This window comes from Hemiscyllium ocellatum, chromosome 9 (genome assembly GCF_020745735.1).
Source record: "Hemiscyllium ocellatum isolate sHemOce1 chromosome 9, sHemOce1.pat.X.cur, whole genome shotgun sequence".
In the NCBI taxonomy this organism is placed as follows: Eukaryota; Metazoa; Chordata; class Chondrichthyes; order Orectolobiformes; family Hemiscylliidae; genus Hemiscyllium; species Hemiscyllium ocellatum.
Window position 1 is genome coordinate 80,825,523 of NC_083409.1, and position 260,487 is coordinate 81,086,009.

A 260,487-nucleotide genomic window follows, 5' to 3' on the forward strand; every position below is an offset into this window, starting at 1 on the left:
GACTGCATCGAGAGCAACGGGTACAGTAAATGAGGTGGGAGGATGTGCAGGAAATTCTCAGCCAGATTTGAAATGATCCTTTAGGGCCTTGGATGGAGGTGAGGAAGGCGGTGTGGGCACAGGTTTTGTGTGGCAGCAGGGGAAGGTGCCGGGATTGGAGGGTGCATTTGTGGGGAATGTGGCCCTAACAAGGGAGACGTAGTCTCTGCAGAATGCAGATAGGGGTAGGAGGAAAATATACTTTTGATGGTGGGATCTGACTGTAGGTAGCGATAGTCTGAGACAATTGATTATAACTCCTTAAACTTTTTGGAAAGATTTAACAATTTGTTGAGATGAAGCTTATTATTACACCATTCAGTTTGAAAATTACACAAGAGGCAGGACAAGACAACATAACTGTCGACACGTTGTTATGACTTTGATGAGGGAAAACAGAGATGTTCAGTGGCAGGAAAAAGTGGACTGAAATGGATTGTAGTAGTAAACATTTGCATGCTTCAAGTCACTGTAATATATATATATTGTAGTGTATAAATAACATAAGACTAAAGGTTGCGATGATTCAATGGCTTTGAGAGATATATTTTGTCATGGATTCTTTTAATGATGAAAGTTTGTGACAGAGGTGACAGGCAATCAACTCCAAAGCCAATAGCTTAAACAGCTTCTGGGGCCTTGAGGTTTATTTTTAAAGGTTAGAACAATAGAAACAACCTGAATGGGTGGGGTCAAGCTCCCACAGTACCAAGTGCTAGTGGCATCGTAAGAGGCTGTACAATGTATTCTCAAATGCCAGTGACCCAAATGCAGATCCTTTTGGTCATCTGAGGCAGCTTGGGAGGCACTATGGAGGGATCCCAATAAGTATTTGAGGATCTTGTTTGGGTGGGTACCATAATGTTGCCAGGCATCTAGAATAGTAGATTTTGTAACCTGGATTGGGAATAAACCACATCTAGCAGTTGGGACCAGAACCTCGATCCCCTCTTTGGAAGCAATAATGACAGCCTGCATCTTGTGGAACAGATCCCTACTACATAATTTAACAGAAGTGTCCTTTGATAGTAAAAAGGTATGTATGTCCTTAAAGTCTCCAGCCTAGTGGCTCTGAGAATGGCATTGTTTGTGAAGTCCCAGACAGCCCCACCACAGACACATGCCTGAGTATACTTTGAATCCCATTTGCATAGTCCTTGGTTAAGATTGAAAATGTGGCATCAGTATCAACCAAAAAGGGAGCTTTCTTTCTTCCAACAGTTATTTATAAAATGGGTTCTTTAATTTCCTGTGCAGACTCACAGGGCAATAGTTGCGCAGGGCTGGGCTGAGACAGTCACAAGGAGTATGGGTGCACCTGGCCCTGGCTACATTGTTCTTCCTCCACATTTGTCTTAATATTTTCCCATGGATTCTGAACAGTAAAATTTGCTTGAGGTCTGGTGTGAACCTGGGTTTGTGTGATGTTCTAATCCTAAGGCCGTCATGTTTGCATTGGGATGGCTGTTGTGATGGGCAATTTTTCGCCCAAAAACCAAAAGGCCACAATTATAGCGACCACTGGTTTGATTTATTCCCTGTATCCTCTGCCTCCCTTTTATTTTTTGCATTTGCCAGAGCACAAGGATGGTGGCCACCTTTCCATTTAGTCACTAATTGATTCAAACTTCCTACTTAACTGGTACCATCGTCAACCTGCCTTTTCTTACCTGTTGGACTCACTTCACATTTTTTGAATGTCATTGTACTGCCTCTCTTTTCCAAGCACTAAACGCTGAGCAATTTACCTTCTTCTTACTCTTTCTACCTGGGTCACTTTTCAGGAGACGCTCTTATAAACAAGTTGTTCTCTGTCTGGTCTGTTCAGGATTTGAGATTTTTGTAATCTGCCTCTCGTAATCGTCAAGCTAAAAGAGGAAATGAGTTAAGAAGTTAAGCCCAAACCTGAAGTGAACCAGTAAATGCAATACTCTCGCCAAGAGAAACTGAAGGGAGGCTCCTTGTAACCCAATGGTTCAATGTAACCCATTAACATTTGTTTTGATTTTGTAATGTGTTTTGATGGTAACTAACCTTCCTTTGTGTCCTTTGCTATATTTCAGTCTCAGATGCCAGTATCACACCTTCATGTGACAAGGTGGCCTTTGTTGTTGCAAGATATTGCAATATGTAGTTACAACTGCTGACAGCTTGCTTGATATTAGTTGCTGAAGTAAGCTTTAATTTAATTTTAAGTTTACCAAATATAACTTCCTACAAGTCGAGCGATCTATAATGGTCCTTTTTCTATATTGCCACACAGACGCAATTCCAGTTCTTTCACAGTCACTGGATTGATGCTACCCCAAGGATTCGACTGAACTTCAATATTTTCTCGGTGGCTTCAAGCAATCACTGCTTGTGGTCTTCCTTCACCTTATGTTCACTGGCAATGAACTTATTAATCATCCTAGGGCTTCTTCCAAATTCAAACCACTCCAGACAGTTCCCAGGCTTTCTCCTGAACTTTAACTTCAATTCTTATTTTGACATACTAGCTGTCAGGGCATCTATGAGCCCAAAATCCTATGAGTGTGTGCTACTGCAGTACATTTTCATCCTGGATCCCTTCTCCTTGCCTCCAAAGATCTGACAGAATCGCATAGGATTCTCTTTCAACCACTTGCTTTTTTGTTCCATCATCACCTCACAGCAACACTCTTCTCTACAGCCCCTTAAAACCAAAATCAGAACACAGGATTGAACAACCACAGCACATCCCTTTCTGCACATGCTTCAAGACTCCATGCAGGTAGTCGGCATTGTCGTCATCAGCCCACACGTTAAAAAAAAGGTAGTTTTGGGAGAGACCACGCAATTTATCAATGATGGAGTCAATTGTCCATTCAGGATAAAACAATCCATTTGATTGGCAATTGATCTGTTGCCACCTTAAACTTTCACTCCCCTACCCAGTGACAGAAACAGTGCATGTCACATAGAAAATAGACTGCTAAAACGTGCCAACCCTGTTTTAACGGTATCTTCAAAACTTGTGACCTCTAGCACCGACAAGGACCGAGGCAGCAGATACATAGGCTAGCACCATCCTCTGCAAAATCCCCCCCAAGCCTCATATGTTCCCAACTTAGAACAATTACATCAATGTCGCTGGGTCAAATTGTTGGAACTCCCTCTGTCTTGGCACGGTGTGTACAGTGGGAATATAGCAGTTCAAGAAATTAGCTCATCCTCACTTCTCAAGGGTATTTAGTGCCGGGCAATAAATATTGATGCCTAAACAATGTGAAAGAATTAAACCATGCCTGGCATGAGAAGAATACATGTTAACAAAACCTGAACTGACTTTGGAATCAACAGTTCCCACATCAGTTGCAGGATTACTGGAATGGTCAAGCTTAACTCACTACCTACAAAACCACATTATTATGGATGCTGGAAACCTGAAAGGGAAAATGAAAAGCAAGAAATATCCAACAGTTCCAAAAGGATCTGAGGAGAACTTGCTTCCAACATTTTCTGATGTCACATCCTTTTTGTCAGCGTTTTCCTTTATGGTTTCTTTGAGGAAGTTTGTAGGAAGGATGAAGCAAGAACTGAAATGTTGGTATTTATAATAGCAGATCTCCAACCACTCGTGTTTCCCAATCTTCTTTCAAGATCTTGTGGCTGAAATGTGGTTCTGTTCTAATTTTTAGAATATTTATTGACTGAATAGGAAGGGTTTAGAGGGATATGGGCCAAATGCGGACAAATGGATTGCACTGTGGCTCAGTGGTTAGCATTGTTGCCTCACACTACCAGGAACCTGTGTTCAATTCCAGCCTTGGCTAACTGCCTGTGTGGACTTTGTGCATTCTCCCTGTGTCTGCGTGGGTTCTCTGGTTTCCTTCCACAGTCCAAAGATTTGCGGGTTAGGTGGATGGTCCATTTTAAATTGCTCATAGTTTCCATGGATATGTCAGCAAGGTGGATTAGATATGGGGAAGTGGGGCGGGTGTGCTTTTCTGAGGGTCAGGATGGGCTGAATGGCCATAAGGAGTCAAGGAGTTCCAGGAGTCAAGCATTCTATCTTACCATCCGCCATGTGCAAACTAGATGCTGATAGTTCTTGATGTGGAAGTCTGTGTGGATGCCTGGTGACTCCAGCTCACCACTGACTATGAAGACCTTACATGCTGGTCACCATGGAACAGCATCTCAAGGCATGTTTCATCTGCACTGGCCACACGCACCCTCTGTCCATGGACACTGGCGTTCCACATGAACCCTCATGACACATCTCTCTCACAGTAGGCTCCCCTTCAACGGTAAGTATCATTGCAAAGCTGCAGCAAGAACATTTTGTGCTCAGGGATACGCAGCCAGTCTGAGATGCAGACTGGTCCAGTCTGCATTCTTCATGCTCACTCACTTTCAGCCAACTTAAATGCTCACAAATTGCAACTCTTCCTGTCATGCTTTGCACATTACCCCTCACCAAAGGATCGTGGCTTCATAGTACTGCAGTTTTGTATTGCCATTCAGTGCAGACGTAAAGGAAGAAGCTTGGCATGGTTTTCAATGAGTTAAAGGCCTAACTTAGGGGACACTGGCACAAACTTGGGCAGCATGGTGGTCAGTGGTCAGCACTGCTGCTTCACAACACCAGGGACCCGGATTTGATTCCACCCTCAGGCAACTGTCTCGTGTCTGCGTGGGTTTCCTCCGGGTGCTCTGGCTTTCTCCCACACTCCAAACGTGAGTAGATTAGGTGGATTGGCCATGCTACATTGCCCATAGTGTCCAGGGATGTGTGGGCTAGGTGGATTAGCCATGGGAAATGCAGGGTTACAAGAATAGTGTAAGGGGCTGGGTCTGGGTGGGCTGCTCTTCAGAGGGTCAGTGTGGACTTGTTGGGCCAAATGGCCTGTTTCCACACTGTAGGGATTCTAGGATTCTATGATTAATTTAGATAGCTGGTTGGCATGAATGAGTTGGATCAAAGAGTCTGTTTCTGTGCTGTACATCTCTATGACTCTACGCTCAATTATCTAATGTTCTGAATGACATCTCAAGATAGCTGAAGATGAATGACCAATTTAGTGTGTTTTGTTTTACTTTCACGATTGTGATTAAATCGTTGCTTTGGGTAAGCTTTGAAGATGATTTCTGAAAGGATTAGACGCGTTTCGACACTGGTCGATTCTATCGGTAGGTGTGATGATCTTGCGTTTCCAAATCAGGTAGATGAAACATGATTCACGAATTGGTGCCACATCTCCACAATATTTCGGCGCCTAGTGTAACATGATGCAACACCTGATAGAATGTCAACTGTAGGGCTTCTTCATCCAGTATATGTATTTTTCCTTTGGGTAATGCTTGCAAAATAATGCACCAAACTCCCCCTGCAATATCTCAGTTACTACGTGGTTGGCATTTATTTTGAAAGCACTACAGAGTGAGAATAAAAACAATTTCAACCTGCGCTTTCATTTTATTGTTAACAAATTTCTACTCCCTTTCCCGGTTTTGACCATTCGCCGATCACGTAGACGCGAGCAGAGCCTTCAGCTGGCTGTGGTGGGGGCGGGCACTGACAGAGTGAGTGCAGCCTCTGTACAAATGAGATTGCAGGCGAGAAGGAGGAGTCTTGATTGGAGTGGGTCATTCAGTACAAGAAAGGCTGACGCAACTCACAGGATCAAATCTGTCTGGAAGGTCTCCACCAGAAGACAAAGCGAAGAATTGTCTGTATGTGTGTGTGTTCTGTGTAAAGCGCTCACTGATGATCAGATCTGCCAACATACAGAAAGGTAAGGGCCATGCTATCGTTTTACAGTGTTGCATCTTCTGTCTCGAACACCCGTTTCTCTCATTCATTTGGTGTGCTTTGCTATAGTGGAGGGATTTTTTTCTCTCTCTCTCTTTGTACACTTACTGCAGCGAGCAACGTCTTCACTAAGAGCTGGCTGGGTTAGGTTTTCGGTGAACGTGGTCAGTATAAGAGGACGTGTCACACAGGCTTGAAATGTGTGTGTGTGTGTGTGTGTTTTATGTTGGCTGTAAAGAAACTTAGTGCTTTGGGAATGGGCTCCTTTCATTGCAAACTGATATTGACGAGAACACGTGGCAAATCGTGCTGCCAGCAAACGGGAACATTATTCTTGTAAAGAACTACACGGAGCACAGTAAAGAGTCCCAGTCATGTGTACTGGTAACAGCAGCCCGAGTGTAAATGTATGACAAGTGTATTCCATAAGCCGGGTGCACGTTAAAGTCTGCTGTTGCTGTTAGCGACACCGTGCTGTAAATACAGAATGCTAACCTCTCTGGATGTGGACATGCACTGCATCAGTAACTGTGCGCCTCGTTCTGTTACGAAGCGATCACGTTGAAATAATTGCCGCATTTACACGCTTGGTAATCTTGCTTTGCTAGTGTGCAATGCTTCAGTCTCATGTGTTTTTAGGAAGTTAGAATTATTAATTAAGACGACAATGCGTGCTTTAAAAAAAAACCTTGAGTATTCGGAAGTTTCTGTAAGAATTAATCCCCCCCCCCCCCCCCCACTACCCCCAGCGTGAAACTGAACGTCTGTAATGGTACAGCGCGGCATCTGCAAAGACAACATACAGGTTCAGCCGAGGACGGAAATTTACAGCAAGCTTTTCAGTATCTTTAAAGAGAAAGGACAGAGTGACATTTTGGATGTTAAGAGACTTCAGAAGGGTCATGAAATCAATTAGCCCTTTTTTTTCTTTCTCTTTGAAGATGTCAGCAGATATGCTGTGTATTTTTAACGTTTTCTCCATTTCCAGGATGGACTCCTGGCACAGGTTCGTGCAAATATTTGGCTAAGCAAGCAAGAATGGCCTGCAGTAGATTCAAACTAAAACATAAGCCATTGGAACATAGATGACGCTGATAGGACAGTGTTTCTGTAAAGCCCTGACAGTCATAGAGGGTAGAACTGGAGAAACCTAAAAAACAAATTAGATCAAGTGAGAGGTTCCTTTCCATGCAGGATTTTGGTGAGTTAGCAGCCTCCGTGGTCAGTTCACGACTGATTCCATGCAAACAAATCAAATTCAGTTTTGCGGGTTTTCCTTCTGAGATTATGAATTTTGACGCTGTTGATTTCTTAATCCAGCACCACAGGCATTAAATTACTGTGCCCATAATGCTTCAACTGCTCCCGCGTGCTCCATAAGAATGACTACTTCATTAATTTGACATTTTGTTTTGTGAATCATTTTTAATCAGGGGCTGAAGGATCCGAAGAGTGGCAGATTAAGTTTAATTTAGATAAACGTGAGGTGCATGCATTTTGTTAAGGCAAATCAGGACAGGATATGTAGACTTAATGGTAAGGTCCTGGGGAATGTTGCTGACAAAGAGACCTTGGAATGCAGATTCATAGTTCCTTCAAAGTGGAGTCACAGGTAGACAGGATAGTGAAGAAGGATTGGTATGCTTGCCTTTATTGGTGAGTGCATTGAGTACAGGAGTTGGGAGGTCATGTTGCAGCTGTACAGGACATTGGTTAGGCCACTTTTGGAATACTGCATTAAATTCTGGTCTCCCAGCTATAGGAAAGATCTTGTGAAACTTGAAAGGTTTCAGAAAAGATTTACAAGGATGTTGCCAGAGTTGGTGGATTTCAGCTATAGGGAGAGGTTTAATAAGCTGGACCTATTTTCCCTGGAGTGTCAGAGGCTGAGGGGTGACCTTATAGGGGTTTGTAAAATCATGAGGGGCATGGATACAGTGAACAGCGAAGGTCTTTTCCAGAGGGTAGGGGTGTCTAAAATTAGAGGACATAGGTTTAATGTGAGAGAGGAAAGACTTAAAAGGGACCTAAGGGGCAACTTTTCACATTGTATGGAAAAAGCTGCCAGAGTAAGTGGTGGAGGCTGGTACAATTACAACACTTAAAAGACATCTGGATGGGCATATGAATAGGAAGGGTTAGAGGAATATGTGCCAAATGCTGGCAAATGGGTCTAGATTAATTTAGGATATTTGGTCAGCATGCAGAGTTGGACCGAAGGGTCTGTTTCTATGCTGTACAACTTTATGACACTATGACTCTAAATGATCAATGATGGTCATTGGTTCCTCTGTACATTCTTTTGTCAATAGCTGGTGGGATCATCATAGTGGACTATCCTGGAATTGGAGACTAGTTTTCATGAAACATAGGCTTCAGGAATACAGTTTGGGTATTCACTTGGCCACAACTGTTGGGACTGGTGACATATTCCTGAAACTGATCTCCAATGTGAAAGCAAATAATTTGGTTAGTGTGAGAAAGACGTTTTGCAACAAGCTGCTGCTTCTGCAACTATGTTGCAGCAAAGAATTGCAACAAACACAAAGCACTGTGATTGTTAGATCCAGAATTAATGGGAGTTACTTTGATTGTTGTTTCAGATTTCTTATTGCATAATACTCCCTTGGTCTCAATTTAACAGCAGTGTTAGCCTTTTTACATATTTTTGTGCACCTTCTTTCGTTTAGATATTCATCTATGCTGTTGTTCCTGTATTGCTGGATAGTTCCTTTTCATTGGTTTGTCACTTGATTCATATCTGTCATGAGGCATCCTTTGTCATTCTTGCACCACTACAAAACACAAACATTTTACATTCAACTATTTTGTTTCCTGGATGTCCACTGATTAACATCAATTCATCATCTTAACGTGTTGAGACTATATCATTTCATATCCAGGTCGTATTTATATTGTGAAAATTCCAGTATTTTCTTTGTATGAAACAAAAGAAGGATTTTTGACATATTTATTCATCTTCAATTATTGTTCAATACCAATTTCCATCTAGTATAAATTTTACAGGAGTTCTCAGATCAATGGCTATTCCAAGGAAAAAAGAACTTACATTTATTTATTTCATGACTTGGGTTGTTCCAAAGCACTTCACCATCTTAAAGAATACTACGGTTTAGTCACAGCTACAAATGCTACAACCAATCCAACAAATAGCAAGAAGTTAAATGAAACAAAAAAACTTGATTTCTTTGGATGGTTTTGATTGAAGGATGAATGTTGGCCCGAACAAGAACTGCAATTCCTGCTCTTGTTCAAATAAAGGTAGACAAGCAGGAGGCTGGAAGAACACAGCAAGCCAAACAGCATCAGGAGATTGAGAAGTCAATGTTTCAGGTGTCACCCTTCTTCAAGACTGGACATGGATGCAAGCAGAGCTACAGATAAAGGGGGGAAGCGGTGGTGAGGTAGGGATAGGTGAACATAGAGAGAGGGTACAACCTGGTTGGTCAATGGGAGGAGTGAATCTGGTTGGAAGGGTTGATCAGAGGAATGGAAGGGAGGGAGAGGAGCTGAGAAGGGAAATGGGGGATGAGAAGGAAGGTTATTTGAAATTGGAGAACTCAATGCTGAGTCCTCCGGCTTGTAGGCTGCCTAGGCGGAAGATGACGTGTTGTTCCTCCAATTTCCAGTCTGATTCGCTGTGGCAATGGAGGAAGCCAAGGATGGTCATGTTGGAAAGGGAGATTAAAATCGGCAGTGATTGGGAGGTCAGGTTGACACGTGTGGGCCCGGCTGAGGTGCTCGGTGAAATCTTCCCTTAGTTTATACTTGGTCTCACTGATGTAGAGAAGACACACCAGGAGCATCAGACACAGTAAACTAGGTTGGAGGAGAGACAGGTGAACCTCTGTCTCACCTGGAAGGGCTGTACTGGGCCCTGGATGGAGGTGAGTGGGGTGGTATGCCAGCAGGTTTTGCATCTTTTACATTTTGGTAGGTTTGACATTGTATTGGACCTTGTATGTCAACCTGAGAGGCCGAAGTGTTTCTTCATGTTTAATTTATCATCCAAAAGTCAGCTTTTTCTTAAGTATTGTATTTATGTATTAGCCTAATCATGCACCGAAATTTAGGTTTGAGATATAGCCTTCTGATTCCAAAGTACAAGGTTTACCACTGAGCCAAGCTGAGACACAAAAACCTGCACTGTCTATCTATTGACTTCACTTGCGCACCTTAGGCAATATGTGCAATAATATTAAACCAATGCACATTTTCTTTTTTTTTTCTCTCTTCTTTGGTATCTAAGTAGTGATTCTTCATATTTGGGCCTGGAGGTTGTAACCAGGGCAAATGAGAGGAGAGAAAGGACAGGCATCACTGAGGTAAAAGACTGTATTACCTTTCACCACATTAAAAGAAACATTCAGATCATAGTCACTTCTTTAGTCCTGTCTCAGGATAATAATAAAGGAAAAATTTGATCAATTTTCTTTGCTCTCCTTAGCCCTGTCAATCTGTGTTCTGATTAGTTCAAGGCCTGGAATTCTGAGGGTGGTAATGGATCTCTTCCCTAAGCTACTAAGTCGGAGATTAATTGATTTGCTATCAGCATGGATCTACAGTACCTTACCATTGGATGAGGAATGCTGGAATGTATCTAGTGTGTACAGGTAGAATAGAAGCTATCTTTGAAGTTGTTTGGTTTGGGAAGCTCTTGTGCAGTGAAAGCAGGAGAGGACCAATTTGAGATTCCAACGGGATTTCTCCCCCTTCAGACCCTGTTTGGGGGCAGGCCCAGAATGTGTAAGTGTGCATATTATAATTGTGGGGAGGCAATGGCCCTGTGATATTATTGCTGGACTGTCAATCCAGAGACCTGGGCAACATTCTGGTGAGCTGGGTTCACATCCCATGGCAGATGGTAGAATTTGAATTCAAAAAATATCTGCAATTTAAGATAACTATGAATCCAGTGTAAATTGTTGGGAAAGCCCATCTGGTTCACTAATATCCTTTAAGAAGTGACTCTGCCATCCTTACCTGGATTTGATTTATTATTATAACATGTACCTAAGTAAAGTGAAAAGTTTTGTTTTGCATGTAGTACAGGCTGATCATAATATACAAGTTCAGATAGACCATAGGGTGTTTAGACAGAGCAAGGCATACAAGGTTACGGCTGCATGGGAGGTGCACAAAAGCAAGGTTAGCATTGGACCTGGTCAACACTACCAGGCCCGCTATCCCACCCTGATAATATTTTTGTACACCCTCTATCATCGGGGAGAAGTACAGAAGCCTGAACACACACAGCAGCCACTTTCGTAACAGTTTCTCCCCTACTATTGTTAGAATACTGAATGGACTCACAAACTCTTAACATTCGCCTGTAGCTGTGTTTTTGTTTTTGCTGCTGTTTACCTATTATTTACTTATCTATGCTACTTAATTCTGTGATCTGCCTGAATTGCTCACAAGACAAAGCTTTTCACTGTGCCTCAGTACATGTGACAATCAATTCAATTCAATTCAGATTTGAAATTAGAGAGGTCCATTCAGCAGTCTAATAACAGCAGGGAAGGAGTTGTTCTTCAACATATTGGTGCATAAGTTCTGTATCTTCTGTCTGACGGAAGAGGTTGGAAAAGACTATTACTAGGATGGGAGGGATCTTTGATGATATTGGCAGCCTTTCCAGGGCAGCAAGAAGTGTTAGTGGAGTCTATGGATAGGAAGTTGGCTTCCGTGATTGTCTGGGCTATGCACACAACTTTCTGTAGTTTCTTACGGTCCTGGGCACAGCAGTTGCTGTACAAAGCCATTATGCACTCAGATAGAAAGTATTCTATCATTCATCCGTAAAGGTTGTTGGGGGTCCTTCTGGATTTGATGAATTTCCTAAGCGTACTGAGGGAGAAGAGGCGTGGCAGTGCTTTCTTGACCATTGCATCTACATGAGAGGTCCAGAACACATTGTTTAAATTCACTCCTAGGAACTTGATGCTCCCCACTCTCTCCACCTTAGCCTACATGTGTCTGGCCTACGTGTGACTCCAGACCCACAGCAATGTGGTTGACTCTTAACTGCCCTCGGGGCAATTAAGAATGAGCAATAAATGCTGGCCTAACCAGTGACACCGTCATCATATGAATGGAGTTTTTAAGAAATTCATTTTAAATTAGAGATATACTTCATTCAGTTTATTTCCCATAGTTATGGCTTCAGTAATGTTGTTATTGAGTATATACAATGACACCCAAAATTGCTTGGCAAAAAAATTAATATGAAATTGAGTTACACTTGGAGGAACAGGAAAGGCTGAATGGCTTCCTCTGCTGTGCCAATTCTGTGATTTTGGGTGATTCCAATTTACCTCACGTTGTTGACAAGGCTGTAGCAAAATTAACCACCACCAGCTGGTGTCCAGTCAGCTGGGTGCATTCATTAAGGCGGAATTGTGCAGGCCTCTCTTCAGGATACTTCACATTCTCTAACTCTGGGATTGGTGATAGGGTAAAGAACATTGTTAATGCATTTCACTGAACTTCAGTGCTGCCTCAGTGCCTATTCAGGAACTCTTGGGTCCACATCTTCTGCAACGGGGACTGCTGCAAGCTGATTTTGACAGTGAGAATTCAGCAATTAATACAAACATCAAAGTATTTTAAATTCTGTTTTGCTTAGTGCAGGGCTGGGCAACAGAATCCAAAATCTCATTGATGTTGATTTTACCAGATTTTCTTGGGCTTGTCCAAACAATAGTGGCAAGGGGTTTGTGGGTAGGAATTTCAAAATTGTTATTTATAATTAATGTTCCTCAGTCCTGATGACAATAAAAAAAAGGAAATGTACAACTAGCCATTTCAAAACCTGTGAGGAGACTTAGTACTACAGATCTTTAAAGCTACTGAAAAGAGAGGCAAGTGCTTAATGTCCTTTAGAGAAGGAAACTCCTATCCTCACATAGTCTGGCCTACATTTGACACCAGACCCACACTAATAATGACGCAAAGGTAGGTGGAGGGGCAGGTAGCTTTCTGGAAACGGGAGGCTGCAGAAGGACTTGGACAGGCCAGAAGAGTGGATGAAGAAATGGTAGATGGAATACAATGTGGGAAAGTGTGAGGTTATGCACTTTGAAGGAAGATAGACTATTTCTAAATGGACACAGACTTTGCAAATCTGAAACACAAAGCAACTTAGGAATCCTAATTCAGGGTTTTCAGGGTTAAAATATAGATTCATTAGGAAGTAAATATAATATTAGTATTCATTTCAAGAGGGCTACAATACAAGAGCAGAGATGTACTGCTAAGGCTATACAAGGCTCTGATAAGACCACTTTTAGAATGTTGTGAGCAGTTTTGGGCACCCTGTCTAAGGAAGGGTGGACTGGCCTTAGAGTGGGTCCAGGAAGGGTTTACAAAAATGATCCTGGGGATGAAGGGCTTGTCTCAAGAGGAACAGCTGAGGAGTTTGAGCTGGTTCTCGATGGAGTTCAGGAGGTTGAGAAGGGACCTGATTGAAGCTTACCAATCCTGACAGGTCTGGATAGAGTGAATGTGGAGAAGATGTTTCCACTAGGAGGAGAAACCAGCACCCGAGGGTACAGCCTTAGAGAGAAGGGGTGACCCATTAAAACTGAGATGAGGAGGAATTGTTTCAAGTGAATCAGTGGAACTCATTGCCACAGAGGGCTGTGAAAACCAAATCATTGAGTGTATTTAAGACAGAGATAGATAGGTTTTTGATTGGTAACAGGATCAAGGGTTGAGAAAGCCCATGTCAGCCATGATCGAGTGGCAGAACAGACTCAATGGGCCCAATGGCCTAATTGTACTCCTATATCTCATGGTCCTTACACCAGTATAGTTGACACTTAAGTGGCCTCTGGGCAATTAAGGATGGACAATAAATACTGGTTTGGTAAGCAATGCCCACATCCCAAGAATAAATTAAAATAAAACTTATTGTCCAGTATTGATCAGAACAAATGCAAGAATGCCAAATTTCAAACGATTACCATAATTTATACTACCATAGAAAGCTGTGCTGTCAACTATGATTGGCCAAGGCATCACCATGGCAGTAGCAATCACGAACTGTAGATTCCCAAGATCACAGGTAATTGAAAAGAAGTGTCAGGCCTTAACATACACCTTTTGTCTACAGAGAAGACATTTCTGTACATAAGATGTGGCTACAGCAGTTTGTCAACCATAGGCTTACCAGATCGTAGGCCTGCTCTCTCACTGGAGAGAGATTACTAGTAATAATTTAATTTGGAGGTCATCACATCTCAAGTGAGGGAAAGACTGAGAAGAAAAATTCCTTCTGGTAATTTTAGCTTGTGTAGAAATTGAACGCATATTGTTGGCATCTGTTCTGTATTACAAGCCAGACATCCAGCCAACTGAGCTAAACTGACACCCTAGCAAGTCTTGCATAGTCTGGGAATCACATCCACCAGTAAATATTTTGTTTTGAGTTTCATAAGCACAAGCTGGCTGACTACATTCTGCTAGGAGAAAGTGAGGACTGCAGATGCTGGAGATCAGAGCTGAAAATGTGTTGCTGGAAAGGCGCAGCAGGTCAGGCAGCATCCAAGGAGCAGGAGAATCGACGTTTCGGGCGTGAGCCCTTCTTCAGGAATGAGGAGAGTGCCTCATTCCTCAAAAAAAACTACACTCTCGGATTAACGAATTCAACACATGGCGAGACATCGAATAATTCTTCTGCCGCCTTCGCTCCGCGCCTACTTCTTCAACTAAGATTCTCGCCCACCCTCTGATCACCCCTTCTCCCACCTCCAACACACCCCATCCACCTGGACACCCCATGCTGGCCTCTTACCCACCCTCGATCTGCTCATAGCCAACTGCCGCCGCGACATTAACCGCCTGAACCTGTCCACCCCTCTCACCCACTCCAACCTCTCACCCTTGGAATGTGCAGCCCTCCAATCCCTCCGTTCCAACTCCAACCTTACTATCAAACCTGCAGGCAAGGGAGGCGCGGTAGTAGTTTGACGCACTGACCTTTACACCGCTGAGGCTAAACGCCAGCTCGCGGACACCTCCTCCTACTGACCCCTTGACCATGACCCCACCTCCCACCACCAAACCATCATCTCAGACTATCCATAACCTCATCACCTCAGGGGATCTCCCATCCACTGCCTCCAACCTCATGGTCCCACAACCCCGCACCGCCCGTTTCTACCTCCTGCACAAAATCCACAAACCTGATTGCCCTGGCCTACCCATTAACTCTCCTCATTCCTGAAGAAGGGCTCATGCCCGAAACATCGATTCTCCTTGCTCCTTGGATGCTGCCTGACCTGCTGCGCCTTTCCAGCAACACATTTTCAGACTACATTCTGCTGTCTATCTATTAAGGTGAAGAACCAAATGAACACACAGATGATTTAATAAGCTAACCTCTTAAGCAATTGAAAGATAGTCTTAGCAATGGTGACCAAAAAGTTATCACTGGCTATTCTTAAATCCCATCCACCATTCTTATCTGGGCTGCCTTACAACTGACTTCAAACCCACCGCAATGGGTTGACTCTTCAGTGACTTCTGAATTGGCCCAACAAGTCAGTCAGTTCAGTGGCAATTAATGATGGGTACCAAGTGCTCCATTAGAAGTGAATCACACACACTTTGAAAGAATAAGCTTTAAAGCTGTCTATCTAAGTTTTGAAGATATGTAAAAACTTAGCCTTTATAGAATAGGACAGAATAGGAATAGTCTTTATTATCACTGTGGTCCTCTGTAGTATAGAACTCTGCAAATTCACTATCCTTTGAGAGAAAACAAAACCTTCCTCATCTCTTTTTTTTTACCTGGATCCCCTGTCTGGTGGGTGATACTGAACTGGAACTGGAAACTTCCGTGTCATCAGTGAATGCCCCATTCTGATCTTTTAAGGAAAAAACCCCGAAAAACAAAGAACTATGGATGCTGGAAATCTGAAACAAAATCAGAAATTGCGGGAAAACTCACATTTATTTAATTTCTATAAGTTGTCATAAGCCAACTAATGCTGGGTCAAGTGCTGTAACTTTATTTACTATTATGGACTGCAGCTCATCCTCTGAGGAGCTGTCTTACATATCTTCCAAGGCAATGGCCGCCTATCATGGTTATCACCTGATTTTGTCACTGGTACCTGTCGGGCAACTTCCACCTCCTAATTGGGTTGGTGAGCTAGCCCCCTGTCTAATTAGGACAGTTACATTAAATAATATTCTTGCATTCCCAATACAGTTGAAGTTTCATGACAGGACTCAGAATTTGTCCTGGTGTCAGGTTCCTGTCACTGCTTTGAGAAACCTTCCCGATGTCTGTTGTGAAGCTGGTTTTTCCAGCAACTAGCTGTGATCCACAACATCGAGATGTCTTGCAATGATATGACAATGTTAACTGAAAAAACAGTCTGCAGTTCCTTCACAAAGTCACAAATTCCACAAAAGTTTCTGTGAACTTTTCCCAGAATGCACCACTGGAATTTTAGATTTGGACAGTAGTAAAACCAATGCCCAATAGAGATACTTTTGAGGAAACAGGATCAAGCTGCATTGGCAGGGATAGAATGAAGAAAGGCTTTCTTTCTCATTAGCCTACTCTCTTTGAGAGTTTTTAAAAATTCTTTCACAGGATGTGGATGTTGTTGGTTCAGTCAGAATTTACTGTGCATCCTTAATTGTCTTTGAGAAGGTGGTTGTGAACTGCCGTTTGGGCCACTGCTGTCCATATGGTGTAGGTACCACTGTCCTATTTGGAACGGAGCTCCACAATTTTGACTCAATGAAGGAACAGCAATATAGCCACAATACAGTGTGTGGCTTGGAGAGGACACGCTTTGGGAAGTCAGGAGTTGTTAGTTGCTGCAGAATTCCAGCCTATGCCCTGCTGTTGTAGCCACAGTGTTTGCATGGCTGGTCCTGTCAGTTTCTCATCAATGATAACATCAAGCATGTTGGTAGCAGGGACTTCAGCAAAATAATACCATTGAACATCAAGAGGAGATGATTAGAGTTTGTGTTTTTGAAGGCAATCTCTGCCTGGCACTTATGTAGCTTGCCACTTATCAGTCTTATCCTGAATATTGTCCAGATCTTGTTGCAGATGGGCATGGACTGTTTCTGTATCACCTGCAAAGATCTCAAATTCTGACAAGGGAAAGCCATTAATGTAATAGCTGAAGATGGTTGGCCAAGGATTGACCTTCAAACAACCACAGTTACCTTCCTTTATGTTAATGCTTGTGCACTCTGACTATAAATCCTCAAACACCAGAATTAGAATAATAATTAGAATCACTACAGTGTGGAAACAGGCCCTTCGGCCCAACAAGTCCACACCGACCCACCAAAGACTAAACCACCCAAACACATTCCCTTACATTTCCCCTGAATAATGCACCTAACCTACACATCCCTGAACAGTATGGGACAATTTAACATGGCCAATTCACCTAACGTGCAGAAGCAGTAGTCGACGTGTGCTCCTCATGTGTATGACTTCTCAGTGGGAGAAAACAAGTGGAAAATTTACCATTTCATGCCAAAGCATTCAATCTCAAGATTAATTATCTTGAGTGCAAAATTCACCCAATAATGTCTATTATTTTAAAACAAACTTTCATCTGGATAACTAGCTCACACTTCTATTGTGAGCCCTGGTAACCCTTACTGTGTTTTCTATTTGCCAGGTATTACCAGTTGAGATCGAAAGCAAGGGAAGGAATTGAGAAACCATATTGAGGTAAGGTGCATCACTATTTGCAAGATTTCTAAAGACAAAAACAAATCTCCTGCCTTTTCCAGGCAAAATATGATTACTGAACAAGTATGGTTTTATCTGCTTCCAAATCACTGCTTCTCCAGGTCTTACTGTTGTCAGTATAATTTGCCTGATCGTTTATTAACTGTCAGGATGACTAGGAGTTTAAGGATCAATAAAACTGGTACTATTTAATTCACATTCTGGAAAACTAGCGACTGAGTTGGTTCTGATTATAGATGTCAGTCCATCGAACTCTTTTATCCCAGCAGTAGTCAATGACTCAAAAAAGCTGACACTGGGATTTGGGAGCTGAAGGTAAATGCCTAAACTGAACCATGGATATCCATCTTTGTAAATCTAAACTAAAATGGACCCAATATGGTATTTCGGTAGATCTAGATCATGATCTAGAATGGTGAAGCAGAGTTGAGGAGGTGAATGTCCTGCTCATACCCTATGTTACTATGTTTCAATGTAAAAGCAGCCAAGACCTTCCATTCTTGGTACTGCACGTGCTTTTAAAAATGTCTTCTTCAGAGAACCATGTTGTTGATCAGTTGATATATACATGAAATCTTTCCCCCTTTGTTGCTTGTCATTGAGATCATTTCCTCCATATGAAGTTTGATTTTTATTGATTAAATAGCCAAACCCAAAAAAAACCCAGTTTACACAGTGTATAGTCTGTAAAAAAAAGTGGTCAATATCCTGGACGCTTATATGATGTCATTGAAATTTGACTTTTATTTTCTCCCTTTCAGTATGACCCAATAGCTAAATAATTGCACCCTCAAACCCTCAATTTTTACTCTTCATATGATTGGATTTGATGCAGAGCTTAAAGAGCAGCACATGTAATTTGACTGAAAACAAATGTATGATGTGAATGCATCAATCCACTAAGGCCAAGACAGAGTAGAAATTAATCATTTCAAGATTAAATATATTTTGTCATATTCATCAAATTTTAATAATCGTTATGTGAATGCTTTGTAAATGATCTATAACTATAATAACAATTCATTTGTTGAATCAGAATGCCCTTTAACCTATCCTTGATCTATCAATATTGTTGACAGTATGTATAGAAGGAACACAGTTAATGTTTCAAATCAAGCAACCCTTCATGAGAACATTTCTGACGAAGGATCATAAGATTTGCACATTAACTTTATTTCTCTCTAAAATGCTGTCAGATCTGCTGTGTTTCTCCAGAACTTTCTATTTTTGCCTCTTCTTCATTGAGTACTCATAGATTTTCCCTTATCCACCCAAAGAAATAAATGAAATCAATGTCTTGCCTTCTCTGCTCCAGCTACAGTGTCATAAATACTAAAATTTTACTTAAGAATTCACTTAAACCTTGAAAAATACCTTCAAAAATAGGATTTTCTCATATGTCAATTATAAGAGTAAACCATTGCTACTGATTAGGGTTATTATCATCAGTGTTGCCTCCTTGAATATAGTTATAAAGTAAGCTAAACATAGGCGCAGAGGGCTGCTCTCCCATTAGCATGTAATAACCAGTGGACCAGTTTAACTCGAGGATCACCATGCCTTAGGTAAGGGGAACATTCAAGATTGAAGGACTTTAATGGCAAACTCAGTTGGGTATACAAATTAAAATATACTGTTGGTGTACCTCTACTCTGCTAACCAGTCCCCTGCATCCAAATAAATGGTACTGGTAAGTCAAACATTAATTCATGGTGTAAGAAATTGAAACTGACTATAATTCTGGATATAACATGTGATGGCTGAATAGGGGAATCAACCTACATGCTGGGTACATGTAGTTGGGGTGGCCAAAGAAATTGGGCTGCTCTGCATGCAGGGTCGACTAATATGCTGTGATTTATGAAAGCTGTTATATGTTATCCGAATAAAATCTCACATAATTTTAAACAATATTGTCAAACCTCTCAAAATCTCTAATCTATCCTCTAACTATAAGCTCTCATTCCAATGTTTTGAAGCACTGGTTATATCGTAGTCATAGTGTCATTTTTATAGACTAGAGACCTAACCAGAGACTGTTGCCTAATCATTGCCTTGCATAACCATATATATTTACCCTTGTACTCTGTGCCTCTATTTATAAAGTCAAAAATGTTCCTGGATATATTATTTGTTTATTACCTTCCCTCATATTTATGGGGAATGGAACATTTGAATCTCTGCGTCTTAGTTTGTCACGCTCCTAGCATTAATTAGTTGAGTTCATAAGTCCACTTTTATTTTTCAAACTATAATGGTATTTAACATCAACTTGGTAAAGGAGTAAGGGGGCAAACTAGAGGTGTGGACCAGCTTACTGGAAGGAAAACTTACTTTTTTTGGCATAGTCAGATAAGCTACTGAGTGCAGAATTACCATAAATGCAAGGAAGAAACATAGGCCAGTATATGACATGGAAAAAAAAATGAAGGCGTTGGCAAGTATTACAGGTATAAATCAACATGGCTATCAGAGAGGCCATAGAGTCATAGAGGTGGACAGCACGGGAACAGATCCTATGGTCAAACTCGTCCATGCCGACCAGGTATCCCAATGCACCTGCCAGCACCCAGCCCACATCCCTCCAAACCCTTCCTATTCATATATCCATCCTCTTAAATGTTGCAATTGTACCAGCCTCCACCACTTCCTCTGGCAGCTCATTCCATACACGTACCACCCTCTGTGTGAAAAAGCTGCCCCTTAAGTCTCTTATATTTTTCCCCTCTCACCTTAAACCTATGCCCTTTAGTTTTGGACTCACTCACCACAGGGAAAAGACCTTGTCTATTTACTTTATCTATCCCCCTCATGATTTTATAAACCTCTATAAGATCACCCCTCAGCCTCCGACACTCCAGTGAAAGCAGCCCCAGCCTGTTCAGCCTCTCCCTATAGCTCAAATCCTGCAATCCTGGCACATGCTTGTACATTTTTCTGAACCCTTTTGAGTTTCACAACATCCTTTCGATAGGAAGGAGATCAGAATTGCATGCAATATTCCAACAATGGGCTAACCAATGTCCTGTACAGCAGCAACATGATCTCCCTACTCCTGTACTCAATACTCTGTCCAATAAAGAAAAGCATACCAAATGCCTTCTTCACTCTATCTAAATGCAACTCTACTTTCAAGGAGCTATGAACCTGCACTCCAAGGTCTCTTTGTTCAGCAACACTCCCTCAAACCTTACCATTAAGTGTATAAGTCCTGCTAAGATTTGCTTTCCCAAAATGCAGCACCTCTCATTTATCTGAATTAAACTCCATCTGCCACTTCTCAGCCCATTGACTCATCAGGTCAAGGTCCCATTGTAGTCCGAGGTAACCTTGTTCGCTGTTCACTACACCTCCGATTTTGGTGTCATTTGCAAACTTACTAACTGTAGTTCTTAAGGTCACATCCAAATCATTTATATAAATGATGAAAAGTAGTGAACCCAGCACTGATCCTTGTGGCACTCCACTGGTCACAGGCCTCCAATCTGAAAAGCAACCCACCACCACCTCTCTCTGTCTTCTACCTTCAAGCCAGTTCTGTAGCCAAATGGCTATTTTGTTGGTCAAGCCCAGGCTAGGTGTAAATAAGACCAGAAATCTAAGTTAATAACAATTCAATAATCCAGTGTTTACATGGACAAGTAGGAAGCACATCACCTCCAAAAAACAGTTTGATGAAGTCACCTGGATGCTCCTGTATTCCACAACTTTAAATCAGTTAAAACATGCACATGTAAAACCTGCATGTTTACACTTTCCCATAGTCAGCAGGAAATTCAGAAACAAATTTGTAAGGAGATCTCGGTTATCTGTGGTTTTGGCAGGGGATTGAAAATTTTCAAACATAGACTGGGACTGCCATAGTGTTCAGGGATTAGATGGAAAAGAATTTGTTAAGTACATACAAGAACATTTTTTGATTCAATATGTGGATGTGCCTACGAAAGAAGGGTCGAAACTTGACCTACATTTGGGAAAAAAAGCAGGGCAGGTGATTGAGGTGTCAGTGGGGGAGCACATTGGGGCCAGCAACAATAATTCTATTAGTTTTAAAATAGTGATGGAAAAGGATAGACCAGATCTAAAAGTTGAAGTTCTAACTTGGAGATTGGCCAATTTTGGTGGTATTAGGCAAGAACTGTGGCTCAGTGGTTAGCACTGCTGCCTTACAGCACCAGGGACCCAGGTTCGATTCCAAGCTCGGCGACTGTCTGTGTGGAGTTCGCACATTCTCCCCCTGTCTGCGTGGGTTTTCTCTGGGTGCTCTGGTTTCCTCCCACAATCCAAAGATGAGCAGGCCAGGTGACTTGGCCATGCTAAATTGCACATAGTGTTAGGTGATTTAGAGGGAAATGAGCCTGGGTGGGTTACTCTTTGGAGCGTCGGTGTGGACTTGTTGGTCCAAAGGGTCTGTTTCCACTCTGTAGGGAATCTAATCAAAAAAAACTTTCAAAAGCTGACTGGGGGCAGATGTTTGCAGGTAAAGGAACGGCTAGAAAATGGGACGCCTTCAGAAATGAGATAACAAGAGTCCAGAGACAGTATATTCCTGTTTGGGTGAAAGGAAAGGCTGGTAGGTATACGGAATGCTGGATGACTAGAGAAGTTGAGGGTTTTAAGATAAGGAAGGAAACATATGTCAGGTATATACAGGATAGATTGAGTGAATCCTTAGAGTATAAAGGCAGTAGGAGTGTACTTAAGAGGGAAATCAGGAGGTCAAAAAGGGACATGAAATAGCTTTGGCAAATAGAATTAAGGAGAATCCATTAAGGACAAAAGGGTAACTAGGGAGAGAATACAGTACCTCAAAGATCAGCAAGGTGGCATTTGTGTGTAGAAGCAGGGGATGGGGGAAGATACTAAATGAGTATTTTACATCAGTGTTTACTGTGGAAAAGGACATGGAAGATATAGAATGTAGGAAAATAGATGGTGACATCTTGAAAAATGTCCGTATCACAGAGGAGGAAGTGCTGGATGTCTTCGAGTCATAGAGGTGTACAGCACGGAAACAGACCCTTCGGTCCAAATCGTCCATGTTGACCAGCTATCCGAAATTAATGTAGTCCCACCTGCCAGCACCTGGCCCATATCCCTCCCAACCCTTCCTATTCATATACCCATCCTGATGCCTTTTAAATGTTGCAATTGTACTAGCCTCCACCACTTCCTCTGGTAGCCCATTCTACATACACACCACCCTCTGCATGAAAAAATTGCCCATTACGTCTCTTTTATATCCTTCCACTCTCACCCTAAACCTATGCCCTCTAGTACTGGACTCCCCCACTCCGGGGAAGAGACTTTGTCTATTCATCCTATCGATGCCCCTCATAATTTTATAAACCTCTGTAAGGTCACTCCTCAGCCTCCAGTGTTCCAGGGAAAACAGCCCAGCCTATTTAATCTCTCCCTCTAGGTCAAATCCTCCAACCCTGGCAACATTCTTGTAAATCCTTTCTGAACCCTTTCAAGTTGAGATAAGAAAGATTTAAAAGGGACCTGAGGGACAATGTTTTCACACAGAGAGTGGTTCACATGTGGAAGAAGTGACAGAGGAGGTGATAAATGCTGATACAGTTACAACATTTAAAAGACATTTGGATAAAAAAATGAATAGGAAAGGTTTAGAGGGTTATGGACCAAATGTATGGGACTAGTTTAGTTTGGGAAAGCTACATGACATGGACGAGTTCGACTGAAGGATCTGTTTCCATGCTTTATAACTCTATGGCTAAGTTCTTAAAGGAAAGGTGACACTGTGTAAAGATAAAAACCTAGAGTCAAGAAATTATCAGTCTAAAAATGATTACTGCTTGGATTAGTATGTGAATTTTAATATTTGTGTGTAAGTGTTATTTTTGATATTTGTTTATCTGCTGTTTTGTGCAAACATTTATCTCTAGGGTTAATGCAGTTGCTAAAATAATGGGCAGAAATGTCATATGTACGTGTTAAGCATTCACCTAATAATATCACCAGCAGTTGTTTCGAAGCTAATGTCTAGAAGTGAGAAATACAAAAATAAAGCCGTGTTTAAAGTTTTCAGAATGTTCAAACACTAGTAAAAATGGAAGTGAACAGAAAGAAAGGTAGATGGACTGAAAATTCAACAAAACCTTACATAATGTACAGTAGCAAATAAAAAAAACAAGAAAAAGAAATTGAAATTCAACATATGTAATCAGAAGTTGAGGAAGAGGATTGTATGGCCTGTTACTGTGTTGTAACAGTGCAGTAAATGTATGGTTTTGCACTTCTAAGAAATGAGCACTGTTGTTTACAAACACCATTAGACCAATTAGAATAAAATGTACATGGTATGTACAAGGGTGGTATGGTGCAGCAGTGGTTAGCACTATAGCCTCACGAAACCTGGTGACTGTTTCTGCTTGGTGCTCCAGTTTCCTCCCACAGTCCAAAGATGCCCTGGTTAGGTGGATTGGCCATGGAAAATTGCCATATAGTGACCACGAATGCGCAAGACTCTTTTTCCCTGTAAGTTGCATAAAGAGGAGCAGTTAATTACTGATGCTCAGCCAGATATTTTAGAGTACTTTAGTTTAAAGTACAAAATGCTGGTTCCTTCTGTCCTTTTTTAATAAGATTGTCTATGTCATGGGATTAAATCAGAAAGAAAAAATTGAAGAAGCACATCATAAAAAGGATTATGCAAGTAGGAACCTATATAGGACTGCCCCACAATGCTATTTAACATGAAACAAAAAATCTAAAGAACTGTGGATGCTGGAGATCAGAAACAAAAGCAGACATTGCTGGAAAAATTCAGCAGTTCTGGCAGCATCTGGGGAGAGAAAGCAGAATTAACATTTCTGAACAAAGTTTTGAAGAAGGGTCACTGGACCTGAACCGTTAATTTTGCTGTCTCTCTGTAGATACTGCCAGACTTGCTATGCTTTTTCCGGAAATTTCTGTTTTTGTTACTATTTAGAGTGCACTGATTATGGAACCTTCCTAAAGGTATGTGATTCAGTACCGAGAGGTGTTTTTGTTAATTCAGCAAGAAAACTCAAAGGACTCATCCCTAAAAAGGTTTGCGTGGGAAAGGGTGGAGACTTTTAAAGTTACTGAACGCTTGAAGTAGTTTTCATTGTTTTTATATAATCAACTAACACTTTTTAGGGGAATGGGATAGATTTTCCAAAGTAACAGTCAGAAATGGATGGATGTTATATAAGACTCTACGAATCTACGCACAGTTTAGCTTTGTTCCTGAACTCATGATGTGTTTGTCCATTCTACACAGTCCAATGTCATAATGATATCCAAGGTATTTTGACTATATGTGAAGGATTCTGTCAAAGCATTGTATTCATTAACTTCTGAATTGGAGAAGTGTTTCCTTTTTTATTGTCAAATTTCTTGGACAATGCACCGTGGTGGCATGGTAGCTCAGTGGTCAGCCTCACAGCACTAGGTCTGTGTGGAGTTTGCACGTTCTCCCCATGTCTGCATGGGTTTCCTCCCACAATCCAAAGATGTGCAAGTTAAGGGTGAATAAGCCATGTAAGATTGCCCATAATGTTCAGGGATGTGTATGTTAGGTACATTGGTCAGGGGTAAATATGGGTTAGGGGATTGGGTTTGAGTGGGTTACTCTTCGGAGGGTCAGTGTGAACCTATTGGGCCGAAGGGCCTGTTTCACAATGTAGGGAATCTATGAAATCCATGACTAATGCCAAATCATTGAGGACCTTCTAGAATATAATGAGGCTTGTCAATATAAAAACTATGAGGTGTGTTTACAAGTAATGTAATGAAGGAATATCTTGGTACACAAGGGCATTCTGCTAATTTTAAATGCAACAAGCCTGAAACTTTGAGGGAGCAAAACTGAGGCTGTTTTCTGAACAAATTTACAAACTCATAAATCAGACTTCAGACCCTTAAAGTGAAAGCAAAGTTAAATATTCATTCCTGCTAACTTTCACATTGTCAACAACAGACCTTACTGTTAGGTCTCTACCTGAATATCACGGTGAGCTTGCAATTTGCTAAGTTTACTGTGAACATTCATATTACTAAATGATGAGTCATTCATGCATCATAAATGAAAAAGGTGGTCGGAGTACAAGTTACTTATGAAATGTAGCTATGTAGAAAGGAGTCAAATTGGGTACTTCAGCTTTTGATTATTGCCATTGAAAGAGGAGACAGAAGTGTAGAGTAAAGTGAGGAGGAGATTGGGAGATTGTACATTGTGGTAAGAGAGAAAAATTATTTCAAACTGATATGTGTAGATTAAAAAATGCATTGACATTTTACAGTGGAAATACAACCCACATATTACATGTTGAAAAAAAATTGCAATACAATCATCTTTAATCTGGAGGCTGACTGCTACTGATGCCTTTGAACTGGACTGGAATAAAACACACTGTGTCACATGTCTTTTCAGAGTGTCCAAGGTTTCTGGATCAAGCAGACAGAGAATTTCATTACAACCACAGCAAGAGAGAGACAGAGGGCAGCAGTGACTGAACAGACTTGAACAGACAGAAATCCATGAACAGCATATTGTAAAAGCTCGGAACAATCATATAGACCATGGTTGACAAAAGCTCAGAAGCCATGCTGGTAAGACCTGAAAAATAACGTGAACGTTATTTAATGTAAAATGATGGTGGTAAAGTATGGAATTTGTTATCTACCTGTAGCTTGAACTTTGAATGTATAGCTGTCTTGCATTTTTAAGCTGCAGGCTTAGATCCACTATTGGTGTCTTCTTGGGTTCAGTGGTGTCAGTGCATCTATAATTGGGATGAGTATCATATTTTTATAGGAAGTTAAATCACACAGCTTTATATCAACTTACAAAGTAGCATAACTCAGACCTGTAACACAAACATCACTTTATGATCTTGGGCTAGTCTGTTAGGATTTTTCCACAGTTCTTCAGTCTTGAAATGTATACAACCTGTATAACAGCTGATTTATTTCATTGCAAGATGAATGTAGAAAATAACATGTTTGTTGAGACTTCTTTAATTCAAATATTGTAATCTACATTTGTGCAGCAGTATGAAATATATCATGCCACCTCTCTTTGTAGAATTAATCATAATGTTCCTTCAGTGTTTTAAACTCTCTGAGCCTGACTAAGCTTACAAAGTTCTCTGGTTAAAAACCTGATCATTGCCAGAGGATCTTCCATTATTTTGTTCATGAAACCCAAAGGTGGGGTATTTTTTTTCCTACCCAGTCTCCTTGTGTAGGGGTTGGGTGAATAAGTTGTGATCTAATCTTTTACTGTGCCCCCGTTTTGAAACCAGATGCAAGCAAAACTCATCAGTAAGAACATTTCAGCCCTTTGTGGTGACAGCATTTGCAGGGCACTCAGGAATGTTTTGAATGCCCCAGATAGAAAATAGTGGATGGTTTTAAGGCACATTCTCTGAATGACTACAGTAATTTATTTTTAAAATTGGGCAAATCCTTTAATATTATCATTTAGTTAAGGCGCATTACTATTTATTTTGTGGGAAAAGTCATTATATTGCTTAAGTTTGCCATTAGAAGGTGAGTTATCAAACTTAGCTGAACTCATCAGTTATGCAGATTTTCACTAGTGCCTGGTTCTGAGAAATAGCGTGATTGCATATAAAATAGAGCAAAGAACTCTGGATGCTGGAGGTCTGAAACAAACAAAAATAGAAAATTGCAGGAGAAATTCAGCAAGTCTGGCAGCCTCTGTAGAGAGAAAGGTAAAAAAATGAGGTCTGCAGATGCTGGAGATCACAGCTGAAAATGTGTTGCTGGTTAAAGCACAGCAGGTTAGGCAGCATCCAAGGAACAGGAAATTCGACGTTTCGGGCATAAGCCCTTCATCAGGAATCATCCATTCCTGATGAAGGGCTTATGCCCGAAACGTCGAATTTCCTGTTCCTTGGATGCTGCCTAACCTGCTGTGCTTTAACCAGCAACACATTTTCATCTGTAGAGAGAAAACCTAGTTAATGTTTTGAAACCAGTGGGACATAAAAGTGGGACTAGGTCAACTTTATAAGAAAGATTTCTAAACATACATGGACTACATTTTATCAATAGAGAAGTTTGACGTTGCACAAAAGGGTTATGAGTTTTTCTGGAGCAGAGCAATTTCATCAGTGCTTATAATTTAGAATGCCTTTAAAAGATAGTTGCATATTATTCAACAATGTCAAGACTAGAGTGGTGCTGGAAAAGCACAGCAGGTCAGGCAGCATCCGAGGAGCAGGAAAATCGATGTTTCGGATTCCTGATGAAAGGCTTTTTGCCCGAAACGTCGATTTTCCTGCTCCTTGGATGCCATCTGACCTGCTGTGCTTTTTCAGCACCACACTAACCTTGACTCTGATCTCCAGCATCTGCATTTCGCCATATTCGATAGAGTATCAGGTTTTCACAGGTTGTTTACAGTGAGGCTAATGATGTCAAATGTGACCATTCATATCAAACCAAATGATTTGTTGGATTTCTATCAGCAAGGAATTCAACAGGCTGCCCTGTAAAGCAACAAAAATCTACTGCCAACAAGTTATGGATTTCTGTGTTTAGCTGCATATCAAAGTTACTGTCTTGATGGCAAACACTGACAATTTTGGTGTCAGAACTATTGCAAAACCTAGGCATATTCTGCCAGTATTTCAGAACAAGCCAGCATTGATTTACCAGTGCCTTATCTCTAATTGCTACGAAAGCTGGTTTGTCTTTCAAATGAACAAAGTAAAACAAATCTAAATTCATACATGGCATACACCCGAAAAGCGAAGTTAGCCCTGAATAAGGGCTTATGATCTGCCATCCAACAACTGTGCATTTTCTGAATTGAGTTTGATATGACTGTTGTTACAGACAGAGGTTGTGCGTTCTCTTTACTTGCCATCATCAGTATTTTTTATACCTCATGGCTTCTTCACAATGTAACTTTGCACAAGTTCAAAGTTATTTTTTCAAATAGAGGGTAGTGTTTTGGATGATTCCAGCATTCTGTATTGTTTAACACATTTAAGATTCATACAGACGAGCTTGGATGGGGATTACCATCCTAATTCAGGCTGATAAGGTACATTCAGTTCCATCGGCCACATATTGAGTTTTGATGGTCTTTTCTTAACCAAAGGGATGTGTGAACTCCATAGATGGTTGTAACAGTCGACTTGTAATTTGATAATGTTTTGAGAAATAGGACTGTCTATAATTCAAATGTCAAAGATCACAAAATTTGCAGCACATAAACCTTTGTGTCATCATATCATTTCATCTGGACCTAACCCCCCCCATCTGAGGTCTTTGATCAGTCTACAGTCAAACCTTAAAGTTGCCGACACTTCGCTTGAATACTTCCATCTCTTTTCTTAGAAAAAACCTGGCTTCTTCTCCTTTTAGTGCTTTGCATATGCCTTCCCAACTGGTAATGAGGTGCTCTGACCTGGTAACAGAGACCCTGCCCTGCATAGTGAGCAAAGCCCAAAGAACGTAACTGGGCCCTGGTTACTCATAGTAGAAAGCAAAACTCCTTGGCCAAATTTAGGAATGGTCAGATCTGAATTTGACGTATCTCCTAATACTTTGGAATGTATCCGTAAAATAGCTATTGCACTTTATTTATAATAAAAGAATAGCTTGTTAATTTGATGTAAACCAACCTCCTAGAGTTGGGAATGATCTTTTTTAATATTTTTAAATTCCTCTAACCTTGTGGCTGATAATGAGCGAATTCATTTCCCTTATAAGAAAATTATCTCATAGCATGCAACAGATTTTAGAAAGATTTTAATGGATGCTGCCTCATTGTGATTTGGGATGTTGGTAATAAATTGAGAACGCTTTATACCCCTCGTAGATTATTGGTACATTTATATTGAACATTAATGGGGAATGATTACGCAGATAAAAATCTTTAAAAATGGTGCATTCTAGTTCACTTGAAGCACCTTTACCCTTCACAATGGATCAATAAAATAAACTTCAAACAGGAAAAAACAAATTGACATTGATGTTTTCAAAAAGACTCCACTCAGCTAACTTCAAACACATGTTCTTCCCACACCCACCTGTGCCTTTCCCTCTCACCCACCATCCCCAGCCCCATCATCAAAATCATAGACAGTCATTCCAACCAGCACGAAGAGACAGACACTGCTAAGTTCAACCTGCCAGTCACTGTAGTACATAATTGGGTCTTCCTCCTTGATTTCAATGTGTTCATTTCCTCTACCTTGTTTAAAAATCCTCTGCTTCCCATGTTTACCTTGATATTCTATTTTTCCTTGCCTACATTTAATGAGGGTGTTGTGTCCCCCTCCCTCCACCTCCTCCAACACTTACAACTGCAATCTTCCATCCACTTGCAAAATGGCCAGCTCACTCTTCACTTTTTCTCCTCAACTTGCTGGACTCAATAGAGCAATCTTTAGTAAAATTCAATCTGGTCTCGATTCTTTGTATAGCAAAAATAATTTTAAAAATTCTTTAAAAATGCTAATGGCTTGCGATATTTGGCATAACTTTTACAAGTTTGCATTGGCTGAGCTGAATAGTTCTAACCTTGAAAAGAGAAATTTCACACCTTGCAACTGTTTCCACTGTTAGTCCTTGCAGATTGGATGCACCCTTTTTTAGTTCGAACGGGTCTTGACCTCTGGCCTTCCCAGGGCACCCCATGTCCTGGAATTGGATGATTGAGTTTCCAATGAAACCTACCATGTCAAGCAATAACCTCACCACTCAAGATATTCAAAAAGCTCGTCTCGAAAGCTGAGTCCTAATTGGTGGAGTGAAAGGCAGCTACTCTGATATATCAAGATTAATTTCAACTTCGGTCCAGGCAGGCACTGGCAAGCCATTTTACCTGATTGTTATCCTATTAATCTCAGTAGGATTCAAAAGGTTAAGGTTCTTAAACAGTCTGTTCCGATCTTGAAGGAGCAATGTTGGAAATTATTTCCATTGTGAGGATATTTACTGGAAATCACTTTGAACGATGCTTGTTGTCTCAAGCTGTGTGTGAACATCATTTGTGTAGCTGGTTCATCTGTATCTAGCACATTTCAAACTGAATTCAGTTTCAACTTCCTAAAATCTACACTGTGAATTTAGATAGCTGCCACAAGTAGCAATCAAGATTCCTGAATTATGTCAATAGAATCGGAAGCCTTTTTAATTATTGCTTGATTTGGAACAGTAAACAGAGGGAATTGCTTTCCTAAAGAATCCCCATTCCATTTTGTTCAAACATTTACTATATTTACAATATTCTGTTGGAAAAAAAAGCCCCTAATTGCCTGACCATATTTAAATTAATATAGCTAATTACTCCACCTTGTCCCCCTTATATCTCTCTCAGGCCTAACTATATCAGTAAGGACTGCCTTTGTAACAGTTTTGTAGGCATGTCTAAACCAAATGGCCTGCAATGGTTCAAGAAGGCAACTCTGGGCCAACTAAAGATAGGCAGTAAATGTGAGTCCAACCTGCAAAGCTTGTATCCCATAAGTAAATGAAACAAAAACGAATTTCAGAATTAGATACCACAGTAATTGAATTGAGTTGAATAATTTATTGTCACTTGCATTTTACAATGTATAACACAGTTAAATACATTCCGTCTGTTGCTAATTCTTGGTGTTTCTTTGCCTGGATAATGGACTTTTTATTAATTGAGATTTGAATTGAGCTCATTTGCAGCTAGTTGAACCGATCTATGTTCAAAATACAACTTGGACTTCCCATAATATATTATTCAATGGAATAATTTTACTTGGGTATTTGAAAGAGGATGAGGATGAAGATATGGAAGAGGTTAGGTTGAAAATGTTGAAGAGGCTAGGTTGCTAGACGTCAAGCATCAGGCATTACTGAAGTACCTCTTCCTTCAACTTAGAATCTCAACTACTAGACTCTATAGATCAAAGGAGTCTTACTTTGACATCCCCCATAGTACAAAAAAGGTGCACAAGAAGATGGGAAATAGAACAGGAGAACAAGCAACAAACTGATGGAGTAGTGACATATGCTCATAAGTCATATAATCATATGACATATGATTATAGCTCACACTTTTCAGTAAGTAAGATTTGACTTGATAATTGGCTCAGGATTTTCAGCCCTGGATGTTCTTCTGTGCTAATGTCGGTACACCCTTTCTTCTTTGGAACATTGTGCAGCACCTCATGGCAATGCTGACTGCCTTTGCCTCTTCCCTCCAGGCAACTTCATTGTTCTATGGGATCAGTTTCTTTCAATGCAGATTAGGCACACCCTTCTGGAGGTCACTCTGCTAAGAATAACGATAAAGATACTTTGCAGAATTTAACTGCCCATCCTACATACTCAAGTAGTTGAAAATGTGTTGCTGGAAAGGCACAGCAGGTCAGGTAGCATCCAAGGAGCAGGAGAATCGACATTTCGGGCATGAGCCCTTCTTCAGGAATGAGGAAAGTGTGTCCAGCAGGCTAAGATAAAAGATAGGGAGGAGGGACTTGGGGGAGGGGCGTTGGAAATGCGATAGATGGAAGGAGGTCATGGCGAGGGTGATAGGCTGGAGTGGGGTGGGGGCGGAGAAGTCAGGAAGAAGATTGCAGGTTAGGAAGGTGGTGCTGAGTTCGAGGGTTGGGGCTGAGACAAAGTGGGGGGAGGGGAAATGAGGAAACTGGAGAAGTCTGAGTTCATCCCTTGTGGTTGGAGGGTTCCTAGGCGGAAGATGAGGTGCTCTTCCTCCAGCCGTCGTGTTGCTATGGTCTGGCGATGGAGGAGTCCAAGGACCTGCATGTCCTTGGTGGAGTGGGAGGGGGTGTTGGAAGTGTTGAGCCACGGGGTGGTTGGGTTGGTTGGTCCGGGTGTCCCAGAGATGTTCTCTGAAATGTTCTGCAAGTAGGCGGCCTGGTCTCCCCAATATAGATGAGGCCACATCGGGTGCAGCTGATGCAGTAAATGATGTGTGTGGAGGTGCAGGTGAATTTGTGACGGATATGGAAGGATCCCTTGGGGCTTTGGAGGGAAGTAAGGGGGGAGGTGTGGGCACAAGTTTTGCACTTCTTGCGGTTGCAGGGGAAGGTGCCGGGAGTGGAGGTTGGGTTGGTGGGGGCTGTGGACCTGACGAGGGAGTCATGGAGGGAGTGGTCTTTTCGGAACGCTGATAGGGGAGGGGAGGGAAATATATCCGTGGTGGTGGGGTCCGTTTGGAGGTGGCGGAAATGACGACGGATAACACGATGTACATGGAGGTTGGTGGGGTGGTAGGTGAGGACCGGTGGGGTTCTGTCCTGGTGGCAATTGGAGGGGCGGGGCTCAAGGGCGGAGGAGCGGGAAGTGGAGGAGATGCGGTGGAGAGCATCGTCGATCACGTCTGGGGGAAATGCACCTCAGACGTGATCGACGATGCTCTCCACCGCATCTCCTCCACTTCCCGCTCCTCCGCCCTTGAGCCCCGCCCCTCCAATCGCCACCAGGACAGAACCCCACTTGTCCTCACCTACCACCCCACTAACCTCCACATACATCGGATCATCGGTCGTCATTTCCACCACCTCCAAACGGACCCCACCCACCAGGGATATATTTCCCTCCCCTCCCCTATCAGCGCTCCAAAAAGACCACTCCCTCCGTGACTCCCTCATCAGGTCCACACCCCCCACCAACCCAACCTCCACTCCCGGCACCTTCCCTAGCAACTCATTTTCAGCTTTGATCTCCAGCATCTGCAGTCCTCATTTTCTCCATACTCAAGTAGTTGTCAAGGTTGTTGCATCTTCTGTCATTGTATTGGGAAGATTCATTAACTGATTGCAGTCTTTAATTTGTTTCTCTCCTGGTACCAGTACATTGGGAAGGAGCAATCTTCAAGCTTGTGAACCTCTTTACATGTGGCAGTTAAGGATATTAGGAGTGAATTAGCTTCAGTCGCACATTGCCTGTTAGAACTGGCCTATCCCAAACCTACCAATGGAAGGAGATTCAGATCAAAGTGTCACTCATCTAAGCAAAAGTTTACATTCATACCAAATGTAAATTGTTACGTCCTGAGACTTGGATAGTTAATCTTTGTTGGATTGAATCTCAATTTGGCATCTTCAGAAGCATATTGCATTATTATATTCATTTTTGGCACTTGATGTGGTTTTTCAGCCCAGTAAAGGATCTCTTGCTAATTCAAACCCAATTAGCAGATGATCAATATTACTTCAACCCCTCTTTATTGATTTGATGCTGAAATTTCTATAGACCCAAGTTCGGAATTTTGGTTCAAAACTTTGTACATAGAAGTTAATATGTGATATAGGCCATTCAACCCATTGTGGCAGTGATTTATTTAGAGTTATAGAGTCATAGAGACTGCAGCACAGAAACAGACCCTTTGGTCCAACTCATCTGCACGAAACAGACATCCCAATCTGGCCTAGTTCCATTTGTCAGCATTTGGGTCTTATCCCTCAAAACCCTTCCTATTCAAGTACCCATCCAGATGCTTTTTAAATACTGTAATTGTACCAGCCTCCACCACTTACTTTGGGATATCATTGCATACACGCACCGCCCTATGTGGGAAAAGGTTACCCTTCAGGTCCTTTTTTAAATCTTGCCCCTTTTAAACCTATGCCCTCTTGGCTTTTCACCTTATCCATGCCCCACATGATTTTACAAGCTTCTATAAAATAACCCTCAGCCTCAAAAACTCCAGGGAAAAAAAACAACCTCTTCAGTCTCTCCATATGATTCAAACCCTTCAACCCCAGCACCAGCCTTGTAAATCTTTTCTGCAGCCTCTCAAGCTTACCAACATCATTCCTTTGGAAAGGTGACCAGAATTATATGTAGCCTTTTTAAAAGTGGCCTCACTAATGTCCAGTACAGCCACAACGATACTCAACATTCATTGTTCTGATGAATGAAGCCTAGCATACCAAACATCATCTTCATCGCTTTGTGTACCTGCGACTTCACTTTCAAGGAATATTGCACTATGAGTTATTTGTTCAGAATGTTGACATTGTTGGCTCAGCCCATCATTTATAGCCCATCTATAATTGTCCAGAGGGGCAGTTAAGAGTCAAATACATCGTTGTCAACTATTGCAGGTTAGGAATGCAGATTTTGTCCTCTAAAGAAAATTTATGAACCAGATGGATTTTTATGAAAATTAGTTGTGGTCATGTGGTTGCCATTAGGCTAGCTTACTTTTTACCATCCTCCTTTGTTTTATTGAATTCAAGTTTCATCACCTGCAGTGGTGGGATTTGAACCCATGTCCCTTGAAAATTTCGGATTACTAAGCCAATGATATTACCAATACAGCACTTCCTCATGCTCACCTCTATGTGAGAAAATAGTCACATTTGCCCACTCTGCTCTCTGCTTTATTCATCTATCCCATTCAATCTTGAATCTTGACATTATTTCTAGATGGATAAGTTCTTAAGTCAAATCCTTACATGCTAAGAGGCTTTTATTCCAGTGTGGTAAATGTCTAGTTATGTAAGGTAAATTGTATTTTGTTTTAGGTCTTGCTTATTAAAGATTTACAGTTTTCTGCACCTGGCTTGGTGCTTGAGGAGACAGCATCCTCAGGCTAGATGGGCTTTATTTAGCAAGATTTCTACCTCTTGTTCATCAACAACTGTCAAGTCTTGAAAACTAATAATGATCAAATTACACTCTTAAAGTAGAGCATTTCACTCTTGGACATCTTTAATAAGTTATTTGTTGCAAATAATGTCAAAATAAGGAAGTAAAATGTTGCCAGTTCATTGTGTTCTTATCATCCTAAATCATATTTTGGTGGAGTCTACGTATGACTGATTCTATATTTAACACCCAATTTATAATAACATATTTAAAGTGATGTTGAGGCCAAGCAAAATTTTGAACCACAGGTGCAATTTTATATTGTTACTCCTGTTGTTAGGGATATTTGTCTGTCAGACACCTTTATCAGGAAATAGATTCCTTTGTGTATCATAGAACAAAGAACAATATCGCACAGGAACAGTCTCTTCAGCAGATCGTGTTTTTGCCAACCATGATGCCATTCTAAACTAAACCCATCTGCCTGTACATCGTCTTTAGCCCTCTATTCCCTGTCTATTCATGTGTCTGTCTAAATGCCTCTTAAACTTTGCTAACATAAATGCTTCAACCACCTTGCCTGGCAGGCATCTGCCACCCTCTGTGTAAAAAGCTTCTATCGCACATCTCCTTTAAACCTTCCCCCTCTCAGATTAAGCTTATGACCCTTAGTATTTGAGATTACCACCCTGGGAAATGACTCCAATGATTCACTCAGTCTATGCCTGTTGTAATGTTATATACCTCTTGTGGAAATCAATACACCTTAATTCACTCAGTGTACCATTCCACGTAGTTATAATGAATTTCAACTGAGCATAAAGACAGGGACAAATGTCTTACATCCCTGGTTATCATGTGCTTTATAAAGATTAGAGAAATTCCACTCCTTATGCAGCACGTAGTGCTGGTCTTTCATCACTATGAAATACTTTTAGCAGTGAAATGTGGCTCAACACTCAGGATGATGTATAGGATTATTAGTTATCTAGAGGCCATTGACCCTGACCCTGTGAAATAAGTGTGTATTATGTTCATAAAACTGCTTTTGGGAGAATGTTGGCAAAATGATCAGTCCAAAAATTTATATTTGGACTGAAGCTTGTAGGCTGCAAAATGACAGTGCTTGATTTACTGAATGGAAACGGGCTTCTAAAAGGAGTTTGGAACTACATATATTAATACATAGGGTCCTATTCTTTGCAGAGAGAAAGAACCTGAAAGGGCAGGGCACCTGTTTCAACTCAACAAAATAGGTGACAGGTATAATAACATAAAAACCTCAGATACCAGAGATCTGAAACAAAAACAGAAATTGCTGGAAAAACTCAGCAGCATCTGTGGGAAGGGAGCAGAGTTAATGTTTCAAGTCCAGTGACTCTTCATCAGGCATATGTGAGCTCATTCCTCAGGATAATGCCTTAACCAGTCAGATGCAACCTGCCTGGTTTAAAATTAGATAAAACTTGGAAGTTAACCGTCAACCATCATAAACTGGTGGATTGTCCATGGCGACACCTCAACCAATCAAAATTCACTTGCTAACTAGTTCAAGACTCGTCTTTCATACAGGATAAATATTGCTTTCTCTTCATATTGGTATTCTTGTGGAATTGTTCTGATGAATGCAAGCTTTAACAAAATGTGTCTGTTTTTGATCAATACTTAAATAAGGTTTTTCATGATGTACTGGAATGCTTGATCAGAGGGAGGAAAAGCGAAAACCGATGAGCCAATCATGGAAAGTTTATAACAAAGTCCCATGAAACTGTCTTGTTTGTTCCACCAAAAATGGATGCAGAATAACCGAGATGTAAAATTAAGAAACTAAATGTTGGACAAGTGAAATAAAACCATTGCAGAAAAAATAGTCATCAGTATTTGAATGAGAAATAAATTTGGGACATGTGCTCGCAAATATATTCAAATGGAAATAATAAGGAAGGTCAAAAATGAGAAAAATAAATGGAGAATTAGTTTTATGTAAGAGTAAATTAGTTAGACCCTGTAAGATACATAAAACTGTATGAAACAGCCATTAGTAGCTGGATTGATATAAAAACACGTGACCCAAATTTTCCTTGGAGGTTGCATGAATTGACCAAAATGCAAACAAAAGGGAATTGTGTTTTGTTCATACTCCTGCATTTCCTGTGTTGGAAATTGCTGTTAAAGTAATCAAAATGAGCTTAGGAGCACATCCTGTGTATAGTACATCCTATAACTCCATTGTGCTGGGAGTGAGGGGGTGGGTATTGATTTCACTGACAAATTAAACAGACTTATTTGATGTTGAGCTTTCTAATTGCTATTGGAACAACACCAATCCAGGCAACCACTGTGCCTTCCCATTTGAGATTGAGGGATCATATTGTGAAACGTTTAATGCAAAGCACCCAGCCTCATCTTTAGACACGGTGTTCACTGACTGACTTAATTGAATGTCTGGTTAATTGTGCCCCCAAGAATGTCAGTGGTGGCACACTCCGTAACGAGGTTGTAAGAGAAACATTTGGGTTTTCTACTGTTCAAGGTGATTGTTACCAACCAATTAGGAGCCACAAATGCTATCTCCTACTTCTCAACTGAAGTGTTGATGTCTTTTAAGTTCTATTGCAACCTGCTTTCTGTTTCATTGGGATGTCTGGAAGTGAACGTTGTAGAATCATCAATGAACAGAACAAGTCCTGGCCTTATGACAGAAGGAAAGTTCTTAATGAAGCAAATGTGCTGTCCTGGGAAACTTTGATTGCAATACCCCAGGATGATTCATAGAATGCTTACAGTGTGTAAACAAGCCATTTGGCCCAATAAGTCCACACCGACCCTCCAAACAGCATTCCACCCAGACACAAATCGCTATTGGTCTACGTTTCCCCCAACTGATACATCTAGCCTACACATCCCAGAACACTATGGGCGATTTAGCATGTCCAATTCACCTAACATGCACATCTTTGGATTGTAGGAGGAAAACGAAGCACCCGGAGGGAACCCACACAGATATGGGGAGAGTGTCTGTGTGGAGTTTGCACAGTCACCTGAGGCTGGACTCAAACCCAGGTCCCTGGTGCTGTGAGGCAGCAGTGCTAACCACTGAGCCACCCTGCCACCATTAAAATTTAAATTTGACACTTAATCTAATATTGTGCTCATTGTCAGTTCATAGAAAGCCAACTATGAATTTGACCAAGTCACAAGCAAAGTTGGTAATGTACTCTGACCAAAACATTAAGCTATTAGGAAAATACACTGCTGTGTACAAACATACATTCAAATTGAAAGCTTTGAATTTTAAAAGGGCCACAGCTTTTAGCATTTGGTGTAGCCTTTGCAGTCATGGCTATAGCTAGGTGGAAGTTCTGGGAGCTTGTCCAGATATTTATCATACATCAAACAGCCTGAAGAGCTCATTTTCAGTTGGCCTTTGATCATTGGCCTTAATTGCTTTCCTAACTAAGGCATTCATGGCTTGTGGTTAGTGTTTTGTGTCTGATCCAACCTTCCTGTAAATGAATTGATCATGAGACAGTGTTAGCAAATTGATACGATACCCACAAGTGCAAAATTGCATTCCTCTCTGCCTCACTTCCCACGGCCACCAGCTTCCAAAAATCTTTTCCTTACTTTAGAAAACAACATGAGACAACCAAGCTAAAGTATCAGCTTCATACCGGCAGCAACAGTCAAGCCAAGCAGTGAATGAGAATATTCCAATGAGATGCATTCATTGTCGATGTTTTGATAGTCTGCTTTGCATATTGTGTAGTTGAGGATAAACATCCGTGAGCCACCCTTTACCCTCACTCATGTTACATTTGAACATAGTGGCTGATATACCAGAAAATATATTTTATCCCCTACATACTACTTTTAGCACTGATGGTATGCAATAATCAGCCTCATACACCTTTAACCATCATTTTGTGAGCAGTCACCAGAAGTGTTTGCATTTGCTCTCCATTGACTGTGATTTTGGTAAGAGCTTTTAGTGTTTGGTATTGAGGAGAGATACACTTGTGATTTATCTTGCATTTAACATGCATCTCTACATGGATCAGAATTGTAAGAATATCTTAAGCCAAGTAGACATAGCAGAACCTGAATAAAAAGGAAGTGAATGTCATGAAGGAACAGTCTAAAAGTAAGAGTCAATTCGTTTAATGGAATTAATTGAAACAGAAGATAGTGATGAATGAATTATAAATCAAACTGTTTGTTTAAATTAGAATTGTGACTTTACCAAATTTGTTTACAGTCAATCCACAAAAGCCAACTGTAAACATGCAAGATTGGTTATGTAACTATTGGCTGAAACATCAAGCAAATCGCAAAACACCAGCCTCTGTGTATTTTAAAATTAAGTCTTTATGAAAGCATGATTTTTGGACCACAAAATAGGGAGGCCTCAGTCCTGACTGTTAATGCTCAGAATAACATGAAGAAAAGACAAATGTTCCACTGCATTAACTATTGGATTCAAGGAGAAGAGTTTGAATGAGCGATGTCTGGGGTCGTCCACAATGCTGTTAGCCTTTTGGATGCAGCGTGTGGTGTAAGTGTCTGTAATGGAGGGAAGAGAGACCCTGATGATCCTTTCAGCTGTCCTCACTATCTGTTGTAGGGTCCTTAGTTCTGAGACGGTGCAATTCCCGAACTATGCAGTGATGCAGCAGCTCAGGGTACTCTCAATGAACCCTCTGTAGAATGTGGTGAAGTTGGGCGTTGGGAGGTGAGCTTTCCTCAACCAACACAGCAAGTAGAGATGCTGCTGGGCTTTTTTGATTATGAAGCTGGTGTGGAGGGACCAGTAAGACATTTAGCGCCTTGTGCCTGCTCTGTCATAAGGTCATAGTTGATTGTGACTTGATACTTTTTGTCTGTCTGCAATACACATTGACTCCCTTGCCAGTTAAATATCTATTTCACTTAGACTTAAAAATATTCAATAATAATCACTCTGTTACTCTCAGGGGAAGAGAAATCCAGAGACTAATTTTTGTTGGTGGAAAGCTAAGATGAATGTCTTGAAGTCATTGTGAAAAATATATCTTATGAACCTCCATTAAGATCCCAAGATATATCATTTAAATTTCAAAACTAAAATTTGACAGTGTCTTTGTTGGATAAAGCTTCTTGATGTAGTGGTAAGAAAGTTAGAAAGATCACAGTCATAAAAGGTTTTACAGATACAAGGTGACATTTAGGAGTAAAGCTTCCATGTGCCTCTGCAGACTGTTGTTAAAATAGGTCAGAAAGTAACTGCAAAATCCTTGAATATTTCTAGCTAGAATTTAAGCAGTCTTTGTATATCTGGTCCAAACTGGGTTTGTATATTTCTAATTATTTCAGTTCTAAATTAATGTTTCTCGTATTTATGACTTATATTTATCAAAGACATGCTGTAAAACTGTGAGCTGTAATGAAATGTCACACTGGAAATATGACCACTTCCTCTTGCATCAAGAATTGTTCAATGCAATGTCTGTTTTTTTTGGGCTGATTTTAATAGGGCTGAAGATTTTCCATGCCCTTGCCACAGGAGGCGAAGTATGTCAGGAGAGAACTGCAGTTGGTAGATCTTTTGATTTCAAGCAGTATTTTAAAAGTACTTAAATCCAGACAAGCACATCCGGTGTCCCCATCAGATCCTTTTATATAAAGCCAGAATCTAAGACTTTATTTGCTGGCGATATTCCAACATTTAACAAGGTTCCAAAATTCCCCTACAGGAAAGGAACCTGGAGAATTGCATGATTTCTGGGAGCAAATTTACAGAAAATTGATTATAACATTTATATGCAGGAAGTTGGTTAGCTCAGTCAGTTGCATAGCTGGTTTGTAATGCAGAGTGATAACCACAAGCATAGGCTTCATATCCTCACTGAGGCTACTATGATGGATTCACCATCTTCACCTCTCCCCTCACTTGGGCCTGTCATGGCCCGCACACTAAACTACCACCATTCATCTCTCAAATGAGAGCTCAGTGTATGGTCATGTAGGGCTATAACAATTTTCTTTGAATTTGAACAATAGAGTCTGGGAATCTTTTATCTGCTCCATTCATCTGAATGTACTAAGGGATTCCTGTCAAATTCTCTTTTGTATCCTGCAGTTGTGAGTCTTTCTGAGTCACTCAGGCTGTGTTCTTGAGTGATATAAACTTGTTGATAGCATGGAATATGCAACACACCCTGCATTGCTTTGATTGCAGTTGACATTCATTTTCTCTCATGTGGAAAGGAACTATTCTTACACAATAAGGGTGTGAGTATTTTTCAAACTATTCAGAATTTTTTGACACACCTCTTCCCTATACTGCTCGAAGTGTTAAGAATTAATGAGCTGGTCATCAGGAGAGACTCAAAGGTTGGAATAAAAAACTTTGTCCCAGGAAACAAGTGGACGATAACATTGAAGTGGATTGGAAAACAGTTTACCTTCAAATTCAATGCCTATGAATCGCAACAACTTTGTCTATTTCAATTTCTTAGTTATGAAATATTATTAATGACAACTAATATTCACATTGCAATTAACGGTGCATACCTGAAAAATTCTAGGATTTTAATGACATTATCTGGCCTTATGGTCTTGATGGTCTACTGAGTTAGTGGTTCAGTGCTTTCAGCAGTCAAGCTGTCAGGTGGATTGCTCCAAGCATTGTAACAGTTATTATCCAAATGTTTTATTCAGTCACTCTCTGAACTAACAATGTGCAGCATTTTTGAGATTATTTTAGCCAACAATGAGTGCCTGGTTTTAAAGGGGAAGCATTTTAAAAGTTATTAAAGGGCCTTATAAAGTATTCATAAAATCCAAATGTTTGTAAATTCAATCTTGATGCTGCTGTTGATGCTCCTATTGAGACCTGCACTTCCAATAAGAAACTCAAATGCATAACTTGCACCAAATCAGAAAATAGTCACAGCCTTTGAAATAGAGCACAGCTCCATAATTTGTGGAACTGGGGTTTTGAATATAATTGAGATAGTTAGGATGCATATATTACTAAAAGATCCAGACAGTTGGGATAGAGATCTTTCCAATAGATACCTAATTAGAATTAAAATGGATTTGAGTTGTCCCTGTGAACCACAAGATCTCAGTGAACAATAGCAGATATGAAATGACCAGCTTAATTTGAAATTTCTAATATTCAATAACTCAGTAAGCAACTTGACTCCGTCACATATACTTATATATTTTCATTTCTTTGTTTTGTGTGTGTGTATGGGTGTGTGCTCTGTAATCCTAAAACAACATTTTATTACATAAAAATAGTGAACGCTGCCAGGTCTTATGTAAGTCTGCAAAGTGCTGTCAAGGACTTGCGTTCTTGTAACAATTCATACAGCTGTAATACAATCAGTATTGGATTCACAGAGAAGAGAGACAAAAGTTTCTTGCTGAATGAATACTAGCTACTGATCAGAAGAGACGTTTCTGTGTTCAAAACTCTAACAAATTATGGGATTTGAAACAAGCAAGCAGAAAACATAGAATTACCTGTTATTGCAACATTAGCTTTGATAGATTTGGTTATATCACTACTATTTCAACCTTGAGTGCAATGCACTGTACATTAGTAAATCATTAGTAAATGTCAAGAATCACAATTCACTATTTTGTGAAGGACAAAGGGCTAAAATTGCGCCACAGTTTATTGACCTATGGTCTGAGCTTCATTCTCATTCTTATGTAGTCTCTCATTTGGATCATGACTTTGCTTGCAAACCCTGGTCACCATTACAGCAGAAGGTTGGGACATATGTCTGTGATTATCACATCAGCCTGTTTGGGTTATAATGAAGTTTAAACCATTGACTGATAAATGTCAAAATTGTGTGGCCAATTCCCCAATGCATTTGTGAAATGTAAATGTTTGAAGATAAGAATGAATTTGACATGACATGTTTAGAAAACTGTGCTGTTTACCTAACCAATCCACATTACCAAACTAATTTTACCACTGAAACATGCAATACTGTCAGGGACAGAGACGAAGATTCTACGCATCAACTCTGTCATAAGAAATTTGAACAGAGCTGCCTGATCAGTGTAAATTTTATATAGGAATCAAATATACTTCTGAATGTAAAGGTTAGTGTATAGATATGAGGGAAAGTCAGGAAGATTTTGGTTTAAACTTTTAAAAAAGTAAGCTTTTAGTCAAATGGCAGAGGGATTGGTTAGTTTAATTTGCTAAGACAGCTGGTTTTCAGTGCAGAGTAACACCAACAGGTGGGTTCAATTCCCAGACTGGCTGAAGTTACCATGAAGGGCTCTCCTCAAGATCTCCTCTCAGCTGAGATGTGGTGACTCCCAGGTTAAACCACTACTGCTTGCCTCTCGCTCATGAGACAGTGGTCCTCTGGAACAATGGTGACTTTACCTTTCACTTACTAAAACTTTCTATGTTCACATATCAGTCTTTGGGGACCTGGATCAGTTTGAGTGGCTCAGTGTAAATTTTTTGATTTCCAAAGCTGCTGCAAGATACCTTTGGCCATTTTATTACATTTTAAACATGCTATAAATTCAAATTATTGCTGCTGATGATTTATTCCTATGATGAAGACTTACAGAATTGAATGGTAAACCATTCATGTTCTTGAACACAAATGAACTGAAAATTAGACTAGATCTTTTGAAGATTTGGGTAATACCATTATGATTCACTTGTACTTATTCCCCGTTAAACCATTTGAAATTTGTGCAACATCCGCTGCATAACTTAAACTACCAGAGAGCTGATCCTATGTAGCAAAAATAGCTTGGCCTTTACCATTCCATCTACTCAATTTACAAGTGGCTATATTAGTGGTGACAGTTATTGAAAGATGCTACTGTATTAGAAGACGAAGAAGTTTCATATTCAGTGAACTATAACAAGGTTGAGTGGTTCCATAACCCGAAATTGATTTGCAGTCTGTCATCTCAAATTTAATCTTTAATTGAGAACAAAATGTCTCTATGTACCTCATCACGTGCAGTGCCGTTGACATAGATATTTAAACACTGAAGTGTTATTCTCGATCCTTACTCAAACTATACAGAGTTTGCGTAATATTGATGCAATTCATCCCATTTTTACTTGCGTCACTTCTGCATGCCTAGACTGGCTGTAAAATGTACAGCAATGTGCTCTTATACAACCATGGTGTTCAGTTTTGCAAAGGCTTCCCAAAACTTACAACATTCAGCAATGAAAATTTTTAAGACAATTTCTGTTGATTTCCCAGAAGTTTTGAATTTCCTACAGTCTCAGAGAAAATTGTGTTCTTTTTAATTCCTTTTGGTAAAATCGTCTTTGGGAACCAGCCATAAAACCTATTGGATATAATTATATACAATTTACAATACAGGTCATTCGGTCCAAGTGATTTATACTGATGTGTATTTTCCACACAAGTTTCGTCCACTCTTCTTCCTTTAACCCTACCAGCATTTTATCTACTTTTTTCTTTCATGCTCTTGCCATCCCTTAAACACAACAATGCCTTAATGAATTCATGTGAAAGCATGCATTTTCTGAGTAAAGAGGTTTCACCTGAATTCTTTCCTGGATTTAGTGATGATCATCTTATGACATCTAGTTTTGGTCTCTCCACAAGCTAAACATATTTTCTTTAACTTTTTCTGTCTGTTATAATTGCTCAGTTCTGGAGTTAGCCTTGAAAATAGATTTTGCACCTTAATCTATTATTTTTGTAATGCAGAGATCAAAGTTGTTTTAATGTCACCTAATCACACATTTCTGGTGAATGCCATTTGATGCTAAGTCAAGGGTAATTCTTTGTCACTTGGTGACAGGTGTAATGAGCAAATCGCATGATTTTGTCAAGTAAATTGAATTTTAACGCACGGCCTTTATTTGAACAAATATCATCCTTATTTTTAAATATGGCCGTGGTTCATGCCTCCACACCAGCCTGTGGTATATGTGGCCTTCCAATTCTGGCTGCTTGTTCCTACTTGAATTTAAACCTTCCATCACTGACATCTGTGCTTCAGCTACCGAAAATCCAAGATTTACAACTCGCGCCTTAAACTTCTCTTGTCTACCTCTCTTTCCTCCTTTATGACTTCCTGAAAATCCAGTTCTCTGGAAAGCTCTGAATTATTGACCTAAGTATTTCCTTGTGTGACGTGGTGTCAGATTTTGTTTGATGGTGCAATTATATAGCCCCTTATGATATTTTCCTACATTGAAAGAACTATATGAGTGCAAGTTGTTGTTGTTATTGTTGTTGAATGTGACAGCCATCTAATTATCTGATTTATTTCAGACTGTAACACATAAGAGCTGACGTCTGTGATCAGCTGATCGTACCACTCTGTCCATCATGTCTGCTGGGAACATACCAGATGTCTGCCTTCTCCCCTCTGGGGCAGTACGACATGTCCATTTATTCACTTTATATATTTAGTTTAAATTTCATAGTCTCAGTTGGTTTACCAACTAGCAATAATGACTGGCAGATGCACAGTATGAGATTCAGATGACAGCAGCTGAGGCATTTGTGTACGATTGTGAAGACTTCAATTATTCGGTTTTGCAAAGCATTCATCCTGAAGGAATTAAAGTTTGCAAGTGCATGTGCATGTATGCATGATGTGAAATTCAAAGCGAACTATCTTGTATATTCAAAGAAATTGTAATTTACAGCATTCCTCCTTACCCTTGAAGACCAGGATTGAAACAGGCCTTGAAATGGAATTTGAATAGATTTTGTTACTGTAATACCTGGGTTTGTTACAGCATTACAGATTAGCAATAAGCTATCTAGTCTAAGGGGATTGATATTCCCTTGAATGGTTGGCAAAATGGTTAAGCCGACTCATGTTCCGAACTTGATGCCCCCCATTTTCTAGCATGAGATCTTTCACGTTTTGATATAGTTTCTCTTCAAAAGAGGAGTGTGATCTGATGTAGGGAGTTCTCTTGTTTTTTCTCACATTGCATCAAAAGAAATGGAGTAGGGACTGATTACATCTAAAAGACTGGCATAAAGTACCTAAGGTTACACCCAAAATAGTAGTTCATCTGTCTCATCCGTCCTGTTATTCTGCCAGATAACCAGATATCTCCAGTATTGTTTTAAATTTGGTTAATTGAGTCAAGGTTGTTCCCTCCTAAGTGGAAACACAACATTAAGTTTCTGCCTAGATCCATTATTCTCCTCATAACTGAAACAATGCGTGTTTATACATTTTTATAACCAGGATTTATGCATTAAGTTGAGCTGCTTGCAATTTCCCCTTAGCCACAGAAATATAATGTCAACGTTATGTGCAGTTGCCGAACAAAAGTTTCACTGAAACAAGATGGATTGACTTTCCTTCAGATTTTATCATTTTTGACTCTTCACGGTTGTGTTCTTCTGGGAGGATTCATAGATTTGTAGAAGATCTTAGAACCTGTTTGGCACAAAACTTGTCCAAGCCAGTGTTTATGCTCCCACTAGCTTCTTTTCACACTGATATTTCTTCCAGCATTGCTCTTGATGTTTGCTGATAGCCTTGCTGATACCACATCTGGATTATTGTCCACCGTTCTGTCTCGTTATTTGGAAAAAAAAGTTATAGTTTCCAAGGAGGTGTGCAGAAAATTCAACTGATTCCTGGGATGAAGGACATACATTATGAAGAAAAGTTTAACCTGTTAAGCTTTCCTGATGAAGGGCTGTAGCCTGAAACATTAATTTTCCTGTTCCTCGGATGCTGCCTGACCTGCTGTGCTTTTCCAGCAACATACTCTCAATTCTGATCTCCAACATCTGCAGACCTCATTGCTACCTTGCCTACCTAGAGAAATTGTGAAGTAAACACAAATGCTCAGCAAAGTCTGATACCATCTGTGGAGACAGCAACTGCATTATAAACATCATCAACTTTCATTAGAACAGAGTAATATTAGTTATTTAGCACAGAGTAAGCATGTGAAAGAAGGAAAGGTGGGAAGAAGAGCAAAAAGGTAAACTGGAGGTCTTTGATAAACTGAAATTTAGAAGAGATTAAATAACAGAAGTTTTCATCATGTAATTCCCAAGGAAGTAATAATGGGCGAGTAAACATTAAAAGCCAAAAGGTAAAGTTACCATAGTCATACCACACTACAGCATTGCTCTCTAATTAGAGAGAGACATAACTGGTGGTGATTTAAACTGAGAGGTACTACACCTCAAGCAAGGAGCAAAGTTAAGAGGAAGAGTCCTTCATGGCAACCACAGCTGTTACAGGAATTGAACTCATGCTGTTGGCATTACTCTGCAAAATGTCAAATGGCTAAACCAACCATTTAGCCAACTGAGCTAACTCATGAGGTGCAGAGATAAGGTGAATGGCCAAAGCCTTTTCCCTGGGCTGGAGGAGTCCAATACTAGAGGGCGTAGGTTCAAGGTGAGATGGGAAAGATTTAAAAGAGGCAGTCTTTTAACGCAGAGGTTGGTGCTTGTATGGAATGATCCTCCTAAGAAAGTAGTGAAGACTGGTCCAATTACAACATTTAAAAGGCATCTGGGTGGGTATATGAATAGAAAGGGTTTAGAGGGATATGGGCCACATGAGGCAAATAGGACTAGATTAGTTTAAGATATCTTGTCGGCATGGACAAGTTGGACTGAAGGGTCTGTTTCCATGCTGACATCTCTATGACTGTCTCAATTGGACGTGGAAGGAATGTTTCCTGTTGTGGGTGAGTCCAGAAGTAGTCAATACCATTCTAAAATTAGGTAGTTGCCCTTTTAGATCAGAGGTGAAAGGAAATGTTCTCTCACTTGTGTGACTTCAAACTCTCTGCCTTAGAAGGTTGTGAAGGAGGGGTGATTGAATATTTTATGGAGGAGGTAGACAAATTCATGCTCGACGAGGAAATCAGAGATTATTGTAACAGGAGCTAGGATAGTTGAACATGTGGAATTCAGAACATAAACAGATCAGTTATATCTTATTGAATGGTGGAGCTAGCTTGAAGAGCCAAATAGTTTACTTCTGTTCTGAATTCATATGTTCAAGAAAGATGTATGAAGTTGAAGTATGAGTGAGATTATAGTTGTTTCCAAAGCCAAACTGAAGGAAACAAAAAACAAAAGATAAACCAAACCAATAATAAAACAACAGGCAGCAGAGGCTATGATCTTAAATCATCAAACTCAAAACTGAATCTAAAAGGCCTGAAGTGACTTGCCCAAGGTCTGTTTGGGTTTCTGTCACTTGCAGCTCTATTAAACACACCTTGTCTTCCTTTTTAAGCATTTTGGACAGCTTCCTGTACCACACCTTAGTTAACTTCTTAGTCATGTTCAACAACTCATCTCTTTGTATACCACTTTTCCTTAGAAGCATAGGAGATGCAACATGTGATCTTTTTACCTCCAGTTTGAATCGTATAAGAAACTAAACATTCTTTCCAAGTGAAACAGTGATATACATGCAGTTAATTCACTATAGTAGACTTGTGATGTACTCTCTTGAGAACGGAGAGATTAAATGCTGATTTGATGATCTCTTTGAGGTACATTTTTGTTCCGTTTGAAAGCATGACGCCAAGCTTCTAGTTACCTGTCATTTTAATTATGCACTTTGCTTTCATTCTAACCTTCCGGAACTTGGTATGCTGCAATGTTCCCCATTTTGTTTTGTACATCTTTGCTGGTTTGATTTTGTTTCTTCATTTCCATTTGTTTTGTTTAGACACATCTCTTCTGTAAATGTCTTTACTTGACCCACTATCACTTCTTTTGGCTTTGAAACAATAAAACTACCTGTTCATTGTTCCTGCCCTTCATGCAAACGCGCACCCTCCCTTTCATTCATCTTCTCACCCTCCTTCTGTTAAGCTGTTCAATTACATTTTTAACTTTTCCTAGTTCTGATGAATGTTCACAGATGTAAAAGGCTAACTTTTTTTTTCTCTCTGCTGATGCTGCAAGTTCCACTGAGCATTTGTAGAATTTTATTTAAGATTTCCATCATCCATAAAATTTTTAAAATGGGAAGTTGTGATTCATAGCTGTGAGATCTGACACTTCAGATCAAGTGGAGCTCTTTATTTTTGCCTCCACCAAAACAGTAAATTGATCAGTGAACTAGAGTTCTTTAATGAACTAGAGTTTGAAACCCACCACTAATATACTTGGATCTGACCATGTCTCTAGGAGGTTGACAATATACTGGTCTTTATTGTGTCAATATAGATACTTTGCTCTTTATTAAGCATTGCAGCAACATGGAATTCAATGAAGGGTAAAAAACAGACATGGGATCCCAAATGTATTAACTTACATCAGAACAGGACGTCCTCAATGGATGCCTGGATGACATTAACCTATCAGAACGTCAGTGATCCCAGAGGAGCTCAGTAATCAGTGATCCTCATTCACTTTAAGCAATCCCTTGCAGGTTTACACTTTCCAATAGTGCCCTTTCCAATAGTTGCCTGTTGCGCAGCAACTCTTGACTGTGTAATGTGGAACCAGCTGCCATCAGTCTAACAGATAGCCTCATTGAGCTGGATGAAATTTCAGCAACAAGCAGTCATATCATTACAGTTCGCACTTGAGGGCTTCCATAGTCAACATTAGTTGAACAAAAATATGGCACACCTTAACCTTTGAATGAGGAAGAATAAAGGGCTGGTGTAATTGCAACAGCAAAAATAATGGTTTCTCCAAAAAGGTAGCCCCTTTACATTTTTAAATTGATGGCCTTTGAGGAAGAGATTGCTACGTTTTGTATTAAGGGTACTCTCTCACAGAACAGAACACCTTTAAAGATTTGGAGGAGTAAAATATATAATTTAATAATTACATAATAGTTAAACACTTTCCTGTCTAAGTCATAGAGATGTACAGCACAGAAACAGACCCTTTGGTACATGCTGACCAGATATCCCAACCCAATCTAATCCCACCTGCCAGCACCCGCCCCATATCCCTCCAAATCCTTCCTAATCATATACCCATCCAGATGCCTTTTGGATGTTGCAATTGTACCAGCCTCCACCACTTCCTCTGGCAGCTCATTCCATTCACGTACCACCCTCTGTATGAAAACATTGCCCCTTAGGTCTCTTTTACACCTTTCTCCTTTCCCCTCTCACCCAAAACTTATACGCTCTAGTTCTGGACCCCACCCCCCAGGGGGAAAAGACTTTGTCTAAAATTAGATAAAATTCTGTAGATAATGTTATGGATGAAATATTCTGTAGTGTTTGGAACAGTGAGCAAATGATTGTATATGTTTGCACAGAACATCTGATGGAGATGTGTGGTCAGGTGGGCTGCCTCCAGCAGCATCAAGAGCCCAGCTTGGACCCATATGTTCCATGAAATCTGGATGTCCTCATGTTTTCCGTTTGATTTGTGCTTCATTTGCTTCCATTGCACTTCTTTCCACACAGGATTTCGAAGTGACAAGAATTTTCTTTATCAAACAGCTGGGTTGCCATGAGCAAAATGCTTAATAACCCACAAAACAAACAGACTGTGTTCTCTTTAAAGCTGAATAAAACCCAAAAGCATTGGCCTACAAATTCTGTGCATTATGTAAGCATTTAAAGTGAAAATTGAGGTTCAATAAACGTTGTCATGCTAATGATCGCCAGTTTTTGCTTTATGGGTTCAATTGGCTCTGCATAATGTTCTGAGGAGGATTTAAAGAAAATGATGCATATACCAAATTGAAAGCCCTGGTGATAGCTGCTGAATAGGTATCAAGAAGCTATTCGATTGCTTCATTTGAGATACAGTTCTGAGTTTTGTAATATTTAATTACTGATTCATAATAAAGACCCATATCAGTAAAGTGATTGCCAAGATAATTGGAATAATGTTCGTAAAGCTTTGGCTGCACCTTTCACTTTGTTGTCAAGTTCCTACACGTTAGGGCCACCAAGCTTACTGTCAGTACAACTGCCTCATGGCTTATCCGAAAAAATGGTTTTGTAGGTTCAGCATTTATTCTGCGCTTCCAGATTCCAACATATTTGAGATTTATGTGTTTCTGGTATTAAAAACCTTCATACATCAGTCAGAAGCATTGGACAGAGGCCATACTACTATTACTGCCCATTATCTTTACATGAGAAAGATGTTCATTTTCTATGCGTAAGGCAATAGAAGAAGTAGAAAAATATTAAATTGGAGGATTCTTTAAGTTGTTGACCAGCAATATAATATTATTTGCTAATCTTTCTCTCCTCTATTTATTTATGCTATCCATTGTAGTATAACGCACGATGTAAACTGCAATTAGAGAGATGTCTTGTTTTTATCTGAAAAATAACCATGGGAAGGAGACCCCAAGGGTCAAAGTTTGCTTTGGCTCCCATCACCAAACATTACTTGATTCTTTCTCTACAACACTGGTGAATAGCAGCACAAATGAATCTGCCAAGCAGATTCAGTAAGTGATATGGAGGAGGGAGCACAATTTAAAAGGTACAGGAGAATTAGCTCACTGTTCAGTTGAGTCTCACATGTGACCTCAAGCATTTAATATAAAGCAATTTGAATTTTTCCCATGTACCATTTCCAAGTGTGGCAATGACTGTGGAGGAGTCATGTTTTAGCACCAATCATAGAATCCCTACAGAATAGAATGAGCCCCTTTGGCTCAACAAGTCCACACCGACCCTCCAAATAGTTAACCCACTCAGACCCACTCCCTTACCCTATTACTCTACATTTACCCCTAACAAATGCACCTAACCTACATATACCTGAACACGTTGGAAATTTAGCATGGCTAATTCACCTAACCTGCACAATCTTGGATATTGGGAGGAAACCTGTGCATCTGGAGGAAACCCATGCAGATGCTGGGAGAATGTGCAGGTAACCCAAGGCAGGCATCAAACACTGGTCCCTTGCACTATGAGGCTGTAATGCTAACCACTGGGCCACCTCACTGCCCCATGTATGAGGTTTGACTACTTCACTGAACTACACAGCGGCATGTTGAAAGTGGATGCTTCAGGATTACTTGGAGTGGACTCTCTGTGGTTGGGTTAGGGTTAGGCAAACAGTGGCAAGACCATGGTGCCTTACTCTGGTGCCTCTTCATATTGTCCTTCACAATTAGCAAGTGAAGTGGTCTGCTCAGAAGGATCCTATCTCCAGAAGCTGCTAATTAAATGCGAAAAATCAATGCTGCAAAAATTGAGTGTAAACTACTAAAATATTGGACCACATTCAAAATCTGTACCATATTCAGTTTGATGACTGAGTGGCAGATTTGGGTATGGAATAGGTTATGAACCTATCACTCAACTATATGTCTCATGACCTTCAATTGACATTAGTGCCACTGGCAACCTGATTACATTTAGCCCCATTGTTAGCTCTGGTCCAGAGGAAAACCTGAGTTTTTCAGTACACAAGTAAAAGTTTAGGAACTTCTCAGGCTGAATCTTAATTTTTTTGGCTAAGTGTGAGCTGTGTGGAGCTTTTCAGAGGATTGTCATGTAAGGCTGATTGAGTGCTCTTGCTATATCTGATCAAGCTGTCCTTACTAACTCACAACCCTGCTCTTAACAGCTTCCTTCCTGTCTAATTCCAGCCCCATCCTCCCTTGCATCGCTGCCAAAATATCGCAGAATTAACTGGCATCCCTTGTGCTTGCACTGCCTTTAAATCCTGTTGTACACCCAGACAACATTACAATAGAACATTACAATAATAGACACCATGCTTTAGAACATGTTCAGAACATCTTTTCCAGAACCGTTCTGAAGAAGGGTCACTGCACCCAGAACATTAAGTCTGCTTTCTCTCCACAGATACCACCAGATCTGCTGAGTTCTTCCAGCAATTTCTGATTTCCAGCATCTGCAGTTCTTTGGTTTTTTGATTACAACAATATTGCAACTGCAGCTCAAGATAACATGTTGAAGTGTAGAAGCATCCTGTAACTGGATTGGAGATGTGCCATAAACATTCTTAGCGGCTGGCACATATTGGATGCCAGTGAGGAGTGGCTTATGAGAAGTACATGGCCAGTGCCCATGGACCATGCCCTGAGATGTTTGTGCCTGGTGTCTACAGCAGAGGTCTTTTGGAGCAAGCAGTGAGCTGAAGTTGTCGGGTACCTGCTCTCACTTCCTTGTAGAGAATTCTTGGTGTCCAGTTTGCTGGGTGCATTTGTTAAGATAGGAAGCTGGATATCAATGAGGTGAGTTGGGTAATTAAAATACATTTAACAAGCAATAATCCCCTAATTGGCAACTCATCACTACATAGTAAGAAACTCACTTTGCTGCTTATTAAAAGCATGAAAGTTGGATTGAGATACTCCCAATGTCATGTTAGGCCTCGTTGGATTTCTTCTTTCCCTGATAGATAGATACCAGGTTTCAGAAAGAAGTTAATATAATTAGTAATTCAAATTTCTCAAAAAGAAGCATCCTGAAGTTTGCATAACATTTACAGATAATGGAACTGATTTGCTAAAATCATTTGGTTATCAGAATTTGCTTATGTTTGCTTTCAGCTTTCTTAGCTCCACGTCCACAACCAATGTTAGGATGTTATAAAATTTGCTAAAACAAAACATATTATTAATGCTTGCCCAATCATTCAGACAACAAATTACTTTTGAAGTGCATTCACTGGTAAATGTTTTCATGAATCAAAATTTTCAGCAGTATCCATTACATACACAAAAGGCAAAACACTCCAGATGGTAAGAATTTGAAATAAAATGGAAATATGCAACAAGTCAGTATCGGTGGAGAATGCTACAATTTGAGTAGAATTCAGAAACTATTTTTCAAAAAATTAAATCCAGAACTAAGCTATTTGTGATCAGAACTAAGTGATAATGTTACATGGTTTGGAAGAGAAGAATTTTTTTGCCATATCAGAGACAGACAAGGCAAATATTAAATATTATCTGAGATGACCTCCGATACACCAGCGTTCGGAATATACGTAAGCTGAACATATATTAACAGACAAATTGTTGTTGATTGTCAATTATGAATTACACATTAAATGGCAAATGTATTTAAGACAAATCCTACAAATTTACTCAGCAGTTCACACAGCCAGTAGGTCATCAAACTTGGTCACAAAGTCCCCTCAGACTCTTGTCATCCTAAAGAAGGATTTTAGCTTTTCTCCTTCTACAATGTAGCCTGATCACAAACCAACCTGAATATTCCACAGGCACAGTCTCCAATACAAATGACATATGCCTGTAGAACCTCTGAAACGTGGTCTGGATGTCGTTGATCAACTAGTAAGAAACAGCTGCAGCAACTTATTCTCAGTTTCTGGAGCTGAACTCTCTTGGTCACTTGGCTTGTATTGAACCACTAGACTCACAGACCACTTTTAGTGAGCTTGGATGATTTAATTGGCCTCAGCCAATTTCGGCCTGAAGTTTTGGGTTATTTAGATTTCAGTTTTTGTTATCTTAAGAGACTGGAGGGGTTAGATATTTTTTCTTTATTCGTTCATGTGATGAGGGTGATGCTGGCTAGGCAGCATTTATTGCCCATCTCTAATTACCCAGATAGCAGTTAAGAGTCAACCACATTGTTATGGGTCTGGAGTCACATAAAGGCCAGTACAAGTAAGGATGGCAGTTAAAGGACATTAGTGAACCAGATGGGTTTTCCGACAAATGACAATGGATTCATGGTCATCATTAGATTCTTAATTCCAGTTTCTTTTCTCTGTTTTGCCTTTCACTTTCTATTTTCAGTTAGGGGCTACCTCAAAGAACACAAACTTGGCCACCATGAATTCCATGATGAGAAAATCTATATTAACACTTCAAGCTGATGATCTGGCATCAGAAAATTTAATTTCCCAGCCCAGTATTCCAGAGCTTGAGGACAAATTCAAGCCTGATAGTCCAAGAACACTGAGGAAGTGCTGCACTGTTGGAGGAGTCTTTTGATCTAGATCTTCAAAAGAGAAGACATTTTGGACTCAAAACTTTAACTCTGTTTCTTTCTCCATTGATGCTACCAGACGTGCTGAGTTTCTCCAGCTCCTTCTGTACTTTGCTTTCATTTTGATGGAAGTTCATTGATCTGACATGTCAGTTCTGCTTCTGTCTTCACTGATCTCGCTAAGTATTTCTCTTTTCATTACCTATCATTTATAAATAGGCTGGGCCAACAATTCAGGTTTGTGTATCAACCAGTTGGTAGCACTGTCACCTCTGAGACAAAAGATTATAAGTTCAGGTCAAACTTAAAGACGTCAATGTCAAAGTCAAGATTGGCACTCTAGTTCATTCCTGGGGCAGATTGACATTGGGGGAGCTATCCTCTTTTTGATATGATGTTAAGTTGAGGTTTGTCTTTTCTCTTGAATGGGTATAAAAGATCCCATTGCACTATTTTGAAGAAAAACATGGAAGATATTCCCAATGTCCTGACCAAGTGTTCCTTATCACTCAGTTGATGGATGATCTCTGTGGGTTGAGATTTGACCTGCTAAGTCCCATGAAGACTCACAACAGAAACCTGTTCACAGATTAGTGAGGATGAGGTAAAGTATGTTTTTGCCTTTTGTTAGTTATCTCACTACCTGCAGTAGACCAATTCTAGCAGGCAGGTAGGACTGCCAAGTCCTTTAGGATTTGACCAGTTTGGTCAGTAGGGTGTTGATGAGCCACTTTTGTTGGTGGAAATTGAAGACTGTACGCAGAGTACATTCAGCACCCTGATTCCTCCCTCAAGTGGTTCAACCTGGAGTACTGATTCATCAACCGAGGCAGAGGATGGTTCTGTTTTTATCATCACATTTCTGTGCTGCAGTGAGACCTCAGTTATGCATTGGAGACACATAAGAGCATTAGAGAAATTCCAATAGCATTACCTCACTGGCATTCCCTGGTGTCAGTGGGAGAACTTAAAAACAAATATAAGTTAATTCCTAGAAGCAAATTTTACAAGCACTCAGGCAAAACTCGGCAAAATCATGATTATGATGAAGTGTGTTTTGAAGGCTGAAAAGTGTCTCCTAGTCAATATTCCAGGGAGAAGTCAAAGAAAAAGTTACAAAAGACATGCTGTAGCTTTCCTTTGAAGAGTGGCAACATTGACAGTAATCACTATGAGTTTGCCATCAGTCATTTACAACTGATAATTGCTACCAATCATTTGCAATTGACAAGTTATCCATCAGGGTTTGAGTTCAGATATCTGTGTTACATGCAGAACCATGTCCTTTGTAGCCAGAAGGAATATGTCCACACATATCACCATTTTCAATGAGGAAAGGAGAGAGGTAATATCAATTATATTTCATCAGTAAACTAAGGACAACAGTTAAAGTTCTTGCTGCATCTCCTTGCTAATCGTGACCCAATCATAATTCTGTTATGCTGGATGAGTTGATAATTCATTTCTAAATTTAGCTTTCTTTCAGGCCTGATGAGTGCAAGATGAAAATATTCAACTTTATGTCTTTTCTTAGCAATGATTCAATAATTTATGTATTTGTAACCCATGTTCTCTTCACATCTCCGTCTGATTTAGTTTCTTATTTTTAAGTAATATTCAAGTATTAAGCATATCATTAAAGGAATTGTATATCACCTTATTTTTTTCCTCAATAAACTTTAATGCCTGATTTTGTTGAAATTCATTTGCCAATGATATGCCCATTTTGCAAGTTTATTAATGTCTTCTTTAATTTGCTGCAGTCCCCAATTGGTATCATCCTAATTTAGAATTACATTTTTGATTATGGAGTCTAAAGTTGTTAGTATATATTGTGAACAGCAATGGTCAAGGACTAATCATGCGGAATCCCACTTCCCAAGCTATGCCATTTTAGTTGGATACCCTCTGTGCCTACCTTCTGCTTTCTATCTACAACTAGTGGGTGGCACGGTGGCACAGTGGTTAGCACTGCTGCCTCACAGCACCTGAGACCCGGGTTCAATTCCCGACTCAGGCGACTGTGTGGAGTTTGCACGTTCTACCCATGTCTACGTGGGTTTCCTCCGGGTGCTCCGGTTTCCTCCCACAGTCCAAAGATGTGCGGGTCAGATGAATTGGCCAAGCTAAATTGCCCGTAGTGTTAGGTAAGGGGTAAATGTAGGGGTATGGGTGGGTTGCGCTTCGACGGGTTGGTGTGGACTTGTTGGGCCGAAGGGCCTGTTTCCACACTGTATGTATAACCCCTCATTTTACAAACTTTGATATTATACAATAACTGATTATGCGTTACCATATCAAAGATTTTTGAAAATTCCAAACAATTAACAAAGTAAGCACTTATTCCAATATGGCATGAAGGTACTATTTCAAGTGATCTTTTGGTCTTAAGTGCAGAGCTATTCCCTATCTTTCTAATTGCCAATGTCAAGATGACTATTATTTTCCTTCTATTCAGTTAGATTCTTGAAATCTAACCTACTCCCTCCAAGTTCCTGTGCCAGTAAACTTACCAGTAAACATGTAACTTATTTTAAGATTTGCGTGCTATACTTGGAGCAAAATGTTTTTCATGTTTTTAATACTTTCAGATTTAAGAGATACAACCGAGTCTATCAACAGTCATCGTTTATTATTGTGTGTGACTAAATGCTTTGTGAGAAGGGCACATGAACCTGTTCCATATAAGACTGTAATCATCATAGCGAGAGTCTTGCACAATCTTATGTTTTCTAGTTTTGTTAAAGTGCATTAGCATTTAAGTTGTGCCTGTGATTTACAAGCCATTCAGTCAAAAAAACTTCAGATATTCATGCTGATTGGAAATGAACGATTGTACCATAATTTTTTATTAATTTAAATGCTTAGGCAGAGTTTTAAAGTAATTGACAGAATTTTAACATCTGTTAATTGGGTGTTTTGGACACAATTTGGGGATGGTGTTAAATGAGCAGAATTTCTAAGTCGAGAAGAATGTTTCGATCTGTTTACTTCCTGGTCTTACTGAGGTAGGGCGGAGGACAAGTAACTAAACTCTACCAGGAGGTTGGTTGGCATTTTAAGTGCTTGGATTTAAATTGATCCATTTAACTGGGAAATATGGGTGCCCCAGCAAATCACAGCAAGTCTCGTATACGTCATTGGGCCAGGAGGTAGAAGATCTGTTCCTCTCAGTCACTGAAACTCTCCCTAGATTGTATCTCCCTTTCAAAGCCTGTACAATGGCTGCCTCCAGCCCTGCTTGTGGAGGATTAGTTCTGGGTCTCCTGATATTCCTGGCTAGCTTGGAAATCAAGTCCAGTCAACCTGACTGATTTTCAGGTAAGGCACCCATCTGGGCCAAAAATTAGGGTCTTGGAGTTATACCTCCACAGAATGTAAGGTAACCACAACTTCTCAGTTTTTCATATGCAGCCCTTGCACTCCTACCTACACTCTCAGTATTTTGGTATCACCTTTTCATTGAAAGGCTCCCAAATTTAAACACGTAGAGATGCAAAAATGTGGATTTTTGGAACAAATCCAATTTATCTACATTATACCAGGCAGAAACAACTCCAAGGAGAGTAGTTTTGCCAGGATGTGTATGTCAGCCATTGGTCTTCTGTAAGAAACAAACCTGCGGACTATCCTCCTCTTTCTAGACACGTGTCTATCTCTGACCGATGTTCAGACAAAAAAATTGCAAATCTGGGAGAAGTGAAATAAAATTAGGAGAGAAAAAGAGAATCAATGTTCCAAAGAAGAGATTTCATCTGACAAAACTGCTTAATATAAGAGCATAAAAGAAGAGCGAATACGTCATTCAGCCCCTTTGAGCCTACTCCCTTATGATAAGATTACCTACAGTGTGGAAACAGGCTGTTTGGCCAAACAAGTCCACACTGACCCTCCAAAGAGCAATCCACCCAGACCTATTTCCTACATTTACCCATGACTAATGCACCGAACACTATGGGCAAATTAGCATGGCCAGTTCACCTGACCTGCACACCTTTGGATTGTGAGAGGAAACCAGAGCACCTGGAGTAAACCCACGCAGACACTGGGAGAATGTGCAAACTCCACACAGACAGTTACCGAGGCAGAAATCAAACCCAGGTCTCTGGCGCTGTGAGGCAGCAGTGCTAACCATGGAGTGACTGTGCCACCCTGGCCAATCATGGCCGATCTGAATTTGACCTCAACTTCAGTTGCCTGTTTTCCATAACCCCTGACTCCCCCAGAAGATATTTTACTAAACCTTAAATTTAATAACCCAGCTTTCACAGAGAAATTCCTATTCACCTCCATTTAAAATTAGAGATCCCTTATTTTGAAACTGTGCCTCTCGCACTGGAGTCCACTACAAAGGGAAATATCTTACAACATTGCCCTCAAAATCTTACATCTTTCAATGAGATTACCTCTCATTCTTCTAAACCCCCGTGTATATATGCCCAGTCTTCACAAGAACCAGCCTTTCTTCCAACCAGATCATTGTAGTAATCAAGCTGGTGAAGACCACCAAGTTCCCCTCCAGGCCACTGACTCCAGAATATATTGCCGTTCCTTCAGTATCATTGGGTCAAAATCTGGGAATTCCTCTACAACAGCATTGTGAGTCAACGCACAGCACATGGGCCGTAGTAGCTCAAGAAGACAGCTCGCTATCACCTTCTCAAGAGCAACTAGGGATGGAAAATAAATGTTGGCCAACTCATGTTCACCATTCCATGAGTGAACAAAAAACAATTCCCTGAACTGTTTCCAATGTGAGTATCTCCCTCCTTAATTCAGGTGCCATACACAATTGTAGATAGACGGAACTCAATTTTCTGCTGCACTCACCTGGCAAAAAATGCCAATATTCCTTTTGCCTTCCTAATGTTTAATGTCCTTGAATACTACCAGTGTTTCAAATACAAGTATTCCTACACCCCTCTCTGCCACAGAATTTTGTGGTCTCTCTCTTACTCCATTCAAGCGATATTTTGCTTTTCTGTTCTTCCTACCAAAGTGAATAACCTTACATTTTCTCACATTTGCCAAAATTCTGCTTCCTAACTTATCCTACGCACATTCCTTTGCAGACTTTTTGTAACCTCTTCACAATTAGTTAGCGACGTATCTTTCTCTCATCAGCAAATTTGGCTGAGATATGGCTGAAAATGACCCACTTTCCAAACTGTATTTCCTGTAAAGTCCGATCTCTATCTATGCAAATATATGGCCTCAAACACCACAAGATCTTAGTTGTGCAATAAACCTTTATTGATGTCTTACTGGACGTCTTCAGAAATGTAAATAAATATGGAATCTATCAGGAGCCTGATCACTGTGGGCAATGATGAGATTTGTGGCAAAATTGTATAAGAATTCTGACAAGGCTTATCTCAATATCAAGAGTAACTTGCTGATTCCATGCATTTGCCATGTGGCGAGACCAGTTTCTCGCCAGTCAGTGGCAAATTGCCAGTTAAGGAGGATTAACATTATTACATGCTTATCACTTGCTTTACCAATGACACAACCCACCTTATTATTCTTCAGCTTCATGCTCTAATGCCTGCTGCCAGCAAACTAACTACTGCACATTCTCCACATGGAAGACAGAAAGGGTGCGGTGACTTCAGTTTGCTGCTGGCTGTGAGGAGCCGCCCTGTTAATCACCACAAAACAGCATCTCCGGCTACAATCCATGGGCACTAGCTGCATGTGCCCCTCATTCATAGACACTGATATTGACATCCCACCTTCGCTAACCCCTCAAGATGCTCATGGCACCTCCTCAATTGCAGGACCCGACTAAAGCACAGAGCTGCATTGCAGGGTGCATTGGCAACTAGCATTGAAATGCTACTGAAGAATACAAGTTAGAGACAAAGAAACTGCAGATGCTGGAATCCCAAGTAGATGGGCAGGAGGCTGGAAGAACACAGCAAGCCAGGCAGCATCAAGAGGTGCAGAAGATCACACCTGAACCATTGACTTCCACACCTCCTGATGCTGCCTGGCTTGTTGTGTTCTCCCAGCCTCCTGCCTGTCTACTGTTGTTGAACACAGGGCCAGACACCCAGTTCACATTGCATAAAGGAGACTCCATAAGACATTCAAGGGCACTGGGGAATGCAGGCTGGGGACAAGGAGAGATGACAGTTTTGCAGAAGGAAATTGTACTGTAAGGTGTTACATATGTTGAAGCATGGACAGAAACAGGGTAACACAGAAGAGGTCTTTATCCAAGGTCAAGAGCACCCTGAGTTTGGGTGGAGGCTCAGTTAATGACCACATCTGGCATGGTCAGCTCATATCACAGGGGTCTCTGGTGGTTGAGGGGGAATGAGGTGGGCATGGGCAGGCTCATGAGTGAGATTGGGTAGGGATCTAGATAGGCGTGAAGTCTTTGGGGTTCACAGGATGGGCGATGGAAAAGGGATCTGGATGTTTGAGCGCTCACCAACAAATGTGAGGTTATAGAGTCATATTATCATACAGTAGAGAAATAGGCCCTTAGGCCCACTATATCTGCTGACCAAAAACACCAAGCTGCACTAATCTCATTTAACTGCATTTGGTCCATAACATAATATGCTCAAGTGCTTATCCAGATGCTTCTTAAATGTTGAGAGATTACCTGTCTCCACCACTTTGTCAGGCATCATGCTCCATATTTCTACCACCGTTTGGTGAGGGAAGGTGACGTAGGCAGTGGCGAGAGTGGCAGAACATGAGCCTTGGTAGGTGATAGCTTCAGTAGCAGAGACAGTGAATATAAAATAACAGAGAGAAGAGTGTGGCATTTACAGTGGTGGGTAGTGAAGGTCATTTATCTCCTTGTGCCACTGCTAGCTATCCCTCCAGACCTTCTAAACCCCACTAATCTGGATGGCTGCCTCAAACCAAGCTGCCAGGGTCCGGTGTTGCGTGCTTCTCTGTGGTCCTGTGAGGATAGGCCTCCATCCCGTGGACCACCCTCTCCACCACCTCCCTGTTCCTGACCAAGAATCATATTGCAAACCTCTCCTTCACCATCTCCAGAATGAAGACTTTTTAAAATATGGTGTGGGACTCAAGGATGCTAATCTTTTCAGAGATATCAGTTCAGTGGCAAGTTGCTTCAAGAAGAGTGTCGAGAGAGTTGTGCTGGAAAAGCACAGCAGGTCAGGCAGCATCTGAGGAGCAGAAGAGTTGATGTTTCGGGCATAAGCACTTTCTTGCGCCTCGAATGCTGCCTGACCTGCTGTGCTTTTCCAGCATCACACTCTCGACTCTGATCTCCAGGATCTCCAGTCATCACTTTCTCCTGCTTCAAGAATAGCTTGTGTTAAGATGGCAGTAGAATTGGATGTGAAGGATGCTATGGGGTGAGGTAGATTATTGATGAAGTGATTTTGGAAAGACGTGGCAAGTAATCTCACTAGATCTCATGGCAAAAAAAGCTTCCAAAAAAATTCAATGCAACTGGCGATTAGATTAGATTCCCTACAGTGTGGAAACAGGGCATTTGGCCTGACAAATCCACACCAACCCTCCGAAGAGTAACCCCCCAGATCCATCCTCACTACTCCTCACTAAAACACCTAACACTTTGGGCAATTTAACATGGCCAATTCACCTGACCTGCTCATCTTTAGATTGTTCAAAAAGTGGCCCAAAAAGTGTGAGCATCAGCTGTATATCTTACTTCTATCCCTTTATCCAAACTGTTCACTTACATCCTCAAAGAGAACCAGTTCATATATCAAACATGACTTCACTTCTGTAAATCCAGGTCAACTCTGCTTGATTATATCATGACATGCTCTGTTATTACTTCTTTAATCATTGATTCCAGCATTTTCCAATGATAGTTATTAGGATAAATTAGCTTAAAGTTTCCTGCTTTCTGTCTCCATCCCTCCTTTAATACAACTGGCTTCCAATACACAGTGACCATTTCAGAATCTACGTAAAATTGGAAGATTGCAAACAATGTATCTCCCACCTCAGTTTCTATTTTAATATCCAACAATGCAGGACACAAGTTCCAGGGACCTTTCTTTACGTATAATGATTGTTTTAATTTCTTCCTCCCTGTTGCCCTCTGATTTTCTACTACTATCGGGATACTTTTAGTTTCTGTGTAGTGTCAGAGAAAATATAAGATAGTTGTTCACTATCTCTTTCATTTTATTGCCATTATTAATTTCCCAGCCTCATAATTTAAAAACCAATGTTGGCTACTGATTTAATTTTTTAATGTCTTGCTCACCTCCCCATAATGTATTTTCTTTATCTATCATTCTTTTATTCATCTAAAAATTTCATAATCTTCTGCCTACCACTAATTTTTAATCCTGTGCCTTTCTTTCAATTTGAACCCATTCCTGATAACCAACTTCCTTAGTGAGCCATGGATGGCTTAACCCTCTTGTAGAGTATTTTTTGTATTTGAAATGTAACTTTGTTAAAAGTGTATTTTTTAGCACTTTCTGTTAACGATACAATCATTTATATTAGGTGGACAAAGAACAGGAGGGGGACTGCACAGACTTTAACATAAATACTTGCTATTAACAAGTTGGATAAATAATATGAAGTATTTTATGTTATGAAGCTTCAAGTAATTTTATTTTGCCTTCAACGTCACAATTTCTTACTTAAGTAAATTTTATGAGCGAATACCCTTGAATGATGGTCTTGACAGGAAGCCCAATCATCGCTTTTTCATTGAATGGATAACTGAAAAATTACCTGTCCTCTGTTCAACAGAAAGATACCATACTAAAGTGAAACCTAGGGACCATAGCTATACTGATATCCAGAATGTACCCACTTCATTGAGTTTTCATCAGTTTTTGTAGGACTACGAGGGCTAAGTGGGCTAGTTCTTTTCCCATAGCAACCATACCCACAAGCAAATAACCTAAAATTAACTGTACTGATGTAGAAGACATGATTGTCCTTCACTGTTGCCTGCCTCATAATTCACCAGATCATTTTGGAGAGCACAGCCAATCACAGTCAACCACATTCACTTGCTTAAGGGGTAAGTGGGGTGTATTCCTACTTTGTTTGTGCAATATGTTGTTCTCTCCAATCCAATCACATGGAAAGGTTGACCTCTCAGTTGAGTAATTCTTCGAATACTCTACAATCATTATATTTTGACCTCTCATAGCAGTGAAAGGCAATGGTTCCTCAAAAGCTCAGTTATATAATCATGTTAGCAATTTTGAAGCTTGCACACCACTACTATTGACAATATTATCTCATATTTTACTCTGTATGAGTGCCTGGAGACGGCAAGCTTTAAAGAGCGGCCTGTTTATAAAAGCTATGTGACAAAATGTTTACAGCACTGTATCAGCATTTTATAGCCTCCAGTTTCTGATAAGCAACAAATGTCTGTATTGTAATATACATTATATTAACAAAGAAAGCAACATCCTCAAAGCACAGTTTCCCAACTTTAATGTCTGTCTTTGGAGATAATGGTGAGGCAGCTGCAGATATTCTACATACCCCCATCCCTTGAAAATGAAGCTTGACTTCAGATTGTTCTGCAGGTTTGTCAGGAGATTCAACATATTTGATAGTTGAGTAAGATAAACAAATGATATGTTTTGTTAGTTGGAGGTGATTTTCATTTTCTCCACAGTAAAGCTTCTTGTTTAATTTGCAAATGAAGCTTCATGCTGCAAATAGAGAAAGCCTCTTTAAGGCCAGCCTGTGAATGGAAAGTGGAGTGTTTTTGTATGTAATATTCTAGGTGGCTGTGCAGCATTCTGCTTTTAATGGTCTTTGACTGGTTGAGCTCAGAGAAATAGATGCAAAGTCAAGTCCAGTCACTGTTATAGCTTTTCAACAATTTGTTTTTGCGTTTTTAAAGGAAAGGCAAGAGGTGGGAATGTTTGTACTTTAATGAACTGTGCAAATAGACCAGTGTTTAGGTGTCAGGTAACACACTTTTACTCAAAGAATTGCTTGAAGCTTTTCAGTAGTAAACCTGAAGTCACACGAAACCAGGTTATATTCCAACAGATTTATTTAAAATCATAAGCTTTCAGAGCACTGCTCCTTACTCAGGTGAAGTGATTTCGCCTGTTGGAGCAGTGCTGCACTAGCTTGTGATTTTTAAATAAACTTGTTGGAATATAATCTGATGGTATGTGACTTCTGACTCAGCCCACCTCAATCCAACATCAGCATCTCCACGTCATGGTGCTTCAGGACTGACTTCTTATTTTAGCCAATTCTAGTGAATGTGAATTCAATATTTCAGAGTCTCTACTGGTAATTAAAAGCAAGGCACTTTACATGTGCCAGTGGGTTTTGCAGTTTATAAATTACAGATAACAACTTGCTTTCCTATAACAGTCTGCATATGTGGAAAGGCATCTGAGACTCTTTAATGTATAGGGGGGTGAGCATATGGCTGTTTAACAGAAGGGCCATAAAGTGAAGAAGACACAATGGTAGAGGGTTTTTGAGGATGTGCTTTGTGATGTAAAGGGAAATAATGAGCTAGAAGGACTGAGTTGCCTATGAAATGTGGTTAATGTACTTCCACCCAGAATAAAAAGTTGGTCAGGAAGCCCACCCACTGAAAAGACAGCTGCCCTCAGCTATTTTGCAGTTAGCGGGTGTTAATTGGATCAAGACAGGACTTTGGCCCCCATTTGGGGAAGAAGCCCTGCTTTATAAAGCTGCTGGCCAATCTGATTGTCTGATAGCTCTGTTATCCCACCAGAGGCAGGTTTAAGTGGGACTATAACCAGAAGCTGAAGGTCATGGAAGGTGGAAGCTATGTTTTATTCAGTCGTGGGACATGGCTGTCACTTTTGAAGTCAACATTTATTACCCATCCCTAATTGCCTAGAGGGCTGCTTGGTGTCATTCACACTGCCATGGGTTGGAATCACACATAGGCCAGACCCAGTAATAATAGCAGATTTCCATCCCTAGAGAACAATAGTGAACACAACAATTGACAGTGGTTACTTATTCTCTATTAAGCTAGCTTTTTATAATTCATAATTAAAATGAAATTTTACATCTGTCATGGTGCAATTTGAATGTATGTCACCACAATATTAGCTGGGGTTCTGGATTAATTGCCCAGTGACACTAGGCCATCAATTCAGTTCCGGGACTGAAGATAAATCCAGATCCTGCTCCTTGGATGCTGCCTGAACTGCTGTGCTTTTCCAGCAACCCGCTAATCCAGAATCTGGTTTCCAGCATCTGCAGTCATTGTTTTTACCTTGAAGATAAATCCAGGATATCAGTGGGACCTGGCCAGCAGACTCTAATGAGGTGGGTACTTGAGTGATTGGGGCAAGAGTTAAAGGGGGATTGACTTTGCAGGATGCCTCTAATGGACAGACAGGACACCCAAAACAGATCCCCATGTTACTTTTCTGACAGCAGCTTTCCAGTAAGAACTGCTGGGCACCCATTTTGGTGACATGTGACTTCTGACTTGGTCCACCCTAATCTGTACAGCTGAGATACTGGCAAAGTGTAATGCAGCAGAACAGATTGAAATACCAGATTATTCACTCATATTTGCTTGAGTTGATTTATTTTTTAACTTTGCCAAATCAGAAGCAGCTAAATTAGATTTTGAGCTGTTCCTGATTTAAGGGATGGTCAATTCATATCAAATACAGAAAGCTGAATGTTACATTTATCTGAATTAAAAGTAACTATCAGCGTAGAAAATTCATAAAAAACATAGAATGGCTTCAGAATAGAAGAAAGCACTTAGCTCTTCATGTATATATCAACTCGCTGCAAAAGTGACTCATCAAGTCCTGTTCTCCACCATTTCCCCATGACCCACTAAACCTCACCATAAAGCCAAGTGTTGTAGAAGTTTTGAAAAGAATAAATAATAAATCAATTGAACAGCCATGTAAGTCCAAAGATGTGCGGGTCAGGTGAATTGGCCATGCTAAATTGCCCGTAGTGTTAGGTAAGGGGTAAATGTAAGGTATGGGTGGGTTGCGCTTCGGCGGGTCGGTGTGGACTTGTTGGGCCGAAGGGCCTGTTTCCACATTGTAAGTAATCTAATCTAAAAAGTCCTGACATCTCCATAGGAACTTGCCACTGCTCAACGCCAATTTCATGTGCCAGTTGCAGCAGATTGCACCTGGGGCACAAAATGTGCGGTGTACTTTATAGACCCAGCTCTTTATGCAGGAAAAGAATCAAGCACAATAGGGTTAATGAATGAGTTGCCCAATAATGCACAACCCCTTTACAGAGATCACAATCTTGTATTGGAAGGAAACTGGGCATTGGTGTGAATGTCAGTGCTATAGAATTTATCTATATTATTTATTGCCAATTTAGGTTTCTGGATTTTGGGTTAGTAACCGATGGGTTTTCTGTGTGCTTGAAATCAAAATTTAACTTGTATGTATTTCTGTCGTCATGTTGATTTCTTATAAAACATTTTTTGAGGCCTGACTTTACAGTGAATGGGCTTGTGTGCACCACTAATGGACTTTTGTTTACTTTAGATTGTTTAAGACAGCCTAAGAATAAAGGGTATGAGGAAGAATTTCTTCACTCAAGAGAATTGTGAACCTGTGGAATTCTCTCCCACAGAAGGCTGTTGGGGCCAGTTCATTAGATATGTTCAAGAGGGAGCTGGACATGGCCCTTGCAACTAAAGGAATCAAGGGATATGGACAGATGATGGAATGGGATACTGAGATTGTATGATTAGCTATGGTCATATTGAATGGTGATGCAGGCTCAAAGGGCCGAATGGCCTACTCCTGCACTTAATTTCTATGTTTCTATATTTTGCAATCCAAAAGGTAAATAATGAAGCTGCAGGGCTTTCTAGAGACTTCTGGAATCTTTTTTAAGCTTAAGGAAAACACCTCATAATGTAGAAAGGGAGACATTTGGTTTCAGTTTTTACTTTGATTGGGGCAGTTCTGTGAAGTGCTTAGAATAGGAGGTTATATATCCCCATGGTCTTGAGAAGGGAAGAAAATATTGTGAACCAAGCAACTTTTCAGTGAAAAGTTAATATTAGCCTGAGACCAGAAGTGTTGGGACAAACCATGAAAAGATTACTTTAAGCTACGTACTTTGAATCTCAGGTGTATGATAGATCCAGGAGAAAGTTATCTGCAGTTCCAGTCTAAAAGTTGAATTGTTGAAAAGATATAAATGATTTAAACAAATCAAAGTGTTATATGCAAGAACTCTGATGTGAGTAATGTTTTTGGTTACTTTAACAGGATGCATTTTTGGATATTATACAAAAGCTGTTTTGTTTATTTTCAGTTGATAGAGGAGTGTTTTGGGATTAAAGCACACATTTTAATGTATGTTTTAAAATCTTTGCAATTATATTAAAAGTGGATGGTTTGATTTCTATTTTAACTTAATTTTGGTTAACCTTCAATTTTATCTTTGAGGCAAAATCTGCAGCATTTTGTGTTTTTGTTTTAATCAGAGACTACTTTGCTAAAGCCAAAACAGAACAAAAATGAGTTATCAAGCCATGGTTTCAGTCTGAGATCTGACCTATCTAGTACAGTAGTCCCTCCCGCACCCAGGGGGGATACATTCCAGGACTTACCGTGGAAACCCGAAACCGTGAATAGGACTGAACTCATTCAGTTAAATGGGAAACATACCTTCCTGGCAGTTTCCTGGTCCCTGGTTTCAGAATGTTCCCCATAATATGTTCACCATGGAAAACGATTCCGCAGATGCAGGGGTCGCCATGTACTAATATCAACTGGGACCATAACAATCTACTCGCCTGTTGGCCAACTTCACAGTGTAATTGCTGGGATTTTCTGTACACAAAAAGGAGAACATGTGAACAGAACCAGCCTGAATTAATAGAGATGAAATGCTGCTTAGGATACTTACAGCAAACACTTTAAGAGTACTGGCTGAAGAGTGAATCTTATTTCAAAAAGAAAATCCTACCAAGTTATGAAACTTGAACTTTTGAAGGAATGTTTTATGCTTCACTGATACGCCAGATGCTTAATGGCATGTAACAGACCGCTTGAGTCCGGACACCAAAATATAGTGGGCATTTTTGTTGCTATACTTCAAAACACCAAAGAGCTCCTTCAGTTATATGACAGCTTCCTTTTAAATTGAGAAGTTGGAATATTTTTGCACTTTGCAGTATTGTCTGTCTGGAGAGAAGCTGCCAAAGCCTCTGCCAGTGTTGCTGTTGATCTGAGTGCCAGAGCTTGTATCAGAGTAGACTAATTCTGATAATTCTCCACCACCACGCGTTGGTGAAGATCCAGCCTGCATATTTCTACTCCATCCAATCCTGTGACTCAGAGCAGAAACATGCTGCCTTAATCCTTTTTTTTAAAAAAACTTTCAGAGGTGAGCACAAAATGTGAGTTATTCACGGTATTTCACAAGTCTCTTGATAGAATGTCACCCAATTTGCATTAAAACTTCCAGTTTTCTGTCGGTTACTGTGATTTCCTTGTGACCTCATGATTTTACAGTGAAGTGCAATTCCACTGACTCTTCCAAATTATATTCTTCCATAAACTTTTACAACGTTTTTCAATGTTGATTTAAATGTAGTGATCAGACATTTGTAAGACTGTTATTTCTGAGGGCAGTCTGATTGTTACCAGTATTATGGTTAGCTATCAGAGCAGTTCAGTGAGTTGCTATTATACAGGGAATGAAGAAACCTGCCACCTCTGCTTTCCTCTCTGTGACTGTCCCCTTCACGATCCTGAATATCTGGGGGAGGGGCAGTTGATGGTGGAAGGCCAAGTGGTGACATCTTCCAGAATATGTCCAGTTAGAGTTGGACATTCAATAGATGTTCTAAAGGTGCCATCAGTAATGAAGTCTCAGCAGAAATAGAATAGTGACAATTCCCTGACAGTACAAAGTGATGAGCTGGTTTCTTCAAGGAAGGAGGAGAAAGTTCCACACAGATTTTCTCCCTTCCAGCCCCGCTAAACAGGAACATTGAACAATTTGGAAGAAGTTGTCAAAACATCAAGACAGTTGGTGAAAAACTGTCACGGCAACACCAGGACATCTGGTCAACCTCCCTTCAGACCCTCACCCCCCTCCCCCACTTCTTCAGTCCTCCTTTCACCCACAGTATCGTTTCCCTGCCTGTGTGTGAGTGATCTCTTATTTCTTGGAACTTATCTCAAAGCAGCTGTTGACATGACATCATGAGCAAAGATATTCAGTTCCAAGGATACTATCTTAATAATCATATCAGAAGACATCAATGTAGTTAGATAGCACAAGATCAAATGTCACATGACCAGTTACCATGTGATCCACTGTCACATGTTTACATGTCACATGATCAAGGCTTGCAAGAATACCCCCCAAGAACCCCGTAATAATATCTTTATTTTGTAAGAGTTTTGTTGGGCATGTCTAAACTCTCAAAGGAGCCAAAATCAGAACATCTGATAGATTGCATGAGTGCTATTTAAATATTGCTGCAAAATGACAGTGGATCTATAATTAAGAGTATTGATATGTGAAAAGACCTCCAAGGATCAGGATCAGATTCCACCTTTCATTTATGTGAAAATTGACAGCATAACTGGAACTGGTCTTCTGTGCTTGGATCAAGTTTAGAATCAACCCTGCTTTTTTCATTCTGTAGAGGAAGCTGGATTCTGAGTGAGTGATTAAAGTCGATTAGAGGCTGTGCTTCTTGAGCAAACAATGGTTTCATGTTTGCTATCTGTTGGACTCAACAACCATTAGAAACAGGGCAGTTAATTTCAAAACCTGACATTAACTGTTTCTAATCAGCAAAAAAGGTTGCATTATTTCCTTCCACAGGTCAAGGTAAAGTTGCCTACCAATAGCCAATTGGTTCCTGCTGCATGGCTCCTTGCAGGAAACTTTTTCTGACCTCCTCTTATGCCATGTCATATTGGTAAACTAGAGGATTTGGCCAACATCAAATTTGGCCCCTTCCCAAACTCAGAGTTCTGAAGTGGCACCCACACAAAGTAGACTAAACAAAACCAGAGGTTTTTGTGACAGTGATGATTTTGACATATGTGATTGGCCTTGAGCAGTAGATTCTCTCTATCACATGCTGCTTTGTACATAATCCTCTTGAACTGACTAACAAAATACCTGCAATATAGTGTGGGGAGGATCTACATCGACCCCAATCAAAGCAATCGCTGCTGACACAAAGTACATGTTGTTTTTACTGTTACATGGAATATGCCCATTGTCTGCAAGGTTGACTGTTATTGCCCATCCTTAATTGCCTGTGATCTGATTGGCTCTGGATTACCAGCCAAGTGATAAAGCCACTTGCACTGGTGTTTCAACTTTGGGACCTGGAATCAAATTTACTCCGGGTGAAAGTGAGGACTGCAAATGCTGGAGATCAGAGTCAAGATTAGAGTGGTGCTGGAAAAGCACAGCAGGTTAGGCAGCATCTGAGGAGTAGGAAAATCGATGTTTCAGGCAAAAGCCCTTCATCAAGAATTAAATTTACTACAACCTAAGAAAGCTTCCTCTCTACATGGACTATTAATTTTTGTAGGGAGTGTTTTTTTCTGATGGCATGGACCTAAAGTGCTAAATTGATAACAACACAGAGAGGTCTGGTGTGCAAAATAGAAACAAATAGTAAAAGTTGTTCTCCTGAGATTTCTGAGCTACATTTGTCGATCAAAACTTCACATTTCATTTATTGTCTGATGTTTCATTCAATGACACCTTTCCCCTGTATGAGAAGATTGTACATTCAAGTTTCAACAGCTTGTTCAATGTTACTCTGGCGGAATGACAGACCCATTTGAATAACTGAGGTCCCGTCTTCCCTTTCTGATGGATAAAAAAGATGAAAGCAGGGAAGATCTTCCTGCATCTTGGATAACCTTTATCCCTCAACCAACGTTTAAGTACCTGAAAATTTGATCATTTTTCTATTTCTATTTGTGGTATTTAACTGTGAGCAAATTGGCTGCAAGATGCTGTGTTTGCAAGATGTTGTGTAAAGAAGCCTTTGTGACTTCTTGCAGTGCATCTTGTAGTGCCAGTCAAGTGGGATGCTTTGTCCTGAACGGTGTCAAGTTTGATTGTTGTTGAAGCTACATTTATTCAAAAAGTGAGGAGTATTTCATCACACACCTGACTTTTGCCTTTTAGATTGTGGACAGGCTTTGGAGAGTCAGGAGGTGAGTTACTTGGAGCAGAATTCTTAATCTCTAACCTGCTCTTAGAGCCATTGAGTCATACAGCATAGAAACAGCTCCTTTAGCCAACCATGTCTATGTTGATGAACAAACACGAAACCGTATTAATCCCATTTACTTGCATTTGGTCCATACTGTACAATGCCCTGGCATTTTAATTGCCCCTCCAGATGCTTCTTAAATACTGGAAGGACACCTGTCTCCACCACTTTCTCAGGCAGTACATTCCATATTTTTGGTAAAAACAATGACTGCAGATGCTGGAAACCAGATTCTGGGTTAGTGGTGCTGGAAGAGCACAGCAGTTCAGGCAGCATCCAAGGAGCAGTAAAATCGATGTTTCAGGCAAAAGCCCTTCATCAGGAATAAAGGCAGAGAACCTAAAGCGTGGAGAGATAAGCTAGAGGAGGGTGGGAGTGGGGAGAAAGTAGCGTAGAGTACAATAGGTGAGTGGGGGGAGGGGGTGAAGGTGATAGGTCAGGGACGAGGGTGGAGTGGATAGGTGGAAAAGAAGATACGCAGGTAGGACAAGTCATGGGGACAGTGCTGAGCTGGAAGTTAGGAACTAGGGTGAGGTGGGGGAAGGGGAAATGAGGGAAACTGTTGAAGTCCACATTGATGCCCTGGGGTTGAAGTGTTCCGAGGCGGAAGATGAGGCGTTCTTCCTCCAGGCGTCTGGTGGTGAGGGAGCGATGGTGAAGGAGGCCCAGGACCTCCATGTCCTCAGCAGAGTGGGAGGGGGAGTTGAAATGTTGGGCCAGGGTGGTGTGGTTGATTGGTGCAGGTGTCCCGGAGATGTTCCCTAAAGCGGTCTGCTAGGAGGCGTCCAGTCTCCCCAGTGTAGAGGAGACTGCATCGGGAGCAACAGATACAATAAATGATATTAGTGGATGTGCAGGTATAACTTTGATGGATGTGGAAGGCTCCTTTAGGACTTTGGATGGAGGTGAGGGAGGAGGTGTGGGCGCAGGTTTTGCAGTTTCTGCGGTGGCAGGGGAAGGTGCCAGGACGGAAGGGTGGGTTATAGGGGGGCGTGGACCTGACCAGGTAGTCACGGAGGGAACGGTCTTTGTGGAAGGCGGAAAGGGTTGGGGAGAGAAATATATCCTTGGAGGTGGTGGAAATGTCGTCGGATGATTTGGTTTATGCGAAGGTTGGTAGGGTGGAAGGTGAGCACCAGGGGCGTTCTGTCCATGTTACGGTTGGAGGGGTGGGGTCTGAGGGCGGAGGTGCGGGATGTGGACAAGATGCGTTGGAGGGCATCTTTAACCACGTGGGAAGGAAAATTGCAGTCTCTAAAGAAGGAGGCCATCTGGTGTGTTCTGTGGTGGAACTGGTCCTCCTGGGAGCAGATAGGGCGGAGGTGGAGGAATTGGGAATACGGAATGGCATTTTTGCAAGAGGTAGGGTGGGAAGATGTGTAATCCAGGTAGCTGTGGGAGTCGGTGGGTTTGTAAAAAATGTCAGTGTCAAGTCGGTCATCATTAATGGAGATGGAGAGGTCCTGGAAGGGGAGGGAGGTGTCAGAGATGGTCCAGGTAAATTTAAGGTCAGGGTGAAATGTGTTGGTGAAGTTGATGAATTGCTCAACCTCCTTGCGGGAGCACAATGTGGTGCCAATGCAGTCATCAATGTCGCGGAGGAAGAGGTGGGGAGTGGTGCCGGTGTAATTACGGAAGATCAACTGTTCTACGTAGCCAACAAAGAGACAGGCATAGCTGGGGCCCATACGTGTGCCCATGGCTACCCCTTTGATCAGGAGGAAATGGGAGGATTTGAAGGAGAAATTGTTAAGGGTGAGGACCAGTTCGGCCAAACGAATGAGAGTGTCGTTGGAAGGGTACTGTTGGGGACGTCGGGAGAGGAAAAAAACGGAAGGCTTGGAGGCCCTGGTCATGGTGGATGGAAGTGTAGAGAGATTGGATATCCATAGTGAAGATGAGGTGTTGGGGACCAGGGAAACGGAAGTCTTGGAGGAGGTGGAGGGCGTGAGTGGTGTCTCGAACGTATGTGTGGAGTTCCTGGACTAAGAGGGATAGGACAGTGTCGAGGTAGGTAGAGATGAGTTCAGTGGGGCAGGAGCATGCTGAGACAATGGGTTTGCCAGGGTGGTCAGGCTTGTGGATCTTGGGAAGGAGGTAGATCCGGGCAGTGCGGGGTTCCCGGACTATGAAGTGGGAAGTTGTGGGTGGGAGATCTCCTCATTCCATATTTTTGCCATCCTCTGGGACAAATGTTTTCTCAGATCTCCTCTAACCCACTTGCTCCTCTGGTCTTTTACACAACTGCCTTGGGAAAAAGATTCGCACTATCTACTCCGCCTATACCTCCCATAATTTTGTATACCTCAATCAGATTCCCCCTCAACCTCTTCTGCTCCAAGGAAAACAAACCCAGCCTATACAGACTTCTTTATTCTGGTGAATCTCCTCTGCACCCTCTCCAGTGCAATCACATCATTCTGATAGTGTGGGAACCAGAACTGCACAGTACTCCATCTGTGGCCTAACCAATGATTTATCAAGTTGAAAATGGACGTCTGTGTTCCTTTATTCCATGCCTCAGCTTACGAAAGCAAGCGTCCCTTATACCTTCTTCACCATCCTGTCTACCAATGTTCACACCTTCAGGGATTAATGGACTTAACAAATCAAAGTCTGCTAACCAACCAATCAATCAGCATCCTATCTCTCATGCAGTATAAAGCATTTTTCCTTTTGAAAATTTTGTATTTCTTGCATGTCCTGATGAATGTGAAATGAAAAGCTTTGATAGCATGTCTGTTTTACCAGCAGCAGCCAATTCTTTGTTTCTTTGAAATGCCTGCACAATTTTCACTGCACCCTAACCTCCATCCTGAATCCATGTAATTTTCACTAACACTTGAACTTTATCTCCAAAATTATGCTGATTTATCATTATAGTCTAGATTACTCAGTGTGACAAGCTTCATTCTGCAGTTGTCCTTTGCAAGTCCTTGGGTGTACAGAACCAAGGTCTTTCATAAAGTATTTGACCATTATAGCTAACCACTCTTTTTTTTGTTTTGGTTCCCATCAAGATATTCATCCAACTCAGTTAATTAATATGGCTTCATATGGGCAGCTCGGTGGTTCAGTGGTTAGCATTGCTGCCTCACAGCCCCAGGGACTGGGTTTAATTCCCCCCTCAGTCAACTGACTGTGTGGAGTTTGCACATTCTCCCCGTGTCTGCGGTGGGTTTCTTCCGGGTGCTTTGGTTTCCTCCCACAGTCCAAAGATGTGCAGATTAGGTGAATTGGCCATGCTGAATTGCCCGTAGTACTAGGTGCATTAGTTAGGGGTAAATGTAGGGCACTGGGTGGGTTCCTCTTCGGCAGGTGGGCTGCTCTTCGGCGGGTTGGTGTAGGCTTGTTGGGCTGAAGGGCCTGTTTCCACACTGTTGGTAATCTAAAAAATATGTCTAATCTCATCTAAGTACATATAAACATAAATTTTAACTGGAAACTTGTGTAATGAGCCTTACTTGCTCTGTGTGATTATTTTTTCTAAAAAAATGTATAGAACTTTGAGATGTGTGCTGTTGCTGGTTATTCAACTTATAATTCAGTTAAACAGGGACGAGCATATCTCAATTACCATCATAAAAATGTCTTAGGCATATGTTTGCTATCCTGGTTTATTCATGACTGAGACATATATCTCTACTCCAATAGATATACTTTTTGAGGAGACTTTTTCCATAATAATATAAAAATTCATGAAATATTAGCAGGAGTTAGCTACTGAGTCTCTTGAACCTAACCTGCCATTCTAGGCCTTGCCTGCTCTGATTGTCACCTTGACTTTACTTTCCTGCCTATATCCATAATCCTCAACTTTCAGACTCAATCAAAATATGTTTAAGTCAGATATTCTTTGACTCAGCTTCTACTGTTGTTAGAGCAAAAATTCCAAACATTATCAATCCTCTGAAGTGAAGAAATTCCTCCTCATCTGGCTGTTCATTGAAGCAAAATTGGTTACAACAATGAGAAGACCATTGGTCCAACCATCTCACTAGTCTACAGCATTTCCTTGAGACATTTGTAGTAACCAAGAATCCCATTTTTTGAAAAGATTCCTTCTTATTCCTTTTCTTTAAATCCATTAGGGTTTCTGATTTCACTAGGTTTGTCAGCAAATGATGTATGTGTGCCTTATGCATTGCCTTAAATTTTGTTTTTCACTACTTTTTTTCAAGCCACCCATTGTCAATTGACCAGTACCTACCATTGTGACTAGGATGAGGTATGAAGGCAGTGTGTGATGTTGGAAGGCAGCTGACTCGATTTGAATATTACTAATGTCAGAATGGCTTGAATATTTTGCATATTTGCTTAATGATTATCAAGGATAATTATGTACATACCCAAGAATATTTTTCCGGCTTAATACGTGTGAGAAAACAATTGCAAAATGCTTGTGCAAGAAACGTAGGAATGTTGTTGTTAATGTACAAAAAGGTGTCCTTTTCATTCAGGTAGTCCTACAGTCTTCCACAGATTTCTATATTCTACATTACTTATTTTGATTAATTTTGTCATTCTCTTTTTCTGCTATTCTACACCCACCCACCCCTCATCTAGGAATCTAGAATTCCAAATTCTTCAGTGAATCTTCTGTTTTTTATTCCCTCACTGTTCTAGTATCATTGTACTGCCATTGAGCCAAAGATGACTTTAATGTTGGGAAGTCATGTTGCGGCTATACAGGACATTGGCTAGGCCATGGTTGGGATATTGCATGCAATTCTGGTCTCCTTCCTATCGGAAAGATGTTATGAAACTTGAAAGGGTTCAGAAAAGATTTTCAAGGATGTTGCCAGGGTTGGATGATTTGAGCTACAGGGAGAGGCTGAACAGGCTGGGGCTGTTTTCCCTGGTGCATTGGAGGCTGAGGGGTGACCTTATAGAGGTTTACAAAATTATGAGGGGCATGGATAGGATAAACAGACAAAGTCTTTTCCCTGGGGTCAGGGAGTCCAGGACTAGAGGGCATAGGTTTAGGGTGAGAGGGGAAAGATATAAAAGAGACCTAAGGGGCAACTTTTTCACACAGAGGGTGGTACATGTATGGAATGAGGTGCCAGAGGAAGTGGTGGAGGCTTGTACAATTGCAATATTTAAGAGGCATTTGGATGGGTATATGAATAGGAAAGGTTTGGAGGGATATGGGCCGGATGCTAGCAGGTGGGACTAGATTGTGTTGGGATAAGTTGGGTTGGGATATCCGATCGGCATGGACGGGTCGGACCAAAGGGTCTGTTTCCATGCTGTACATCTCTATGACTCTATGACCTAATTATCTAGTGTAATTTATAGTGTGCCTTGTTAGTGCCCTTATCTAAAAGTTTCCAATCAAAAGCAACAGCTAAGTCATTCAGAGTTAATTGCATCCACAATTGGAAATTAAACAAATAAATAGTGTAATGTTTTCACTTCTAAGTAAACAAAGTTAATGTCCCTTGACAAGAATCTCATTGCTGGGTACAAATTGTCTTTAGACGCAAAATTCAGCTCTTTTCTGTGACAATCATAGTCAGTCAACACTGAGGTAAATATGTGGAAAAGGTGACTGAAAGAGCTGGTAGAAGAATGGAATTTCTCATGGAGGCAGTGTCACTTTTGAAACTTCAGGATTCTGCAAAATCTGGAGGTTCTGCTTGGCAATACATTGCACAACATAAATAATCACACTGGTGTCACTCTCAAATATGGAAACAGTAGAATTAGAGAGTAATTGTGGCATGGCCAGACCACCTGTCTACCGACAGAGACTTGCTGTGCCATAGATGACCACAATCTTAGTTTAACTACCATGCAAAGCTGGAATTTATACCTGTATTTTGTGATAATATTCTAGCCCTATTTGGTAAGCAGCAAAATAAGATCCATCTCTTGCTCTTGGATTCAATACACTTGAAAGTCTTATTATGGAGGAGTAACTTTCATGAGGATATCCTACCTATGCCAACATGCATGCATTATGTTCGAAAGTTTAGACTAGTGTATAAAGTAGCTGATTTACAGTCATAAATGTTACGGACTGCTTAACTGTTTAGTGTTTATGTTACAAAAGCAAGTGATTTATAGTTAGACTTGAGGACACCATCAATTTGAAAAGTCTTCAGAAATAAAGCAAGCAACATATCACTTCCATCTATGGAACTCCTTGCCAGTCATAATCTGTAATTTTGATTTTTAAATTTTAAAAAATTAACAGCATATTAGTCTTTCCTTCTCAAACAAAAATGAGAACATATTTTAGCCCTGTGGAGAATATGGAAACTTGCTTACAGGTATTCAAGTGCAAAGTCTCTAAGTATTTATGAACGTACTGTCTTTCAGTTGTAACATAAAATATACAAAAAAAGGATTCAAAACTACAGGTCAGAGAAACTGCTAACTTTGATCATCATTCAGATTTTTCTCTTGCACTTTTTTCTGCCCATTTATCAAAGTGGCTGTCACATTCTTTGAGTATCTGGGTGAGTCAATACAAATTGCAACTGCCAGCAGCTCCAGCACTGAATTCTGTTTCCAGTTAAGTAGATAAAATGAGCAGAGAGAAATAAGCAATCGGAAAGTAGGAGACTGAAGAACTTGCTAGTTAGGACAAAAGCAGATCAAAGGTAACAGAGAAACAAAATGAAGAAGAACTGCAAAGGGAAAGCAATTAACAAGCAAAATATCCAAGATACAACTGATTTTTATAACATTTGCTTCTATCTGAAAACAAGGCATTTTGTTTGTATGAAATCAAAATACCTTAATGGTTTGTTTCCATATATTTCTTGATGTTTCTTTCTCATTGTGTATAGAGGAGAAATCAGGATTACCAAGAGAACGTGGAGATTTTTTATGGTGTCTTCCAGAAAAATGTGCATGATCAGGGCAAACTATTCTTAGATGTTGTCATTTTAGGGAATGGAATCTGCAGTCTAAAATCTGATACTAGGGCGGTTTGCCATCTTTCATACATTGATACATTAGGAGGCTTCAGGACTCTGTGACAAACGTAGTCAAATGCAGGGCATTGAAACCTGGAAGGGAGGAGATTAGCAACTACAGCAGAAAGTAGCACATAGCACAGCTACAGCTAAGTTAAAATTGCATTATTTTCTGTAATTTGGAAATTGGAAAGGTAGATAAACATTTTGCGTGAGCTGTTTCTCCATTGATGGCACTAATTAATTCTGTATTGCAGAAAGAACTTTTGTTAGTATTGTGTCTTCCACAGCTACTTCAAACATTTCACAGCCAATGAATCATTTTTGAAGTGTAGTAAGTAATATAACAAATTATAACATTATTTGTTGTTATTGGAAGCTCATTCTTAGTAATTTTCTTATATTTTCATATCTTGAGGCCAACTCAAGAACTTGTCAAAAGTCCCAAACCCTATAGATGACTATATAATTCACATATATTTCATGCCACCTAAGGTCCATTCAAAGCAAAATGAGACAGTAAGAGAACAAGTGGTTTTAGTTTCAGAGTTCTTTCAGCAAATAAATAATTGTCACAGTTACAGATCTGCATTTTGGAATATCAGTGATTTCTTTTCTACTTTTTTGGAGGAGAAGGGAATAAAAGGGGATAGGATGCAAGACTGATTTTAACATTCAAATGTGCTTTACCCATGTAGCCATGTCTATAGAAGGAGATGAGCCTGCCTAGGACTAGCTGTCTAAACAAATCTACCAGCACTACAGGTTGCCCTACATTTTTCATGCTTGACACATTGCATTGTTGAAATAAGAGGGCTGACTTCATAAGATCATAATAAATAGGAATAGGAGAAAGCAATTCAGTGCTTCGAGCCTGCTCCACCATTCAAGAGGATCATTGCTGATCCAACATTACTTGTGTCCACTTTCCCTGTAACCCTTGGTTCCCCCACTGATCAAGAACCTGCTTTTTACCTTAAATACACACGATGACTCTGCCCTCCCAGCTATCTGAAGAAAGGAGGACCAAAAACTCACAACCTTCTGAGAGAAGAAGTTCCTCCTCACCGGTCTTAAATTGGTGCCACTTTATTCTGAGAATATGCCCTCTGGTCCTAGACTGTCCCATGAGGGGGATCATCTCTCAGCATTTTCCTGTCAGTGCAATGGTACCCATGTCAGCGCTGCCACATGGACATACCCGTTCAATGCTTACCAGCTGGGGGGATTGGGGGTGACATGGGTGGACAGACAAACAGAAGGACAAGACAATGTCTGTTAGCGAGCGGCGATGGAATTTATTTTCCTATTTAAGGGGACTCATGCGACAGGTACCCCAGACCACCCAAACCTGGATAATTGCATCCTTTACTGTACCATGCCCCAATGAGGGACACATTCGGAGAAGAAGAGTGACCCATTCCATCAGTCAGAAGTTCTGTGCTGACTGGCAGGTCCAGACCACTTTGGGGTCATTGCTGGGACATGGATTTTTGGGACCTCTATCTTTGGTTGGGGTGGGGGGGGGGGGGGGGGGGTGAGCAGGAGTCGTCAGTGCAAAAAAACAAAATGATCTTGTATGTGACCTGACTATCCTGGGCAACAGTACCTCGAAAGCTCTGGAAGCAACTAGCACAGAGCTAGCTGAACTCAGACTCTACACACAGCAGATACATTACACAGTGGATTATCAATTAGAACAGCAAGGGGGAGTTTGTACAATTATTAGTGACAATTATATTACCCAGGCTATATTACCCAGGCTCTTGTAATATTACAGAAGCCATCAAGAAAATCCAAGACCAGCTAGACAGTTTTCGACAGGGAACCACAATTACAGACAGCTGGCTAAATTGGTTGCTAGGTAAATCTTGGGGACCCTATTTGGCACATAGGTAATTTTCCTCATTGCACTCATGCTGGTATTCTGTGTGGGCCTCCGGTGTTTAAAGCTCTGCTGTAAGGCACTACTGACAAGAATTGTACCAACAGCAAGTGTCACCACAGAAGAGCCTCCAATGAAATTGGCACTCCATGATACCCCTTGGGAGGAGGAGATCTTAGAGATGACTTACCTCTACATTTAAATTGGATGGTTGGCGGGACATCTCCGAAATCGCTTCCTTGACCACAAAGACAGGAGTGAGGAGGGAGTTGGCATGGGCAGGGTGACACTAGGCCCTCAGACACACAAGATGGCTGCTAAGCCAACAGTTGGCCAATGTGACACACAAGAACGCCGTTGGAACACAATATGGAGAGAAACAGAACAGATTCAGGCACTCCTTTTGTGATCCAGCGGACATCCTATGAATCAAGGTGGTCAACTGATGGCTCAGTGGCCATCTTGCGTGTCCATGTGCCTAGTGTCACCCTGCCCCATGCCATCTCCCTTTTCACCCTTAAGAATCACTCTTTGTTTTAGTGAGATTACTTCTCATTCTTCTAAACTCCAGTGAATTGAGTCCTACCCTATTTAGGCTTTGCTCCTAAAACAATCCCTCCACGCCAGGGATCATCCTTGTGATTATCCTTCTCTGAGCTGCCTCCAGTGAAGTGGTTTCTAAAATAAGGGGACCAAAACTGCTCACAGTACTCCAGATATGCTCACCTTGTGCAGTTCCAATAAGACTTCCCTACTCTTATACTCCACCCACTTTGAAATAAAGGTCAATAGGTTTTCCTGATTACCTGCTGCTCCTGTGTGCTTGTGTTTTGTGTACAAGCACCCCAAGCTTCTTAACATTGCAGCTTTCTGTAGTTTTTCTCCATTTAAAAAAATGCTGTTCTTTTGTTCTCCCTTCTGAAATGAACAGCTTCACATTTTCCCACATTATACTCCATTTGCCAACATTTACTTAACTAAAGAATATTGTGAACTGTAAATATCCTCTCACAATCTGCCTTTCCACCTATTTTGTGTTGTCTGCAAATTTGGCTACATTATATTCACTTCCTTCTTCCAAGTTATTAATATATACTGTAAAGAATTGCAATCCCAGCACTAATCTAACTGGTCATGGGTCACAAACCTTAAAAAGGACCCCTTTTCCCCCAGCCCAGTAGCTAATTCTCCATTCATGCCAATATACCACATCTGGCACCTTAGTTTCTTACCTTATGGCTTAACTTTTTGTGAGATACCTTGTCAAATGCTTTCTGAAAGTTTAAATGCAATACATCTACTGTTTCCCCTCTGGGGCATTACTTTGGTATTACAACAAAGTTTCATTAACCAGCACCTACGGAATCAGGAGTGTGACGGTTAATCAAATATTCTAGACAATCAAGACGTCCACACACCAAGTAATAGAAACATAATGCAGGGGGTATACACATCACTGTTATACTTTATTTACAGTATAAATCACTTAAAAACAATGCAACTTTGCCCTAAATGAAGTTTACTAGCAGAGAGCCTTCTCACTCACACCCTCAACTGACTACTCAAATATTCCAGTAGATCGTGGTATTTGAGAAGACATTGACTCAAAATTGAATCAACTGTTGATATTCATGTGGCCATTCAATTGAACAAGTGTATCTACATTGTGGTAAATTAAGTTACAAACTGTAACAGTTGGACAGATTAATATACAGAAGAATCTCGTTATCTGAAGGACTCGGGCGGGGAGTATTTTGTTCGGTTAATCTAATTCTGGATAATCAAATGCCAGATAACATAGTTTAGCCAACCATTGGGACTTTGAGATCTTGCCAGATAATCCAATATTTAGATGATCAAATGCCGGATAATCGAGGTTCCTCTGTAGTAAACTACACAGTATTTGAGGTTTGTAATTTTTGATGATTTATTGAGAGTGCCACTTCATAAGGTGCCGGTGAAAACAAAGTTTGCTGTACTTTCTTAAGAACTGATTTCAAAACACTTTCCAGGACTAGATAATAGGATAATCGGCCTATAGTTACCTGCTTTTTGGGTTCCTTCCTTTCTGCATAGGGCTGTTAGCCATTTTCCAATCCTCTGGTAGTTTTCCAGAATTCAACAATTCTTGGAAAAGTACAATCAATGCACCCACTATCTCAGTAGCGACCTCTTTTAGGATTCTAGAATGCAAGCTATTAGAGCGAAGGACCTCTTTGCCTTTAGCACTCTTATTTTGTCCAAAACTACTTGTTTAGTGACAGTGATTCCTCCCCTGTATTCTTTAGTATACATGGAATGTTCTAAGAATATTCTACCATGAAGATTGATGCAAAATGATCTATTTAATTCCTCTGCCATTTCATACAGTCATAGTCATACAATATGGAAACAGACCCTTCAGTCCAACTAGTGATAGAGTCATAGAGTCATACTGCACAGAAACAGACTCTTTGGTCCAACTAGTCCATGCTGACCATTTTCCCAAACTGAACTAGTCCCACCTATCTCTGTTTGGCCCATATCTCTCCAAACCATTCCTATTCATGTACTCTTCAAAATGTCTTCTAAATGTTGTGGTTCTGTTCGCCGAGCTGGAAGTTTTTGCTGCAAACGTTTCGTTCCCTGGCTAGGGAACATCTTCAGTGCTATTGGAGCCTCCTGTGAAGCGCTGCTTTGATGTTTCTTCCGGTATTTATAGTGGTTTGTTCTTGCCGCTTCCGGGTGTCAGTTTCACCTGTAGTAGTTTGTATGTGGGGTCCAGGTCGATGTGTCTGTTAATGGAGTTAGAGGCATGGCATTCATCCACAAACTCCATTAACAGACACATGGACCTGGACCCCATATACAAACCACTACAGCTGAAACTGACACCCGGAAGCGGCAAGAACATCCATCAACAGACACATCGACCTGGACCCCACATACAAACTACTACAGCTGAAACTGACACCCGGAAGCGGCAAGAACAAATCACTATAAATACCGGAAGAAACATCAAAGCAGCGCTTCACAGGAGGCTCCAATAGCACTGATGATGTTCCCTAGCCAGGGAACGAAACGTTTGCAGCAAAAACTTCCAGCTTGGCGAACAGAACCACAACAACGGACACCCGAGCTACAAATCTTCAACCAGACTTTGTCTTCTAAGTGTTGGAACTGTACCTGCACACACCACTTCCTCTGGCAGTTCATTCCATACACTAAAAGATTTGCCCCTCATGTCCTTTTTAAATCTTTCACCTCTCGTTTTTAAAATATGCCCCCTAGTTTTGAACGCCCCACCCGAGGGAAAAAAACCCTTGCTAATCACCTTACCAGCGCACCTCATGATTTTATTAACCCCTATAAGGTCACCCCTCAACCTCCAATGCTCCAGCGAAACAAAAAGTCCCAACCAACCTTTAAAATTCAAACCTTCCACCTCCAGCAACAACATTTTGGTAAATTTTTTTGAACCCTCTCATGCTTAATGATATCCTTCCTGTAGAAGTCAACCAGAACTATATACAGCACTGCGGTAGAGGCCTCACCAACATCCTGTACAACGTCAACTGACATTCCAATTCCTATACTCAAAGGTATGAACAATGGATGCAAGCATGCTAAACACCTTTTTTAACCACTCTGTCTACTTGTATCACAATTTCAAAGATTTATATACCTGAATCCCTATGTGTCTCTGTTCTATAACACTATCCAGGGCCCTACCATTAATTGGAAAAGTCCTGCCCTTGTTTGTTTTACTAAAATACAATGCCTTTCATTTATCCAAGTTAAACTCTATCTGCCACTCCTTAACCCATTGATCTAATCGATAAAGATTACATTGTAATCTGGGATAACCTTTTTCACTGTCCATTATACCACCAGTTTTGGTGTCATCCGCAAACTTACTAACCATGTCTCCTAAATTCTCATCCAAATTGTTTATAAGAATGGCAAATAGTAGAGGACCCTGTGATGTTCCATTGTGGAACATCACAGGTCACAGGCCTCCAATCGAAAAAACAAGTTTCCACCACCATCCTCTATCTCTTATTGTAAAGGCTATTTTGTATCAATTAGCAAGCTAATCCTGAATCCCATGTGATTTAACTTTACTGATTAGTCTACCATGCAAAACTTTGTCAAAGACATTACTGAAGTCCAAGTAAACCATGCCTACCACTCTGCCCTCAACAACCTTTGCTGACTATCTCTAACCAGTCCTTGTCTCTCCAAATGCACGTAAATCCTATCTTTAAAATCACCTCCAGCAATCTACTTACTACTGATGTCAGACTCACAGATCTTTAGTTTCCATGTTTCACCTTAGAGCCTTTTCTTAAATAAAGGCAGAATATCAGCCAGCCTCCAGACTTCTAGCACCTCACTCATGGTTATAGATGATATAAATATCTCTGCTGGTGGTCCCACCATTTCTTCCTTAAGTTCCTCTCATGTCCTGGGATACGCTTGATCAGATCTCAGAGATTTATTCACCTTCATATTGTTTAAGATATCCAAGAGAACTTTCTCTTCTGCAATGTGAACTGTTTCAAAACATCAGTGTTTATTCCCCTGAGTTCTCAGCTTCCATTTCTTTCTCCACAATAAAAACTGATGTAAAATATTCATTTAGTTTCTTTCCTATCTTCAGAGGTTCAAAACATAGATAACTTCATTGATCTTTAAGGGGCCATATTCTCTACTTGTTCCCTAAAACCATCTGTCTAGATTCATTTTCCAAACAGACTATATTCACGTTGACCTCTCTTATTATCAGTTTTTTTTTATTCCTTGTTAGTTTGCCCTCACTGTTTATTTATTCTGCCTTTATCGTTTTAGTTATCCTTTGCTTGATATTGAACTTATATTAGACTTTTGGGTCAGTCACTGACTTTGGCCTCATTATTTGCTTTTTCTTTCAACTTATTACTTTCTTTAACTTCCTTGGTCAGCCATGGTTGGTTTATTCCTCTCTTAGAATCTTTACTCCAAACTCTTTGCTGAGAGTCATGAATTACCTCTTAAATGTCCACCATTACTTGCTTCCTGTCATTACTGCTAATCTATCAGCCCTGTTCATTTTAGTTAACTCTATCTTTATTTCATTGTAATTCCCTTTATTTAAGCTAAACACAGTTGTTTCTGAACCAAGTTCTCATTCTCAAACTGAGCATTCAATTTATCATGTTATGATCACTACTTCCTTGGGGATCTTTTACTTTGAGGTTATTTATTAAATCTGCCTATTATCAGATCCAAGATAGCTTGTTGTCTAGAGAACACCAGACATCAGGGATGAATTGGTGGATGTAATGGGCTTGTATTTTGTTATGACGAATAATACTGATAACACAAGAACTTACTTAATGTAATATAAAACCCTGGAAATTCAAGAATAGTATGCTCCATATCACATTCTAAATCTGTGCATCAATTTTTTTGCCCATTTTTCTATTTCTTACCAACCATTACATTTATCATTGATTCTTTCCCTCACTCTTGAAGATTGAAATTTATGTTCCTATAATTATATATAAAAATCAAAATTTGTATTTGTTTTATAACCTATCAGTTTAAACTTCCTGTTCCTTGGCAGTTTATGCACTTAACATGAGTGTTATCACTGATAATATTAAAGGGAATACTCTTCCCTCTGTGCAGTTAAAAAATGTAAATAGTTATTACATCTTCTGGTATAGTTTTATTAAGAATATCGTTCAAAAAAACCTATTTAAATGGACAGTCACTGATTTACGGCGATAATCTGTAAAAGAACTTTAATTTTGCATACACAGCACAACATAGCCTTCTGTGTTTGAAGCATTAATTAAATCCTTTCTTGTGACTGAGAAGGAAATTAGATCCAGCTCCTGCAGATGAATAGATCAATACTAATCAGAATTCGCTGAATAGGAAAAAAAATTGTATTCGGTAGTCTGAATTCTATATGAGTGGTAAAGATCTATGTTAACAATTATGAAGACATTAAGCTCTAATAGACATTAGAAGTAAAAAAGCAAAAGTATAATTTGAAAGGAAGTATGGAAAAATTTAAAATATGCAAATATGAAGATGTTGGTATGGAAGGAACACCGTAATTAAAAATAAATGACTTCTTTGATGATTGTAGCTTATTAGAATAAATGGCAATAAATAACCAGCACTGCATGGCATTGGACATGAAATGAAACACAACAAAAGGGCATCAGGCAGATATATATGGAATGATTTCAGTAAGTTCCTCCACCTGGCACTGAACTTTATGTGCAAAGAACGCAGGTTGGGAATCTGAACATGAAGGTTAACAGACCTGACATGATTTTGCACTTACTTTTGATCGTGAATGTAATATCCTGCAGAGCCACCTGACTTCAGTGCCAAAATTTCAAATTGCCCAATAGCTCAATTTGAAAAGGGTAAAGTTGCAAAATCAGTTATTAGTACGAATGGACTGGTTGGCACTTGTATTGAATGTTTCGGAGCGAGGAAGTAAAGCAACAGTATACAATGTGTTGGGGGGTGATTTTGGCTTCACTGTTACCAATTGTAATGAAGGTATTCACAAACAATGATAGAATCTTATAAAACAGAGGGAGACCATGTGATCTGTTGTGCTTTTGCCAAAATTTTTGAAGAATTCTCCAATTAGTTCCCCCCCCCGACTAATTCCTTCCATTCCAATTATGGAAGAGGACCAATTGGCACTAGATGACTGGCATACAATCTGTGGATAAAATCAACAGATTTGGAGGCAAGAGGAAGCTAAGTATGGTCATACTTGTTTTGCAAAATTGCATATTAACGTCTATATTAGAAAGCAAGGGAACAGCAGACCATGTGGCATTGACAAAGGCACTAGAATGACAACACATAGACAGCCACATCAACCCTGCAGAGTCTTCCTCACTAATATCTAGGAGCTTGTGCAAAACAATGGGAGATGACCAGTCAAGCAACAGCCTGATATCGTCATAGTCATGGGATCTTCCCTTACAATGTCCAAGACACCACAGTCATCATCCATGAATATGTTTTTTCTCACCAACAGGACTGATGTGCCTGAGGTGGCAGTACAGCAGTATGCTGAAGGAAAGGTGTTACTCTGATAATTCTTGTTATTCACTCTGTATCCCATGAAATCATATGATATCAGGTCAATCATTGGGAAAGAAACCTCCTCCTGATTAACACCTATTTTCCATCTAACTGTTGAACTGGTGACTGTTCAGTGTTTGTCACCATTTGGAAGAACCATTGTGAATGGCAAGAGAACAGAATACGTTCTAGATGGGTGACTTCAATATCCAATGCTCATAATGTTTTGGGTAAGCACTATGAGCTGGCCAGGTCCTAAAGGACGTGATGACCAAACTGGAGCAGTGGCAAGTGGTGAGAGAATTAACAACAGGGAAAATCTTTCTTGGCCTTATCCTCTCTGATTGACTTATTGCAGATGCATCTGCGAATGTCAGTATTGGTAGGACTGAATATTGAACAGTCCCCTTGTGGGAAAAAAATCCCATCTTGCCATTGAAGATACTCTCCATTGTGTTGTGTGGCTCTATCACCATGCCAAATGGGATAGACTTTCAATAGGTCTATCACCTTAGAACTGGACTTTATCGGAGCATTGTAGACCATCAGTGGAAGCAAAATTGTATTCAACCATAATCTGTAACCACATATCCTGACATATGCCTCATTGTACCATTGCAATCAAGCCAAGATCATCACTGGTTCAATGAAGAGTGCAGGAGGGCATGTGAGGAGCAAAAACTCACACACATAAAAATGAGTTGCCAACCTGGTAAAGCTACAACACAGTGACTATTCACTTTACAAAGCCTAAGGAGCATGCAATAGATGGCTAAGCAATCCCACAACCAAAAATTCAGATCTAAGATCTGCAATAGTGCCACATCTAACCAGGAATGGTTGTGGAGAATTAAACAAAAATACAGCAGGTGGAGGCTTCACAAAAATAAAGATGGGGAACCCAGAACATAAGTGCAAAAGGCAAGGCTCGAGCTTTTGCATCCATCTTTAGTGCAAAGTGCTGAGTGGATGACCAATCTTGGCTTCCTCCTGAAGGTTCCCTGTCTTCAATTAATTCAGTTCAACCTCTGTGATGTCAAGCACATGCTGAAACTGGTGGATACTGTAAATGTTGTTGGCGCAGACATTTCAGCAATAATATTGAAGAATTGTGCATCTACTACATCCTGAGCCTAGCTGTTCCATTACAGTTGCAACACTGACCTTGACTGGACAATGAGGAAAATTGTCTACATATGTCCTGTGCACAAAAAGCAAGACAAGTTCAACAGCCAGTTACTGCACCATCAGTCTACTCTGGACCCTAAGTAGCATGATGGAAGGGTAGTAACATTGCTATCAAACAGCACTTACATGCAAGGGAATAATCTGCTTAACAACACTCAGTTTAAATTTTGTTAGAGCCACTTGGTTCCTGGTTTCATTACTGCCTTGGTCCAAACATGGATAAAAGAGCTGAATTACAGAAGAGCAATGAAGGTGACTGCCCTTGACATCAGGCAGTATTTGACCAAGTGTGACATCAAAGAGCCTTAGAAAAAATTGGAGTCAATAAGAATAAAGGACAAAACACTCTGCTGTTTGGAGTCATAATGAGCAGAAATGAAAATGTCTATGGTTATTGGAAGCAAATCATCTCTGTCCTAGGACATCATGGCAAGAATTCCTCAAGTTCACACATTTTCAGCTGCTTCATCAATGACCTTCCTTTCCCATCATAAGGCCTGAAGCTGGGCTTTTCGCTGAATTTTTGCACAATGTTCAGCACCATTCATGCACCAGGAGGTCTGTGTTCATATGCAGCAAGACCCCAAAAATTTCCAGGATTAGGCTTATAAATGGCAAATAACATTTGCACTATATAAGTACTAGGCAATGACCATCTCCAACAATTGAAATTCTAAGTGTCGCTCCTTGAAAATTCATGGGATTACTGCTATTTAACCCTCCACTATCAATATCCTGGGGCTTACCATTAACCAGAAACTGAATTGGGTTAGTCATATAAATACAGTGGCTACAGGAGTAGGTCATAGGCCATGAATTCTGGAACAAGTGATTCACCTCTTGACTGCCCAATGCTTGTCAACCATCTCGAAGGTACAAATCAGGAGTCTGATGGAATACTCAGATCAATGCAGCTGTAACAATACTGCAGAAGCTCAACTCCACCCATAACAAAGTAGCCTGCTTGAGTGACATCCCATCCGTGACATTCAACATTTACTCCCTTCATTACCAATACACTATGAGAGCGGTGTGTCTCATCTACAGGATGTATTGCAGTAACTTGCTCAAGGTGCTTTGACAGCCCATTCCAAATTTGTGACCACTGCCACTTAGAAAAAATGGGCAACAGATATGTGGGAAACACCCATCACCTGCAGCTCTCCTCCATGCCATTCACGATCCTGATTTGGAATTATATCACCATTCCTTCCATGTCATTGGGTTAAAACTCTGGAACTGCTTCACCAATACCATTGTGAGTGTGCCTCAACTCCATCTTCTCTAGAGCAGTTAAAAATGAGCAATAAATGCTGACCCAGCCAATAATGGCTTTTATTCGTCAGTGCATTGAGTATATGAGTTGGGAGGTCATGTTGCAGCTGTACAGGACATTGGTTAGGCTACTTTTGAAATGCTGCATTCAATTCTGGTCTTCCTGTTTTAAGAAAGATGTGAAACTTGAAAAGGTGCAGAAAAGATTTACAAGAATGTTGCCAGTTTGGAGGGTTTGAGCTATAGGGAGAGGTTGAATAGGCTGGGGCTGTTTTCCCTGGAGCGTTGAAGGCTGAGGGGTGACCTTATAAAGGTTTATAAAGTCATGAGGGGCATGGATAGGTGAATCGTCAAGGTCTTTTCTCCAGTGTAAGGGAGTCCAAAACTAGAGGGGATAGGTTTAAGGAGAGAGGGGAAAGATTTAAAAGGGACCTAAATGGGCATATTTTCACACAGGGGGCAGTGCATGTATGGGGTGAGCTCTCAGAGGAAGTAATGAAGGCTGGTACAATTAACAACATTTAAAAGGCATGAATAGGAAGGCCTTAAAGGGATTTGAGCCAAGTGCTGGCAAATGGGACTAGACTTATTTAGGATCTCTGGCCGATATGGATGAGTTGGACTGAAGGGTCTGTTACTGTGCTGTACATCTCTATGATTCTATGACTGAGAACATCTCCCCTCCTCAATCATTCTCCATCTACCTAGAGAAGGCGGAGAGCAACGGATAATTTAATGTCCTAACTCAGGCATTCATTTTCAACCTTCCCTTCACTGTGCTTTTGTGCTACCAAATATTTATTCTGGGACCGCTGGAGCCAGCAGTCACAGAATTGTGGGAGGAGCCCAAATTAAGTTATCCTCTTTAATTTACTCTATCCTCTGAAATTGCACAAAGCAACCTGTCTGAGAGCGGGAACTCACTGCACAGACATTGCAAGTGCAAAATCCAGATTCCCATACTGAATGAAACAGCATATGGGAAACCAATATGTGGCCACACTGGGCAGTTGCTATCTTAATGATTGAAGCTTGGAATGGGAACTTGGCAGTAGATTGTTATTCCTTATTACAGCTATTTGGATGGACATGGGAGGAATATACTGTCACTAAGTGATATTGTGCACTCCTGTTAACAGCAGATTGCATTGACCATATTAGTTATTTAGTTTTAATAAGTATGCTGTAATAGAAAGGTTAAATTAATTTTTTAAAAATAGATTTTGTCATGAAAATAATAGCACAGCTTTGGATTAGTTTTGAAAATGGGCTAGGTTTAACTGATTGAATTTTGACATTAATCTCACGACAGAATAAGATCAAAGTGTTCATTCTATTGATGAGCAATTTTATTGTGGGTCTGGTGGCACAGCCTGCCTACTCCAGAAGCTTACAAACCTGACAGGGAACCTGCACAACCTACATAGCTGTTTTATGCAAATGTAAGGATTAAGGATTCAACTCTGCTACAGCAGCAGGAATGCAGAGATCTGACCCATGCTTTGGTTGACAAATGGAAATTCTATGTACTGCAATGCAGGAGCAAAACACTACAATTTCTCTTGCAAATTAGAAGTGTGATAGAATATTCTGCACTTGTCCCATTGAGTCCAACATCATCCAGGCAAAGCAGCTGGCTTAATCAGCATTCCATCTATCATCTTAAATATTCCCTCCCTTTATCGCTGCTGCACCATGGAGTGTCTAATTTATGACCAGATGTTCCACTGGACTCGCCACATAAACAGAGTGGCTACAAGACCAGGTCAAAGGCTAGGAATACTGCAGCAAGTAGCTCACCTCCTGGCTCCTGAAAGCCTGTCCACCATCTACAAGGAATAGGTCAGGAATGTGATGAAGTATTCCCCACTTGCTTGCATGGGTGTAGCTCCAACAACACTAAATAAGCTTGTCACCATCCAGGATAAAGCAATCCACTTGATTGTCACCATATCCACAAATATCAACTCTCTCCACTACCACTGTTCAGTGACGGCAGTGTGTACTATCTAGAAGATGCACTGCAGAAATTCACCAAAGAAACTTAGACAGCACCTTCCAAATCCAAACCTTCTAGAAGTATAAGGACAGCAGATACATGGGAATACTGCCACCTGCAAGACCCCCAAGAAACTCACCGTCCTGACTTGGAAATACATTGCTATTCCTTCAATGTCACTGGGTCAAAATCCTGGAACTCCCTCCCTAATGGCATTAATGGTCTACCTTCAACAAATACTCATGGTGATTCAAGAAAGCAACTCGCCACCACCTTCTCAAAGCCAAATAGGGATGGTTAATAAATGCTGGCCCAGCCAGCAATGCTCATGTCCTACTAATGAATAAAAAAAACGCCATATGATGACTTGGAACTATATCATTGTTCCTTCACTGTTGCTGCACCAAAAACCTGAAACTAATATCTCTAGCAGCGTACCCACACATCACGTGGACAACAGTGCTTCAAGATGGCAGCTCAGCATCCCTTTCTCAAAGGTAATTAGGGAAGGACATTAGAGAAAAGATAGGTTGGAGATTCTTGCGCATTGTTTCAGCTGCAGTCATCGAAGGATGTAGACTGTATATGTCATGCCCCTAGTTTGTGCCTTGTAGAAGTTGGACAGTCTTTGGGTGTCAAAAGAGGTGAATTAGTCAACACAGAATTCCAAGTCTCCCATATGCTTTTGTTGTTACAGTATTTATGGTTAGGTTTCTGGTCAATGGTGACCCCAAAGGATGTTGATGGTGTACGATGTAGCAGTAGTAATGCCATTGATTGCCGGGGGGGGGGGGGGGTGGGGGTATTAAGTGGACTGAGCAGGCAGTACAATGTTGCTGTGCTGCCTCCCCTATATGAGTTTGCATGATTGCCATCCCCATGCTGTCTATTTTAGTGCCCAGTTTCCCTGAAGAATAGAAAAATAAGGTTAGAAATCATTGTTTTTTTTCTCTTCATAAATATTGGATTTCATCTTGCATGTTAAGGCTGGTAAGTACCACATTCCAGTCAGAATCAAATGTAGGCCACATTCCCAGCAAGGCCGTCCTCAGTTATTCGAAAAGTTTGAGCTACTTTCAGCACCTAGCTCCTGGCAATAAGATATCGTTTCTTGTCAGGAGCAGATGGAATATTCTCATTGCTGAGCTGACGTTGCTAAGTATTGTCCTTTACTGACTGATCAGGAACTGACAGCACATAAAGCTTTTAATAGCTATTTGCTATCAATAGTATGGATTTGTTTAGCCTGGAAGCAACTTTGATTGAACTAATGGCACAGTGACTAAATGCACCTCTTAGCGTGTAACTCCCCTGCTTCAAGAGTTTCCAGCTTTGTGCAAGACTGGCTTAATTTAGCTTGACACACAATGACTTGATGGGAAATCCAAGGGCATTTGGATATCATATGTGGATGAGATCAGGAAACTGGAACAGTGATATTCTCAAGGTCTGATACCTGGTTAAATGGCATAAGCGTGAAGAATAGGCACATGTCTGAAACAGGAGTAGTGCCCATAGAGCTGTATCCCAGTTTATCGACAGAATGCAGTGTTGGCGTGGTTATGTTACTGGACTGATAGTCCAGAATCCTGCATCTGTTATTCAGAGATTATAAATTTAAACTTCCACCACGGCAATTTGACAATGGGGATTCAATTTAAAAAGAAATCTGGAAATACAATAAAGATACCAATGGAATTGAAGCCCTCGACTCAGTCTACATCTAACTCCAATCCCATATCAATACATGAATCTTAATAAAAACAGAAAGTGTCCTAGAAACTCTTCAGGGTCGGGCAGGATTTGTGAAGAGAAACAGAGTTAGTATTTCAAGTCCAATGCAACTCTTCATTGGAACCAAAGGGACTAGGGAAAAGATAACTTGCATGCTGTTGACAAAGAGGGACGAGGAACAAGTGAAACATGTTGTGAGAGTGCCCAGAAGAAAGGCAGAAGGAGTGTTAATGATACTGGAGGAGAGTTATAGAAATGTGGGTCAGTGGTAGGTGTGAGTAGCACTGCTGAGAGAAGCGGGGGTAAGGAGGTTGCAATCGAAATGAAGGAAAGTGCTTACAATCTCAAATTGTTGAGTCCACTGAGACCTGAAGGCTGTAAAATGCTATCATACAAAATGGGGTATTTGGCATTCCTGGAACAGGCTTGCAACAAGTCTGGGACCCCAATATTAGCACAAGAGCAAGATAATGTATTGAAATGACAAGCAATTGGAAGATTGGGCTCATTGTTGCAAACAGAGTGGAGACATTCCACCAAGGTGTCTGCCCAATTTGCATTTGATCTCACCAGTGTAGAGGAGACTGCATTGTGAATAACAAATACAGTACAGCATATCAAATGAAGTATAGAGTAAACCACCACTTCACCCTTGGGAGAGTGAGGGGAGAGGACCCATGGGAAGATGACATGGTCAGGGACGGGGCAGCTTGGGTGAAGTTTTAGGAGTGATAGTGGTGTGGATGAGGGTGTCACAGAGGGAATGGCACTTACAGAATTCTGACAAGGAGAGGAGAGAATGATACATTGGGTTGAGATCTGCTAGAGGTGGCAGAAATGGTGAAGGATGATCTTTTGAATGCAGATGCAGCTGGAGTAGAACATGAGGAAAAGGGGAACCCTATTAATGTTCTGGGTAGGAGGGGAGGGGTGCGGGCAGAGTGTGCGAAACAGGTTAGGTATGGCATTGTCAGCAACAATAGGGGTGGGGCGTGGATGTGGTCCTTGGTTGAGAAAAAGAGAAGATATGTTGGAAGCACCCCTATGGAAAGTGGCATCATCAGAACAGATGGAATTGAGAAAATGGGAAAATGGAATGGAGTCCTTTCTGGAAGCAGGGTATGAGGAAGTGGAGTCAAGGTAATAATAAGAGTTGGTAGATTTCTAATAGATACTGGTGGACTGGTTTCCCCCACCTCCAACCCCAGATACAGAAACAGGGAAGTCAAGAATGGAGAGGGAAGAATCCGAGATGGACCAGATGAAAGTGAGCAAAGGATAGAAATTGGAAACAGATTTGACAATTTTTCCAATTCAAGATGGGAGCAGGAAACACCTTTGAGATGTTGACTCTTAACTGCTATCTGAAAATATCCAGTAACATTTTGTATCAATTATTGTCAAGAAATATAGCACTTTCTCGAAAAGCATCTTTCTGGTTTTTGTAATACATGTGAGCTTTGTCAGTAGTACTAACGCTGTCTGTAAGAACTTAATAACTTAGGAAAAGGATGGGGGTAAAGTCAGAAAATAAAACAAAATTCACTGGAGTTATTAATTGAACTGTAACTGTGGTATTGAGTCTTTGACAGGAACAAAATTTAGTTTTTTGTTACAGACGAGGAACTTGCAAGAGAAACAGTGATATGCAGCAGGAAAGCAGAGATAGAAATGAAAAGGATTAAAAACAGAAGGAAAAGTACAGCGGTGTCACATTCTCATTAACTACTTTCAGCTCTGGTGAAAGTGGAACTGAAAATATCTTGACCCTTGGCTCGCTGGTGAGTGGAATTTTCCACTCCAAACTTAAACCTCCCACAATCTTTTTAGAAGGAGATAAATGTTGGGATTCAGCCAACCAAGAAGCACTAAGAAAAAACATCTTCAAAATTTAAATTCATGTTTGCTTAAGGTAAATCAAGACATGCAGTCAACAGGATAAGGAAGTTGAGAAAAAGAAATAAGATTGAATTTGGAGTTAAATTCTTGCTTTAGTCTATCCTTTATTGTCACTTTTGGTGTAATGAGGTCTTTGATACTTGAAAGCATTTTGAAATCCTGTACAGAGAGAGAGATGTCTAGTTAGATTAGATTAGATTCCTTACAATGTGGAAACAGGCCCTTCAGCCCAACAAGTCCACACCAACCCTCCAAAGAGCAACCCATCTCCCACAGACCAATGCACAAATGTATGGGCAATTTAAAATGGCCAATTCACCTGACCTGAACATCTTTGGACTGTGGGAGGAAACCCACGCAGACATGGGGAGAAAGTGCAAACTCCACACAAACAGTCACCCAAGGCTAGAATCGAACCTGGATCCCTGGCGCTGTGAGGCAGCAGTACTAACCACTGAGGCACTGTGCCACCCAAGAGACTCACATGTATGTACAAACTCATATAACAATGTCCTTATATTGAAATGGAATTAAATACAGCCACTAAATTGAACGGAAAGTAATTATGTAACCTAAGGTGTATTTATTTCTCAATAAACACAAGGTTCCTGAGTTGTTACATAATGTATAGTAGGACCAATGAAGTAAAAGGTGTAAGGAACTGAAAACAGTGTTCATTTACAGCAACGAGATGTCATCAAAAGTGTAGGCAACAAGTGAAATAGAAAGGTTAACTAATCTGGTAATATCCTTTGTGAAACTACGAACAGTTTTTAAATTAATAATTTCGTATTTAGTTCTGCACATTAATTTAGTTTAAATTTCTTACTCACTAATGGGCATAATTTTGTAGTGCTCACTGGAATGGGCAGATGGGCAGGCAGAAATGCATGGGAAGCTGCAAGTTTTCATGAACAGCAGAAATACTGTGCAACACTTACTGAACAACAGGAAGGGGCTGATGTGGGAAACCTGCCTTCCAGTCAGAGGAAGGCAATTAGACTCATTAATAAGACATTCGAAACTAGTTATCAGAAGGATTCTTGGTAATCCAAGATGGAGGATAGGAAAAATTTCTGTCTATAACAGCTTTCTTTTTTTGAGGTATTTTAGGTGTTGGAGGTGATTTCCTCGAATTCCCAGAGCAGCAATTACTGTTTTATTGCTGTTGCATTGCTTTGGAACTTTGGAGAGAATAAAAGTCAAAACAATAGCACTTGTAAAAGGGAGAGGAACAGACAAAGGAATTTCTTGGTGAAGTTAGTGCAAGAGAGAGAGAGAGAGAAAGAAACCCACACTGCGAACTGACAGAGCAGTGAACCTGCAAAGTTACTGCCTTTGCTGTTTGAATTCATGTATGGCTGGGCATTGGGAAGATTAACAAACAGTGAAATTTACAACTGATCTTGGAGGAACCTGTTTAGGAGAGGTCACAGCACAGAAACAGATAAGTGAATATTTTAAGCGTGGTTTTACAGTAAGTCTGCAGTAGTGAGTAGAGTGGGTTCTTTCTTGATTATATGTTTTATTGAAATATGTCACTTGATTAAACTTAAAATATAAGCCATAAGTATTAATTTAACCTGGAGCAGATTTTTTTGTAAAGTAATAAGACAGTGCTATTTTCTGGGTCTGCAGATTGGAAGAAGCAAAACTGGCCTTAAGTAGAGTGAAATGCTCTTCTTGTCGAAAGTGGGAGTTTAGGGGAGTTTACGGGTACTGAGGATTATATCTGTAATAAATGCCATTGGATGCGAATCTTATCAGTTCGAATGGATCGGTTGGAGAGACAGTTAGAGGCAGTGGGGAATTTAAAAGGGCAAGGGCATATGAGGGATGGCAGTTATAGGAAGGGGGAAAAGTCGCAGAAATAGTCACATACATGGGTTAAATTCAGGAAAGGTTGGAGAGGTAGGTAGTTAGTACAGGAGTCTTCTGTGACTCTCTCCATTTTAATCAAGTATGCTGTTTTGGAAAATGTAGGGGGTCATGGATTCTCAGGGGAATGTAACACGAACAGCCAAGTTTCTGGTACTGAGACGTGCTGTAATGTAATGCGAGGTACGTCAGGTTCCAAAAGATCAATTGTGTTAGGGGACTCTCCGGTCCAAAGTTCAGACAGACTTTTCTGTGGCCAGCAGTGAAAAATCAGAATGGTGTGTTGCTTCCCCAATGTCAGGATCAAGGATGTCTCAGAGATGGTGAAGAATGTTCTCAAAGGGGAGAGGGTCCAGCAGGAGGTCATTGTACACATTGGAACCAACAACGTAAGAAGGGAAAAGGTTGAGATTCTGAAGGGAGATGGCAGAGAATTAGGCAGGAATTTAAAAAAGAAGTCCTCGAGAGTAGTAATATCTGGATTACTCCCAGTGCTACCAGCTAGTGAGGGCAGAACTAAGAGGATAGAGCAATGAATGCATGGCTGAGGAGCTGGTGTATGGGAGAAGGATTCACATTTTTGGATCATTGGAATCTTTTTTGGGGTAAAAACAAGAAGGACGGATTGCATCTAAATTGGAAGGGGACTGACTGACTGTGTGGAGTTTGCATGTTCTCCCCGTGTCTGCGTGGGTTTCCACCGGGTGCTCCGGTTTCCTCCCACAGTCCAAAGATGTGCGGGTCAGGTGAATTGGCTATGCGAAATTGCCCGTAGTGTTAGGTAAGAGGTAAATATAGGGGTATGGGTGGGTTGCGCTTTGGTGGGTCAGTGTGGACTTGTTGGGCCGAAGGGCCTGTTTCCACACTGTAAGTAATCTAATCTAATATTGTGGCAGGGATGATTTGCTAGAGCTGCTTAGAAGGATTTAAACTAGTAAGGTGGAGGGGGTGTGGGACCCAGGAAGATAGTGAGGAAAGAGATCAATCTGAGATTGGTACAGTTGAGAACAAAGGCGAGTCAAACAGTCAGGGCAGGCAGGGATAAAACAGAGAACAAGGTAGGACTGATAAATTAAACTGCATTTATTTCAATGCATGAGGCCTGACAGGGAAGGCAGATGAACTCAGGGCATGGTTAGGAACATGGGACTGGGATATCATAGCAATTACAGAAACATGGCTCGGGGATGGATAGGACTGGCAGCTTAATGTTCCAGGATACAAATGCTACAAGAAGAACAGAAACGGAGGCAAGCGTGGAGGGAGAGTGGCATTTTTGATAAGGGATAGCATTACAGCTGTACTGAGGGAGGATATTCCTGGAAAAACATAGGGGAAGTTATTTGGGTGGAACTGATAAATAAGAAAGGGATGATCACCATATTGGGATTGTATTATAGACCCCCTAATAGTCAGAGGGAAATTTAAAAACAAATTTGTAAGGAGATCTCAGCCATTTGTAAGAATAATAGGGTGGTTATGGTTGGGGATTTTAACTTTCCAAACATCAACTGGGACTGCCATAATGTTGACGGTTTAGATGGAGAGGAATTTGTTAAGTGCGTACATGACAATTTTCTGATTCAGTATGTGGGTGTACCCACTAGAGAAGGTGGAAAACTTGACCTACTGTTGGGAAATGAGGCAGGGCAGGTGACTGAGGTGTCATGGGGAAGCACTTTGGGGCCTGTAACCATAATTCTATTCGTTTTAAAATAGCGATGGAAAAGGATAGATCTAAAAGTTGAAGTTCTAAATTGGAGAAAGGCCAATTTTGACAGTATTAGGAAACAATTTTCAAAAGCTGACTGGGGGCAGATGTTCACAGGTAAAGGGATGGCTGGAAAATGGGAATCCTTCAGAAATGAGATAATGAGAATCCAGAGAAAGTATATTCCTGTTAGGGTGAAAGGAAAGGCTGGTAGGTATAAGGAATGCTGGATAACTAAAGAAATTAAGGTTTTGGTTAAGGAAAAGAAAGAAGCATATGTCAGATATAGACAGATAGATTGAGTGAATCCTTAGAGTATAAAGGCAGTAAGAGTACACTTAAGAGAGAAATCAGGAGGGCAAAATGTGGACATGAGATATCTTTGGCAAATTGAGTTATGGAGAATCCAAAGGGTTTTCACAAATAAATTAAGGACAAAAGGGTAACTAGGGAGAGAATACAGCCCCTCAAAGGTCAGCAAGGCGGCCTTTGTGTGGAGGTGCAGGAGATAGGAGAGATACTAAACGAGTATTTGGCATCAGTATTTACTGTCGAAAAGGACATGGAACTTATAGTATGTAGGGAAATAGCTTGAAAAATGTCCATATTACAGAGGAGGAAGTGCTGGATGTCTTGAAACACACAAAAGTGGATAAATCCCCAGGACCTGATCAGGTGTACCCAAGATCTGTGGGAAGCTAGGGCAGTGATTGCTGGGCCTCTTACTGAGATATTTGGATCATCAATAGTCACAGGTGAGGTGCCAGAAGACAGGAGGTTGGCAAACGTGCCACTGTTTAAGAAGGGTGGTAAGGACAAGTCAGGGAACTATAGACCAGTGAGTCTGACGTCGATGGTGGGCAAATTGTTGGAGGGAATCCTGCGGGACAGGATGTACATGTAATTGGAAAGGCAAGGACTGATTAGGGTAGTTAACATGGTTTTGTGCATGAGAAATCATGTCTCACAAACTTGATTTAGTTTTTTGAAGAAGTAACAATGAGGATTGATGAGGGCAGAGTGGAAGACGTGATCTATATGGACTTCAGAAGGCGTTTGTCATGGTTTCCCATGGGAGACAGGTAAGCAAGGTTATATCTCATGGAATACAGGGAGAACTTGCCATTTGGATAAAGAACTGGCTCAAAGATGGAGGGTTGTTTTTCAGACTAGAGGCCTGTGACCAGTGGAGCGTCACAAAGATTGGTGCTGGGTCCTCTACTTTACATAAATGATTTGGATGCGAGCATAAGCGGTACAGTTAATAAGTTTGCAGATGACACCAAAATTGGAGGTGTAGTGGATAGCGAAGATGGTTACCTTAGATTACAACGGGATCTTGATCTGATGGGCCAATGGGGTGAGAAGTGGCAGATTGAGTTTAAATTTAGATAAATGTGAGGTGCTGCATTTTGGGAAAGCAAATCTTAGCAGGACTTATACACCTAATAAGACCATAAGACATAGGAGTGGAAGTAAGGCCATTCGGCCCATCGAGTCCACTCCGCCATTCAATCATGGCTGATGGGCATTTCAACTCCACTTACCCGCATTCTCCCCGTAGTCCTTAATTCCTTGTGTATTATCTTGTAAGTTTCTATTAGATCTCCCCTTAATCTTCTAAACTCCAATGAATACAATCCCCGGATCCTCAGCTGTTCCTCGTATGTTAGACCAACCATTCCAGGGATCATCTGTGTGAATCTCCGCTGGACACGCTCCAGTGCCAGTGTGTCCTTCCTGAGGTGTGGGGACCAAAACTGGACACAGTACTCCAAATGGGGCCTAACCAGAGCTTTATAAAGTCTCAGTAGCACTACGGTGCTTTTATATTCCAACCTCTTGAGATAAATGACAACACTGCATTAGCTTTCTTAATCACGGACTCAACCTGCATGTTTACCTTTAGAGAATCCTCGACTAGCACTCCCAGATCCCTTTGTACTTTGGCTTTACAAATTTTCTCACCGTTTAGAAAGTAGTCCATGCTTGTATTCTTTTTTTCCAAAGTGCAAGACCTCACATTTGCTCGCATTGAATTCCATCAGCCATTTCCTGGACCACTCTCCCAAACTGTTTAGATCCTTCTGCAGCCCCCCTTACTTCCTCAGTACGACCTGCCTGTCCACCTAACTTCGTGTCATCAGCAAACTTTGCTAGAATGCCCCCAGTCCCTTCATCTAGATCATTAATATATAACGTGAACAGCTGCGGCCCCAACACTGAACCCTACGGGACACCGCTTGTCACCGGTGCCATTCTGAAAAAGAACCTTTTATCCCAACTCTCTGCCTCCTGTCAGACAGCCAATCCTCAATCTATGCCAGTAGCTCACCTTGAACACCATGGACCCTCACCTTGCTCAGCAGCCTCCCGTGTGGCACCTTATAAAGGCCTTGTGGAAGTCTAGATAGACCACATCGACTGGGTTTCACTGGTCTAACCTACTTGTCACCTCTTCAAAGAATTCCAACAGGTTTGTCAGGCACGACCTCGTCTTACTAAATCCATGTTGACTTGTTCTAATCAGACTCTGCTCTTCCAAGAATTTAGAAACCTCATCCTTAATGATGGATTCTAGAATTTTACCAACAACCAAGGTTAGGCTAATTGGCCTATAATTTTCCATCTTTTGTTTTGATCCTTTCTTGAACAAGGGGGTTACAACAGCAATCTTCCAATCATCCAGGACTTTCCCTGACTCCAGTGACTTTTGAAAGATCTCAACCAATGCCTCTGCTATTTCCTCAGCCACTTCCCTCAGTTCTCTAGGATGTATCCCCTCGGGACCAGGAGATTTATCAATTTTAAGACCTTTTAGCTTTTCTAGCACTTTTTCTTTTGTAATGGCAACCATACTCAACTCAGCCCCCTGACTCCCTTTAATTGTTGGGATATTACTCATATCTTCCACTGTGAAGACTGACGCAAAGTACTTGTTAAGTTCTCCAGCTATTTCCTTATCTCCCATCACTAGGCTTCCAGCATCAGTTTGAAGTGGCTCAATGTCTACTTTTGCCTGTCATTTGTTTCTTATGTATTGAAAGAAACTTTTACTATCATTTCTAATATTACTGGCTAGCCTACCTTCATATTTGATCCTCTCCTTCCTCATTTCTCTTTGTTATCCTCTGTTTGTTTTTGTAGCCTTCCCAATCTTCTGATTTCCCACTGCTCTTGGCCACTTTATAGGATCTCTCTTTTTCTTTAATACATTTCCTGACTTCCTTTGTCAGCCATGGCTGTCTAATCCCTCTTCGGATAATCTTTCTTTTCTTGGGGATGAACCTCTGTACAGTGTCCTCAATTATACCCACAAACTCCTGCCATTTTTGCTGTACTGTCTTCCCCATTAGGCTCTGTTTCCAGTCTATTTTCATCAGTTCCTCTCTCATGCCCTGATAATTACCTTTATTTAACTGTAACACCATTACATCCAATTTTGCCTTCTCTCTTTCAAACTGCAGACTGAACTCTACCATATTATTATCGCTGCTTCCTAAGTGTTCCCTTACTTTATGATCTTTTATAAAGTCTGGTTCATTACATAGCAGTAGGTCCAGAATAGCCTGCTCCCTTGTGGGCTCCATGACAAGCTGTTCCAAAAAGCCATCCTGTAAGCATTCCATGAATTCCCTTTCTTTGGATCCACGGGCAACATCATTTACCCAGTCCACCTGCATATTGAAGTCTCTCATGATCACCGTGACCTTTCCTTTCTGATATGCCTTCTCTATTTCCCGGTACATGTTGCGCCCCTGGTCCTGACCACTGTTAGGAGGTCTGTATATAACTCGCATTATGGTTTTTTTGCTTTTGTGATTCTTCAATTCCACCCAGATTCCACATCATCCGCGCTATGTCATTCAGTACCATAGATTTAATTTTGTTCTTAACTGACAAGGCAACCCCACCCCCTCTGCCCACCTCCCTGTCTTTTTGCTAAGTTGAAAATCCTTGGATGTTTAACTGCCAGTCCTGATCCCCCGTTACCATGTGATGCCTACCACATCATAATCATTCATGGTGATCTGTGCCATTAGTTCATCTGCTTTGTTACGAATGCTACAAGCATTCAGGTAAAGTGCTTTAATGCTAACTTTCTTATCACTAGAGATATTGGAAGTCATAAGATGTCCTAAGTTATCCTTCCTTTTTGCTGCATTCCCAGTCTGCCTCGAGTTTAAATCCGCCTGCACATACGCTATCCTGTTGCTTATCTTTCCATTTAACTCCATACTCCCTGTCACTTTCACTTTCCCTTCCCCCCAACTCAGAAGTTTAAAGTCCTACTGACCACCCTATTTATCCTCTTCGTTAGAACATTGGTACCTGATCGGTTCAGGTGGAGACTGCCTCAATGGTACAGATTCCCCCCCGTTCCAAAACTGTTGCCAATGCCCCATGAAGTGGAATCCCTCTTTCCCACACCAATCCCTTTGCCACGTGGTTACTTCTCTAATTTTCTTATCCTATGCCAATTGGCACGTGGCTCGGGCAGTAATCCGGAGATTATGACCCTTGAGGACCTGCACTAGGAAGGAAATTGAAGTACTTCATAATCCCCAGGTCCTCCACCCTAGCTTTGCCTATGTTGTTAGTCCCAACATGGACCACAACAACTGGATCCTCACCCTCCCGCTCCAATATCTTTTCAAGCCGGTTGGAGATGTCCCGCATCCTGGCACCGGGCAAGCAACACACCATGCGAGACTCCTGATCCAGCTCACAAAGGATACTATCTGTCCCTCTAATTATAGAATCCCCTATAACAACTACTTGTCTTTTTGCTCCCCCCTCTTGAATGGCCTTCTGCACCATGGTGCCGTGGTCAGCTGGCTCATCCTGTCCAGAGCCCTTTTCCTCATCCGAACAGGGAGCAAGGATCTCATACCTGTTGGACAAGGTCAAGGGCTGAGGCTCCTGCACTCCTGAACTCAGGTTCCCCCTACCTGCCTCACTTACAGTCACATTCTGATGTCCCTGATCACTAACTGAATGTGAATTACTTAATCTCCCAGGTGTGAGTGCCTCCTGAAACAAAGCGTCCAGGTAACTCTCCCCCTCCCGGATGTGCCGTAGTGTTTGAAGCTCAGATTCCAGATCATCAACTCTGATCCGGACTTCTTCCAGCAACCAACACTTGCTGCAGATGTGGTCACTGCCATTCACAATGGGATCAGCCAGCTTCTACATCATACAGCTACAGCACGTCACCTGCCCAGTCATCTCTGCTTAGTTAATTACTTTGTTACTTTGTACAGGTTTGAGTTAAAATACTTTCTGATACCTTTCTGCTATAGTCTTTTCCAAAAAAAAATTAATAGATATACAAAAAAAGTAATTTTTTAACCAGTCACTGGTAAAGAAATAGAAAATCCTTATCTTAAAATACCAGAGTACTTAAGGACGTTAGAGGAGGAGGGCGAGTGGGAGACACTACAGTTGTAGAGTCTCTGGTTTAGCCGCCTTCCTGATTTATATACTCACTGCTTTCCTTCCCGACTGCCCCTCTGGTCATCGCCACTTCCCCCTACTTCTCCCTCTCTTTCTATGGAGAAAAGTAAACACCGCTGCCCGCTACCGGTAAGTAATTTTAAAACAAACTGTCTTAATGTTAAGGTCGTAGGGAGTGTTGCTGAACAAAGAGACCTTGGAGTGCAGGTTCATAACTTCTTGAAAGTAGAGTCACAGGTAGATCGGATAGTGAAGAAGGCATTTGGTATGCTTTCCTTTATTGGTCAGAGTATTGAGTACAGGAGTTGGGAGGTCATGCTGCGTATGCACAGGACATTGGTTAGGCCACTGTTGGAATATCGCATGCAATTCTGGTCTCCTTCCTATCAGAAGGATGTTGTGAAACTTGGAAGGGTTCAGAAAAGATTTACAAGGCTGTTGCCAGGGTTAGAGGATTTGATCTATAGGGAGAGGCTGAACAGGCTTGGGCTGTTTTCCATGAAGTTTTGGAGGCGGAGGGGTTACCTTATAGAGATTTATAAAATTATGAGGGGCATGGAGAGAATATATGGACAAAGTCTTTTCCCTGGGATGGGCGAGTCCAGAACTAGAGGGCATAGGTTTAGGATAAGAGGGGAAATATATAAAAGAGACCTAAGGGGCAACTTTTTCACACAGAGGGCGGTATGTGTATGGAATGATCTAGAACATAGAACATAGAACAATACAGCACAGAACAGGCCCTTCGGCCCACGATGTTGTGCCAAACATTTCTCCTAGCTTAAGCACCTATCCATGAACCTATCCAATTGCCGCTTAAAGGTCACCAATGATTCTGACTCTGCCACTCCCACAGGCAGCGCATTCCATGTCCCCACCACTCTCTGGGTAAAGAACCTACCCCTGACATCCCCCCTATACCTTTCACCCTTCACCTTAAATTTATGTCCCCTTGTAACACTCTGTTGTACCCGAGGAAAAAGTCTCTGACTGTCTACTCTATCTATTCCCCTGATCATCTTATAAACCTGTATCAAGTCACCCCTCATCCTTCGCCGTTCCAATGAACCTATCCTTGTACAACCTATTCTCCATTCCAGGCAACATCCTGGTAAATCTCCTCTGCACCCTCTCCAAAGCTTCCACATCTTTCCTAAAGTGAGGCGACCAGAACTGCACACAGTACTCCAAATGTGGCCTTACCCAGGTCCTGTACAGCTGCAACATCACCTCACGACTCTTGAATTCAATCTCTCTGCTAATGAACGCTAATACACCATAGGCCTTCTTACAAGCTCTATCCACCTGAGTGGCAACTTTCAAAGAGCTATGAACATAGACCCCAAGATCCCTCTGCTCCTCCACCTTACTAAGAACCCTACCGTTAACCCTGTATTCCGCATTCTTATTTGTCATTCCAAAATGGACAACCTCACGCTTGACAGAGTTGAACTCCATCTGTCACTCCTCAACCCAGCTCTGCATCATATCTAAGTCCCTTTGCAGCTGACAACAGCCCCCCTCACTATCCACAACTCCACCAATCTTCGTATCGTCTGCAAATTTACTGACCCACCCTTCGACTCCCTCTTCCAAGTCATTAATAAAAATTACAAACAGCAGAGGACCCAGAACTGATCCCTGCAGAACTCCATTTGTAACTGGGCTCCAGGCTGAATATTTACATCTACCACCACTCTCTGACTTCGACCGGTTAGCCAGCTGTCTATCCAACTGGCCAAATTTCCCACTATCCCACGCCTCCTGACTTTCCGCATAAGTCTACCATGGGGAACCTTATCAAATGCCTTACTAAAATACATGTACACTACATCCACTGCTCTACCCTCATCCACGTGCTTGGTCACCTTCTCAAAGAATTCAATAATACTTGCAAGGCAAGACCTACCCCTCAAATCCGTGCTGGCTTTCCCTAATCAAGCAGTGTCTTTCCAGATACTCATAAATCCTATCCCTCAGTACTCTTTCCATTACTTTGCCTACCACCGAAGTAAGGCTAACTGGCCGGTAATTCCCGGAGTTATCCCTATTCCCTTTTTTGAACAGGGGCACAACATTCGTCACTCTCCATTCCCCTGGTACCACCCCCGTTGACAGTGAAGACGAAAAGATCATTGCCAATGGCATCTGCAATTTCCTCTCTTGCTTCCCACTTAATCCTAGGATATATCCCATCAGGCCCGGGGGACTTGTCTATCCTCAAGTTTTTCAAAATGCCCAACACATCTTCCTTCCTAACAAGTATCTCCTTTAGCTTACCAGTCCATTTCATACTCTCCTCTTCAACAATAAGGTCCCTTTCATTTGTAAATACCGAAGAAAAGTACTCATTCAAGACCTCTCCTATCTCTTGCGACTCAATACACAGTCTCCCACTACTGTCCTTGATCGGACATACCCTCGTTCTTGTCATTCTCATGTTTCTCACATACGCATAAAAGGTTTTGGGGTTATCCTTGATCCTACTCGCCAAAGATTTTTCATGCCCTCTCTCAGCTCTCCTAATCCCTTTCTTCAGCTCCCTCCTGGCTATCCTGTATCCCTCCAACGCTCTGTCTGAACCTTGTTTCCTCAACCTTATGTAAGTCTCCTTCTTCCTCTTTACAAGACATTCAACCTTCCTCGTCAACCAAGGCTCCCTCACACGACCATCTCTTTCCAGCCTGACAGGTACAGACATATCAAGGACACATCGTATCTGTTCCTTGAAAAAGTTCCAAATTTCAATGACATCCTTCCTGACAGCCTATGCTCCCAACTTATGCTTCTCAGATCCTATCTTGCAGCATTGTATTTACCCTTCCCCCAATTGTAAAACCTACCCTGTTGCACGCACCTATCTCTCTCCATAACCAAGGTGAAAGTCACAGAATTTTGGTCACCATCACCAAAATGCTCACCCACTAACAAGCCCATCACTTGTCCCGGTTCATTACCAAGTACCAAATCCAATATGGCCTCCCCTCTGGTCGGACAATCTACATACTGAGTTAGAAAAGCTTCCTGGACACACTGCACAAACACCGCCCAGTCCAAACTACTTGATCTAAAGAGCTTCCAATCAATATTTGGGAAGTTGAAATCGCCCATGACTACTACACTCTGGCTTCTGCACCTTTCCAAAATCTGTTTCCCAATCTGTTTCTCCACATCTCTGCTGCTATTGGGGGGCCTATAGTAAACTCCCAACAAGGTGATTGCTCCTTTCCTATTTCTGACTTCAGCCCATACTACTTCCAAAGGCAGATCCCCCTCGAACTGCCTTTCTGCAGCCATTATACCATTTCTAATTAGCAATGCCACACCCCCTCTTTTTTTACCACCCTCCCTAATCTTACTGAAACATCTGTAACCAGGAACCTCCAACAACCATTCCTGTCCCTCATCTATCCACGTTTCCGTGATGGCCACAACATCATAGTCCCAAGTACCAATCCACGCCTTAAGTTCTGCCTGAGAAAGTTGTGGAGCCTAGAACAATTGCAACATTTAAAGGCATCTGGATGGGTATATGAATAGGAAAGGTTTGGATGGATATGGGCCGGGTGCTGGCAGGTGGGACCAGATTGGTTTGGGATATCTCGTTGGCATGGACAAGTCGGACCGAATGTCTGTTTCTGTGCTATACATCTCTTTAACTCTATGACATTAGAGTTTGAAGGTGTAGCAGGGTTTGCACAAGATTCAGATAGGTCTGACTCCAGAAAACTGCCCAGCAAACCCTGACATCAATTGAAATGGAAGCACTGAGCATTACTGCACTAAGCTTGAATATGACCCCTGCTGTACCATTGATCCTCCTTCCTGTGACCCCAATCCTGCCCCAGGTAACTCAGTCCAAGCATCTACTGCTCCTGGTGATATCGATATGATGGAGAGCCACGAGCTTCTGATTGGCTAACAGCTTTTGGGGAAGAAAAGGGGTATTTCTGCCCGACTGGGGATTTAATCTGATGTGATGCCCAACGTTGTCCATGTAAGTGCCTTCTAACCTTGCAATTGTGTCAGATCTCCCAGAGAAAAGCAATATCAAATTTCCAAGCAGTGGGCAAGACTCTCATTGGCAACAGTTCGATCTGCCCCCATGTCTGATATCTGTAAGACCACTCTTCAAGTGCTGGGGAATGCAGAACTACAGAGCATGGAGGGAAGACTGAGACTCTGTTTTCCCTTCTTCCCCGCTGTTTCATACCTTGCAAAGGTCTAGCTGATCAAGCATGCAGAGGAAAAACCTGGTGACACAGCCAAGCAGGTGCCACTCCATCGTCATGGCATTACAGTCACATGTTCTGAATTTGTTTTTCCATAGATATGTTTGCATTCAAAAGACCACGGCCTTGAAATAGCTGCTTTCTGCATGATGTCAATGTATAATCACAGGAAATAACATTTTGTTGACAGCAAAATGGGGTGCAAGCTTTTTTTCCACTCCAGGGTCAAATGCCCCCAGTTGCCTTGAACTTTTCGCCATTGCTTAATGCAGCTGCCTGGTTCTGAGTGAGTTGATTTCCTCACATCATTGTGAAGGCCAACCATGCTGCAATTCTGAGTTTCCAACTTTTGCACACACACTACAGCTCAAGCTAAACAAGTCACAACAAGAGTTATAACCTGTGGATTATCTGCAAAAACATGAGGAAGTGAAGAGTTTTAACCTTAAACTCTGTGAATCTCATTGCTAGCAATTTGTGTCACTAAGGCAGATTCTTTGAAGCAATTTTTTTTAAGGCATTCTGTCTACCCAGCCATATACTGCTTTTCTATGTCATCTGACAGTGTGAAATGACTGGGTACTTTTCATGCACATTAAGTACTTTTTAGCGCAAGAGTGGTATTTTTGTGGTTATACCATTTATCACTCTGAATGGAGGGAATGAGTCACAGGATGGTGCAAGCAAGGCAGGCAGCAGTCAAGGTGGTTTCACTTCGATCATACAGGAAAACCAGGTCATGGGAGGACTAGTTGGAGAAGATATTTGAAAGAGGAGGTGCAGTTTGGGATCTCTGTCCATTCCTGTATGTGTACCTGCAACCAATCCGAAGGAGAGTATGTGTTAATCTGGTCTATAAACAATAATTCTGTACCAAATTGCAGATTGATAGCAATACTTGATTGTAAACACAGTCAGTTTCATTTCTATGCAATTGCTTTTTTATGACCTGAGAAGCTTGCAATTGTTGTCTGAGAATTATGAATCAATCACATTATCTCTTATCAGACCCTGTTGACAAGAGAAATGAAACCCATTCTGATGAACTGTGCATAGAGCACATCTCATTGAGATGGATTTTTCAATGCATCTGAGCTTTCATGCCTGTGCCTCCTCTCTGGCGTGTTAGACAGGGGGAGCCTGCATCCCCGTCTACCAGCTGATCTGCAGGGCTCTTATGCCTGTCAGACCACAAATTGTTTTCAGGGCATTTCTCACCAAAAGGTCCTGTCCCTGATAGCTATGTAACCATTCTGGGAATGGTGGCTATTACTTGGTCTGCATGAGCCATCTAGTGCCTGACCACGAGGAGCCATGGATTCAGAATGAAGGGTAAGTTGTGGGGGTTGGCAGGGCAAAATCCAAGGGCAGGCAAAATTTGGCTGCTGCCCAGACAAATTAAAACTCCTAAAACTTGTGAATGACTCAAACTGGTTTGACTCATCGTGTATAACTCACAATAGAGCTCCAGTGTATCCAGTATGATCATGTCTAATATTATTGATTTTTTTTGAGCTGGTTTTGCTCTTTGTTGGCAGGCCTTGGGTTGGCAGGCCTTGACTCAGAGGAGTGGGAAAGGACAGGCCTAGCATGCGGAGAGGGTCACGTAGCTTGAGGAATTGAGTGAATGTTGTGGAGGCAGTGGTGAGGAGATGAAGGGAAGACCTGGAGAGATCTCATTAGGCCAGGAACCTTTCGAGGGGCCACCCCCTTTGCCTATGACCAGCATGCATTGCAAAGGCTGCCAAGTATGGACAATTGGCATGGGTCTTTTCCATCACTGGCTAAATACCAGCCAGCTGAGAGCCTCATTTGACTGATGGGTAGAAAGACTGATAAGCCATAACTGTGAATTCACCAGACCCCTAAATGTTTGGATGTGTGGTTAGGAGTTATTTCCTCATAATAAATATAAAGATATAAATAATTAAAAATTGAATTCAATTCCGTCCTTTATAACTTCCATTTGGACTATAACAATGACACCTTGATTAAGCTGCTACCTTGAAATCATTTGCGGTGTTTATTATTTTTCATAAGTCAAAGGAACCTTCTGACATGACAGATGTGTCATAGAAATCATTCCCAGATATCTTGCATTCTGAGTGTAATTCATCGCACATGAGATATTTGGTATTAATAATAATTCCTTCATGCTATCTTCCAATTACATAATGAACATATTGACAGCTGTATTCACTGATCATTCCCATAGAATGCTTTTTCTTTAATATTGCTCATAACTACCATTAAAACCTTTTTTTTTGTTATACATTGTTGGGCACTAGCCTGGTTCTGACCATTAGATCATTAGTGCTTCCTGCATCAGCAATCTCAATAAATCACAAGGTTTGTGAAGGTTTGTAGCTCAGGTTGAGGTTTAGGGTGTAGGTTTGCTCGCTGAACTGTAGGTTTGATATCCAGACGTTTCGTAACCTGGATAGGTAACATCATCAGTAGCGACCTCCAAGTGAAGCGAAGCTGTTGTCTCCTGCTTTCTATTTATATCTTTCTCCTGGATGGGGTTCTTGGGGTTTGTGGTGATGTCCTTTCCTGTTCATTTTCTGAGGGATTGATAGATGGCATCTAGATCTATGTGCTTGTTTATGGCGTTGTGGTTGGAGTGCCAGGCCTCTAGGAATTCTCTGGCATGTCTTTACTTAGCCTGTCCCAGGATAGATGTGTTGTCCCAGTCGAAATGGTGGTTTTTTTCATCCGTGTGTAGGGCTATGTGGGAGAGGGGATCGTGTCTTTTGGTGGCTAGCTGGTGTTCGTGTATCCTGGTGGCTAACTTTCTTCCTGTTTGTCCTACGTAGTGTTTGTGGCAGTCCTTGCATAGAATTTTATAGATGACGTTGGTTTTGTCCATGGGTTGTACTGGGTCTTTTAAGTTTAATAGTTTTTGTTTGAGAGTGTTGGTGGGTTTGTGTGCTACTAGGATTCTGGGAGAGCTCAGTAGTCTGGCTGTCATTCCTGAAACTTCTGGGGTAAATAGACAAAGTCTTTTCCCTGAGGTGGGGGAGTCCAGAACTAGGGGGCATAGGTTTAGCGTGAGAGGGGAAAGATATAAAAGAGACCTAAGGGGCAACTTTTTCATGCAGAGGGTGATGCATGTGTGGAATGAACTGCTTGAGGAAGCGATGAGGTTCGTACAATTGCAACATTTAACAGGCATCTGGCTGGGTATGTGAATAGGAAGGGCTTGGAGGGATATGGGCCAGGTGCTGGCAGGTGGGACTACATTGGGTTGGGATATCTGATCAGCATGGACGAGTTGGACCGAAGGGTCTGTTTCTGTGCTGTACATCTCTATGACTATGACTAGATGAACCTGCCAGCTGGCAACTACATCAGTTGCTTGGGGAATGAGACTGTATGCCTGCATTTAAGTAGAGGCAAGGCATCCTTAATAATCTTTTGAAAATTGCATTAAAAAAGATAATCTAGCATTTAATATATGAGAAGTATTTTTACAGAGAAGTCATGTGAGCTAATCTTTCAAATTTAGCAGTTTAATTTGCATGGAGTTCAAACTGATGGGATTTTCTTTTGAGCAAATACAGAACCTCATGTGAATGACTTTGTGCCCAGCCAGCTATTTTTAATGTGTGTGGGTCTACAGCATGTTACTGCCTATAATTTAGAAATAATTAACACAAATTATCCATCTTGCTCAGAGAGGCCACAAGGATAAGCTGTTGTGGGGCAAAGGGAAGTCATACTGTGCAACAGGAAGGGCACTTTAGAGTTTAGTCTGTGTTATAATTGCCCTTTGTCTACTTGATGCTGTGTGACAGAAGTGAAAAAAAGGACACAATTTGCTCAGTTCGAATGTCTCCCGTTTTAGTGAATCCAAAAAGTGAAGGATTGTTTAATTAACAGTCCAGATGATTTTCTCCAGCGCTGAAATTTCACTTTTCTGGCTAATCCCTGATCTGAAGTACAGATGCATTACTGAATGTGTGAACACAGACTTGCCACGTTAACATCATTGGAAGCCAAAATGCTAATTTTACAAATTAAGAGCAGCAGTTCAAATATAAAATGGTAACTTTGTCCCTCATGCTGAGAACTTTGTTGCATTCATAATATGTTTTGTTTACACTCAGAATCCAGTAACATTTAGTCCAAAGTAGTAATTTAGTTAAGAAAAATCACACATGTGCTCTTCTAATAGTAATCAAACAGATTCTGTGCTGACTGTGGTCACAGATTGAACTTCTGTTCTAGTACATTATTTACCATTAAACAACCTTCCAGAACTAAACATTAAATTAATCTCCTATTTGCTGTTGAGTTATCCTTGTAAATATAACTATTTGTGGAGCCATTCTTTCCTGTTACTGCATTGAATGGTTTGAGATCCCCAGCATCACAAATGCTAAATTGACCTTTACTCTTCACTGATATTGGGTTGGATTTTGTGCAGCTTAACATGATGGGAAACATGGAGGCTGAGGCCACAAATTATGGGAATGTCCTGTCAGACCATACAGAACCTCATCACCTCAGGAGATCTCCCACCCAAAGCTTCCAACCTCATAGTCCGGGAACCCCGCACCTCCTTCCCAAGATCCACAAGCCTGGCCATCCTGGCCGACCCATTGTCTCAGCATGCTCCTGCCCCACTGAACTCATCTCTACCTACCTTGACACTGTCCTATCCCCCCTAGTCCAGGAACTCCCCACATACGTTCGAGACACCACCCACGTCCTCCACCTCCTCCAAGATTTCCACTTCCCCGGCCCCCAACGCCTCATCTTCACCATGGATATCCAATCCCTCTACACCTCCATCCGCCATGACCAGGGCCTCCAAGCCCTCCGTTTTTTCCTCTCCCGACGTCCCAACAGTACCCTTGCACCGACACTCTCATTCATTTGGCCGAACTGGTCCTCACCCTGAACAATTTCTCCTTCGAATCCTCCCACTTCCTCCAGACCAAAGGGGTAGCCATGGGCACACGTATGGGCCCCAGCTATGCCGGTCTCTTTGTTGGCTGCGTAGAACAGTTGATCTTCCATAATTACACCGGCACCACTCCCCACCTCTTCCTCCACTACATTGATGACTGCATTGGCACCACCTCGTGCTCCCGCGAGGAGGTTGAGCAATTCATCAACTTCACCAACACGTTCCACCCTGACCTTAAATTTACCTGGACCATCCCTGACACCTCCCTCCCCTTCCTGGATCTCTCCATCTCCATTAATGATGACCGACTTGACACTGACATTTTTTACAAACCCACCGACTCCCATAGATACCTGGATTACACCTCTTCCCACCCTACCTCTTGCAAAAATGCCATCCCGTATTCCCAATTCCTCCGCCTCCGCCGTATCTGCTCCCAGGAGGACCAGTTCCACCACAGAACATACCAGGTGGCCTCCTTCTTTAGAGACTGCAATTTCCCTTCCCACGTGGTTAAAGATGCCCTCCAACACATCTCGCCCACATCCGCACCTCCCGTCCTCAGACCCGACCCCTCCAACTGTAACAAGGACAGAACGCCCCTGGTGCTCACCTTCCACCCTACTAACCTATCTACTCCACCCTCCTCTCTGACCTATCACCATCACCCCCCACCTTCACCTACCTACTGCATTCTGAGCTACCTTCACCCCAGCCCCACCCCCCCTTCCATTTATCTCTCAGCCCCCTTGCCCCACACCCCCCCATTCTTGATGAAGAGTCATGCTCGAAACATTGACTCTCCTGCTCCTGGGATGCTGCCTGACCGGCTGTGCTTTTCCAGCACTACACTTTTCAACTCTGATATCCAGCACCCGCATTCCTCACTTTCTCCTAATAGACACAAGAGTCAAAACATTTGTTCTGAGACTAAGTAATATAGAAATAGCCCATTTCACCCAACCATCTGTTAGTAGCATGGAAACAACTGCTCAAATTATGTGCTAAACCTCGTTTCTGTGTCTGTATGAAGATATTTTCCTGACCTCTGTTCTAACATCTTTTACGTATTATCTTGCAACTATCAGCCTGCTTCTATTAAGTTCCTTCCATTTCTTCCTAATATTAAACGCTCCCAAAAAATGCCAGTCACCACATGCTAACAAGAAAACACCCCATTCTTTATCTATTTTGTCATAATTGATTTTCCTACACCAATCAGCATCTTAGGGTTCTGTAGAAGAGTCATATTTCGTTCAAAATGTTAATTGCTTCGCTCTACACAACAGATGCCAGAATTGCTGAGTAAGTACAACAATTTTAGTTTTTATTTCAGATTCTCAGCATCCTCAATATTTTTGCTTTTGTTTTATCACCCGAGTAAGCTGTATTATATCCTTTCTAAAGCCCCAACATTTGTAGAGCTCTGTGTTAGAAATACTACTCTAATTGAGGCCTTATCAAGACTCTTCATTTAGCTTTTGGCTTTTATGTTCAATACCTCTTGAGATTCAACCTGTTATTATTATTATTATTATTATTCTTAAAAGAATCAATTTAAGTAACAATGACTGGAAAAACATTTCTCGATGATTGTTCGAGTTCAGTGGGGTTTTGGGTGGAGCGGAAACATCTTGCAGTCAAGGTCAGCAGTGCTAGAAACAGAAAGTAAAAGAAATGAGAAAAAAAATTAAAATGCTGCTTCTCTGACAGATAGTGGAAAATTACTTCAGGCACTAATCCAGATAGTAATCACAAAATAATCTGCGCATTCTGCAGCATTACTGTATCTGGACAGATAAATCATACAGCAACTAAGCTTCCAAGATACACCAACTTTGAAATTTTAGCTTGTTTTAAAATACTTACATATTTATGTAAGGCATAAAATTACATTTCCTACACCAAAGCCTGTCCAATCCACAACAACGTAGCTTAAGCACTGCTAAAGATTCACCACAAGATTAACGCTCCCCATTCTTCTCTTTTGAGACACAATCATAGAAAATGTGCAAGATAGAATGAAATTCTAAGAATTTATTCTTTCTGGATTGTGGATGTTGGTGACAAGGCCAGCATTTATTGCCCACTCCTAATTGCTCAAATCGACGATGGTTTGCCTTCTTGAACTGCTGCAGCCCAGGTTGTTCAGATCATCATATCTGTATGGCTGCAAACAAGCAATGTTATAACTTGTGCCCTGTGGCCCTCAAGGTTGCCATATTTCAAATACAAGTATCTCTCAATTGCAATGGGGTTTTCTGCCTCTACCACATAATCATAGTATTCTCATTGAGGTCTTATTAAGGTTAATCTTTTGGCTTTTATGTCTATACTTCTTGAGATTCAATCTATTATTAGAGTCTTGTGTTTAAAAAAAAACACGGTTAATTTAAATGACAATGGCTGAGAAAACATTTTTGTTCACTCCAAGTATTTCGTAATTTTATATAAGCCAAATAAATTTTCCCTCCGTTTCCAAACAAAACAAATCCCCAAGACCTTTCCTAACAGCAATGATTCTTCATTCTTGGCAACAGCCTTATAAATTTCCTGTGTACCCACAGAGTGACCATTACAGTACTCGGTACTCTGGCTGTGGTCTCAATATTGTTGCCTACAGTTTCAGCATAACCTCTGAGATGTAAAGTTTATGTTTCCATTTGTAAACTATCCCATAGGTCTTCTTAAACACTTCAATTTCTGATATCTTCATGATACTGTCATGCATACTAGATGGAGCATAGACTCCAGAGTCCTTCAGTTTCTCAAGGTTTTCAGAATCTTACCATTTGTTGTGTATCCCAATGCTATGTTTGCCCTCAACAACGAATGTATTTCCACAAATTTCTCTAGATTGCATTCCATTTGCCATTTTACAGCCTACCTGACCAGTCCATTGAAAGCACCTCTCTCACTATTGTTGGGCCACCCATACTTCACATTCCTCCTCCTCATTTGCAATTATTGCATTAGTCCCTCTTTGGGAAAACCAACAGGCCCTTCAGCCCACAATGTTGTGCTGACCATTGATCCTAATGTAAGGTAAACCTCATGTATGAACCCTCAAATTTCTGTGACCATACGCATGTCCAGCAGTCTCTTAAATATCCCCAATGACCTCGCTTCCACAACTGCTGCCGGCAACGCATTTCATGCTCTCACAACTCTCTTCGTAAAGAACCCGCCTCTGACATCCCCTCTATACTTTCCGCCAAACAGTTTAAAACTATGACCCCTCATGTTAACAATTTCTGCCCTGGGAAAAAGTCTCTAGCTATCAACTCTATCTATGCCTCTCAGTATTTTGTACACCTCAATTAGGTCCCTTCTCTCCTTTTTTCCAATGAAAATGTCCGAGCTCAGTCAACCTCTCTTCTTAAGATAAGCCCTCCATTCCAGGCAGCATCCTGGTAAACATCCTCTGAACCCTCTCCAAAGCATCCACATCTTTCCTTTCATTGGGCGACCAGAACTGGATACAGTACTCCAAGTGCAGTCTTACCAAAGTTTTATAGAGCTGCAACAAGATCTCACGGCTCTTAAACCCAATCCCCATGTTAATGAAAGCCAAAACACCATATGCTTTCTTAACAACCCTGTCCACTTGGGTGGCCATTTTAAGGGATCTATGTACCTGCACACCAAGATCCTGCTATTCCTTCATACTGTCAAGAATCCTGTCTTTAATCCTGTACTCAACTTTCAAGTTCAACCTTCCAATATGCATCACTTCGCATTTATCCAGGTTGAACTCCATCTGCCACCTCTCAGCCCATCTCTGCATCCTGTCAATGTCACGCTGCAGCATACAGTAGTCCTCTATACTGTCAATGACACCTCCAACCTTTTGTGTCATCTGCAAACTTGCTAACCCATCCTTCAATCTCCTCATCCAAGTCATTAATAAAAATTACAAAGAGCAGAGGCCCAAGAACAGAGCCCTGTGGAACACCACTCACCACTGACTTCCAGGCAGAATACTTTCCCTCCACTACCACTCGGTGTCTTCTGTCGACCAGCCAATTCTGTATCCAGACAGCTAAATTTCCCTGTATCCCATTCCTCCTGACCTTCTGAACAAGCCTACCATGGGGAACCTTATCAAATGCCTTGCTGAAGTCCATATACACCACATCCACCACTCGACCCTCATCAACTTGTCTAGTATCATCCTGAAAGAACTCAATAAGATTTGTGAAGCATGACCTGCCCCTCACAAAGCCATGCTGACAGCATTTAATCAAGCCATGCTCTTCCAGATGGTCATAAATCCTATCACTCAGAATCCTTTCTAACACCTTGCAGATGACAGACGTGAGACTGACTGGTCTGTAATTGCTGGGGATTTCCTTATTTCCTTTCTTGAAGAGAGGAATTACATTTGCCTCCCTCCAGTCCTCAGGTATGACTCCGGTGGACAGCGATGATGCAGAGATCTTCGCAAGCGGTGAAGCAATTGCATTTCTCGCTTCCCAAAGCAGCCGAGGACGAATCTGGTCTGGCCCTGGTGACTTGTCAATCTTAATGTTTGTCAAAAAGCAAAAAGACTCATTTAGGGCTTCCCCTACCTCCTCAGACTCTATACACAAGTTCCCTATGCTATCCCTGATCGGCCCTACTCTTTCTTTGATCATTCTCTTATTCCTCACATACGTGTGAAATGCCTTTGGATTCTCCCTAATCTTTCCTGCCAAGCCTTCTTCGTGCCCCTTCCTGGCTATCCTCAGACCATTTTTGAGCTCCTTCCTCACCTGCCTGTAATCCTCTAGAGCTGAGCAAAACCCTTGCTTCCTTCACCTTACGTAAGCTGCCCTCTTTCTTTTGATGAGAAGCTCCTCCGCGCTCGTCATCCAAGGTTCCTTTATCTTACCCCTTCTTGCCTGTCTCAGAGGAACACATTTATGCATCACTCGCAACAACTGTTCCTTAAACAGTCTCACATGTCTATAGTGCCCTTTCCATGAAGCAATTGCTCCCAGTCCATGCTTCATCACTCACGTCTGATTGCATCATTGTTTCCTTTTTCCCAATTAAATATCCTCCCATTTGTGCCTGCTTCTCTCCTTTTCCGTAGCTATGCAGAATGTGAGGCAGTTGTGGTCCCTATCACCAAAATGCTCTCCACCGCAAGATCTGACACCTGCCCCGGCTCATTGCCGAGCACCAAATCCAAAATGGCCTCTCCCCTCGGCCTGTCAACATGCTGAGTTAGGAAACCCTCCTGAACACACCTTACAAAAACAGCTCCGTCCAAACCATCTGCTCGAAGGAGGTTCCAATCAATATTGGGAAAGTTAAAGTCACCCATTACAACAACCCTGCTACATTCACACTTTTCCAAAATCTGCCGACCTATGCTTTCTTCAAACTCCCTGCTGCTATTGGGGGGCCTGTAGTAAACCCCTACTGTTCCTAATTTCCACCCATACTGACTCAGTAGGCAGACCCTCCTCGACAATGGTAACTTCTGTAGCTGTGATACCCTCTCTGATTAGCAGTGCTATACCCCCTCCTCTTCCCCCTCCCCTCCCTATTCTTTTTAAATGTTCTAAACCCTGGAACATCCAGCAACCATTCCTGTCCCTGAGAAACCCATGTCTCTGTTATGGCCACAACATCATAGCATCATCTCTCACCCTTACATGCAAGGTGACTTTTTAGTTTGTTATTCGCCTTACTCTTCCCTTATTTATCTGCATGCCCTACATCAATTTTGAAATATCTTTGCATTTCTAATAATCTGACCTGCTACAGAATCACACAGCTTTGCAATAGTGCAGGAAGAGGCTATTTCTTCCATTCTGCCTGCACTGGCTCATCAAACAAGCTCATCAACATCAATCATTTCCTCGTGACAAACCCCTGCATTTTGTCTCATAGCCTTGCACACTAATTCTATCCAAATAATCATCCACTGCCCTCTATAATGCCTCAGTTTAACGTTCCTCTATCATTCCATACCCCAACTACTCACTGTGTGAAAAAGCATTTTTTCTCACATCCCATTCAAAAGAAGCAAGGGTGAACAGCTTCTCCCTATCTACTCTGTTGTCTCTCCCACACCTTCTTACATCTTCCCATTAAAGTGGAAGCCAGATATGCACACAGTACTCCAGGTGGGGTACAACAAACGCCTTATACAGGTTCAACATCACTTCCTTTCCCTCGATCTCGCTGCCGCTGTTAATAAATCTATGCTTTATTAATTGCTCACTCCACCTGTCCTACCACCTTCAATGATCTGTGCACATATACATCCAGGTCGCTGTGCCCCTGCATGCCCTTTTGAACTGTACCCCCTAGTATATATTGTCTTTCTGTGTTCCTCCTGTTGAAATGTATCACTTCACACTTTTCTGCACTGAACCTCATCTGCCACCTATTTGGCCACTCCATCAACTTGTTTTTTTGGAGTTTTATTATGCCTTCCTAACAGTTTGCAATTCTTCAAAGTTTTGTGTCATCTGCAAACTTTGAAATTGTCTATTGCATACCAGAATCCAAATCATTAATATATATCAGGAAAAGCAAGGATTCCAATACTGAGACCTGGGAAACTCCAAACCAAACCTTCCAACAGCCTGAAAAATATCCAATGACTACTGATTTCTGTTTCCTAACACTCAGCCAATTTTGTATCCATGTTGCTACTGTCTCTTTTATCCCATGACCTAGAATATTCCTAACAAGTCTTACCAAACTCCTTCTGGAAATCCATGTATAAAATGTCAATAGGGTTACCTTCATTGAGCCTTTCTGTTATCTTTTCAAAAACTTCAGCAGGTCAGTTAAACACAATTTTCCCTTTAGCAATTTGTGCTGACTCTTCCAATGCAATCCATCTTTTGCCATGTGACTCCTAATTGTATCCTGAATAATTGTTTCTGAATATTTCCCCACCACTGAAGTTAAACTAACCAATGTGTAATTGCCAGGATTATCTTTACAACCTTCCTTGAAGTAGGCTGTAATGTTTGCAATTCTGCAGTCTTCTAGCATTCCCCCTCCCCCCATCTCTTACTTCCTTCAAAATCCTTGGATCCATCTCATCTGGTCCCAGTGAGTTTTCAGCTTGAAGTATCAAGTTTATCCAAGACTCTTAATAATTTTGAACCTTTCTAGTGACAGAGTTTGCACCTCTGTCACCATAGCCTGGGCAACATCGCACTCTTTTGTATTTATTAACACCTCAACCATGTCTACAGATATTATGTAAATCCTCTTTTTGGTCTCTACTCAGCCCTACTCCTCCCTAATCACACGTTATATGCACATCAAAGGTTTTGGCATTCCCATTTATAGAAACTGCCATTCCTTTTTCAAAAAATCATCTTTGTCTCTCTGAATTGCTTTGTCAACTTGCAACTCAAGCTTTGGTATTCCTCTTGGCTCTCTATTGCATTTTCTGCCTGACACCTGTCATGAGCACACTTTTTCTTTCTAATGTTAATTTCTACCTCCTTTGTCATGAAAGGAACTCTTGTTTTGTTTGTCTTACTTTCCCAGTTGAAAAAATAGAATTCGAATTAAAATTAGAATTGGCTTTATTGTCACATATGCTCACATGAATGCAGTGAAAAGTTTACAAATCGCCACTTTTGGTGCCCTTTTAGGTACCAAAGTACAGAATCTTAAGTACAAATTCTTAGGGAAAAAAATGGAAAAGTACAGAAATGACAGGTCCAAGAATAAAATAGAAAAATAGAGATATAATATTCAGAATAACAGTCAATTTACCTCAACAGTATCCCAACTGTCTGTTTTTTGAGGGAGCCCATTGTTCAGTTACTGCTTTCCTGTCACCCTCTTGTTCCAGTCAATCCTGCCCAGCCCTGTTCTTGCCCCATTGAAGTCAGGTCTCTGCCAATTGGTTTTTCTTAGTCTGGATTGTTGCATGTCATCTCACCACCATCTTGAACCTTATGAAACAATGATTACTGTCTCCTGAATGTTAGCCCACTGACACTTGATTCACTTGGTGCACCTCATTTCCAAGGACCAGGTCCAACAATGCATCCTTTCTTGTTGGACTAGACACTTATTATTGTAGTAAACTCTCCTGAAAACTATCTAGGACCACTTGTCCTCACTGTTCCTCACATTATCAATATCCTAGTCTATATTTGGGTCATTGAAATCACCATGATAGCTTCTCTATATTGTTGTCAGTTCTTTGCATATTCCCTGCATATTTGCTCCTCTGTATCTTTCCAATAGTTGGTGGTCTATTGACTATACCAAGCAATGTAATTGTCCCCTCTACTCTAGTCAAACTGACTCTGTCCTTGAACCCTCTGAGACATTCCCTTTCTTCAGCAATATAATGCCCTTCTTAATGAATACTGTTACTCCTTTCCCTTTCCTTCTTTTATTATCTTCCCTGAACAACTTAGACCAAGAAATATTTGATATCTTTCCAGCCCTTGCATCTATTTTCACTTGTCATATTTATTTTACTCTGCATTCAACATATATTTCCAATTATATTTTATGCAGTATTGAATTCTTGGCATCTTGCATAAGCTTTCCTGTTTTTACATGATGGGGGATGGAGCATACTTGAAAATTCTGTCCTTTGGTTTTCTAAATCTTTCCTATCCCCTCTTGCAACACCTCTTCTCAGTGCTCTGATGCTAAGTGCACCATAAGAACCTACTCCATCCTCAACTGGTTTGAATTGCTACACCTTCATCATCTAGAAGGATACTGATAATACAGTTTATTACAGTACTGGTCTATTCATGTGTTATATTGGTGCAGCAATGGTCTGTTCCGTGGGTTATATTGGACCAGCTATTCCAATTTCCATTGGAATCATTTCAAATGACAGTAATCCTCTTTAAAATTACCTACCTATCTGTCAGCAATTTTTCCAGCCAAGATTCCGAGTCTGGCGTTACAGCCAAATACATGGCCCCTTCATAAAATACTTGATGCCATGTTTTGGGAGTGAAAGGTCCGAAAGGCACTTTGACATCAACTGAAAAGAGTAAAATATTTAAGGTAAGTGAGGGGGTAGTGTGGCATTTTGGTAAGATGGATAGGGTAGGATGCCGTGACTCTGTCCATTGGAATATCTTTGCCTGTGTTGTAGGAGTTGTCAATTAAAAGGTTATATCATTTCACAAGTGGTCACTTCAAAAGGTTGTGTTGTTGCAGCAGTAGTTTATTTACGGACTTTATTGGTGCAGTAATGGTCTCTTGAGGGTATTGTGTAGTTCCAAAGTGGATTTTTAGGGATTGAATTGCTTCATTAATGATTCATTCAGCTCTTGCATTGCTGCAGTAACGATTAGTAAGGAGCATGCATTGCTGCATTAATGGTTGTGCATGGGTTATCTTGCTGCAGTTGTGGTTTGTTTAGGGATTATTTTGTGGAAATGGCTGTCGGTTTGTGGGTTGCATTCTACAGGAGTGATTGGTTCAGGGATTACATTGCTGTAGTCGCAGTCATAGAGTCATACAGATGGACAGTACAGAAACCGATCCTTCGGTCCAACTTGTCCATGCTGACCAGGTATCCTAATCCATTCTAGTCACAATAGCCAGCACTTGGCCCACATCCCTCTAAACCCTTTCTATTCATATACCCATCCAGATGCCTTTTAAATGTTGTAAATGTACCAGCTTCCACACTTGGTCTGGTAGCTCATTCCATACACGCACCACCTTCTGTGTGAAAACGTTGCCCTTGGGTCCCTTTTAAAACTTTCTCCTCTCACCTTAAACCTATGCCCTCTTGTTCTGGGCTCCCCATCCTCAGGGAAAAGACCTTGTCTCTTTGTCCTATCCATTCCCTTATATAAGGTTACTCCTCAACCTCCGATGCTCCAAGGAAAACAGCCCCAACTTATTCAGCCTTTCTGTATAGCTCAAATTCTTCAACCCTGGCATCATCCTGGTAAATCTTTTCTGAACCTTTTCAAGTTTCACAACATCCTTCTGATAGGAAGGAGACCAGAATTGCATGCAATGTTCCAAAAGTGGCCTAACAAATGTCCTGTAGAGCCACAACATGACCTCCCAACTCTTTATATTCAATGCTCTGACCAATAAAGGCAAGTATACTAAACATTTTCTTCACTATCCTATCTATCTGTGACTCCACTTTCAAGGAAACCCCATTCAGGAGGCTGCATTGCTGCATTGTGGTTTGTGCATGGATTACATTGTTGCAATAGTAGCCTGTTCAGGCATTATATTATTATGATTTGCCGTGTTTCCTCACCTATTTAATGTCGACCACTAATTACTGTAACCTGTGTTTTCACTATGTCAGCACTACGTTGATTTCTTTTAAACAGCTGGGTTTCAGTTTACAATCTTGTTCAGTTTGTGTGGTAATTGGCCATGCAAATGTTTCCTGTTTGTTTCTGTTATCAGTTCCATTTTATGCTGTTACTTTCATTTTGCTTTAACTGTTGTGTCTTGCTGCTGATAAACATGCAGCTATAACATTGACTGTTCCACTCCAACTTCCTCACCATTCCCCAATTGCCTTGGAAAGACAAACACAGAACCATTATATGGTTAGGGGATTGAAAACAATCCCTTGTCTATCTAGTTAAAAAGACATACCGGAGGTTTTATGAAATATTATTAAATCTAAACTGATTCACTTGGACTCACTGACTAGAATTTCAATAATTTTCAATAAATATGGAGTTTACTTTCTTGTCTATTCTCTTCTCCAGTAAATACTTGTCAAGCTCATCTTAATTACAACAATCCGTGTTAACTACTCTAAATGACAGCAAGTACCCCATTATCACTACTCTTCATATATTGGAGGTCTGCAATACACACATAATCCCTCTTATTACTACCAAACCTTCCCTGTTTTAGCTCAATCTACATGAATTTTGGTTTTTGTTTTTCTTGTTCATCTTGTCTTTTCTTGCTATTGTCACTATGTTATTTCTAATTGACATAGCTGCCCCACTTTCCGTTCTTTGACTCCGGTAATTTTGATGTACGTTATACATTTGTATATATTCAAAAGTATATCCCCGTACATTATATGTGTGTAGTCATCTACCAAAAGAAATTTTCCTGGGCTGCCATTGCCATTGTATATATAAAATGAACAATAGGCTTTACAGGAATGTTCTGAAAATAAAGAAAACTAAAAAATCTGAGTTAGTAGAACTGCATTAATGTGACTAGTGATGGGCCTTGGCTTTTTCTAACAGCATTAAATTTGAGCAATACTATTTCACTGAATGGGATCATTGAAATTTAATTACCTTCTAATTACACTTTTAATAGGGTTTAACAAAATAATAGATACCTGGTAGTGGTTGCTAGGCAGTCATCTCATTGAGGACTTTGTATCTCAAAGTGTGTAAACAAAGTTTAGAAGTTAAATCTAAATCCTGCATGGAATAACACCTATTAACATCATCTTTTATAACATGCTGGCAGATCTTCTGTCAGTGCTTTGGGCAAAAGATGAGCACATTTGAGTTTGTGGCAGGTCAGTTTCAAGGGTGCCAAGTACCTGTGCACATGAGCACCTCCATAAGGGTGGTTGTCAGGTTATAACTTATAATGTGCCAAATTTGGATGTTGAGTGCAAGGTGATGGGCAAAGTAAAGATATTTAAAATGAAGATTAGCCTTACTGTGTGGCATGGTAGAGTGTAGAAGGATGGATACATTTGAAGCAAAAGTTATAATTTGCCCTCTTCCACTTTTTAAATGTATTTCTATATACAGATCTAATCTATGCTGGCCTTGTTTTTTGTATATCACTTCTCTTTTGTTAGAACCATTCCAATCTCACATGTTTGTTAAGGATTAGACATAAATTTAGCACTGTAGTAATGTTTCTGTTAACTGAGAAGTAAAAGTAGTACCCCAGGAGACTATTGTTTGTCAATCCAGTAAGTTTATTTTGAGACTGTTGCTGGTTGGCACAAGCCAGGAACTGGTAGCACCTCTATGATGTAAACAAGAGTAGAAGCAGACACCTTCTCATGCCATGAGGGTTCTGTTTCAGATCTAACTCGACCAGACAGATGGGCAGGTATCAGTGAGAAATTCATAGTTCACATATTTTTCAGACAGTTGTCCCATTAACAGATGTTTTCTTTTTACTCTATTGCCTCTCTTAATTTAAAAATAAAATGTCATCTGTTTTTCTAATTAACCTGTTCAGAGATGTTATTACACACCCTTGGAGCAGATGGGACTTGAACCTGGGCCTCCCGGTCCAGGGTATCGTCACTACCACTGCACCACAAAAGGGCCCTTATTGCCGTTCTTAAAAGGAGGTTGCTTTATATTCTCCAGCTGCTGGCTACCTCTGAGCTGCTGTGCTTCTGATGGAATGTAGATGACTCAAGTTTACGACATGATTTCCTGGAGTCACTCAATTCCAGATCTTCACTTTTCCTGCTGATCACTCTTAAGCACACCATGCAATAGCTTAGACTTCAAACCCCATGAATTAGAACTCTGCTCCCTACTAAGCATCTGGATCCTTGACTTCCTGACCTGCAGACCACAATCAATATGGACAGACAACTACACTTCCTCCACAATAATCTCAACATTAGTGCCCCACAATGATGTGTACTCAGCATCTTATTATACTCACGACTGTGTGACCAAATTCAGCTCAAACTCAATTTACAAATGATGGCATCACCATGGTGGTTTGGATCAAAACAATGATGACACAGAGAATAGGAAATTGATAGAGAGCTTAGTGGCATGGTGTAAAGACAATAATCTCTTCTTCAATGTCAACAAAATGAACTATTTGGTCATTGACTTCAGAAAGCGGTGTGGAGGACATGGTCTGTATCAACGGTTTTGTGGTGGAGATGCTCAAGCGCATCACATTCCTAGAAGTAAATATCACCATCTATCCTGGTCCATCCATGTCAACGCTACAGTCAAGAAAGCATACCAACGCCTCTACTTGCTAAGAAGGCTAAGGAAATATGGCATGTTGACGATGACTCTTACCAATTTTTATAGATGCATTGTAGAAAGCATCCTATCTGGATGTAGCACAGTGTGATATGGTAACTGCTCTGCCCAAAACTGCAGGAAGTTACAGAGAGTTGTGAACGCAGTCCAGAGCATCACAAAAATCATCATACCTTCTCTTGATTCTGTCTGCACTTCCTGTTGCCTCACGAAAGTAGCCAAGATAATCAAAGACTCCTCCCACCCAGATTATACCCTCTTCACCCCTCTTCCATGGGGCAGAAGATCCAAATGTTTGAAAACACTTACCAACACATTCAAGAACAATATCTTCCTTGCTCTTGTCAGATTTATGAATCGACCTCTTATATATTAGAGTTGAAATTCCCCTGCACCTTTTTTGTAGCTGTAACACTATTTTCTGCATCCTGTCCTATTACTCTGACACATTAATGTAAGGTATGATTTGTCTGGTTAGCACACAAAATAGTACTTTTCCCTGTATCTCGGTACATGTGACAATAATACAGTAGATCAAACACATCAGAAAATTACTTTTTTTCAGAAAATAGCATGGCCAAAAATAACCACTCTTTCAAATATTCTTATCTTTTTATCACACGAGTATTTAGAACATTCAAATCAGTTGTTGTTCCAGTCACTTGATGTGAAGGTGGGGCTACCTACACATTTTATAAATGTGGAGGGTGGGATTGAGTCTAAAGACAAAAATGAGAAGTTGTAACTTCTTTCCTGATTCCGTCCACTTTTTAACACTTTTGTATTTGATGAGCTTTGAGACAATTTGTGTGGTTCTCTATTATCGCTAATAGCCTGCAAAAGAAAATAGGACGAGTCCAAGGCTTCCTGGCTCCCAGTGTGATTTTGGCAGGATCGTCCAGTTCTAGCAGTGAGTTACAGGCTCTTTATTCAAGCAGAGAGATGACAACAAGTATCCCAAAGACTACTTCTGGCAAGTGTCTGTCCTGTGCAACAAAAAATTAGTGTAACTTCAGAGTAGAGGAGGTTTCATACATTGAGTTTCAGATAGGAGGGCAGATAATTGTACGGAAGTGGCAAAAGTGTTGAAAGAACTGTTGCATCGTCAAATGAAATGAGGCAGACTTAATTCACACATTAATCAACTCTGACCAACGACTACTTTTTTCAGTTGGTAGCTAGTAGTTTGGGAAAGAAAGGTATGAAAGAGACCAGAATGATTTTCAGACTACCAAGAAGAAGTGGGAAACTTTGTATTCTGGTACCATGCTGGTTTACTTTGTCATAATTTATTTATTTTAAAATGTGCTAATCATAATTGCAACGATCAGGGAAAGGATGTGAAAATTTGAGTATGGTAGGTTGAATGTGAATGCAATGTCTTTTGTAAAAGTTGTCTTGTATTGAGCTAACCCCAGTACTGAGAAAAACCTTCACTGACCAAGGGGAAGTTTGTGTCGGATTCAAAGCAGCATTGTTCGAGGCTCCAGGGGTGATGGCGTGAGGTGCTTAGGAATGACATTTATCAACAAAGTGCATTGTCCCCCCTGCCTCTCTTTCTGTGATTACTCAGGGAGTCTCTGACGACTCAGTGTGGCTTCCACCGTGTGATACAAGGCCCTGGCCTTCTTAAAGTCTGCCAGTATGCATTTTGAAAACATTTTTTTAAAAATCACTTCGGCCAGAGTGGGCAAACCGAGGGACAAACAGAGAGACGGAGAGAGAAAGCTTTCTGAGTGGTGGAGTGGGTGTAAGTAAGTGCATTACTGGGGCATGTCTATCTCCATATTTATGGCAGCACGTAGTATCCTGTTGCTTTCATGTGAATTTGACAGATGGACAATTCAGCAACACTTGTAAGCACTACACCAAAAAAAAAATTCGTTATGGCATATTGTCGGAATGGGATTTATATCGAGAGCCAAGTGTTGAATGATTTTTCTGATTTTTTTGCCACGGAGGCAGAAGTGTGTTCTTTTGGTAGACAACCGAAACTTCTTTTCCAACAAATGTATTTTATTGCAAAGTTCAAAAAGCTAAAGGGTCTACATTAAACTCCTCATTAGGAATGGGGCTTTTTGCGGTAGGTGAAAAATTATCAGTTCTAAAAATATATTTTATCCATAAAGCACACACTACTGCTTTATTCTGAGATTAATGAGCAACTGAATTTGAAAATAGTGTTTTTTCTGATCTTTTTCAGTGGGAAAGGTTTAAGGAGGGCAATCCATAGAAAGGCATCAAGTTGCCAGATTTAAAGGAAATAGTGACATTAGTTTATCAAGCAAAGAAAATGATTACCTTATAGACTTTCAACTCAGTCTGTTGTCCATAAATATTTAAGGTGATTGTATTTTGTAGCTGGCATTGTACGTATTTTGTTCTCGGGAATTATTTGAGATTTGTAAGGTTCCTGTTCGATAAATGTTACTATGAAAAGTGATTGTACAAATCACCCAGTCAAAGTAAAGAGAACTGTCTAGTGCATAGTTTGAGTGTTATGCAGTGTATGATCATCATTCATTGGGAAAGTTGGAATTTTCTCACAAAAGACTAAAATGCAATTTTAAGAACAATAAATGGTCTTCTGTCATAGAAACATCACTATGTAAGCTATTGGAAACAGATATTCCTCAGGTTGTCTGTGCAATAGGTCCATCACAGTAGAAGTTAACTGTTCCTAGAAGACTACTAACCTTTGTACATAGATAACTGTCTATTGATATTGTCAATGTTATAAACAATATGGTCTCTCTTCTTACCTCTGGGATGAATGTGACTGCATATGAGTACATAGTTAAAATGTTACACAGAAGGCTGAATAAAGTGATAATTTAACCTAAGTAAAAATTATCTGCCAACATTTGGGAAATTTAGTTCCAATATTTTAAATTACTATGTTGTTTAAATAAAATAGCAACCGCAGTGTTCACATATGCAACCCTGAAAGCAAGACATCTTTAAAATTGAAAAGCCCTATTTACAATGATGCCTACAGGAGTAACTGTGGACACTAATATTCTAATGAAACATGTCGCACATGGCCTTACTATACAATAGAGGAAATATGCTTTTCTCTTCATTACATGTAAATGATTGAAGACAGTTAAATCCAAGCAAATACCTTCTTCATTCATGTTGTCTAGTAAAATTTTCTTTATTTACTCATTTTTTGTAATTAAAATTTTTTCCTTTGAACACATGTTAAATAGACTACTCTTTGATTGTAACATTAACACCCTGGACATAAATAAGTAATTAAGACAAATTAATTTAGAAACAAAATATATTTCAACATCCTTCGTAAATCTGTAGTGGAAAACATATTTATCAGTTAGGCTTGCATGTGAAACCATGGCATTTCTTTGTAGATTTTTCAACTTGTGCTTTGCATGCTACTGTAATGCTGCATTATTTTACTTCCTCTTTAAAACTGTTCCTAAGTGCACTTGATTCCATTATTTTAAAATGTCACACATATAGCAAAACACCCTGGAAGTTTTGTATTCCATTAGTTAGATTTTCATATTCATGCTTGTGAGTACCTCTAGTTGCAAATGATCATGAGGCCATAGCACAGTTCATTTTAAATAAAATATTAAAAAGGAGAGCCCAGTACAAAGAAAATTTGCAAATTCATGCAGTTACATGAATTATATAAAATCTTTTGAAAGATGAATTTCCTGATTATTGTACAAAATTTAATCTCAGTCATTGCAAAATTTTCTATTCTGTATCAGCTCAATTGTTTCCCATTAATCTGATGATATTTTCACAAATAAACTTTAAAAATAGCTAAAGAGAGCTGTGAAGTTTTCTGTGATTTGGTGATGCCGGTGTTGGACTGGGGTGTACAAAGTTAAAAATCACACAACACCAGGTTATAGTCTAACAGGTTTAATTGGAAGCACTAGCTTTTGGAGAGCTGCTCCTGGGATTAATGTTCTGTGTCCTTTGTTTTCTGTAATTTGAGAAGTGCAATATATCTTCCTTGTTAGATTAGGATGACTCTTCAAATCAGTCAATCTGTTTTTTGAATACACGAGTTTGTAGATAACTCAGTATTTTCTACATTTCTGCAAACTTCATGTTTTGTGCACTATGCTCAGATAAGTCTGTTTTTTTTGGGGGCAAATGAAAGTAGAAGACAGCAAATTCAACGCTGAGTCAAAAGAAATTTGGAGATAACCATAAGTGACTTTGTGAAGGCGAGGGATGTGGTAACTAGAAAACCCAAGTTTGTAGCAAACACTAAAATGCTCACAAACCTGGACAATAAGTAAGGATCTGTCGAGGAAAATGTGCCTTTGAAATACGATGCTGAGACATATGCTTAAAATTCCACATACAAACTGTAGACAAATGGAGAGGTACTTGAAAAATAAGACAAATGAGGAAGTACTTAAAATTGCAAGTGCAAAACGAACTCTAGAAAGTGAAATGAAAATGTCATTGTGCCTTTTAATCAGGGCTGACAATCTACAGAAATCTTTTCTAGAAGACAAGGTGAAGGGCAGCAAAAAGAGACACAGTTGGGTAGGAGTTGGCTCAGGTAGAAAATTCTGATCTTGCTAATGATACCTAAATCATGAAACAGTTTTAAAAACCTAGCAGTTTAAAAAAAACTAAGTTACATGAAGAATACTACATGTGTTTCTGATTGTTGAGTTTTCTCATGTTTTTGTCCCGCACTCATTTTTCAAAATTGTATGCACCCAACATATTGAGTTTGGTCCCGTAAAATCAATAACAGGCTTAATATTTAATCATACTTAATATCTGTCAATGAACAATATATACAGGTTTAAGTGTTAGTTCTGATTCCTTTCCCACACTTTAATTGTTATATAATTGTTGTATAAGGACTTCCAGACCCTAGTGCAAACTTGAGATGATGTCTTGGAGCTGCCTCCCACTGAGCATAGCTTTCACAATACTGGAACAGAATGGAGTAAAGAGTAGACTAGTTAAGAACAAAATAGTATAGATTAGAATAGAGTAGGATAAGATAAAATAGATAGAAACACTTTTAGATTATAGTCTTAATCAATAGTAAAATCAGGGCCTGATATATTTCAAATTACAACATATTTAGTATTAATGTGCATAAAAAGAGTTCTAAGGAAGCCAGGGTCTGGAGACAGTTCTTGACCTTGTCTTCTCCTTAATCAGTCTACCTTCAATTGAAACTTCTTAGACATGGGCATACAACCACACAAAAAGAGTGCTGATGTTATATTCATAGAATGAGGAAACTATGTAGCCAGAACCTCATCAAGAAGTGAACTGTTTATGTTTTGAACAATTAACACCTGGAAGTGAACTTCAATGATGTAATCAAATGAGGGAGCTGGGCAATCTTGACAGTTTCATGTTTCATATTTAACCATGAGTTAAACCATGTACTCACTTCATATAAAATAGAATGCAAGGAGAGAATTGAGAACAACTTTCTCATCCAGTGTTCTGAGATGATTGTGCTTGAGGACAGGATGGATCTCTTTCCTAATTGTACTAGTTAGTGCACCCATTTGATCAGTGGATTCAGAGTTCCCGTATTAATAAGATGTCGACTGGTAACCATGGAGTTTGGGAAATTTGAATCTACTGATAAAATTACAGACACACCGAAGCAGGTTCCCAGCCATATGGGTTAATTTATAGTATGTCATTGCAGAGCTCGTAAAGATTTATTCCATTGTCTTTGTGTGAGGTAGATGTCATGGCAACCAACAATAAGCAAAACCAACAATAACAACGTCTCTGAATATAGTTTATACTTGATGGCATCTGCACTCAATGATTAAAGACTATGACATAATCAGTGAGTGACAATCAGAGAGCATTATAAAAGTCCCTCTAATTTAATAACAGATGTTTTGTTAAATACCATTGCACAATTGACATCTTTTAGCAGTCAACTCTGGCATAAGTTTATGCCAAAAGGCTTATTGTTTGGAAATGCCCGCTCTTGTAAAATTATACGAGGCTGCCTACCTCCTTTTACACATCAGTGTACTGAAGGGTTTTGAGTTGCAAGAGTTTTACACTCCTTTCTTATTTCATGAGCTCAGGCATAATGAAGTCTCACTGTTTGTTAGTCAGAGAAAGCAAAAATTGCAGTTTCAAAATACAGACCTCAAAGAAGGTCAGTCATGTTCAATGCAAATATTTGCATCAAATCTAACTGGTTGCGCGAGAATCTGGTACTTGTCAATGATTTACTTCTGTTCATATTTTGTTCGTGCTTTTGCGTATTCTGTGAAAACCTGACAAGACTATGCTAACAATCTTAGTTTGTAGGTTATCTAATGCCAATGCACCAATTGATTTTATTGAGCAAAAGAAACTCCTGCAGATACTGGAAATCTGAGATAAAAACTTTAAAAAAACTGTAAACACAGCAGGTCTTGCAACATCTGTGGAGAGAGAAACATTAGGCAGAATCTAATCTAATCTAATCTAATCCACTCGGGGGCTGAGTGACATGGGCTATGGTGAGATTTGTGCCAGAGCCAGATGACACACCTGACGATGCCCATCTTGGGAGCTCACTCCATCTTTTATGCTTTTGACAATCGAAACAGTGAACATTCCCACAAGGCAGCAGCAAGTGGGTGATTAAGGGGGATTATTGCTTGTTAACCATTCTCTTAATAGCCCAGCTCACCTCATTAATAATCAATCTCCTATCATGCCAAATGCACCAAAAGCTATACCTAGAAAAAAAACTCAACATAGAGAACAGAGTAGCTACCTGGTAATTTCAACTCATTGCTCGGTCCAAAGGTTAGACACAGGGCACCAACATCTCTTGTATGCTCCATGCATTGTACATATCCAGACTTTGACATCCAATTCTCAGCCTATTTGGATGCTCATAGTATCCCTGCCTTGCATTGCATTGCCTTGTCCCCAAAGCCAGAAATATCAGGCTCATATTCCTACTATCTTGCCTTGCCAGTTAGCACAGACTCACAGGGAGGAAGCTTGTCACAGTTGTCAGCAGGCCTCAGTCAAGTCAAGGAAAATAGCCTTTGGTCAGGGATTTCCAGCACAGTTAGTTAATGGCAAAACTAGCCCAGGGATTTGGATACAGACAGTCACTTGATGCAGTCAGAGTCAGGAAGTTCTCCATATAAAGAGTAAGGAGTGGGACGTCAGGCTCCAGTCGTTCTGTCCTATTGTGGATTGTTTTCCTCCTGGAACTAGGGAAAGACAGGCATTGAATGAGATAATAGTGGCTGGCACAATTGTTATTTTCACTCAGGTGTCCCAAGCAAGTGAGTAGGCAAGACAGAGGGCATGCATAGTTAGTGATGTTAGGGTTGGAGTGGGTGAGAGCGAGCAAGGCAAGATGTTGCAGGCAAATAGCCAGAGTGGGAGAGCATGAGTCTTGGTGGAAGTTGGCTACGGTAGCAGAGATAAGAGTGAATGTAAGATTTCAGTGAGAAGATGGTGGTATTTATGATGGCAGAGCAGAAAAGATTGTCAACCTTCTTCCTACAGTGTTGGACCATGTTGGCATGATCTGGTGCCATGGCCTCCACTACTGGCCCTGGGGAAAAGGAAGTCCTGCACAACCTCATCTAATAGAACCTCCAGGTCTTTGCCCACAAAGCAGGGCACCAATTTTCTCATCTGTGTCTGGAGCAAATATCAGGAACTGCACAGGGCAGCTCTGAACTGGCATTGCTTAGCCTGGTAGAGAATGGGCTTTTAAAGATGGCACAGGTGCAAGGATGCCAGTGAATTCCAGGATATCCACTGACTGGTGAGTCGTCCTAGAAATGCTAAAATGCAGCTAGAATTGAACTTGAAGGAAACTATAATGGTGGCGTCAGTATTTATTATGTTGGGTTTAGTAAGGTATGATGGGAAATTTTGCAAGGTTGTGTGGTGGAAAAACCCTCCAAAAAAATCTTGACACTACTTGCATTTAAAGTACAAATAAAGTAAGAGTTAGCCCACTGTTAATCTTTCAGATTAATGACTTTTCAGCCAATATTTTTTGAAGTTTAGTATATAAAGCAACACATTTTTTGGACAGTGTCTTTTTGCAGGTTACACTTGAATGTTCAGTTTGTAATCGCACACACATGATGGGAAAGGTGATAGGGACACATGGTATATTTGGTTGAAATCTCTGCTTGCCCAGTGTGAGTGGTAATAGGGCTTGAACCGGCACAGGGATTTGCACTATTGCAAAGCTTGCATGGTCCTATTGCTGTGAAATACAGAGTTTGAAGATAGGGAAAGTCAACAGTTGTTTTTTGCACACCTCCCAGTGGTCTGCAGCGCTTCATCTGATGCATTGGAATGTACTTGTTGCCTGTTTCCTTGATTAGTGAATGATGCATGCAGTTAAAGAATGTGATACTTAATTATGATTGACTGATTAATTAGTGTATTATTAGTTAGTTTGATTGCATCAGGATTAGATGCCAGGTCTATATCAATACAATTATACAATACATATTTTGCAATATAATTTAAACTGAATTGTTAAAGCTTTTTTTGAAATGCATTCAGATAACTTTATTATTGTTCATGCAAGAAGAAACTTCCTTCAATACTGCTGAGTTTTATTCTCAGAAACATCATACTTCAAGGTTGATTACATAATCCTAATGTTTTCAAATTTTTAGGAGATATAATCACTGTCTTGATGCATTTGTTCCAAGCTCCTGAGTAAAGATAACAACCAATTTGCTGAAGCTCTTGTCTTAACTGCAGTCAGCTTCAATTAATCACATCTTTGTATGAGGATGTTGTTAACCTATTAATAAGATCAATGAATGCAGTTTATGTTTGCCTCTGGGAGTTTAAAACAGTATTTTAAAAGCCAAAAAATAGCAAAACTTTAACCATGGAATACATCTGACTGCACAAACATAGCTTAAGAGACTTTTTAAAAATTATGCAACAAACAAGTTATGAATATTTGTTCTTATCTCAGTAGATAGTAGTTGTGTAGGAGGTTTTTGAAACGTATTTTTCTAACAATGGCAAGCTAACAAAGCAGTTTTAGGAAGATGTATTTGGGGATAAATTCTCATACTTTCAGGTGAGATATTTTGGCTATCGGTCATTTGAAGCACAGCATTTAGAGCAGATTGAAAGCAACTTGCCTGACTCCTTTTACAGAAGACCTACGAATAAGGAAGCTCCTTCTTGCAAAATATCTGGCCAAAATGCCCACATGCATAGCCAGATTTTCAATCACTGTTGAGGTGAGGGACTCAGTGCAGGTGCAGTTTAAACATTGTGATGTTGGGACTATCTCTCGATCCAGGCACTGCTGGGACAGTTTACAGTTTTCAAAGTGCTGTCAAGGTTAGGGGAGAGAATTGGAAACCTGCACATCTTTGGACTGTGGGAGGAAATAGGAAAAATCCCACACAGACCCAGAGGATTGTGAAACTCCACACAGATAATCATCCAAGACTGGAATCAAGGTTGGGTGTTTGACACTGAGGCTGCAGTGCTAACCATTGTGCCACAATGCTCTGCTTACTGCTGCTTCTGGCCTGTTACATGTATGCTCTGTAATGAAGACTGATGGGAAATATCTGATTAACTCATCTGTGATTTTGAATTGTTAATTCTTCAGGCTCATTTATTGTTGGGTGATGCTCACTTTATTAATATTTTCATATAAAAAATTATAGAACCCCACATGATTTGTTTTAACAATATCTGTTTTAGCTTTCTCTCGTACTCACTCATAATTATTCCCTCATTAATGTTTATGGTCATTCTTTGTTTTTACAATATATATTGTCCATTCTTCTGACCTACCACCTGTCATTGCACAATTAAATGTTTTATTTTAAATTGATATTATATTAAAATTTCTAGTTAACCCATTGATGGTAGGTTTACTTTCAAACTTGATCGTTTGAATGTATCTATTTTCTGAGATACCCTTCTAAACGTCTGCCATTGGCTGTCTGTTGACCTGTCTTTTAACCTAATTTGCCAAGTCACTTTAGGCAGATTAGCTTTCATTATATTAATTGTTTTTTATTTTTCAAAAATAGTCTTGGACCCACTCCTCTTTCCCTCAAAATTAAATCTTCACAATGAGATCACTAATTAATTAATTAATTAATGTTTTCATTCTACATTACCAATTCCAATACAGCTTGCTTTCCATTCACCTCCAGAACATGCTGTTCTCAGAAATTATCTTAAGCATTATATGAATTTCTCACCTAAGCTATCTTTACCCACTTGATTTGTCCAAAATTTTCCAATATAAATGAAATCTCCCATGATTATTGATGTGGTTATTTTTCGGGGGCTTGTACCCCATTCCCACAATTGAGTTCTTCCCTTTTTCATTTCCCATTTCTACCCAAACTGTTCCTACCTCTTTGTTTCCTCAGCTAAGGTCATTCTAATATCATTACTAACTAACAAATCCCACCACCTAGTCCTAGTCCTAGTCCTAGGTGTCCTGTGCTCTTCAGGATACACATCCCAGTCATGTCATCCACCAGTCATGTCTCGATAATAACTAATCGATCATACTTACTTATTCATTCTTATTTATTTTCTTGATCTATCTGTTTTGGTTTGAACACTCGATGCATTCAGATTTTTAAAAAGCACTTAGTCTAATGCACTAACTCATTTTTGTAAATTCTAATTTTATCTGTTGGTTGACTTGTATATTTGTTACTCTCTATCCCCTTAGTCATCTTCTAGTTATATTTTCTGTAGTAATACCTTTCTCTTTGGCTTTGACTCTACTCTTTTATTTATGACATCTTCCCAAAGATTATGACCATTGAGGTTCTGCTTTTTGATGTGGCCCCTAGCTAATAACTATATAGACACTCCTTCTTTGTCTTGTTTAGATTGTTAATACCTACGTAAACCATGATAACTGGATCCTGCCCCTCTCGTTACAAATTCCTCTCCAATTTTGTGCAGATTTTCCAAAATGTGGCACTGGGTAGGTAGGCAAGACAGCTCTCAGGACTCACGACCCCTACTGTTCAATCTTCCATCCGTTGCTGTAGATCTGTTTGCTCTGAATCAAACTGGCATCCAAGAACTGCTGCAGCTGTGCCACTTCACCTCTCCTGCAATCCTGAATGTGTTCTAAGGAACTCTTAATTATTTTATTGTTATATATTCACCCATATTTTCATATGTTTTCCACCATTTGTTATACAGTTTAACCACTTAACTCCAGCACCTTATTGTAAGTCACAATCAAGAGTCAACATAGGTCAACGAGGATTGGGATTGAGCTACTTCTTAATTAACCTTTTCAACTGAAGGCTCTGTTAAAACCTGGTTTAAGACCAGCAAATACAGAATTTAGACTGTAAATTTCAGTTTAATGTGAATTATAAATAAAATCTATGTTAGGTTTGTATAAAACTGAAAAAAGAGGCCTGCCTTTCCCACCAACTGCAAACACTGTCACAGCACTCTTCTCATCTCAACCAAATCCCTTCAAGACCCTCACATTGTAACAGCTCATGTACCAACACACTCAATTCACCCTGTTTTTGTTTTGGCCTGCATATATTTTCTGGAAATAGTCTAATCAAAAATTAGAATGTTTCAGGTCATATACAAACCTAGATCAGATTACTTACAGTATGGAAACAGGCCCTTCGGCCCAACAAGTCCACACCGACCCGCCGAAGCGCAACCCACCCAGACCCATTCCCCTACATTTACCCCTTCACCTAACACTACGGGCATTTAGCATGGCCAATTCACCTGACCTGCACATCGTTTGGATTGTGGGAGGAAACCGGAGCACCCGGAGGAAACCTACACAGTCAGTCGCCTGAGGCGGGAATTGAACCTGGGTGTTTGGCACTGCGAGGCAGCAGTGATAACCACTGTGCCACCGTGCCACCCACAGTGAGATCTGAATCTGAAGAAATGAAATAATAAACTGTGGTTGCTGGAAATCTGAAACAAAAAACAGAAAATTACTGGAGGAACTCAGCATCTGTGTTCTGACCTGGTTAATGAGGATTGAAATTCATCTGCTTCTTAAATGAGCTCAAAGTTCTGAAGAAAGGTCACTGGACCAACATGTTTAACTCTGCTTTCTCTGCACAGTTGCTGCCAGATCTGCTGACTTTCTCCAGCAATTTCAATTTTTTATATTGATAATACTATATAAATGTCATTTATGGGTACTTGGTTGACAGACAAAACTTGACACCTGGTTAGGATGTTTTTGTAAAATCAGTCCTTGCATACTAAATCCAAGTTACAATTTGTGTCCATTTATAAAATAAATTACCCTGTAAATTAAATAAGGGTTGTTGGGCTACATAGAGCACACATGATTTGTTCTACTGTTTTGAGTTATTTAATCTCTTTTATTACATAGTTTGGGCAATTATATGTGAACTATATAATTTGTTTCTTTTTTAAATCAAAGATGCTACCACAAAGTTCACCAACCTTCCATTAAAAAAAAGACATATGGGATGATAGACTTGACACATGAATGCTGAGGGAATATTTAGAAAGTGCAAAATATGCCTCACTTATATTACTCTGTCAGTTTATTCATACTCTCCAAGTGGAATGATGTCACAATACCTAAGAAGATACATGTGTCAATTACCTGAGGCAGTAACAGTAAAACAAGGATGAAAACCCAATTGTAGAATATCATCCATAAAGCCTGAATTTTGTGGAAATTCTTGACAGTGATCTGTGAGTATTTTGCCATCATTATCCTACTGAAACTGACTGCAACTTCAGGACTTAATATATGGGCAGATGAGTATGTCAGTCCTGAGTTATGTTATGTCACTCGCTGTACTGTTACAGCCTGCATTATGCTCCCAATGCCATGAACCACTACCCACATGAGATCCAATAACCAATTAACTCACCTCCTGACTGTCCATCATCTGCAAGGCACAAGTCAGAAGTGTGATGGAATACATCCCACTTGCCTGGATAGGTGCATCTCCAACAACACTCCAAAAAGTTTGACACCATCCAGGGAAAAGCAGTCTGCTTGATTGGAACCACATCCACAAGCATCCACTCACTTCACCACTGACGCTCAGTAGCAGCAGTGTATATTATTTAGAAAACGCATTGCAGAATTTCACCAAAGATCCTTAGACAGCACCTTCCAAACCCACAACCACTTCCATCCAGAAGGACAAGTGCAGCAGATAGATGAGAACACCATCACCTCAAGATTCCCCCCACCCCCCATCCCACCCCACCAAAGCTCTCAACAAAAGAAATATATCACTGTTCCTTCCCTAATGTTCCCTCCCTAATGACATTGTGGGGCAAACCGCAGTAGGTGGATTGGAACAGTTCAAGAAGATAGCTCAACACCACCAATGCCCTTATCCCACAATAAATAAAAATAAATTAAATCAGTTTAAGTAGAAATCTCCACTCAACATCACTATTACAAACTCCATAGAAAATCACATATCCCTCAATCAGAGGTAAGTGGATTTTCAAAAAGTGATTTATGTAATGACTATTACTGGACAGCAGATCTGGCCATGAAAATGTAATTTACAATTAGAAGAGAGTTAAATATTTCCATTGTGCTGAATTATGAGGATCTTTCAAATACATTTTTAAATATATTTTAAGATCATTTTTGATTATATTCCCCCACTTTTACAATTATCTAATTTACGTGTACTGAACTTTGTTCTTCAGTTTGGAATTTTTCTTTAAAGGGGGAATTAAATATTACAGCTTTGCATTTCCTAGCTGTCATGAGAGTTTTTGAATGTGATAAGCTGTTTGTACTGTTTGATGACACAACCTCAATTCTGACCTCAGAATCCCCATTTTAAAATATTGCAATCAGCTGCATAATGGGAGGATGGGGAGTTCTTGCCATTACGATCAGTAAATCCCTCAATGTGACTTACCTCAAGGTCGGTGTTGAGGGCCGTTACTTCACTAATTTAGCCAATAAGTGATGTAAATACTTTATGATATCTGGTGAAAGCTCACACTAAAAACAAGCAGATTATTGAAATGAACCTTCATGAGGTGCAGATAAACCATGTTACTTATTGAAATTGTAGTTCTGTGGACAGTAGTTGAAAGAGGCTAAAATCTCAGCATATTCTAGCTTGGACATATATTCAGTTGTTGGTTAATCCATCTACATCTATAATAATTGTGTTCACAATGAGTGGTGCATCAATACACCTTAATTCATTTTTGAGCATAGAATGTGCAGCAGAGAAATATCAATTTTCCCGAACCAATCCTTACCGTCCTTGATTCCCGTAATGTCCATTACAAAACCATGACCAATATGTAATGATTTAAGCAGACTTCAGTATAGAGGCACATACCATTATAACCAAATAGGTATTTTTAAAATATACGAGCATTTTCCATTAAAAAAAACTCATTTAGGAGCTGTTCATTGAACACCAGTACTGGTCAAAAGAGTTAATGTACACCTCAGGAAAGGAGGCATGAAGGATGCATGTAGTTAATTCCTAAGAATCATTGAGATGTACAGCACAGATACAGTCCAACTCATCCATGGCGACCAAATATTCTAAACTAATTTAGTCCCATTTGCCAGCATTTGGCCCGTCTCCACACTCTTCCTATTCATTTACCCATCCAGATGCCTTTTAAATGTTGCAAGTGTACCAGTCACCATCACTTCCTCTGGCAGCTCATTCCATGCATGCACCACACTCTGCATGAAAATGTTGCCCCTTAGGTCCCTTTTAAATCTTTCCCCTCATACCTTAAAACTGTGCCCCATAGTTTTGGACTCCCCAACCTTGGGGCAAAAATCTTTATTCACCCTGTTCATGATTTTGCAAACCTCTGTAAGGTCACCTCTCAGCCTCCGACGCTCCGGTGAAACACCCCCAGCCTATTCAGCCTCTCCCTGTAGCTCAAAACCTCCAACCCTGGCAGGCTCCTTGTAAATCTTTTCTGAACCCTTTCAAGTTTCACAACATCTTTGCTATTGCAAGGGGACCAGAATTGAATGCAGTATTCCTAAAGTGGCTTAACTCCAATTTCCTATTCAGTTGCAACATGACCTCCTAACTCCTATGCTCAGTGTACTGACCAATAAAGGAAACCACACCAACGCCTTCTTCACTGCCCTATCTACCTGCAACTCCACTTTCAAGGAACTAACCACCTACACTCCAAGGTCTCTTTATTCAGCAACACTCCCCAGAACCTTACCATTAAGTTTATAAGTGCTGCCCAGGTTTGTCTTTCCAAAATACAGCACCTCACATTTATCTAAAATAAACTTCATCTACCACTCTTTAGAGCATTTGCCCATTTGATCAAGGTCCCCTGGTACTTTGAGGTAACCTTCTTCACTGTCCACTATACCACCAATTTTGGTGTCATCTGCAAACTTACTAACCAAACCTCATATGTTCACATCCAAATCATTTACATAAATAACAAAAAGCAGTGGACCCAGCCCTGACCCTTGTGACACACTGCTGATCACAGCCTCAAGTCCAAAAATCAACTTCCACCACCGGCTAGTGTCTCCTACCTTCAAGCCAATTTTGTATCCAAGTGTCTGGCTCTCCCTGTGATCTAACTTTGTTAACCAGTCTACCATGTGGAACCTTGTCAAACCTTGCTCAAGTCCATATAGACAATGTCCATCACGCTGCCTTCTTCAATCTTCTCTGCTGCCACTTCAAAAGGTTGAAAAGCGTGGCGCTGGAAAAGCACAGCAGATCAGGCAGCACCCGAGGAATCTTCAGCATCTGTAGTCCTCGCTTACTTCTTCGAGAAGCTCAATCAAATTCATGGAGTATTGAAAATTGTAACAGACTAAAAGAGAGACTAATTTGTACAATCGATAGTCACAGGTGAGGTGCCGGAAAACTGGACATTGGCTAACATGGTGCCCTGTTTAAGAAGGGTGGCAAGGACAAGACAGGGATATAGACCTGTGAGCCTGATGTCAGTGGTGGGCACGTTGTTGGAGAGAAGCCTGAGGGACAGGATGAACATGTATTTGAAAAGGCAAGGACTGATTCTGGATAGTCAACATGGCTTTGTGCGTGGGAAATCATGTCTTACAAACTTGATTGAGTTTTTTGAAGAAGTAACAAAGAGGTTTGATGACGGCTGAGTAGTAGAATTGATCTATGTGGACTTCAGTAAAGCGTCCAACAAGATTCCCCATGGGAGACTGGTGAGCAAGGTTAGATCTCATGGAATATAGGGATAATCTGCCAATTGGATACAGCACTGGCTCAAAGGTAGAAGACAGAGGGTGGTGGTGGAGGGGTGTTTTTCTGACTGGAGGCCTGTAACCAGTGGAGTCCCACAAGGATCAGTGCTGGGTCCACTACTTGTCATCATTTATCTAAATGATTTGGATGTGTGCATAAGAGGTACAGTTAGTAAGTTTGCAGATGACACCAAAATTGGAGGTGTAGTGGACAGGAAAGAAGGTTACCTCAGATTACAACAGGATCTTGATCAGGTGGGCCAATGGCTGAGAAGTGGCAGATGGAGTTTAATTCAGATAAATGCAAGATGCTCCACCTTGGGAAAGCAAATCTTAGCAGGACTTATACACGTAATGGTAAGGTCCTAGGGAATGTCACTGACCAAAGAGACCTTGGAATGCAGGTTCATATCTCCTTGAAAGTGAAGTCACAGGTAGCTGGGATAGTGAAGAAGGCATTTGGTATACTTTCCTTTATTGGTCAGAGTATTGATTACAGGAATTGGGAGGTCATGTTGTGGCTGTACAGGACATTGGTTAGGCCGATTTTGGAATATTGTGTGCAATTCTGGTCTCCTTCCTTTTGGAAAGATGTTGTGAAACTTAAAAGGGTTCAGAAAAGATTTACAAAAATGTTGCCAGGGTTGAGCTATAGGGAGAGATTGATTAGACTGGGGCTATTTTCCCTGAAGTGTCAGAGGCTGAGGGGTGACCTTATAGAAGTTTACAAAATCATGGGGGCCATGGATAGGGAAAATAGGCAAGGTCTTTTCCCTGGGATGTGAAAGTCCAGATCTTGAGGCCATAGGTTTAGGGTGAGAGGGGAAAGATATAAAAGAGACCTAAGGGGCAACTTTTGCACACAGTGGGTGGTACATGTATGGAATGAGCTGCCATGTATGGTGGAAGCTAGGACAATTGTAACATTTAAAAGGCATCTAGATGGGTATGTGAGTGGGAAGGCTTTAGAGTGATATAGGCCGGGTGCTGGCAGGTGGGACTAGATTGGGTTGGGATATCTGGTCAGCATGGAAGGGTTGGACCGAAGAGTCTGTTTCCGTGCTGTACATCTCTATGACTGTATGACAAGAAATGACACAAATCTCTTTCAGTTTATTTGCATCTGTGGAGATTTTGATTGCAGTAATCAATTGCATACTCCATTCACTTTAAAACTTTGGAAAGCCAATACAGCAGGTACACAAGAAATCTCATTAGGCTGCATGTGGGGTCACTATATCGATAGTTTAGTGTCATGAGACCTCTCAGTAGACCACACTCAGTCCTCTTGTAACTCAGCAAATGGGATAGAGCCTCACAAAACAGCACTTAATTTCTTTGGTCTGAGGACTTCGCTCACATATGTTTTCACCAGAACTTTCAGAATGGATTAAGTTCTGTACTAACACTGTTTTTGAAATTTGCCTGAAGTTCATTCCATTGAGTGAAAATGAGGTGGGCCCTACAACAATCAGGGGAACTGACCTGGCAAATTACTACCTGTTTAGTGAAAATACACGATGAGGCTAATGAGGTAGTGGAACAGCCAGTAAGTGAATAAGGTTTGTATGAGTTAAAAGTGGACCAAACTCTGTTTAGGTAGTCATGATGCAGAGATGCTGGTGTTGGATTGGGGTGGACAAAGTCAGAAGTCACACAACACCAGGTTATAGTCCCACAGGTTCATTTAAAATCACAAGCTTTCAAATCACTGCTCCAAAAGCTTGTGATTTCAAATACACTGGTTGGACCATAACCTAGTGTCGAGCAACTTCTGATTGTGTTTAGGTAGTGAATGTTGACTAACTCAGAGTTATGGGAAATAGAATGTGCCTGGAAAAATTAGTTAGAAGTGTTTATAAAAAATGGTCAATATTAGAATAATGGCATAGTATGTATCTATTTAGAATTAAAAGCCAATTCTTTCGCTTTCAGTATATTGATATAGAGAATTTTGTTTCAGCAGAGGAATGCATCTATTGGTGTCTTTTATTCTGGAAGATCATTACTGGGTATATTTGAATAACAACAACAAAAAGTTGTATTAAGTAAAAAACAAAAATGCTGAAGAAACTCAGACTGTCTTCCCTCATACATTGCTCAGCTCTTCCAAACTAGTGCAATTGAGCAAAGAAGGCACAACATGCAAACGTATGCTTTTCAAAAAGGCCGAACAGGTATTAATAAATGACTACTCATAGTGGAGAAGCCCTGTTGGTACTTAAAATGGGTATATATCTCAAGGAAACATTCTCTTCTGTCCCAAAGGCTTTATCCTTTTTAAAGGCTTGAGGGAAGGAAAAAAACAAGAAAATGTGAATGGAGTGCAAGACACTGAATAGTTAGAAGGGAGAGAAGCAAAGAAAAATAGCATAAACTAAATACCAAAAGCTAAGAACAGCAAGAGGTAAATGCAGAAACAAAAAGAGAATGGAAGGAGACACAGGAGTAGCAGTGAAGCGGGGGAAGGAGAAAGAGCACATTGGATCCTGAGATCAAAATATTTCCAATCTTCATACAACATAAGTGTGGTGTAAGTGTAATGTGTTTGCATTCATCTGGCTGAAGAACACTATACAGGAAAACAAACAGAAATGTTACAAGAAGAATGGTTGTCGCAAGAGGTCCAGCTATGATGCACAGCATTGAACAGAAGAAGCAAATAAAAGAGGATTACAATTATCAGGTTTTATCTAATATCTTCAATCTATTGGGAAATTAATTGACATTTTACATGTTACAATATTAGCTTTAATTCTTGAGGACTAATAATTGAAAAGGGACTTTGAATATTCCTTTCCATTTTAATTGAGCGGGAGCAACATTATTGCCATGACAGAATCACTTCAGAGATTTTCTTTTACCCATTGTTGACATCAGTCACTCCCAGATCAAAGAAATTATAGTGTGGATGTAAGGCAATGTTCCTTTTACTCTGCTCAAATAATGTTTTTCACTGTCAACACAATATCAACATCTGTCGTGACACTTCCATCTTTACACCACTATCCTTATGGTCTTTCTGAATAAGACTGCCAATTTAATGAGAATTTGTGCCACTTTGTGAACAGTTTTTCAGCTTTGTTAATCATGCCCACTGGAAACTAGATTAATACTGTCAAACACACAAGACCTTTAGCAGCTGTGAGAATGAAAAGTTTGATCCCTCCAGTCTGGACTGGATTCAAATCTGGATCCAAGATTGGAAAGAGCGTATTATAATTCACTGTTTCACCCAACTCCCACAACAGAAGTCTTTCTTCTGTGCTTCTGGATTCAAATCCTGGTTCTAAAATAGAACAGCAGTAGCCTTTTATTGTCTATATTTTGCTAGAAATGGTGATGAACCCAGGGAAGCAGAGGAATTATTTTTGCGCACATGTTTCATTAATGTCAAATACATTGATGTTTTGCTATATCTAGCAAATGGCCCAGACTGGTATCCTTTTCCCTTCACAAGAACAAAACACTGCAGCCACGTGCAGGAAGCAGATTGTGTTGCCTCCCAGTTATGTACAGAAATTGCCGGCTGTCAGATCGCGGCAGTCTTACGCGCTAATTAAATGTTCTGGTTAAGTGCACAGCATGCTTGATGCCAACCTCTGACAGTATGAACAAATGCAAAATGACATTTCATTTTTATTTTTGGTGGGGTGGGGGAGAATGAAGCTGTTCTTGGCACATGACAGATGCCCATGTCTGTATGACTACCACAGACTGTTCACTCAGAGTGAATCGAGAAGTAAATAAGTTCATGCTCATTTAGCAGTATAACGTGAACTGGATGTTGTAAAATTCATGAATTTTGATGAGTTTAGGATTTTGACTTCAGGATAAAGTAAATCTGATGTTTTTCAACATGAGAAGTAAAAATTAAGAGCACAGAATAACTTATTCAAATGAACTAAAAAACTAAGTATTAGCAATGTGGGTATATATTACGTAACAGGAGTGCAACTGAAGGAAAGGAATTTAAAATACCAAGTGAAATGTTTAACATTACCAGAACATCACAGAAATCAGGGGTATCTATTAAGGGTAATCAATTATCCCTTCCAAGGATTTATCTTTTGGCTTGCTATAAGATCTGCATAATCTGGTTCAGATTTTGAGATCCCATGGTGAAGGAATAGTCATAAGATAGTCATCACACTTGTATTTTGTAGCCCACAGATGTCTCAAAGGCTTGTAATTTGCAACATTGAATTCCAGAGATAACTTCCAGGATAGTACCATATATCGAGGATAAGTGACCTGGGTGAGAAAGGCAAGCAACTGCATGTGTTCACCAATGAATCAGATTTAAAAGTTCCCATTGAGGCACATAGAGTGTAATAATGAAGTATACATTAGAATTTTGAATACATTGTAAAATCAGGCAGAGTAAGCAAAATAAAGAAAGGCATAGAAGGAAGGACGGAAGGAAGGAATGTGTCTGAGAGAGAGAGTGAAAGAAAAGTTAAAAATCACATTACGTCTCCAACAATAAATTGATTCTGGAGAATGGAGTTCCACCCTTGTCAAAATTTCAATGCCAGAGACATTCCTTGGCAATAATTAAAATTTAAGTTGATGTAAATTCTCTTAGTCCTGAATGTACATGCTGTTCCACCCAAACCCAAGAACAGAAGTCTTTCTCCCCATATTGGCCTGCTTTCAAATGCTGGATCTAAAATGGAATAACAGTGTACTTTTACAATCTTAATTTTGATAGAATTAGGAAAAATACAGGAAAGGAAACAAACCCTTTCTATAGACAATTTCCATTGATGCCAAGCACCTACTCTGGCATTTACCTAAAGTAATTCAATGAGGAATGTAGAAAAATGGGATGTAGCACTCGGTTATTCTAAAAATGTGATGCAAACCTGATGAAGCTACAAAGAAGAACAGTATGCAAATGTATCATGCTATAGTCAGAGATAAGTCCTGTCACATTCAGTTGTGATAATTAAGCAATATTGGATGGAGGAGGTTACTTGAATTTCCCCATCTTCATTGATACAGAGGGCAAAATGAAACATTTGCAACCATCTTTGCCACAAGTGCATAGTGGATGATCTATTTCAGCCTCTTCCTGACATCACAGAAGCTAGTCTTCAGTGAATTCAATTCACACTTCATGATATCAAGAAATGGCTGAAGGTATTGGATCCATCAAAGGCGAAGGACCCTAGCCAATATCCTGTCTGTGGTGATAAAGAATTGTGCTACAGAACTAAACATGAATCTCATTGGCAAAATACTTCAACTGGAAATTGGGAAACTAAGCCAATTGACTCTGTTTCTCTCCCCATAAATACTCCCAGATTTGCAGAGTGTTTCCAGTGTTTTGTACTTGTTTCTCAAATTTGGAACAGCCATAATATTTTAATTATCAAAGTAAATTGTGGATTGCCTACTTATGTACTTGCAATATTGAAATTGCTCTCATCAGTAGAGCAGTGGAGAGATTAACCATAGACATAGATAATCGAGATAAGTCTTATTTCTTATTTCTCATCCTAATATTCTCTGATGTCGTGCTATTAGAAAGTGGCACTACTTACTTATCTTTGTTGAAATACTGAAGCCAATATTTAGTCTCATTTGGCTGCTTTGAGTTACAAAGTGGGTGGTTGTTTTGATAATCTTCAGAATCTATTGGAATTGTCTGAAAAAATGTTATATTAAAAATTAAACACAGTAAACCATGTCCATGTATGTGTCTATTGGCTTCAAAGTTTAGTTGATTTCCTCAGCTATTGGAAGCATTCTATCTTCTACATTCAGTGAGTATCAAAGATTAGCGACTGATTAGTTTGTAGAGTGGTTGACTGTGTTTTTGCAGATGCATGGTACAGCTGTGGTGAATAAGTTTGTGAAATTTGACGATCTGTCCTGTTGTATTCCTAGGTAGAGAATCATTTGTAGAGTGGAACAGCACGTCATTAAGAATGAGATCAAATCAATTTTATTGTAAAAAATATTGCCAAGGTGTAGGCATTTTGTAGAGTGGAACAGCACGTCATTAAGAATGAGATCAAATCAATTTTATTGTAAAAAATATAGCCAAGGTGTAGGCATTTTATAATCACAAAACATTCTTGTCGCAAATATTCAGAGGTTGTTCAATTATTATTTTACCTCATATTGGCTAAGATGTAATAAACATAGGAGGGATAGGTGGTGGATTACTCCATGTCAGCTTTCTTCTGTACACTAGATTTTGGGTTTTATGGTCCAGTAAGTACTCTTACTTGCTATCACTTTAATCAGTGATTTGCCCGGCTGGAGCACTTTTTGTCTTATTCCTCTTGATATTAAAATTATGATGGTATTCCACTGTTACCAGTGTTACTCCTATCTTTCTGGTGTATGGATAGTACCAACCCAGATATTAGCAGCTTAACAGTGACTCTTCAACAATACCCCTAGTCTGATTAATTTCACTACAGCAAAATATATCCACCTTTGCAGTTTCTCCATCGTCATCACTTCATACCTGCTGCCTTAAAGACCAGGTTAGATCAGATTCCATAAGGTGCCATGTTATGATTATTGTGAACACTAATCACTGCAGGACATTAATGAAGCTGCTAACTATTTACAATCTTCTACAAATCAACATGAGAATAATTCTCCTGATAACAACTAACAGTGGGCACTCACAACACACTTGGAGGTGATAGAAATTATTCAGAGATGCACATAGCAGGTTTTATGCCATCAAAAAGAAAAACTATTGAAGGTAAACTTTCCTTCTTAGAAGAATTTAAGAAACATTATGGTTCAGGCTTTTAAAATAATGAAAGGTTTAGACGAAGTGGATGTAAAGAGGTAAATTAAGAAATTCATGTCCAGAAACAAAAATAATTATGAATTGATTATAAAATAAAAGAAGTCAGAAGGTTAGATTATTTTTTCTTTCTATAGAGTTGTCAAGAGACATATATCAAAGTGCAACACATTTTGTCATGCCAAAATATTGCTGAATCATCTAGAATAAATTCCAGATTCAGGCCAACAGAATTGCATTTGTGTTTGGGGCATAAAAATAATTATTTTAAAAAGTGATTGAACTGAATTCTGAAAAGGACCTTATGACAGTAACCTGGTTGGCTCAAATGATTGTATCTTAATTTGTCCAACCTTCTATAAAGCATAAAGGATGACTGATGTTTAGAGTTGAGCTATACACCTCAAAGCTGACTCAATCTTTAATGGGACTTCCGTGAGGCATCATTAATTATTGAAATTGCAAGAATGTTTCAATTCTTTTTGGAATTGGGATTATTTATTAAACAACTTTATTATTTTAGTTTAAAAACTAAAATATTCCAACTGACATTTCCATAATAACTGCATGCTGCAGTCATTGAAAGTATAATTACAAATACAGGAAGATCTTGTAACCTAAAGAAAAGGCTTTTAAGGCAGATTGGATGACCAGCAAAGTTTTGCTGATTTTAATGATGGCATATAACTCCTTACAGCAGTTAAATTCTTCTTTAATAGTCAGATCATCGTGAAAGTGTAATAAGTGAAAACATTGTGTGTTTGTCAACTCTGGATCACCATTTTGCTTAGATGCTTTGATGAAAATGTGGTTTTCAGCTGATTATGTGATCAATTGGAGTAGCTTGAAGTCTGACCAGAAAAACATTGTAAGTGGCAGGAAGCCATGGTATACAATTGTGTAATAAAACCAGAAAAAACTGGAAAAACTCAGTAGGTCTGGTGGCATATATGGCAAGAAAAACAAAGATAACGTTCTGAGGAACAGTTGTATCACTGAAGAAGAATCATATCGAACCTGAAACATAATTCGGCTTTCTCCCTCAAGGTACTGTAAAAACATTAGAAACAAAAACAGAAATTGCTGGAAAAGCTCAGCAGGTCTGGCAGCATCTATGGAGAGAAATCAGAGTTAACCTTTTGGGCCCGGTGACTGTTCCTCAGAACTTTAGGAGTTCCTCAGGTTTTTGTCACAATAATTTGATATGATTCTTATAATATTGATATTCAATAAGATTTTAATGTGGATTTAAATATTGTGTATAAATTTATAGTCAAATAATCATAACAATTTTCGATATCTATGATACTGTTTTCATTCCTTTAACAAAATATATTATTGATTCTTGCAATAAATATTCAGAAGCAATAACAAAAGATCATCGTCTCCTATTTCTATCCTCACAAACCTATTTATAAACATGGGATTGAGAGTAGGTCATTCAGCCCCTCAAACCTGTTCTGCCATTTAATGAGATCAGACCGAAGGTCTGTTTCCATGCTGTACGTCTCTATGACTCTGTGACTCTATGGCTGATCTGTGGCCTAATTCCCCTCATAACATAAGTCCTGAAATCCAGGTATCATTCTTTATAACTTGTTTTTTACTCTCTCCTAGGCCAACATGTCCGAACTAACAATGTCTTAGAATTCATAATTTAGGATTCTGCGTGATGATATTGGTAAACTTTAAAAAAAAGTTGTTTCTAAAATAATATATACTTCACATACGTTTTTCATGAGTTAATTTGCTGGTCTGAAATTCCTGGAGGAAGAGAACATTTCAGTACAAAGCTCAATCTGTTGCTGGTAAAATTAAGTTCCTGTAATGATCTGAAATTTCTCTTAGTTTGGTATTTTAAACTGACAGTAAGCTTGACTGGAAGATTTGTATTACTGGGAGGTAACAATATTAGAACCAGATCTTTTAATGATCTGAAATTTATCTTCGTTTGACCTTTTAAATTGGCATTAGGTTTGACTGGGAAGATTTGCATTGCTGCGAGGTAAAGATAATGGAAGCAGGAAGAGCACCCCACTTCCAACAGTCACTCACTTCACCATCAGTGCAGAGTGGCAATAATCTTCAAGATACAGTGCAGCAACTCATCCAGGCTTCTTTGAAGGTACCTTGCAAACATACAACCTCTACCACTTAGAAGAATAAGTGGAGCAGCTGGATGGGAAGTTCCCTTCCGGGCCACTCACAATCCTGCACTTAAAATTGTAACACCGTTCCTTTAAGCTGGTTTGTTTAAAATTATGGTATTCCCTTCCTAACAGCATTACACCCCAGGGTTCTGCAGCAGTTCAGTAACACAACTCGCTACCACCTTCCTGAGGGCAATTAGGGATGGACAATAAATGCTGGCTTAACCAGTGATACCTACTTTCCACGAATGAATGTTTAAAAAGCCACCTTTCCCACCTAGCAGCAAAACTTCAGATCTTTTTGCAAAGAAAATATATCTGAAAAGAGGGGATAAAATAGTTTGGTTAGCATATGAGGGACCAAGCAATGGTCAAAGGAAGAATTATAATTGGTGCAAAAGACCAGATGGAGCAAAAATAAAACAAAGGGATATTGAAAGACTGGGGCCTGGAGATAAACATGGTGACGTAATGTGCAGGCCAGTGAATTATTGTGTTTATCACTTTGACCAAAGTGGAAAAACAATTCATGCCTGGCAGTTAGCAAACACATTGTTATTTTGATGACCTCCAAGGGCAGTAGCTTCTCAATGGATCATTCACCTACCATGAACTTTATTGAACTGTAAAACTCATGTGCTGCATTGTTGAATTGCTTTTGTTTAAAAATTGCCTCATTTTCCCCGTGTCATCCCCTGCACTGCCCGAGGGTGGGTGCTGCAATCGACTGCCACTGTCTGCTTGCAATATGGCTGACAGAAAATGCAGAGAATCAGCTTTGTGATTGTGGTAGAGTGACTCGCTGCCCTCATTTTACTATTGTCCTTGTGAGGAAGCGCTGACCTTCTACATTGTATTCCCCCATTAAGCCAGGGCTAAGATGTTTGAACCATGCAGATTCTAACGTGTACCCCACATTTCATTATCACATGCTATGGCCATATCCTGTTTGGAAAAGTCCATACATATATATGCTTAACCTTGTAAACAATTTCACCAGCTTCACTGTCTTGACTGTACTCCAACTACTCTTCCAGGTTACAGGGAGTGCAGCTACAGATCTAATTCTTTTCATTTATTTCAACAGCTTTTTATTGCTGATCAAATTCAGAAAGTAAGGGTTTTGCACTGCAGTATTTCTCTGACCTTACAGTGCAGACAATAAGACAAATGATGTAGTTGCAACACTGTTAGCTCATATAGGCAGAATCATACAGGGGCCTGAGATAAATGGGCTACAGCAAGATTCATGGCTGAAGTCCAGTGAGGCCCAACTCAATGTCAGGAGCGTCTCATGCCATCTTTTATGTTTTAGACAAGCAGCGTGACACGTTAAAGGATATTATAACTGTACATGTTAAATACTTCGGGTAAAAAATGAGGTGTGCAGATGCTGGAGATCACAGTTGAAAATGTGTTGCTGGTTAAAGCACAGCAGGTCAGGCAGCATCCAAGGAATAGGAAATTCGACGTTTCGGGCATAAGCCCTTCATCAGGAATGAGGAGAGGGTGCCAGGCAGGCTAAGATAAAAGGTAGGGAAGAGGGACTTGGGGGAGGGGCGATGGAGATGCGATAGGTGGAAGGAGGTCAAGGTGAGGGTGATAGGCCAGAGTGGGGTGGGGGCGGAGAGGTTAGGAAGAAGATTGCAGGTTAGGAGGGCGGTGCTGAGTTGAGGGAACTGACTGAGACAAGGTGGGGGGAGGGGAAATGAGGAAACTGAGTTCATCCCTTGTGGTTGGAGGGTTCCCAGGCGGAAGATGAGGCGCTCTTCCTCCAACCGTCGTGTTGTTATGTTTTGCCGGTGGAGGAGTCCAAGGACCTGCATGTGCTCGGTGGAGTGGGAGGGAGAGTTAAAGTGTTGAGCCACGGGGTGGTTGGGTTGGTTGGTCCGGGCGTCCCTGAGGTGTTCTCTGAAGCGTTCCACTTCCACTGACACCCTCCTTCGACTGACTGACCCTTCCAATGACACCCTCCTTCGACTGACTGACCCTTCCATTGACACCCTCCTTCGACTGCCTGAACCCTTCCACTGACACCCTCCTTCGACTGACTGAACTGGTCCTCACCCTGAATAACTTCTCTTTTCAATCCTCCCACTTCCTCCAAACTAAAGGAGTTGCCATGGGCACCCGCATGGGCCCCAGCTATGCCTGTCTCTTCGTAGGATATGTGGAACAGTCCATCTTCCGCAACTACACTGGCACCACCCCCCACCTTTTCCTCCGCTACATCGATGACTGTATCGGCGCTGCCTCGTGCTCCCACGAGGAGTTTGAACAGTTCATCAACTTTACTAACACCTTCCATCCCGACCTCAAATTTACCTGGACTGTCTCAGACTCCTCCCTCCCCTTCCTAGACCTTTCCATTTCTATCTCAGGCGACCGACTCAACACAGACATCTACTATAAACCGACTGACTCCCACAGCTATCTGGACTACACCTCCTCCCACCCTGCCCCCTGTAAAAACTCCATCCCATATTCCCAATTCCTTCGTCTCCGCCGCATCTGCTCCCAGGAGGACCAGTTCCAACACCGCACAGCCCAGATGGCCTCCTTCTTCAAGGACCGCAGATTCCTCCCAAACGTGATCGACGATGCCCTCCACCGCATCTCCTCCACTTCCCGCTCCTCTGCCCTTGAGCCCCGCTCCTCCAACCGCCATCAAGACAGAACCCCACTGGTTCTCACCTACCACCCCACCAACCTCCGTATACAACGTATCATCCGCCGTCATTTCCGCCACCTCCAAACGGACCCCACCACCAGGGATATATTTCCCTCCCCTCCCCTATCAGCGTTCCGCAAAGACCACGCCCTTCGTGACTCCCTCGTCAGGTCCACACCCCCCACCAACCCAACCTCCACTCCCGGCACCTTCCCCTGCAACCGCAGGAAATGTAAAACTTGCGCCCACACCTCCTCCCTCACTTCCCTCCAAGGCCCCAAGGGATCCTTCCATATCCGCCACAAGTTCACCTGTACCTCCACATACATCATCTATTGCATCCGCTGCACCCGATGTGGCCTCCTCTACATTGGGGAGATAGGCTGCTTACTTGCGGAACGCTTCAGAGAACACCTCAGGGACGCCCGGACCAACCAACCCAACCACCCCGTGGCTCAACACTTTAACTCTCCCTCCCACTCCACCGAGGACATGCAGGTCCTTGGACTCCTCCACCGGCAAAACATAACAACACGACGGTTGGAGGAAGAGCGCCTCATCTTCCGCCTGGGAACCCTCCAACCACAAGGGATGAACTCAGATTTCTCCAGTTTCCTCATTTCCCCTCCCCCCACCTTGTCTCAGTCGGTTCCCTCAACTCAGCACCGCCCTCCTAACCTGCAATCTTCTTCCTAATCTCTCCGCCCCCACCCCACTCCGACCTATCACCCTCACCTTGACCTCCTTCCACCTATCACATCTCCATCGCCCCTCCCCCAAGTCCCTCCTCCCTACCTTTTATCTTAGCCTGCCTGGCACCCTCTCCTCATTCCTGATGAAGGGCTTATGCCCAAAACGTCGAATTTCCTATTCCTTGGATGCTGCCTGACCTGCTGTGCTTTAACCAGCAACACATTTTCAACTGTACATGTTAAATACCTTGTTAAGACACATTGTGAACATGGACAGGTACCTAGCTCATTGGAATGGAGCAGGTTGCATATCAGAGCTCCACTCTTGCTTTCTTAGTGCTTGTTCACTTAGCACCTCCCTGCTTGCTAACAGCATCCTGGCCTTGTCATGTCTTACTGTGCCAGTTAGTGCAACTGCACAACCAGGCAGCTTGTCTCGCTGTGCAGCAGTCCTCAGTGAAGGGGATTTAGCAGTGTACACATCAGTCTCATACCTGCATCAACAATCTGCATAGTAAACACACAGCAAGCAAACAGCCAAGGCTCCAAATCTTAGTGGAATAGCCCTCACCAAATTCCAAACAGGAGACTTCAGCTGGCACAGTCAGTCAAGGGCAGCTCCTATACCAGTGCAGGGGATAGGCCACAATCAAGAGTCCACTCAGGGTGATCTCAATCGGGTGCCCCTGCAATCCAGACAGTAGGTCACAGTCAGTCATGATGCTGTATAGCAGCCAGTCCAGGGTTGGGAAAATGTCTAGCCTCCAATCTGCAGCTGGGGCACTTCTTATATGGGGCTGTCCAATGGGGTCGCTTAAGGGGGTGGGTCTGCAGAAACTAAGGGGAAGGGGAGATTTGGGGAGAGGTAGCACATTTACTGTAAGAAGGGACTGCAGCATCCAGATATTCGGGCTTTTAAAGGGAAAGTACATGGCGCTCATAAACCCTTTAACTGTACAGGACAAAGACCTATGGGATCATTATTCCCAGGCCATCTGAAAGCATCGACTCATCTGTTTGTTGGCATTCCCTGTCACAGACATTGCTGAACAATTTGACAGTGCACACAGAGGCTTCAAAAGAACAGGAATGCTGTCCAAGGAACGCCAATGGTATTAGCATGACCCACAGCCATCTAAACCCATTGTTCCTCCTGCTTCAAGATCATGCAACAGGCTCTCAACACTAACCTCCATCCATCATCCATGGAATCAAGCGGTGCCTCATATCACAATGACATTTGGGTCTATACAGAAAGACTGACAATCAGATTTAAGATTAAATTTGTGACATTTATACAAAAGTGTAAAACCGATTGCAATGCATTGCCTCCTATGCTACCAAAGTAGCCTTAATAAGTTTGCTTCATTCTCTTCATCCACATACTCCCTGATTGCACAGCTAGGGTGGTAGGGGCCTGCTTGACAGCGGAGTCCATTGGACCTTGGGGTTTTTCATGGCAATTCTGGGAATAGATGCATCTGAATGAGCCACATGCCAAGAGATTTTCTTGCCAGAGGCAGGTTGGCTCAGTGGTTAGCACACAGTGCCAAGGACCCAGATTCGATTCTAACCTCAAGTGACTGTGTGGAGTTTGCACATTCTCCCTGTGTCTGTGTGGGTTTCCTCTGGATGCTCCGGTTTCCTCTCGCAATGCAAAGATGTGCAGACTAGATGGATTGGCCGTGCTAAATTGCACACAGTGTTCAGGGATGTGTTGTTTAAGTGCATTAGTCAGGGAAAATGTAGAGTAGTAGGGGAGGGGAATAGGCCTAGGTGGGTTGCTCTTCGGAGGGTTGGTGTGGACTTGTTTGGCCATACTGTAGGGTTTCTATGGATTCTATGCACCTTCCTCAGTGTGAACTTTAAAGAATCGGAGCGAGCCAATAGGGGGGATGTGGAGACCCTGGCCAAGTCTGGAGAGTGCTAAGAGGAGACCTTTGAAGGACCTGCGAGAGTTTCACCTCTAACTGGGTGTCTCATAGTATTGCCCTGTCTCCTGTTGAGGAAGGTGCACCTATGCCTTGTTGCAATGCCTTTGATCCTGAGGACCAATGGCTGGGGAATGGGATGCAGGTTGTACGCCTCACCAGCCAGACACAAACGAGGTGAACCTGTCTCCTCATGGTGACTCCAACCTCACACTGGCTGTGGAGGGATTGTGCATGACTTGCTGCAGGTTCCGTTGTACTTATCTCCTGTTCCTATTCCTCCCTGTGCAGTGGAAGAAGTCCCTGATTGCTGACAGCACAGTGCCCAGTCTTCAGCAAGTGCCTGATATCCAAAAATCTTCTGAGTGCCAGCAGCCTGAAATGTTTCTTCCTTAGCCTTCTGCCGAGCTGTCACAGTGACGTGATCACTACTTTGTGCTCCCACACTCTCAAAGTCCAACACTCCTAGTAGAGGTGTCAATAGTTGAGGGGGGGGTGGGGGGGTGACATAAAAAGCCATGTTCATGTTTCATCTGAGGCCTTGATACATTTATCCCCCCGAGACCAGACCAAAAGGATGTGGTGGTGTGACCTCCCCTACTGGTCATCTGGAAAGTGGACAGCCCTCCGTTGCACCAACCCTTCAACTAAGACCTCCAGCTCCCTATCTGAAAAACGTGCTACTATTTTTCCTTTTATCCAGTAGCTTCACAATCTGTCTTTCAGTGAGTAGCTTTGGAATGCCGGCACTAAACTGTGTGCAAAATGGTTTTTTAACGAAGGTGCTGCACAAAGGATGCTGATCTTTTGGCGGATTTAGTGAGTTGTTCCAGGAATGGTGCATGGTAAGGTGGAGACAGAATTGGACTTGCAAGAAACCACAGAGATAGGATAGGTAGTTAATGAGGTGAGTTCATTAAGATACAGTGAGAATATTTCCTAGACCTCACAATGAAAAGCCCTCCAAACAATTTGACACAACTTGGATTTGGCCACAAATATTGTAGGATTCAGGCCTACATTATTTCAATCAAATCTTCAGCTTTAATACCATTATAAATTAGAGGGATTGTTACAGATTGGCAGAGTTCTCTTTTGCACTCCATGATGCTGGCAGCCTTCAATTGTTAGCCTGTTCCCAGGAGTGTAGCATGAGCTCGGCTTTTCAGCTGTGTCAATAATATTAGTTGAGCATTAGCCAATTCACAGTGGGCTACAAATGTCTTTGGTAAAATAGTCTTCTGTCTCCTTTACTGGCGCAGAAGTGAGATGCACTTTGAGAGTTCCCTCTGACTTTTGTGCAACGCTGGTGAACGTAGAGGCGAGAAGTCTTGGTCACTCAGCTTTTTCTGATGCTTTTCATTAATTCTCAGAGTTGACAATATGGCAGGGCATTAGAAAAAAGAGTCTGGGACTTTGAGAAAAGGGGGAGCAGAAAATGCTAGTTTACCTGGTCTTTCTGGAGAACCAGAACAGAAAGTCCTTCTCAAATTGTGCACATTAGGGCCTGGTGTCATTCAATTGTTCCACAGAAGTCTTACCTTGGTGCCATCGAAAATGGGAGAAGGACAGAAGAAACAGTGTGGATTAGCCACAATGTGGTATCATCATCAATTGCTATATAGATAACATAAAATGCTTAAAAGATAATGATTGGACTAAAAGGGCCCTGACCGGATTAAAAATGTCCTGATGGTTCCCTCTTGTGATGCAGTAGTAGCATCCCTTTCTCTGGACCAAGAGAACCATGTTCAAGTCCAACCCGCTCCAGAGATGCATAATAACATCTCTGAAGAGGTTGATTAGCAAAATAGATGAGAAACCCCCATGAAATGGGAAAAAAAGTGTCCCAATGGTAATATCTTACCTTTGGTAGATCTCTGCAGTATGTCATTGACAGTAGAAAAACAAAATGTAAATATTGAAAGTCCATAACTGACAATCTGCCTTATAAAATGCATGTATTATTGAACACTGTCTTAAAAAGTGAAAAGTCTTTGTATATACTGCTGCAGTCTCCTCACCCCAACCTTCTGACGTTCCATTTCAAGGCAGTGGCAGATATGATAACAGACACATGAACACAGTCAGATCTGTCACTCCAGCTGCTTTATTATCCCAATGAGGACTTGATGGCACATTAAAGTACAAGTTACATTGCAATTATGTTACTAAAGAACTTTTTCTAAATGGTACAATCTTCCTGAAAAATTATTTGATGTGTGTTTTGTTTGTTTATAATCTCATGTCGCCATTACGTAAATCACATGAAATAGATTTCAGGTGAAAACCTGATGAAGACAGCACAAGGTTTCTCTTCACTGTTATACTGTGGTAGGAGGATACAGACAAATATCATCCTACTAAACATACAGTTTCTTTCCCATAGACTAACACTTGCAATTGTCATAATATATCACTGTTCATCCTTCCTGTTTGTATTTCCTGTGTTATCCAGGCCCTAAATATTATTTGATGTTTAAAAATATTGACCCTGAATAGTTGGCACTGAAAACTGACTAGGGTTCAAAATAAAGAAATTAGAGCAGTTTTTCATACACAGTAAAAGGTAAAGGAAAACCCATGAACTGCTACAAACCTGAAGTAAAAACACAAAATCCTATAAATCCAGGACAGTCAGCATTTGGAAAGGGGGATAGATTTAGCCATTTTGTGCATGTTCTATCATCGAGATCTTATCTGTCAATTATCAGGAACAGAACTGAAATAATCAGCATCTTCATGTGGAGATGAGAGGAGCAGTAATGAATAAACCTGTCCCACTATATGGCCTCATCTTAGCACTAGGCAAAAGTGGGGACTAGGACTGCAGATGCTGGAAGTCAGAGTCTAGATTAGAATGGTGCTGGAAAAAAACTCATCTCAGCATTAGGTCTTATGTTCTTGTGCATTCAAAAATTGTCAACAATCAAGATGTTACTGATCAATCAATTGCTAGGATTTAGTGTGATTTATATATACTCTGCTTCACACAAGTGGAAGAGTCTGAAGTGACAAATCAGGACTAACTCACTTTCAAAGAGTTGACCCGATACAATGGACTGAATGTAATGCTGTCTTGGGATGAGTTTGGACATAGGTGGTGGCCCTTGGGATATAGGGCAGGTGGCATTTAACCAAGTAGGAGAGTGACAATTGAGAACCATGTTACCTTCCTACCTCTGCTCAAATTAAAACCAGAGTAAGATGCTCCTGTACGATCTTTCCAGCCCAAGGTCATTTGAGGCCATTGTAATATTTGCCATGCTTGTTTATGAATTCTATAGGTAACCCTCATTGTCACACAATCAGAAGCTGATAGAGGGACCCACATCAGGGTGGACAGTCACTAAGAATCTGCCCTTGATTTAGCCAGCAATTCTCTCCCCAGTGACAGCCACCCCATTGTCACTTACCTCTGGCCTAGAGCCTTCACTGATCTAGGATTCTGGTGGGTGCATTGTCAGTAGCTATCAGTGCTCCCACAGTGACACAGACAGCAATGAGGAGCTGCTGGCTGCTGATTAGGCTGCAGCTCTCAATGCCTGACTAGTACTGAACACAATGGACCTTTCCATTGGTGACCTTCAGCCAGCGGACATGACCCCCACCAATTGCATCAGATTTCACAAGTAGGCTGAATGCTTCTCCTGAGCTGTAAAATCCTACATTTCTATTACAGACCAGATAGCTCTCTATATAGTTGCATATTCATCTTCTGTAGTGTTTGAAAGACAGTGTGCATGACAATGTTCATTCACATCTTGAAGCTGGATTCAACCAGACTGACAACAGAAAGGTCTTTATAACATGAAGATACAGTAGTTAGGCAACATCATCAGATCACAGTTGGTTCTTGATTTAGCAGAGATGGCCAATGACTGGCAGAAGTCATAAGGATGCATTGGACTGGAAGTGAAACAATTCACAATGGCTACAGTGGTAAATGCTAAGACACAGTAATGAACTTTTCTCAGTCTGACCATGCTACACTTACCCTGAATGCTCCACACTGACAAAAGTATTTATTGGCAAAAGTATTTCCCTAATGATGACATTTTCACCTTAATAAGCATAAATTTCAGCATGAGAAACACCATCATATTGAAATTCCCTTGTGTTTCAGTGTGAATTCCGGATAAGGATGGATCTGATTGACTGACAAATGGCTTTTGTGAAGCAGGCCATCCATTCTTAACAGGAATTGGCTCTACATTCCCAAGCTTTGGAAATACACACAGCTGTTTGACCTGTGATAGAGCACTTCCCCATAAATAATTTGTCAAAATATTTATTGCAATGACAGCTTTATTCACGGGAAGGGCTGGACTGAGAAAGTGAAAGTAATACCAGCATTATTTTCATCAGGAACCTCATGTTCCTGCAGCCATTCCACTGTCCATTATCATTCAGAACATTAGAAGAGAGGTTGTGTGTATCTTGTGATGGTAGAGGTCCTGCGTTTGCAAGGTGCTGTCAAAGAAGCCTTGATCTTGCAATGCATCTTGGATATAGTACACATTGCTGCCACTGTGCTGGAGGGAGTGAATTTTTAAGTTGGTGGATGGAGTACCGGTCAAGCAGACTGTTTTATCCTGGATGATGGTGAACTTGTGTTGTTGGATTCAGTTCAACAACAATTCAGCAGAGGGTATTCCATCACACTCCTGGTTTCTGTCTTGTGCAAGTGGACAGGCTTTGTGCATGGGTGACTATTTAGCATGTGGCTCAGTTTAATGTCAACAGTTACTGTTCAGATCACAGAACTGCTGAGGAGCTGAAGACCTGCCTCCTTGCCTGCCTCACCGTTGATGTGGAGTGGGGCCCTTAATTGTCTTACTCTAATAGGGAGTGATGCCTCTGATCCCCTGTGAAACAGTTATCCATCTATCTTTAGGAAGTTGCTAGTGATAAAGTCATTTGGCATGCTTGCCTTATTGATCTGAGCATTGAGTACAGGAGTTGGGATGTCATGTTACGGCTGTACAGGATATTGATGTGGCCACTTTTGGAATATTACATTCAGTTCTGGTCACCCTGCTATAGGAATGATACGATTAAATCGGAAAGTGTACAAAAAAGGTTTACAAGGGTGTTATTGGGACTGGAGGGTTTGAGTTAACAGGAGAAGTTGGATGGGCTGGGACTTTTTTTTCCTGGGGCATAGGAAGGGTGACCTTACAGATGTTTATAAAATCATGAGGAACAAACTGAGAGTGAAGAGCAAATGTCTTCTCCCTAAGATAGGGGAGTTCAAAGCTAGCAGATTTAGGTGTAAGGTGAGAGGGACAATATTTAAAACGGACCTCAGGGATAGCTTTTTCACACAGAAGTTGATGCGTGTATGGAATGAACTGCTAGAGGAAGTGATAAAGGCAGGTACAATTACAATGTTTAAAATACATGCTGACAGGTACCTGAACAGGGAAGATTTGGAGGAATATTGGCCAAATGCAGGAAAATGAGGCTAGTTTGGTTTGGGAAACCTGGTCAGCATGGACAAGTTGGACCGGAGGGTCTGTTTCATGCTATATGACTCTATAACATAGCTACCCAGACTCTCCAGTTTCTGACTGCTTTTGTCATCCTATTTATTTGGCTGGTCCAATTTAATTTTTGGTCAATGGTAACACACAGGATGTGGATAGTAGAATATATTGGAGGAGTTGATGCGTCCTAACAAACTTATCTGAACATGTAGCTAAACAATATTCTGTTGTTGATGCTACAGTCATGAATTTGGCTGTTAGAAATGGGGGTAAACGTGTCTGTCTGGATTCATGATTTGGAAATGCCGATATTGGACTGGGGTGGACAAAGTTAAAAATCACAGAACACCAAGTTACAGTCCAACAGGTTTAGCATTAGCTTTCAGAGTGCTGTTCCTTCATCAGGTCCACAAATGATGAAGGAGCAGCACTCCGAAAGCTAGTGCTTCCAAATAAACCTGTTGGACTATAACCTGGTGTTGTGTGATTTTTAACTGTCTGGGTTGGGGGTGTTGGAAAAGTGAGAGGTTTATGTTTTACTACCATTATTGTTACTAAACCAAGAAAAATATTGTTACATTGTGTTTGATAATACAATGAAGAATTGCTGTAGTTCATTCTGGTGAAGAGTTCTATTGTGTTTCTTAGAGTGAAAGAGTCGTATTGTTGCAACTCTTTATCATACAATGCATTTGCAATATGTCCCAATATCACTTACAGGTTTAATATGAATCTCACTAATACACATTGGAGATCTGATGATGTAAGCTTTGTGCTATGAAAATAATTACTAGGAATTCAAGTGTGGAGCTCAAAACAATAAACATTGTTTGGAATGTTCAAGAGGAATTGACAATTTTTATGTAAACATATAATATGTAATCTTACAAAAAGTAATAGAAAGGTTTGTGTACAATAAGAAGCTTTAATAACTGGAATTTTCTCATAAATAATTTCAACATAACTGCTAATAGACACTTATACCGCACAGTTTCAACTAAGGTTGATGAAAAATTATACTTTTGCTCTGAGCACTTTCAGAGGATATTAGGCAAATGGAAAGAAAGGCTGAGAGATAATTGAAAGAACAGATAGGTACAGAGGGAGAGATTGATGAGAGAACAAATGACAGAAGAACTGAGCTAATGAGAGAATGCAAGTATTGAGCAAATATGTTGGGCCAAAAACATATTAAAACTTACATTACTAGTTTCAAATTTCTTGCTTGGTATATTTGAATTGACAGTTGGATTATCAGTAATAAAGAAATAAATTTTCATTTAAATGTCATCTCAATACATTTCTTAGAAACACTTTAAACACTCCGTACCAAGACTCTAAGAATAGTCAGTATTCTGTGGGTGAACACAGTATTCATTTCTGGGTGCAGTGACTAGTGGCCTGTTTTGATTTGGTTTGAAAATGCATGGGGCCGCTTGCCTAGATTCTGCATGAGAGGATTTTGAAGACCTGTATGGAATGGTTACAAAAAATGTTTTGCATTTTAAAAAAATTTGTTTTGGTTGGTAAATGTTGATTTTTAGTGACATGGATGTTGTGTCTGTGGTTTATGAACTGACAACTATTTTGGTTCAGTGTGCAATAACAGAGCATAATTCATAAAAATTTTAAGTAATTCTGTCTCTACAAATCTGATATTCATGAGGATTGACTATAAATGGCTCTCAAGATCTGCCATCATAATAATCAACCATAATAATGTCATGATATAAACTCATTGAACATATTAATTGAACATGAAATAGTTAACCAAACAGTGATTCTTGCGGGACTGTTCCTACGATTCGATAATCTTGTCAGGAAGCATTAGGAAGGGAGTGTGGTTAGGAAATTACACAGCTGCAACTGGACTGTCCAGTCTGAAGATGCCATTTGCAGATGGCATTTCTCAACTGATTTTCCCAGGGCTTCTTAAAGTTGGATAGCTGTTATAGGCTTTTCCCTGGAAACCTGTAACTCCCACCTGATCACCCCCACTTGCTCTTACAGACCCCCGCTATTCCACTCTTACATTTCTCGCAAGGGATCACAGCGATTTCCCGCCTTGGATGGAGCCATATTGGGAATCCATGGATTGCAATAAGTGTTTTTCTTGTATCACACTTTAATGTTGCATCTCTGAAACTCACTACTTATTTTTAACAAATTTATACATTGCTTGACAATTGAGGGCTTCAGAAGTTAGATGTGTCCAAATTTATTGAAGTGCCTTTGATTAATGTTGAATATTTTCATAAATCCTGTTTAAAATGTTGCAATCATCTTGAGCTACTGATGCTGGCTTTCATCTGGCCTATTCTTCTGCCTCCCTGTCTCATCCCTTGACAGCATTCAAAGATTTAGCCAGGCAAACCCCAGCCCTCCACTTCAAATTCAGCCAGGGCCATATGGACTGAGCAGCTTGGAGATGCACATAATGAGGGCAGCTGTGCTTTTGGTTTTGTCTGTCCCTATGGGACTGTACCCAGGTTTCATTTTCTGTCCATTGCAAATGAATGGCTAGAAAATCAAACGCATGCTTGGCTTCCATATGCGTTTTCTCATGAAGCTGAGAGTATGATGTCATGAGCAAAGGAATAAAGTGGCACTGGATTCCAAGATTAGTTCAGTGCCATTAACAAGGTGAAAGGCAGAAGTGCGATGATATTTGTCTGCAGTTCCAGAAACACTGAGTTTTGTCTGAGTGCAGTTCCAAAAACACTCAAGAAACTCAAATGCCATCCACCACCTTCCCCATTCACTCCCTCGTCCTCTGACATACAGTGTCAGCAGTCTGTATCATTCTTTGACAGCAACTTTAAAAAAATTATAGATTGTCATCAATTATGGACAAAATCTTAGAATCCATTAGCAATCAAATTATTGAGTATTTATAACTTGATAGGATGGTTTTTAAAAAAACAGTACAGTTTTGTTAAAGGCAACTCATTCTTGACAAATGTAATTGGATTTTTTGTGTTGAAGAAAGAACTGATTTTATACATTAAGGAATATAATAGCTTTAATGTATATTAACTTTTAGAAACTCCTCAGTAAGATGTCACATAGGAGGGTATGACAAAAATTCAGGTATAAACAATAAGAGAAAATTTTAAAACAAGGCTGAAAGATTGACTGGCAAGTAAGTAAAAAAAAATAATTGCAACTGTGTAGATATATACAAATCAATGTATTTAGAGATGTTACTGCATAGCTCTGGAGTGGGTGGGACTTTAACTGGGCCTCTGGTGCCAAGATAGGGACACTACCACTGAATCACAAACATTTGCTTATAAATGAAAAAGGGATATAAGGGATGTTGAAATTATAGAGTCATAGAGACGTAGAGCATGGAAACAGGCCCTTTGTTCCAACTCATCTGCACTGACTAGATGTACCAATCTGACCTAGTCTTATTTGCCAGCATTTTGCCCATATCCTTCAAATCCCTTCCTACTCATGTACCCATTCCTATGCCTTTTAAATGTTGTAATTGTACCTGTCTCCACCACTTCCTCTGCCAGCTCATTATTTTCATGCACCACCTTCTGCATGAAAAACTGAACCTCCAGGTCCTTTTTAAATCTTTCACCTTTCACTTTAAATGTATGCCCTCTAGTTCTGGACTCACCTACCCGAGAAAAAAGACCTTGGCTATTCACCCTATCCATGCTCCTCATGATTTTATGAACTTCTATAAGGTCACCCTTCAGCCTCTGTGCTCCAGGGAGAAAAACTCCCACTTATTCAGCCTCTCCCTATAACTCAAATCCTTCAGTCCCAGCAACATCCTTAGCAATCTTTTCTGAACTCTGTCAAGTTTAATAATATTCTTCCTGTACAGGGCAACCAGAATTGCACGCAGTATTCAAAAAGCAGCCTGTATAGTCGCAATATGACATCCCAACTCCTGTACTCAATGTTCTAATCAATTGCTGAGTCAATTTTGTTTGTTCTCAATCTGCATATAAATGATTTTGAGTTGGGCTATTTAAATATTTTAGATAATGCAAAGGTGAAGAAATTGACAAGTACTGAGATGACTCATAAAAGCCTTAAGTTACACAAGATTACCCAGGCAGATGCAATGTAATTTAAGGAAAATAAAGAATAGAGAGAATGCTCAATGGAAAGATACCAAAGGTGTGGAGAACAGAAGAATCCAAGAGAACAGTACATAATTCCTTGAAATTCTCAATTCCAGCAGGTAAAACCACAAAGCATTTATTATGTAGGATATTAATTACATGAGCTAAGAAAGTATGAGAAATCTGTTAGATAGAGATGGGCAACTGTGCCTGGTTTTGAGTGTCGTAGAGAATTACATTATTGATTTAGTAGTAATACAGGAATGAGAAATTTGAGACGAGATTGTAGTCTGGTTTCTGCTAGTATATGGGAAGCTGAGAATGAGACTGAACAGGGTTTTCAATGTCTGTCTAGGGTTTTTCTTAGGATGAATGGAGATGTAATTGAAGTAGGGAACTTTGCATCTTGTGAGAAAAATGGAAAGCATTTGAAGCAGATGAAGATACAGGAATAGAGGGGAACAGCAAAGCAACATGCTCTTTATAATGTCATGATTCTGTAAACGTCAATGATTATATGTTTACAAATGCGGATCATCCTACAGTTCAACATTACCAGTTCTAAGATACCTGAAAAAAGAAAAGGAACAGGTGTGGAAAATTGAAAAATATCTAATGGAACATGAGGAAGTATAGGTGGGCAAGATTAGAGAGTGTTTTGCCTATTGTAGACTTAAGCATTTTGATAATATGTGTGTTGTAAGAAGAACACAGAGAAGTGTTCCAGAACTTGGCTTTACTAATGACAAAGAAAGTGACCTCCCACTAAAAGCATTCAATTAGACTTTAATTATTTGTCTATTTTTCACATATCAACATTAACCACATATTAATAACAGTCAAACTCAAAGAAGCACATTAGTTTTACAGTAACTATCTTAATTATAACATTGGCTTTAAATTCAACTGAACAGGCTGCAGTGAAGAAGCTTGAGGCTGATATCAGCATTGGAGATCTGAGGTAGGAAAGACCGAAGAATTTAATCTTTAAACACAATAAAACCAAAGGGAGGTGGAGGAGGTTGTATAGCCTCTTTAGCCTGCCCTGCCATTCAGTAAAATCATGTTGACCTTTCCCTCACTACTCTTTTCCTGACCAATCCCAACTTGATTCCCATAGTGTCTAAAAATCTATCAATCTCAGTCTTGAATATGTTCATCAACTGAGCGTCCACAGCCAAAGATCCTTCAAGTGAAGAAATTTCTCTTCATCTCAGATCTGGGCCAACAGCTTACCCTGAAACACTGACCTTTAGTGCTAGATTGTGCAGCCCAGAGAACTAGCCTCTTTGCATCTATCCTGTTAAGTTGTGTAAGGATTTTATAAGCTTCACTGAGATCACTTCACTTTCATTTTTCCAACCTCCAGGTCCATTCTATTCAGTCACCCCTCATATGACAACACTTTCACCCCAGGAATCAGTTCAGTGAACTGGCGATTTATTCCCTCAGAAGCATATGTACCCTTTCTTTGGTAGGGAGATCAAAACTGTTCACAGCACTCTAGCTGTGATTGCACCAAAGTATTTTATATTTGCAACCAGACTTCTTATACTGCAACTACTTTATAAATAAAGGCTAACATACAATGTACCTTCAAGATTGCTTTCTATATCTGCATGTTAGCTTTCTGTGATTTGTATACAGACTTCAAAAACATTTTGCATAGCAACATCTCCCACTTCCAAAAATAATTGTTTTGCATTTCAGATCAACAAATGAATAATTTCATTTTTTTCCATAGCAGTCACATCTGCCACCTTCTTTGTCAATCATTTAACCTTTCTATATCTTCTTACAACCTCTTTGTGTCTGCCTCATCGCTTCTTTTTCACCTATCTTCACATAATGTGGATACATTACAATTAGATCTGAGTCATTGACAGTGACTGTAAATAGATAGAACACAGAACATAGAACATTACAGCGCAGAACATACCTTTCACTCCTTGATGTTGCGTCAACCTGTGAAACCAATCTGAAGTCCATTTAATCTACACTATTCCATTCTCGTCCATATGCCTATCCAATGATCATTTAAATGCCCTTAAAGTTGGCGAGTGCACTACTGTTGCAGGCAGTGTGTTCCATACTTCTACTACTCTCTGAGTAAAGAAACTACCTCTGATATCTGTCCTATATCTATCAGCCTTCAATTTAAAGCTATGTCCCCTAGTGCTAGGCACCGCCATCTAAGGAAAAAGGCTCTCACTGTCCACCCTATCTAACCCTCTGATTTTCTTATGTTCCATAAGTCACCTCTCAACCTTCTTCTCTCCAACAAAAACAGCCTCAAGTCCCTCAGTCCCTCAAGACCCATATCACTGAAACCCTCCTGCAAACATTGGACAAAAACTGACCCATCTAAAGTACCTGAATTATTCCCAGTCAATATTTGGAAAGTTAAAATCTCCCATAACAACTACCATGGCCCTCTCGCTCCTATCGAGGATCATCTTTGCTATCCTTTCCTGTACATCTCTGGAACTATTCAGAGGCCTTTAGAAAACTGCCAACAGGGTGACCTCTCCTTTCCCGTTTCTAACTTCAGCCCATACTACCTCAATAGATAAGTCCTCAAACATTCTTTCTGCAAACGTAATACTGTCCTTAATTAACAATACCACAACCCCACCTTTTACTGTTTTCTCTGTTCTTACTGAAACATCAAAATCCAGGAACCTGCAACAACCATTCCTGTCCCTGCTTTACCCATGTTTCCGAAATGGCTACAACATCGAAGTCCCAGGTACCAACCCAGGCTGCAAGTTTACCCACCTTATTCCGGATGCTCCTAGCGTTGAATTAGACACACTTCAAACCAACCTCTTGCTTGGCGGTGCCTTCTTCTGACCTTGAAACCTTATTTCAACCTCTTCTCAACCTCCTGTACTTTTGAACTACAATATGGGTTCCCAACCCCCTGCTGAATTAGTTTAAACCCTCCCAAAGAACATTAGCAAATATAACCCCCAGGATATTAGTACCCCTCTGATTTAGGTGTAGACCATCCTGTTTGTAGAGGTTCCACTTACCCCAGAAAGAACGCAAATTATTCAAGACTTCAAAACCCTCCCTCTTGCACTATCCCTATAGCCACATGTTCAACTCCTCTCTCTCCCTATTCCTCTCTTCACTTGCACGTGGGGCAGGCAACAAATGAGAGATAAGAATTCTGTTTGTCCTATCTCTAAGCTTCCACCAAAACTCCCTGAATTTCTGCCTTAAATCCCCATCTCTCTTCCTACCTATGCCATTGATGCCTGTGTGAACCACAACTTGGGGCTGCTCCCCCTCCCCATCAAGGATCCCAAAAACATGATCAGAGACATCTCGAACCCTGACACCTGGGAAGGAACACACCAACCATGAGTCTCTCTCTCGTTATCTCAGAATCTCCTATCTGTCCCCCTAACTATGGCGTCCCCAATGACTACTGCTCTGCTCCTCTGCCCCCTTCCCTTCTGAGCAACAGGCACAGACTCTGTGCCAGAGTCCAGATTCTTCCAGCATCGAATTACTATCAACCAAAAATGATCTCTTTACTCTTTTGTTCCTTCGTCAATCCGAATTCCTTGCCATCCTCTGATCTCTTAATTACATGTCACAACCTTGAAAAGGTGACCTTATAGAATATATAAAATTATTTATGGTGTGGAAAAGGTAAATGTAGAAAATGACTTCAAAGAAAGCTGTATAAAAAAGAGAGGTTTATCTGACTAAAGGATAGATTTGAGACTAAGCAGAAAATTTGTCACTTAGAGTCATTGAGTCATAGAGATGTACAATATGGAAACAGATCCTTCAGTCCAACCTGTCCACGCTGACCAGATATCTCAACCCAATCTAGTCCCACTTGCCAGCACCCGGCCCATATCCCAAATGGCTCTTAATTGTTGCAATTGTACCAGCCTCCGCCACATCCTCTGGCAGCTCATTCCATACATGCACCACCCTCTGCGTGAAAATGTTGCCCCTTAGGTCTCTTTTATATCTTTCCCCTCTCACCCTAAATCTATGCCCTCTAGATCTGGACTCCCCGACCCAGGGAAAAGACTTTGTCTATTTATCCTATCCATGCCCCTCATAATTTTGTAAACTGTTGTGGTTCTGTTCGCCGAGCTGGAAGTTTTTGCTGCAAACGTTTCGTTCCCTGGCTCGACCTGGACCCCGCATACAAACTACTACAGCTGAAACTGACACCCAGAAGCGGCAAGAACAAACCACTATAAATACCGGAAGAAACATCAAAGCAGCGCTTCACAGGAGGCTCCAATAGCACTAATGATGTTCCCTAGCCAGGGAACGAAACGTTTGCAGCAAAAACTTCCAGCTCGGCGAACAGAACCACAACAACGGACACCCGAGCTACAAATCTTCAACCAGACGTTAAATTTTGTAAACCTCTTTAAGGTCAACCCTCAGCCTCCGACGCTCCAGGGAAAACAGCCCCAGCCTGTTCAGCCTCTCCCTGTAGCTCAAATCCTCCAACCCTGGCAATATCCTTGTAAATCTTTCCTGAACCTTTCAAGTTTCACAACATCTTTCCGATAGGAAGGAGACCAGAATTGCACATAATATTCCAACAGTGGCCTGACCAATGTCCTGTACAACCGCAACATGATCTCCCAACTCCTGTACTCAATACTTTGACCAATAAAGGAAAGCATGCTAAACACCTTCTTCACTATCCTATCTACCTGCGACTCCACTTTCAAGGAGCTATGAACCTGCACTCCAAGGACTCTTTGTTCAGCAACATTCCCTAGGACCTTACCATCAAGTGTATAAATCCTGCTAAGATTTGCTTTCCCAAAATGCAGCACCTCACATTTATCTGAATTAACCTCCATCTGCCACGTCTCAGTTCATTGGCCCGTCTGGTCTACATCCTGTTGTAATCTGAGGTAACCCTCTTCGCTGTCCAATACACCTCCAATTTTGGTGTCATCTGCAAACGTACTAACTGTACCTCTTACGTTCACATCCATTAAGAATAGCATTGCACAAGAAGAATTTTTGGATAAAAATAAAGTCAATATCACTGAAATTATGTCAAAGCTTGAGTGTGCTGCAGTGACGGACTTTAGGGCATTTTCAGATTGATGAACTAAGTTTCATGAATGACCATTTATAATTATACCTTGTGTAACTCACAAAGAACAAGAAGAGAGGGGGATCTTTATTCATCTTTCAAACTATACTCTTACCCGTAACTTAAAGTGGACTTGCTGGGTTTTTAAATGACTCCTATCAAACACGGAATAAAAAATGCTTCCAGAAATTTCCAGCAGTTACCTGGATAAAAGTGAACTCAATATCTCCTGGAATGTTCCACTCTTTGCATTGTATGGACTGTCCAGGCAAGCAAAGGGATAGTAGCAAAAACAGAAATTAGTAGAGAACTTCAAGTTTGATGCATCTGTGGAGAGAAAGTTAGACTTGATGTTCCTGCCACTGACTGGAAATGTGTCAGGATCAGTTGCACTTGTATTGACGTTTGTAGTACAGGTTTGTAGGAGGGAGTGGTTGAAGAGATCGGTAAATACCTCTGCCAGTTGGTCTGCACAGGATCTGAGTGCTCAGCCTGGGACTCCATCTGGGCCCACCTCTTTCCTTGGGCTGACTCCCAGGAAGACCGATCTGATGTCTGCAGTGGTGACAGAGGGAACAGATGTATCCGGGGATATTCGGGGAGGGAACACCATGCCACTGGCATTCTGCTTGAACCAAGCGTAGAAGGTAATGAGTGCATTAAGGAGAGATGTGTCTTTGCCTCCTGTCTTGCTCTGCTTCATTTTGTATCCTATAATGTTGCTTAGGCTTTCCCACAAGCAGTGGGAGTCTGTATGGTTGGTTTGAGCCTCTGTGCAAAGCTAACTGAACAAACCTCAAATGGACATTGACTTATTAGTTCTCTACTTGACATGAACTAGTGCTGAAATCGTTGATTTTCTGTCATTTACAACTGGCAATTTCTCCCTTTTTTTTGTGGTTGCATTTAAGGGGGAGGTGATGGCCTAATGGTATTATTGCTGAACTGGTAATCCAGAGACCAAGGTAATGTTCCAGGGACCTGGGTTTGAATCCAGCCACGGTAGATGGTGGAATTTGAATTCAGTTAAACATCTGGAATTAAGTGTCTAATGATGACCTTGTTGATTGTTGGGAAAACTCCATCTGGTTCACTAATATCCTTTAGGGAAGAAATCTGCCATTCTCACCTGGTCTGGACAATGTGTGATTCCAGAACAAAAATAATGCAATTGACACTGAACTGCCCTCTGGGTAATTAGGGGTGAGTAATAAATACTCGTTCAGCCAGCGATGCCCACATCCTGTGAAAGAATTTTAAAAAGCATGTGCTGCTGAATATTCCCTGGGTTTTTGAATGCTCCATTAAATCCTATTTTGGTTTAACATTAATTAATTTGCTAGAGGTCATTTATGCATTGAATGTCACAAATAGGCTTGAAAAAAATACGCTGCTTTTTCTTAAGGAAAAACAGATGTAAAGAAATTAAAAGCCACTCCTGTTATGGACTGAAAAGAAGAACAGTGAACATAACCTAATTAACCTCACTTTCTTGTCAGTGACACCTTGTAGGTATCCATTCAATGATTTATTTAAATGTTAACTACACATCATATCATTTATATCTCAATACCATTAGCAACTATTATGTTACAAGTCCCAGATCCTGTCAGGCACAGGCAGTGAGACCAGATGGTTAAGACAGACATTCCAGAGTTTGTCAACTTAATCCATCTGGGAACTACCCTTGAGCCCTCGTAAATGTGCTACATTATATTAAACTCTTGATTTTGGATCAAGTGGTGACCCTTGTTTTGATCAAGTGAATTCACTGCTGGGAATGCACATCAAAGGCTCATGAAACAGGAAAAGAAATATTCATAGCAGCGTGGACAGAAGTTGCTGATGGTTTTGATTTTTTTTTTGCAAATGTATCAATTGCACAGAATTTAATGGACATTTGACAGAGCAACACACACCAAAATAATGTAGCAAGTGGCATGTCAGTGACAAAATAGAAGACTCTATACCAGAGCCAATAACGTGCACTTGCTTTTACTGAACCAGAGATTTATTACAATAAATTAATAGAGAATTGCAAGAGCTTTCTTCACCAAACAATAATTGACTTTCTCACTGTTTAAGGTTTTTTTTTTAATTATTTGTTTATTCGTGGAATGTGGGTGTCTCTGGTAATGCCAATATTTATAGCTCATCCCAAATTGCCCTTGAGAAGGTGATAATGCACTTCCCCCATAAAGTACAAACCAATTTAAGATGCGATTATTATTGATTATCTCACTTTCCTACAAAACAAGTTCAATTGATTCCAAGGTAAAAACAATGACTGCGGATGCTGGAAACCAGATTCTGGATTAGTGGTGCTGGAAGAGCACAGCAGTTCAGGCAGCATCCGAGGAGCAGTAAAATCAATGTTTCGGGCAAAAGCCCTTCATCAGGAATAAATGCAGAGAGCCTGAAGGGTGGAGAGATAAGCTAGAGGAGGGTGGGGGTGGGGAGAAAGTAGCATAGAGTACAATAGATGAGTGGGGAGGAGATGAAGGTGATAGGTCAGGGAGGAGGGTGGAGTGGATAGGTGGAAAAGAAGATAGGCAGGTAGGACAAGTCATGGGGACAGTGCTGAGCTGGAAGTTCGGAACTAGGGTGAGGTGGGGGAAGGGGAAATGAGGAAACTGTTGAAGTCCACATTGATGCCCTGGGGTTGAAGTGTTCCGAGGCGGAAGATGAGGCGTTCTTCCTCCAGGCATTTGGTGGTGAGGGAGCAGCGGTGAAGGAGGCCCAGGACCTCCATGTCCTCGGCAGAGTGGGAGGGGGAGTTGAAATGTTGGGCCACGGGGCGGTGTGGTTGATTGGTGTGGGTGTCCCGGAGATGTTCCAAAAGCACTCTGCTAGGAGGCGTCCAGTCTCCCCAGTGTAGAGGAGACCACATCAGGAGCAACGGATACGATAAATGATATTGGTGGATGTGCAGGTATAACTTTGATGGATGTGGAAGGCTCCTTTAGGGCTTTGGATGGAGGTGAGGGAGGAGGTGTGGGCGCAGGTTTTGCAATTTCTGCAGTGGCAGGGGAAGGTGCCAGGATGGGTTGTAGGGAGGGCGTGGACCTGACCAGGTAGTCATGGAGGGAACGGTCTTTGCAGAAGGCGGAAAGGGGTGGGGAGGGAAATATATCCCTAGTGGTGGGGTCTTTTTGGAGGTGGCGGATGATTTGGTTTATGCGAAGGTTGGTAAGGTGGAAGGTGAGCACCAGGGGCGTTCTGTCCTTGTTACAGTTGGAGGGGTGGGGTCTGAGGGCGGAGGTGCGGGATGTGGACGAGATGCGTTGGAGGGCATCTTTAACCACGTGGGAAGGGAAATTGCAGTCTCTAAAGAAGGAGGCCATCTGGTGTGTTCTGTGGTGGAACTGGTCCTCCTGGGAGCAGATACGGCGGAGGTGGAAGAATTGGGAATACGGGATGGCATTTTTGCAAGAGGTAGGCTGGGAGAGGTGTAATCCAGGTAGCTGTGGGAGTCGGTGGGTTTGTAAAAAATGTCAATGTCAAGTCGGTCGTCATTAATGGAGATGGAGAGGTCCAGGAAGGGGAGGGAGGTGTCAGAGATGGTCCAGGTCCAGTTTCCTGAAGAAAGGATCATGCCCAAAATGTCGATTCTCCTGCTCCTTGGATGCTGCCTGACCTGCTGCGCTTTTCCAGCAATACATTTTCAGCTCTGATCTCCAGCATCTGCAGTCCTCACTTTCTCCCAGGTAAATTTAAGGTCAGGGTAGAATGTGTTGGTGAAGTTGATGAATTGCTCAACCTCCTCGCGGAAGCACGAGGTGGTGCCAATACAGTCATCAATGTAGCGGAGGAAGAGGTGGGGAGTGGTGCCAGTGTAATTATGGAAGATCAACTGTTCTACATAGCCAACAAAGAGACAGGCATAGCTGGGGCCCATACGTGTGCCAATGGCTACCCCTTTGGTCTGGAGGAAGTGGGAGGATTCGAAGAAGAAATTGTTAAGGGTGAAGATCAGTTCGGATAACGGAGTGAGAGTGTTGGTGGAAAGGTACTGTTGGGGACGCCGGGAGAGGAAAATACAGAGGGCTTGGAGGCCCTGGTCATGGCAGATGGAGGTGTAGAGGGATTGGATATCCATGGTGAAGATGAGGCATTGGGGGCTGGGGAAATGGAAGTCTTGGAGGAGGTGGAGGGTGTGGGTAATGTCTCGAACGTATGTGGGGAGTTCGTGGACTAGGGGGGATAGGACAGTGTCAAGGTAGGTAGAGATGAGTTCAGTGGGGCAGGAGCATGCTGAGACAATAGGTCGGCCAGGGTGGCCAGGCTTGTAGATCTTGGGAAGGAGGTAGAACCGGGCAGCGCGGGGTTCCCGGACTGAGGTTGGAAGCTGTGGGTGAGAGATCTCCTGAGGTGATGAGGTTCTGTATGGCCTGGGAGATGATGGTTTGGTGAAGGGGGGGTGGGGTCATGGTTGAGGGGGCAGTAGGAAGAGGTGTCCTCAAGTTGGCGTTTGGCTTCAGCGGTGTAGGTCAGTGCATCAGACTACCACTGTGCCCCCTTTATCTGCTGGCTTGATGGTGAGGTTGAGGTTGGAGCAGAGGGATTGGAGGGCTACGTGTTGTGAGGGTGAGAGGTTGGAGTGGGGGAGGGAGATAGACAGGTTGAGGCGGTTAATGTCCCGGCGGCAGTCTGAAATGAAGAGGTCGAGGGCAGGTAATAGGCCAGCGTGGAGTGTCCAGGTGGGCGATGGGGTCCTCGGAAGGTAGGTGGGAGTCCTGATTGTGAAAGTAAGCTCAGAGGAGGAGGCGACAGAAGAAATGTTCGACGTCATGGCGTGCATTGAATTCATTGATGCGTCGACGGAGGGGGATGAAGGTGAGTCCTTTGCTGAGGACTGCTCGTTCGTTCTCAGTGAGGGGGAGGTCTGGAGGGATGGTGAAAACTCGGCAGGGCTGGGAGCTGGGATCTGGTGTGGGTGTGGAGCTGGGAGTGGAGCCAGTAACTGGAGTGGGTGTCATGGTGGGGGGAAATGGGGGTGGAGTCATGAGCCGGGGTAGTGTTCCCCTTGGGGTTCTGGGGGTTGGGGATAGTGGCAGTGGGGTCTGTGGGGGGCGTATCAGCAGAATGGTGCTGGTGGGGGCGGAAGTGGTGGTGACCACGGCAGTAGGGGTGGCAGAAGTCATTGAGCATGTGGCATCAGCGATGATGTGAGGGCCAGACATGATGTCACGTGTGATGCATGAGGAATTGTGAGGGGCGGAAGTGGCTGTGGGAATGGCCATGATGGGGGCAGAAGTGACATCATCAATCAGTGTGGGGGTGGCAGCTGTACCAGCCGCATGGCTAATGGCGTCCGAGCAGTTCCAGAGGCCGGGGAAATCTTCTGGAATGTTTGAGGAGCGCTGGTTATGGAGGTGGGTAGATAAAAGTTTGTTGTACTTGCAGTTTTTGATGTTTGAGATGGAGTTGAAATACTGTTTATTGAGAATATGAATTTTCCTGAGGATGTAGTACAGAGTGGGTCCTTTGCAATTCTAAGAGACTGTGGCTCTCAGCTGAGGCAGGGCTGACTGTAGAGAGGTTAGGTACCGGCGCATTGCTGCAAGCGTGGAGCGGAGGATCTTGAAGGAGAACTGTTGCTGGTGTTTTTGAATCTGTAATCTGTACTGTTTGTCCTGTTCGGGTCCAAACTCTGCTCGTTTAAAGGTGGTCCGGAGTCCGAGTGGGATGAGTTGGTTACGGAGGCAAGCACCGAGAAAACAAATGTGGTTGTGGTACCAAGTTTGTTTCACGACATGGTTGAAGAGCTTCAGTACAGAGGAAATGACCTGGGAGTTGCAGTGGGGGAGGGACTCCCTGAGATTCTTGTAGAGAGAGGAGGAAAACTTCTTCAAGGCAGGCATCCTTGCAAGAGGATTCGCAGTAGGGTTAAAATCAACTAGGTAAAAACAATGACTGCAGATGCTGGAAACCAGATTCTGGATTAGTGGTGCTGGAAGATTCCAAATTCAACTTATGCCTGGAGGCACTACCTTAAACCAAGTTTTTCTCTCGGTGTTTTGACAAGTGTACTCAATATTTGTACCAGAAAATAATTAATAGAAGACGCTCAAGCTTATCAGCAACATAAACTGCATCCCTAAATATTCAGAACTATGTATAAATTTCTGTTTTAATAAAATATGATCTGTGTTTTACAAGTTATTTTCTAAAATTAACTTAAAGAACTGCAGATGCTGTAAATCAGAAGCAAAAAAAAGCAGAAGTTGCTGGAAAAGCTCAGCAGGTCTGGCAGCATCTGTGAAGGGAAATCAGAGTTAACGTTTCAGGTCCGGTGACCCGGTGTTGTGAGGAAGGCTCACTGGATCTGAAGTGTTAACTCTGATTTCTCTCCACGATTGCTGCCAGCCATGCTGAGCTTTTCCAACAACTTCTGTTTTATTTTCTAAATATTCTCGGCAAGTCAGAGCATGGAAAAGCAGAGTTAGTTGAGGGGATAGGTAGCAATGGGCAGCAGGCAGAGATAATATTCTGTAAAGGGCCCAGGGAATGTGCAACAAGTTACAGTTGAGACAATATTTTTGGCAACATGGTTGTGGAAGTGCTGAGAGCAAAAAGAAAGAGGTGGACAGTGGGCCGTGGGAATCCATGAGGACTTGTCTGTTTAGTTTTATGTTTCAAGGGCTGTCTGCAGACACTGAAGTGGGAATCCGTCATGGCAGCTGACAGGAAGTCCAGATGTTTTTCTTTAGTAGGTGAGTGGGTCCATCTTGCATAAGAAAACAAACAAACCAGTCAGAATCTCAAAACAATAGAAACACAAAGAGAAGATGAAACGTTCCTTCTCATGTCTTTATAAAATAAATCAGTGAGGAGACAGAACAAAAAAAACTTTTTTTAACAAAGATGTACCAAATAAAGATGTAAACCTTCTAAAAAGGAATCTTAAATAGTGATGTTCTTGCCAATGCCCAATATACAATCCAGACTCTGCAGTTTCCACTGGTTTCAGAAGGCCACAAGCATGCTAGTGTTTTTCTGGGATGATTCCATGGGATGAAGTTTATGTTTTTTATGCCTATGTCAGAGCTGCATCAGGTTTTTAGAAGACCATTGCATTTTCTCATTGTATCTCATCAAATTCACCTCATTAACTACCTACCCTTCCATTATGGCATCCCTCATATCTGATTTCAACCCTATCGTACCACCTGCCATTGCCAGGTCTATTCAGGATATCCAAACATTAACAGAATCCCTTTGCAATCTTACCATCTTTAAAAGCCCCTGGCAGTTCAGAGCTACCTTGCACAGTTCCTGATGTTTGGCTCAGATGTGGCAGACAGGAGGAAACTGTCACCCTTGCTTTGTAGGCAGGGACCTGCTGGATGAGGTGGGGCACAGGCAGGGCTATCTTTCCCCCCAACACCAGCAGTGGAAGCCACACGCAAGATTGCCACCCAAGTTAAAGCAGGCTCAACCATTGGAGGAATGCTCAACACCAGAGAAAGAAGGTCAGTGTCCCTCTGCATACAGATTCTCTCCAATACCTCACACTCTATCTCTGCTGCATCACAATGAGTCTGTACTCAAGAAGTTGGCTACCACTTCCAGACTGGAGAAAATGGGCTCCAAGCCCTGTATAAAACCCGACATGAATTGATGTTGGACACCTCCATGTTCTTTGGCAGTAACCAGAGACTTTCTGATAGGCCTGTACAATGCAGTAAGCATTCCCATCAGATAGGATTGAGAGATAGTGAGAGGCAACTATGACCAAGACTTACCTGTGGGCGGTGCACACATGATGATGGCCCATCCATCCGTTTTTGTAGACAGCCACCACAATGTCCTCACCTGATTCTTCTGCAAAAAGATCTTTTAGTGATAGGGTGTCTGTGCTACCCTTTTCCAATGCCTTGCCTGCTGTGTTATTCCATACAGATCCTGGTAATATGTTGTTCTGTAAGGTACAAGCCTTCTTAATAACTAAAATGGTAGCTGCGAGTTTAAAAGTGAGTGATAATGTTTCTTATTCATTAGTATCTTCCTTATACACTTAATGGTAAGGTCCTAGGGAGTGTTGCTGAACAAAGACACCTTGGAGTGCAGGTTCGTAGCTTCTTGAAAGTGGAGTCGCAGGTAGATAGGATAGTGAGGAGGGTGTTTGGTATGCTTTTCTTTATTGGTCAGAGTATTGAGTACAGGAGTTGGGAGGTCATGTTGCGGCTGTACAGGACATTGGTTAGGCCACTGTTGGAATGTTGCATGCAATTCTGCTCTCCTTCCTATCAGAAAGATGTTGTGAAACTTGAAAGGGTTCAGAAAAGATTTACAAGAATGTTGCTAGGGTTGGAGGATTTGAGCTACAGGGAGAAGCTGAACAGGCTGGGGCTGTTTTCCCTGGAGCGTTGGAGGCTGAGGGGTGACTTTATAGAGGTTGACAAAATTATGAGGGGCATGGATGGGATAAATAGGCAGAGTCTTTTCCCTGGAGTTGGGGAGTCCAGAAGTAGAGGGCATAGGTTTAGGGTGAGAGGGGGAAGATATAAAAGAGATCTAAGGGGCAACTTTTTCATCAGAGGGTGGTGTGTGTATGGATTGAGCTGCCAGCGGATGTGGTGGAGGCTGGTACAATTACAACATTTAAGAGACATTTGCATGGGTATATGAATAGGAAGGGTTTGGAGGGATATGGGCCAGGTGCTGGCAGGTGGGACTAGATTGGGTTGGGATATCTGGTTGGCATGGACAGGTTGGACAGAAGGGTCTGTTTCCATGCTGTACATCTCTATGACCTCTATGACTATTCTCTACCATCAGTGCCTGACCACTTGCAGTTCTCTCACTACTGCAATGAGAAAGCTTCAGTGGTTCTGATGAGAGGAAAGGTGGAAGGCAAGAGCTATATTCTTACAACATCTCGACTTGTAAATCAGAAGAAATTATGGGATGAGAGGGAAATGGGATATGAGAAGGAAGATTAAGATTGAACTCTAATCTTGATATAGGTTTCACCATGGCTGCACTGATGATGGTGAACACTATCTTCTCCATCAGGTTGATGATGTGCAGCTTTGACTGTCACTTCCAGTCATTTGCAGCTACTTTTAGTTATGTGATACCTTGTCGTGCACAAGAGAGGGAAGTGTATCAGTGAGTGTGGTGCAATGTATTTCGATTATATGGCTATCATAGTTGAATAGTCAGTAACTTGGTGTGCAGTTGATGAGATGTGGCATGTATGTCTTGCAGCAGCGCTGTGTGAGGGTGAAGGGAAGCTGGATGTTAGATGTGAATCTTGATTTGTGCATATTATTGGTGGGTGAATGATATGGGTGTGGTGAATTGTACAGAGTTTGATGCTGACATTTGACGCATTCACTGATCTTTATCAGTCATGTGACATCATTGAACATCTGAGAGTGTGTCCAGGTTGTTGGGGCGAGTCTTTGGGTGAAGCATTTGTAAATGTTCTTGTTTACTTCTAGATATTTATCAAAGATTGTTCATAGATTATAAAGTTTCCTTTGTTCTTACTCCAGGTCCAAATCCAGGCTATGTTTCTCAAATTTCAGCTTCAAATGTGTTATTATTTCTTTCTCTCATAATTTCAACGATCAAGGATGACACGCTGGCTCAGTGGTTAGGACTGCTGCCTCACAGTGCCAGAAGCCTGGATTTAATTCCACCCTTGAGTGACTGTCGGTGTGGAGTTTGCATGTTATCCTGTATCTGTGTTGGTTTCATCCAGGTGCTCCAGTTTCCACCCCCAGAGTCCAAAGATGTGCAGATCAGGTGGATTAGCCATGGAATACCCGGGGTTACAGGGATGGGATGAGTCTGGGTGGGATGCTCTTTGGAAGGTCGGTGTGGACTCAATGGGCTGAAAGGCCTGCTTCCATGCTGTAGGGATTCTATAATTTAAATTAGATGACTCATTAAGCTTACTGTTCTAAAATGATTATACCACATTGCTTTAAGTTTGTTAGGCAACAAAGAATAATGAATGTCTCAAGTCATTAGGAATGAACCCTTTGGGATGATTTGAGCACAGATTCCTGATATCACTTCTAATTCTGTTTCTCCAAGGGCTTTTAAATGTTTTGTTGTTATTATGTGTCTGCCTGGAGCTTTTGCAGCATTTGTCAATTTTGAAGCATTCTGCATTTCCCACAGCATAATAATTGGTTCTTTATTTATCTCTGTGCTGAAGGCACTGACAGAAAGTTTTGAACTGTGGTCATTGGGTCAATGGTCAAATACATTTTTGCATCTTGACTATCTTGACAGAGGCAAGTTATTACTCACAATAACCACCAGCCTCTCAGTGGCAGGTGGTGTCTAAGCACCACTTGTGGGATGTTAAGGTGCTGCTGGAATGGAGACCTAAGTCCAGTACCTGAAGATAGTTTGGCAGTGGCCAGCGAGAGGACTCTGAGTTGAAAAGTGTGATGCTGGAAGAGCAGAGCAGGTCAGGCGGCATCTGAGGAGCACTTTACAAATTCATTTCTTCAGTACAACCTTCTAACTAATACCAATTTCCTTCAACTCGTCATTCTCCCTAATCACCTGGATCTGTAAGTCTGGGAAATTTCTTATATCTACTTCAATGTAAACAGATAGAAATTAATTATTTAGCTTCTCTGCTATTTCTCTATTTCACATAAATTCTCCCAAGTGCCTGTAATGAACCCAGATGGATCTTAGTCAAATATTTCCTTTTTCACCAAAACGGCATGGATCAACTGGAGACAATCTTGTGCAGGGCGTTCCTGGCATTTGTGGCTGTATGTATATTTAAAGCACACCTCTACCGGTGGGGCTACCATCCTTCCAAGATTGCTAGCCCCTTGATTGAGCTAAGAGTCTCAACAGCCTGCAGCCAGCTAGAACTGGAAGATGGATATGTTTGCCAGTTCTTAAAGTCTTTCAGGTGTAGATGGAAGTGAGGAGTCAGGTGTGGAAGTGATCCCAAGCCATTAGTATTTTTAAGGTCCTATTATATGCAGTACATTACTGTAGTTGATGGGAATGACAGCACTATATGATGTTATACAACTTCGCTCCTGAGTCTTCGGATTCTTTATCTGCTTTTACCTGCATCATAACAGCATTAATCGGTTCAACTGAGTCTGCTGAAAGATGGATACCTTATATTAATTAGGCTTACTTGTCTTTATGAATTAGAAAGTTAACGTGGATGCATGAGAAGTCATTAAAATACAACTGAACCTTTTGCCGCCAATAATTTGCAACTTAAATAACTCCCCAGTAATAGGATTCTAATGCAGACAAGCAAGGTATGGTTGAGGTTAGCATGAAACACATACCTTTGGATTAGTAACTGCATTATTTTCTGAAATAACCTTTTTTTTCTGGGTGACTAATTCAAAAGAAAAGTTTCCTTCATTCTAATTTGGTTCCAAAGTTTGTTATTATTGGTCTCAGGAAATCTCGCTGTTGCTTTCTGCCCATAACAATCCTGCAGGATGGAAGGTATTGGCCCCTACTGTAAAAGTAGTCGAGTAAAAAGTGAGGTCTGCAGATGCTGGAGATCAGAGCTGAAAATGTGTTGCTGGTTAAAGCACAGCAGGTCAGGCAGCATCCAAGGAACAGGAAATTCGACGTTTCGGGCCAGAGCTTCGTCATTCCTGATGAAGGGCTCTGGCCCGAAATGTCGAATTTCCTGTTCCTTGGATGCTGCCTGCCCTACTGTAAAACCCAGTTTTAGTTGATTAATTTTGCTACTATAACATCAATATATAGTGTACCGATCCTGAAAATGTTCTTAACATCTACAATTCACAAAGTAAAAAAATAAACCATTTTACAGTATTATTACAGTTCCCTTTAGTTCCATGCTATATTCTCAAAATTCACAAAGATATTGATGGGAGTGGAATCTACTAATCAGATGCCCAGGTTCATTTTTCTTTAATATAGTTAAAATTGGGACTATTTTCACTTAAATTCTGTTAACTCTCATAGGAGTAGCTTTCCCTGCAATTGTCTAAACTGTTTTGCTTATGGCTTCTATCTTCCATAATGTGAGAAGACATTCATTAACAAACTTGGTGTGGGCCAGTCAATGGCTAACACACCATGAATGGATGACAGCACATTAGTGCCAGCTTTTCTTCAGTAGGTTCTTTCAAAACGTAAATGGAAGAATTTGTCATTAAGTGTACAATTTGTTAGTATTTTCCTTCCAACAGCTTGTAAATGGGAAGAAGACTCTTAGGGAAAGCTGGAGAGTTCCTGAAAACTGGTGTGAAAGTTGCAATGCTCAGCTTCTGATGAATGCAGTACACAAGCTTTGTGCTATCTGCTCATTTTAAGTGAATCAAACTTGTGGCCCAGTGCCAAATTCCAGTAAGCCTTACAACACTTTAGCCAGCACTAGTTAAAACAGGCTTGCACCTCTTGAAGGACCAGTGCAACCTGATTAGAGAGGTGCGGCAAGTAGTTGGGGAAGTTGGCATGCAATCAAAGTAGTTACTTGCCCAACAGAGAAGGGAAGGTTCTAAGATTCTGCTGTGATGGTCTTGGTTCAGGATGCAGAGAGGAAGAGGGTTGTTCACAATCCAAAGAGGACCATCAGGCTCTCCAGAGCGACTCTGTGGTTGTAACCTCCAGATCTATCACATCAGCCTCCACCATGTCTGCCACCTACAAACAGACCCCACCACCAGAGATATATTTCCCTCCCCACCCCTATCTGCGTTCCGGAGAGAACATTCTCTCCGTGACTTCCTTGGTAGGTCCATGCACCCCCATCAATCCACCCCCTCCTCCCGGAACCTTCTTCTGCCACTGCAAGAGGTGCGAAATCTGTGCCCACGCCTCCCCCCTCACTTCCATCCAAGGCCCAAAAGCATCCTTTCACATCTGACAGAGATTTACCTGCAGTCCCACACACACAATCTACAAGGTCCGTTGCTCTCGATGTGGTCTCCTATACATTGGGGAGACAGGGCACTAACTTGCGGAACGTTTCAGAGAACATCTCTGGGATACATGCACTAAACAACCCCAGCGCCCTGTGGCCAAACACTTCAACACCACCTCCCACTCCTCCAAGGAGATGCAAGCCCTGGGCCTCCTCCACTACCAATCTCTAGCCACCCAATGCCTGGAGGAGGAACGCCTCATCTTCCGTCTTCGGACCATCCAACCACACAAGATCAATGTGTTTTTCACCCGTTTCCCCATTTCCCCTCCCCCCACCTTATCCCAGATCCAACCTTCCAACTCAGTACCGCCCTCTTGAACTGTCCTACCTGTCCATCTTCCTTCCTACTTATCTGCTCCACCCTCCTCTCCGACCTCTCACCTTCACCCCCACCACCATCTACCTATCGCATTCCCAGCTACCTTCCCCCCCCCAGCCCCGCCCCCTCCCATTTACCTCTCAGCCTCTGTGGGCCACTCCTCCTCCCTCCCCCCCACACCATTCCTGATGAGGAACTTATGCTCGAAACATTGACTCTCCTGGTCCTCGGATGCTGCCTGACCGGCTGTGTTATTTCATTTCTGGTGAAACGTAAGTTATGAGAAATACAGTAGGAGAAGATTTCAATCAGACTGAACCATAAGTCTTATTCCTGCACTCAATTTTAGCTGGTTATCCCAGGTTCTGAGTAATTGCTACCAATTAGTTTGGCAGAGTCTACAGAAAGGGTTGATGTCATAGTGGTTACACTGACAATTACTCACTTTGGTGCACAGTAACATTTATGAAGAAGTGGGGCAAGATCTTAAAATATTGAAATGATGTCTCAAACAAGTTTAGGTATATAGAGGTGCGCATTATTGCAAATGCTGGAATCTGTCCTGAAAACAAAAGGTCCTGGAGATCACAGCGGGTCAGGAAGCATCCATAGAGAGAAAGCAAGTTAACGTTTAAGTCTAGATGACTCTTCATCACAGCTGAAGAGAAGTGTGGAGGGAGCAGCATTTATGCAATGGGTTGAGGTGTCAGAGAGGGTTGGAGTGCTGAGGGAGGAAGGATGTTGGAAGTTCAGATTAGGTGATCAGAATGGGAGAATGGCAGAAAAATGTGTCTAACTGACAAACTGGAAAGAACAGACATTCCCATTGGGGTGGAGGGAAGGCAGAGAGGACATGGTGACAGAGAATGTAACAAATAAAGCTAAAAGAAAGGGAAGGAATGGATTCACAATTTGAAGGTGTTGAACTCAATATTGAGCTCTGAAGGCTGTAAAGTGCTTGGTCTGAAGATGAAATGTTGCTCCTCCAGTTTGTGCTGTGATTCGCTGGAACACTGCAGCATGCTGAGAACAGACATGCGAGCAGGACGCTGTATAAAATGACCCGCTACAGGAAGTCGGTGGCATGCTTGTGCATGGACTGGAGGTGTTCTGCAAAATGGTTACCCAGTCAACATTTGGTTTCTCCAATGTAGGGTAGGTCACATTGAGTACAGCGAATACAATACACAACATTGGAGGAGGTACTGGTGAAATGCTGCTTCGTTTGGAAAGACTGTGTAGGCCCTTGGATGGTGAGCAGGGAGGAGGTGAAGAGGCAAGTGTTGCACCTTCTGCAGTGGAGTTGCCATGGGAAGGGAGGGGATCATGTAGGCAGTCGTGGAATGGACTACGATGTCCCGGGGGAACAGTCCCTGCAAAATGGGGGAGTGAGGGGATGATGTATTTGGTGTTGGAATTCTGCTAGAGTTGGCTGAAGTGGTGGAGGCTGATGGGATGAAAAGTGAGAATAAGGGGGACACGATCACACTGTTGTGAGTGATGGGAAGGTGCAAGAGCAGAAGCACAGATAATAGATCAGATGCGGTTGAGAGCACTGTCAACCACAGTGGGAGAGAAAACATGGTTATGGAAGAAGGAAGCCATGTCAGCAGCGTTGTTTTGGAAGGTGGCATCATCTGAACAGATACAACGTAGGGAAAGGAACTGGGAGAATGGGATGGAATCCTCGCAGGATGTGGGGTGTGAAGGGCTGTAGTGAAGGTAGCTATAGAGATCAGTGGCTTTGTAGTGGATGACAGTGGACGGTTTATTCCCCAAAACAGAGATGGAGGTGTCAAAGTGTCAGAAATGGAAGATGTAAAAGTTATAGAGGCAAGCTGGAGACAAAATACAAATACTTTAGTCCTACTGGTATCAGAAATGTAAAGCATCAACAAGCAGAAAATGATTAATTGCTAAGATTATTTTCCTTTTAATGGCTAAATCCTACCTGTGAGCATATAGTCACCAAGCAACCTTGGATGTCATGTTTCTTGTATGTTAGTTGCCCTGCAGAGTAGTAACTCTCAGTTATAAAAAGGGCCTTGTTACATTAAACAGCTAAAACGCAGAATAGTCCCATACAGTGCTGTCACATAAATGCCATTGCTCACTATTTATTGAAGGCTTAACTCACTTTAAATTGGTTATCATCTCGTGAAGTACTGGATTAATTAATTCAAATTCATTAAGATTACATGCAATAATTTCACACAACGTGTATCTAGCATTAATATTTTAGTGCTCTTTTCTGAATTGAATATTACACCTGTTTGTAATACAGTTTCTTGTGTTTCCAGATCAGGTTTATACCTGTCAATGCAGGAAGCCAATAGCTACAAAATGGTTACTTTCCCTTATAAATGGCTGCCCAGATAAAAGTCTGCAGTATTTCTCTGCAGAGGTCAGTGAGTTGTGTTTAATCCCTGGTTCTTCAGTGCACCATGTACCATATTAGCATGCCAGTTTCTAGTCAATGCATCCACTGCAATCAAGCGTGATTTTGATGAAGTGGTTGCAGTACATCTGTTTACCCTGCAGCATATTTAATGGGAAACAGTAAACTCGGAAAAACACTGAAGCACTGAGTATGTTAAGGTTTGAGAACAGTTTGTCCTTAGATTAACCTTATTCAGAGAAATGTCTGCCATGTAATCTACTGTGATTCTGTGGTCTGCTTTTAAATAAATACTGAATACATTCTGTAGTAGCTTTCCTAAAGCATATGTGCTAATGCTGGGACCACAGCAATTGAGCTGCACAGATGCCTGAGTGCTCTCTTGTAATTAAAATACCATAACAACAAGTGTCACTTTTAAAATGTTTTTAACATTAATTTGTACCAATAGGACTTCCTTCTAAAAGTGGTAGTACCTTCTGTGCGCTCTCTTACTTTTCAAGATAAGGGGAAGGTTAACACTTGAGAGACATGACACTTTTCCAGAAATGAACAAAGTTAAGAATGTTTGACAATGCATACAAAATGTTGAAGAAAAGTGTGTCTTTGTGTGATGTGGAATTAAAGGCCAGATGTAATTCACAGTTGTGACTTATCACTTTTATTTTCTGTACTTATTTTTAAATTTCCATTATGAATTGTTTGGCTCAGATTTCAAATAGAAACAATCTGTGCAAATTTATACTTTTCACGTTGCATCTTCCTGCCATTAATGATGTTCAAATACCCCTACTGTGGAAAGTGAAATTACAGTGAGAAGGGTATATTACACTTGCATCATGAACGTGAACATAACTTTTATAATAGGATAAACTGAGAGTAGGTGTATGGAGGGATACAGTTGTTCAAATATTAAAGACTATCAGATCCCACAACTTTAATTGAGATTCTTAATTTGCTGATGTAACTTGCTTGAAGTAGCAGTGTCTCTTATTTGTAAATCTTCACAGCTTTAATTGGCTTGTAACGTGAATGAATGCACCCAGGTGCCTGGAACGTATTTGTGCAGAAACTGTTGAACAGGATGCTTTCCCTCATTGAAGTCAATGGGCCATACAATTGTTCTGTATTTTTTTCTTAAAGGAGAACTGTACCCTATTGTAAACTTCACAAAATAAAGGATTCCACATGCCAAGTAGTCCACATGCATTGTGGAAGAGTTTCCACAGAGTGCTATATTTTCCACTACCTAGAGTGCTATTACTTCTCCTGCGACCAGACACTGTGGGTCAGGTGGCATCTTTGCGGGTGGCTTGATCGCTGTGGTTATCCATGTGATCCTCACAAAATTTAGCAACAATAAAATAATATTCATTTCAAAGCACTTTGTGGAAGGTTAAATACAGTACAATGTTTCAGAACACAAAGCTGTGCTCGGCCTGTCTTTGGAAAGATATGTTAAATGATAAGATTAGAACCAAAATGAGGATAACAAAAGATAAGACAAAGAACTGTGGATGCACGCGATCAAAAACAAACAAAGGTTGGCAAATGTAATTTCCTGACAATTTCCACAATATTCTTTCGTAATTGGATTGCATGTCAGTGCACAATTCCATTTTCTGTTTCATTTTCCTCTAATTTTGTACTTTCCTGCTTTGTACTGGTTAAATAGATGTCAGTGCTAGGAAACTGATGCCTGTACATATTGCATCATATTTTCATATCAAATGTTTTTATGTTAGCTATGAACTGGATATAAGGCCTGTCTCTTGCTCTGGAGCTAATATGTACCAGATATTAGAGGGGGTGCATTAGGAAAACAAGGGTAGGAGTTTGTTGCAGAAGCATATCCATACAGGAATATTTCTTCCAGTACAGTAGCACCATAGCTGACTTTTCAAGACCAAATTGTCCTTAGGCATGTGGAAAAAAGTTGTTGACTGTTTGTAGTTTCATGTTATGCCCATCTTCCTCTTGAATTTTGTGCCAAAAGGCATGGTTGTTCTAAAGCACTATGATCTCCATCACTGATAGGATGACATAGCAGGTCCCAAATCAATGGCAGCCAGAAACCTTATGCTGTTGGCACCGATCTAATCCCTACCAGCTATCCAGGCAAACAAGCCAAACATCTTCCCTTTCAAGGAGTCTTGCATAACATGTCGACCAGGATTCTTTCCTCCTCTTACCACCTGCCGTTAGTGCATGCTGAAAAGGTTTACAAGTGGAAACTCAAATCTCTGTCTGTTATGAGCACCATTCTTGGCCATGAATTCTTCAAGTGAGACTTGAGTTGTAAGCTTCTGACACTGAGTCAATGACGCTACCCATTGCTCCACAAGATCTCATTATGTCCTATCCCCGCAAGGAATTAGATTGGAAGTATCATGGCACCAAACGTGTGTATGTGAAAATGGATCGGTTCTGATGAAGAGTCATCGGACTTAAAATGATAACTCTGCTTTCTTCCCACAGCTGCTGCCAGACCTGCTAGGTTTCTCCAAATTTCTGTTATTGTTTCAGAACTCCAGCATCCGCAGTTTCGTAGTTTATTATTATGGCACTCTGAGGCCCCATTGCAGCTTTTCTTCTCCTCTGGCTTACAATTAACAATCCCTTTGTCTGCCAATCTTTCTCTGTCTGTTTCTCTCTCTCTCTCTCTCTATCTCAGTTCCATCTCCATGTATTCCACTCCCCACCCCCCTCCCCCACCACCACCACCCACCCTCTGTCATCAGCATAAATTTCACCATTTCTTAGCTGTTATCAGTCTTGAAGAAGGGTCACTGAACTTGAAGACTTGAAACATTAACACCATTTCTCTCTCCATGGATGCTGCCAGACCTGCTAAATTTCTCCAGAAATTTCTATTTTTGGTTCTGTCAGATCTTTAGCATCCACGGTTCTTTGTTTTATTTTAGAGTTAAAGGAATTTCAAGTAATGTTCCCTGATCTCAAAAAAGATTTAAATAGCTGACTCACGTTTATTCTCAGACTATCATATCAATCAAACTTGTGGTTAATTTGAGCAAAGGCATGTTTCTTCATTATCCTTGGCGGGAAGCTAGCTTATTCTTCGATTTTTAAGTGAACTCAGAAGGAAACATTGGACACTGAGAGGACGTTTGGAGTGCAGGATATGAAAAAATACAATGTTCCCTACTTGCTGCACACAATACAAAATCCATCATAGACTGGAAAATGGCTAACCTTTTTAAGAGGAGAGGGAGGCAGAGGACAGGAAATTATAGGGCAGTTAGCCCGACCTCGGTCGTTGGTAAGGTTTTAGAGTCTATAATGTGGTTGTACAGAACAGTGGTTAGGCCACTTTTGGAATACTGTATGCAATTCTGGTTTTCCTGCTATAGGAAGGGTATTGTGAAACTTGAAAGGATTCTGAAAATACTTGCGAGAATGTCACCAGGGTTGGAGGGTTTGGGCTGTAGGGAGAGGCTGAATAGGCTGGGGCTCAATTCCCTGGAGCATCAAAGGCTGAGAGGTGACCTTTTAGAGGTTTATAAAATCATGAGGGGCATGGATAGGGTGAATAGCCAAGACCTTTTCCCAGGTTGGGGGTGTCCAAAACTAGAAGCATAGGTTTAAGGTGAGAGGGGAAAGATTTAAAAGGGACATAAGGGGCAATGTTTTCACACCGATGGTGGTGCATGTATGGAATGAGTTGCCAGAGGAAGTGGTAGAGGCTGGTACAATTATAATATTTAAACATTTACATTACAACATTTGGATGGATGTATGAAATGAAAGGACTTAGAGGGATATAGGTCAAATGCTGGCAAATTGGACTAGATTAATTTCAGATATCTGGTCGGCATGGACAAGTTAGATTGAAGTGTCTGTTTCCATACTGTACATCTCCATGCCTCTATTAAAGATGAGATTGCAGACTACCTGGAAGTGTGTGGTAAAATAGGGCTGAGTTAATATGGCTTCATGAAAGGGACAAATGTGTCAGAATTCTTTGCAGCGGAAACAAATAAATTAGACAAAGGAAGAGCAGTGAACATGATGTATCTGAATTTCCTGAAGGTACCACACAAGAGGCTGCTAAATGACATAAGAGCCTATGGTGTTAGGGGCAAAGTATTGGCATGGATAGAGGATTGGCTGACTGGCAGAAGGCAGAGGTAGGGATAAAGGCATCTTCTTCAGGATGGCAGCTGATGATTAGTAGAGTGCTGGGCCACAACAATCCACATTATACATTAACAATTTGGACGAAGGAACTGAGGGCAGTACTGCTAAGTTTGCAGATGACACAAAGATAGGTGGATGGACACGTCCTGATAAGGAAGAGGAGAGGCTGCAGAAGAACTTGGACATGCGAGCAGAGTGGGTAATGAAGTGGCAGATGAAATACAATGGGAGAAAGTGTAAGGCACTTTGGTAGGAAGGATATAGATGTATACTATTTTCTAAGATTTTGAAAATATGAGAGAAAAAGGACTTGGGAGTCCTAGTTTAGGATTCTCTTACGGTTGACATGCAAATTCAGTTGGCAGTTAGGATGGCAACTGCAGTGTAGCATTCATTTCAAGAGGGCTAGAATACAAGAGCAGAAATGCACTGCCAAGGATGTATAAGGCTTTGGTCAGACCATGTTTGGAATATTGTGAGTAGTTTTGGGCCTTGTATCTCAGGAAGAATGTGCTGGCCTTGGAGTCGGTCAAGAGGAGGTTTACAAAAATGATCCTGGACTTGTCACATGAGAAACAGCTGAGGACTCTGAGTCCGTACTCAATGTAGTTTAAAGGGATGACAAGGGACCTGATTAAAACTTATACATTACTGGATGGAGTGAATGTGGAGAAGATGTTTCCACTATTAGGAGAGACTAGGACTCGAAGGCACAGCCTTAGAGTGAAGGGATGACCTTTTCGAACTGAGATGAGGAGGCGTTTTTTTCAGCCAGAGGATGATGAATCAGTGGAACTCATTGCCACAGAGGGCTGTGAAGACCAAATCATTGAGTGTATTTAAGACAGAGGTAGATAGGTTCTTGATTGGTAACGGGATCAAGGATCATGGGAGAAGGCGGGAGAATGGGGTTGAGAAACATATCAGACATGACCGAATGGTGGAGCAGGCTCAGTAGGTCAAATGGCCGAGTTCTGTTCCTATACCTTACGGTTGTATGGTCATTGTCTCACCTTAAATTCAAATATAACACAGAAGAATATTTGCATTCGTTGATTTTGCACCTCTTAAATAAACCTTCACTTTTCTTCAGACTGCTGAACATATTCTTAAAAACATTCTCAATACTTTTTTCTCTCGTAATTGTTTCTTTGCTCTGTCGATGGCAAGAGTCCATGCCCTTGTTGAATGTACTGCTAGCATTGCTTTGTACTCCTTTACGTGCACAGTAGTCAGTTATCTGTCCATAGTAAGAATGCTATGGAACTTAAACACAGAATTTCCTCACTACATGAATGTTGCATATCTTCCAGTAGCCAGACTTGGTATGGACAATATTGTGGGGTTCTGATGATATTAATCACCTCTTGATGTGTTGCCATTATACAATATTAACTGTAAAAATCATCTGTTCGCAGGAATTCTATTATACCCAAGCGATGTGATATACAATGTGCATGTCAGTATAACTTTATGGTGTTTTGCATGCCTTTTCACAATAAGATAGCAGCTTTTTGAAAAGAACGGGTTCTGAACCAACTGTTACATATCTTGAAAGCATTAATTCCAGCTGGTTTTGATTCTATGCATGCTAACCACTTTCACTGCTTTGCCCAGTCCTCATGATTAAGCCAGGCAAGTGAGTACCTGTAGATCTTCATTTTTTCTTAAACAAAACTTCAGAGATGTTATGACACACATCTGGAGAAGGTGAGACTTGAACCAATGTCTCCGAGCCCACAGTTAGTCGCTGCATCACGAGCTCTTTTGATGGACTTGCTATCAGAGCAGGGTGAAGGATTGAACCTTATTTTTGTACAGGCTTCACTTACTCCCATACATGGCATTTCCAGCAGTAGTTACAGGACAAGAGAGGAGTTGGAATTTTGTATATTATCCAATTTTCTGAAGAAGTAGAACTGGGATTGGTTGAAGCACCTCTGTGGATGAATCCGAATCTCCTTGTGTGTGTGCCTCATTCATTCAAATTCCAGAATTAAGCTGCTGTTCTTTATTTAGTACATGCCCAGGATGTGATCTGCATTTCATCACTCAATACTGAAACAACTCCACGAAGGCCATTACCCAATCACATGGCACCCTTTACTTACAAGTAAATAGTGGTTAGCTCTGGTCCAGCCAGCACAGAGCTGGCTCCTAGAGTGAGCAGAACCCCTGATACTCTATTTATATCTGCCAGGACTCCCTGATTGCTCCAGGTTAACAGCCCCAATCAGTGAACTCATTCTATGAGGTCCACCTGTCTGACCTCATTCCAATCATTACAAATACAATTACATTGTATTCTGGATCTCAGTTCATCACTTGATAAACTTATTGGCAAAGAAATTTGGCTCATTTGTGTTTGGCTTCCAAATGGCGTAATTGTGGTGTTAACAGTGCCAGATACAGTTTTGACAAAGCAATAACATGAACACAGGGATTGTCTGTCAAAAGAATATGGACTAAGCAGCATGTAATCAGAATCATGTTGGAGCTCACCAGTACAGTTCATGTTGTACCATAACCATGTATAGCTAAGTACATCAGCGGCACGACCAACCTTCACCAGTGCAATTTAAAGGAGTCAGGTTAGCTGCTATTTGACTTCCACAGCCCCTTGCATTAATTGTAGAAGTGCTTTTTAGAACATAGAAACAGGAGTAGGAGTAGGCCATTAAGCCCCATAAGCCTACTCTGAGCAGGTGGTCCATCTTCTGCTCCCTTCATAACTTATCTATTAAAATGTTGATAGTGCAGTTCCCTGGTCCCCACATTAGCTATTACTGTGAAGGGTTCTCTCCAGACACTGTCCCTGTTCCCTGTAAATGTGCTGTCATCACCCCTCTCTACCCTTTAAATTACCATCCCATCTTCAGCTTTTCCCATCCAGAGTCATCAAACATGTAGTCATTTCTCAATTGAATATCTGTTTTTCCTGAAATTCTTCCGTTTGAATCCCTGCAGTTAAGTTTCTGCTCATACCATTTTACTCTAATACTGCTTATCAAAATCACAACTGATATCCTGTGTGACTGGACAAAGGTAAACTAACTCTTCTTAACCAGTCTGCAGCCTTGGCCGTTAAGATTTCTCTAGTGTCTTTCCTCACTGTTGTCCAGTTGAGTGTGACTACATTCATGTGGTTACATTTTTATCCATCTCACCTGTGGAATCACCTAGGGAATCACCTATTTTGACTTCTGTTTCTAGAGTCACACCATTACCACGGATATCAGTCATGGGTCTACATTTGGCCCTCTAGTGTCTCCTTGACCTGCTGCTCTTCAATGCAAGACAACTAAGTGTAATTGGACCTGGATCCTTCTTGTCTGCCTGGCTCAGTACTTGGATACACATTGGAAATGCAGAATTTAGGGAGGGTAGAGCAGAGTCATTTCCATCCTTACTATTTTATTGTGGAGGTGGGATTGTTCCATGCTGTCAGAAGGGAAAGAATGCTGCAGTCTAATTGTGAATTAACATGAGATGGTAAAGTAGCATTATTAGAATCCGGCCATGATTTTCTAAAAAAGAGTAATCCACTCCACCAAAACCAAGCAACAAATGTATTGGACTGGTTCCATTTGCTATTGAAAAACTGGCTACTGACAACAATGGCCATGTGCAGAACGCTGGATACTCTGTAGTGGAGCTGTGGAACTGTTTGTAACTAGCTAATTCTGTATCTTGCCCTTTTGTCTGGATTCAAATTCCACACACTCCGATGAAAATGAAAGCTCTAATTCATTGATGCTAACATTCTATCAAAGGGCTACATTGTTTCATTTAACATAACGATTATCTTTTGTTAATCCTATTTTGTGGAGTTTACAGAGACACAAAGTTTGCTACTGTAGCAGCTTCCTTCAGTTTTGCTTATTAGTTACAATAGTTCTTTTTTATATAGCTTATCCTGTGTTTTATTATTCTTCTCAAAGGCATGTCACATAATGGATTATGGTTTCAGCAGTCCTGGAACCTTAGTCTGTAGTCCTTTTCAGGTATAAGATTAGACAGATGATCACTGGGCTGTTTCAGATATTCAGGCATAGATTTTATATTTCAACAAGAGTGACTGGATAGCAATTGTAATATTTTCGCCTTAAAACTTGCAGACATGCTGAAGTCACTGTGACCCACCCTTGTCCCTTCTGCCTGACACTAAAATGGAAATCAGTTTTGTCACAGATTCACAACAAAATAATGTGGCACCTTTTTGGACTCATGAGATTTTTGATTTTCTTTTTCCAGTTGACTGCTAATATTTTACTCTCACACATCAAACATGGATTAAGATTAAAACTAAAACTGGAACTGTATTGCAGTTCCTTATCTACTCACACACACTGATTTGTTTTTTGTAACCTATTGCTTGATTCTATAGAACCTTTTGTGCAGCAGATTGCTGAGAATTGTTCCAAATTAATTCTGGGTTGGCTCAGCCTCAGATGGTCCTGGATAATGAGACATTTCTCCTGAGGAAGGAAGAGAACCAGAGACAGGAAGTCCAAACAAGCTGGTTTTCTGATTAACTGGCAGCCACAGAGGATTGGGAACAGATAGCTTGCTGTCCATCTTAACTCAGCATGATGTTCTATAGGACAATTGTTTATGCAGACTTGAAAATAAAAACAAATGTATTAAGACTGAACAATTTTTATGTTTTAATGGCAACATGCCAGAAAATATGACTGGGCTTACTTCCAGAGCATTGATGATTACATTTGAACACTTTATTTTTTGCAGAATGGTGCTATTCCAGGTGAGATGGTGAAGAAAGATGAAAACTTGAAGCGTGGGAACTGGTCAAATCAGATAGAATTCATCCTGACTAGTGTTGGCTATGCAGTAGGCCTCGGAAATGTCTGGAGGTTCCCTTATCTGTGCTACCGAAATGGTGGAGGTATGTAGAAATTTGATGTGTCAGAGTTTGTGAAGGTATGTTCAGGTGCCTTCGGACTTATGTGCATGAGAATACATTATTGTTTATGTTTAAGAGTGATTTTTTACATGTATATTTTTCTGTGAAAATTTGCATGTGTATGTGAATATGAGATGATCTATGTATAAAGTGTCAACTATATCATTCCTCTTCCATCACCAGCATACAAGTGTGCACTGTAATATGGAGATGACCAGATTCTGAAGGGCAAATGGGAGAGGGAGGGAAAAGCTATGCAAGCACAGCTTGTAGTTAGTCACTATCCATTTTTCTTTCTTCCTTTTTGTGAAGAAATCAAAGGCTTCAATCAGCTACTTCAATGACATGATAAAGTTGGCTATGAAAATGCAAATGTTACCTTCCCATTCCTGCCACATTACAGTACAGCTGATTTGTGGTCAAACTATACCTTGGCCACAGATTTGTCATAGTTCCAGGATTCATAAGGGTTCCTGAATCCAAAAAGTTAATCTGAGTTTTAATCTGCCAACTGAGCCCTTACTGTGAGACACTACATTCAACTTTCTGATGCTGTTCCTTTAGTCTTCAGAAAAAAACTTACGTGGTACTATCCTGTTGAACATGCTAAATGTTTCCTCAAACCTAATACTGGCATACTTTATAGTTACAATCTCTACAAATTTCTTTCACTGTTTTCCATATATTTCCAAGAAGTTAGACATAAGCATAAGTATACAAGTAGACTGCCTACTCTCAGTAGTGATCGGCTCAGTTGTACAATGAAGATAAAAATGGCAGTACTAATTTCTAATATACAAACAAGATAAATGTCAGTCTGAAATAAAATCTATATGTTTGACGCAGCAGCCTCATAAAGATTTTCTTATGTATAACACTGTCATGTGACACACATTCTCTTCTCATTCTCTTTTTTATGAAATTCATTCACAGGTTTAGTTTCTTCTACTTGTATCACATTGCCAGATGTACTGTTTTCTGGATGTTTCCAATAAAGTATCCTAGAATCAGATGTCTTTTATTTTTATTGTTTAACATTCTCAGATGTCTGTTATTCTCACTCTAACACATTACCAGAAATCTGTAATTCTCATTGTGCCATTTACTCAGCTGTCTATTATTCTACATATACCATAATGGTAGGTGTATTATTTTCTGGATATTTCTAATAAAGTTTGATTTTCTCTGTATCCTAGAAACTTGTGTCTGTTATTCTCATTGTGTCGCACTCTCAACTGTCTGTTATTCTCATTTACATCATTTTCTCAGCTGGCCATTATTCTTATTGCATCATTTTCTCAGCTGTCTGTTATTCTCATTGTATTGCATTTTCAGCTGTCTGTTATTCTCATTGTATTGCATTTTCAGCTGTCTGTTATTCTCAGATCACCACTTCTGCAGTGTCACACATTCTCCAACTGTCGCATTCTCCAATGTCTGTTTTCAATCAGCCTCATTCCAAGATGTCTGATATTCTAAATGCTTAGGCTGTTTTCCTGAGAAAAGAGAAGGTTGAGGGATAATACAGTAGAGATCCTTACAATTATGGAAGAGTCTTAAATAGATAATAAAAAGATTTTTCCACATGTGAGGGAATTAAAAAAAATGAGACATCATAAAAATAAGGTATTCATAAATAATTCCAATAGGGAATTAAAGAGAATTTTTTTTTACCCAAAGAATTTTAAGAATGTGAGGAGTTTTGAGAAAAGTAGCATAGGTGTGTTTAAACGGATGCTAAACTAACACAAAAGGTGGGACAAATTAGGCAGGTTACTGATGGGGTTAGATGAAGAGAGGTAAAATATTAGTGTCAAATGCAAATACCAACATGGACAAGTTGGATCAAATAGTCTTTTCCTGTGCTATAGACCATTGGTCACTCCATGTAGGACATTATCAAGTGTCTGTTATTCATATCCCAATACATTACCAAATGCCTATTGTTCTCAGTGTTTATATTTCTGTTACCTCCAGAAAGTTTCTCAGAAATCTATACTTTCTGCTGTCCCAACTATATTTAATATCTACATCATAATTATAACTGTTATTGCATGGTATTATTTTTCATTGGAACTATGTAACCTGCATAATTTCAGATTCTAGTGTCAATATATAATATTAAGGATGTATTATTTTCATTTATAAATCTATTATTTGTACAGTTTATTTAGTGAATTAACTGTAAGTGATCCACTTTCTGGTGATTAGTAGCAAATTACCATTCAAATAATTTCTCAAATTTATTGATATAACAATATGTTATACTGAAATATCTCTCAGTGAGAAGGATGCAGCACCAAAATATGCCACGGCAGAGCAAAATGCTCCAAAGCCTTTTCTCCTCTGCTCCAGTGCACAGATTCATTCAGAATAGGATTTGCAGGGGAAATGTTTAAAGATATGCAAGTTCTTCAGAAACAAGACATAAAGTTTTTTCAACATACTTTTGGCCAAATCGGAATAGCTAATCTAATCCTGGTCAAAAGGATCCATTGTAAAACATACACAAGATCTAGTCCCTTTTGGTTCTGCTTTGCAGTAGCTTAACTGAGTAGAGATAAAGAAAAACCCACCTCCTAATATATGCCACTTTTAGAATAAAACAGCCCAATGTGTTGGGACAATTTCAAATGCTGAATTAAAACGTGATTTCACCTATAGAAGTGATTTGAGCTATTAATTTAAATAGCAAACTTGCTTTCTTCTATCTTATGTTGTTTTAGTTGCACACCATATTTTTCAGAGCAAGATCAGGCTATACAAAAGGCAAACCTAATCATTTGTATATAAAAAAACTGAAGAACTATAGATGATTGAAATCAGAAACAAAAATTGCTGGAAAGTCTCAACCAACTTAGAAGAGTCACTGGATCCAACCCATTAACTTTGTTTTCTCTCCACAGATACTTTCAGACCTATTGTGCTTTTCTACCTATTTCTGTTACTGTTTCTGTTACTAACCCTTTTGTTTTATTGCATCTTTAGGAAAATTAGTATAGTGTTGATTTTCATGATTTCAGAAAAGGCTTGACCTACAATCGCATGAAATTAGAACATTTAAGATCCTACTTCATCATTAAAAGGATGTTTTTGAGGTCTTGTTAACTCACTTTGAAGTTTTAAGCTTTTGCAGTTACATTCTGCCCCATTTGTTCTCTGCATTGACTGGTTTTCTGCAGGGTAGTTTGCCATTGGTGCATTCAGAGATTTTTTTGGCTTACTTTATTCAACATTGTTGTTGTTGTCATTTAAATATTACCATACAAAGTGGTGAGGATGGAATTTTACTTGGGCACTAAACACATAAATGCAGATACAGCAAAACCTGTGGTGTTTTATACTGATCCACTACTATCCTTATGTCTGTATTTATAGATATGCCCTGTGTACATAACTGAACAAAGAACTGCAAGTGCTAGAGATCTCATAGAGTCATAGAGATGTGCAGCATGGAAACAGACCCTTCAGTCCAACCCGTCCATGCTGACCAGTTTTCCCAACCCAATCTAGTCCCACCTGCCAGCACCTGGCCCATATTTCTCCAAACCCTTCCTATTCATATACCCATCTAAATGCCTCTTAAATGTTGCAATTGTACCAGTCCCCACCACATCCTCTGGCAGCTCATTCCATACACGTACCACCCCCAGTGTTAAAAAGTTGCCCCATAGGTCTCTTTTATATCTTTCCCCTCTCACCCTAAACCTATGCCCTCTAGTTCTGGACTCCCCAACCTCAGGGAAAAGACTTTGCCTATTTACCCTATCCATGCCCCTCATAATTTTGTAAACCTCCATAAGGTCACCCCTCAGCATCCGACGCCCCAGCCTGTTCAGCCTCTCCCTATAGCTCAAATCCTCCTACCCCGGCAAAATCCTTGTAAATCTTTTCTGAATCCTTTCAAGTTTCACAACATCTTTCCAATAGGAAGGAGAATAGAATTGCACACAATATTCCAACAGTGGCCTAACCAATGTCCTGTACAGCAGCAATATGACCTCCCAACTCCTGTACTCAATACTCTGACCAATAAAAGAAAGCATACCAAACACCTTCTTCACTATCTTATCTACCTGCGACTCCACTTTCAAGAAGCTATGAACCTGCACTCAAAGGACTCTTTGTTCAGTAACGCTCCCTAGGACCTTACCATTACGTGTATAAGTCCTGCTAAGATTTGCTTTCCCAAAATGCAGCACCTCGCATTTATCTGAATTAAACTCCATCTGCCACTTCTCAGTCTGTTGGCCCATCTGGTCCAGATCCTGTTGTAATCTGAGGTAACCCTGTTTGCTCTCCACTGCACCTCCAATTTTGATGTCATCAGCAAACTTACTAACTGTACCTCTTATGCTCACATCCAAATCATTTATATAATGACAAAAAGTAGAGGACCCAGCACCGATCCTTGTGGCACTCGACTGGTCACAGGCCTCCAGTCTGAAAACCAACCTTCCACCACCACCCTCTGCCTGCTACATTTGAGCCAGTTCTGTATCCAAATGGCTAGTTCTCCCTGTATTCCGTGAGATCTAACCTTGCTAATCAGTCTCCCATGGGAAACCTTGTCAAACGCCTTGCTCATGTCCATATAGATCACATCTACTGCTCTACCCTCATCAGTCCTCTTTGTTACTTCCTCAAAAAACTCAATCAAGTTTGTGAGACATGATTTCCAATGCACAAAGCCATGTTGATGATCCCAAATCAGTTCTTGCCTTTCCAAATGCATGTACATCCTGTCCCTCAGTATTCCCTCCAACAACTTGCCCACCACTCATCTATAGTTCCCTGGCTTGTCCTTATCACCCTTCTTAAACAGTGGCATCATGTTCACCAACCTCCAGTCTTCCGGCATCTCACCTGTGATTATCGATGTTACAAATATCTCAGGAAGAGGCTCTATAATCACTTCTCTAGCTTCCCACAGAGTTTTAGGGTACACCTGATCAGGTCCTGGGGATTTATCCACCTTTACCCATTTCAAGACATCCAGCACTTCCTCCTCTGTAATATGGACATTTTGCAAGATGTCACCATCTATTTCCCTACATTCTATATCTTCCATATTCTTTTCCACAGTGAATACTGATGCAAAATAGTCATTTAGTATCTCCCCCATTTTCTGCAGCTCCACACAAAGGCCACCTTGTTGATCTTTGAGGGGCCCTATTCTCTCCCTAGTTACCCTTTTGTCCTTAATATATTTGTAAAAAACCTTTGGATTCTCCTTAATTCTATTTGCCAAAGCTATCTCATGTCCTCTTTTTGCCCTCCTGATTTCCCTCTTAAGTATGCTCCAACTTCCTTTATTCTCTTCTAAGGATTTACTCGATCTGTCCTGTCTATACCTGACATATGTTTCCTTCTTTTTCTTTACCAAACCCTCAATTTCTTTAGTCATCCAGCATTCCATATACCTACCAGCCTTTCCTTTCACCCTGACAGGAATATACTTTCTCTGGATTCTCGTTATCTCATTTCCGAAGGCTTCCCATTTTCCAGCCGTCCTTTTACCCGGGAACATCTGCCACAGATCAGCTTTCGAAAGTTCTTGCCTAATACCGTCAATTTAGAACTTCAACTTTCTCCAATTTAGAAATTCAACTTTTAGATCTGGTCTATCCTTTTCTATCATTATTTTAAATCTAATAAAATTATGGTCGTTGGCACCAAAGTGCACCTCATTCTGAAACAAAAACAGAGATTGCTGGTAAATCATAGTTAATGCTTTGAGTCTGGTGACTGAAAATTAGAATCATTCTGATGATGAGTCACCAGATTAAATGTTAACTCTGCTTTCTTCCCACTGATGCTGCTAAACCTGCTGAGTTTCACCAAAAATCCCTTATGTATATTTTGACATGTCAGGTTGTTACAGTGATGTGTTATCTGAAAGTATTGTTACTAGCATTAGATGAAGTGGGTTGCAAGGAGGTTTGTGTAGAGCGTTGAACCTAATGACCTGTTTCTATAATGTATGTTCTGTGAAATTTTGCATAACCAACTAATAAATGATGATGAGAGACAGTGAAGACTGAAGATGCTGGAGATCAGAGTCAAAAAGTGTGATGCTAGAAAAGCACAGCCAGTCAGGCATCATCTGAGGAGCAGGAATGTCAACATTTCGAGCATAAGCTGTTAATCAGGAATTCCTGATGAAGAGCTTACGCTTGAGACATCAACTCTCTTGTTCCTTGGATGCTGCCTGACCGGCTGTGCTTTTCCAGCACCACATTTTTTGACTAATAAAGGACAATATTTAGCCTGAACAACTCTATCTGGAGAAGTGAAGGCTACATTTGCATGAAAATACAGGGAATGCTATACAGAGGAATAGGCCATCTGCCAATTTCTGCCAATTAAATGAAGTTTGTTATGTTGGTGTCATATGTATAACATAGGACACACCTTAATGTAGTGCCCAGGAGCAGCTGGCTCTGGTCATTTCCAGGATTGATTGGAAATGTTATCAGCAGCTTGTAAGCAGGACTGGATCATTGATGTAAGTTTTATCTGCACTGATGCTCCATTGCTGCCCATTGAGCTGGCATAAATTATCTGTCAAAAACTCAGGGAAGCTGGTATTATCCAAAAATACTTAATTTATGAGTAGCACAATGTTCTAATTTGCACATTTCTGTTGGTATTTTTTAATAGATTGCGTTCTTTAGCGAACGGTGAACAAGACCTTACCCAATTTAATGAGGCATTCCTACCCTAACCTATCAGATATTATTACCTGAATTGAGGGGATAAGTTAAGTTAAACTTAACCACTGATGCATTCTTGCCTAAAGGAACATTCCAATCTAAAACTGAGGCGTAGTACAAACTGTTCTTCAAGATACTGGCTGTACAGTCTGTAATGATGGGTCTTCTTTTTTTAAAGGTGCATTTATGTTTCCCTATATCATCATGCTGGTCTTCTGCGGTATTCCTCTTTTTTTTCTGGAACTTTCCTTTGGGCAGTTCACCAGCCAAGGCTGCCTTGGTGTATGGAGGGTTAACCCTATGTTCAAAGGTAAGAAGGTCCCTTTCAGAAATCACCGTGCTGTACAACAAGGAGAATGCATAGGCAGCACGGGAAAGCTCGACATGGGAATGTAACTTAAGAAGGATCCCGTATGTAAAGGATATTGGAAGTATTTTCAAGCAGACACTGGAGTCATGTTTTCACAATGCAATTTAAATGTTGGCAGAGAATATTTTGTACAGCAGCAAGACGTAATATCTGCAGCGATTTTGACTTGTATAACTGCAAACACCAGCTACGTCACAATCAATGAAAACACAGGACAACTATTTTAAAATACCTATTATCATGATGTTTGTTACATTATATTGCAGGAACTTGAGATACATATTAAAGAGTGACTGTTGCCTTTTTTATGAAAATCAAATAATTTTGAATACAGTGTCATGTAACTTGATCAGACATTTCATGTTCATCGCATAATTTTGTTGCATTCTCTAGTTGTTCTTGTACTTTTTTCTGTATGTTCATACATGCTAATCCATCAAGAAAAGAAACAGAGGGTTGGATATTATCAACTGTGAACACCCCTCCCCACCCTCCACGCCCTCTTCTATCTACCCATCCCTGTGCTTTCCCTGCCTGATGTCAATATATCTTCAACAACTTTGAATCAAATACAGCCAAAGTATGTGCTGAATTTAAATGTAAAATTCAATGCCAGTAATAACACTGGTGCCTCGACTTTTTTTTAATAGACATTTGTGAGATGGGTGTGACCTATGCCCTGTCAAGGTTTCCAGAAAAACCTACTAAGGTACAGCAGAATGACACATCAGACTGTTTGGAATAACAGAAAGACACATCCAAGACATTCCCAGTCCAAGTCCTCATTCTCCCTCCTAGAAACACCATGACTTTGTGTCTTGCACCCCTACTACAAGCCATGGCACTTACTGTGTTTTGGGGCACATTCCCTTTGATTTATTTGATTTAAGCTTCATTGTCCTATGTACTCAAGTATAGGAGTACAGTGAAAAGTGTACAATGTTGCCACTTCGGTGCCATCTTAGAAATGAAGGTACCGAGGTACAAAACCTAGCCAGAAGTAGTAAAAAAAAGCACAGTTACATAAGCCCAAGAACTAGGAGCAGGAGTAGGCCATCTGGCCGTTGGAGCCTGCTCCACCATTCAGTAAGATCATGGCTGATCTTTTCATGGCCTCAGCAGCACTTACCTCCCTTCTCACCATAACCCTTAATTCCTTTACTGTTCAAACAAAAATCTACCTTAGCTTTAAAAACTTTTACTGAAGAAGTCCCAACCACTTCACTGGGCAGGGAATTCCTCAGATTTACAATCCTCTGGGTGAAGATATTCCTTCACAATTCAGTCCTAAATCTGCTCCCCCTAATTTTGAGGCTACACCCTCTTGTCGTAGTGTCACCAATCAGTAGAACCATCCTCTGTCCATCTATCGTATCTATTCCCTTCATAATTTTATATGTTAATATAGGATCCCTCCTCATTCTTCTAATTTCCAATGAATGGAATCCCAGTCTACTCAATCTCTCCTCTTAAGCCAACCCCCTCAACTCCAGAATCAAACCAGTGAACCTCCCCTGCACCCCTTCTCGTGCCAGTACATCCTTTCTCAAGTATGGAGACTAAAACTGCATGCAATATTTCAGGTGTGTCCTCATTAGTGCTCTATACAGCTGCAAAATAACCTGTCTGCTTTTAAACTCAATCCCTTTAGCAATAAAGGACAAAATTCCATTTGCCGCCTTTATTACCTGTTGTACCTGCAGACCAACCTTCTGTGATTCATGTACAAGGACATCCAGGTCCCTCTGCATAGCAGCATGCTGCAATTTTTTACCGTTCAAATAATAGAAATTGCAGTTAAAATAGAAAGTTAAACATAAAGCATTACCATTCTTCTTAGAATAAGTAGTAAAATAAAGAAATAAAGTTAAAAGTTAACATTATAGTCCTTCCTAGTAATAAATGGAAGAATAAAGGTAAAAGTTCAACAGTTTTCTTCCAAGATGGCAGTGACGGAATAGCAGCGGTGTGTTTTGAGTTCCTGGTTCAGGGCTCATCCGCCTCCATCTGCTTTCTTTGTTTCTTTTTTTTCCAAATTTTTCCCTTTGATCCCAGTCACATCTTGATTGCCAGTATTGGTCCCAGCTCAATTCTCATTCCTGATCCAACCAGTTGTTCCTTGCCTTGCTGCACTTGTCAGGTGCACCTCCTATAAGGAACAATTCAGACACTCCAATCTTCACCCAGCACCCATGCCAAACGCCCCAAATTAAAATTGTGGGCATCCTTATTGTCTTTGAAACTGATTCTATACTAATTCATTGTGTGCATACAGAAAACACTGGCTTGAACCCAAGATATGCCAGACTATGTAGAATTTACCTTGTGTCTTCGCTGCTGTTCCTGCTTACCTGTTCAGTCTAATTGCTCCACGGATTTATTGCTGCTTTGTTCCATTATGTTTTTGTAAGGAATGCAACTTTTGTTCAACTTTGTTCTTGTCGTTCTGAAAAATTATCTGTAGTGGGAATGGCACGGATGATACTTGCCCTTAGAATTCATACTCTAAGTTGCAACAATTTAAAATGTAATACAAAATTGACACCCAGGAGCCACAGTTGTGAAGATTACAGCTGTGCATTAGATGTGACAATATTTTTGAGTGCACTCCCTAAAATTAGAGCCCACAGTCTAATTAGATGCATAACAGAGAGGATATCTTTCTCTAAGGTCAGATAGAGCATTTCCATTTTGTTCACGTGCTTCATGAGTGTAGCATTTCCTGACAGGAATAAAAACTAAACAACCCTGAGAAGTATAAAGTAGAATTGTTTGATTTATATTCCTTATTCTTGTGAACAGGAGTGGGGTATGGGATGATGGTGGTTTCTACATACATTGGAATCTACTACAATGTGGTCATCTCCATCGCCTTCTACTACTTCTTCTCCTCCATGACTACACTCTTGCCTTGGTCATACTGCACTAACCAGTGGAACAAGGAGGATTGCAGTAGCATGCTGAACCCCAACAGAACTGCCAACATCAGTGATCTGTCACGTAACATCTCAACATTGCTGAACCAAACTGCAAAGCGGACCAGTCCTAGTGAGGAGTACTGGAAGTAAGAGCAGCCTTTCCAGTTAAGAATAATGTAATGCTGTGGGTCCTTGATGTTAGTAGAAGCTTTCTGTTGTTTCTTTAGTTCCAATTCTCAGGCACAATTCCATGAGCATTAGCAGTCATTTGGTTCCTCACCAATACACACTCTCCCTGTCTAATGTTAATGTTTGGAAATCTATAATGGGCACCATTATATAAGTGCCTGTCAGGCCCACAGATAATACTTGCCCGTTACTCTTTCCAATTTTGACAGCGAGATTCTAATTGTGATCACCAGTGTCACCTTGGACATTTCTATGACACTCGCCTGTCAATGGGAGTGTTTGGGCATCGTAGTGGGACATATGAGAGTCTGTACCTTAATCAAAAGTAAATTGTCGTCACTTGAACGTACAAGATTTGAAACCCCAATTCATTCTGGTCCCATCCGTTTTCACATCTGCTATTCGTGGCAAGGATTGCCAAGGCAATCCTGGCTTCTGGTGGAACGCTGTGAGACTGGAACTGCTGACATAGAAAATGCCCATTTCCTTGTTGCCCTCTTACAGGCAACTGCAGGCCTTGATGTATGGATGGGGTCTGGACTTCTGAATTCCAGGCTAGTTTTCTCCTCACCCAAAAGCATCACCAAACTTACAGCAGCAAATATGAGGAAGGGGCTACATGTTTCAGGGTTTTATAAGTTGAGATTTTATGACTAGCTGAAGATGGGAACAGGAGATGCAAGGGGAATCCCAAAGGTACTGGCATCAGGCAGAATTTGGGTTTTGCTTCCAACACTGGATTCCCTTGTGTACAGGGCATCATCAGTTGCGCTCCTATTTTCATCAACACGATTCCATTCTCTCCGTTTTCAAGTAGTCTGTTGCTACGCCAGAAGCTTCCTCCATGTATGCCTTTGCTTTTTAGCAGCTGCCATGCCTCATTCATCCTCCAACTGTTGAGTTTTCCTCAAATCTTCATTTGAATTCCCAAAATGTGTGGATAGATTCTGAGGGAAAAGGGAGATCCTTGAAAAGACGGCGTCTGACCTTGCTGTGGGAACCCCCCAGTATAGATACAGATATGATAAAGTCCTGCTCAACAATACAGTCAAAGTCTCCTGCTCAGTAGGACACCCTTGAGATTTCCGAGGAAGGAATTCCGGTGCCTTGAACAGCTGGTTATTGCCCTCCTTTTCCATCCTGCAAGGGTCTCCATCATAATGGGGTTCTCATAACATTGCCCTAGAGCGAAGGATGGAGATTGAGGACAGTAAGTCCTGACATGGATGGGGGTGTGGTGGAGAGCATGAGGTAAGAGAGGAGTATGAGGAAAACAAGGCAGAGGGAGTTGATACTGAACAGCGAGGCAGTCTTGCTGGAAGATAAGGTGACTTCTGTTGTCACCATCTGGGAAGTGGACCTCCCTTCTCTCCTTTGCAATCCCCAGCCTTAGATTCAGGTTCTCATCATTGAAGCAAGTAGACCAGGATGCCAAGCTTCCATCTCCCCTATGACAGCTCTTTTCCCTCCAATACTTTACAAGGCTTTGGTACAAATAGCAGTTTCTCCCTGATGATAATCAGCAGCTTCATTAATGGCTGCTGTGAGGAGTCTAAATTAATCCCACACTTCAGCTGATCTATCTCTGTTGCTGCCCTCACTGGCTGTAAATGGACAGTAAACCTGTTGCTGTATCAATTAAGGCTTCAACCCTATGAAAGTTTAAATTACAAACAGTTTGCCAGCAGAGGTAGGGTTCAGTCAGAAAAACAGACCCAGCTCTTTTGGGAAAACCCAGTCCTGTGTATCACTAGGCTTAGTCACTAGTGGGACATTATGATTGTGCCCTTATGAAGTCCACACAAATTCGGGCTAAGATCATAGAATTCAATTATGAACCAGAATTCTGGCTAAATTTTATTTCCCTCTCCCTAACTGGGTTGGGGAATTGAGTATAATTGAAATGCCATTCCTACTCGCTGCTCAAGCTGAAATGAGTGAACTCAGCAACAGGTATCAAACTAGGGTTTGAACCTGGAGTCTTTTTGGCTGTAAGATTTGCATCATACTGTGCAACTCATTTACCAACCAAGGCATTAGGCAAATATTTACCATTGCTTCAGTTCTCAAAACTGCCTTGACAGCATTAAGAGGGGCTGTGATCGCAGAATGGTTAATTGCATGACTGAGATTGCTAATTGCTCCCTCAGCTTCCTGTTGATTTCTGCGTGGGAGCTCAGATGGCAGTGAAGTCCAAGGCTGTGGCAAGAGAACATGAGATATCATGAGATCATGTGGATTGGTCTTAGGAACACTGTTTCTTAGATCCTGTGCATATTATTGTTTATAAATAAAAACCCTTCTGTACCAAGAAGAAAATAAAATTTTCTCTGTTACTGCATCTCTATCACCAAAGAATAGTGTATGCATTGAGAGCAAATCTAGTCTCTTCTGTGATGATCATACCGTGTGCTTCACTCCACCTTTAATGGCAGCTGGAGGATTGGGTGTTCATCCCTTCTGGGATAATCAGAGGCACAAGCCTGTGTTCCGGTGGATGTTGAACAGCATACTATCCCGACAGTGATTCTGTCAAAGGTAGATGAAACAGGCTTCCTCACCACCGCTGTGCAGCTGAGAACTGTGTATATTTTTACCCTAAAAATAACAGCTGACGTTAGAATGCCTCCTGCATTTCAATATGGAAAGCATTGAGGCAATGAATGACAACAATTAGTTTGTTCTAAACTGAACAGAAGAATTACAATGGAATTTGTAACTGATAAGTGAAACAAAACAATGTTTCTAAATCAATACTTACTGAACACAGAAGAGATTAGAGCCTTTTGACTGGTTTGCTGCTGGAAATAAACAGCTGTCAACCAGCTATTGAATAGCTGGAAGTAATAGTATGTTTTTACAGGATTTTCTCTGTACTATTAAAATAAAGGAAACCATAGTTCTGTTGAAACATTTCCCCACCATAAATCTACCAAATCATTCAGCTACATTAATGTTTAACAGCAATCTGATTGGATTGGAGATTGTTATTGATCTCTCTTCTCCGATTGCTTGAAATCAGACAGCGAAAGGTTGGGTGTGTTAGCATTTGAGTGCCACCAGTCTCCCTGGAGCTTTAATGTGGTGTCAATTGCAGGCACACATTTGTGCAGTGCATGACATCAAACTGATGCAGTCATTGTCATGTATACATGCCCATGAGAAGTAGGCAGAGCAGGCAGATCATGACGTTCCTCAATGTCCTACACACTGTATAATGGTTTCTCTTAAACTCACATTGCAGAACATGTTCGACTGCAGTTCTGTTTTGGAAATACCAACTGATTATAGATTGAAGTAGCATTGAGGAGCAGTATATGAGACCTTTATGCTCCATTAAGGACATCTTCACTGAAATAGTCCACCCGCTGCAGCCAAGCTATAATATCAATACAGAGTATTGATGGAAGGAAGTGATGCTACCCCTTGATAAATCATTGGTCAGACCACACTTGGAGCATTGTGTTCAGTTCTGGGCATCTTATTTGAGGAAGGATGCTAAAGGCTTATCATGAGTACGAAGGGAATTTACTAGAAGGATATCAGGAATGAGGGATTTTGGATAGAAGGAAAGATGAGAAAAATTGGGAGAAGAGAAGCTTAAGAGATGACTTTATTGAGGTGTTCAAAACTCTGAACAATTTTGACAGGGTAAAGAAGGATATATTTATGTTATTTGGTGTGTCAGTAACTAGGGGTCACAATTGCAAGATTGTCAGCAAGAGAGCTGGAAGTGAGATGAAGAGAAACCTCTTTACTCAGAGATTTGTTAGGATTTGGAATGCGCTGGCAGTGAAAGGGGTGGAGGCAGACCCCATACACAATTTCAAAAAAGAGCTGGATATATATTTGAAAGTGATGAAGTTAGAGGGCTATGGAGATAGGACTGGAGAATGTGACTGACAGGGTAGCTCTTTTTGGGTTGGTACAAACATGATGGGTTGAATGGCCACCTTCTGTACTGAAAAATTCTATGATTTTATGCTCAGTGCCTGTGACATTATAATTTTATATCCTTAGGTTCTTCTAGATGAGAATTAGAGATATTTGCAACATTCACAGTTTGGCATCTAATGTTGCAACATCAAGATAGATGAACCTTCAAATCTAAAGAAAACAGACAACACTTAATTTTGACTTGCAAGGGATAAACAGGCAGAGTGAGCAAGTAACTTTCCAAGGATTATGAACTTCCTCATGTTATAGGGTGTTATTGTCTGCACACATGTCACTTTGTAGACATTAGATCTCACCTCTCCCCTATAATGGAACAGAAAGGGTTCCACTCCCTCAACATCCAGATAGTATGTTACCATAGTGAGGGTGGCAGATCAGTAATCAGTATCCTGGCATAAGCCACAAAGGCTTTATTTGGCAACAGTTGATTGTGCCACTTGTATTTGAACCACCAAGGTAACCATAGGGTGGTTACTGGGTGAGAAGGGCTATCTGCTGGTCACTGAGCTAATGTTTCAATTTGCCATAATGAAATAATATGTTCACTCCCTGGCCAACTCAGGGCAAACTCTATAGTGCTGAGAAGAGTGGGTGTTTAGGTTCATTGTAGTCTTCTGATTCCCTCATCAGGGACAGTTCCTGCCACCAGGTATACAAGAGCAAGAGATTTACGTTTTTGCCCAGCTGCCCATGAAGGACTCACCTGACTACAATAGCAGTGTCTGTTCACCAACAGTCTCACACTTCCTTTTAACTCTGCTACTGGCCATCATAGCAACCACTTGGCCAAAGTGCAACATTAAAAGCCAGCAAAAATAAACATCTCAAACCAAAACATATATATCTTATAATTATGCCATGTTGCATGCAGATGTCATCTAATTATCAATGTTCTTCACGTCATGTGGACCTTTGGCATATCATCTTCATCCTTCTTCATTTTTTTCATGCCACGTTCCTTTGCTTGCCTTAACAGTTTTCTCACAGTGGCTGCAAAATGGCTGATGGGAGGATGTTAAATTCCAATGGAAGAGCCTACAGATGGTCTTTGAGGATGACCCCAAGTAGCTCTGGGCTGGAGACCACACAGTTTAAGCTAGCTAGCTGACAGAGACTAGCAAGGACTACTAGCCAGTTCTAACCATCAACTGGAAGAAAGGTCACTGTACTGTTGGGCCACCCTGCACACACTGCTGCCAAGGCATCAGCTGTTGGAGCTTGCTTAGAAACAAGCTTTAGCAACTTAACCTTTCGGTGTTTTATTCAGTCTTTAGGTAGCTCCACAAGTGTGAACATAAATTTGATCACCACTTTCACACTGGAACGAATAAGCTCCAAGCTGATGCTCAATTCTTCAATGTTCCTTCACATTGGCTGGTGGCATTCCTGCAAGCTTCCCAATGCACTGTGCATATCTATCAGTGTATCTCTAAAGACTGCCCCAGCAATGTCCTCATCTGTAACTTTACCTGTCAGTGAGCATGTCCATATGCTGTTTGCAGTCAGTGCCAGTGTCTGCTGCAAATGAAAATCAAGTGATGAAGCAATATCTTCTTTATCACTCGTAATGGAGTTCCTCCACTGCCTAGGTAGCCTGCATCTCTTGACTGTCAGAAAGGAAAAACAATGTCAGAGTGAGGTTGGGATGCGTGGAGAGGAGAAAATTCAGAGTTGCATGCTTGCACCATCCCTCATCAGCTTGGATGCCATAAGAATGTTTGAGATGACAGGGTGAGGTGGGATACAAGAAGTAATATTAATTATGAGGATGTGTTTATCTTCAATGGTTTTAGTCCTGTTGTTGACCTATTGCCTGAACAATGGGTGTCTCAAAAAATGTCCTTCATGGGGGTTAGAATGTGCACCTGCACCAGTCTCCCTCAGATTGACTCTCTCTGGGCAAGAAGGAAGGGGCAATAAATGCTGGCCTAACCAATGATACCCACATTCCATGAATGTACCACTCTGCCTTATAATGAAAGAGGGAAATGTGTCACTGAGTGTTGTGTAGCCCACTTGGTTGATATTGCAATCATTGTTGACTAATTGACAGTGTGTACAAACTGAGATGTGGGTGTGAGAAATGGAACAGCATTAAGCTGCAGGGAAGTGTATGAATTTTCATGGTTGATAGAGTTTCTTGGCAGATCAATCATGGGGAGATGGTGACTTAAGCAATAGCTGAGATACTCAGGTAGTTGACGTGATAAGGTATTTGAAGATATATTCATTGATCTTGACCATTCACGTGTGATCTTTGAGCTCTTTGACACTGCTTCCAGGTCCTTAGACTTTGACTCTATCCATTGATGGTGTGTCTAGAGGCCTTCCTTCCCCAGACCAATGCCTGAAGGACATTTCTCCTAAGACCTCCAGTGTCGTGCCTACGAATGGTAGTTGTTCTCTCCCCATTGAGTTATTTTTCCCTTGTTCCAGCTTCCTCCAACCCATAACATTCAGTGACTGGTTCCAACACATATTGCGCGTCCCCTCTAAGAGGTGTAAGCTAACCGTAAGCGATGCATGATAGCTTTAAGTGATGTTAGCCACTCATATTGTTGTACATCTGCTGCTGCATCTAGGTAATCAACAGTGTAGTTAACACTGGCTAAGTACAGAAATAAGTAGGGCAACAAAGTTGCACTGACTGCATTGCAGGTTGCTGTTCCATTGTGAGTCCTTGACCATTTTTTTGGGGGGTATTTAATTTGATCCCAGTTCCCTGAATGGGTTTTCAGCAGATTAATCAGTAACTTTGTTATTGTAGATTAAATAATCTGTAATTAATTTGTGAGTCAAAAACAAAAATAAATTATGACAATGTGAGTTTCAGAATGTTTGATCATGATGGAGAATATCAAAAACTACAAGATTCTGATTCAGAAGTTAGAGACTCACGTGCAGGCTTGGTGTTGTCAAAACCTGATGCTTTCCCATCTTTCATATCATTTTACCAATACCATTTATACCCATATCTGTTGAAATAGTCATCAAGATAAAATATACCCCTGGGTTGGTTGGACAGGAGCCAGGTTAAGTATCTCATTTGCTGATCTTTGTGAAATGTCAGTGTAAAGAAATTAACTATTGATTGTACTTGCCATTGATTGTAATGTGTTCTACTGAAATGGCTAGCATTAGAAAGAAAGTAAGGATAGCCAGCCTGATTAAAAGAAACATTCTGAATGCATTTTTAAACCATTAACACAGGGGTGTCAAATCTGATGCCAAGGAAACATAAATTATGCCAGGACCAAATTATATCAGAACCCATTATTATCTTCCTGTTTCTGCAGAATTTGCAAGTAGGCTTTCCTGGGTCAGAGGGTGTGTACTGTGGGAGGGAACAGGGGGTAAGGATAGTGGAGGGAACAGAAACCTTTCCCAGACTGAGAGTTTGCTTGTTCCACAATCTGGTTGAGGAACAGTCAACCAAGTACACAGAGTGAAAGCAGGTATTCTAATCTGCAAACCAGCAGATGTGGATCCCAGCGTGACTCTAAAGCTGTCACTGACTTGGAACCATTCCAGCACCCAAACTTCTCCCAGAATAGGTATCCACCTGCCAGGTCTTAAGGCTTGTTAGGACTAAGAGTGTATGGATGGTTAGCGACAATTCCAACCACTGGCATATTTTAAATGCTGCACAATAAATCTTTTCTGCAGTGTTGTTGTCTATCGGAAATGCTGCCCATAGAATATACTTATGATTTAACTATTGAGAGTTTGGGTGTGGAATATCGTTTTCGAAGGTTGCAGAAAATGTTATTGCCATGAACGGTTATAGTATTTTACCTGCTGTGCTCCCCTTTTAATGACGAAATCAGCTATAAGTATTTGTTTCTTATTGCGATGTTGTCTTAATTTGTTTTTCTTTCAAAAATCCCAGTTCTCTGTAGAAGCTGAGACCAAGGTAAGTTACAGAAAAGTCACATGTGAGTTTGATGGAGGTGAAAACAATATGCTAGCCTTGGAATTTGGACTGACTGTGGTCATATTTATTGACAGCTATTATGTGCTGAGGATATCCAACGGCATTGGTAATTTTGGGGAGATTCGCCTGCCTTTGCTGGGCTGCCTAGTTGTAGCCTGGGTTGTGGTCTTCCTCTGCCTCATTAAAGGAGTCAAGTCTTCAGGAAAAGTAAGTGCACTGTTCATATTTACAAATACACAAATGGCAACACAATGTCTTGAAGCATGGGTGTAGCTGACTGCAGCTAAGGAAACCTGTTTGGTGGAAGAAGGGGGGAGGAAGAACTGGAGTGATAGTGACTCCTAAAAAGGGAAAAGCTAGCGTTTCCAGATCAGAAGCAATTTTACAGATTACAAGATGAATCTCCTTAACAGGCCCCACTTCTCCTGTACAAGGACGGACAGGTGGAGGCTTTATCCCTGAACCTGTACAAATCGGATATGTCAGGTGGAATGTATTGTTGCTGACATTGATCCTATTCCACTGGTCGAGGAGTCATTGGAAAACCTGCATCACCTCTTTGGGGAACTTAGGTGGCTATTTGGCACTTAACTGGCTAAAGTTGGGCCTCCTCCAGTATTCAGAGATATTTAGCAGTGCCTGCAGGAGTGGTGGTTGCTGCTGGTAGTACTTCCGGGATCATCGATGGATCCCTGGACTCAGGTAAGTGAAGCAGGAATGGGAGTCTTGGAAGAAGAGGCAGGAAGGTTAGAGGCTGGAGCAGTTCAGCCACTTTCAGAGGCCACTCACTTCCTAACGTCAGGTGTCTCGATCAGGCATTAAGTGGAGGAAATCTATGCTGTTTACATTTAATTCTTGACTCATCACGAAATTCAGGAATAATTAATGTCAGTTGGGTCAAAATAAGCCTAATTGACATTGTGCCATAAGTGAGCGATGGACCACATTGGCAGGTCCAACGTAATCATAAGATGGTTTCCTGTTATTGGGAGATTGATATGATTATGTAGTCTCAGTCACCATGTTCTCTGACATAATGGACAGGATTAAATCCAACCCAAAGAAGTCAGTAGAAGCCAAAGCAGATAGATTCTTCCTGTTGGGACATCTCTTCCCAACAATGCATCCAAGAAAACAGCTCATTTCTGTACTTGGACCCGAAACATTTCTGCCCTAAACTACAATATTAACAGAAAGATACAAGAGAAATCAATACGTGAGCATTTTATAGATTTCTGGGCAATTTATTGGGACTTCTTCTATATCACTGTGACCAATCTGATTTCTCCCAATACACATTCAAGTCTGCATTTCTACCTGTTTCAAAACTGTGCTGAACTAAGAAGAGGTATCAAATCAAAATATGTTCCATGTTGTCAAATATCTGGCAGTAATACTAAGCATGGCTATAGGGTGTGAGCAATTTCAATTCTCTCTGTAAATAAAAGGGTCTGGAAACTTACATTAAAATTAACAGCGTATTAGTAATGTTAAACTCATCATTATCAAAAATCCAAAAACAGCAAATGACATTTTATGCACCTTGCAAGATGACCCAAGTGTTAACTTACACAAGCAATTGTGAAAATCGCTCCTTCAGCTTTTTTTTCAAAGTTCCAATGCTTTCATGATTACCCCTTGGTGACATTTTGGGCTCACATCAGTTCCTATGGTGATAAAAACCTGACTCTCACTACTGGTTCCTCACATCATCAGCTCAAGTCTGAGCTGCATTAGCTACAAGCCCGAGCAAAGGCAAGGCACTATGTTGCAGTTTCAGTTCTTGTGATCATAAAAGGGGCCACCTCAGATTGACTGCTCAATGCACACTTGAGTTGGTTTTCCTTGAATAAATAAAGTATGTGGGATGTTAGAATGCTAAGGCATAGTAGGCTGTGGACCAAGTGCATGTAAATGGGATTACTGTAGTTTGGTGTTAGTTGGTCCTCATAGATATGCTAGGTCCAGGGCCTGTTTCTAAGCTATATAACTCTATATATCATGGGACAGCCACTTCACTAACGCCCATTTTACCCTATCACCTAAAGAAAGGGTCAGGAGTAGGTCAGCTGCAATTTGAGGGTGAGCACAGGTTAATTTTAATGGAAAAATAAAGATTAATTAATATAAGATAATGCATTGTGAAACTTCTCCACAGCCAAACAGTAGCCAATGCTTGCAAATTTAAGGGGTCAGTAAGTCAACATCCTTCCCAGTTGTTTGGTTGATCCCTTAATTAATGGTGAGAAAGATTCTAAGGAAGAAAATAAATAGATGAACAACTTTCTGCATTCCTCAGTTTCAACAAGTTTACAACAGTCAGACATTTTCTGGAGTATAATTAGAGAATACACTCTCCCAGCTTAGAAATTAAGGAAATCATAGATACAGTGCTACAGGAGCATCACCTGTGGCTGTACCCAACAGATATAACATTTTTGCTGCCTGTATAGATGTGGGCAATGTCTGCAGAGATTGGATGTGCAAACTGACTACTGCACCGCAGCACAGAGCACCAGTTACCTGGGGGAATGAAACATAATGTGGTAACAGGAGGAGACTGTATGTACAGAAGGATAGGTGATGACTGCACGTTCCAAATGTTGTGTTATCTGTGATAAGCCAGAGTTACAGAGAGCTCCTCAAGGTTTGAGGAGCTAGCAGGCACATTCCACTATTGTTTCTCAGAGTTTTACTTAGAAGCTTTGCAAAGCATAGTTTATTATGGCCCACTTCATATTTTAGAATGGGAAGAAACTTCCTTTCTCCACAAGTAGTGGTTACTTTCTACTAATTTTTGGAGCCTGCTGAGCGTAAATTTTGGATTCAGTTTTTCTTTCGTATTGCTCTATTTCTCTCCATTATTGGGAGCATAAAACCTGCTCAATGAGGCGTGACAATCATATATTACTTCGTCTTGCCGTACCCAGCATGAATACTTACTCTGCTATTTTCTCTAGGTGGTGTACTTCACAGCAACATTCCCATATGTTGTGCTGACAATTCTGTTTATTCGTGGAATTACTTTGGATGGCGCTGTCAATGGCATAAAGTACTATCTCACACCTCAGTGGGACAAGATCTTAGATGCAAAGGTGAGTCGACGACAAAGTTTGCAGCATCATCAGAATCCAGTCAGAAAACTCCTGTATTCCTGAAGACTGTGTGATGGCATTATACTGTATGGTTTTGTAACACGTTCAGTGTGTGTTTTACTACTGGGGGCAAAAGACTGAATGGAGACCAGTCATCAATTCACTGGGAGAGAAAAGTGAAGAGTCAATTTCAACGAGCCCAACTTTTGCAGTTTCCCAACATCCCATAGTACAACAATGGTAGGAAATCTTAAAGGAGTACACATCATTTCACCATTTGTTGGAAGAAGTAATTATGGTCTTGACTGCCATAATTGTGCTGAATTTCAATCTGGTTATTGAGATCAGGGATGGTGTTAAGCAGAAGTAGGGCATATTAATAGATGAATTTTCGACTTCAGCGAGCTATACGCTTGGCGGTCGTGAGTTGGTCACTTATACACGACCAGAAATGAAGTGCAGAAATGCAGTTCAACTTGTTCCCACCATTTTCTACCCTCACTGAGCTCAAAGATTTCACCCAGTCTGGGAAAGTATGTTAACCCTGGATGCTACTGCCAATGTCAAAGTGACCAGTTACAACATAGCCCTGACAAATGATGGTCAAGTTGTTATCAATGTTGTCCTCAGTAAATAGATAAATTCAGTTGAATTAAGCAATAAACATGGGAGACAATGTATTTATTTTTAAAAAGACTTGAGTGCAGAAAAGGATTGCTAGATCGTGTGCTGATTGTGAAGGCACACTTCCAGTGTGGAGTTTCTGCCACTCGTAAGGATTAGTATGTGGAGAAAAACTCTGAGGAGGAAAGTCCTCACAGAAAATTAAGCAAATGTCTTTGCTGCTATGTTTTATAAATCACAAAGTTTTTTTGTTCTATTTCAGGTCTGGGGTGATGCGGCTTCCCAAATTTTCTACTCCCTCGGATGTGCCTGGGGTGGCCTGATAACCATGGCCTCATACAACAAGTTCCACAATAATTGCTACAGGTTAGCGTGTATTGTCAAGTACAGAACAAATACAGCATGTTATTTTAATTCCTAATTTGTTATAGAATCATAGGAGCAAAAATACACCTTTAGGCCCCTCAAGTTTCTTCCATCTCTCAATATGATAAAGGCTGATCCTTTTCTCAACAGCATACTCCCATTAACTCACATTACCCCTGATGCTTAGTGTCAAGAAATATAGTTTTTAAAACATATTAAGCTTCATAAAGGTTTAAATTTTCTTGGCTGCTCTTAGTGTCAAGAGAAACCAAGTTTCTCAGTCTAGGCTCAATTAATGGTTGATTTAAGAATGTAAATTCATATGAACATGGCCTGTTATTTTTCTATGATTAGACTGCACCGGAGACTGAGCTGGGAAAGAAATAATGCAAAGAAGGAACTGCGAAAAACAAAGCAGTCTCTTCCTGTTTAATCTTAATGAAGCAATCCTTTGAAAAATGGTATGACATGGATTGAAAATGAGAAGATATAACTTCAATATAAATCATTCTTAATTTTTTTAGTTTGAACACCCACAAGAGCTATACATCTTACTTGCTGCAGTGCCATTCCAGATTTTTTTTTTCTTTTTGATAGACTTGTATTTTATATGTTCATGCAGAGTTTAGAATAGAGGTTGCCAATCACATTTCTTTGAAACAAGTACAACTTTAATATTGGACGATACAAACATTGCTCCTTGCAAAACAAACTCCTTGTAATGACATAGTAGCTGATTGACTGGACTATTAATCCAGACGCCTCAAGCTAATGCTCTGGGGACTAGATCTTAAATTCCACCACATCCTCTGGTTGAATTTAAATTCAGTTATTAAATCGGGAACTAAAAGCTAGTTTAAGTAATAGTGACCATGAAATCATTCTTGATTGTTGTTCTGGTTCACTAACACCCTTCAGGGAAATAAATCTGACATCCTTACTGACTCCGGAGCTGCAGTAATGTGTCTTCGATTGCCCTCTGAAAAAGCTTTGTATGCCACACAGCTCAAGGGCAAGTAAGGATAGGTGACAAATACAGGCCTACCAGTAATGCCCACATCCCAAAGATTTTAAAAAGTGTTAATATTGAAACACTATTGAGATAATCCAGACAGCAGTACTACTGCAAGCATGGAACATGTGTCCAAAGATGCAATAGTTACAGAGATATTAGGATATTTACATAACCAGCAGTCAATCAAAACAAAATAAGAACTGTTCACATGGGAAGTTATGATGCAGCTACTCCCCGCACAGTTTGAGTGACAAGACGAGTGCTCTTACTTTATGCTATAAATATATGGAGTTCTAAGTTAACAATCAAACCTTTTCATGACATTATGGAATGCACCTTCCAAAGCCATCAAGTCATGGAATGGGACACAAATCTAAAACTTCTAAGGCAGGGACTCTACGCACTGTTCTACAAAACCTCACTGTATTAGGATACATAATGATAGTAAATACAGCTAGATCGTTCTATAATTAACAAGCACCACCCTCTGCATGAAAACGTTGCCGCTTAGGTCCCTTTTATATCTTTCCCCTCTCACCTTAAATCTATGCCCTCTAGTTCTGGACTCTCCACCCGAGAGAAAATACTTTGTCTATCTGTCCTATCCATGTCCCTCTTGATTTTATAAACCTCTATAAGGTGTCCCCTAAGCCTCCAGCATTCCAGAGGAAGCAGCCCCAACCTATTCAGCCTCTCCCTATAGCTCAAATCCTCCAACCCTGGCAACATCGTTGTAAATCTTTTTTGAACCCTTTCAAGTTTCACATGAATAGGAAGGGTGTAGAGAGATATGGGCCAAGTGTTGGCAAATGGGACTACATCAGGTGAGGATATCTGGTCAGTATGGACGAGTTACACTAAAGGGTCTTTTTGCATGCTGTACATTGCTATGACTGTAAGTCCAAAGAAGGTGGAATGGCCATGCTAAATTGCCCAAGGTGTCTAGCAATGTGCATGGTAGGTCGGTTTGCCATGCGATATGCGGGGTGATAGGGTAGGGCTGTAGGTCTGGATGGGATGCTGTTTGGAGGGGTGATGTGGACTTGATGGGCTGAATGGCCTGTTTTCACACTGCTTCCACAACCACCAACACCGTACTCTCCCATCCTATGGCACCCTCCCCGTAACCGCAGAATGTGCAGCACCTGCCCCTTCACCTTCTCCCTGCTCACCATCCAAGGGCCTAAACAGTCTTTCCAGGTGAAGCAGCATTTCACCTGTACCTCCTCCAATCTTGTGTATTGTATTCACTATACCCAGTGTGGCCTACTCTACATTGAAGAAACCAAACGCAGACTGGGTGACCGCTTTGCGGAACATCTCTGATCAGTGCACAAGCATGACCCCAACCTTCCCATAGCCAGTCATTTTAAAACAGAGTCCTGCTCACATGCCCACGTGTCCTCAGCATGCTGTAGTGTTCCACTGAAACATATTGCAAACTGAAGGAACATCTCATTTTCAGACTAGGCATTTTACAGCCTTCTGGACCTAATATTGAGTTCAGCACGTTCAAATTGTGAAATTTTAACTGTTACATTCTGTTATCATGTCCTGTCTCCCTTCCCTCTGTCCCAGACCGTCTGTCCTTTCAAGTCTGGTAGGAGATACGCCTTTGTTCTGCCATTCTCACAATCCGCTCATTTTATCTGAACTATCAACATCTTTTCTCCACCAGCACCCTACACACGCTAGTCCCCAGCCATTCCCAAAAACTGTAGCATAAATGCTATCCCCTCCACAGTTCACCTCAGCTCTGATGAAGAGTCATCTAAACTCAAAACATTAGCTTCCTCTCTCTCCATGGATGCTGCCAGACCTGCTGTGATCTCCAGCATTGGTTGTTTTCAGTCCAGATCCCAGCATCGACAGTAATTTGCTCCACACTCGGGATTCTATGATTCTAATAACCATATTTTTATGATTGTTGATGACAGCAGACAACAACAATGTGCTAATTTTACATGTTGATATAATATTGTAATTCATTTATTCGTTGCTGATGTATTTCAAAATGAATAATCAATGATTGGGTGCATATTGTGCTTGAGGCTTTTATGCATATTTTATGTATAAATTTAGAGCTGTTTGGGGAAGCAGACCTGAAGAGCAATGCAGGTGCACGCAGTGAATTATCTAGAAAGTGCAAGTCATAGACAAATTTAAGTATCACGTTGTCTCTCACCTCTTGATCCCATCGATATTCAGGTTACACTACTGCTGCAGCCACTACTTTTGGCAACTATCCAGCATTTCCAAGCTTCTAACTGACAGTAGCTGGCTCCAAGCCTCCCTAATGAGGCCTGGGCCTCTGAACAAGATCACCAAGCAATGTGCTTGGCTGCATTCGCTCACCAGAGCTTTCTGCTTTGACAGCTGAAGTGGATTGTTGATTTTTATTGACATCCTTAAATGGCTGTGATAAGTCATTCGAACTGAGATCTCTTCTCAATGCCTCAGTATCATTTGGATAAGATTAAGGAGTGTGAAGTGTTACTGATACTTTAATGATCTTTCAAATTGATATTTTTATATTGGTGTTGGAAAAGCTGTTTTTTTAAACAAAGAGTTTGTGAATTTTTTTTTTCTCTGAATAGTTCAACATGTTATTGGCTCATTGGTTATGTATAGAGTGGACATTGGGTAAAAGGGGCCTGAGGTGGCATGGACATTATAAGGGGTCATATTGAAGGACACAAACAGCTATTAAGATAGCATGGAAAGGCTAAAGGGCCTGTTGGAGTGATCGGGGGTATATGACTTGACATAGAATGTAATGAGTCTATGGTGGTGTATGGGAGAATGACACAACTGGGTCAAATCCCTTAGGAACCAAGATGGGTTTTTTAATCACTCCTCCTCCATACTTGCTACACTTCCACCAAAGCCATTAATGCTTCGCTTCTGAAGTTAGCAGACCTGACCCAATTACACAACCATACCTTTGAAGCAAAAAACTATGTGTATGGGGCCCATTTGACTGCAGTAAGTCAGGGAAATTCAGTGCCTTGACTAAGGAGCAAGGGCCCATGTGAGGCTCCACTCACCCCTGCTTATTTTTCCTCTTGCAAAAAGGAAAACTATACAAGGTGTTGCAGAAACTCCTAAGAGCAACTGAAATGTGTTGCCACTTTCTTAGGGACTCTATCATATCTGGCAGAGAACTGCTAAAGACACTGCTCAATTTCAGACCCTCATTTAAAGTGTGATATAATAGTAGGTAATGGTGTGTGAAAGGGCTTGATGCTAAATTCTCTCATTGCTTTAGTTTCTTAAGTCATACTTATAATCTCACTTCCATCCGTTACTGTTTTTATTCTTGCTGCTGCAGGGACAGTATTATTATCAGCATTACCAACTGCGCGACCAGTGTTTACGCTGGGTTTGTCATCTTCTCCATTCTTGGATTCATGGCTGCACATCTGGGGGTCAATGTGTCGGAAGTAGCAGATCATGGTCCTGGATTGGCCTTTGTGGCCTACCCAGAAGCCCTGACGTTGCTGCCGATCTCACCCTTCTGGTCCCTTCTCTTCTTCTTCATGTTGATTCTGCTGGGATTGGGTACTCAGGTAAGTGGCATTTGACACAATGTTCCCTTGGGTAGCAGATTTCAATTAGAACAAAGAATAGACAAACTGATGAAAACTGCTTTGGATAAAACACCCTGGGGGCAAACCTTCAGAGTATAGTTTTCTTCTTTCTCTTTGGTTTTGTACACTTCAGAAACTTCAATGAAATTCAATGATATGACTCTACTTAAAAGTAAACCAAGGCTGTTCTGCATGGTTGGAGAAGAAATGGTTAGATCTTGTGTTTTGCATGAAATCAATGATCCAGTCTTGAAATTTGAAAACACCATATGTTGTTTTAAATTATGTCATATAATTAGCAAAGAAATTTCAAAACAGATTAATGAGGTTTTATATTTTGATTAGAGAATAGTCATGTACATCTTTGAAAATATCATAAATAGTGTTGAAGCAAAGGCATATACATAAATCTTAGCGTATAAACTTATAAATTACTAAACAAAGTGATATGGATTAGTAAGACCTTAAAAGGACTATATCGAGGTATTAAAATCTTCTAGGAGAAAGTGAGGACTGCAGATGCTGGAGATCAGAGCTGAAAATGTGTTGCTGGAAAAGTGCAGCAGGTCAGGCAGCATCCAAGGAGCAGGTGAATCGACGTTTTGGGCATGAGCCCTCCTCATTCCTGAAGAAGGGCTCATGCCCGAAATGTCGATTCTTCTGATCCTTGGATGCTGCCTGACCTGCTGCGCTTTTCCAGCAAACATTTTCAGGTCTGTATAGAGGTATTTACAATTATGAAAACTACTATAGAATAGGGACAGAGCAAATGTTTTCACTTGTGGGGATAGGCAAAATTAAGAGGCTTTCAATAGAAGATCTAAAAGCGAAGAAAGAAGAAACTTCTTTGCCCAGAGAGTGGTGGGAAGAGATAGTTGTTGAAACAAATAGTGTGGATGCATTTAAGAGCATCTGGATAAGTAAATGAGGGAACAGAGAATAGAGCTTTATGCTACTTGAATTAAATGAGAAAGCATTGGATGAGGCCTAAGTGGAGCAAAACTGACACTGTGGACCAGTCAGGATGAATGGCCTTTTCTGTGTAATATAATAGGTGTAATTCTATGTAATAAATATCATGACTTCATTTTCAAATAATGCTTCATTTTTCATGACATTAACCACATCTCACTATTATTAGGATTGCTGTTCTCACATGATTAAATTGTTTTAAGATAAATTTAACATTAATATGATTTAAGAATTGTTGAAGACATTTACATTCTCATCATAGAACAAGAAACAATTCATCTTCATAATCTAGCACTTTTGCAATGAAATATTGTATATTCAATGGTATATATGGAAAATGTCTTATGACTGAAGGAATTGGTATATGGTGAAGTTACAGAAATGCCTTTTCCCCCTTGGGACCTTGACTCAAATGCATCCCAGACAGATGGGCTGGAAATCTCTTCTGTTTGGTGGTTTGTCAGTGGTCAAAGTGATGCCTCGTGTGGAAAGTGGAAATGTCAGACTGGTGTAATAGGGGTGATTTTTTGACATTGAGAATATAAGACATGAGTTGGGAAAGTGTAGGAAACTTTACTGGGTAACTATTCCATGCTGTTGTCGACCTGGGAGCACTTAATGCTGACATTGAGTGTGAAGAGTGAAAAGAACTGAACACCCCAGCACTGACAGCCCACGCCTTAATGAGCGCAAAAAATTCACCCAATTTCTTGTGTTTTTTTAAAGATCATACCCATGGGTAGCCTGCGATACGATATTTATACAAGCCAACCAGGTAACACATCATGAGGAAATTAAAAGAGTGTTATGTCCGTTGGATTCATGAATTGTATAAATATTGCATTATGCTGGTATTTATACAATGAAGGTGGTGAGAAATGTCAGCCCTTTCATTGTACAAAATATTTTTGTTTTTTTTTTATTAGTCCGATACTTTATTTCCATGGAGATGGAGAAGTACCTGACACAACTTGTCACGCTGTTGTGAAAGATTCAACATGGCTGTGCAGATTAGGGCATCAGCCCAGAGACTAAGGCCACTTTCATTGCATAAAAAAACAAATTAAACCGCCCCAGGGAGGAAAAAAACTTATACTGCAGTACCATTAACATGATGCCTGGGCTGAGTCACAATCAATGTCATTAACATCTCATCAATAACCACACATAATTTTACTCACAACCAGGTTCCAATATGATTTAGATAATATATTTTCAAATAGCAATATTATGTTTAATCATTTCTAACCACCACCTGAGAGTACACTTTGATACATGTAAGATTACATGTTGGCATCTTGTAGTTAGTACTGAGGTATTACCAGCTTTTTTCCCCCCATACAGCGGAATTGCTGGAGTATTGTGTCCAAATCGGGTCAACATACTTTAGGAAGGATGGAGAATCCTTTTCTTTACTAGAATGAGACAAGAGATGAGGGATTTCAGTTACCTGGAAAGACAAAGGTTAAGGAGAAATTTAATAGAGGCATTGAAAATCATGACGGGCTTTGATAGAGTGACTAAGGAGAAACAGTTTTCATTGGCAAATGGGTTGTTACCCAGCGATGCAGATTTACAACAATTGGCAAAGGAACCCAAAAACGAGGTGAGAAATTATTTTGTGTGTATTGATTTGAAATGTACTAAGTGAAAGGGTGGTGGAGGCACATCGAATTGTGATTTACAAAGGCAAATTAGATAAGTATTTGAATGGGAAATTGCAGAGCTAAGGGAAAGGATGGGAAATGGGACAAAGTAGATAGATTGTTCAAAGAACTCGCATGGACATGATGGGTTGAATTCCTTCTTTCAGTGCTGGATTAATATAAGAATAGCAGGGATTAAAATGCACTATATAATCTGTTTTATGTCATTTAAAATGCAGTTTGCATACATAATGTATAGCATAGGTTGCTGTGAATTATGTTATATAATGTAAATTACATTGAATAATGTACTTTATATTAAAATGAAGTTAAAGTACAGTATATGGTATTGAAAATACACAATGTGATATTTGCACTATTATACCACATAGTGTATCTAATTATATTCCGCAATTTATATTATACTGCACAGTATAAAATTTTCCTTCATAAACTTAATAGTATCTGTGCTGTGTAATGTAATTTATGTGTAATATTTGCTATTTGTCACATTGCAATGTATATTGTCCCATATAATACTCCACTGAGGACACTTATTTGGTAACACTGTATTTACATAACTCAAGTGTGGTGGATGCCTGAGCTGCAGCAGCTCCAGGGATTAATTAACCATTTTACATAGAAGAGCAGTCCTTAGTTGGAAAACCACACTGTACACGGGAAGAGTAAATACTTGTGAGATTTGACCCAAGGATTCAGTTTGAGGTAAATTACTCCACAATTAGTCACTACCGAAATACTTCCAACCATCTATTGAGAATACATCGTCTCCTTATAAAATGACATAATATTTTGAAATATGTGCACAATATTTACATCAGATAGTGCCTTTTACCCTATATGGGATAGAATAACTTGTATAATAAATAGTAATGCTTTTGTTTCCTTCCTAGTTTTGTCTGTTGGAAACATTGGTCACTGCAGTCGTTGATGAGATTGGCAGTGATTGGATTCGTAGGCAAAAATCCTATGTGACGCTGGCAGTTGCCATTATTGGTTTTCTTCTGGGAATCCCACTAACTACCCAAGTAAGATTATTGAAAATGTGCGTTTGCCATTCGATGCTTTATTCCATTCTTATTAACAGAGAAAAATGACCACATTCAACAACTTATATTAGAAAACGTAATTGGGCCTAGTTAGAAATGGTTTGATTCATCAGATCTACTCTCATGATTAGTTTATTTCTTAATATATTTTAAGGCACATTTCATGTAGCAATAAATCATCCGTTTTTTCCTTTACAAAAATGAGTTATGTTTAATTCAGATTATTTCTTTCTTTAAGACTTCGCAATTTTTTAACCACATGTTTAAACCTCTCTTGATTTCTCTGAGTAATTTGTTCCTGTATCAGATTTTAAAACATTACATCTGTGTCTAATGTTTCAAATATGTTCCTAATACGTTCCAATGCTCTATGAGCCCTTTCGTTCTCAATTTGTGCAAATGCAATCAAAAATGTTTTAAAAGGAACATCTAAAACTAAAGGAAAATGTGTCTTATTATCAAATTTAATTAGAAGCTAATTTGAAATGTATTCATTGTTAGATAGAGTAACTGTGAAGAGGTACTACTTTCTTAAAACAGATACTAGCTATGATTAAAACCCACATCTCAAGAATGGATTCGCTTTTATAGAAAATATTCATGCCCTTTTTTCTGTCTGTCTGCTGCAGGCTGGCATTTACTGGCTCCTCCTCATGGATAACTATGCAGCCAGTTTTTCACTTGTTGTGATTTCCTGTATTATGTGTATCGCCATAATGTATATCTATGGTAAGTATCAGTGAAGAATTATGCTGCCACAGTGTAGACCAAATGATCTAATATCAATAGACTGAGTATGACTAGCAGTACACAGCTGGTATTGCTTTGAAAACTGGAGAACTAAATATTGCTCTTTTTCAGACAAAATTGTATTAGATATGCAAAACTATCAGACGCGATGGATTGAATGGTCTTTCTCAAAATACAGTTCTTGCATTCAGCTGGCGTCCTTAGCAAAAGCTAACTTTGTTGGCACTATTTATGGTAGCATCTGAAGCCACCAATTGCATTGCTATTCTGCAACTGATAGAAATGTAACATTCAACTTTCTCTGAGAAGATACAAAAGGATTCTTCTTATATTCTATTAACAAAAGTTAACATGTGAGAATAGCAGATCCACTGGTCTGTCTCAATACATCACAAAATAAGTACTTAACCATTTCAAATAATGTTGCAAACTTACAAATGTTATGTTCACATACATGCAGCTATTTTATAACAAGAAAATATATGTGAACTGGACTCTGCAATAAATTGCATCATTCAAAATGTTTTTTTTAAAAAAGTCATTTTCAGTAAGGAAAATGGACCTCATATAAAAGAAATAAATTGGTCAAGAAGTATATATTTTTCTAGTGAAATCCTTATACATACAAGAGCAATGCTTAGGCAGAAAACCACCCTGTACACAAAGTTAAAACTCGCACAACACCAGGTTATAGTCCAACAGGTTTAATTGTAAGCACACTAGCTTTTGGAGCAGCACTCCTTCATCAGGTGATTGTGTCGCACAACCATCTGATGAAGGAGCGGCGCTCCAAAAGCTAGTGCTTCCAATTAAACCTGTTATGTGATTTTTAACTTTGTACACCCCAGTCAAACACCAGCATCTCCAAATCATGACCTTGTACGCAGGAAGTGTAAGTACTTGTGAGTAAATACTTAGTGCTTTCTTCAAGCATTTTAGATTCTTTTCAAATAGTTTGGTCTTGATGTAATTGATCAGAAGAGAAACTGTTAGCTGATGTAATACTGCATGCAATACTGTCTATGTGCAGTGCACAACTCCTGTAGCCACTTACCAAAGAATTGCAACTAAAGAATTGCAGATTCTGGAAATCAGAAACCTAAACAGAAATTGTTAGAAAAACACAGCAGGTCTGGCAGCATCTATGGAGAGAAGCAGAGTTAATGTTTCAGGTCCAGTGTCCCTTTTTCAGAACAGAGAAGGTTCTAAAGAAGGGTTGCTGGACCTGAAACATTAACGCTGCCTTCTCTCCACAAAATATACCGTCTGTTTTTGTTCCTGTAGCACTTAAACCAGCAAAGTGATAGCATCCAACAAAAACCTGGTTGAGAAACAAAAATTGGAGGATTGGTAGTTTACTTATTCAGGTAAAATTATGTTGTGCCTTCTTAACAAAAGTGATTGTCTACCTGTGCATCTGTGAGAGAAAGATGAAGAAAATCTGACAAACTGTGCTGATTACTCATCCATTTTATATTTAGTCGGCGTCCAAGTTACAATTAGTGAACTTCAGAATGACATGCAAGCACAGAGATGTTCCAGATTCAAATTGGATTTTTGTTTTATTAGAGTTCAATTTTGAAAGCAGACACAAAAATTATTAGCATAGTTGCTTACAAATTTATCCTTCACAGGTTTTAGGATGGAATTTAATGCATTTTTTGCTTTCATTGACTGATGATGCAAATATGACATAAAGAAAAAGACTATTAAATCTCTTGTTTCAGGACATCATAACTATTTTAAGGATGTTCAGATGATGCTTGGCTTTCCACCTCCAATCTTCTTTCAAGTCTGTTGGCGTTTTGTGTCTCCCAGCATTATATTTGTAAGTAATTGTTATATTTTTAAGACATGTTATCAGAGCCAGTGTGAAGTACTTTCTCATATTTTCACTTAGAAATGATATTGGTTTTAAATGCTTTGAGTTTACAGTCCTGTCCTTTCACTCCCAAAGCATGGAATCCAAATCCAGACTCAAGAGAACAGGTTTTTTTCTTTAAAGCCTTTGAGGATATAAGAAGAAATGAATCTTGTGCTGAAATGAGGTCCCACATAGTTGCCTCCTTACTTCACAAATTTATGTGTAAATTTGGAACCACCTTGAAACAGAAATGGACATAATTTTCAATAGTTAGCATTATTTAGATAACTACGCAAATGGATGTTTGGTTTAGGAGCTGAAAAATGTAGTTGTAGTGCAGTGGAGGCAAGAGTTACCTATTCCATGGTAGATGGCTGGAGTATATTGTTGAGATGGAGTAGGAAATATTTGACCTCAGTTATGTTTTGACTTCCATTATGTATACCCAGTTTACAAATCCATGATACTGACATTGGATATTGGAGTGGAAACTACAGCTTTCCCTAATCTTATTATATATAAAATTGACCTTAAATATGTAGAATACCAACTGTTTAATGACCTCACTGTAGTTTGTAGAAAGTTCCTATATAAGACGATAGGAACAGAAATTAGGCCATTCAGCCCATCAAGTCTACTCCGCCATTCAATCATGGCTGATAAGTTTCTCAACCCCATTCTACCACTTTCTCCTCATAACACTTAATCCCATGTACAATAAAGAAGATACCTATGTACATCTTAAATATACTCAATGACCTGACTTCCACTGCCTTCTATAGCAGTGAATTCCACAGATTCACCATTCTCTGGCTGAAGAAGTTTCTCCTTATCTCTGTTCTAAAAGGTCTTCCCTTTACTCTGAGGCTGTGTCCTCGGGTTCTAAAAATGTGTTGCTGGAAAAGCACACCAGGTCAAGCAGCATCAAAGGAGCTTGGCACACCCTCCGCATTCCTGAAGAAGGGCTTATGCCCAAAATGTCGATTCTCCTGCTCCTTTGGCTGCCTGATCTGCTGTGCTTTTCCAGCAACACATTTTTAAGCTCTGATCTTCAGCATCTGCAGTCCTCACTTTCTCCTCGGGTTCTAGTCTCTCCTACCAATAGAAACATCTTCCCAACATCCACTCTGCCCAGGCCATTTGGTATTCTGTACTTTTCAATTAGTCACCCCCCCTTATCCTTCTAAACTCCATCAGGTACAGACCCAGAGTCCTCAAACACGCTTTATATGTTAAGTTGTTCATTCCCAGGACCATTCTCATGAATCTTCTCTGAAAACGCTTCAGGGCCAGTCAGTCCTTCCTGAGCTATGGAGCCTAAAGCTGCACACAATACTCCAAATGTGGCCTGATGAGAGCCTTATAGAGCCTCGGAAGTACATCACTGTGTTTATAGTCAAGTCCTGTCAAAATAAATACCATCATTTTGCATTTGCCGCCTTAACTATTGACTCAACCTACATGTCTGCCTTGAGAAAATCCTGGACTAAAACTTCCGAGTCTCTTTACATTTCAGACTTATGAATGTTCTCCCCATTTAGAAAATAGTCCATGCCTCTATCCTTCCTACTAAGGTGCATTACCTCACATTTTCCCACATTGTACTCCATCTTCTCCTTCTTTGCCCACTCTCCCAATCTGTCCAAATCCATCTGCAGCGTCTCTGCCTTCGTAATGCTACCTGACCCTCTACCTGCCTTTGTATCATCTGTAAACTTAGCCAGAATACCCTCAGTTCCTTCATCTACATAGTTAATGTATGAAGTGAAAAGTTGTGGTCCCAACACTGAGCCTTGCAGAGCGCCACTTGTCACCGGCTGCCACCATGAGAAGGACCCTTTTATCCCCCAGGCTTCTATCCATGCTCGCACCTTGCCTCAAACACCATGGGCTCTTATCTTACTCAGTAGCCTCCTTGTCAAAGACCTTCTTGAAATCCAGGTAGATAGCAGCCATTGTTTCTCCTTCATCTAATGTGCTCATTACTTCCTCAAAGAATTCTAGCAGATTTGTCAGGCATGACCTCCTCTTGATGAAACCATGCTGGCTCTGTCCTATTTTACCATACACTTCCTTTCAGAAAGCTCATCCTTCACAATGGATTCCAGAATCTTACCCATGACCGAAGTTAGGTTAATTGATCTGTAATTTTCCGTTTTCTGCTTTACTCCCTTTTTAACAGTGGTATTACTTTAGTAGTTTTCTGATTGTAGTGATTCCTGAAAGCTTACCACTAATGCCTCTACTATCTTTTCAGCTATCACCCTTAAAACCCTGTGGTGTAGTCCATCAGGTCCAAGGTGATTTATCTACCTTCCAGTCATTCAGTTTTTATAGCACCTTCTCGTTGGTGATGGCCACCATACTCAGCTCTGACTCCTCATTCTCTGGAATTTTTGGGAAATTATTCATGTCTTCCATTGTGAAGACTGATGAAAAGTAATTATTCAGTTCCTCAGCGATTTTTTTTGTTCCCCACTACTATCCCTCCTGTGTCATTTTCCAGCGGTCAAATGTCCACTTTTGCCTCTCTTTTGCCCTTTATATATCAAAAAAAAACTCTGACCGTCTTCCTTTATATTACTGGCTAGCTTGCCCTAATATTTAATCTTCTCCCTCCTTATTTCTTTTTTGTTGCCCTCTGTAGATCTTTATAAGCTTCCCAATCCTCTGGTTTACCACTGTTCTTTGCGACTTTATATGCTTTCTCTTTTGCTTTTATGCTATTTATTAATTTATTAAGATTACATTTATTAAGGGGGATTCTTGTGTGAAAATTAACAAGAGGAATTCTGTTATTGCTCAGCTGCTGCAGCAGTTCAAGACGGCAGCTCACCACAACCTTCTCAAGGGCAACAAGGTATGGGTGATTAATGCTGGCCAGCCAATGATGCCTACATCCCACAAATGAGAAAAACTGAACAATTCCTTGTGTTCCTTGGTTTTAATATTTCACTACGTCACCATCCTCCATGTTCTGATGACTGTTTCTGGCCTCTGCCTGCTTCATTAGAGTCATAGAGATGTACAGCACGGAAACAGACCCTTCGGTCCAACTTGTCCATGCCAACCAGATATCCCAAACCAGAGTCTAGATTAGAGTGGTGCTGGAAAAGCACAGCAGGTCAAGCAGCATCCGAGGAGCAGGAAAATCAGCGTTTGGGGCAAAGGTCCTTTGCCTAGATATCCCCAACCCAATCTAGTCCCACGGGTCAGCACCCAGCCCATATCCCTCAGAACCCTTCGTTTTCTTATACCCAGCCACATGCCTTTTAAATGCTGCAATTGTACTAGCCCCCACCATTTCCTGTAGCAGCTCATTCCATACACATCGCACCCTCTAGTGCATATTTAAATATTTCTTCAATGTTGAGGATTTCTACTTTTACCACTCTTCCGGGCAAAGTGTTCCAGATTCCCACCACCATCTGAGTGAAAATGTTTTTTCTTACAATTCTTCTGCAGCTGTACAGGGCCCTGGTGAGACCACACCTGGAGTACTGTGTGCAGTTCTGGTCTCCAAATTTGAGGAAAGACATTCTGGCTATTGAGGGAGTGCAGCATAGGTTCACGAGGTCAATTCCTGGACTGGCGGGACTACCTTACGCTGAAAGACTGGAGCGACTGGGCTTGTATACCCTTGAGTTTAGAAGACTGAGAGGGGATCTGATTGAGACATATAAGATTATTAAAGGATTGGACACTCTGGAGGCAGGAAACATGTTTCCGCTGATGGGTGAGTGCCGAACCAGAGGGCACAGCTTAAAAATACAGGGTAGACCATTTAGGACAGAGATGAGGAGAACTTCTTCACTCAGAGAGTGGTGGCTATGTGGAATGCTCTGCTGCAGAGGGCAATGGAGGCCCAGTCTCTGGATTAATTTAAGTAAGAGTTGGATAGAGCTCTCAAGAATAGTGGAATCAAGGGTTATGGAGATAAGGCAAGAACAGGATACTGATTAAGGATGATCAGCCATGATCATATTGAATGGTGATGCAGACTTGAAGGGCAGAATGGCCTACTCCTGCAACTATTGTCTATTGCCTAATCCCTCTAAACCTCCTGCTCCTGACCTTAAATCTATGCACCCTGGTCATTTAACCCTCCAACAAAGGGGAGGTTTCTTCCAACTACCCTGTTTATGCCCTCATAATTTTATACATTTCAATCATTTACCCCTCTCAGTCTCCTCTGCTCCAAGGAAAGTAAACTCAGTCTATCCCAATCTCCTTTCATAACAAAACTCTCCAGCACAGGTAAACCTCCTCTGCTGTCTCTCCAGTGCAATCACATCTCTTCACTAATATTCTTAGATATTTTCACATCAGCCTGTTCAGATATTATAACCACCTCTAGATTAGGTGGGATTTGAAATGGCCACTTTGGAAAGAGTCAAAGTGATCCACTTCCTTCTTCCTCTGTCTGCAGTTTCCTGTGAACCATCACGCTTCATACCACAGCCATATCAGGGACTAACATATGGAAGCATTAATGATTCAGGACACTGCTGTGTTGTACCATGTGCAGGGATGACAATATGCTACATTACTATATCAGTATAGATTTCCCTTTATGACTGTGCATCACCAGTTCATACTAACAGCAAATTCAGTCGACCAATAAAAGGCTGATCCTGCTATGTATTTCTTTTATTAGGATCTTTCTTTATCACTACCCAAGGCAACAAACAGACTGAGGATTTGCCCACCAATAAGTTGCTTTGAAATATACCCTTTCAAGTAGTGAATGCAAGAAAGAACATTGCAGTGACTGTGTAAAGTCTATAACATTTTCATTAAAAAAATTACGTTTGGGAGACATCTTGTTCCAGGACTGACTTGATCTTATTTTAGTGAATAAGAAAACATTCTCACCCTGAGAAACTTAAAATTTTAAGTTGAATTTGCTTTTATCACAATTACTGTTCAGTAAATGAAATCATTAGATTTGAGTGAACTCATTTATAAATTTGTTTGATTTTTCCAGTTCATACTGATCTTCACTGTGGTCCAGTATAAACCCATCAGTTACAATGACTACATCTACCCATCCTGGGCTATCATTCTTGGTTTCTTGATGGCTTTGTCCTCAGTAATCTGTATACCCATTTATGCCATCTGGAAGATATGCATGTCCGAAGGATCCACATTTTGGGAGGTGAGTGGACAAGATAACAAATTGATTGTATTATGTATGCCAAGAGGAAGTGACAAGCAATGTTAATTTGAGAAAGTTAAATGAAAGCCACAATGGTAGCTTAAATGATGAATAGAGAAAACAAAATATATCAAAACAGCTTTAAGTTGATGCCTGACATGGCTTTTAAAGATTCCTTTCAACAATTCTAACTTTTGTTCTAGTATATTGTCATTCTTCGAAGTAAAGATCAGCAAACTTTACTCCTACCATTTAATAAATGATATTGCCTCCTTTCCAAATGAAAACATGTCCATGTTTGCAAACTCCACTGTATCTCAACCCTGTGATATTGCTGCCTGGCCTGCTGTGCTTTGACCAGCAACACATTTGCACCTGTGATATTAGAGATTAACTGTATGATCCTATTCTTCACTGTCTGCATCACTTCAAATTCTTAACATCCATAGATGGCAGTCATGACTTGGCTGGTACCATTCTCACCTCTGAGTCAGATTGTTGTTGATTCAAGAATTAATTCAGCACTTAAGCACAAAACACTAGACTGGCACTCCAGTGCAGTCCCAATGGTTGTTGTGCTGTCAGAGGTGGCATTTTTCATTGAGATGTCAAACTGAGGCTCAGCCTCCCCACTTGGGTAAGCAGAAAAAATTCTGTGCCAATACTTTTCAAGCAGAGAGGGGAGTTAATTCAGTTTCCTGGCCAATACTTGCTCCTGAATCAATATCTACAAAAATGTGATCTGGTTATTATCAATTACTTTCTCTGCTCAACCATATTTCCTACATAACAACAAGTTTTTTTTAAAAAAGCCATTAAATTGGCTGTAAAGCAAATTGTACACTGTGCTCCTGTTATTGAGTATACATGACAATAAAATCTAATTCTAAAACTTTGGGCCAACCTGAGGTCATGAAAGGTGCTATATAAATACATGTGTTTATGAGTTTTGAGAAGATTTGTAGCTCAGGTTGAGGTTCTGGATGTAGGTTTATTGAGCTGGAAAATTCATTTTCAGATGTTTTGCCACCATACTGGGTAAGATCATCAGTGAACTTCTGGATGAAGCACTGATGGTATGACCCACTTTTTATTCATGTGTTTAGGTTTCCTTGGGTTGGTGGCACCATTTCCTGTGGTGATGTCATTTCCTGTTCTTTTTCTCAGGGGATGGTAAATGGAATCTAAGTAAATGTGTTTGTTGATAGAGTTCCGGTTAATGTCATGCTTCTGGGATAGCATATCCATTCTCGGATAAGCCAAACTGAGACACATGCGAGAATTTCTAGAAGCATGACATTCCAACCAGAACTCTATAACCAATCACATTGACTTGGATCCTATTTACCATCCCCTGAGAAAAACAGCAGGAAATGACATCACCACAGGAACTGACATCACTACTGGAAATGGCATCACTAACTCACAGAAACCTAAACATACAAATAAAAAGCGCTGAGAAAGAACAAGCTAAACAATACAACTAGGAGAAATACGTAATGCGAAAAAAGGAGGAAGAATAAATAAAATTTGAGGTTTTTTCCTCCATTAAAATTATTATTAGTATCTACGTGGTTTGCATGTGGTTAATATTCCTGTAATAAAGTTACCTTAGAGTCTAACTGTTATAATACAAGCATTTGGTTCAACTGAAAGCTTAGGCTTGGTTAATAAAATTAAACACCATAGCAGCAATGCTGTGCTATTCAGATACCTGATTTCATAAATATTTTACTTATAGTGGGGCAGGCATCAGATGACTGAATGACCAGTGGGCTATTTGAGGTCATTAAGTAACCAATTAATGGTCACTTAAGGGTATCCTCAAATCACCATTTAGATTGTACCTTTGGCAGGGGAGTTTGGCACCAAGTGGTGACGTTGTCTGAAGAAATCAAGGAGCCAATTTGCAAGGTGAAGGCATGGTCTTTCTCGTTAAGCACCATTTTAACTTTGTTTTAAATTGATTTAAAAAGACTTCTGATAAGGGCATTTATGATTTTTCAGAAACAATTTTGCTAACCATAGCATAAATTAGCCACTTGTGATCTAACTAAAGCTGCTAATGACTACTCAATGAATTGGTATCTGGTCAGAGTCAAATATCTACTTTGAAATAGATTTCTTTCTCCATTAATTGAATTAGTGGAGAAACTGGATATGGCAGAATAGTCTTGGTATTAAATAATGGTCAAGTTTAAGCTAACTTAGTGAATTAGTTATGTGGTAATTAGAGTTCCTGTGTTCTGCTATCAGTTCGTACAGCTCAGTATAGACATTTAGCATCATTATTGCTTTCTTGCTTTCCCAGCGTGTGAAGAATGCAAATAAACCAAGCAAGGACTGGGGACCAACTTTATTAGAGCACCGCACTGATCGATATGCAACAGTTGGCAGCTCATCGTATGAGTTCAGTCTGGAAATTCAACAACTGAATCCAGATAAAGAGCGAGAGAAGGAGCAAATACCAATAGAAAATATAGAACACAACCTCACCATACAGGGCAGCAATGGTTCTGCCAGAACGCAGGAGCTTAATGTGTAGTCAAAGTCCTGTTAAATCAAAGAAGACAATTAATTGGGGGTTAGGAGGGTGGGTTTGGGAAATAGAGCCTTTACTTATGCCGAAAGGTTCGTTCCCTTTAATTTCTTATCTGATCTATGGAATTTGACAAGTAGTCAACACAACTTAATTGATTTTTTCAGGTATGTGTGTTTTTCTTTCTCTTTTCATTTTTTTATAGTTATCGATAGAATCTCATAACTTAATATTTAAACCTGATTTTTTTTTCAGAAATTGGTTATGTTTGTTGTCATTTTGTGGAATGCAGTACTTTATATACACACTGTTTACCTGTTAGTACAACTGATAGCTGATCAAAATGTTTCCCAGTCTCAATATAGTTTTTCTTTTTCTCTGGGTCTCATTTCTTTTGAACATCTGTTTGTGCTTGTCTACTCCACACCATAGCACTGTGTTTTATCAACATCAGAATAGTCATTAAGTAACACAAAAGAACAATCTAAGGAAGAAGCTGAAGGTAATGCCCATCTTATTGTGACAGCACATTTTCAAAGTAACCTACTGTTTACCAAGCCAAAACTATATCGGAGATCCGAATTACACTGTTCACTGTATTTGGTAGCTTTGTAATTTTATTGGCTCTGTTTCTAATGTTTTGATATCTATATATTATTTTATATATGTGTTAATTAGAACAAACTTTCCCCTGTAGTAAGCAGTTTCCAGGAAAGCTTTTACAGAAGACACAGAAAGAAGTTATATTACATATATTTAAGTTAATGTTACTGAAGCTCTAAACCAGTTGTACAGCTGCAGCTATTGGATACAAATAGATCATTAGATGTTTTTTATCCATCCGCAAAAAGTGATCTGACATTGAAATATCTTTTCTTGTTTGTTATGATGATTTGTCTATCAGTATCACACTCAGATGCACTCTTCATTATCAGCACTGCTACAGAAGAGAGTCAGCATGAGTAAACCAACGGTACAGTGTGCATGTCCAACACAGTATCAGGCATGCATGAATACATAGGAAAATTTGAACATATTATTGATGTGTCAAATGCTCATCTTTCAAAATCTATTGGTACAATTTTAAGATATACTTTAACCTATTGTTTATCTGATAGTGGTTATCACATAGTGGGAATTAACCAATTCAGAACAGTTGTTATCAAAAAGTTGCATAGGTTTTTAAGAGATTGTGATGTGTTCACGAAAGTTGGAGACATTAGACATTAAACATTGGCCTGATCTGAGGGGCTACCAGCTGACTATTCCCCCAAGGCTAAGCCAATCATTTAATTATTAGACAGTATTTCTATCATGTGCAGAGGGCACTGAGATTCTGGAGCTGGGTTATTGGGTGGCAGTAGCTGTTTAACAGACTGTAATTGCTTTTCAAGACGTATCCAATTCTTTTTTTGAAAGATTAGTTTTGGAATTAAAGGGCCAATTACGTATTGGAGGCTGCAATACAGGAAATTCTAGCAGATATAAGAACCTAATACAAAGTTGAGAACCATCCAAATATAGCAACTTTTCAATAATTTTCTCACCTTGATTCCCTGGCATATCTTTTTAAACCAGGTGCTAAAAGTGTCTGAAGCATTGGTGCACTGCTTCTGTTGCCTTATGAGTCTTTAACAAAGTTGGACTTTGTGCGAGTAAGCAAAATTACAAATTCAGCACAAACCTTGACCCACTTGTTGGATTGGAAGAAGTAGAGAAAAGAAGAAATTTCTTTGAGCAGCAAAGTACGTTTTTAACATAATAGGACTGGTTGAATATCTGAGGCACCCCCCTTTTGACACCCATCATGCCTGTCGAAATAAGGCAGGAGTAAACTTGAATGTGTAAATCGAGGTCTCTGCCTGTTACAGGACCAGCAAATGCTGTTTCCACGGGCTCATGTGTGAAATTTGTGCCATTTTAGGCTTGGAGTTAAAATGTGCACCTAAAATTTTAAAATAATCTGACAAAAAAGGAGAAGATGTTCATAAATCTGCAGTGCTTAGTGTAAGGAGAGATAGAACAGCACAAGCAGATGACTTATCCCTTTGCTGCTTTGGTACCTGTATTGTCCCACAAACCAAGTTGTAACAGAATGGGTCACCTTATTTTCTTGAAGCCAAAGCTGGCTGGTTGAAACTGATGTACAGTTGCATTGATGTATCAAGTTACGTGTTAAGTGCTTAAATTGTACAGTGTGCATTCCAGTCTGAACCTAACAAACCCAGAATGGGTTTCTGCCAAGAGATGCCGTGCTTAGATCCAAATTTTGATCAGATTGGGAATTTCCATACAATGGAAAGAGACAAAAACGTTCCATTCGATTTCAGTTTCTGGAACAGAATTATGTTTATATCGGAATGCTTGCATGATGGGAATGGTCATGATGGGATTCTGTGCTTGGCTGTGATACACATTTATGTAGATTCCATTGCATTTGCTTGATAATGTGAAATCTTGATTACATGGAAGTATGTAATATAACAAAATAGGTATTGCCATTATGAAGTTGAAAATGTAATTGCCTCTCTCCTAATTCTCCTTTCTATCCCTTTCCCTTTTTCATTCTGTCCTAAAGCTGCTCTTTTATCATCTAAACTTACTCTTCTTTTCAATACGGAGTTTAATCTAGTCCAGGTAATTGAGATATCATCCAATTAATATTGTGAATTTTATTAACTGCATTTGAAGATAATTGTAGTCTAAGAGTCGGAGAATCTGGGTTCAGGTCCTGCTCCAGAGACTTAAGCAGAAAATCTAGGCTAATGTTCCACTGTAGCACTGAAGTCATGCTACATTGTTGGAGGCACTGTCTTTTGGATAAGACGTTAAACTATTAACATTAACCCTCCCGTATGATGGGTGTAAAAAAATCCCATGGCACTACTTTGGTCAAGTGTTCATTCAGGCCATCATTGTACTTCAAAAGTACTTTGTTGGTTGTAAAGTGCTTTGTGACAGCCTGATGCCATGGAATAGCACGTATATATGCAAGTCACTCTTTTTTGATCCAGAGGAGACCCGAACGGTGTGCAATTAATCTCTCACCCTTCAAGCCATTATAATATAGTTTGTTTTGCCTACAGGCTATACAACATATTCAATCACATTTATAATCTAACGGGAAATAGTTTACAAGTTACAACCAAAACAATTAATTTATGTGTTCAATTATACCCCTGAGCTGCATATACTGGCTTTTAATTCATGTTGAGAAAACAGTAGGTAAACTTTGCTGACTTCCTTTAGCAAATAGTAGGGACAAGTATTTTCTCACATAGTTGAGTTAATCGCACTTTGTATTTCAGTCTAAAGATAATCAAGGTGAATTAAGTGTATACAGTTTCCAGCTCAATGACTCTAAGCTATTATAACATTGATATATTTTTAATTAATTAGCATTAACATTCATTGATAAATGTCATTCTAGCTTAAAAAATGTTTTTCTTTATTTGTCAGATAACTAAGCAAAACATGTGGAATGATTAAGGTTAATTCAATAAAATTTAGTTTGCATAAGGGAGTATTTAGTAACTAGTGGCTCAGTGAAATTTGACAGATATGTCAGTTGAAGCTTTGCTTAATTTCTGCAGCAGTGAAAGTAATTGCCAACCAAGTAAGTTTTTCACCGGTGCCAATGCTGCTTCATTCAACAGAGACTGGAGACATTGAAACTTAGATTTTCGAATCTGTGTTATTTTAAAGCCAGCAGTAAACATTCTAAAATTAAATAAGTGTATTTTATTGGGTTTTCACTTGTATTATAACAACACTGAGCAGAAAATTCAGTTTATGTCTCCTGTTACTACATAATGTTGAAAACCTTTACAATAGTTTTTGCACATACATCTACAGCAACATCTTTTTCTGGATGATGTTTACGCTGTTGCAGACCTTGAACAATACAGCAACACCTTGAACCGATTCACAGTAACACCACGTGACTTTTCTCATGACATACAGCAGAGTAAAATAAAGGGTCACACCAATATTATACCACCTCCATATTTTACAGCATACTGACATGTCTTGATTTGGTGAGAGGATTTGGGGGTGGTGAAGGTTAGGTAACGATGCTCACTCTTCAGTGAAGCTTACTCAAGCACACACCTTTATAGTAAAAGCAATGATCTGGATTGAACCATATTTCTGGTTCACCAAATGTTTTCATTATTCTCAGTTTAGTTTGTTTTCTGTGCATGCACTTCCTCTCTCTCTTTCTCACAATTACCAAGCCTTTCAACCTTTTACCTATTTATAGCTGTAAATATGTAGATTTGTAATCTATCAAGTGTTCCATCGCACCTAGCAATCGTCCTTTCTTTCACCTTTTCCGAATAGCATTCACTCAGTAAAGGTAATTGGAAAGACATTTGTAATCTGTGCTTCCTTCCTACCTCTGCCTTTTATCTATATAAAATACTCATGCTGTATTTAATGTATGATTTAAGTTGAGCACCGCCTTGCTTTCCTGAATAGATGTATGTGCCAGAAAACAAAGGAAGTTTTTACTTTCCAATGTGCCAATAGCTCAAAATGAGAACTATAATTGTGTACACAGTATTTTCTTGATAGTGTATATTGTTTCAAGTGACTGTAATCTGTAGTCTTATATGAACAGTTTACTTGACTCTTTCAGTGTTTAGGAGAAAAGATAAATATATATATTAAAGAAGCTACTTGTGTAAATCTCTTTCATTCTGGGGTCAATTACATAGACTGAAAACTATAAAATATTCACATCTCTGTAAGAGTTATGATTTTGTCATTGTATTTTGCGTATTGTGCATTTCATATATTAATATTCAGCACTTAAAAATACCTAACATTGAGGAGAAATCACAAATTGAGTGAATGTTTGACAAAGCATTTCCATTCAGGGTAACAAGTTTCCTCTTTGCCTCTACCTCCTAGGTGCAGTTATTGCTGAAACATTTTCAAGTTAAAGTTAAGAAATTTGCTATAAAGATAAATAGTCCAGAGGAGACCTGCATGGCTATTTATCATCTTCTCCCTCAATTGAGTTAGTGATAACCAGGTTTCAGTCTAATTTGCATTGTGGTTTGTTAAAAGAGGTATTTCCCCCCTGAGCTGTATGTATTTACTTTGGTCTGATCTCTGCAATTATTGACACTGTGTGGATTACTGTTAATTTGACTGACTTTAAAAAAATTAAATTGAAACCTTTCCAACAGCTTGAACATTTACCAATGGAATCCAGCCAGCTCCTCTTGGTAATAATAGACATTTCTACATCTGCCATGCAGGAGGTTTGGTAAAGTATCTAGTTTTACTAGTCCACAGGAAGTGTCAATTGACACTGAGAATGTTCCGAAGAGTGCAAGCAAATGGCCCACGTAAAGTCACCCTTTAAATTTCCCTTTTAAGCTGTTAAGCATGGGAAGACTGAACATTACCTCCACCAATCATAAATATGAAATCAGGAACACATTATTTCACAAAATTAAGCAACAAATCCAAATTACTAACCATTCCATCCCACAGGTAATTGCTACACTCAATAAAAATTCTCTAATACATATGAGCTTACTGAGGAGGTACGCTTCAATTACAGTATATGTACAACTGGCTGAGAGACTCATACACAAAACGAGTGTGGAAGAGTACATATTTCAGGTGGCAGGGTGAAATGTGTCTCTTTGATTGACATCTATTTAGTGGACTCAGTGATATTATGGATCAAATGGAATAGAAGGGGAACTGTCATCATTTCCCCAAGTTGGATTTTAGTGAACTCGAGGCAGATTAATTTATACTGTGCTTGACATAATTGTGTTTTGAGGCTAACAGTATCACAATTTGATGAAGGGCTCTGGCCTGAAACGTTGATTCTCCTGCTCCTTGGATGCTGCCTGTCCTGCTGTGCTTTTACAACAACACACTCTCGACTCTGATCTCCAGCATCTGCAGACCTCACTTTCTCCTAGTATCACAGTTTGCATTCCCCAATTTGCTGCTCTTCACTTGAACTGCCAGAAAAAGAAAGACCAAAACACTGTTTAACTTTCCTTTGTTTAATTGGCCCAATATTTGCTACCACTGATGCTGGCGAGCTGGTATAACAGAAGGAGAATTTACTTCAGGACAGCATTTCAGCACAGTGTTCATTACATCAAAGAAAATCTGCTGTAAACTTTATTAATTGACATATGAACCAGTAAAGCTTTAAAGGGTAACATGCTGATTCCAGAGTATCGATTTTAGAATCTGTCAGAAATGTACATTGTAAAGAAGTCAGCATTTTTTCAATTGTTTATTTTTATTATGATGACCAAACTACTTGATGTTTCTTTCTTGTGCTTTTTTTCACCAGACTAGTCAAGTAGTCAGTGCTTTAGTTCCTAAGCTGTATGAGTAGGCCATTCAGCCCTTCAACCAGCTTCACCATTCAATAGGATATGGCTGATCATCCAACTCAGTACCTTAATCCCGCTTTCCTTTTGATTCTAGCTCAAAGAACTGTATCTAATTCCTTCTTGAAAACATCCAATGTTTTGGCTTCAACTGTTTTCTGTTGCAGAGAATTCTACAGGCTCACCACTTTCTGGGTGAAGAAATTTCCCCTTATCTCAGTTCTAAATGGCTTACCCTATATCCTTCACTGTGATCCTTGGTTCCTTGGTTCTCAGTTCCCTGTAATTAGGAATATCCTTTATGGCTTTTATCCTTCTAGTTTATATCAGAATTTCATAGGTTTCTGTGACATCCAACCCCCACCCCCCACCCCCCCACCACCTATCATTCTTCTAAATTCTAGTGAATATAGTTCTAACTGATCCAGTCTCTCTCTATATGTCAGTCCTGCCATCTCAGGAATAAGTATGGTAAACTTCTGTTGTACTCCCTTCATAACCAGAATAACATTCCTCAGATAAGAAAACTAAATCTACACATGTTACTCCAGGTGTGGTCTCACCAAACACCAGCACGACATCCCTGTTCCTGTACTCAAATCCTCTCAGTATGAAGGCCAACATACATTTTTTGTTCATCCTGGCCTAGTGCACCTACATGCTAACTTTCAGCAACTGGTGTACAAGGACACCCAGGTCTCATTGCACTTTCCCCTTTCCCAATCTATCGCCATTCAGTTAATAATTTTTCTTCCTGTTTTTGTCACCAAAGTGGATAACTTCACATTTGACCACATTATTACTTTATCTGCTATGCATTTGCCCCACTCACTTGTCCAAATCACACTGAAGCATCTCTGTATCCTCACAGTTCACTCTCACCCAACGTTGTCACATCTGACTAACCCACTAGCCACTGCCTGCCACAGGAAAAATTAACATTTATTCCTATTCTTTGTTGCTCAAGTGCCAACTAGTTCTCCCAGTCCCAAGCACTTTTATTCCATATGCTAATCTCTTATGTGGGAGCTTAATGAAAATCTTATGAAATCCAAGTAAATCATATCTCCTTATCAACTTTACTAGTTTAACCTTGAAAGATTCTGGTAGACTTGTTTGCAGATCAGTGCTAACTCTGTCTAACCTTGGCATTGTTCTTCAAGTGCTCTGCTATTAAACCTTTTAGAAGAAGAAAAAGAAAAATCCCTACATTGTGGAAACAGGCCCTTCAGCCCAACAAATCCACACTGACCCTCCAAAAAGTATCCCACCCAAACCCACTCCCCTATTACTCTAGATATACCCCTGACTAATGCTCCTAGCCTGTATATCCCTGAACACTATGGGCAATTTCGCATGGTCAATTCACCTAACCTGTACATCTTTGGATTGTGGGAGGAAACTTGAGCGCCCAGGGAGAATTTGCAAACTCCACACAAACAGTCGCCTGAGGCTGGAATTGACCGCTAGTCCTTCGTGTTGTAAAGAATCAGTGCTAACCACTGTGAGCCACCATGCCAGCCCAGTGGAGTCTTGTATTTTTTTCTATTACAGAGGTACCTCGATTATCCGAATGACGCGGGCAGGGAGTATTTTGTTTGGATAATTTAATCGAATGCCGGATAACACAGTTAGGCAAGCATCAGGACCTTGCAATCTTGTTCAGGTAATCCGAAATTCAGATAATTGAATGTTGGATAATTGAGGTTCCTCTGTATTGATGTCAGTCTATTGTTGTGTTTTCTCAACCTCATTTTGAATAATGAAGTTGCATTGGTCACCATGCAATCTGTTTCAGAGTCTGTAGAATCGGGAAAGACGATTTCCCGGGCATCCTCTGTTTCTAGGGCCACTTCCTTAAGTACTCTGGGATGGAGATTATCGAACCCTAAGAATTTTATCAGCTTTCTCTTTTCCTAACACCATTTCCTTATTAATATGGATTTTTTTCAGTCCCTCCCTCACTCGAGACCCTGTGCTTCCCAACGTTTTGAGGCTTTATTTGTGTCCTTCTTTGTGAAGGCAGAACCAAAATATTCATTTAATTAGTCTGCCATCTCTTTGGTCCCCAGTAGAACTTCCTGTGTTTATGTCTACATTTGTCTTTGATAATCATTTTCTCTTCATATACTTTTCACTATCCGTTTGTGTGTTGCAAATTTGTAATCTCAATCTGGAAAGAAAAGCGTTTCTGTAAAACAGCGTGTTGGCATATAACTAAAAATTGCAAATTGACTTAAAGTTCCTGAGTGGTGATGGTAGCTGAAAATGTGTTGCTGGAAAAGTGCAGCAGGTCAGGCAGCATCCAAGGAACAGGAAATTCGACATTTCGGGCATAAGCCCTTCTTCAGGAAGGGCTTCCTGAAGAAGGGCTTATGCCCAAAACGTCGAATTTCCTGTTCCTTGGATGCTGCCTGACCTGTTGCGCTTTGAAGAAGGGCTTATGTCTGAAACATCGAATTTCCTGTTCCTTGGATGCTGCCTGACTTGCGCTTTTCCAGCAACACATTTTCAGCTCTGATCTCCAGCATCTGCAGACCTCACTTTCTCCACAAGTGGTGATGGTACTAAAGCAATCTGCCTATCACTTGGCCTGAAACCATAAGCCTTAGAGAAGTAATATGGCTGAGCAATTTGGGAGGTTCATGTTATTAAAAGATCACATCATTTCAGTAGAAAGCGTTTTTCTGAGGGGTTTACTGGAAACACATTGGGATGGAGAAGAAGGAATATACTGTAAATTTGGTTTCAGCTGATCCTGACACCATGACCAGTGAAATTGTGAACTCCTCGTTCTAAGGTAGGTTAACGATTTTTTGAATTTTTCTTAAAAGAGAGACATGTTGCAATTGCAAAATCGAAAACAAAATATATTCTGTCAGATGAAATCCCACAATTCGAATGGAATTGCGCTAATAGTTACACCAACAACTAAGATAATCAGTTGGGCGCATAACATGCCTGATGTATACTAACTCTGGACAAATATGAGAACATGTTCGAGCCTTACACCTTTTCTTGATTCGTCCAGTGCTTAGAGCCTATAATTAATTCCCTGCTGCTTTCCCTAGGACAATGCAGCAGCCAAGAGTCAACTTGCCAAGCAGTTAGAAGACTTTTCTCCACGAGTGTAACTTGTTGTGAACATTTGAGATTTGGCATTCTTGATTACTTAGGTGTGACTGCAAGATGTAACACTTCAGCAACACGTTTTTCTTCAGCAAAGTATATTGTTCCATTGCACAGTGCACATGGGAAATCTCGCCTTCACGTGTCAAGAAAAATTCCTAGTTAAGGCAATGTTCCTGTAAGGTTAGGGGATGGTGAATCTTTGACCATTGTGGGTTATGAGAGGGATGTGAAATACACTTGCTAGCTTAAGTTTCCCCAAAATTGTTTTTTTCCAAGGGAAGAAGAATGTCATTCAAGATTTTTGTACAACAGCTTCCCAACTAGTGTTTAATACGGCAGTGTATTAAGAAAGTATAAATCTACAAAGTCATTGCCATTGACGATTTCACAGTCAAAGACTGAGATCTGTTTGTAAATCAGGTGGTGGGGGGTGTTTATTGTGAAAAGGCGATGCTGGAATTTTGTAGGAATTCTTCTTCAGCCTAGAACATTATAATGTCTCTGAGTGTTTTCATAACTCTTTGCCTGAAGTTCTACTGAATATTCACTACCTTGATAACTAGGACCCAGTGGGGGAAGAACGTGGTTTCTGGTCAAGGATGATAACTGGAGCTGTGAGACTGAAGATTGTACCATGTCTTATAATGGAATAATGTACTATCCACAATATTAATGACTGTCAAATTAAATGGACCAATTAGGGCCAATCCAGACTGCATTTATTGTTAATATTGGATCAGTCTCAACTCTGAACTCCAATTCACAGCAGGGAAAATGTATCAAAGGTTGGGTCTATGTTGTTTTGGCTTTGTGAATAGATTTAATTCTGGATCGCATTTATTCTCAATATGTAATTTGGGTTTCGATTCTCTGAGCTGGTAGACTCTCTTGACCACTTACTGAAACTGCCACATTACACATTAACATCTTTTTAACAAATATATACTTGATTTTAGTGCTGTTTTGTAAAAATTAGTTTTCAATCAATATCAGAAGCTAGCAAGAACAAAAATAACCAAAAGATCAAACTACATGTTGAAAATACACAAACAGAAAACAGCTACCAGCAAAGAAGAGGAACATACACAAGAACTCACCATATTCTGGAAAAACTTTCTAACCATTTCTTAGTAACCTGGGCACATAATTCTTGGCATTTATGACCAATATTTACTCCTAGTTCCTTCAAATTGCTGTAACTTCTAAGGAGGTTTGACATGAAATATATACAAGGACCTCATCACTCCCACTTTATTCAAGCATCTCCTGGAATCAGCTATTCATCAAAGAATGCTTGCTGACAGCAAGGAGAAAGGTTTGTTGTGTGGCTAGTTGACCCACCCCAACATGTACCATGTAACCAGACTCAAGGTAAACTGCATGGAAGTTACTACACAGAGACAAGCCATTCAGCCTACCTAACCTCTGCAAGTGTTTATGATCTCACAAGAGGCTTCTCTGAACTCACAACCTAAAACAAAAGGTAAAGTCGTCATACCTTACCAGGCCGTTGGAATGCTCTCTTAGTACAGAGCGATAACAAATAATGATTTAACCTGAAGAACATTATGCCTCAGGTGAGGAGAAAGGTTACAAAGGAGAATTATTCATAGCAACATCAGCCAGTGCAAGAACTGATCCCACTTTACCTTACCAAATAAACACACCATTATATTTTTATCTCTGTTACATTTTTGGATTGTCTTCAATGTTACTCATATCAACCACTCTATCTGGCAGCACATTCCATAATCTGATCAAACCTTGGGTGAAGAGGTATCTCCTAAATTCTGTATTGGAATACTGACTATTGTATATTTAAATTAGATTCCCTACAGTGTGGAAACAGGCCCTTAGGCCCAAAAGGTCCTCTCCAACCCTCCAAAGAGTAAGCCACCCAGACCCATTGCTCTACATTTCCCTCTGACTAATGCACTAACACTATGGGCAACGTAGCTGGGCCAATTCAGCTAACCTGCACATCTTTCTTTGCATTGTGGGAGGAAACCAGAGCACCCGGAGAAAACCCACACAGACACAGGGAGAATATGTAAACTCCACACAGTTGCCCAAGGTTAGAATCAAACCCAGGTCCCCTGGCACTGTGAGGCAGCAGTGCTAACCACTGAGCAACCGTGCTGCCCTTTCTTTAGTTTTATACTCAGCCACATACACTCACTTGGCAACATCTTTGCCAAGTTTACCCTCTGAAATCCCTTCATAATTTTAACGATGACTAAATGATCACCTACATACTTACCTACTGGTCCTATTGTGCAACTTCACTCTAATTACATTTGAAGTGCGAGAATTATTTTTAAAATGTATTAAAAAAATGAATACTCTCACGGAGAAAATTGTTTTTGTACCATGACAGGATGCATCCATTGTTGACTCAAGACTCTTAATTCCCACCCTCCCTTAAACCAGACCCAAATAAAGGGAGGAAATTGCAAACCTTGCACAATCTGAAATACAGATTTATTCTTGAGATAATGATGAAAACACAGCAAACGAGGGAACATTTGTAAGGAATGGAAAATATCAATGTTTCAGATTTCATCTTTCATGTATGTATTCTGGTTCACAGAAACTTAGAATCCCTAGAGTGTGGAAACAGGCCCTTCAGCCCAACAAGTCCACACTGACCCGCCAAAGAGCAACCCACCCAGACCCATTCTCCTACCATCCTATAGTTACTACTGACTAGGACACCTAACCTACACAACCCTGAACACTATGGGCAATTTAGCTTGGCCAATTCATCTAACCTGCACATCTTTGGATTGTGGAAGGAAACTCATGCAGACACGAGGAGAATGTGTAAACTCCACACAGACAGTTGTCCAAGGTTGGAATCAAACCCAGGTCCCTGGTGCGGTAAGGCAGCAGTGCTGACCGCTGACTCACCATGTCGCCCACTTAAGAAGGCACTTAACAAGAGTTGAAGAAAAAAGGTGGAGTGGGGAAACATTCAGAGAAAACAAATGATCAGTTGGTGAGGAGGAGATGGTTGTATGTCAGGCCTAATAGTACAGTCGTAAATACAAGTCATGGAGAGCAGAATGAAAAGGCATGTCTTGGATTATTATGATCTATGGGCTAGCCAGATTCCAGGCTGACATATAGACTATACGTTTTATTTTTACAATTTGGTCACTATGGTTGTTAGTCACTGAACATATTCAAACAATGCTGCTCATGTAATTCAAAAGAATATAAGTTTATTGCAGAAAAAGAAAACCACTAAATACGTGTCTGACAATTTTGAAAGACTGAACCATAAACAGCAGAAAGATTCAACCTTTTTACCAGCAATATCCTTTGCAGACACTCAACCCCAGTGAATTATCACTCCAACCTTTTACTTAAAATTTCTTACTAAACTGACAAGTTCACATGTTCCTATCAATGACATACTACACATTCACTAAATGTGATACCCTCTGTCAAATTGTTGAAAAGATGCAAAGTTAACTTTGAAGAAAGTTAAAAACACTAACTTAATGATACTTCTCTGACTTTGACTATTTTGTGGTTACGAAATCATCTGAAGACTCTTTTACAACTCTGCTGTCTGAAGACTTGCACAAACTAAAAGCTGCTGATGTAGATAGTTTCTTCTGAATTCATCTTGATTGTGGCCCCTAGCCATCTGTCCCTGTTCACTGTAAAGGTTCCAATTAATAAATACCCAAGCAATAATCTCCCATGTAGATCCCTAGTCACTTAAGTTCCCAGGCTTTCTTGGAAAGGCTGTTTAGAGCTTCTTGTTCACGAATGATTTTCTAATACTTCAGAGTATCATCTTCACTGAACTGAAACCAAAAATCTGTTTTAATTGTAGGATCCAAATTTGCAGAAAAAAAATGATCATATACCATAAAACTGTTGAAGCAGGTCAGGTAAATTACAGACAGGAATATAGAAAACTGGAAACCATCTCCTGTTATAAACTCAATGAAGTTAACAGCACATTCTTATTTATCTTAAGCTGAAACCCCACCATTGCACAGTGTACATACTGCCTTAAGAAGACAGCAAACAGACAGAAAAATGATCAACCATAGGGGACTCAACACCATCCACCATGTACACGGCAGGTACTCATGTGACTCAGCCAACGTTGTCTATCTAATACGCTGCAGGCGAGGATGCCCAGAGGCATGGTACATTGGCGAGATTAAGCAGACACTGCAACAACCAATGAATGGACACCACACAACAACTGCCAGACAAGTATGTTCTCTCCCAGTTGGGGAGCACTTCAGCAGTCAGAGACATTCGGCTTCAGATCTTCGGGTGACTGTCCTCCAAAGCAGACTTCAGAATAGGCAATAATGCAAAGTGATTGATCAGAGGCTGATAACCAAGTTCAGTACCGATGGGGATGGCCTCGACCAGGATCCTGGGTTCATGTCACACTACAGGTGATCCCACTATACTATACACTCTCTCATACACATGCTCTCTCTCAGACACACACACATAAAGCCCCCACACTCATCTCAGGACTCAATTTCTCACAGACTTATACTCCATCATGCTAATGCACACTACCAAGCATGCACACACGTAAACACACACTCTCTCACTCACATGTACATACACACTCATAGAACATAGAACATTACAGCACAGTACAGGCCCTTCGACCCTTGATGCGACACCAACCCATGAAACCAATCTGAAGCCCATCTAACCTACACTATTCTATTTTTGTCCATTTGTCCACGCAATGACCATTTAAATGCCCGTAAAGTTGGCAAATCTACTACTGTTGCCAGCAGTACATTCCATGCCCCTACTACTCTCTGCATAAAAAAAAACTACCTCTGACATCTGTCCAATAGCTATCACCCTTCAATTTAAAGGTACGCCCCTCCTGCTAGCCATCACCATCTGAGGAAAAAGGCTCTCACTGTCCACCCTATCTAACCCTCTGATTATCCTGTATGTCTCAATTAAGTCACCTCACAACTTTCTTCTCTCTAATGAAAACAGCATTAAGTTCCTCAACCTTTCCTCATAACACCTTCCCTCCATACCAGGAAACATCCTAGTAAATCTCCTCTGAACTCTTTCCAAAGCTTCCATATCCTCCCTATAACGCGGTGACCAGAACTGTGTGCAATACTCTTAAGTGCAGCCACACCAGATCTTTGTACAGCTGTAGCATGACTTCATGGCGCCGATACTCATTTCCTCTACCAATAAAAGCTAACATACTATATGCCTTCTTAACAACCCTATCAACCTGGGTAGCAACTTTCAGGGATCTATGTAACTGGACACCGAGATCTCTCTGCTCATCTACACTACCAAAACTCTTACCATTAGCCCAGTACTCTGCATTCCTGTTATTCCTTCCAAAGTGAATCACCTCACAATTTTCTGCATTAAACTCCATTTGTCACCTCTCAGCCCAGCTCTACAGATTATCTATGACCCTCTGTAACTTACAACATCCTTCTACACTATCCACAACTGTACCAACCTTAGTGTCATCCGCAAATTTACTAATCCATCCTTCTCACCATCATTCAGGTCGTTTATAAAAATGACAAACAGCAGTGGACCCAAAACAGGTCTCTGCAGTACACCACTAGTAATTGAACTCCAGGATGAACATTTTCCCATCAAACGCCACTCCCTGCCTTCTTTCAGCTAGCCAACTTCTGATCCAATACTTTAAATCACCCTCAATCCCTTGCCGCCATATGTTGTGCAGTAGCCTACCATGGGGAACCTTATCAAATGCCTTACTGAAATCCATAATATGCCACATCAACAGCTTATCCTGTTTGGTCACCTTCTCAAAGAACTCAATAAGGTTTGTGAGGCATGACCTACCCTTCACAAAATCGTGTTAATTAACACTAATCTACTTATTCCTTTCTAGATGATTACAAATCCTATTTCTTAACAACCTTTTCTGACAATTTATCCACAACGGAAATAAGGCTCACTGGTCTATAATTACCAGGGTTGTCTCTAATCCCCTTCTTGAACAAGGGAACAACATTTGCTATGCTCTAGTCTTCTGGCACTATTCCTGTAGAAAATGACAACATAAAGATCAAAGCCAAAGGTTCGAAAATCCCCTCCCTGGCTTCCAAGAGAATCCTAGGATAAACCCCATCCAGCCCAGGGAACTTATCTATTTTCACACTTTCCAGAATTTCTAACACCTCCTTGTGAACCTCAATCCCAACTTGTTTAGTAGCCTGTATCTCAGCTTTCTCTCACCGACATTGTCTTTTTCTAGTGTGAATACTTATGAAAAATATTCATTTTGTGCTTCCCTATCTCCTCTGACTCCACGTACAACTTCCCACTACTATCCTTGATTGGCCTTAATCTTACTACAGCCATTCTTTTATTCCTGATATATCTGTAGAGAGCCTTAGGGTTATTCTTGATCCTATCTGCCAACAACTTCTCATGTCCCCTCCTGGTTTTTCTTTACTCTTTCCTGGTTAACCTGTAACTCTTAATTGCCCTAAATGAGCCATCACATCTCATCCTAACATAAGCCTTCTACTTCCTCTTGACCCAACGTCCTTGGTAAACCATGGCTCATGCACTCGACAATTTGCAGATTCATTCTATTTATGCTAAAAAAAAAGCACACAGCCTGCAGGCCGTCAATCCATATAACATCTTATAAATTCCTACTTTGGAAATAGAACAAGTCTGACTCAAGATTGGGATACAGACAGACTCTAACCTCAAACATTTTATTACATCGTCTGAGCTGAGATGTTACTTTTTTTATAAAACCTTATGCCATCTTGAGAATGTGACTTAAAAGAAGTTCTGGGATTTACATATTAATGAACCGCAACCTGCAACCCATTCTAAAAGATGAAAGATTTAACAGGAATCTAGTTTTGTTCAATATGTCATTTTAATTGCATGACTCTATGATCTTTTGCTATAAATGCTATGTTTCATGATCATGCCTCACTAGTTACCTGATGAAGGAGCAGTGTTCTAAAAACTAGTACTAAACCTGTTGGACTATAACCTGTTGCTGTGATTTTTAACGTTAATAGGAGAAGGCAGGGTTACATTTGCAAATTGTACCAATTGGTTATCATGTCTTAAAACCCAAGGGATATATCCAAGCCAAGTTGACAGGTTTAACCTGATCAGTTTTGAGCAGTCAACATGTATTCTTAAATATGGCTCAACTCTTGAAGAAATAGGAGAGTAATTTTAAGGTTACAGAATAATGAAACTTTATTTTCATAGATTATATCATTTAAGGGATAAATCCCCATTCTTTTACCAAATTCAAAATGCAAAGGTATAAATCATAACGCCTGATCTATATAACCGCAAGTTTTTGTTTGTTACATTCATACCTTTTTGGAACAGCACATTTTTACTTGATATTTATTTCTAATAGTTTTCTTACACATCAATATAATTTAAAAGAGAGTTGCTGAACTTGAATTTGCTGTTGAACTGCACCAATTGCAATAAAGGTTTGGATCAGTTTTGTGTGTTTAAATGCTACAGGTGTAATATTTCATTTAACAGAAGCCAGATTAGACAACAATCACAGCTGCAATGGTAAAGTGGGTGGCAATGGGTGAGCAAGGCTTTTTATAACAGTGAAAATATGGACCAATGGACAATGGCAAATCAGCACAATATTTCATTATAGTGATCACTTTTAATTTGACTATTACAAATTAATTTGCAGACAACATGCCCTTTTCCAAGTTAACTCTGCACTTTATCAGCAATTTGAAGATTTACAAAAAAGATTAATCCTGCTGGTGCTTTCAAGAATCTAGCTAACATTGACTATTCATTCAGTAGCAATGCTCAGCAAGATTACTTTGGCATTGATACTCAGTCAAACAGGATGATAAAAGCATGACTTTGGCCATTTTCCATCAGAAGAGTCATTGATCTAAAAGCAATGTTTTTTCTCGGATAAAATTTTATCTACTCTGGGTTTCTGTTATGAACTCTCTCACAATTTGTCTATCACTACTTCTCAAGTACTGCAGGCCAAGCAATGCTGAGAAAGTGATCACGGGAATCTTATCTTTGCTCACACCTTTGCTAATTCTTTGAAAGCGGGTCAGTCAACCTCATAAACTGATAGTTTTCTTTTGAATTCATTCATGGGATGTAGGTGTCACTGGTTGGGCCACTATTACTCCCCACCAGGAGTTGTCCATGCTCGTGTCAACTTGTTCCCAATACTATCCATTACAGAGACTCAATTCCAGAAAAAAAAGCTTTCTTATCTCAGCTTTGTAAATATGTACTAAGCAAGGCCTTTCAGTCTCTCTCTCTCTTTTGGAATAATGAGTTTTTTATAGTCCGTTGATATGAACATCTTGCAATTATGATTGCCTACACATTCTCAGTTCTGGCAACTTAAGAATTTCTATCCACACTGTCCTGGCCTGAAAGTGCTACATACTGGAAATCAGATTTGTTGAGGAGACAGTTTCCCCTGTACTGGCTTAAGTTGCTTGCCACGAGAAACTGTTCTCTTCTGAACTGAACTCCGAGTTCTTCTGAACTAAAACATTTAGCTTTGTTGTAAATGCAAAACTAATTGTTTAAATATGTTTACTCTGCTTGTCATCAACCCAGCACTATAAATAAGACCATAAGACCATAAGACATAGGAATGGAAGTAATGCCATTCGGCCCATTGAGTCCACTCCGCCATTCAATCATGGCTGATGGGCATTTCAACTCCACTTACCAGCGTTCTCCCCGTAGCCCTTAATTCCTCGAGACAACAAGAATCTATCAATCTCTGCCTTGAAAACGTTTAGCGTCCCGGCCTCCACTGCACTCTGTGGCAATGAATTCCACAGGCCCACCACTCTCTGGCGGAAGAAATGTCTCCGCATTTCTGTTCTGAATTGACCCCCTCTAATTCTAAGGCTGTGTCCACGGGTCCTAGTCTCCTCGCCTAATAGAAACAATTTCCTAGCGTCATATTTTATCAATTAACACTACAGGATTGCCTAGGCACTCCATAGCAGGCACATGTTTTCTTGGAACTGATCCATTTAGGTCATGGCTCCAACTTGAGTTTATGACCTTCAGAAAAATCTTCACATTACTAACCCATATCTATTAGTCTTTAAGGTATAAATCCAAAAATACAACTTTTATGATACATCTTTAATCATTGAGGCACTATGTAATGGACTCCTCTGTCCATGACATTCTTAGCAACTGCTGCAACAAGAAAATTATATCCACTGTAGATCTTCCAGTTTTGATATCATACTGGAATTCAGAGTAGATGTATTCAGTTAGCAGCTGCAGTCTTTCCAAGTCCAACTCAGATGGAATATTTATTCCACAAGGCTCAGCAGGGACATCCCCCATTTTTTGTTGCAATTCTTGTTTTTACCCTCTAAACTTGTCTTGTAACCTTCAAAGATTCACACAACCCAGAACTTGCTTCTCTTGCATATTTAAAATTGCATCATTTAGTTCAAATTGCCTCTTACTTCTTCCTACCAAAAATCCATTATTTATTTGCAATCACTGTGGTCACCATTACTATTGTAAAGTCACAATTTTTGCATCTTGCATATCCTGATACACTGCTCTCTCTTCCAGTGGGATGAGAAGTTCACATAGGTACTGCGGGGTTGCCAATTTCTCTTGCATGATGATATCAGGCAAAAAAAAAATCATAATTGGAGCTTTGCCTTCTAGAAAACCACTACAACTTCACTAACTTAACTCAACATCCTTCCCAAAGTATGGAGTTGCAAATAGAATATGATATTCCAGTTGAGGCCTAACCATGTTTTGCAACACCTGTCACTTGTATTTGTATTTTATTTTGCTGTTATTAATATGCTTTTTATGGATAGCAACCCTCTATTCCTGATGAAGGGCTTTTGCCCGAAACGCTGATTTTCCTGCTCGACGGATGCTGCCTAATCTGCTGTGCTTTTCTAGCACCATTCTAATCCAGACTCTGATTTCCAGTGTCTGCAGTCCTTGTTTTTACCCTCTAAACTTGTCTTGTAACCTTCAAAGATTCACACAACCCAGAACTTGCTTCTCTTGCATATTTAAAATTGCATCATTTAGTTCAAATTGCCTCTTACTTCTTCCTACCAAAGATCCATTATTTATTTGCATTAGCTGTATCTGCAAGGTACTAGCCATTTTATTAATCTTCCTCAATTCTCCAGATAATGGTTACTGGCCTCCTCGCTTATTTACTACATTTCTAAGTTTGCATCATCTCCAAACTTGTAAATTTTGTGCAAGTCCAAAGCCCAGGTCATTGATAGGCATGGGTGGCCGTGGCTGACGAGGGAAGTTCAGAAACATACAAAGTTAAAAGAGAAAAAGTATAACATAGCAATGATAAGTGGGAAAACGAAGGACTGGGGAGCTTTGAAAGAACAACAGAGGATTACTAAGAAGGAAGTACGCAGAGAAAAAATGAGGTACGAAGGTAAACTGGCCAAAAATATAAAAGAGGATAGCAAAAGCTTTTTTAGGTACGTGAAAGGCAAAAAAATGGTTAAGACTAAAATTGAGCTTTTGAAGACAGAAACAGGGGAATTTATTACGGGAATAAAGAAATGGCAGAAGAATTGAATTGGTACTTCAGATCTATGTTCACTGAGGAAGACACAAGCAATCTCCCTGAGGTAACAGTGGCTGAAGGACCTGAACTGTAGGGAATTTATATGTGCCAGGATTTGGTGTTGGAGAGACTGTTAGGTCTGAAGGTTGATAAGTCCCCGGGCCCTGATGGTCTACATCCCAGGGTACTGAAGGAGTTGGTTCGAGAAATCGTGGATGCATTAGTGATTATTTTCCAGAGTTCGATAGATTCGGAATCAGTTCCTGCGGATTGGAGGGTGGCTAATGTTGTACCACTCTTTAAGAAAGGTGGGAGAGAGGAAGCAGGCAATTATAGACCAGTTAGTCTGACCTCAGTGATGGGAACGATGCTGGACTCTATTATAAAGGATGAAATTACGACACATCTGGATAGTAGTAACAAGATAGGAGGTAAAAACAATGACTGCAGATGCTGGAAATCAGATTCTGGATTAGTGGTGCTGGAAGAGCATAGCATTTCAGGCAGCTTCCAAGGAGCAGCAAAATCGACGTTTCGGGCAAAAGCCCTTCATCAGGAATAAAGGCAGTGTGCCTGAAGCGTGGAGAGATAAGCTAGAGGAGGGTGGGGGTGGGGAGAAAGTTGCATAGAGTACAATGGATGAGAGGATGAAGGTGATAGGTCAGGGAGGAGAGGGTGGAGTGGATAGGTGGAAAAGGAGATAGGCAGGTAGGACAAGTTCAGACAAGTCATGGGGACAGTGCTGAGCTGGAAGTTTGGAATTAGGGTGAGGTGGGGGAAGGAGAAATGAGGAAACTGTTGAAGTCCACATTGATGCCCTGGGGTTGAAGTGTTCCGAGGCGGAAGATGAGGCGTTCTTCCTCCAGGGTCTGGTGGTGAGGGAGTGGCGATGAAGGAGGCCCAGGACCTCCATGTCCTCGGCACAGTGGGAGGGGGAGTTGAAATGTTGGGCCACGGGGTGGTGTGGTTGATTGGTGCGGATGTCCCGGAAATGTTCCCTAAAGCGCTCTGCTAGGAGGCGCCCTGTCTCCCCAATGTAGAGGAGACCGCATCAGGAGCAATGGATACAATAAATGATATTGGTGGATGTGCAGGTAAAACTTTTATGGATGTGGAAGGCTCCTTTAGGGCCTTGGATAAAGGTGAGGGAGGAGGTATGGGCGCAGGTTTTACAGTTCCTGCGGTGGCAGGGGAAGGTGCCAGAATAGGAGGGTGGGTTGTAGGGGGGCGTGGACCTGACCAGGTAGTCACGGAGGGAGTGGTCTTTGTGGAAGACGGAAAGGGGTGGGGAGGGAAATATATCCCTGGTGGTGGGGTCTTTATGGAGGTGGCAGAAATGTCGGCGGATGATTTGGTTTATGCGAAGGTTTGTAGGGTGGAAGGTGAGCACCAGGGGCGTTCTGTCCTTGTTACGGTTGGAGGGGTGGGGTCTGAGGGCAGAGGTGCGGGATGTGGACGAGATGTGTTGGAGGGCATCTTTAACCACGTGGGAAGAGAAATTGCGGTCTCTAAAGAAGGAGGCCATGTGTTGTGTTCTGTGGTGAAACTGGTCCTCATGGGAGCAGATACGGCGGAGGCGGAGGAATTGGGAATACGGGATGGCGTAGAGGTGTAATCCAGGTAGCTGTGGGAGTCAATGGGTTTGTAAAAAATGTCAGTGTCAAGTTGGTCGTCATTAATGGAGATGGAGAGGTCCAGGAAGGGGAGGGAGGTGTCAGAGATGGTCCAGGTAAATTTAAGGTCAGGGTGGAATGTGTTGGTGAAGTTGATGAATTGCTCAACCTCCTCACGGGAGCACGAGGTGGCGCCAATGCAGTCATCAATGTAATGGAGGAAGAGGTGGGGAGTGATGCCGGTGTAATTAACTGTTCTACATAGCCAACAAAGAGACAGGCATAGCTGGGGCCCATACATGTGCCCATGGCTACCCCTTTGGTCTGGAGGAAGTGGGAGGATTCGAAGGAGAAATTGTTAAGGGTGAAGATCAGTTCGGCCAAACGAATGAGAGTGTCAGTGGAAGGGTACTGTTGGGGACGTCTGGAGAGAAGAAAAACGGAGGGCTTGGAGGCTCTGGTCATGGCGGATGGAGGTGTAGAGGGATTGGATATCCATGGTGAAGATGAGGCATTGGGGGCCGGGGAAACGGAAAACTTGGAGGAGGTGGAGGGCGTGGGTGGTGTCTCGAATGTATATGGGGTATTCCTGGACTAGGGGGGATAGGACAGTGTCAAGGTAGGTAGAGATGAGTTCAGTGGGGCAGGAGCATGCTGAGACAATGGGTCGGCCAGGATGGTCAGGCTTGTGGATCTTGAGAAGGAGGTAGAACCGGGCAGTGCAGGAACAGGATGGGTCAGAGTCA

The 260,487-nt window shown here is 40.7% G+C and overlaps 1 protein-coding gene across 2 annotated transcripts; it reads left to right on the forward strand.

Moving 5' to 3' along the window:
- The first annotated feature begins 5,652 nt into the window (after positions 1–5,652).
- Positions 5,653–242,661, forward strand: slc6a9 (solute carrier family 6 member 9). 2 transcript variants are annotated; one of them, XM_060830509.1, is made up of 15 exons: positions 5,653–5,798; positions 17,503–17,555; positions 25,999–26,177; positions 197,069–197,225; positions 204,138–204,269; positions 207,132–207,393; positions 215,402–215,534; positions 218,288–218,422; positions 219,309–219,412; positions 223,759–223,996; positions 227,550–227,684; positions 228,335–228,434; positions 230,183–230,283; positions 235,307–235,477; positions 237,789–242,661. In XM_060830509.1, the coding sequence occupies exons 3-15, from the start codon at positions 26,148–26,150 to the stop codon at positions 238,020–238,022; spliced, it is 1,932 nt and encodes a 643-aa protein (XP_060686492.1). In that variant the 5' UTR covers positions 5,653–5,798; positions 17,503–17,555; positions 25,999–26,147; the 3' UTR covers positions 238,023–242,661. The 2 variants fall into 2 exon arrangements, with proteins under 2 accessions (XP_060686492.1, XP_060686493.1); XM_060830510.1 differs by lacking the exons at positions 5,653–5,798; positions 17,503–17,555 and adding an exon at positions 25,766–25,803.
- The last annotated feature ends 17,826 nt before the right edge of the window (positions 242,662–260,487 follow it).

Coding starts and splice junctions, on each gene's coding strand:
- slc6a9 (XM_060830509.1), top strand. CDS start 26,148: ATGGTTGACAAAAGCTCAGAAGCCATGCTG. Junction 204,270..207,131: donor GGTTAACCCTATGTTCAAAG/GTAAGAAGGTCC, acceptor TCTTGTGAACAG/GAGTGGGGTATGGGATGATG. Junction 215,535..218,287: donor GAGTCAAGTCTTCAGGAAAA/GTAAGTGCACTG, acceptor TATTTTCTCTAG/GTGGTGTACTTCACAGCAAC.